At 44.9% G+C, this 288358-nt stretch overlaps 1 protein-coding gene and 1 long non-coding RNA gene across 5 annotated transcripts; one reads left to right on the plus strand and one right to left on the minus strand.

Annotated features, from left to right (window-relative positions):
- Window positions 1–94230: 94230 nt before the first annotated feature.
- LOC123442978 lies at window positions 94231–101271 on the minus strand. Of its 4 annotated transcripts, XM_045119180.1 has the most exons (6): window positions 101098–101262; window positions 99406–100904; window positions 98651–99351; window positions 96134–97723; window positions 95302–95551; window positions 94231–95211 (listed from the first exon to the last, which is right to left on the minus strand). In XM_045119180.1, exons 2-6 carry the CDS (start codon window positions 100802–100804, stop codon window positions 94643–94645), a joined length of 4509 nt encoding a protein of 1502 aa, XP_044975115.1. In that variant the 5' UTR covers window positions 100805–100904; window positions 101098–101262; the 3' UTR covers window positions 94231–94642. The 4 variants fall into 4 exon arrangements, with proteins under 4 accessions (XP_044975115.1, XP_044975113.1, XP_044975114.1 ...); XM_045119178.1 differs by having other exon boundaries at window positions 98651–101021; window positions 101098–101271; XM_045119179.1 differs by having other exon boundaries at window positions 94231–95205; window positions 98651–100904; window positions 101098–101263.
- Window positions 101272–101355: 84 nt separating this feature from the next.
- Window positions 101356–105363, plus strand: LOC123442979. Its single transcript, XR_006630546.1, has 2 exons — window positions 101356–102072; window positions 102287–105363. It is a non-coding gene; the product is annotated as an uncharacterized LOC123442979 (long non-coding RNA).
- The last annotated feature ends 182995 nt before the right edge of the window (window positions 105364–288358 follow it).

Raw genomic sequence — 288358 nt, forward strand, 5'->3', positions numbered from 1 at the left:
CCTTAGAGGAAAACCTCAACTCTGGGGAGAACCAAAGCTTCACTGGGATTCCTATACGCAAGATATATCGCTAAGGTAAGGCAAGGCTAGCAGGACCTCCCGACGTGTCGACGGCCCTGATAAGAGCCACGTATCTCTGTCTCAGGACACGCCGGATGAGTCACACTACAGGTATACCAAACCTCAGGTTGCCCTGTGGTGGCCCCATAGTCTGCCCAGTTTGGATCAACACTCATGAGGAGCACTGGCCCGGGTTGTTGATTAAATTCCTCGGGGTAGCTATTCCCTATGCAATTTATTATTAAGTGATTAGCAAATTAACACCAATGTTGGGTCCTGCCGGACAAGTCTTAACACTACGCGATTTATCGAGGGGGTCCCCATAACAACCCCGAACGTGTTAGGAGCGATCAGTATGGAATCAAACACCGGTAGCCGGTAACTAAGGCGGCAATAACGGAACAAGGCACCCGGCAAAAGGCTAGGCCTTCCGTTATTTACCAAGTATATAGGTGCATTAATTAAATAACAGAATTTAAGATAATGATATCAAGCTCATGTTATCACATGAGTCAAAGCACCTGCATCTAGCAACGCTAACATTAGTAGCTGAGCAAAGCCTACTTAGCCATTCAAGTTTGCTAGGAAGGGATCAGTGTTTGGGTTCATGGCATATCAAGAGGCATATATTTCAGTGGTAGGCAGCGAACATATGACAAAGGAAACGTAATCTAGCATAACAAGTCTAGAGATGGAATCAAGGTCATATCATCTTGCATGTGATATCCTCAGCTTGGAATGGTTCTTGATCGTCCTGCACGTACTCTCCTGACTCCACATATTCCTTCTCCGATCCCGGTGCTACCCAACATAAGAATAACATCCAATGAAAAACAGCACCTCAAGATGCAACAAGCACATGATAAATGAGATGAAAATGAGCATGCATCACTATTTCTATCACTCACACAAGCTTAAGAAGTTAAAACAAGTTCCTGGAAAGAACTGCATGCTAACCTATTTTTACATGCATGATAATGACATGATTAGATGCGTCTCGTGAAAACGATGCAAAACCATATAAAGAAAATTACAATCGGAGCTACGGATTAACGGGAATCAACGAAACAAGATATGAAGCCCTACGTGTCAAAATCATCACCACACACTCAAATGGCACAAATCTGGTATTCCCAGGTTGCCAAGATATAAAAAAACCCATCATGGATGGGGTGGAGCAAAGAAGAACACCACAACATCAATTAAGCACTCACAAACATCAAAATAACAAAACTACACAATCTGCCATAAACTGCATCATAGCACTTTGCGAGCTACATGCAAAGCACCTACAGCCACCCAACTATGACAAATAATATATGTGGATGTACCTAGCCAAGAATAATACCAGCACAAGCAAGAATCACACAAAAAGGAATTAAACACAGGAAGATACACGGCTGTAAACTTTCCCAAAACCATCAGATTACAGGGACTTAGTGAAAATTCCTCCACCTAACTTTCTGTCTTTGCTCTGAAGCTTTTTGACAGCAGCCAAAACAATACCTATAGGGATCCAAATGACATGAAATTTACAGGGAGCTAGACAAACATATCAGGTCCAACTTTCTAGTTGAAAGCTAGGGCTAGATCACAACACAATGACCAGCAGAACCTCATCTACAGGAGAAGAAAATATAAACAGATTCTCAGACTTAGTGAAAATCTCAGATTTTCACTAATCTGGAATTTCAGCCACATGCCTACTTTGGATGGGCACAACTTGCACACATGGATTCCAAATCATGGATTGAAACCAACATGTGATAGAGGGGGTCACCCTCTACTACCACAAGCAAGAAACAAATACAAGAGCACATCACAATTCATGGAACCGAGCTCTAATCTTAGAAGAAAATGCAAATAAGCCATTTTCAGAAAAGGCTCCAATGGAAAAATTGATTTAACCATTGGATTCCTGGGATCTTTCTACCCCAAAACCATATATAAAACATATGCACTTGCTTGGAGCAAGTGAGCTCAAACTCGGAAGGAAAAACTACATAGAATCCAACATAGTGAATAGTGTAACATTTCATGCAACTCTCACTAGAACAACTATCACATAGCTATGATCATGTGCACAAAGACAATATGGACATGAGTGTTTGGACCCCATGTTGGTGTCAAGCACATCAACAACACAAACACTTATCTCACTATTTCACCCACACAGAGACACATCATGCCCTCTCTCATATTAAACATGAGGAGGTGCACAAATTGCATATGGGGCTGTTTTCACCACATACATATCATCATCACCACCACCTCGTCACAAGCACTAAAACCCCAAGAACAACATAAGGGGAAAAGCTACCATGCAAGTAATATGAAAGCATCACTCACATGCACTTACTAGGAACCACATGTGTGTGCATCACCTACACACACATCATATCAACACACACACATCTACTCATATGCACATCCTCTAGTGGCATCCAGACCACCTACACATACTAGCAAAACAAAAGATGACCAACCATGCATATGACACATACACACACTTGCATACATACACTAGCACCACCACACATACTCATGCACATCACCATGTGCACACATATACACACATACACTACCTCACATATGAACACACATGCTAGCAGAAAAATACCTTCACACACATGTTTCTTGTGGGAAGAAAGTATTCCCACTTGGTGTAGCTCACACCAAGCAACTCTCATACACATACAAGAGGAGAAGCAGCAAGAAGGCAAAAGAAAATAAATTAGAAGGGGTGGTGGTTTCGAACCCAGGACCTCCTGGTGCAAGCCACAACACCAAACCACTATGCTACCAAACACTATCTCGAGAGGGAAGGATAGAAAAGCAAGTTGACTGCACTGCTGCTGCAACGCTACTGTTGCCCGAAATGTAATGCAAAAAGGGGGAGAGATCTCCTTGGACTCGAACCCACAACCTCTCGAGAACAAATACTGGCTGCTACCACTGCGCTACGATATGGACGACTGACATAACACGGATGTGTAACAAGGTAACTAGCACCTAATCCATACCCTGCTCTGCACCAGCGAACCGGCGACAGAGAGATCGTCGGGTGCTGGTGTCTCTCTACGGCTCAACATCGACGAGGGGATCCCACCTAGCCATGCCGCTTCTACCACGAGGGGGGAGGAGGCCCCTCTCTTGCATCCATGGAACCGAACACAAGAAACAGAACACCACCACGCCATGATCGATCCACCTGCAGAGTAGAAAACTCCGGTGATCTACAGGCGATCCTAACGAGGAGGAAGGAGGGGAGGGGATATCTCCTCACCTAGGGAAGGTAGGGGAAGGAGCCACCCGCTCGAAGGAGTAGCCAGAGGGGAAGAAGACGCCGGCTGTTCCCTGCTGTCGACGAGGTAGAGGAGGACAACGGAGCTCCGGGGCCGAGGCGATGGCGCGCTCCTGGCCGTTGCTGTGGTCGCCCCTCGACCTCAACGCTGGCGGGAATGGGGCGCGGGGTGCCTTCCCGAGCACAAGGACATGGCGTTGGGACCGGACACCGACGGGCGCGGAGGTAGACGGAGGCGAAGCTTCCCTTCTTTCTCTATTATTCCTACAGAAAACTTACCGCGAGGGAAGGAAAGGAGAAAAGATGGAGATGGGGACAGGTGGCGGCGGCGGCTGAGGGGGAAAGAGGAACCCTAGGCAGTTGGGCACGGACACCAACACTTTATGGGGTGCCTCGACGGTGTGCCTCACGGCGCACGCCCTAGGTCTCTCTGCAGACGAGACGAAAAGGAGACAGATAGGCGACGGCGTTAGAGAAAGGAGAAGGAGGCGCGGGGATGGGCTCCTGGCGCGAGAGGAAGGTGAAGATGGGCCGGCCTGCGCGGGAGCAAGCCCTCCAGGGCGGCAGATAAGGGAAAAACTATTCCCCTTAGATATCCTATTAACAGAAAATAGAATAGGGAAGAAAGAAATGCGCATGGATATATACAAGTGATAAAAATATCACAAGCACATCCGTGGACATAGAAAAATAAGACCTATTTTAAATAAAACAAGAACAAGATTTTTAGGAGCAAGCAATATTTCACAAAACAGAATTAATGCCTCTGTTTTGTATTTATTGCACCTGTTTAAAACACTTTTTAAAATCACCAAACTCGCACAACTTAACACCCACAATATCCCCTAATTAACAAACATTTTTAAACTAGTTTAGGAGCAAGTAAATATTTGAACTAGGGAATAAAGAGAGAAAAGGGTCTTTGAATTGAGAAGGGCTTTGGAGTAAACAACCACCACATCATATCTACTCACCCCACATCTCATGAGCATCACACATGAACTCACAAGATCACAACACAAGGAAGCATAAGACCACAAAGCAACATCACAAGACATGACATGAAAATGATATGTTATGAATGCATGCAAGGGAAGGAAGTAATAAGGGACACACATGAAATCATGGCTCAAGATGACAACATCATATCCAAGACAAGGTGGACCCACTTGCAATAGGTTTCAAATAGGGCAATTACACACTTGGGGCATTACACTGTGCTGGATCAGTCTCGCCTCCGCCTCGTTCTGAGGAAGTTCGCCATGAAGAACGAAGGCCAGAATAGTTTGAGCCCATGATGGAGCCGACACAAGGGTCGCCTCCGCTTTGTCTTGACTATTGGGGGCTTCTGCAGCCCCCGAGCTTGATGGGGCCGCGGTTGTGGGCTCGAGACAAGGTGTCTCGGGTGCTGCCGTGGCAGCCGGCTCACCGTCTACCTCCATGACGTCCACCCATTGGGAGGATTCGAGTCCAGGAAGAGCTGGGGTTCTTGTCGTAGCCGGCGCCGCCATTGGAGCTGGTGGGGCCAATAGAGCCGGCATAGGAACTGCAGTCGGCGTAGTTGGTGGAGCCGACGGTGCTTGCACCGTCGATTCAGTCGGTGTCGCTTTTGGAGTCGGTGTAGTCAGCATAGCCGGTGTGGGAACCGCAGCCGGCTTAACTGACAGAGCGAACAGCGCTTGCACCATAGAGTCAGCCGGTACAAAGATCGATGCCGACTCGGGAGACGGTTTGAAAGACGGCTTATGGAGTTGCTCGAGGGAGACGCCGGCTGGAATGGCCTGTCTCGTGGAGCCGATCTTCGCCAGTGTATCGGCTGCCTCATTTTCTGCCCTGGGAACGTGGTGAAACTCACAGCCCTCAAAAGGGTCGCTGAGCTTCTGGATGAGGAAGCGGTAGCTTGCCATGTTGGCGTCCCAGGCGTCCCATTCACCAGAGACCTGCTGCACCACTAAGTCTGAATCGCCGAAGCATATGAGCCGCCGGATGCCGATCTCCTTGGCGAGCCGGAGGCCATGAGCCAGTGCTTCGTACTCGGCGACGTTGTTGGAGGCGGCGAAATGGATCTGGAGAGCATACTTGAGTTGGTCCCCTTTCGGAGACGTCAGGACGATGCCGGCTCCCAGTCCTGTCCGCATCTTCGAGCCGTCGAAGTGCATTCGCCAATGCGTGGAGTCTGGAGGCGGTGGCTCAAACTGGGTCTCGGCCCAGTCGACTAAGAAGTCGGCCACCACCTGAGATTTGATGGCGGTGCGAGGCTCGTACCAGATATCATGGTCCGCCATGGCGATGGACCATTTGGCAATCCTGCCCATGGCATCACGGTTGCCCATGATCTCTGAAAGCCAGCACAGTGCTCACCACTGTGATGGCATGCTCTTGGAAGTATTGCTTCAACTTCTTTGCAGCAAGGTAAACACCATAACACATTTTTTGATAATGTGGATAGTTCTGCTTAGAGGCGGACAAGACCTCGCTAAGGTAATATACAGGGCGCTGCACCAGCAGGGCCTTGCCCTCCTCTTTACGCTGAACTACCAACACTACGCTAACCACGCGAGTGGACACCGCAATGTATATGAGTATGGGCTCCCTTTCAGACGGTGTTGCCAAGATCGGCAAGCTCGAGATTACCCGCTTGAGGTCGCGGAAGGCTTCGTCCGCCTCGTCATTCCACTCGAACTTCATTGTCTTCTTCATGAGCTGGTAGAGTGGAAGGGCCTTCTCGCCAAGCCGGCTAACGAACCGGCTAAGGGACGCCAAGCAGCCGGCGAACTTCTGGACGTCGAGGATTCGAGCCGGCCGCACCATCCGCTCGATGGTGCCGATCTTCTCGGGGTTCGCCTCGATACCGCGGGCGGACACGAAGAACCCCAAGAGTTTGCCGCCTGGGATCCCGAAGACGCACTTCTCCGGGTTGAGCCGGATCTTGTACTAGCACAAATTGGCGAACGTCTCCAGCAAGTCGTCGAGGAGGCTGAAATGTTGCTTCGTCTTGACGACGATGTCATCCACATAGACGTGGATGTTTCTGCCAATCTGTGGCAGCAGGCACTGCTGCATGCAGCGTTGGAATGTCGCACCTGCGTTCTTCAGACCGAACATCATGGTGGTGTAGCAGTAGGCCCCGAAGGGCGTGATGAAGGAGGTCTTCAGGCGATCAGCTGGATCCAGCTTGATTTCATGGTAGCCTGAATAAGCATCCAGAAACGACAGCAGTTCGCAGCCTGCAGTGGAGTCGATCACTTCATCTATCCTAGGCAACGCGAAAGGGTCTCTCGGATAGGCCTTATTCAGGCTAGTGTAGTCAATACACATTCGCCATGTGTTGTTCTTCTTCAGCACCAAGACTAGGTTAGCCAGCCAGTCCGGGTGGAAAACCTCCATGATGAAGCCGGCTGCAAGGAGCCGGGTGATTTCTTCTCCGATCGTGCGCTGCTTCCCCTCGGCGAAGCGGCGCAAGGGTTGTTTCACCAGCTTTGTGTCCGGTCGCACGTGAAGTTTGTGCTCGGCGTACTTCCTCAGAACACCCGACATGTCCTTGGGGGACCATGCAAAGATGTCCCGATTCTCACGGAGGAAGTCGTCGAGCTCGCCTTCCTATTTGGGGCTGAGGCCAGCCCCGATGGTGACACACTGCTTTGGGTTGGCAGGGTCGAGTGGGACCTGCTTGGTCTCTTTAGCTGGCTTGAAAGAGCCCTCGCTTGCCGATTAGGACGGAGGAGAAGGAATCGTCGGCTGCTCAGTAGCGTGGGCCACGAGCCGGTCGATCTGCCGCTTCTCCTCAGCAATCACCAAGGCGTCGGCGAGGCGACTTCTATCTTGGGCACACTTGAGCGACTTCTTGTAGTCGCCAACAACAGTGATGATGCCCTTGGGACCCGACATTTTATCTTCAGGTAGGCGTAATACAGAGTAGCCATAAACTTGGCCAGAGCCGGTCTTCCCAGCAACGCGTGATACGGGCTACTGAGATCCACTACCTCGAACCATATGGAATCTCGGCGGAAGTGGGCTTTGTCACCGAAGAGGACGTCCAGCTGGATCTTGCCAATGGGCGAGCAGGAATGCCTAGGCACGATGCCATGGAAGACAATACTGGTCGGTAGGACGTCCGTCTTCTTGAGTCCGAGCTTGAGGAGAGTGTCGAGGTAGAGGATGTTGATGCTGCTGCCGTCGTCGACCAGCACCCGGGAGAATCGGCAGGTGAGCCTCTTGGAGCCGATGGTGGGGTCGAGGATGAGTGCGTATGATCCCGGGTTGGGCATCACCGCAGGATGGTCCACCCGGCTCCATGTGATTGGTTTGTCAGACCAATGCTTGTACTGGGGAACCGGGGGGACAATGGCGTTTACCTCGCGCCACCTCTGGCGCAGGCTGTGCTTGTCATCGCCTTCACTGGTGAAGACGACGAACGCTTCGTCCTGATGAGGGTAGTCGTCTTGGTGATGGTCGTTGTCGCGGGGCGGCGGCGGCGGAGCCAGAGCGTGGTCGGGAGCCGGTGCACGAGGGGCCGCCTGCGCACCTGGAGGAGCCGGCAGGCCATCCCCTAGCGACAGTCGGCGCGCAAAGCTGCACTGTCGAAGGGTGTGGGAAGACGGCTGTGCCCCAGAATGTATCTTCCAGGGGACGTCGAGAAGCTGCTCGAAGGATTGCTTGGGCAGCGAGTTGGTGTTGCTCCTGTTGGGACGCTTTCGTGGAGGGCCGGCTTGAGGAGCCGATGTTTCGCCTTCCACACTGGCCACCAACTTGCTGTTGGAGCGGGGATCCATCTGATCCGCCTTGCGTTTGTAGTTGTTCTGGCTGCCTCGGTTGTCCCCAGCCAGCTTGAGAGTAGCCGGCGTAGGCACAACCTTGTACGAGCCGATCACCTTGACGCGCATCGTTGAGTCGGCTGTGGCGTATTTGTCTGTCGTGGCCATGAGCACCGCCAGAGAGGTGGGCTCGGTGCACATGAGCTTGTGCTTGAGGAGGGTGTCGTCCCGGCAACCGTTGATGAAGTACCGGATGGCTTGTACCTCATGCACCCCCTCGCAGGAATTACGGAGCTCAGTCCACCGGGTGACGTAGTCGCGAAGGGGTTCGTCGGCCTTCTGGACGCACATGGCCAGCTCGCGGGGCTGGCCAGGGCGCTTGTAGGTGCCTGTGAAGTTGTGGACGAATGCCTCCTCGAAGTCCACCCAGGAGTTGACACTGCCGGCCGGGAGGCTGTTAAGCCAAGTCCGGGCCGAGCCGGTCAACATGAGTGGCACGTAGCGGACTGCTACGCTCTTGTTGCCCCTGGCAATGCGGACGGTCGTGGTGTAGTCAATTAGCTAGTCTTCCGGCTTGGCCATGCCATTGTACTTTGGCGTGTCCCGAGGCAACGTGAAACCTCGGGGGAACGGCTCCCCTCGGATCCGGGGGCCGAAGCAGGCCGGATCGACTGGACCGTCTTCCTCTAGGAGGGCTGACTCGGCCAGGATGATGAGACGTCTGCGAGCGTCCCGGTCATCCTGGGTGGCGTGAGCGCCAGCCCTAGTGGCGAGAGGGGAAGCGCCTCGTGAACCAGAGACGTGAGTTCTTCGCGGGGGAAGAATCTCACACTCTGAATCGCCCTCGTCGCCTCCGCGACGCAAGCCCGAAGTGTGCTCGCTCTGGCGCTGAGAGCGCCGGTCTTGGCTTCCCTCGCCCCTCCGGCCGGAAGGGCAATGCGAGGAAGATCCTTCTAAATGATGCTGACCGCTAGGGTTGCGGCGTGCCCCAGAGTGGGGTCCCGGGGACTCCGATTGAGCCTGACTAGGGTCAAGTCAAGCGTGTTGCTGGTTGGTAGCGTCGAGGAGGTCCTTGACACGCTTCTCCTGGAAAGCGTGCTCCTCACCTTCCAGGCTCGCCATCTCCTCCATGGCTTCCTGCGCGGCTCGCATGTTGGCCGCAGGAGTCTCGTAGGTGGGCAGATCGCCGCCAAGGACTTCGGCGATGAACCGGCCGCGGCTACGGACCGATCCAAGCCGGCTAGGGGCCTCGGAAATCGGAGTAAGGCCGTATGCGGAGTTATACTCGCGCTGTGTAGCCTCCAACCGACGTTTCACCGAAGCTACAACGATGCCCTCCTCCAGGATACGCTTGCAAGCCTCCTCCAGCGAGGCCCGAGCGTCAGCAGGGTTTGCGGAAGCAGTGACGGGTGTCTTCAGGCCGGCGATGGCGTCCCGAAGAGTATCGGCGGCGGCAGCGGCAGGATCGCCAGCGCCTGCTGAGGCCTTGCCGGGAGCTGTGCTGGTGTCGGCGCTGATAACCATCACTTCCACGGTGTTGGAGATAGCATCAACGTGGTATGGGGTGAAGAACCCCACCGACGGCGGTGGGCCGTCAAAGATGAGGATGTTGCTAGGATATACGTCGTGGGCAGGCATCTCAGCGATAGAGAGCATGCTAAAGCTGGCGCAGAGCGCCTCAACGTCGAAGTCCTCGCCGAAGTAGCGCGGACCATCGTTGAGACGAAGGTCGTTGAAGAGAACGTTGAGGTTCTCCATAGCAGCGACGACGATGCTAGGGAGTGCTTCATCATCAGAATCTTCGTCCGAATCCGCATGGCGGACGGGGACATCGATCATCATGGGTGTTGCCTCGTCGAAAGCGGGCTCCACGGGCATGCAAACTTATCCGGACGCGATGTATCCGGTGGCGTAGGTGCGGGGCCCCGCCCAGCGCGTAAAGCCAGCCCATGCCGCGATCGGCCCCACGGTGGGTGCCAAATGTCGGTGAATACTCACAACATATGCCATAGGTAGGCTAAAGTCGGTGAGAACCGAAGGGACAAAGGTGGACGCTGGGAACGAGGTTGGTACATGCCTGGGACGCACGATGTACCCAGGTTCAGGGCTCTCCGTAGAGATAATACCCCTAATCCTGCCGGAGTGTTTGATATGTATGAACATAGTACAATGTTGCTCCCGGAGCTGTGTTGGGAGGAGGAAGAGGGGAGCAGCCGGCTCGTCTCTCCCTCTCTCTATGTGGTTGGTGAGCATGTAGTGTTGTGTGACTGTGGAATGATCGCCCCCTCCCCCTACATGGAGGGCGACCGAGGGGTTTTATAGACGAACCAGCCGGCCCACAATATGGATAAAGGGTACAAGTGTGGGACCCAGCTGCCAGCCTCGCCGGCTGGCCAGGGGCCCACAAGAGTCTTGTCTTGTCGCTCAAGGGGCCCGCCGGCTGCATGGTCTCGATTGGCAGTGGGACCCGTCGGCTGGCCAATGAGGCTCTCGCATAAGGTTGACGCTGATGTGACGCCCTCGGCTTAATCGTACGCTAAACATACACGCAAATGCGTACGACCAAACCCAAGGACTCACGGGAAGATATCACAACACAACTCTAGACACAAATAAAATAACATCAGCTTCATATTACAAGCCAGGGGCCTCGAGGGCTAGAATACGAAAGCTCGATAAACACACGAGTCAGCGGAAGCAACAATATCTGAGTACAGACATAAAACATGGGGTGCCTTAGAGAAGGCTAGCACAAAAGATACAACGATCGAACGAGGCGAGGCCTCCTGCCTAGGTACCTCCTAACTACTCCTGATCATCAGCGGCCTCCACGTAGTAGTAGGCACCGTCGGGGTAGCACTCGTCGGCGGCGGGGACCTCCATCTCCTGGGCTCCATCATCTGGTCGCAGCAAACGGATCAAGGGGACAAGGGGGGAGCAAAACAGCGGTGAGTACTCATCCAAAGTACTCGCAAGTCTTACATCAGAACTATTCTAAAAATGCATCAGTATCAAAGAAGGGGGTTATATGTGGACTGACTACAACAATGCGAGAATAGAGAGAGAAGGCCTAGTCCTATCGAAGACTAGCATCTTCATGGTCTTGCAGCAATAGACGAGAGTAGAACAGGGGTAACATTAATAGTCATATTGTTGCAGCAATATTAAAGTGAGGTCACGCCTAAAGATCCTCCCTCGACTCCCTGCGAGGAAGCAATCCCGAGGCAAACTAATTCTAGTTAAGTAACAATTGTATTTGTAAAAGATCGGGGCACAACTCCAAGTCGTCCTGTAACCGTGGACACGACTATCCGAATAGTTAATTTTCATCCTTGCAGGGGTGCACCACATGTCCCGTCACGCTCGATAACACTCTGGCCGGACATACTTTTCTGGGTCCTGCCCGGCCTCGGAATATTGACACGTCGCAAGCCCACCTAAGACTAATCAGAGAGGCCAGCCCGCCGGTCTAAATCCTAAGCACAAAGGGTTCATGGGCCCAGTTCCCCTTCACGCTCCTGCACGTGGCGTGGGCGGCCGACGTCAGTCCTTGCATCCGTCAATCACAAGCGTGATGCATCTCGGGACCACTCGGGCGCGCGCCGCTACATTGCTGGCATCTGAAAAGCTTCGGCTAATACCGCGACGCCGAGTACCCATAATTCTTCCCGCGTAGCCGGTTAGTACGAAAAGGTCTCCGACCAACCCAGATCAAATACCCAAATCCATTAACATTTTAATTAGGCCAGCAACACAGTCTCACGGGAATCCACCCGTCTTACAACTAATCACGAATGATCCCAGTAACATGGTCGAGTAACTGTGTGGTTGTAACATCGGGGGAATCCGAGGTATCACCCTCGTTGGATTCCGAACGATGTACCCGTGAAGGTGGGCTTAGAGGAATCACCCTCGGGGGTCCCACACTCGCGGGGTTGCACGACAGAGGCGTCATCGGGAATGGTGAAAGAGGAATCACCCTCGATAACCACGACCGACTAGCTATACTACAGAGATATCATCAGGAGTACTTAGTGAGGTGTCACCCTCGGTACCCGATAGTATCTCTGTAGCGTCGTACAACAAGGGGGGTGTATGTGTTGTGTCGGGTCTGGCTCGGCGATCAGAGATCGAGATTTGAGAACAAGCGGGGAAACTGAACTACGGGGTCAGGGGGGAAGACTGCTCCACCTATACTAAGCAGATTAAAGGTACAGGACTGAAAGTAGCAGTTCATCAAAAACAGGCTATGCATCAGATATAGGAGCTAACTACAACAGTAGCAAAATACTAATGCAAGCAGTAGGAAGAAAGACATAGGCGATATAGGAATGATCAAGGGGAATTTGCTTGCCTTGCTGCTCTGCAGCAAAGGACTGATCGGCAGGGTCGTAGATGTACCCGGCGGCAGCGTCAGTCTCGGGGTCTACCGGTAAGAAGAGGGGGAAGAAACAATAAATAATAGCACCGATGCAACACAAAGCATGACATGGCAAGATGCAGGCTAGACATGAGCTAACGCAGCAACATCCGTCATAGACGGGTCGGAAGAATATCTGATGATATTTTCCGGGTCTCGGGCTACTACCGGTTATACTGGAAACGATGGAAAAGTTCCAAGTTTGCTATGCTAGGGACGCGTGAGAGACGAATGGACCGTGTATCCGGGTTCGTCTCGTTTTGCTGATCAACTTTCATGTTGAAATTATTTTGATTTGACTTACGGATTATTTAATATTAATTTTCAAAGTTTTATTAATAATTAGGAATTAAAAACAGATTTAAATGATTTAATAAAATCCTATTATGACATCATCGCGATGTCATGCTCACATCAACATTTGACTGGTCAACTAACCTGCGGGTCCCGAACGTCATAGGCACAAGTTTTATTTAAGATTAAATATTATTTAATCAGATTAATTTAGTGGGGGACCCGCGTGTCATACTCTAATTAGGTTAATTAATTATTCTAATTAACAGATTAACTTATATACTTATTTAACTAATTCATTAACTCATTAGTTAATTATTATATCTATTTATTTATTTATTTAATAAAAACATTATTTTTGTTTTTATTTTAACTATCGCGTGGGGCCTCCCTGTCATAGACAGCGGGTGCATTGGCCCCACCGGTAAGTGGCCTAAGGCCATTTACTCATTTCATTAATCACAAATACATAACCATACACATGTCGTATTCCTCTAAATATCCATATACGCAAATACATACATCGCATCTCATACATACATACATACATACATACGCATCTAATACATCATTTATTTTTATTCGTTTTCTCTCAAAACTCTCATCTCCCTCTCTCTGTTAACAAATAAACAGAGAGGTTCTTTGCTAACTCCACCTAGAAGAACCAAAAGTTCAATCCTTCCTACCGGAGTCTACCGTCGACGGATCGGGGCCTCGTTTGCCGTAACGGAACCGGGGCGGTGAGGAGATCGACATGGTGGGAGGACCCCAGGAGGGGCTCACCAACGTTGACGGGACGACCCGATGAAGCCGGAGTTCGCGGGAAGCGGAGGTGACGGCGAGGAGGAGGACGAGGCGGTGACGATCGTCGGTGGTGCTGGGGTCGCGGTGGACCGGAGGAGGACCGACGGGAAGGGGCCCGATGACGGGGCCGCCGTGGTCGGTGAGGACCCCGGCCGATGCGCCGACGGGGAGGGGCGGCCACCGTAGAGGTGAGGGCCGCCGGAGATGGACCTCCCGGAAGGGACCGGCCGACGAGATGGGGAGGGCCTCGGCCGCCGGATCTGGAGGAGTGGTGGCCGGCGGTTGGAGGAGCAGGGGCTCGCCGGCAGGGAGAGGGGAGGGGCTCGCCGGCCGGGAGAGGGGCCGAAGGGGGAGAGGCCGCAGGCAGGAGGAGGTGGTCGTGGGGGGGGGTCGCCGGCGGGAGGAGGAGGCCGTGGAGGGGGGCTGGATCCGGGGAGGTGGGAGAGGGGCTCGGTGGGGGGGCGCACGAGAGGTGAGGGGAGGGGTCTGGCGTCGTGGGGTGTCGTGGGGGGGCTGGGGCTCGTACGCTCGGGAGGGAGAGCGAGCGAGCAGGGGAGAGAGTTCCTGGCGGCGGCGCTGGAAAGGGGGTGGGGAGCCGAGGGGAACCAGGGGGGCTCTAGGGTTTGGCCCCCCAGTTGGGCCGGTCGGTGGTGGCCAGCTCGGCCACCACGCCCAGCTGGGCCGGGGGGGAGGGGTTGGTCCTTTTTTTTCTTTTTTTTTCTTTTATTATTATTATTTATTCTAATCCCTTTTATTATTCTATTCTTATTTACTTTCTTTTATAATTTATAACTTATACTTTTAGTCCTTTCTTTTGTTTATTTATTTTCATTTACTATATTTCTTTACTTATTTTGTTAAAGCTCCTTTCTTAATATATCGGGATCATCAATGATTCCAAAAGTACCCGACTTGATATTATAATCTGTTAGGGAATCTTTATAACTCCCCGACGTTGTTATCTCAACAACATAAAAATCTTTTCACGTTTGACTTAATCCCGAAGCTTCGAATTATGATTCGGTTTCAACCATCACGAGAACATTGATATAGTTAACGGTGACGTGGCATCATTAGCGTAGGATCACTGTCGCTTCATTACAATCATCACTGTAGCAAAAGTCGAGGATGTCACAATTCTCCCCTACTAACAAGAATTCTCGTCCCGAGAATTAAGAGGTAGAGGGAAAGAGCCCGGGGTATTCATCATGAATATGATCCTCGCGTTCCCAAGTGGCTTCATCTTCAGAGTGATTTGACCACTGCATCTTAAGGAACTTGGTGACCTTGCGACGAGTCTTACGTTCAGCTTGGTCGAGAATGCGGGCCGGATGCTCTCTATAAGAGAGGTCTTGTTGTAATTCAAGCATATCATGATCCACTGCTCGGATAGGGTCCTTGAAGCAGCGTCGGAGCTGGGAACATGGAAGACATCGTGAACCTAAGAAAGGTTCGCCGGCAGTTCCAAATTGATAAGCCACTTTTTCTCGCCTTTCGGAAACAATGAGATGACCAATATAGCGAGAAGCTAACTTGCCCTTGATTCCGAAACGGTGTGCACCTCTCATTGGTGTGACACGAAGATAAGCCTTTTCGCCAGGTTGATAGACCATATCTTGATGATGACGGTCATACTGACTCTTCTGACGAGACTGAGCAGCCTTCAGATTCTCATGAATAATGCGGACTTGATCTTCGGCATGTTGAATAATATCCGGACCGAAGAGTGATCGTTACATTGAACGGTGGCTCGAGAATTTCATACGAAGCCAAGTGTAAAGGATACTTTGGAGTCAAAGATGTACACGAGAGTCAGGTTTCAATCCTGTGGAACTTTGGGTTATGGGTCCACCATGTGGGCCGAGAGAAGACAGAGGGGTGACATTTTAAATGGTCTTGGTAACAAGACATGTCAGAGGATAACCTATCCGTTATATTGGCAACATCGTCGATACCAAGGGCGGGGAACGAATAGAACCATTTTCCTGCTCGTTGAAACGAGGCGGGCCAATAGGCAAGGTTCTGTCCACCGGCGGCTACCGGAATGTTATCCACAATAGTAACACGGTCTTACTGACAGAGTTGTACACCAAGAATTTTTACCTCAGCAGGGAATTAACACTGCTTAGATAAGTTATGCCACAATAAAAATCAAACAGACCAATGGGAAGGGAAAATGTGTTCACACACACAAGTATTAGAGTATACCATTCCCGAGGAAATCCTAGAGTATGGTATACATGATAGGTCATCCAGTACATAACCATCTTGGTAAAGAGACAAGAAGAATCATCATGTTTATCCATACCATGTGGTTTGGATAATTGATCAGGAACAATTTAGCATCGCGCTTCCAATGTTCCTGTTGAATTTAGAGTACCACATCCGTGCTTTGGGGTAGCATCGACATGGTCATCAGATAAAGGTTGGACTTATGGATATACAAAGAAGAACCAGGAGGGACAACTTACAAAGCTAAGTCATACAATTTCCTCATGGTAGAATGGCGAACCTTACATATGGAAGGATTTATAACAATAGGTCCTCCGACCCAGTGTGCCAGACAAGACATCACTGTACCGGTTTACCTAAAGACCAAAGTTATAATTATTAGGAAAATGTCACAACCATCATATCTGCCCGAGATTCCGATCTGGTTGGTGTTAGGATACCTCAGACTCAAGATGTCTGAGAAGAAAAATGAAGATGTAAGATTCTCAGGGTATGAACTTCACAAGTAATCCTTGAATCATGAGTTTGATTGTAAGACACATGAAGAGCATGTCAAGACATTCGTGCCCACGTGAAATTCTTATCTCAAAAGGCAACTCGGTTCTCATTTTGGGAACCATCATCGAGGATGACAAGGTACCATGTGTAAGTCTGGATTAGCTCTTATGAAAGAACTTATTTTCCTTGATCAAATCAGTCGGTGGCTTGGCGTGCTAAGATAAATTATATCAAGTGAAGATAACAATTCTTCAAAACATATAACACTTCGCACATGCGTGAATGATTTGGTATTTCACGAGAGGAAGCGAAACAAAACTTTCCATATTCACGGCGGAAAGAGTGCACGTGAACTTTGGGAAATACACTCCTACTATCCACATATTCTTCATGAGCTAGGCACAAGGATAATCATTTCAAGAGCTTCATCGTGGTACATAGAGAAGTTGAAGGTGTGTCTGATAGGCTCAACAACAATCCCTCAAGGTTTTACCAGTGTTGAACTTCCAAAATTTATAATATTAAGGAGATAGCATTTGTCAAATCAAATGGTATAATGTCGTATGCTCGAGGGAACAACAACAATTAAACATTGGTCGAAGGGTGCACTCGGAAATACGGGTTGAGTAGCACAACCAATGCTAAAATGATGAGTCAACACCCAACACACCAAGAAGGAAACAATCAGTTGTTAACCTCAAGGGGATAGGGTTGACAGAAGTATGGGAATCACACATCAGAGTTCATTTGTCGGTATACCGGTTAGAAACAACACGGGACCAAGAAATGAATGGTGATGGCAAGAAGTATTACTATATCAAGAATTCTTAATACGCGTGCAATTTTCACGACATTCTTGACATACCAGATAGTAATACTCCAAGGTAGAAGATAACATAAGCTGGACAGTGAGCAACACAAAGGACAACACAAAACATGAACAAGTTTGTGTTGGAGGGAAAGCAACACGGGTGTCGATGATAATACAATCATCGAGGGAAATGGATGGTATTTCTCAACATGCATTCAATTGATACCCTCCAAGAGCTCCGAATGCTGATGGTGATCATGACACATTTGTCGAGAAATTTCATGAAGATGTAATCGTTTAGCGACGACATCAAGCAAGGGAATGATGAAGCAAGAGGTTGTCAGAAACACAGATAAGATTGCTCGCTTAGAATTGAGATTGCCTTTCAAGACAACCAACAAGAGGTGGAAAGCCCGATGCAAGCTTAACGCACAGTTGGTATTGTGTTCCAGGGATGAAGGGTATAGATAGCAAGGTCGAGCTACAACATGACGATGATGATGTAGCTTAACAGCTTGGAATGACATGATCAAGTACAAACTCGTAAACAAGGAAGATTACTAAAAGTTGTTGAATCGTAATGCATACTCGATTCAGTTATCGTTGTACTCACGTGTCCAACAACTCAAACACGAGGCAACTGGAATTAAGAAAGATATCATAGTTGATGAGGAGCTCACAAGAAGTTCCATAGCTCCGCGATATCCTCGAGCTACAAGGAATAATACTCGGAGGTAGATCAACTTTAAGGTTTGGACCGGCGTGTTGATCTGAAGAAGACAAGTACTTTAATACGTCTGAGAATGAAGTCAAGGTAGGAAAACATGGTCGGAACCATGATTGTAAAGGACAAGGTCACAGATACCAGATTAAATTATATAATGAATGATTATTGATACGAGAAGTTTCTACGATAGGATCAGCGTTGTTTCCATGGGCATGAACACAGAGTTCAAGGTCGACTCCCACTTCATCAATGCATCACCTACCATTTATTCCTCGCCTTTGATCAGGTTGTAGCTTCGAAAGAATAACCGGCATAACACCAGAAGAGTAAGACTCGAGAAAACTCTTCGGGTCATATTGATTTAGGAAGGCATAGGTTCAACCCATCGGGGTATCTTAGGAACATATACCATACACTCCAAGAGCAATTAACACATGCTTGAAGGGCATGGCTGACAAATCGTATGGTACAACTTATCAAAGGGAGAAGACACAATTTACCAATGGCATCATGTGTCAGGGGAAGCAATCACAAGAATTTTCTAAAGCAAAGGATGTCGTCGGATAATAACTCGGAATGAGTCTGACAATCCACAAATGATCTGATGTGAGTAACGGTACTCAATCAGAGGGATATAGGATGCAATGCATCGTGTTAATAGAACATCTGAAAAATATCGATACTTAATTACCAAAGGAATTATGATTTCCAGGTTGGCGTATCATAATCAGGTGCTCCAATCAAATACAAGTAGGTTGAATGGACTTAGATGGACAACCCACCAAAAATTGATTTGTCGAGAACCAACTCGGTTTGGAAGGACGTCTGAGCCGATAGATAATTTATGAGTCACAACAGATGATCGTGTGCATCCACAAAAAGGTAGAATCAATAAAATCACAGGAAAATCACAAAGGATTTTAATGAATGCTGCTAGACATATGGATTTAACCATAATGCAAGCAGGTGAGAAAGGTCATGAACGTTAGGCTACGGAGGATTTCGGAAGACCGAATAGTAAGTCGAAGAACTTTCGAAACCCATGACAACAGATGATGGACGAATCCCCGATAAAATAATTCGTTGCATCTCGTAAACAAGAGCAATTGGGAAAAAAAGTATGAACGACATTTGTATGTAGTCATCCGTAGTGGTTGACGAAGGAAGGGGAAATAGCAGAAACAATGAGCACAACAGCTCAAGAGAACATCAAAGAGTACTGCAGTTCTTCTAAGGGATAAAGCCATCGTCTGGAATACGGGGCTCTCCGGGAGGAAATGTTTACGAGAACCTAATGTTAGAGTTAGTAAATCTTTGACCCGAAAGAAAAGAGAAAGTAGAGCCCAGAGTATAGGAAAGGAGTAAAAGATACTAATACCACCCAATTGAGATGTGGGCCCGTAACCCACAACATCAGTGTCAGTAAAGTTTTTCAAACACTAGACTCAACTTCGGCCAAGGAGTTGAAAAGGGGGCTACCTACAGGCAGTTGGCTCTGATACCAACTTGTGACGCCCTCAGCTTAATCGTACGCTAAACATACATGCAAATGCGTACGACCAAACCCAAGGACTCACGGGAAGATATCACAACACAACTCTAGACACAAATAAAATAACATCAACTTCATATTACAAGCCAGGGGCCTCGAGGGCTAGAATACGAAAGCTCGATAAACACACGAGTCAGCGGAAGCAACAATATCTGAGTACAGACATAAAACATGGGGTGCCTTAGAGAAGGCTAGCACAAAAGATACAACGATCGAACGAGGCGAGGCCTCCTGCCTGGGAACCTCCTAACTACTCCTGATCATCAGCGGCCTCCACGTAGTAGTAGGCACCGTCGGGGTAGCAGTCGTCGGCGGCGGGGACCTCCATCTCCTGGGCTCCATCATCTGGTCGTAGCAAACGGATCAAGGGGACAAGGGGGGAGCAAAACAGCGGTGAGTACTCATCCAAAGTACTCGCAAGTCTTACATCAGAACTATTCTAAAAATGCATCAGTATCAAAGAAGGGGGTTATATGTGGACTGACTACAGCAATGCGAAAATAGAGAGAGAAGGCCTAGTCCTATCGAAGACTAGCATCTTCAGGGTCTTGCAGCAATAGACGAGAGTAGAACAGGGGTAACATTAATAGTCATATTGTTGCAGCAATATTAAAGTGAGGTCACGCCTAAACTCCCTGCGAGGAAGCAATCCCGAGGCAAACTAATTCCAGTTAAGTAACAATTGTAGTTGTAAAAGATCGGGGCACAACTCCAAGTCGTCCTGTAACCGTGGACACGACTATCCGAATAGTTAATTTTCATCCCTGCAGGGGTGCACCACATGTCCCGTCACGCTCGATAACACTCTGGCCGGACATACTTTTCTGGGTCCTGCCCGGCCTCGGAATATCGACACGTCGCAGCCCCACCAAAGACTAATCAGAGAGGCCAGCCCGCCGGTCTAAATCCTAAGCACAAAGAGTTCATGGGCCCAGTTCCCCTTCACGCTCCTGCACGTGGCGTGGGCGGCCGACGTCAGTCCTAGCATCCCTTAATCACAAGCGCGATGCATCTCGGGACCACTCTGGCGCGCGCCGCTACATAATTCTTCCCGCGTAGCCGGTTAGTACGAAAAGGTCTCCGACCAACCCAGATCAAATACCCAAATCCATTAACATTTTAATTAGGCCAGCAACACAGTCTCACGGGAATCCACCCGTCTTACAACTAATCACGAATGATCCCAGTAACATGGTCGAGTAACTGTGTGGTTGTAACATCGGGGGAATCCGAGGTATCACCCTCGTTGGATTCCGAACGATGTACCCGTGAAGGTGGGCTTAGAGGAATCACCCTCGGGGGTCCCACACTCGCGGGGTTGCACGACAGAGGCGTCATCGGGAATGGTGAAAGAGGAATCACCCTCGATAACCACGACCGACTAGCTATACTACAGAGATATCATCAGGAGTACTTAGTGAGGTGTCACCCTCGGTACCCGATAGTATCTTTGTAGCGCCGTACAACAAGGGGGGTGTATGTGCTGTGTCGGGTCTGGCTCGGCGATCAGAGATCGAGATTTGAAAACAAGCAGGGCAACTGAACTACGGGGTCAGGGGGGAAGACTGCTCCACCTATACTAAGCAGATTAAAGGTACAGGACTGAAAGTAGCAGTTCATCAAAAACACGCTATGCATCAGATATAGGAGCTAACTACAACAGTAGCAAAATACTAATGCAAGCAGTAGGAAGAAAGACATAGGCGATATAGGAATGATCAAGGGAAATTTACTTGCCTTGCTGCTCTGCGGCAAAGGACTGATCGGCAGGGTCGTAGATGTACCCGGCGGCAGAGCGTCAGTCTCGGGGTCTACCGGTAAGAAGAGGGGGAAGAAACAATAAATAATAGCACCGATGCAACACAAAGCATGACATGGCAAGATGCAGGCTAGACATGAGCTAACGCAGCAACATCCGTCATAGACGGGACGGAAGAATATCTGATGATATTTTCCGGGTCTCGGGCTACTATCGGTTATACTGGAAACGATGGAAAAGTTCCAAGTTTGCTATGCTAGGGACGCGTGACAGACGAATGGACCGTGTATCCGGGTTCGTCTCGTTTTGCTAATCAACTTTCATGTTGAAATTATTTTGATCTGACTTACGGATTATTTAATATTAATTTTCAAAGTTTTATTAATAATTAGGAATTAAAAACAGATTTAAATGATTTAATAAAATCCTATTATGACATCATCGCGATGTCATGCTCACATCAACATTTGACTGGTCAACTGACCTGCGGGTCCCGAACGTCATAGGCACAAGTTTTATTTAAGATTAAATATTATTTAATCAGATTAATTTAGTGGGGGACCCGCTTGTCATACTCTAATTAGGTTAATTAATTATTCTAATTAACAGATTAACTTATATACTTATTTAACTAATTCATTAACTCATTAGTTAATTACTATATCTATTTATTTATTTATTTAATAAAAACATTATTTTTATTTTTGTTTTAACTATCACGTGGGGCCTCCCTGTCATAGACAGCGGGTGCATTGGCCCCACCGGTAAGTGGCCTAAGGCTATTTACTCATTTCATTAATCACAAATACATAACCATACACATGTCGTATTCCTCTAAATATCCATATACGCAAATACATACATCGCATCTCATACATACGTACATACATACATACATACATACGCATCTAATACATCATTTATTTTTATTCATTTTCTCTCAAAACTCTCATCTCCCTCTCTCTGTTAACAAATAAACAGAGAGGTTCTTTCCTAACTCCACCTAGAAGAACCAAAAGTTCAATCCTTCCTACCGGAGTCTACCGTCGACAGATCGGGGCCTCGTTTGCCGGAACGGAACCGGGGCGGTGAGGAGATAGACATGGTGGGAGGAGCCCGAGGAGGGGCTCACCAACGTTGACGGGACGGCCCGATGAAGCCGGAGTTCGCGGGAAGCGGAGGTGACGGCGAGGAGGAGGACGAGGCGGGTGACGATCGTCGGTGGTGCTGGGGTCGCGGTGGACCGGAGGAGGACCGACGGGGAGGGGCCCGATGACGGGGCCGCCGTGGTCGGTGAGGACCCCGGCCGATGCGCCGACGGGGAGGGGCGGACACCGTAGAGGTGAGGGCCGCCGGAGATGGACCTCCCGGAAGGGGCCGGCCGACGAGATGGGGAGGGCCGCGGCCGCCGGATCTGGAGGAGTGGTGGCCGGCGGTTGAAGGAGCAGGGGCTCACCGGCCGGGAGAGGGGCCGAAGGGGGAGAGGCCGCCGGCGGGAGGAGGTGGCCGTGGGGGGGTCGCCGGCGGGAGGAGGAGGCCGTGGAGGGGGGCTGGATCCGGGAAGGTGGGAGAGGGGCTCGGTGGGGGGGCGAACGAGAGGTGAGGGGAGGGGTCTGGCGTCGTGGGGTGTCGTGGGGGGGCTGGGGCTCGTGCGCTCGGGAGGGAGAGCGAGCGAGCAGGGGAGAGAGTCCCTGGCGGCGGCGCTGGAAAGGGGGTGGGGAGCCGAGGGGAACCAGGGGGCTCTAGGGTTTGGCCCCCCAGTTGGGCCGGTCGGTGGTGGCCAGCTGGGCCACCATGCCCAGCTGGGCCGGGGGGGAGGGGTTGGTCCTTTTTTTTATCTTTTATTATTATTATTTATTCTAATCCCTTTTATTATTCTATTCTTATTTACTTTCTTTTATAATTTATAACTTATACTTTTAGTACTTCCTTTTGTTTATTTATTTTCATTTACTATATTTCTTTACTTATTTTGTTAAAGCTCCTTTCTTAATATATCGGGATCATCAATGATTCCAAAAGTACCCGACTTGATATTATAATCTGTTAGGGAATCTTTATAACTCCCCGACGTTGTTATCTCAACAACATAAAAATCTTTTCACGTTTGACTTAATCCCGAAGCTTCGAATTATGATTCGGTTTCAACCATCACGAGAACATTGATATAGTTAACGGTGACGTGGCATCATTAGTGTAGGATCACTGTCGCTTCATTACAATCATCACTGTAGCAAAAGTCGAGGATGTCACAGCTGAGCACGCGTTGTTCGTCAAGCGTCGCCCCGCAAGATTCGTCATGGGTACGTAGTCCGACCGCCTGCACTATTCCCCACGGCGAGTGCAGTAATGGAGTGGGAGTGTGACGGTTCGACACTATGCTAGGTGATGGATCAGAGCCGGGGTAGGTCAGCGGCGTGGCCGCCGACGCTCGTACCTGTCGGGCGCCCCGATCCAATACCTCTGCTGACGCGTAGCTACCTTTAATCGTAAGGTCTTATCCTGATGTGACTTGTGATCTTCGGCCGGCTAGCCCGCTTGGCTAGCCGGCTGGTGTGCGGCCACCTCCTCCTAGCCGGGCTGGCGGGACCAGGCCGGCTCAGAAGAGGTAGCCGCCTCGACTCTAGCCGGCGGGGGTTGCCTGGCCGGCCAGAGGGATGGCGCCTCGTCCTCTAGCCGGTAGGTGTAGCCTAGCCGGCCAGAAGACTTGGGCCTTGGGAATCTGTATACATTCATGTCCTTTCGGCCGAAAATGAAGGAACAGGCCTGATGAGCCTACCCCGGGGTTATTGCCCCGACAGGGACCCCGTCCACTCATTCCAGCTCTCATCCTCTTCTTCTACCTCCAGAAAAAATAGTTTCGCAGCTCAAACCCGTGTTCTTGCTCATTTGGCTATGATTTTCGATCTCCTTGCTCAAAGCACCATTCTTCGAACCGTTTTGGGGAAATTACTCCTTGGTAAGTGACTCCTCCATTGATCCAATTAGTTTCTACTCTAGTGCTTTATCCTTCACGTATTCTTGCTACATTGGTGACCCTGTTCTTGAGCTTGAAATGTTGATTTTAGCTGGTCCCAAGTAGTTTTAGCGCGTGATACGGTCTCTAGGCACTAGTAGGAGTAGTTGCTACAAGGTGTGGTTGGTCTTTATTCACTTTTCTCTTGAACTTCAAATATTTCAGCAAAAAGAAATTATGTTCAGGAGGAAGTTTCATGGTGGTTCCTCAAGTAAGAAGGGTCCCCGTCTTTCTATTCGGGAGCCCGATCCTTATCAACTAAGGGACGCACCGGTACAACCATGTGAATGGCCTTCCGATGAGTTCATGATTGAAGCAGGCTTCAAGGATGATTTTGATACACTTGTCCGCAATGCTGGGTTATAAGAATTCCTCTTATATAAATGTGAACAGTATGCTATGCTCACTACCTTTTTCGTGCGTAGATTTAAATTTTCAATTGGCCGTGACTCATCCATACTGTTTGATCTGTATGATAAATCCTACACCATGGATTTGGAGGATTTCAATAGGATTCGCAAGATACCCGATGGGGGTAGTCTTAATGATCCTGCTAAGTCTTCGGTTAGAGGTTTTGTCTCTAGTATAACTATTGGAGAAACTAGAGACATCATGCAAGCTACCATACGAAGCATTCATTTCCCTGCCTTGCACTACTTTGCCCTCTTCATAGGTAGATGCATTAACGGCAAGGTTGAACATTGTCACCTATGCGCATCTGACCTTAGTATCCTTAAGAGCGTAGTAACAGGTGACAGGAGCTTTAACATGGGAGCTATAATAGAAAGGAGGCTGAATAATAATGTCATTGATGGGGATTTCTTTGGTGGGATTTATCCTACGCGCTTAGCAAATTTTCTTGGAGTACCCATCCGTTCAGGAGATCCCCATCTCCGTACAGCCTACCTTGATCGTCTCGCTCTGGCACGCTATGAGTTTCTCAAGAGGGATGAGGAATCCCTCGTTTACCGGTTAGTATTTAACCGGCAGCGTGCGTTTCATATTACGCTTCCTTCTCCCGCCTTCTTTGACTTTCACGTAAAACGAAGATATTACATAACCATTGGAGAATCATAGGAGTATGAGAGGGAGGCTGAGACTTCTTGTCTCCACGAAGCAGCTATTCATGCAATGGCTGCAGCGTTCCCGTACAACACACATTATGATTTTGGGTATCACCCGGACCAGCCTTGGGAGTTGACCAAGCTAGGCCAAAAGCCTATGCTTGGGGGAGTACGTGTTTGCACCAACTTTACATTCTTGCTTATGCTTTCACTTTGTTAGTTGGTGTTTACACTTAGCCACTGTATTATCCATGCTAGTTTATTTTTGTTTTCTTGTTTTGTGTCCTTTTGAGAAAACCCAAAAAGACTTTCCTTTCTTCTTTTGCTTGTTGGGAGCTTTCCCGTGTAAATAGTTTTCTTTTTCTTTGAGTCGAGGTAGAAGACCATGGTTACAATGTTTAGTGGCTCTCGCATGCATACGTGTTCATTTGTTAAAGAGCCATATTACTTTGTATTCTCCTTTGTGTTTGCCTGCAGATTCAGCTTAGTCCAATGCACGAGCACTCTTGTTATTGTTCACATCGTTCGATCGTGCAAGTGAAAGGCAATAATGATGATATATGATGAAGTGACAGAGACTGGAAAAGCTAGTATGAACTCTATCTATTTTGTTTTTGTAAATATGACTAGCTTGTCGTCCCAGATTCAGTTTTGTTGAGAGAGAACCATGTTTGCAATGACAACTTAGAGATCATAGTTTCTGATGCCATGCTTAATTAGCTAGGAGCTTATAATGGTTCGTCTCGAATGCCAACATAGATTTTGAGATGACTATGATGTAGTATGATAGGATGGTATTCTCCTTTGAATGATTCAAGTGGCTTGACTTGGTGCATGTTCATGCATGTAGTTGAAACAAAATCAACATAGCCTCTATGATGTTCGTGTTCATGGTGACTTATATCCTACTCATGTTTGCACCCAATGTTAGTCAAACTCATTCAATCTTGATGACCCTTGTCGCTCTCTAGTTGGTCGCTTCCCAGTCTTTTGCTAGCCTTCACTTGTACTAAGCGGAATACTGGTTGTGCATCCACTTCCACAAACCCAAGAGTTTTTCCATGAGAGTCCACCATACCTACCTATTTGCGGTATCTACCTGCCGTTCCAAGTAAATTTGCATGTGCCATTCTCTAAACCTTCAAGAAATAATCTGTTTTGCATGCCCGAACCACTCATGTGGTGACAGGGTGCTGTTGGTATCTTCCATGTTAGGCGTGTTATCCTCGACATGTGTTTATTCACTGTCATTCACGATAAAGGGGCCAGTAATTGGAATGCCTAGTTCCACGCTTAAATCGAAAACATAACTGTAAAACAAGAATCCCCCCAGATTGATGTTAGTATGGACGGTACCCGAGGATTCGGCTAGCCGTGGAGTGTGATTGATTGGTGGTGGGGGAGTTAAAACTTTACTTTTCTGTTTGGGAACCGCCTATAGCATGAGTAGCATGGAAGATACTGCGAACTCTTGGTCATTGCATTGACAATGAAAGCATGCCACCCAAAATTATTATCTCTCTTTTCAAAGCTTGAGCTCTGGCACCTCTGCAAATCAATGCATCCCTCTGCGAAGGGCATGTCCATTTATTTTCCTGTTGAGTCATCCTCTTCTTATATAAGCACCAATTAGAGAGCATCTCTGTCATTTTTATGCTTTGATTTTGATTGATATTGAGTATGACTATGACTGGATCTTCGTTGCTATGAATTACAACGTTTAGTCAGCCTTTGATCTTTGAAAGTGCTCTACATTTATATTTTGCAGTCTCAGAAAGGGCTAGCGAGATACCACCTATTCATATTACTTCATGCTTGTTTTGATTGAATTGTTGGTATCTGAAACTCATTATTATTTGCTCGCTAGCTTATTATGCCATTGATATTACTTTACCGTGAGACCTATGTGTCACTTGCTTATGTGGTTAACTTGTGATCTTGCTAAAATTCTGGTTATGATTTAGACACAGTTGCAACAACAAGATCAAACAGAGTTTGTCAAAGTTTTTCTTCTCTTTCAGTTTGTCAACTGGGTTGCTTGAGAACAAGCAAGGTTTTAAGCTTGGGGGAGTTGATACGCCTTCATCGTATCTACTTTTCCAAACTCTTTTGCCCTTGTTTTGGACTCTAATTTGCATGATTTGAATGGAACTAACCCGGACTCACGCTATTTTCAGCAGAACGGCCATGGTGTTGTTTTGTGCAGAAATGACAGTTCTCGGAACGTCCTGAAAATTTATGGAGCATATTTCTGGAAAATATTGAAAATACATGCGCAAAGATCCACCGGAGGGGACAGGCCAGTGAGACACAAGCCCTGTAGCCGCGGCCTCCCCCCTGGCCGCGACTACCAGACTTGTGGGCCCACGTGGCTCTGCTGCCCCCAATTCTAGCGCTATTTATTCCCTTTCATCCCGGAAAAAATCAAGTGAGAAGAGTTCATCGCGTTTCACGATCCAGAGGCGCCGCCACATCCCGTTCTTGCCCTGGAAGGCAGATCTGGAGTCCGTTTTGGGCTCCGAATCAAGGAGATCGTCGCCATCGTCATCATCAACCTTATTCCCTCTCTAACTCCATGAAGCTCTTCATCGTTCGTGAGTAATCTATTCGTAGGCTCGCTGGGCGGTGATGAGTAGGATGAGATCTATCATGTAATCGAGTTAGTTTTGACGGGGATTGATCCCTAGTATCCACTATATTCTGAGATTGATGTTGCTACTACTTTGCCATGCTTAATGCTTGTCACAAGGGCCCGAGTGCACCCTAGTATCCACTATATTCTGAAATTATTACGTTGTCACCAATATATGTGTGTTTTAGATCCGATCTTGCAAGTTGTAGTTACCTACTATGTGTTATTATCCGGCAACCCCGGAGTGACAATAGCCGGAACCACTCCCGGTGATGACCATAGTTTGAGGAGTTCATGTGTTCACCAAGTGCTAATGCGTTGGTTCGGTTCTTTATTAAAAGGAGAACCTTAATATCCCGTAGTATCCATTTGGACCCCGCTGCCACGGGAGGGATGGATAATAGATGTCATGCAAGTTCTTTTCCCTAAGCACGTATGACTACACACGGAATGCAATGCCTACATCACATTGACGAATGGGAGCTAGCCACATATCTCTCTGTGTTATAACTGTTGCATGATGAATGTCATCCAACAAATCACCAATCCATTGTCTACGAGTTTGTCCCACTGCTACTGTTACTTGCTCTGATGCTACTGCTGTTACTACTGCTGCTGCTACTGTTACTTGCTGATGTTACTTGCTTTGCTCTACTGTTGTTCTACTGTTGCTACTACTGTTACTTGTTGTTGCTGTTACTTTGTACTGTTTCTACTTGCTACTGCTGTCACTACTGCTGTCTCTTGACACTGTTGTTACTCGTTACACTTCTGCTACCTACTACAATACTTTTCTGGCGCCATTGATACTTCAGTTAGGAATAATCTGCCTTGTCATCTGATCATTTCTCGCACCGTTGCTATCATACTACCTTTGATGCTTATATCCTGCTTGCAGATACTAATCTTTCAGGTGTGGTTGAACCGACAACTCAACTGCTAATACTGGAGAATATCCTTTCACTCCCATCATGTCGAACCAACAAATTTCGGTTGAATACTCTACCCTCAAAAACTACCGCGATCCCACACGCCGGTGGGCCATTGCAAGACAATTGCTAATTGTTGAGAAACTCGAAGCACTTCTTTTCTGGCGCCGTTGCCGAGGACTGCTAGCACCTGTCTCTTGGCCACGCACTGCGTCGGCGGCCGAGCCCCTCCCCTCATCATTTGGCTCCCTCCCGGCAGCCCTCGTGCGGGCCCTCTCCCCCTCCTGATCCCTCGCGCGCCAGCCCCTTTCCCGTAGGCCGGTGGCCTCCCTCACCAATGTCACCTGCGCCTCCCTCTCCTCGCCAGCCGGCCCCTCCGACGACCCCCTCCAGTAACCTCCGCAACCGGCGCCCTCGACCGACCCTCTTCGTCATCAACGTCGCCGAAATCACGCCACCGCCACCGCCATCACCTCGGGCTCCTCCTCATCGTCTCCTCCGTCCCTCCCCGAGAACTCCGGCTACACCGGGCCTTCCCGTCAACGCCGGTGAGCCCCTTTTTCGGGATCCTCCCACCCTCTCGTTCCTTTCACCGTCCCGGTTCCATTCCGACGATCGCCGCCGCGTTCCGACGTCGTTAGGATCGTGTAGGTGGAGGTGGAGATTGCCTCCTCTCGCTCTGTGTTGAGATCTGTCTGTGAGAGCACAGAGATGTACACATAGATGTGTTAGAGAGAAAATAAAATAAAAATGTATGTATGTATGTATGTATTAGATGCACGTATGTATTTTGTATGTATGTATGTATGTTTTGGATATGTATGCATGTATGTAGAGAAAAGAAAAAGAAAAATAAAAAAATATGTTTTTATTAATAAAATAAATAAATAATTAATTAGATATGTTATTTAATTAATCAGTTAATTAAGTTAATAGATTAATTAGATAATTTGTTAATTAGGATACCCACGTGGGTCCCCACTAATTTAGAGTATGACACGTGGGTCCCCACTAATTTAATCTGAGTAATTAATATTAAACCTAATTAAAAACTGATGTCTATGACGCACGGGACCCACTGGTCAGTTGACGAGTCAAGTGTTGATGTCAGCATGACATCATGCTGATGTCATAATAGTATTTAATTAATTAATGAATTCTGTTTTTAATTCCTAATTATTGAATAAAACTTTAAAAATTAATATAAAATAATATGTAAGTCAGATCAATATAATTTCAACATGAAAGTTGATCAGGAGAACGAGACGAACCCGGATACACGGTCCATTCGTCTCTCACACGTCCCTAGCATAGCAAACATGGAACTTTTCCATCGTTTTCAGTGTGACCGATAGTAGCCAAAGACCAGGAAAATATCGTCAGATATTCTTCCGACCCGTCTATGACGGATGTTCCTGCGTTAGCTCATGTCTAGCCTGCATCTTGCCATGTCATGCATCGTGTCACATCTGTTGCTGTTATTTATTGTTTCTTCCCCCCCCCCTTCTTACCAGTAGACCCCGAGACTGAAGCTGCTGCCGTGTATATCTATGACCCTGCCGATCAGTCCTTTGCCGCAGAGCAACAAGGCAAGCAAACCCCCCTTGATAATCCCTATATCACCTGTGTCTTTCTCCCTCATGCTTGCACTAGTATTTTGCTACTGTTGTAGTTAGCTCCTATATCTGATGCATAGCCTATTTTTGATGAACTGCTACTTTCAGTACTATACTTTACATCTGCTTAGTATAGGTGGAGCAGTCATCCCTTCTGACCCCGTAGTCCAGTTGCACTGCTTTGTTTTCAAATCTTGATCCCTGATCGACGAGCCAGACCCGACACAGCACATACCCCCCCTTAGTTGTACGACACTACAGAGATACTATCGGGTACTGCGGGTGACACCTTGCTGAGTACTCTTGATGATATCTCTGTAGTATAGCTAGTCGGTTGTGGTTATCGAGGGTGATTCCTCTTTCACCATTCCCGATGATGCCTCTGTCGTGCAACCCCTCAAGTGTGGAACCCCTTAGGCCTTGTTTGGTACTAGTGTATTTTAGGGAATTTGTGGGGATTATCCCGGTCAAACCCCTCAATCCCCACACATCCCATAACACCATTTGGTTCTAGTGTATTTGACATGTTTCATCCCCACATTTCCCCTCAAATCCCCAAATTATAGTGCATTTTTCTCAATACACAATACACTACCCCTCATTAGTGTATTGGGGATAAATGGGGATTTGAAGGGATTGGGTGAAGGTTGGGGTTTCACCCAATCCCTTGGAGGATTATCCCCACCAATCTCCTTAAAAACACTAGTACCAAACAAGGCCGGAGGGTGATTCCTCTAAGTCCACCTTGACGGATACATCGTTCGGAATCCAACAAGGGTGATAACTCGGATTCCCCCCGATGTTACAACCACACAGTTACTCGACAATGTTACTGGGATCATTGGTGATTAGTTGTTAGACGGGTGGATTCCCGCGAGATTGTGTTGATGGCCTAACTAGAATGATAATGTATTTGGTATTTGATCTGGGTTGGTCGGAAGGCCTTATTACGAACTAACCGTCTACGTGGGAAGAATTATGGGTACTCGATGTTGCGGTATCAGCCGAAGCTCTTCAGACGTCAGCGATGTAGCGGCGCGCGCCCGAGAGGTCCCGAGATGCATCGCTCTTGTATTAAGGGGTTCTAGGACTGACATCGGTCGCCCTCGCATCGTGCAGGAGCGCGGAGGGCAAGTGGGCCCACGACCCCTTTGTGCTTAGGAGTTAGACCGGCGGGCTGGCCTCTGTGCTGAGCTTAGGTGGGGCTGCAACGTGTCGATATTCCGAGGCCGGGCAGGACCCAGAAAAGTGTGTCCGGCCAGAGTGTTATCGATCGCGTCGCCGAATATGTTGTGCACCCCTGCAGGGAAGAACTTATCTATTCGAATAGCCATGTCCACGGTTACAGGACGACTTGGAGTTGTGATGTCACATCCCTGAATCCCTAATAGATTTAGCAAGATTGTGCTCATGTCTTATTCTTTGCATCCAAAGAAATGGAATAAATTCAAAAGAAAGAAATGAAAACAAAAAGCAAACCCTAGCAACTCTAATTCAAAACAATTCCAAATTTGGTGACAAATCAATGAACCCAAAATGGCCATCATAAAAGTTCATCTTTTTTTATAATTCCTGAAAACAAAATAGCAAGGGTGAAATATGTTTTCAAAATGCTTTTGGCATTTTATTTTATCTATAAAAGTCACTGAAATCAATTATATATTTGATTTCAAATAATTCAAATTCTCAAAAAATGTTGAAAACTTTATCTAGGTTTGGACATATTCCAAATAACACCCCAGTATCATTCAAACTATTTTAGAAATAGTTTGGAGCCAAAACTAAAATAAACTAAATCAGAAAAGATAAAACAGAAACTAGAAAAGAAAGAAAAATGGAAAAACACTATACCTCGCTCACCTCGGCCCAGCCCAAAAGCGCCCTTGTCTTCTTCCTCCTTCGCCAGTCGGAGCAGGAGGTGGCCGCCACTCCCTCCGGCGTGGCCACGCACCTGCGTGCCTGCCTGGTGTGGAAGAGATAACCCTCCCGAATCCATTCCGTCCTCATCCTCTCCCCATTCGCGCTCTCTCCCCTCTCCCTCTCGGCCGCCATTAGAGCCCGAGCTAGAGCTCGAGCTACCTGTCGTCTCTGGCCACCGGAAGTCTCCCCGAGCATGTCGTTCGCTCCGCGTCATCGAGTTGGTCGTCCCTACCAAAGGAGAAGAGCCCTCGAGCCCTGCATCGCCCTGACGCCATCGTCTTCCTCCTCGGATCCCCGAAGCTCGCCGTCGTCGTTCTCCCTCCTCTGGCCGTCCCCGAGCACGCCTTCGACGCCCCTACACTCCCCGTAAGCCCAGGATGCTTCCCCCTCGTTTTCCCTCTTGATCCCGAGCTCTAGGCCCAGATTCATCGGAGCCCGACGAGGACCGCCGCTATAGCTCGTTGCCGGTGACCCTACGGTGACTGGTTGGTCCATCCGAGGCCTTCAACAGCTCCATCTCATCGCGTAGATGCTCAAGGAGCCCAACCCCGCGCGATTTGCACTCGATTTTGATGACCTCGACAATGGCTGAGCTCCGGCAGCCACCGAGCTCGTCGCCGGCGTCGATTCCGGTAATCTCAGTCTCCGAGGCTTGCTCCATCTTGCTCGCGGTAGAGTGGTCGTTCGTTTGAGCCCCTCCGCCGCTCGTTTGGTCGTCGGAAGCAGAATCCCGAGGCCCTCTGCCGTTTTGGTGGTCGCCGGAGTCTCGCTGCCGGTGGTTTTGACCCAATCGTCGGCGGGGTTGACTCCCCTGAGTCCCTGGCAAGTGGGGCCAGCCCCTTGACTAATTAAATTTAGTCAAAAATAAAAATAATAATTATATGAAAAGTTAAACAGACATTGACATGTGGGTCCAGCCCTGTTAAATACATAATTAAGTTTAAACTTAACTAATTTCTGACCAGAGTCACTGACCAGTGGGTCCCACTGGTCAGGTTTGACTTTCAAACGGCCAGCTAACGTGCTGATGTCATGCTGATGCAATAAATTCAATTCTGGTTTTAAAATAATTCCAGAATAATAGCAAAACTTTGGAAATTCATAGAAAATTAATTACAAGTCCAAATATGACAAATAATATATGCAAATTGATCAGAAAAATTCAATGAACACAATGGTGCTACTTTCATGCATGCAAAGCAGAGTTATGAAAGAGCATCAGGTCAAATCAATTAAATGATTAAGATAAATATGCCATTTCAAATAATATTTGAATTTGGGTTTCAAACTAGATGCAAACTAAGGTTTTACCAACCACACTGAATCATATCACCTTCATTTCATGCCATGATCATGCATCATGATTGTTGCGTATGATTGCTATTAATTGTATGTTGTTATTACGGTAGGCCCCGCCCCTCCGAATACGACTGAATATCCGACTAACGGATATTACCCCTCTGCTGAGCAACAAGGGAAGCACCCTTTTTGATCATCCCGATATAATCCCATGTTCTTGCTCCTGCTCCCACTTATTGCATTAGGACAAAATATTTCAATTGCTTTACTTCAGTAGTCGAACCTATTCCTTTGCATGGCCTGTCATTGTAATAGTAAATAGCCAAACCATGCAACCTAGCATACCTGGTAGATGCTTGAGTTGTGATGTGTTTGTTCCTGCTATGCTTGCTATGCCTAGAAGTTGTCTCAGGTCTGTTTCATCTGGGTGATGAACAGGAATGGATGAATGTGTTCTAGTGACAAGGAATAAGTGTGGAACCTGATTAGGTAAAGGTACCGATGAAAGGCTATGTAGGAGTACATGGCGGGTTTCTTCATTGGAACCATCCTGAGGAACTGAGTTCCGTATATGTAATCCAAGACTAGATACTACCACACGTTGGGATACTTAATTGACCCTCTCGACTTATTAATCGCCTAGTACTCGGTCCAGGAGTTGCAAGTAGTTTATGGTGTTTGTAGTCATGCTGGGGGCCATGCATAGTGCTGGCCTTAGAGGTGGGCTATGATGCGGTAGGCAGTGGCACGGTGTACCAAGTGGCACCCAGATGGTGGGCTTGGGAACCCTGCGCAAATCGTTTGGGGCCGTGGCGGAAACCTCGGCCGGACTTCCGTGCGGGTTACTCTCAAATAGGCGATAAACCTGGACTAGGTATTAGCGTGGTTAACGGTCGTGGCCGACTCCCTCGCTGGGCTTCCGCTTGAAGGTTGCCGAGGTGCATGACGTGCACATGGCGATAAGTGGCGAGAGCATGTGTGAAGAAGTACACCCCTGCAGGGTTATGATCTATTCGAATAGCCATGTCCACGGATATGGACTACTTGGAGACATATGTTGTTCATAGATAACTATAATGGCTACTCATAAAAGTATCACGATAAGTGTGAATATCATGGATGGCATTTCCATAGGAATACGGGAATGATTCCATGATGGTGTATTGTTGTGGAGTTAGTGGACTCGTGTGCGGGAAATCAAAGTTGTTAAAACTATTTAAAATTGTAGTTTAGCCTACCAAGAGTCAAAGCTGGCTTGCTGCATGAAACAACACAACCCCCCTTTATTGATACCTGAGCATGAGTAGATAGATCTATTCCAAAGTCTTGCTGAGTACTCTTGTACTCATGTTTGCTTAGTAACTGTTGTAGAGGATACCCACGAGCCAACGGGTGGGTTCTTTCTAGACATCGATGATGACGAGTAGCTGGTGTCCCAGCTATGACCTGGCCCCTTTCAGAAGGGCTCTATAGATAGTCAAGCTTTATGCCTTATCCTTTCATCTGTCTCTACTCAGACGGATTTTATGCTTCCGTTGGTTTGTATGACTTGTTTGTATATCATTGATTGTCGGGTCGTGTGACCCTTGCTTGTATGAACATATTATGCAAGACTCTTCCGAGTCTTCTAAATAAATGTCGTGATGTTGTATGGTTATGTTGTGATGCCATGGTTGTATACGTGTGATGCACTATGATATGTATGGGATTCGACACCTAGTCGTATGCCTCAGTAGCTCTCTATACAGAGAAATGCCCCTTTGGGATTCCACCGAGCCTTGGTAGTTCGCTACTGCTCCGAACACATTGGTTGACCGGCATGTATCCTTCTTAGTTGATGTGTCTGTCCCTTCGAGGAAATGTCACGGGTGTAATGGAGTCCTTGTAGCTTGCTACGACTCGTCTACACTCGATGTTGATCGACACCTGCTTTGCTGGGTTATGTATGCCTGTCTCTGTACAGTCGAGCCACTTGAGTTTATGACTAGATATGTCGACCCGGGTTCATTGACATTGGAATGCTAGCGACACTAATGCATACGTGAGTCAAAAGGCGCAAACGGTCCCGGCTAAGATAAGGTGGCAGCCGTGGGGATAACCGTGCGTGAGACCGCGAAGGGATGCAATGTGTTACCGGATGGATTCCTATGGCTTAGGATCGGGGTCCCGACAGTGTTGGTATCAGAGCCTAACTGACTGTAGGATTACCGAGCCAAACTGGTCGAAGTTGAGCCTAGAATTGCTTTAGTTATATATAAGGGAATTGTTTGTGGAAGGGAATGTAAGATTCTTGCTTCTCTTCTCAAGTCATTTTGTTCTGGTCATCCTCGTCTTTTCTGCGGGGATTAAGAATTAGGTTACTTATCTTTCTCTCACGATCGTGTATTACTAATCGGTAGATTGTAGGAAAATGAGTCGAGAGTTACTCCGAGTTTCTTTTGTTCCAAGGTAAAGAAAGTAAGTTTTTATGACCATGGAATTGAACTTGGTAGTTGAGTGGATATGTTATGCTATCTTTTGTGGGTTGTCTCAAAATTGTTTTTGAGCATTTATGGCCATTATGCTGCCCAATTTTGTCTCCAGAGCTCTAATGCTTTTTGCATTACTCTCTATTTTCAGATGCCTGGCCGTCCTTCTCGTCAGGTGGTCCGTCTGGCCAGGTGCATTGATGTGTCGGGTCACACGGCCATGCTGGTCAGGATGATGTCAGTAGCCGGTTACCGCTGGTACCCAGAGTATACAATGGAGGAGCAGTATCGGGATTTCAACTAGAGTCAGTATCTGTGCACTGTTAGGGTATTCCCATATTACCCTGGAGCTGAGGAGACGATCCATTGGTCTTATGGATTGGGCGTTACTGTTGACATGGCGGTACAAGATGCTGCCTATTCAATGTTGACCATCATGAGAGCCAGACATGCACTGCTGCAGAATTCTGAGTTTTGCTATGTTCCCGCCTCTCAGCCAGGAGAAGAAGGATACCTCATTGGGGTCTACTTTGATTCCTCTATGGAGGATCCGCTGCTGCAATCCACCGCTGAGATGTTAGGGAATAGAGACAGAGATGCTCGTGCCCTTCGCATGGAGCTCTATGCTACACGTGCCCTCCTGTGGACGGTTTTGACATAGCTGGCACCTGTAGTCCAGACAGGGTATGGAGATATGGAGTTGCTGAACCCTGTTAGGACCCATCTTCCAGCTCATGTTGACTGGCCTACTATAGGAGGAGTCACCCCTCTTCGGGGGCCTCTACTACCACCAGTCAGGGGACCAAGGCCACACCCCTGTCCCTATGGTTCCCACGGGTCTCAGGCTCAAGTATTTCCTGATCCGCAGGTTGAGCTCCCAGGCCATGGAGGCAACCTTTATGAGATGTTCTATGGGGATGCTTGAACCCGTGGGTGGAAGAGTAGTATGGTAGTAGTTGTACTTCCACAGTCCTGTGTGTCTTGTGGAGTATGCTTATGTCGTGAGATGAATTACGGAGGCATATATAAATAATGTATAGGAAGCTTGGAAAGCCTCTGAAGAGTAGTATCATCATTTCAGTAGTTTGCTCTTCGATTAAGGTTGTACTGATGTAATGGTGTGTACGAACCATGGTGTATATATAGCAGTTGCTTGTTACCATGTTGTTCGGATGTTCATTTCCGCATTCCATGTGTTCAGTGCATTCTTAATCCATAGCTAGTATTGATGTTGATATTAGTCTAAACTGTGAGTTTGTTTGCCAGGATGGTGTTCACCAGGCTGAACCGTGCCCCTGCCCATGAGCAGGGAGAAGGTAGTCAGGCATCACAGGAGGAATTGCCCCACCCGCCTTCTCTGGTGGAAGTTATGCTTGAGGTGGAAAGAAACAAAAGAGAGACCAACCGTCTGCTAGAGCGTATTGAGAAAAATACGGCTCGTTAGCAGCAGAATGATGCAGTGTCCCTCAATGACTTCGTGAAGCTCAATCCCCCGCTACTGAAGTGGTGTCAACTGATGCCAAGAAGCAAGCAAGATTCCGAAAGGGTCTGAGCCTTGAACTTCGTCGTGACCTGTGCCTCCACGAATGTACAAGCTTTCAAGCTCTTGTCAACAAGACGATCAGTGCCGAGACTGGTCATACCGATTATGAAGCCACGAAGAAGCACTCCCGCGACTCTGGCTCCTCATCTGGTTCCGCATCTCCAAAACGCGGGCTGTGGGTCCCAAATAGCTCTCTGCCGCCAAGATATACCCCGAGGCCATCCTATGTGGCGCCTTAGGCGAACCAGACCAACCCTCTAGCAAAGACCTATGGTGATCCAGCTAGCAATGCTGCACCACGTGCCAATCAGGTGATCTGTTACAAGTGTGGAGAACCAGGGCACTACTCACGAGAGTGTCCTCAGATTGTAGGTGCCAAGCAACCTGGAAAGTCCGTTTGGCAAGGCAAGTCGGGCAAAGCTTATTATGTGAACCAACTCCTACGCGCGGCCGCGTGAATTATGTTTCAGCGGAAGAAGTTGCACAGGATCCCGATGTCATATTGGGTATGCTCCTTGTCAATCATCACCCAACGCCTGTTCTTTTTGACACTGGGTCATCTCATTCCTTCATTTCAGAAAGTTATGCACAGTTGCATAACATGTCCTTTTGTGATATGACAATCCCATTGGTTGTCCAAACCCCTAGTAGTAACTGGCAAACCTCCAGGATAACCTATGACACTGAAATCCTAGTAGACAGGCTAGTTTTTCTAGCATCTTTGATAGCCCTGAAATCCTCGGATATCAATATCATCTTGTGTATGGACTGGATGTCTGCTCATTATGCCAAGATTGTTACTCATTCTAGAAATGTTCAGCTTACCCATCCCTCGGGTGAGATAGTTAATGTCTCTACTCGAGTTGCCAAATGCCAACTCTATTCCCTCAATGCCAATCCTCTTCTAGAACTTGAATACATTCTGGTAGTCCATGACTTCCCGGATGTTTTTCCAGAAGAGCAGCCAGGAATTTGACCTGACAGGGATGTAGAGTTTGTGATAGACCTTGTTCCAGGAACTGTCCCAATAGCCAGAAGACCTTATAAGATGGCACCCCTGGAGCTAGCCGAACTTAAGAAGCAACTAGATGAAACCTTGAATAAAGGTTTCATTCGTCCTAGCTCTTCTCCTTGGGCTTGTCCCGTCCTCTTCATCAAGAAGAAGGATGGAACGGACCGGATGGTTGTAGATTATCGACCAGTTAACCTGGTCACCATAAAGAACAAGTATCCGCTCCCCAGGATCAACGATCTGTATGATCAGCTCGCTGGATCCTCAGTCTTCTCCATAATGGATTTGAGGTTGGGCTACCATCAAATCAAGATCAAGAACGGGGACATTCCAAAAACGGCCTTTGTCACTCGTTATGGCCAATACGAGTACACTGTCATGTCCTTCGGTTTAACCAATGCCCCAGCCAGCTTCTCTCGCTTGATGAATTCAATCTTCATGAAGTATTTGGATAAATTCGTCGTGGTATACCTCGATGATATTCTCATCTACTCGAAGAACGAACAAGAACATGCCGAGCATCTAAGGCTGGTATTGATGAAACTTCCAGAGCATCGCCTTTATGCCAAGTTCTCAAAATGTGATTTTGGTTACCAGAAGTGACCTATCTAGGCCACGTAATATCTGGTAAGGATATTGCTGTCAGTCCCGAGAGAGTTCAAGCCGTCCTTGATTGGACTCACCCTGAATCGGTTAAGCAAGTTAGGAGTTTTCTTGGTCTAGCGAGCTATTGTCGCCGCTTTGTCGAGAATTTCTCCAAGGTTGCAAAGCCTCTAACTGAACTCCTCAAGAAAGATAAAAAGTTCGAGTGGACACAATAGTGTGAGCATAGTTTTCAGGAACTAAAAAGACGCCTGACTTCCGCACATGTGTTGCTACCACCAGATTTTTCTAAGGACTTTGTTATCTATTCGATGCCTCGCGACAAGGATTAGGTTGCATTCTCATGCAGGATCGTCGTGTGGTTGCTTACGCATCTCGACAGTTGCGTCCACATGAGGATAATTATCCCACACATGATCTCGAGCTTGCAGTTGTAGTCCATGCACATAAAACCTCGCAACATTACCTTCTTGGTAATCGTTGCAAAATATTCACTGATCACCAAAGTCTGAAATATATTTTCACCCAGCCGGATTTGAATCTCAGGCAAAGACGGTGGGTTGAGTTGATCACAGATTACGACTTACGAATAACTTACACCCCGGGGAAGGCCAATGTTATGGCTGATGCACTAAGTCATAAGTCTTATTGTAACAATCTGATGTTACAACGAGGTCAACCACATCTCTATGAGGAATTTAGAAAGTTAAACCTTCACATTGTTCCTCAAGGATTCCTTTCTAACCTGGTGGCGGAACCTACTCTTGGGGATCAAATCATAGTTGTGCAGACATATGATAAGGGTATATCCCGGATCAAGGAGAATATTGCTAGCGGAAACGCTAGGGATTTCTCTATCAATGAGCAAGGTGTTGTGTTCTTTCAGAATTGTCTAGTGGTTCCTAAGAGCAAAAGTCGGTGGCAGTTGATCCTCAAGGAGGCTCATGATTCTCCTCTCACCATTCATTCTGGTAGTACTAAGATGTATCAGGACCTAAGCCAGAGGTTTTGGTGGACTAGGATGAAGAGAGAAATTACTGAGTTTGTTGCTAACTGTGACGTTTGTCGTCGAGTTAAGGCAGAACATCAAAGGCCTGCTGGCACCATTCAACCTTTAGCTATTCCTGAATGGAAATGGGATAAAGTCAGTATGGATTTCATCACTGGATTTCCCAAGACCAAGAAAGGAAATAATGCTATCTTTGTGGTCATTTACCGTCTCTCCAAAGTAGCTCATTTTCTTCTAGTTCGTGAGAGTATAACAACTAGCCAACTATCAGAGTTATATATCTCTCGAATAGTGTCTCTCCATGGTGTTCCTTTGGAGATTAACTCAGACCGTGGAAGTATTTTTACTTCTCGCTTTTGGGAAAGTTTTCAGAATGCCATGGGGACTCACCTATCTTTTAGCACTGCATTCCATCCTCAATCAAGTGGTCAAGTAGAAAGAGTGAATCAAATCCTAGAAGATATGCTCCGAGCTTGTGTTATATCGTTCGGCATGAATTGGGAGAAGTGCCTTCCATTCGCCGAATTTTCTTATAACAATAGTTATCAATCAAGCTTGGGAAAAGCTCCTTTTGAAGTTCTCTATGGACGAAGATGTCGAACACCTCTTAATTGGTCAGAAACCGGAGAGAGGCAACTCTTTGGTCCAGATATGATCCAGGAAGCAGAAGAGCTAGTTCGCATTATTCGTGAAAAGTTGAAAACAGCCCAGTCTCGTCAAAAGAGCCAATATGATCGTCATCATAAGGTTGTGACCTTTGAAGTTAACGAGAAGGCTTACCTTCGGGTTACACCTCTTAAGGGTACCCATTGTTTCAGTATCAAGGGCAAGTTGGCTCCTCGTTACATCGGTCCTTTTCGCATTCTTGCCAAATGAGGAGAAGTTGCCTACCAGTTGGAACTTCCTCCGCATCTTTCCTAGGTTCATGATGTTTTCCGGCTCTCGCAACTCAGGTGTTGCTTTTCGAATCCTATCCGTGAAGTGGACCGCGAAACGCTTGATCTCCAAGATAACCTTTCATACCGAGAATGCCCTGTTCGTATTCTTGATCAAGCTGAGCGTACCACTCGACGTCGAAACCTCAAGTTTCTTAAAGTTCAATTGTCAAATCATTCTGAAAAAGAGGCAACATGGGAAAGAGAGGATCGTCTTCGACTTGAGTATCTCGCACTATTCCCGACGACTTCCAAATCTCGAGACGAGATTCTTTTGAGTGCGGGTGAGTTGTCACATCCCTGAATCCCTAATAGAGTTAGCAAGATTGTGCTCATCTCTTATTCTTTGCATCCAAAGAAATGGAATAAATTCAAAAGAAAGAAATGAAAAAAAAGCAAACCCTAGCAACTCTAATTCAAAACAATTCCAAATTTGGTGACAAATCAATGAACCCAAAATGGCCATCATAAAAGTTCAACTTTTCTGATAATTCCTGAAAACAAAATATCAAGGGTGAAATATGTTTTCAAAATGCGTTTGGCATTTTATTTTATCTATCAAAGTCACTGAAATCAATTATATATTTGATTTCAAATAATTCAAATTCTCATAAAATGTTGAAAACTTTATCTAGGAATGGAAATATTCCGAATAACACCCCAGTATCATTCAAACTATTTTTGAAATAGTTTGGAGCCAAAAATAAAATAAAATAAATCAGAAAAGATAAAACAAAAACTGGAAAAGAAATAAAAATGGAAGAAGACTATACCTCGCTCACCTCGGCCCAGCCCAGAAGCGCCATTGTCTTCTTCCTCCTTCGCAAGTCGGAGCAGGAGGTGGCCGCCGCTCCCTCCAGCGCGGCCACGCACGTGCGTGCCTGCCTCGCCACCGCATCGCGCTGGCGTGGAGGAGATAACCCTCCTGAATCCATTCTTGTCCTCATCCTCTCCCCGTTCGCGCTCTCTCCCCTCTCCCTCTCGACCACCATTAGAGTCCGAGCTAGAGCTCGAGCTAGCCGTTGTCTCTAGCCACCGAAAGTCTCCACGAGCACGCCGTTCGCTCCGCGTCATCGAGCCGGTCGTCCCTGCCAAAGGAGAAGAGCCCCTGAGCCCTACATCGCCCTGACGCCATCGTCTTCCTCCTCGGACCCCCGAAGCTCGCCGCCATCATTCTCCCTCCTCAGGTCGTCCCCGAGCACGCCTTCGATGCACCTGCACTCCCTGTGAACCCAGGATGCTTTCCCCCTCATATTCCCTCGCGATCCCGAGCTCTAGGCCCAGATTCATTGGAGCCCGACGAGGACCGCCGCTGTAGCTCGTCGCCGGTGATGCTACGGTGACCAATTGGTCCATCCGAGGCATTCAATAGCTCCAGCTCATTGCGTAGATGCTCTAGGAGCCCAACCCCGTGCAATTTGCACTCGATTTCGATGACCTCGACGATGGCCGAGCTCGTCGTCGACGTCGATTCCGGTCATCTCAGTCCCAGAGGCTTGCTCCATCTTGCTCGCGGTCGAGTGGCCGTTCGTTTGAGCCCCTCTGCCGCTTGTTTTGTCGCCGGAAGCGGAATCCCGAGGCCCTCCGTCGTTCTGGAGGTCGCCGGAGCCTCGCCGCCGGTGGGTTTGACCCCATCGCCGGTGGGGTTGACTCCCCTGAGTCCCTGGCAAGTGGGGCCAGCCCCCTGACTAATTAAGTTTAGTCAAAAATAAAAATAAAAATTATATTAAAAGTTAAACAGACACTGACATGTGGGTCCAGCCCTGTTAAACACCTAATTAAGTTTAAACTTAACCAATTTCTAGCCAGAGTCACTGACCAGTGGGTCCCACTGGTCAGGTTTGACTTTCAAACTGCCAGCTGACCTGCTGATTTCATACTGATGCAATAAATTCATTTTTGGTTTTAAAATAATTCCAAAATAATAGCAAAACTTTGGAAATTCATAGAAAATTAATTACAACTCCAAATCTGACAAATAATATATGCAAATTGATCAGAAAAATTCAATGAACACAATGGTGCTACTTTCATGCATGAAAAGCAGAGTTATGAAATAGCATCAGGTCAAATCAATTAAATGATTAAGATAAATATGCCATTTCAATTAATATTTGAATTTGGGTTTCAAACCAGATGCAAACTAAGGTTTTACCAACCACACTGAATCATATCACCTTCATTTCATGCCATGATCATGCATCATGATTGTTGCATATGATTGCTACTAATTGTATGTTGCTATTCCGGTAGGCCCCGCCCCTCCGGATACGACTGAATATCCGACTGGCGGATATTACCCCTCTGTTGAGCAACACGGCAAGCACCCTTTTTGATCATCCCAATATAATCCCATGTTCTTGCTCCTCCTCCCACTTATTGCATTAGGACAAAATATTTCAATTGCTTTACTTCGGTAGTCGAACCTATTCCTTTGCATGACATGTCATTGTCACAGTAAATAGACAAACCATGCAACCTAGCATACCTGGTAGATGCTTGAGTTGTGATGTGTTTGTTCCTGCTATGCCTGGAAGTTGTGTCAGGTATGTTTCATCTAGGTGATGAACAGGAATGGATGAATGAATTCTAGTGACAAGGAATAAGTGTGGAACCTAATTTGGTAAAGGTACCTATGAAAGGCTATGTAGGAGTATATGGCGGGTTGTTTCATTGGAACCGTCCTTAGGAACCGAGTTCCGTATATGTAATACAAGACTAGATACTACCACACGTTGGGATACTTAATTGACCCTCTCGACTTATTAATCGCCTAGTACTCGGTCGAGGAGTTGCAAGTAGTTTCTGGTGTTTGTAGTCATGCTCGGGGCCGTGCATAGTGCCGACCTTAGAGGTGGGCTATGATGCGGTAGGCAGTGGCACGGTGTACCAAGTGGCACCCGGATGGTGGGCTTGGGAACCCTGCGCACATCGGTTGGGGCCGTGGCGGAAACCTCGGCCGGACTTCCGTGAGGGTTACTCTCAAATAGGCGATAAACCTGGACTAGGTATTAGCGTGGTTAACGGTCGTGGCCGACTCCCTCTCTGGGCTTCTGCTTGAAGGTTACCGAGGTGCATGACGTGCACATGGCGATAAGTGGCGAGAGCGTGTGTGAAGAAGTACACCCCTGCAGGGTTATGATCTATTCGAATAGCCGCGTCAGCGGATATGGAGTACTTGGAGACATATGTTGTTCATAGATAACTTTAATGGCTACTCATAAAAGTATCAAGATAAGCGTGAGTGTCATGGATGGCATTTCTATAGGAAGACGAGAATGATTCCATGATGGTGTATTGTTGTGGAGTTAGTGGACTCGTGCGCGAGAAATAAAAGTTGTTAAAACTATTTAACATTGTAGTTTGGCCTAGCCAAGAGTCAAAGCTGGCTTGCTGCACGAAACAACACAACCCCCCTTTATTGATACCTGAGCATGATTAGAAAGATCTGTTCTAAAGTCTTGCTGAGTACTCTTGTACTCATGTTTGCTTAATAATCGTTGCAGAGGATACCCACGAGCCAACAGGTGGGTTCTTTCTAGACATCGATGATGACGAGTAGCTGGTGTCCCAGCTACGACCTGGCCCCTTTCAGAAGGGCTCTGTAGATAGTCAGGCTTTATGCCTTATCCTTTCATCTATCTGTACTCAAACAACTTTTATGCTTCCGTTGGTTTCTATGACTTGTTTGTATGACTTTGAGTGTCAGGTTGTGTGACCCCTGCTTGTATGAACATATTATGCAAGACTCTTCCGAGTCTTCTAAATAAATGTCGTGATGTTGTATGGTTATGTTGTGATGCCATGGTTGTATCTATGCATATCTAGTATGTCATGCGTACATGAGATGCACTGTGATATGTATGGGATTCGACACCTAGTCGTATGCCTTAGTAGCTCTCCATACAGAGAAATGTCCCTTTGTGATTCCACCGAGCCTTGGTAGTTTGCTACTGCTCCGGACACATTGGTTGACCGGCATGTATCCTTATTAGTTGTTGTGTCTGTCCCTTCTAGGAAATGTCACGTGATGTAATGGACTCCTTGTAGCTTGCTACGACTCGTCTACACTCGTTGTTGACCGACACGTGCTTTGCTGGGTTATGTATGCCTGTCTGTGTACAGTCGAGCCACTTGAGTTTATGACTAGATATGTCGACAAGGGTTCTTTCACATTGGAATGTTAGCGACACTAATACATACGTGAGTCAAAAGGTGCAAACGGTCCCGGCTAAGATAAGGTGGCAGCCGTGGGGATAACCGTGCGTGAGACCGCAAAGGGATGCAATGTGTTACAGGCTGGATTCCTATGGCTTAGGATCGGGGTCCCGTCATGTGCCGTGATCTTATACAACTACAATTGTTAGTTAACTGGATTTAGTTGCCTCGGGATTGCTTCCTCGCAGGGAGTCGAGGGAGGATCTCTAGGCATGCCCTCATATTAATATTGCTGCAACAATATGGCTATTAATTCTGTTACCTTGTTCTATTCTCGTCTATTGCTGCAAGACCCTGAAGATGCTAGTCTTCGATAGGACTAGGCCTTCTCTCTATTCTTGCATTGTTGTAGTCAGTCCACATATAAACCCACCTCCTTTGATATTGTTGCATACTTAGCATAGTTTTGATGTAAGTCTTGGGAGTACTTTGGATGAGTATTCACCATTGCTTTGCTCCCCACTTTGTCCCCTTGATCCGTTGCTGCGACCAGATGATGGAGCCCAGAAGATGGAGTTTGCTGCCAACGCCTGCCACCCCCGATGGTGATTTTCTTCGTGGAGACCATTGAAGACCAGGAGTAGTTTAGGAGGTTCCCAGGCAGGAGGCCTCGCCTCGTTCGATCGTGTTTCTTTTGTGCTAGCCTTCTCTGAGGCACCCCTTGTTTAATGTCTGTACTCAGATATTGTTGCTTCCGCTGACTCATGTGTTTATCAACCTTCTGTATTCTAGCCCTCGAGGCCCCTCGCTTGTAATATGAACCTTGTATTGTTTTATTTGTGTCTAGAGTTGTGTTGTGATATCTTCCCGTGAGTCCTTGAGTTTGATCGTACGCATTTGTGTGTATGATTAGCGTACGATTAAATTGAGGGCGTCACAAGTTGGTATCAGAGCCGACTGCCTGTAGGTACCCCCCTTTCCAACTCCTTGGTCAAAGTTGAGTCTAGTACTTGAAAAACTTTACTAACACTGATGTTGTGGCTTACAGGCCCACATCTCAATCGGGTGGTATTAGTATCTTTTACTCCTTCCCTATACTCTAGGCTCTACTCTCTCTTCTCTTTCAGGTTAAATATTTTACTAACTCTAAATCTAGGTTCTCGTAAATACTTCCTCCCGGAGATCCATGTATTCCAGACGATGGCTTGATTCCTCAGAAGACCCCGAAGGTACTCTCCGATGTTCTCTCAAGAACTAGTGCTCATGGCTTCTGTAATTTCCCTTCTTCCGTCAACCCCTACGGATGATGACATACAAATGTCGTTCATACTTTCTTTTCTGATTGCTCTTGTTTTAAGAGATGCAACAAGTTATCTTATCGAGGATTCGTCCATCATCAGTTGTCATGGGTTTTGAAAGTTCTTCGAATTGCCATTCGATCTTTCGGAATCACCAGTAGCCGAATGCTATTGACCTATCTCACCTACTCGTGTTATGGTTAAATCCATAAGTCTAGCAACATTCATTAAAATCCTTTGTGATTTTTCCTATGATCTTATTGATTCTACCTTGGTGTGAATTCACACAATCATCTGTTGTGAGTCATAAATTATCTTCCGGCTCAGACGTCCTTCCAGACAGAGCTGGTTCATGAAAAATCAACTTTGGTTGGTTGTCCATCTAAGTCCAGTCAACTTACTTGTATATTGGTCAGAGCATCTGATTAGGATACACCAACCTGGAAATCCTAATTCCTTTGGTAATTAAGTATCAGTAATTTTTCAGATGTTCTATAACCTGATGCATTGCATCCTATCTCCCTCTGATTGAGTACTGATACTCACATCAGGTCCTTGTGGATCGTCAGACCCATTGTTGGGTTATTATCCGACGAAATCCTTTAAATTTTAAAAAATTCTTGTGATTGCTTCCCCTGACACATGATTCCATTGGTAAATTGTGTCTTCTCCCTCTGATAAGTTGTAACCTACACTTTTGTCAGCCATGCCCATCAAGCATGTGTTAATTACTCTTGGAGTGTATGGTGTATGTTCCTAAGATGCCCCGATGGGTTGAACCTATGCCTTCATAAAACAATATGATCCGACGAGTTTTCACGAGTCTTGCTCTTCTGGTGTTTTGCCGGGTATTCTTTCAAAGCTACCAACCTCATCAAAGGCGAGGAGTAAATGGGAGGTGATGCATTGATGAAGTGGGAGTTGGCCTTGAACTTTTTGTTCATGCCTCCTTTGCAATCGTGGTTCCGACCATGTTGTCCTACCTTGATTTCATTCTCAGACGAGTTAAGGTACTTGTCTTCTTCAGATCAATACATCGGTCCAAGCCTTAATGTTGACCTATCTCTGAGTATTGTCCCTTGTAGCTCGAGGATATCACACAGCTATATAACTTCTTCTGAGCTCATCACCAACTATGATATTTTCCTTAATTCCAGTTTCCTCGTGATTGAGTTGTTGAACATGCGAGTACATCGATAACAGGATTGAGTATGCATTGCGATTGAACAATTTTTAGTAATTTGCCTTGTTTACGAGTTTGTACTCGATCATGTCATTCCAAGATGTTAAGCTACATCATCATCGTCATGTTGGAGCTTGAAAGTGTGTTATATCGACTAGAGGGGGTGAATAGGAGATTTTTAGAATTTAATCACTGAGGAAATTCCTTTTGAGGAAATTCCTCACTGATGACTAACTTACAGCGGAAACAGTAAAGGATCAGAAGTGCAAAGTTTCAGAACAGCAGTTTTTCAGAGTGAAGAATGTGAAAACAGATTGCACTGTGAGAAGGCACGCAGAATACAGATGAGGATTAACTGACGTGAAGAATTTGAGGTTGAGGAAGTTCAGAGAAAGTCTTCAACAAATTCTTCAAACAGTCGCAGTGAAAGTCATCAAGACATAATACGAGGAAAGTAAGGAGTTGAGGAATTAGAACCCGTTTCTCAGTGAAGACAGTCGTTGATGACCCAGTTCCAACTGTTGTGACAGTCGTACATCTGGTTTGGAGCGGCTTGGTATTGAAACCAAAGGACACACAGTCCCTACCGTATTCTCCTTGAGCTAAGGACACACAGTCCTCGCCCAACACTCGTGGTAAGTCTTCAGGGCAGACTTGTTGGGGAACGTCGCATGGGAAACAAAAAATTTCCTACGCGTACGAAGACCTATCATGGTGGTGTCCATCTACGAGAGGGGATATTCGATCTACGTACCCTTGTAGATTGCACAGCAGAAGCGTTAGTGAACGCGGTTGATGTAGTGGAACGTCCTCACGTCCCTCGATCCGCCCCGTGAACCGTCCCGCGATCCGTCCCACGATCTAGTGCCGAACGGACGGCACCTCCGCGTTCAGCACACGTACAGCTCGACAATGATCTTGGCCTTCTTGATCCAGCAAGAGAGACGGAGAGGTAGATGAGTTCTCCGGCAGCGTGACGGCGCTCCGGAGGTTGGTGGTGATCTGATCTCGGCAGGGCTCCGCCCGAGCTCCGCAGAAACGCGATCTAGAGGTAAAACCATGGAGGTATGTGGTCGGGCTGCCGTGGCAAAGTTGTCTCAAATCAGCCCTAAAACCCCACTCTATATAGGAGGGAGAGGGGGGGCTTGCCTTGAGGCTCAAGGAGCCCCAAGGGGGTCGGCCGAGCCAAGAGGGGGAGTCCTCCCCTTTTTTCCCACCTCCTCTTTTTTTCTCTTTGATTTTCTTCCTATGGCGCATAGGGCCTTCTTGGGCTGTCCCACCAGGCCACCAAGGGCTGGTGCGCCACCCCAAGGCCTATGGGCTTCCCCGGGGTGGGTTGCCCCCCGGTGAACACCCGGAACCCATTCGTCATTCCCGGTACATTCCCGGTAACTCCGAAAACCTTCCGGTAATCAAATGAGGTCATCCTATATATCAATCTTCGTTTCCGAACCATTCCGGAAACCCTCGTGACGTCCGTGGTCTCATCCGGGACTCCGAACAACATTCGGTAACCAACCATATAACTCAAATACGCATCAAACAACGTCGAACCTTAAGTGTGCAGACCCTGCGGGTTCGAGAACTATGCAGACATGACCCGAGTGACTCCTCGGTCAATATCCAATAGCGGGACCTGGATGCCCATATTGGATCCCACATATTGTACGAAGATCTTATCGTTTGAACCTCAGTGCCAAGGATTCATATAATCCCGTATGTCATTCCCTTTGTCCTTCGGTATGTTACTTGCCCGAGATTCGATCGTCAGTATCCGCATACCTATTTCAATCTCGTTTACCGGCAAATCTCTTTACTCGTTCCGTAATACAAGATCCCGCAACTTACACTAAGTCACATTGCTTGCAAGGCTTGTGTGTGATGTTGTATTACCGAGTGGGCCCCGAGATACCTCTCCGTCACACGGAGTGACAAATCCCAGTCTTGATCCATACTAACTCAACGAACACCTTCAGAGTTACGTGTAGAGCATCTTTATAGTCACCCAATTACGTTGCGACGTTTGATACACACAAAGAACTCCTCCGGTGTTAGTGAGTTATATGATCTCATGGTCATAGGAACAAATACTTGACACGCAGAAAACAGTAGCAACAAAATGACACGATCAACATGCTATGTCTATTAGTTTGGGTCTAGTCCATCACATGATTCTCCTAATGATGTGATCCCGTTATCAAGTGACAACACTTGCCTATGGTCAGGAAACCTTGACCATCTTTGATCAACGAGCTAGTCAACTAGAGGCTTTACTAGGGACAGTGTTTTGTCTATGTATCCACACATGCACTGCATTTCCAATCAATACAATTATAGCATGGATAATAAACGATTATCATGAACTAAGAAATATAATAATAACTAATTTATTATTGCCTCTAGGGCATATTTCCAACAGTCTCCCACTTGCACTAGAGTCAATAATCTAGTTCACATCACCATGTGATTCCAAAGAATCCAACACCCATATAGTTATGGGGTCTGATCACGTCTTGCTCGTGAGAGAGGTTTTAGTCAACGGTTCTGAAACTTTCAGATCCATGTGTTCTATACAAATCTTTATGTCATCTTATAGATGCTGCTACTATGTGCTATTCGGAAATACTCCAAATATCTACTCTACTATACGAATCCGTTTCACTACTCAAAGTTATTCGGATTAGGGTCAAAGCTTGCATCGACGTAACACTTTACGATGAACTCTTTAACCACCTCCATAATCGAGAAAAATTCCTTAGTCCATCAGTTACTAAGGATAAATTTTGACCGTTGCTAGTGATTCAATCATGGATCACTCTTTGTACCTCTCAACAGACTTTGAGTCAAGGCACACATCAGGTGCGGTACCCAGCATGGCATACTTCAGATTCTACGGCCAAGGCATAGAAGACGACCTTCGTCTATTCTCTTTATTCTTCCGGGGTCGGGTTTTGAGTCTTACTCAAATTCACACCTCACAACGCAACCAAGAACTCCTTCTTTGCTGATCTATTTTGAACTCCTTCAAAAACTTGTCAAGGCATGCATCTTGTTGAAACTTCTATTAAGCACTTTCGATCAATCTCCATAGATCTTTGATGCTCAACGTTCAAGTAGCGCAATCCAGGTACTCCTTTGAAAACTCCTTCCAAACAACCTTGTATGCTTTACAGAAATTCTACATTACTTCTGATCCACAATATGTCAACCACATATACTTATCAGAAATTCTATAGTGCTCCCACTCACTTCTTTGGAAATACAAGTTTCTCATAAACCTTGTACAAACCCAAAATCTTTGATCATCTCCAAAGTGTATATTCCAACTCTGAGATGCTTGCACCAGTCCATTGAAGGATCGCTGGAGCTTGCATACTTGCTAGTATCTTTAGGATCGACAAAACCTCCTGGTTGTATCACATACAAAGTTTGCTCAAGGAAACCGTTGAGGAAACAATGTTTTGACATCCTATGTGAAATATTTCATAAATAATGCAGCAATTACTAACATAATTCTAACAGACTTTTAGCATCGCTACGAGTGAGAAAGTCTCATCATAGTCAACTGTTTGATCTTGTCGAAAACATATTTGCGACAAGTCGAGCTTTTCTTAATAGTGACTTATCACCATCGTCGTCTGTCTTCCTTTTAAAGATCCATCTTTACTCAATAGTCCTATGACCATCAAGTAGTTCTTCCAAAGTCTACACTTTGTTTTCATACATGGATTCTCTCTCGGATTTCATGGCCTCCAGCCATTTGTTTGAATCCGGGCCCACCATTGCTTTCTTCATAACTCGTAGGTTCACTATTGCTCAACAACATGACCTCCAAGACAGGGTTACCGTACCACTCTGCAGTAGTACGCGACCTTGTCAACCTACGAGGCTTGTAGTAACTTGATCCGATGCTCGATGATCACCATCATCAGCTTTCACTTCAATTGGTGTAGGCGCCACAAGAACAACTTCCTGCAACCTGCTACATACTGGTTGAAGTGATGGTTCAATAACCTCATCAAGTTCTACCACCCTCCCACTCAATTCTTTCGAAAGAAACCTTTCCTCGAGAAAGGATCCGTTTCTGGAAACAAACATTTTGCTTTCGGATCTGAGATAGGAGATGTACCCAACTGTTTTGGATATCCTATGAAGATGCATGTATCCGCTTTGGGTTCGAGCTTATCAGACTGAAACTTTTTCACATAAGTGTCAAAACTCCAAACTTTCAAGAAACGACAGTTTAGATTTCTCTAAACCTCAGTCTATACTGTGTCATCTCAACGGAAATAGGAGGTGCCCTATTTAAAGTGAATGCGGTTGTCTCTAATGCATAACCCATAAACGATAGTGGTAATTCAATAAGAGACATCATAGCATGCACCATACCTAATAGTGCGTGGCTATGACATTCAGACACATCATCACACTATGATGTTCCAGGTGGCATGAACTACGAAACAATTTCCACATTGTCTTAACTGCGTACCAAAACTCGTAACTCAGATATTCATTTCTATGATCATATCGTAGACAGTTTATCCTCTTGTTACGACGAACTTCACTCTAAAACAGAATTGAACTTTTCAATATTTCAGACTTCTGATTCATTAAGTAAATACTCTTGTATCTACTCAAATCGTCATTGAAGTAAGAACATAATGATATCCACTGCATGCCTCAACACCCATTGGATTGCATACATCCAAATGTATCACTTCCAACAAGTTACTATCTTGTTTCATCTCATTGAAAACAAGGCCTTGCTTATGTGGTATGATTTGCAGGTCACTAGTGATTCGAAATCAAGTGAGTATAAAGATCCATCAGCATGGAGCCTCTTCATGCAATTTATACCACCATGACTCAAGCGGCAGTGCCACAAGTAAGTGGTACTATCATCATTACCTCGTATCTTTTGGCACCATTATCATGAACATGTGTAACACTACGATCGAGATTCAATAAACCATTGAAGGTGATTATTCAAGCAAATAGAGTAACCATTATTCTCTTTAAATGAATAATCGTATTGCAATAAACACGATCCAATCATGTTCATGCTTAACGCAAGCACCAAATAACAATTATTTAAGTTTAACACCAATCCCGATGGTAGAGGGAGCGTGCGACGTTTTGATCATATCAATCTTGGAAACACTTCCAACACGTATCGTCACCTCGCCTTTAGCTAGTCTCCGTTTATGCTGCAGCTGTCATTTCATGTTACTAATCACTTAGCAACCGAACCGGTATCCAATACCCTCATGCTACTAGGAGTACTAGTAAAGTACACATCATGTATATCAAATATACTTCTTTCGACTTTTGCCAGCCTACTTATCTACCAAGTATCTAGAGTTGCTCCGCCTCAGTTACTGTTCCCCTCATTACAGAAGCACTTAGTCTCAGGTTTGGGTTTAATCTTGGGTCTCTTCATAGTGCAGCAACTGTTTTGTCGTTTCACGAAGTATCCCTTCTAGCCCTTGCCTTTCTCGAAACTTAGTGGTTTTACAAACCATCAACTATTGATGCTCCTTCTTGATTTCTACTTTCGCAGTGTCAAACATCGCGAATCACTCAAAGATCATTGCATCTATCCTTGATATGTTATAGTTCATCACGAAGCTCTCACAGCTTGGTGGCAGTGACTTTGGAGAACTATCACTATCTCATCTGGAAGATTAACTCCCACTTGATTCAAGCGATTGTCGTACTCAGACAATCTGAGCACACGCTCAACGATTGAGCTTTTCTCCTTTACTTTGTGGACAAAGAATCTTGTCGGAGGTCTTGTACCTCTTAACAAGGGCATGAGCATGAAATCACAATTTCATCTCTTTAGAACATCACTTATGTTCCGTGACGTTTCAAAACGTCTTCGGCGCCTTGCTTCTAAGCCATTAAGTATTTTACACTGAACTATCGTGTAGTCATCAGAAACATGTATGTCGGATGTTCACAGCATCCACATACGACGCTCGAGGTGCAGCACACCGAGTGGTGCATTAAGGACATAAGCCTTGTGCGCAGCAATGAGGACAATCCTCTTCAAAGTTTGCTACTATCAACTTTCAACTAAATTTTCTCTAGGAACATATAAAAACAGTAGAGCTATAGCGCAAGCTACATCGTAATTCATAAAGACCATTAGACTATGTTCATGACAATTAGTTCAATTAATCATATTACTTAAGAACTCCCACTCAAAAAGTACATTTCTCTACTCATTTGAGTGGTACATGATCCAAATCCACTATCTCAAGTCCGATCATCACGTGAGTCGAGAATAGTTTCAGTGGTAAGCATCTCTATGCTAATTATATCAACTATACGATTCATGCTCGACCTTTCGGTCTCATGTGTTTCGAGGCCATGTCTGCACATGCTAGGCTCGTCAAGCTTAACCCGAGTGTTCCGCGTGTGCAACTGTTTTGCACCCGTTGAATGTGAACGTTGAGTCTATCACACCCGATCATCACGTGGTGTCTCGAAACGATGAACTATAGCAACGGTGCACAGTCGGGGAGAACACAATTTCGTCTTGAAATTTTAGTGAGAGATCACCTCATAATGCTACCATCGTCCTAAGCAAAATAATGTGCATAAAAGGATTAACATCACATGCAATTCATAAGTGACATGATATGGCCATCATCATGTGCTCCTTGATCTCCATCACCAAAGCACCGGCACGATCTTCTTGTCACCGGTGTCACACCATGATCTCCATCATCATGATCTCCATCAACGTGTCGCCATCGGGGCTGTCATGCTACTCATGCTATTACTACTAAAGCTCCATCCTAGCAATATAGTAAACGCATCTGCAAGCACAAACGTTAGTTTAAAGACAACCCTATGGCTTCTGCCGGTTGACGTACCATCGACGTGCAAGTCGATATTATCTATTACAACATGATCATCTCATACATCCAATATATCACATCACATCGTTGGCCATATCACATCACAAGCATACCCTGCAAAAACAAGTTAGACGTCCTCTAATTTTGTTGTTGCATGTTTTACGTGGTGACCATGGGTATCTAGTAGGATCGCATCTTACTTACGCAAACACCACAACGGAGATATATGAATTGCTATTTAACCTTATACAAGAACCTCCTCGGTCAAATCCGATTCAACTAAAGTTGGAGAAACCGACACTTGCCAATCATCTTTGAGCAACAGGGTTACTCGTAGCGATGAAACCAGACTCTCGTAAGCGTACGAGTAATGTCGGTCCAAGCCGCTTCAATCCAACAATACCGCGGAATCAAGAATAGACTAAGGAGGGCAGCAAAACGCACATCACCGCCCACAAAAACTTTTGTGTTCTACTCGAGAAGACATCTACGCATGAACCTAGCTCATGATGCCACTGTTGGGGAACGTCGCATGGGAAACAAAAAATTTCCTACGCGCACGAAGACCTATCATGGTGATGTCCATCTACGAGAGGGGATATTCAATCTACGTACCCTTGTAGATCGCACAGCAGAAGCGTTAGTGAACGCGGTTGATGTAGTGGAACGTCCTCACGTCCCTCGATCCGCCCCGCGAACCGTCCCGCGATCCGTCCCACGATCTAGTGCCGAACGGACGACACCTCCGCGTTCAGCAAACGTACAGCTCGACGATGATCTCGGCCTTCTTGATCCAGCAAGAGAGACGGAGAGGTAGATGAGTTCTCCGGCAGCGTGACAGCGCTCTGGAGGTTGGTGGTGATCTGATCTCGGCAGGGCTCCGCCCGAGCTCCGTAGAAACGCGATCTAGAGGTAAAACCGTGGAGGTATGTGGTCGGGCTGCCGTGGCGAAGTTGTCTCAAATCAGCCCTAAAATCCCACTATATATAGGAGGGAGAGGGGGGGCCTTGCCTTGAGGCTCAAGGAGCCCCAAGGGGGTCGGCCGAGCCAAGGGGGGAGTCCTCCCCTTCCAGACCAAATCCAACTAGGTTTGGAAGGTGGAGTCCTTCCCCTTTTTCCCACCTCCACTTTTTTTTCTCTTTGATTTTCTTCCTATGGCGCATAGGGCCTTCTTGGGCTGTCCCACCAGCCCACCAAGGGATGGTGCGCCACCCCCAAGGCCTATGGGCTTCCCCGGGGTGGGTTCCCCCCCCCCCCCCCGGTGAACACCCGGAACCCATTCGTCATTCCCGGTACATTCCCGGTAACTCCAAAAACCTTCCGGTAATCAAATGAGGTCATCCTATATATCAATCTTCGTTTCCGGACCATTTCGGAAACCCCCGTGACATCCGTGATCTCATCCGGGACTCCGAACAACATTCGGTAACCAACGATATAACTCAAATACGCATAAAACAACGTCGAACCTTAAGTGTGCAGACCCTGCGGGTTCGAGAACTATGCAGACATGACCCAAGTGACTCCTCGGTCAATATCCAATAGTGCGACCTGGATGCCCATATTGGATCCCACATATTCTACGAAGATCTTATCGTTTCAACCTCAGTGCCAAGGATTCATATAATCCCGTATGTCATTCCCTTTGTCCTTCGGTATGTTACTTGCCCGAGATTCGATCGTCAGTATCCGCATACCTATTTCAATCTCGTTTACCGGCAAGTATCTTTACTCGTTCCGTAATACAAGATCCCGCAACTTACACTAAGTCACATTGCTTGCAAGGCTTGTGTGTGATGTTGTATTACCGAGTGGGCCCCGAGATACCTCTCCGTCACACGGAGTGAGAAATCCCAGTCTTGATCCATACTAACTCAATGAACACCTTCGGAGTTACCTGTAGAACATCTTTATAGTCACCCAGTTACGTTGCGACGTTTGATACACACAAAGCACTCCTCCGGTGTTAGTGAGTTATATGATCTCATGGTCACAGGAACAAATACTTGACACGCAGAAAACAGTAGCAACAAAATGACACAATCAACATGCTATGTCTATTAGTTTGGGTCTAGTCCATCACATGATTCTCCTAATGATGTGATCCCGTTATCAAGTGACAACACTTGCCTATGGTCAGGAAACCTTGACCATCTTTGATCAACGAGCTAGTCAACTAGAGGCTTTACTAGGGACAGTGTTTTGTCGATGTATCCACACATGCACTGCGTTTCCAATCAATACAATTATAGCATGGATAATAAACAATTATCATGAACTAAGAAATATAATAATAACTAATTTATTATTGCCTCTAGGGCATATTTCCAACAAGACTTCCAAACCCTCACAAACGTGGTCACCCGGCAATCCACAATTGACTGCTGGAAAGCTCTAGACCATGACGCCTAACCGTCTGGAGGATGCACAGTCCTCAAAGGTAAAAGGCTTCAGTCCCACACAGGAACAACTTCTTATGTGATGCTCAATCACTAGGTTTGGTTTGTGGTTTCGGTGTATGGTGTATTTCCTCACTGATGAATTACTCTCGAAGGCTCTGAGGAATTGGGTTGCTCTTATGACAAGTGTCAGTTTCTAACGGAGCAGCCAACCAGCTAGTGGTTGTGGGGGTGGCTATTTATAGCCTGGGAGCATCCCGACATGATTTGACACTAATGCCCTTAAGTAATATGACTGTTGGAGTGGATAAGACCAGTGACTTGGCGTGGCTATCGAAACTGTCGGAACCCTCAACTGTGAGAGTCCTCATGTCACTCATATTCCTCACTTGAGGCTTTTGGTAGGATTAGGCTTGGGTTGAGCATCATGAGGAAATTCATTCCATAGTGTAACTTCGACCCCCTTTAACAGTACGGTGTTCCTATTACCGAAATGCGAAGAAAATAAAATAGAAAGTGTAAATCTTTACGCTTCAAATTCTTCAGAGTGATTTTCTTTAGGAACCACCGGACTTCTCAATATCAGTATCTTCATGAGGAATATCAATTTTATCGCAGATTCCTCGCGATTCATTTCTTCAGCTTCAGACCATTTTCTTCAACTGAAGGCATACATTTTTAGGGGTCGATATTCTTCAAATATCTCAAACTCCTCAATGACTTATAGATCCTGTATACACTCACAAACACATTAGATACTTAACCTATAAGTCTTCAAACCACCAAAATCACTAAGGGGCACTAGATGCACTTACAATCTCCCCCTTTTTGGTGGTTGATGACAATTAGGTTAAGTCTTCAACAGGGATCAAAAATATGAAGTGTAAATACTCATTTGAGGAATTTGAAATCAAGATTCAGAGAGACTCCCCCTGAGGATGTGCATATCTTGAGGATTTTGCTTTTTACAGCAAATGCACATTGATGATTTATATCATGGAGATCTCCCCCTGAGTCTTGTAAATCATGCATACATGTAACATATCATACGAAGAAAATGAAGATGCATGATGATAAATGGTATCTGACGAATTCCAGCATGCGTGCATTAAAACTTGAGGAATAAGCATGCGAAGAAAAACGTTCAAAAGTGTCACAGTACCATCGGGCTTAAGTTACAACTCATTACAGAAAAACTTCAGAAGAGCCAAGAGTTTGTAACTTAAATATAGTTCATAAGCCCCAAAAATATCCCGCTTCAAGACTAACTCTCAAGTTTCTCCCGCTTTGTCATCAAGTGACAAAAAGGGACAAACTGAGGACTAACGCCCGTGAAGACTTCACTTCTTGGCGGTTGAGGAAGAGTCGTGATGCTTCTTGGGAGTAGTCTTCTTCCTTGGACCAGTAGGAGTGTCGAGTTGTTCTTCATCAGTTTCAGCAGTGCCGAATGAAGAAAAGGAGATGTCTTCAAGGTCTGGCACTCGAATAGGCCTGAACTTCTTCTTGGGATGCCACGACCATTCAAAGTCTCGCTCAAAGTCCATTTCTTCAAGCTCAGTCTGAGTCTTCAGATGTGCAAGTGTATCCCAGGTGCGATCAAAAACCTCATGCAGATAGTGATGGTTGAGCTTCACAGAGTTCTGTGTTTCAGTGAGGGTTTTCACAATGGCACCAAACTGGCGTTTGACCCACTTGTGATTGCGATCCACCTTCTGGTGAAGACCGAGGAGGATCTCTCTTGTATTCATCACGCGAGGAGGAATGGGGCTTGCCGGACGAGTCTCAGTATCATCCCATGAAGAATAAGCTTCTGGCTCTCTGAACTGGCCATCAAGGGGCCTAGTGCCTTCTGCAATCACAGATTTGCCTTTTTCTTCAATGGACTCGAAAGTCTTCTTGTTGACCCAGATAGGAGGCATATACCCAACATGGTTTTTGAAATCAGCGTGGAAGTTGATGCCTGTCCTTGCCCTGATGAATCTCATGATCCATGGGGCATATATCTTGTGATCAAAAGGACACATAGCATTGTCGGCCAAAGTCCTCAAGAAGAAATCATGGATGTTGATAGGAATACCATGAATGATGTTGAACAGGATATTCTTCATGAGGCCTACAACATCTTCTTCATCATCATGGCCTTTGATCGGCGCGAGCACACTGCAGAGGATTCTGTAGACAGACCTGGGTGTGTAGTTGAGCTCGTGGACGAGGAAGGTTGTTCTCGGAGATTTTCCTTCAGCCAAACGCTTCATGAGGACTTCCATCATCCCATTGGGCAACTCACGCTCACCATAAAGCTTCACAGCCTCATGTGAGGGAATTGGTACAGGCAGTTCTCTGAGGAGTTCAGTAGCAGGAGCCTTGTAGTGAGTGTTTTGGGACATCCAATCAAACACCCAAGTGTTAATGTCTTCAGGGTTGCCAGATATGTGAAGAGTGGCATAGAACTGAAGAATTAGCTCGCTGTTCCAGTCAGAGATGTCGGAGCACATTGGTAGTAAACCAGCATCATGGAGTACACTGACGACTGGCTCCAGGCACGGTATTGCTTCAAGTTCAACATGAGGAATATGCCTGTGCTGGAATATCTTGTTTCGGCCACATAGCACAGAGGCATAGTAATTCATCTGAGTCCTAGTCCAAAACTTCAGATGCCTCATTTGAGGCTTTTCATAGGGGTTCTCTCCAATGAAGTACATGCGTTCTTCAAAGAAATTTTCCTTTTGAAACTTTGGACGCTTGGAGAATGGTTGTCGCTGAACTGGCTGAAGATTTTGCTGAGGAACAAGAGGGGAGACAACAATGGCAGTCTCTGGGTTGAGCACGACGAATGCATTGTCTTGGTCAGGTGCATTTTCCTCAGCATTTTCCTCAGGGTGAGGAATTTCAGCAGCTGGTACTTCAGGCTGAGGGGCTTGCTCTGGCTGTGCTTCAGGCTGAGGAATTTCTTCTTCTTGCTCAGTTGCAGGAGTTGGATCAGCATGTTCCTCATTTTGAGGATTCTGCTCAGAGCGTTGAATTTCATCAGCTTGAGGATTTTTAGTTTGTTCTTCCTCAGCTGGCTTGGTGGTAGAGGCAGTTTCATCAGCTGGTGCAGCTGATGCTTGAACATTGTCTTTCTGAGGAATGAAAGGCTGAGGACTGTCGTCTATCTGAATTTCCTCGTCAGTGTGTTCCTCAGAGGCGGCATCTTTCATTTCCTCATCTTCCTTTTTCGCTGGATCATCAATGATGACCATTTCATAGGAAGGAGCGACATTCAGGGGCACACGGTCCAGAGGAGCAGTTTCTTCAATTGCTTTGAGGCGCTTTGCCTCTGTTTCTTCTTCTGCTGAGGAGGCCTTTCTCTTTTTGGCTTCCTTTTCAGTAGCCCTGGTTTTCTTCACGTCTGATGCAGACGGAGTCATCTTCTTCACCGTTGAAGCTTTTGGTGAAGGGGTTCTCTTGACAGATTCTTCAGCTGGTATTGAGGAATCAGCTGGAACAGAGTCATCAGCTTGCTATGGCGAAGCATCTGGGTCAGGGACGGTCTCATCAGTGGCAGCAAATTCATCAGCTGGATTTTCCATGATGATTTCTTCAATAGTCGGTTCATCAACACGGCGCTCTTGGTGTACTTCCTCAGCTTGAGGAGTTTCCTCATCATGAGGAGATTCATCTGCTGGCTCCTCAATCAAGGGCTGAGGAGTTGGTGTTGGGGTTGCAGCCTTCTTGTTGTAGTCATCAACAGCTTTAGTGGCCAGCTTGATGAAATTGCTCTTGAGACTCTTACGATCTGACAGCTTGGAGTACTTGTCAGTCAATTTCTTCAGCTCTGCCTGTGTTGATACCAGTGCATTAGGAGTCAAGTTGAGGAGATTCTGCTTGAGGAATTTCTCCTTTTTAAGCTTTGCAACTTTGGCCTGCTTGGCCTGCTGTTCTTTCCACTTGGCTTCATTGATGAAAGTGGCCACCATGTGGCTAATGCCAGGGGGAAGTTTCAAATCATCAAGCAGAGTGTGTGGGTCCTCATACCAGATGTTGATGTAGTCAAGGAGGACCTTGGGGTCCATTGCCAGAGGAATGGCACTGCCCGATGCTTGAGCTACTCTTTCCTGCTTGTTTCTGATGATGACTTGCAGGGTTTCATCATCAAATTCATCACTTCCCTCTGATGCAGACGGGGCGGTGATGATTTTGCTGGGGCTTGGCAGAGTTGCACGTTCAGCAGTTACCAAAGTCTTCACAGGAGGTGTTGAAGACTTTGTCTCCGAGCTGGTTGCAGCTGGGAGTGAGGAGTTGGAGCTGGCGGTCATAGGCTTCATGACTTGCTTCTGTACTGGTTTCTCTTGAGGCTTTGGAGGTGGAGCAGAGTATTTTGGAGCTGAGGAGATTGGTACTGAGGGCTTTGGCGCTGATGGTTTTGGTGTTGAAGGTTTTGGTGCTGAGGGTTTTGTGACTGAAGCCTGAGCAGGCTTCTCTTGAGGCTTTGGAGCCCTTGGCTTTGATGGCACAGACTGCATTTGAGGAATTTCTGAGCCAGAGGTTTCTGCGGCAGACGAAGTAGCAGCAGCTGAGGCAGCACCTGAGGATTCATTGAATTTCCTCACTGCAACTTCTGCCTGCTTCTTGAGCTTAGCCAGATGCTTTTCCTTCTCATCTGGATAGTCATCAATAGTCATGAGGCCTGAGGGATGTGCTACTTGATGATCCTCAAGTGGGGCCCTTCTGCCAGGGGGCATCAGAGAGAATTCCTTTGCATATTTGGGAGTCACAAACTTGTATTCCTTCCATTCCTTCGCCCATCGGCGTTCTATCTTCTGCAGTCGTATCTTTCTCTTGGCCATTGTCCCATTTTCATCAGGCGTGCAATAGTCCAAGTAAATATCCTCAGGGATATCCACAGTTGTGTTTTGCTCAAGTTTCTTTCCTACCTTCTATTTTCTGTCATCCTCCATTTTCTTCAATTGAGGATTTTGCTGATGAGATTGAACTCTTGAGGATTCTGATGAGACTTGAAGATTTTCTTCCAGAAACGCTGCAAATGAGTTAATGTGATGAGAACTGAGAGATTCATCAGCTGACATGTGTGTACCTGTGAACAGAGTATAGTTGCGAGGAATTTGGAGAGGTCATATGCGTTCTCAGATTTGAAGAAAATGAAAAAGTTTGACAGTTTGAGGAATATAACCACTGGTTGAGGAATTTGCCTAAGCATACTGTTCTTGGGTTCCAGAGTTGTACAGATCCGAAAATTTGCACAATTGAGGAATCTCGTGAAAATCTTAGATGCTTAGCATAGTTCATCAATGATGTGGTGATAGGCAGTGTTTGAGGAATCAAGTGCTTATCGTTTCTTGAGGAAAAACAGATTTCACATAGAAGATGTAAAATTTTAGATCTAACTTGCTGTAAAAATGGGATTTATTTACCCTGGAAGGGGCGCACGAAGAACACAGAAAGGTGTGTGTGGAGAAGCTCTTCGGTCGCATGTCCAATGCACCCTAACCCGGCGACAGAGGACGTCTACGGCGGCGGCGGACGAAGATGGTCTGACTCCGCGTGGTTCCGGCGACGGAGAAGTCGAGGTAGTGAAGCTCTTCCTCACCGGCGACGAGACTACGTACCAGCGATGGCGCTAGGGTTCGGTGCTGTATGCTGTGGCAGGAGAGTGATGGAGCAAAGAAGAGTATGCCGAGGGGGATAAGGACATATTTATAGCCAAACGTTACTGTTGGCGCGAAAATTTCGGACCAAACAGCCCCTGCCTCTAGGTCTCCGCAGGACACGTGTAGCTCCCGAACGATGCGGTGGAGATAGTGGAGATCGTGGTTATCCAATCGTGGGAAGTGGGGTTCAGTTACTGTGTATTAAAGAAACAATTTTTGAACATTTGAGGATTTTCGTTACAAAATCATCAGCTGACAAGGACGCAGTGAGGATTTTGAACAAAGTTTCAAGTAGAACGCATATGAAGAATTGACTAGACTGGATGAGTATAGCATAGAGGGAAAGTAGGGTCTGATCACATTCACTTAGCAGAAATATCAACTTGAAGAAATAGCAATAAGTGAATGTTGTTGAGGACTTGAAATCACAGTCTATCTAGTCAAATGATAGTCATCAAGTGTTTTTGAAGATTTTGTGATAAATCATCACAATGAAGAACAGTTGTTTTGAAGAAAAACACATTTTCAGGAAATAGAACATTTGAAGAAAATCGGCTTGAGGAATTTCACATTGGGCGGTGGCGTGACCCACCATATAAGAATGTTGATTACACACGCCGCATACAATTGTCGTAGGGCCCTGAGAATCAATTTCTTCGTTAATTTCTTCACATTCAGAGTGACATTCTTCATTAGTTGAAGAAAATCGATTCATCATGTGTTGCACATCTAAGTCATCAACTTTGCATAAGTGTTAGGATGTGTGCATGTTTTTACAAAACATTTGAAGACTCTAAGATATTTAGCTCACACCGCAACTTGCAAAACCTTTTCTCATCCAAGGGCTTAGTGAAGATATCTGCCAGTTGATCATCAGTCTTCACATGGTCGATGATGATATTTCCCTTGAGGACATGGTCCCGAAGAAAATGATGACGAATCTGGATGTGCTTGGTCTTCGAGTGTTGTACTGGGTTCTATGCAATCTTGATAGCACTCTCATTGTCACACTAGAGAGGCACATTCTTCATGTTGATGCCATAGTTCTTGAGGGTTAGCTTCATCCATAGCAACTGAGCAGAGCAAGAACCAGCAGCAATGTACTAAGCTTCGGCAGTGGAGAGTGATACGCAGTTCTGCTTCTTTGAGGACCAGCAAACTAGTGATTTTCTGAGGAAATGGCATGTGCCAGAAGTTGACTTGCGATCCACACGGTCACCAGCATAGTCAGAATCAGAATACCCTACCAGATGAAGATTTGAGCCCTTGGGATACCATAATCCTAGTGTTGGTGTGTGAGCTAAGTATCGAAGAATATGTTTCACAGCCTTATGGTGTGATTCCTTCGGTTTTTCTTGAAAACGTGCACACATGCAAACACTAAGCATTATATCTGGCCTAGATGCACATAGATACAATAAAGAGCCAATTATAGAACGATATACCTGTTGATCGGAATCTTTACCATTTTCATCAGTGTCGAGGTAGCCGTTGGTAGGCATTGGAGTCTTGGCACCTTTTCATTCATGGATGTCGAATTTCCTCAGAACATCCTTGAGGTATTTCTCCTGTGATATGAAGATTCCATTGCTTTGTTGACGAATTTGAAGACCGAAGAAGAATTTCAGCTCCCCCATCATGGACATGTGATATTCTTCACTCATCATGTAGGCAAATTCATCACTGTATCGTTTGTCAGTACAGCCAAATATGATATCATCGACATATATTTGACATACAAATAGCTCATTATCATAGGATTTTGTGAAAAGAGTTGGACCGAGTGAACTAGGTTTGAAGCCTTTCTTCATGAGGAATTCCTTCAATGTATCATACCATGCCCGAGGGGCTTGCTTGAGACCATAAAGAGCCTTTTTGAGTCTGAAGACTTTGTCTGGATTCTTTGGATCCTCAAAACGTGAGGGCTGAGCAACATATACTTCTTCCTCAAGCTTACCATTGAGGAATGCACTTTTGACATCCATTTGATATAAGATGATGTTATGATGATTAGCATAAGCAAGTAGTATTCGAATAGCTTCAAGTCAAGCAACAGGTGCAAAAGTTTCATCGAAATCTATTCCTTCAACCTCGGTGTAGCCTTGGGCTACAAGTCGTGCCTTCTTCCTCACCACTTGATCGTCCTCATCTTGCTTGTTTCGGAAAATCCACTTGGTGCCGATGATGTTGTGCTTGCGAGGATCTGGTCGTTTGACGAGCTCCCATACGTCATTCAGCTTGAATTGAAGAAGTTCGTCTTGCATAGCTTGGATCCACTCCGGTTCCAGAAAAGCCTCAGCAACTTTTGAGGGTTCTGTGATGGATACAAAGGAAAAATGCCCACAAAAGTTAACTAAGTGTGAAGCTTTTGAGCGAGTGAGAGGACCTGGCGCGTTGATGTCGTTGAGGATTTTGTCAAGTTCTACTTCGTTTGCAATCCTTGGATGAGCTGGTTGAGGATTTTGTCTGGGCTGAGGAAGTGGTACTGGTGCAATTTTCTCAGGAGCATCTTCTTGATTTTCATCAGTGATGGGGATCATTCCTTCACCAATTTCCTCAGTGGGGACAATGTCTTCAGTAGGATTGATCTTTATTGCTTCCTCAGGAGATAGTTTATCTAGATCAGAAGGCAATTGCTCTCTTTGCGAGCCATTAGTTTCATCGAACCGCACATCTACAGTCTCAACAACTTTGTTGTGATGGTTGTTGAAGACTCTGTAAGTGTGCGAGTCCTTTCCATAACCGAGCATAAAACCTTCATGTGCCTTAGGTGCAAATTTTGAGCTATGGTGAGGATCTCTAATCCAGCATTTTGCACCGAAGACTTTGAAATAACTTACATTGGGTTTCTTGTCAGTGAAGAGTTCATATGAGGTTTTCTTGAGGAATTTGTGAAGATATACCATGTTGATGATATGGCATGCAGTGTTGATTGCTTCAGGCCAAAAGCGACGAGGAGTCTGATATTCTTCAAGCATAGTTCTTGCCATTTCAACCAGAGTCATGTTCTTCCTTTCGGCGACACCATTCTGCTGAGGAGTATAAGGAGCAGATAATTCATGAGTAATACCAAGTTCATCAAGATAATCATCAAGACTAGTGTTTTTGAACTTAGTTCCATTATCACTCCTGATATGTTTGATCTTGATGCCAAAGTTCGTCGAGGCCCTTGAAGAAAATCGTTTGAAGATTTCCTGCACTTCAGTTTTATACACTATGATATGCACCCAAGTATATCTGGAATAATCATCAACTATGACGAACCATATAAAGATGTTGCATTGGTTAATGTGGCATAGTGAGTAGGTCCAAATAAATCCATATGAAGCAATTCGAATGGACGTGTAGTGGTCATGCTAGTCTTAGAGGGATGCTTGGATCTGGTCATTTTTCCAGATTCACAAGCACCGCAGAGATGATCCTTGAGGAATTTGACCGATTCGATGCCGATGACATGCTTCTTCTTCGCGAGCGTGTGCAAATTCCTCATGCCTGCATGACCTAGTCTTCGGTGCCACAACCATCCTTCCGAGGTTTTTGCTAGTAAGCAGGTGGCTGGTTGAGGACCTGTAGAGAAATCAACAATGTACAAATCCCCTCTTCTTACACCTTCGAAGACTTTGGATCTGTCAGATTCCATGATGACTACACATCTATATCTACCAAAGATAACAATCATAGCAAGATCACAAAGCATCGAGACTGACATAAGGTTAAAACCAAGGGATTCAACGAGCATCACTTTGTCCATATGCCTATCCTTGGAAATAGCCACTTTGCCAAGTCCCAATACCTTGCTTTTACCTTTGTCAGCATATGTGATTTGCTTCAGAGGTGATGGAGTTAGTGGCATATTCATCAGTAAGCTTTTATCACCAGTCATGTGATGTGTGCAGCCACTATCAAGAACCCACTCAGTATTCTTGGGTTTGTCATCCTGCAGATGAATTAGTATAGCTTACCATCTCATATGCTTCAGATTTGAAGAATATGATACTAATTTCATCAGATCAGAAATTTCATCATAACAGAAATGTAAGGACGTGTGAAATATTTCTATTTCATCAATCATTAGCTTGCGTCCTATCAAGCATTTCCTCAGGTCTCCAGTAAATTCTTCAGATGATGATTTTCATCTGGAGACCTGACCTGCAGAAGTGATTAGTTCGATTTCTTCACCACCCACATCTGAAGGGGTAGCAAAGCATTCATCATCCTGCGAGCACCATATGAGAAAGGTGGCATTGAAGCCAATGCACTTCTCTTAATAGTATGGGGGTTAAAGTACTCATATGAATATGCAGAGAACTGGTTAGAGGATTTATGAACATAATGATTTGAGGAGTAACGCTCATATTCATATTCCTTGTAGTTTCCCTGCACGTTAGACGCATTACCACGGGTACGAGCATAGTTTTGACCAGTTGAGGATTTTGATCCTCTTGAAGACTTTGGTCCTCCTGAAGAATTTGATCTGGGGTTCAGATTCTTCGGTGGTGGTGTCACGAGGACATTCACCTGAAGATTTTCAAGACAGCTTTTGGGAACCCAGATTTTCCTCAAGGGAGGGCCATTCCTGCAGTTAGTTCCAACATATCGAGCAAATACTTCACCAGATTGATTTTTGAACAGTTTATAGTTGGAGTCAAATGACTCATCTGAGGAATAGTATAATTCACATGAAAAGCCAGTTAGATTAGATGGATCAAAAGGAGGCCCAGTAGCAGCAACCCATGAGGTTTTGGGATACTGCTCAGGTTTCCAATAAGATCCATCAGCATTTAATTTCCTCTCAAAGGCAATTCCTTCTTTCCTCAGGTTCCTGTTCAAGATCTGCTTTTTGAGCACATCACAAAGGGTTTAATGTCCTTTGAGACTTTTGTATATGCCTGCCACGTACAATTCCTTCAACCCTGCATTTTCATCAGTAACATTTGTGTTTTCCTCAAGTGAGGAAATAGACACAACAGGTGCAGTTGAAGAATTTGTAGCCATGGTAGCATTTGATGATTCTGGTGAGGAATTAGCAGTTTCGCGTTCAATGCATTTAAGACATGGAGGAATAAATTCAACTTGACCAGCGTTGATCTGTTGAGCAAGTAATGAATCATTTTCCATACGAAGATCATCATGAGACATCCTCAGCTTCTTAAGATCAAGCTTCCTTTGAAGAAATTCATAGGAAAGCTTCTCATGATCAGTGAGGAGTGTATCATAACGATCCTGGAGATTATCAAATCTAGACTGAAGACTTTTCACATCATAAGTGAGGATTTGGGTAAGGTTCATTTCATCATTCAACAGATCATCACTTTTATCTAGTAGTTTCTGAAGCTTTTCCAGAGAAGTTTGTTGTTTAGTGGCAATGATAGCAAGTTTACTGTAACTGGGTTTCTTATAATCATTAGGTTCACAGTCACTTGAATCAGAGGAGGAGGCATTATTTGGTACCTTTGAACCTTTTGCCATGAAGCAATAGGTTGGAGCGAAGTCATCAGCATAGTCATCAATATGGATGGTGCAATCATTTTCTTCAAGATTGAAGATTGACTTGCTGACGAAAGTGGTTGCCAGTGCAAGACTAGCCTGTCCGGATTCTGAGTCTTCATCAGAACCCTCTTCTTCATCACATTCCTCTGATTCTGCCTCGGAGTCCATTTCCTTGCTAATAAGTGCCCGAGCCTTTCTGAAACTAGTCTTCTTGTGTGATGAGGGCTTTGAAGATGAGGATTTTGAATATTTATTCTTCTTCTTCGAGTCATAAGAACTGTCATCCTTGTATTTCTTCTTCTTTGATTCCTTTCCCCAACGGGGACAATCATCAATGTAATGACCTGATTTCTTGCACTTGTGACAGGTTCGATTCTTGTAGTCCTCAGATGAAGATTCTGATTTCCTCATGTCTCTTCTTGAAGATTTACCGAACTGGCCACGTCGTGTAAATCTCTGGAATTTCCCCACGAGCATCGCAAGCTCCTGTCCAAATTCTTCAGGGTCACAAGTGCTGTCATCTGTGTCTTCTTCTTCAGATGACGAAATTGCTCTAGCCTTCAGTGCACGTGGTCTGGAATAGCTTGGTCCATATAGATCTCTCTTTTCTTCTAGCTGGAATTCATGAGTATTTAGCTTTCAAATATATCAGCTGGATCAAGCATCTTGTAGTCTGGTCTTTCTTGAATCATCAGAACTAAAGTATCAAATGAAGAGTCCAAAGATATCAACAGTATCTTCACAACTTCGTGATCGGTGATGTCTCGAGCTCTGAGTGCTTGCAGTTCATTTGATATGTCAGTGAGGCGATCAAAGGTGTCTTGGCAGCTTTCATTGTCATGTCTCTTGAAGCGATTGAAGAGATTGCGAAGAATATCAACACGAGAGTCGCGTTGGGTTGATACTCCTTCATTTACCTTGCACAGTCTCTCCCAGATCAGTGTTGCAGAGCCCAAAGCCTTAATTCCAGTTTCCTCGTGATTGAGTTGTTGAACATGCGAGTACATCGATAACTGGATTGAGTACGTATTGCGATTCAACAATTTTAGTAATTTGCCTTGTTTACGAGTTTGTACTCGATCATGTCATTCCAAGATGTTAAGCTACATCATCATCGTCATGTTGGACCTTGAAAGTGCGTTATATCGACTAGAGGGGGGTGAATAGGAGATTTTTAGAATTTCATCACTGAGGAAATTCCTTTTGAGGAAATTCCTCACTGATGACTAACTTACAGCGGAAACAGTAAAGAATCAGAAGTGCAAAGTTTCACAACAGCAGTTTTTCAGAGTGAAGAATGTGAAAACAGATTGCACTATGAGCAGGCACGCAGAATACATATGAGGATTAACTGACGTGAAGAATTTGGGGTTGAGGAAATTCAGAGAAAGTCTTCAACAAATTCTTCAAACAGTCGCAGTGAAAGTCATCAACACATAATACGAGGAAAGTAAGGAGTTGAGGAATTAGAACCCTTTTCTGAGTGAAGACAGTCGTTGATGACCCAGTTCCAACTATTGTGACAGTCGTACATCTGGTTTGGAGCGGCTTGGTATTGAAACCAAAGGACACACAGTCCCGGGACACACAGTCCCTACCGTATTCTCCTTGAGCTATGGACACACAGTCCTCGCCCAGCACTCGTGGTAAGTCTTCAGGGCAGACTTCCAAACCCTCACAAACTTGGTCACCCGGCGATCCACAACTGACTGCTGGAAAGCTCTAGACCATGACGCCTAACCGTCTGGAGGATGCACAGTCCTCAAAGGTAAAAGGCTTCAGTCCCACACAGGAACAACTTCTTCAGTGATGCTCAATCACTAGGTTTGGTTTGTGGTTTCGGTGTATGGTGTATTTCCTCACTGATGAATTACTCTTGAAGGCTCTGAGGAATTGGGTTGCTCTTATGACAAGTGTCAGTTTCTAATGGAGCAGCCAACCAGCTAGTGGTTGTGGGGGTGGCTATTTATAGCCTGGGAGCATCCCGACATGATTTGACACTAATGCCCTTAAGTAATATGACCGTTGGAGTTGATAAGACCAGTGACTTGGCGTGGCTATCAAAACGGTCGGAACCCTCAACTGTGAGAGTCCTCATGTCACTCATATTCCTCACTTGAGGCTTTTGGTAGTATTAGGCTTGGGTGGAGCATCATGAGGAAATTCATTCCATAGTGTAACTTCGACCCCCTTTAACAGTACGGTGTTCCTATTACTCAAATGCGAAGAAAATAAAACAGAAAGTGTAAATATTCATGCTTCAAATTCTTCAGAGTGATTTTCTTCAGGAACCACCGGACTTCTCAATATCAGTATCTTCATGAGGAATATCAATTTTATCGCAGATTCCTCGCGATTCATTTCTTCAGCTTCAGACCATTTTCTTCAACTGAAGGCATACATTTTTAGGGGTCGATATTCTTCAAATATCTCAAACTCCTCAATGACTTATAGATCCTGTGTACACTCACAAACACATTAGATACTTAACCTATAAGTCTTCAAACCACCAAAATCACTAAGGGGCACTAGATGCACTTACAGAGCTCGATCATGCTATCTATACCCTTCATCCCTGGAACACAATTCCAACTGTGCGTTAAGCTTGCATTGAGCTTTCCACGTCACGTTGGTTGTCCTGAAAGGCAATTTTGATTCTGAGCTAGCAGTCTTAACTGTGTTTCTGACAACCTTTATCTTCAACATTTCCTTTTGCTTGATGTCGTCGCTCATTGATTACATCTTCGTTAAGCTTCTCAACAAATGTGTCGTGATCGTCATCAGCATTTTGAGCTCTTGCAGGGTATCAATCGAATGCATGTTGACAAATACCATCCTTGCCCCTTGATGATTTGCATTATCATTGACATCACTGTTTACCTTCCCTCCAACACAAACGTGTTCATGTTTTGTGTTGTCCCTTAAGTTCCTTGTTGTTCAGCTTATGTTATCTTCTACCTTGGAGTATTACCATTTGCTATGTCAAGAATATTGTGAGCATTGTTGCACCTCTTAAGTAATTTTTCATATAGTAATACTTATCGCCATCACCACCCATTTCTTCGTCCCGTGTTGTTTCAAACCGGAATACCAACAAGTGAACTCTGATGTGTGATTCCAATACTTCTGTCAACCCTATTGCCTTGAGGTTAACAACTGATTGTTTCATTCTTACTGTGTTGGGTGTTGACTCATCATTTTGACATTGGTTGTGCTACTCCGCCTGTATTTTTGAGTGTACCCTTTGACCAATGTTTAATTGTTGTTGTTCCCTCGAGCATACAACATTATACCATTTGACTTGACAACTGCTATCTCCTTGACCTTGTAATTTTTTGAAATTCGTCCCTGTCAAAATCTTGAGGGATTGTTGCTGAGCCCATCAGCCACACCCTCAACTTCTCCATGTCCCACGATGAAGCTCTTGAAAGCATTATCCTTGTGCCTATCTCATGAAGAATATGTTGGGTAGAAGAAGTGTATTTTCCAAAGTTCACGTGCACTCTTTCCGCCGTGAATATGTGAAAGTTTTGTTTCGCTTCCTCTTGGGAAATACCAAATCATTCACGCATGTGCGAAGTGTTATATGTTTTGAAGATTTGTTATCTTCACTTCATATAATTTCTCTTAGCACGCCAAGCCACTGACTGATTTGATCAAGGGAAAAGAAGTTCCTTCATAAGAGCTAATCCAGACTTACACATGGAACCTTGTTATCCTCGATGATGGTTTTCAAATGAGAACTCAGTTGCATTTTGACGTAAGAATTCTATGTGGGCACGAATGTCTTGACATTGTGTTCATATGTCTTAAAGTCGAACTCATGATTCAAGGATTGCTTGTGTACTTCATATCCTGAGAATCCTACATCATCATCTTTTCTTCTCATGCATCTTGGGTCTGTGGTGTCCTGACACCAATCAGATATGAAACTCGGGCAGATATGATGGTAGGAACATTTCCCAATAATTATAACTTTGGTCTTTAGGTAAACCGGTACGGTGCTGTCTTTCGAACACACCGGGCCGAAGGACCTATTGTTATAAATTCTTCCATGTGTAAGATTTGCCATCTTCCATGCGGAAACTATATGACTTATTTCATAAGTTGTTCCTCATGGATCCTCTTTGTGTGGCCATTGGTCCGACCTTTATCGGATGACCATGTAGATGCTACCTCGAAGCACGGATGTGGTACTTCAACTTTCAAGAGGAACATTGGAAGTGCAGTGCTAGATTGTTCCTGATCATTTATCCAGACCGCGTGGTATGGGTAAACATCATGATTCTTCTTGCCTCTCTATCAAAATGTTTATGTACTTGATGACCTATCATGTATACCATACTCTATGTTTTCCTCGGGAATGGTCTACTCTAATACTTGTGTGTGTGAACACATTTTTCCTTCCCATTGGTCTGTTTGACCTTTCTCGTGGCATTACTTATCTAAGCAGTGTTAATTCCCTACTTAGGTAAAAACCTATGTGTACAACTCTGTCGGTAAGACCCTATTACTATGGTGGATAACATTCCAGTAGCCGCCGATGGACGAGAACCTTGCCTATTGGTCCGCCTCGTTTCAACGAGCAGGAAGATGGTTCTGTTCGTCCCCCGCCCTTGGTACCGACGTTTTGCCAACATAACTGATAGGCTATCCTCTGACATGTCTTGCTACCAAGACCATATAATATGTCATCCCTCTGCCTACTCTCGGCCCACATGGTGGACCCATAACCCAAAGTTCCACAGGATTGAAACCTGACTCTCCTGTACGTCTTTGACTCCAAGGTAACCCTTACACTTGGCTTCGTTTGAAATTCTCGAGCCATCATTCAATGGACCGACCACTCTTCGGTCCGGATATTATTCAACATGCCGAAGATCAAGTCCGCATTATTCATGAGAATCTAAAGGCTGCTCAGTCTCGTCAGAAGAGTCAGTATGACCATCATCATCAAGATATGGTCTATCAACCTCATGGAAAGGCTTATCTTCGTGTCACACCAATGAGAGGTGCACACCGTTTCGGGATCAAGGGCAAGTTAGCTCCTCGCTATATTGGTCCTTTTACTGTTCTCGAAAGGCGTGGAAAAGTAGCTTATCAATTGGAACTGTCGGCGAACCTTTCTCAGGTTCACGATGTCTTCCATATGTCTCAGCTCCGCGCTGCTTCAAGGATCCTATTCGAGCAGTGGATCATGATATGCTTGAGCTGCAACAAGACCTCTCTTATAAAGAGCATCTGTTCCGCATTTTCGACCAAGCTAAACGTAAGACTCATCACAAAGTCACCAAGTTCCTTAAAGTGTAGTGGTCAAATCATTCTGAAGATGAAGCACTTGGGAACGCGAGGATCATCTTCGTGATGAATACCCCAAGCTCTTTCCTTCCACCTCTTAATTCTCAGGATGAGAATTCTTGTTAGTAGGAGTGAGTTCTGACATCCTCAACTTTTGCTACACTGATGCTTGTAATTAAGCTACAGTGATCACACGCTAATGATGCCAGGTCACAGTGGTTCCCCATTGTTGATCTCGTGTTAGTTCAAAACAATTCGAATTCGAAATTTAAAAATAAAATAAAACAGAAAAAAATATCGGATGCGAAAATAAAGATGTCGGTTGAGTTATAAAAATTCCCTACTAGATTATAATTATAAATCTGGCATTTTTAGAAATTGTTGAAGCCCTATATATTTAAAAGAGAAGCTATAAAAAATGAAAAGAAGAAAGTATTTCAAAAAATAATATAGTAAAAGAATATAAAATAAAATGAATAAATAATAATAAAAGAAAAGGAAAAAAACCTGGCCAACTCGGCCAAGTGGCCCAGCTGGCCACCCTCCCACCGGCCCACTACACCTGGGGTATAAAGACCCCCAAGGGGCCAAACCCTAACCCAGCCCCGTCCCAACTCCCCTGTGTCAACCGCCGCCGCCCCCTGGCCTCGGTCTCCCACCCCACGACCGAGACCCACCTCTCCCTCTCGGTCTCCCCCACTCCCACCGATCGCCCTGCCTCTCCTCCCAAGCCGCGCCACCCCGCTCGCCCCCGAGATCCCATCGCCCCTGTCTCCCCCGAGCTCCCTCCATCGCGCCTCCCACCCTCACCCCCACGACCCCCACCAACCCCCGCTCCCTCTCCATCCCTCGCGCGGGCTCCCTCCTCTCCCCTCGTCTCCCTCCTATGTCGCCAGGAGCGCCGTCGCCCCGCTTCCCCTCACCAACTCCCGTCATTCCACCGCCTCCCCCCTGCGGCGCCCGTCTCCTGGCCACCCACCGCACGGCGGCCGAGCCCCTCCCCTCATCGTTTGGCTACCTCCCGGCAGCCCTCACGCGGGCCCTCCTCCCCTCTTGATCCCTCACTCGCCGGCCCCATTCCCGTAGGTCGGCGGCCTCCCTCAGTGGCGTCACCTGCGCCTCCCTCTCCTCGCCGGCCGGCCCCTCCGGCGACCTCCACAACCGGCGCCCTCGGCCGACCCTCTTCGTCATCAACGTCGCCGGAACCGCGCCACCACCACCGCCACCGCCATCACCAAGGGCTCCTCCTCGTCGTCTCCTCCGTCCCTCCCCGAGAACTGCGGCTAGACCGGGCCTTCCCGTCAACGCCGGTGAGCCCCTTTTTCGGGCTCCTCCCACCCACTCGTTCCTTTCACCGTCCCGGTTCCATTCCGACGATCTATGCCGCGTTCCGACGTCGTTAGGATCCTCTAGGTGGAGGTGGAGATTGCCTCCTCTCCTAGACTTTTTTGTGAGAGCACACAGATGTGCAGAGAGATGTGTTAGAGAGAAAATAAAATAAAAGATGTATGTATGTATGTATTACATGCCCGTATGTATTTTGTATGTATGTATGTATGTATTGGATATGTATGCATGTATGTAGAGAAAAGAAAAAGGGAAAAAAATATGTTCTTATTAATAAAATAAATAAATAATTAATTAGATATATTATTTAATTAATTAGTTAATTAAGTAAATAGATTAATTCGATAATCTGTTAATTAGGATAATTAAATTATCCTATTAGAGTATGACATGTGGGTCCTCCACTAATTTAATGTGAGTAATTAATATTAAACCTAATTAAAACTAATGTCTATGACGCACGGGACCCACTCTTCAGTTGACCAATCAACTGCTGATGTCAGCATGACATCATGTTGATGTCATAATAGCATTTAATCAAATTAATTAAATCTATTTTTAATTCCTAATTATTGAATAAAACTTTAAAAAATAATATAAAATAATCTCTAAGTCAGATCAAAATTATTTCAACATGAAAGTTGATCAGTAGAACGAGACGAACCAGGATACACTGTCCATTCGTTTGTCACACGTCCCTAGCATAGCAAACATGGAACTTTTCCATCGTTTTCAGTCTGATCGGTAGTAGCCAGAGACCCGGAAAATATCGTCAGATATTCTTCCGACCCGTCTATGACGGCTGTTCCTCGTTAGCTCATGTCTAGCTTGCATCTTGCCATGTCATGCATCGTATCGCATCTGTTGCTGTTATTTATTGTTTCTTCCCCCTCTTCTTACCGGTAGACCCCGAGACTGACACTGCTGCTGGGTACATCTACGACCCTGCCGATCAGTCCTTTGCCGCACAGCAACAAGGCAAGCAAACCCCCCTTGATCATCCCTATATCGCCTATGTCTTTCTCCCTCATGCTTGCATTAGTATTTTGCTAGTGTTGTAGTTAGCTCCTATATGTGATGCATAGCCTATTTTTGATGAACCGCTACTTTCAGTACTATACTTTAAATCTGCTTAGTATAGGTGGAGCAGTCATCCCTTCTGACCCCGTAGTTCAGTTGCCCCGCTTTGTTTTCAAATCTCGATCCCTGATCGACGAGCCAGACCCGACACAGCACATACACCCCCCTTAGTTGTACGACTCTAGAGAGATACTATCGGGTACCGATGGTGACACCTCGCTAAGTGCTCCTGATGATATCTCTGTAGTATAGCTAGTCGGTCATGGTTATCAAGGGTGATTCCTCTTTCACCATTCCCGACGATGCCTCTGTCGCGCAACCCCTCAAGTGTGGAACCCCCAAGGTTGATTCCTCTAAGTCCACCTTGACGGATACATCATTCGGAATCCAACGAGGGTGATACCTCGGATTCCCCCCGATGTTACAACCACACAGTTACTCGACCATGTTACTGGGATCGTTAGTGATTAATTGTTAGACGGGTGGATTTCCGCGAGATTGTGTCGATGGCCTAATTAAAATGATAATGGATTTGGTTATTTGATCTGGGTTGGTCGGAAGTCCTTATTACACACTAACCATCTGTGTGGGAAGAATTATGGGTACTCGACGTCGCGGTATCAGCCGAAGCTCTTCATACGTCAGCGATGTAGCGGCGCGCGCCCGAGTGGTCCCGAGATGCATCGCTATTGTATTAAGAGGTGCTAGGACTGACGTCAGCCGCCCTCGCATTGTGCAGGAGCGCGGAGGGCAAGTGGGCCCACGACCCCTTTGTGCTTAGGAGTTAGACTGGCGGGGCTGGCCTCTCTGATGAGCTTAGGTGCGGCTATGACGTGTCGATATTCTGAGGCCGGGAAGGACCTAGAAAAGTGTGTTCGGCTAGAGTGTTATCGAGCGTGTCGGGGAATATGTTGTGGACCCCTGCAGGGAAGAACTTATCTATTCGAATAGTTGTGTCCACGGTTACAGGACGACTTGGAGTTGTGCCCTGATCTTATACAACTACAATTGTTACTTAACTAGATTTAGTTGCCCCGGGATTGCTTCCTCGCACGGACCCGAGGGAGGATCTCTGGGCGTGCCCTCATATTAACATTGCTGCAACAATATGGCTATTAATTGTGTTACCTTGTTCTATTCTTGTCTATTGCTGCAAGACCCTGAAGATGCTAGTCTTCGGTAGGACTAGGCCTTCTCTCTATTCTTGCATTGATGCAGTCAGTCCACATATAAACCCCCTACTTTGATACTATTGCATACTTAGCATAGTTTTGATGTAAGTCTTGCGAGTACTTTGGATGAGTACTCACCGTTGCTTTGCTCCCCCTTTGCCCCCTTGATCCGTTGCTGCGACCAGATGATGGAGCCCAGAAGATGGAGTTTGCCGCTGACGCCTGCCACCTTGATGGTGATTTTCTTCGTGGAGGCCGCTAAAGACCAGGAGTAGTTTAGGAGGTTCCCAGGCAGGAGGCCTCGCCTCGTTCGATCGTGTTTCTTTTGTGCTAGCCTTCTCTAAGGCACCCCTTGTTTAATGTCTGTACTCAGATATTGTTGCTTTCGCTGACTCATGTGTTTATCGAGCTTCTGTATTCTAGCCCTCGAGGCCCCTGGCTTGTAATATGAAGCTTGTATTGTTTTATTTGTTTCTAGAGTTGTGTTGTGATATCTTCCCGTGAGTCCTTGAGTTTGATCATACGCATTTGCATGTATGCATGATTAGCATATGATTAAATCGAGGGCGTGACATGCATGACCAGAAATTCGGGAGTTCTTAGGTGGGAATTCAAGTAGTTACTTATAGGAAAATCTTCCAACAGATGCATGATGTGAGGTTGGGGTTCGACATCTAGTGGATTCGTTTGTTCACGGTCGTCTTACAACGGTTCTCGTTGTGTCTTAAAGAGTCCTTGTAGCTTGCTACGACTCGGAGACGCTTCGTATGCCGTGTGCACTGCCTTGTACATGATGCTACTGTAGGATAGAGCCCGTGCGATCCTATCCATGAAAATATCGGACGAAATCTCTGTCATGAATTTGGTCCAGCTTGTTTCGTAAGGCTCATCCTTGTTTTGTTGGAATATGGTAATTCGAGTTGATTCGATGTCAAGTGGTGAATTAATATCTTTCCAAGAAGTGTTCTCATATTTTTATGGGAATTCAGATTCTTTTCCTCAATCAAATTATCTTATCAATTCTTGTCAACATGAGTGGTCATGTTAATTCTTTTTAACCAGAGTGCTTCTCTTCAAGTGAACCCAATCCTCTCCAATTTTGCAAGATGAGTCTCTCATTTCTTTCCGGAGTTTGTCTCATCTGTCCCAAGTGGTCTTTCTTTTTCCCCGCACTCCCGCCCTTTCTCCAGTGATTACATTATCATCCAAGTGCATTTCATTTCATTGTTGCTTCCGCTATCTTTTATTTTCTCTCTTATCCGGTGATTCATCATGAAGATTCTCAGGAGTTCTAAGCTCATCATTTTTCATTCTTGTTCTCTTTTTCGGTGAATTCAATTCAAGCTATCCGTGTTCATCATAGCCTTTTCATTCTTTAAATTCCTTCCCATGTTGAAAATTCTTATCAAGTATTTCTTGTTTTTCATCTCTCTCGTTTCTACCCGGAGTGCTGAAGATATCTTAGAGTCTCTTGTTTTCAATCCTTCCAATTATTTTGAGGTTCTCACCTCATCAAGTTTTTCTAATCTTTTCCCAGAGATCTCTAATTCTTTTAATTATGACGTAAGTATGAATCCCATCAGTCATATCCCTTCTTCAAGATCGCTTCAAATTTATTCTCGTCATTGGCTCAACCTTTGCATATTCTTTATTCCGAAGTGTCTTAGTTATTCTTGGTGGTGTTCTACTCATCATTTTCAGCTTTGAAGACCGAAGGATTGTTTCTCTCAAAACTTGCTCCATTCTTTTTAACATTTTCATGTGAGATTTGTGTTATCATCTTGAATTGTTCTCGATCATGAGAAATTCCTTTGATATCTATCCGGTGTATTTCAGATTTGCTTTCATTTTTGATCCTCCGAAGACCATCATTTTAGAACATTTGTTCGTTCTCAGCTTTCAGCTTTCATCCTCAAATTTTTCTCAATTGTTGTCTCTTCGTTCGTCTCTCAATTATTCCGGTGCCTTATTCAAGTTTTTTCTCTCAGGTGGCTCATGATCTCTTCATTCTCATGTATCTCCATTCATTCTTGTTATCCCCATTCATTCCAATTCTTACTGGTGTCTCCTTCAAGACTTCTTCAAGTTTGTCCTCATATGTCTCCTCAATCTTTCCAAGAAGATTAAGTGGTACGCTAAATCTGTTGCTTGTCTTCAATTTAACTTGATGAATTATAAGCATAACATAATTCTTATTCTTGTTTCATAGTGATTCAATTCTTCTTCCTGAGTGGCTCATGTTATCAATTATTTTCCTATTTGCCCCATCTTTTATTTTCCTTTATCCTTTGAGGTGGTGTTATACGTTCTTGTTAGTGGAGGAGTCTCGAAGAGAAGTTGTTTCAAGAATGAAATATTTAAACCCACCAATTACTTCAATCTTGAGATATTTTCAACCCATGGTTTCTTCATTGAGCTATCTTGGTTTAGACTTCACCTAAAGCTTTGTCTAAGGATTGTTGCTATCATGGTGCTTGTCATTAATACAAGTTCTCAATGTTTCCTCTTGGTGTAAGATGTTTTGCCTTTCTTGTTGCTCCCAAGCAATCAATCCTTGTTTTGTTAGTGGTTGGTTGTCACCTCATAATTGTTGAGATGATTTTCATAATTCCACTACAAGCTTGTTCTTTCCGTTGTTGGTTTGCCAACAAATCCGTCCAATTCTTCTTGCAAGGCTGCTTGTCAAATTCAATTGTGATAGAAGTTTTCATTTTCTTCTTCATTCTTTCTTCTCAAAGATCTAGTTGCTACTCTCTTGTTCCGGAGTTGTGGTGATGTTGCTCTCTTCAATCTATCATCTTGTTCTATCAAGATCATGTTCTCTCCTTGCTTATTCAATTTAGTTAGTTTGTTGTGAATCTTCTCAAGATCTTTCCATCTTATCAAATTTTTGTCCCCTTTTCCAACCGAAGTGCTGCCGAATTTTTTTGTGAATTCTTGCTTGTTTCTCATAACATTCTTCATCTCTTTGTAACCTTCAAGGATTGTTGGTTTCACTCGTTTGTCAAAGAAGCGACTAAGCTTTACCTCTTTCTCTTCTCTTCCTCTTTCCCCCCTTTCATTTTTAGATCTCGGAGCAAGATCTCATGTTAGTGTACGAGAGTTGTGACAGCCCAAGACCGAAGCTCCAGAAGATTCCCCTTCTATTTCGTTGTCGCCATGTGATTAGATTGTTTGACGCATTCATCATCGCATCATTCGCATCATCTGCATTGCACAGGCACTCCGTTGCCGCCAGTTTTCAAAACTTGCATCCGTTAGTAGTTTTCGGTTCTCTCCATTTTTGTCGTTGACCGTTTTGAGGCCAACCACACACGCACGCGCCCGCGACATCTATAAAATATTGTTTTTAAAGGTGTCCTAAAAATATTCTCGGATTGGGTTGAAACTTGGCGTGCGGTCTGGTTTAAGTGCAGGTAGGCCGACTGCCAAATTTTGTCGGAATCGGAGTCCGTTTGATAACCGAACGGTCGACCCTAGTGGCACCGTCATCGATTTATCGGCGGATGTTTTTCAGTGTTTTCAAAAACCTCGTGTCACGGGCCACCAGTCTCCCTCTCGTCCCCACCTAGACTCTCTAACACAGCCACTACAGCCCACAAAAGCCACCTCTCCGATCGGACCGTCCGATCGCGATCGGAGGGTCAAAAAACACCCAAAAATCACCTAAACCCTAGCCGTTTTCTATTTATAGACACCAACAAGCCGTGCCTCGTTATCCGTGCACCCCCTCAAACCCTAGCGCAACATCTTCTCCTCCCAGCCGCCGCGGGCCCGCCCGAGCCCATCTGAGGCCCGCTGGGCCCAGATCCGCTGCCGCCGCTCGCGAGCTTCTCCCGCAGCGCAGAGCCAGCTCAGCCCGAGCTCCTCCCGCCTCCTTGCCGGATCCCGCGCACCCGTGACAACCTCCCCGCCGGTGCAGGTCGCCGGAGGCTCGCCGAAGCCCCGCCGGTGCAGGTCGCCGGAGGCTCGCCGAAGCCCCGCCGGTCTGCCGTCGTTGCCCCGGAGTTTCTCTACGCTCTGCCCCGAGCGCAGCCAGGGGAGAGCCCTGAGCCTCCCTGCTCCTCCCGTCGGGTCCCGTATCTGAGGCACCCCACACCACCGGATCTCCATGCCCCGCCGTCGCTGGCCGTAGCCCCGGCCGCCGGAGCCCAACCTCCGGCCACCGTAAGCTGTCGCCATCCCCGCCCTGCCTTCCGCTCGTAGATCGGGGACGGGGACGAGCGTCCCGTTGACCCGCTCCAGCGCCAACGCCTAGGCCCCGACCGGCCCAGCTGGCCAGCCCCAGCCGGCCTGCTTCGCCCCTCGGCCCAGCTACCTCACCATCGGCGTCCTCGCCCGGCCCGTCCCCAGCGCCAGCCCGAGTCCTCTCTAGCCGACCCAATAGGCCGGTGGTGAGCTCCCCTTTTTCTCCTATTCATCGCACAGAGCGGCTTATAGTATCTTGCGCCATTGCTCTGTTTGGGCCCTGTTTCCATATTCGGCCCGTTCCCGTTTTTTTCTATTTCTTTTCCTCCTGCAATTTTTTTTCTAGAAAAGGTGCATATTTTAAAACGGCCATAGATTTTAATCCGTGCGTCGGATCGCACAGAGTTATATATGTAAAACGTGTAGAATTTCACATAGATTAATATTTTCCAACTCTCGTTTAAAGCTGTTTAGTGTAATGTTAGCATCGGTTCACGTGTCAACATGTTAGAAACGATTTAGGTCGTAGTTATTTAACCGTAGCTCCGTTGGAATGAGCCCTTATATGTAAATGAACTAGAATGACGAGTAGAATCACGTGAATCACTTTGTTTTGCCGTTTAACAAACATAAAAGGTGATTAGGACAAATCTAGACAGATTTAGAATTTAACACGTGGGGTTAGTTCGGAGATGCTATATGTCGTTTCCGGCCTCATTTCAAATGCCTAGATAGGTAGTTTAATTTGTGCTTCACCCCTTGCCATGTTTAACAACATTTAATATTGAAGTGTACCTAACGAGAGGGAAATAAATAATTAAACGTGGAGTTTCGTCAATATACAACTCGTGCATATTGAGCTTCACTTAATGTGTAGTGTTTGACTGTTGTGAATTGCCATGTCATGCCTTGCATAATTCAAATAGACATGCATCATATTAGGGTATGCATCATATCGTGCATGTGCCATGGTGATTATTGTGTGTTGATTGTTGTTTTGGTTTGCTTCGTCTCGATAGAGTTCCGCAAGCTTGTCAGAATGTGAGGACCTGTTCGACTACGTCGGTTCGTCTGCTTCACGGAGTCGTGCTTCTTCCAAGCAGGATCTCAGGCAAGATGATCAATACCATAGATACCATTACTTTCATTGCCATGCTAGTTGTTTCGTTGCTATCGTTATGTCTCCCTGCCTACCACCTGTTAAATATCAGCCTCCCAACATTGCCATGAAAACTTTCAACCTGTCTACAACCTAGCAACCCACTGATTGGCTATGTTATCGCTTGCCTAACCTTGTGTTAGCGTTGCTAGTTGCAGGTGCAGTTGCTTGCATGTGATACAATGGGTTCCTTGTTATATCACCCTATTAATTCTATTTAATTTAATGCACCTATATACTTGATAAAAGGTGGAAGGCTCGGCCTTTCTAGCCTGGTGTTTTGTTCCACCTTTGTCGCCTTAGTTTCGGCTACCGGTGTTATGTTCCATAAATGAGCGCTCCTAACATGCTTGGGGTTGTTATGGGGACCCCCTAGATTCTCGTTTTGGGATAAAACTCGTCTTTCAAGGCCCAACATTGGTACTATATTTTCCCAACATAATAGTTATGTTAATACTGAAAAATACAGGGAGTTAGCGCTACCCGAGGATTAATTCAACATAATACGGGGAGGGCCAGTGCCGATGGTGCTGGTCCAAACTAGAGTCGTTTACGGGGCCAACCCCGGGTAACTCGGGTGATGTCTATCACGCCACCGTATGCTGTGCTTATCCGTCGTGTCCTGAGAACGACATACGCGGCTCCTATCAGGATTGTCGACATGCCGGGCGGCCTTGCTGGACTTGTTTTACCTTTCTCGAGCCTCTTGTGCGAGGGTTTACGAGGATGCTTTGGGTTATCTCGAGGTTGAGGTTTTCCAATAGGAACCCGAGGAGATCACGGGTTTCCGTGATTGAGGTCATTCCGTCGTAGTGTGTGGTAGTTTGTGATGGACTAGTTGGAGCACCCCTGCAGGGTTAAATATTTCGGAAAGCCATGCCCGCGGTTATGTGGCAACATGGAAACTTTGTTTTACATCCGGTTATAGATAACTTGAAGTAAGCTTAATTAAAATATGCCAACTGAGTGTGTAACCGTGACTGTCTCTTTAGTGAGCTCCTTCTCCAATCGAGGACACGGTGGGGTTATGTCTGACATAAGTAGGTGTTCAGGATCATTCATTTGATCATCAGTAGTTCACGTCCACTATGCGTAGATCATCCCATCTTTATTCTTGTACTCGTAAGTTAGCCACCAAATAAATGCTTAGTCGCTTGCTGCAGCCTCACCACTTAACCTTACTTCACCCATTATGCTTTGCTAGTCTTGATACCTTTGGAAATGAGATTGCTGAGTCCCTATGGCTCACAAATTACTACAACACCAGTTGCAGGTACAGGTAAAGAATTACTTTGACGTGAGCGCGATGATCGTTCGTTTATCATTTGTTTTCGTTCGTAGATGGACCCTGCTCTTCTTCATGATGATTATATGAATTGTACTGATGTGACTGTATTGTAACTTGTGGCGAGTGTAAGCCAACTCCTTATACTCATCTTTCAGTACATGTACTTGTACGATATCCATTCTTGCGAAACGACGAGATGCGTTTCTATCCCTGTCGAGGCCCTCACGCCAAAATAAGGATAGGACCGCATCTTGGGTACCACTTACTTGTGGCACTACCGCTTAGGTCAATTGGTATAAAATGCATGAATAAACTCCATGCTGATGGATCTTTGGACTCACTTGATTTTGAATCGTTAGAGACATGCGAACCATGTCCATTGGTGTAACTGCATGAAGAAACTCCATGCTGATGGATCTTTTGGACTCACTTGATTTTGAATCGCTTGATACATGAAAACCATGCCACATGGGCAAGATGACTAAAGGCCTAGTTTTCCAGTGAGATGGAACGGGCAAGTGACTTATTGGAAATAATACATTTTGATGTATGTAGTCTAATGAGTGTTGTAGCACGCATTGGATATCATTATGCTCTTACTTCACACATGATTTGAGTAGATACGGGTATACTTACTTGATGAATCACAAGTATGAAATGTTGAAAAGTTCAAGCAATTTCAGAGTGAAGTTGAAGATTGTCGTGAGAAGAGGATGAAATGTCTACGATGTGATCGTAGAGGTGAATATCCGAGTCGCGAGTTTGGTATACATTTAACACATTGTGAAAATTGTTTCACAACTCATGCCACATGGAACACCATAGTGTGATTCTGTATCCGAACTTCATAGCCGTGCCCTATTGGATATGTTGCGTACTATGATTTATCTTATCAATTTGCCACTATCGTTTTGGGGTTATGCATTAGAGACAACCAAATTCACTTTAAATAGGGCACCATATAATTCTGTTGAGATGACACCGTATGAACTATAGTTTGGGAAGAAACCTAAGTTGTCGTTTCTTAAAGTTTGGCGTTGCGATGCTTATGTCAGAAGGCTTCAGCCTGATAAGCTCAAACCCAAAGCAGATAAATGTGTCTTCATAGGATACCCAAAGGAAACAATTAGTATGCTTCCTATCTCAGATCCGAAGGCAAAATGTTTGTTGCTAAGAATGGGTCATTTCTCGAGAAAAAGTTTCTCTCGAAATAATTGAGTGGGAGGATGGTGGAACTTGATGAGGTTACTAAATCATCACTTCAACCAGAGAGTAGCAGGGCACACGAAGATGTTCCTATGGCGCCTACACCAGTTGAAGAGGATGCTAATGGTGGTGATCATGAAGCTTCGAATCAAGTTACTACCAAACCTCGTAGGTCGACAAGGACACATAGTGCTCCATAGTGGTACGACAATCTTGTCTTGGAGGAATGTTGTTGGACAACAATGAACATACGAGCTATGGAGAAGCAATAGTGGGCCCGGATTCTCACAAATGGCCAGAGGCCATGAAATCCGAGATAGGATCCATGTATGAAAACAAAGTGTGGACTTTGGAAGAACTACTTGGTGGTCATAAGGCTATTAAGTATAAATGGATCTTTAAAAGGAAGACATGCGATGATGGTAAATGACACCATTTAGAAAGCTCAACTCGTCGCAAAGAGGTTTCCAACAAGTTCAAGGAGTTAACTACGATGAGACTTTCTCACTAGTAGCGATGCTATAGTTTGTTGGAATTATGTTAGTAGTTGCTGCATTTTTCAATTATGAAATCTCACAAATGGATGTCAAAACATCGTTTCCTTAACAGTTTCTTTGAGGAAAGGTTGTATGTGATGCATCCAGAAGGTTTTCTTGATCCTAAGGATGCTCAAAGGAATGCGAGCTCCAGTGATCCATTTATGGACTGGTGCAAGCATCTCGGAGTTCGAATAAGCGCTTTGATGAGTTATCAAAGCTATAGGTTTATATAGAGTTTACGAAGAAACTTGTATTTACAAGAAAGTGAGTGGGAGCACTATAAAATTTCTGATAAGTATATGTGGTTGAGATATTGTTGGTCAGAAATGATGTAGAATTTCTGGAAAGAATATAGGGTTGTTTGAAAGGAGTCTTTCAAAATAAAACCTGTATTAAGCTACCTGAACATTGGGCATCAAGATCTATAGAGATAGATCAATATGCTTGATAAAACTTTCAATGAATACATACCTTGACAAGATTTTGAAGGAGTTCAAAATGGATCAGTCAAAGAAGGAGCTCTTGGATGTATTGTAAGGTGTGAATTTGAGTAAGACTCAAAGCCCGACCACGGCATAAGAAAGAGAAAGGACGAAGGGCGTCCCATATGCCTTAGCCGTAGGCTCTATAGTATGCCATGTTGTGTACCGCACCTGATGTGTGCCTTGCCATGAGTGTGTCAAGGGGTACAAGAGTGATCCAGGAGTGGGTCACTGGATATCAGTCAAAATTATCCTTAGTAACTAGACGATTAAGGAAATGTTTCTCGATTATGGAGGTAATAAAAGAGTTCGTCATAAAGGGTTACGTCGACGCAACCTTTGACACCAATCTGAATGACTGTGAATACCAAACCGGATTCGTATAGTGGAGCAGTCATTTGGAATAGTTCCAAGTGGAGCGTCGTAGCAGCATCTACAGTATGACATAGAGATTTGTAAAGTATACACGGATCTTAATGTTGCAGACCCCTTGACTAAAACCTCTCTCACAAGCAAAACATGATCAAACCCTAGTACTCATTGGGTGTTAATCACATGGTGATGTGAACTAGATTATTGACTCTAGTGCAAGTGGGAGACTATTGGAAATATTCCCTAGAAGCAATAATAAAGTGGTTATTATTATATTTCCTTGTTCATGATAATCGTTTATTATCCATGCTGGAATTGTATTGATTGGAAACTCAAATACATGTGTGGGTACATAGACAACATTATGTCCCTAGTGAGCCTCTAATGGACTAGCTCATTGATAAAAAATGGTCAAGGTTTCCTCGCCATAGACATGAGTTGTCATTTGATAACGGGATCACATCGTTAGGAGAGTGATGTGATGGACAAGACCCAAACTATGAACGTAGCATATGATTGCGTTAGTTTATTGCTATTATTTTCTACATGTCAAGTATCTATTCCTATGACCATGAGATCATGCAACTCACTGTCACCAGAGGAGTAGCTTGTGTATATCAAACATCACAACGTAACTGGGTGACTATAAAGATGCTCTACATGTATATCTGGGGATATCTGTTGAGTTGGCATGGATAAAGACTGGGATTTGTTACTCTGTGTGATGGAGAGGTATCTCAGGGCCCACTCAGTAATACAACATCACAATGAGCTTGCAAGCAATGTGACTAAAGAGTTAGACACAGGATTTTGTATTACGGAATGAGTAGAGAGACTTACATGTAATGAGATTGAACTAGGCATGGAGATACCGATGATCGAATCTCGAGCAAGTAATATACTGATGAACAAAGGGAACTGCATACGGGATTGGTTGAATCCTTGACATTGTTGGTTTGACCGATATAGATATTCGTAGAATATGTAGAAACCAATATGGGCATCCAGGGCCCGCTATTGGTTATTGACTGTAGAGGTGTCTAGGTCATGTATGCATAGTTCTCGAACCCGCAGGGCCTGCACACTTAACGTTCGGTGACGATTTGGTATTGTTGAGTTGTATATGTTGGTGACCGAAGGTTTTTTGGAGTCTCGGATGAGATCCCGGACATCATGAGGAGCTTCGGAATGGTCGGGAGGTAAAGATTTATATATAAGAAAGTGGTATTTGGGTTCCAGAAAAGTTTTGGGGTTTTCCGGTATTGTATCGGGAGTGCCAAAGGGGTCCCGAGGTTCCACCGGGAGGGGCCCACCCACCCCGGGGGGTCCTCATGGGCCTCAGAGGTGGCGTGCGAGCCCGTGGTGGGCTGGGCAACCGACCCCAATAGGGCCCATGCGCCCAAGGGTAGGTGGAGGAGTTCTCCCTTGGAGGTGGACACCTCCCTAGTTCGACCGACCCACCCTCCTTGTAGGAGGAGCAAGGATGACCCTACCTACCCTTTCCTCCTACAAATAGAGAGGGAGAAGGAGGCAGCCAACACACAATTGCTTGGCGGCTCCATACATCTCTCTCTCGTAGTATTTCTCCTCCATCGTGACCGCGACAGCGCTTGGTGAAGCCTTGCTGAGATTGCACCACCTCCACCACCACCACGCCATCATGCTGCCGGAGTACTCAACCTCTACTTCACCATCGATCGCTCGATCGAGGGGTGAAGGCGTCATTGAGCTGTACATGTGCTGAACGCTGAGGTTCCGTCCGTTCGGCACTTGATCGAGACGGATCGTGATTGGATCGCGAAGACGTTCGAATACATCAACCGCATTTCTCAATGCTTTCGCTAAGCAATCTACAAGGGTATGTAGATGCACTCCCCCTCTCGTAGATGTTGATCTCCATAGATTGATCTTGGTGAGCGTACGAAATTTTTTGTTTCCCATGCGACGTTTCCCAACAGTGCTCTGGACAGATGAAAACGAAAAAACAACAAAAAAGGGAAAAACTGGGAAACACCAGAACAAACATGGAAAAAGTAGAAAATTGGGAAAAAAAAATTGGGTAAAGCTGACCCCTAGGGGGAAACAATGTGTGGTGCTTCTTCCTTCCAATTTTTCTCAATCAGGTTCTTATTTCCCATGTGGATCGTTAGCTAATATCGCCACATGCCGACTGAGACTTAACTGGCTAGCATTGGGTTATGCCCTCTACGGAGGGTACCCCTCATGATCCTCCTCCTCTGTCCATTGTTGCCTCCCGCTGAGAACGCAACGATGCCATCCCTAGACTAGAAAGCTTCATGTGATGGAGACAACAATGACAAGGATAGTCGTGGAATGGGCCTCCTTTGAACGAGGCTGTCATCTTCATCCTCGATCTCTTCATAGAAGAGGCTCAAGGAGGGTAGTATGACTCTCTCTCTCACACAAACACACATATTGGTATTGATAATGGTCATAAATTCGTCATCCATTGGAGTAAACACCAACCAATTCAGCCTCACCACCTCATCTCCTTCTCCTCGCTCCCTCAATCCAATAGCAAGGGCACAAAGCAACATCACACGTGGGCGGCCTCCGCCATCCTTCCTCGCTCAGTCTGGCACATGAAAGGTACTTCCTTTTTTACAGAACCTCGTCGAGGGGGCAAGGCAAGCCTACCATTTCATAGAGAAGAATAGAATCGGCCCATTTCATAAGGAAACTAGGCTAAAAGTCACGCATCTGCTTGAGTGGTTAAGAATCAAGCGAAACCCCTGACCAAGAGCTCAAAAATAGGAAACAACAAAGTTGTACACGACCAACTCGAACGCCACCGCCTACTCGCCTGCTACATGGAAATAAGTGAACGGGATCTTTAGAGATGCATTCAAGAACAAAATATGACGCGAGAGACCCCCTCGTTGACGGCATCGACCCCAGTCGACCAATAAAACTTTCATTCAAACACCTCCCCACAACTCCCTACCAAAACCTACAAAATGGTCTCACCACAACAACAACCACTATGACAACCCAAGAAAAGATCAACCACAACCTAGTGGAGAGGAGGAACCCTTGGGCGACAACTCTCAAAGGAAGAGGCGCCACCACGCTATCGTCGATGGTAACCAATCCCATCGGAAGCAAGGCTTCCACCCTAAGCACTTTGCGTGTCCTCTTCATTGGTCCAAGGGGAAGGGGCCCAACCCTTTCCACCGGGTATGCGCAAACCACCGGCAGTGGTAGACCATGGCTGTCAGATCCAAGGGTCCGTTGTTAAGCCACAAAAGCACCAAGGAGACAAGCTCGCCAACATGCAACCACCACCACACCCTCAGTGCCGCCACCACCACTACCCATAATGACCAAAGACACCGCCATGCTAACAACAGAAATGCATGCACCACGCGCCCCAACCAGAGCCCACAAAGACCCATATGGGCCACGCAACGAGCCCCCCAAAAGGCACGACGGTGCTCCAGCCCTACCACATCCGGATGTGGCCGGAAGATGCACAACTATAGCCTCTAGGAGATCATTTCTCTCATTTTCCTCGGTGGCGAGCATTTCGTGTTTATTAATGCTCTCGTTGTGCTCAACAACAAGTTCTACAAGGTAGAGAAACTTAGATAGTTTTTTTACCACTTAGAGTAATCATGCATTTATGCAATCCCACCAACTTACGTTGTCCATCATCATCATAATTACCACCCTTCGCATCATGAAAAACATTTGTAGGAGGTTTGGGAGTGAAGGAGGGGTAGAAGGTACCTTAAGACTTCTTTACCATAAGACATTCGTGGGAGTCAACTTGTTCATCATCCTTGACCTCCATGGTCATGAGGCACTTATGGGAGTCGCCTTTGTAGTCCTTCATGCAATTCTACTTGATTATCTTGTCATCTTTGACAAGCTTCAGTTGGGCTATACTAGCACACCCACAACATCTTCAGGGTCGGAGTCATCGAAAGCTTGAGCATTGAGTGCCTTCCATTCCTTATTCTTAAGCCTTGCATTTCATGGATAAGCCAACTTCTTGACAAATTCTCTCCTATGTTTAAACATAGTGGCAGATATGTTGATAATCCTTATTGGCAGGGCCAAATAGGACGGACAAGTAGGTGGATTAGTACCACATCTAATGGATGGTTGGGTAACCATCAGTGGCGAGTCTAGACGAAAAATGAAGGGTGGGATCAAAGTTCACGCAAGCATGTATCATGCGAACATGTGGTGGGTTGGGCTAGCAAGTGGCTGGATTGAGCCTTGAGACTAGTAGTAAACAACTTTTTTGAGTCCTGGAGGGGTGGCTCGATCCTGTTAAAGCCCCCTAGTATCCATACTACAATACACATATGACACAATTATTTTTATGGAACATCATATGGAAAAGGCTAGGAATATGAAGCTAGTCCTTTGCCTCTTCAAGAAGTTGTCGGGATTGAAGATCAATTTTAACAAAAGTGAGCAGTTTTGTTTTGGGAGATCAAAGAAGAGCAAGATTCATATAGACAATTGTTTGGGTGTGATTTGGGATCCCTACCATTTACATATTTAAAAGATTAAAGACCCATTGAGAATCAAGATATTCACGTGGTTTCGTTCACAGTGAAATGATTCTTACAATGGATAACTAAGCCAAGTGAAGATGTGAGGGTAGTAAGCGATGTTGTTTGTGTGTTCAAGATGAGACTATAAAACACCTTTTTCTTAAATGTATGCTAGCCAAACTTCTATGGCATGCGCTTGAAGTAGCATTTAACGTTAACTCTTCGTCTAGTATTAACAAATTATTTAGATCATGGCTAGATGAAGTGGAGCTGAGTATTGCAGGACATATTTTAATAGGAGTATGTGCATTACTATGAGCGATATGGAACTGCAGAAACAGCATGACCTTTAACATGCAACCTCTCATAAAAATTTTGCAGGTCATATATAGAGCCACGTCTTGAATCATTACTCAGTCATGCAGAAGCCAAAGAGCATATGGCTATTGGATACAACCGCTCGGAGACGGTAGCACTTTATAACCTTTGGGTGATAGTTCAATAATAGACTAGGTGTTTAGTCATCTAGTAATATTTTCGCCACTCGTGACAAATTTATTTATTTATTTTGTCTTACTTTGGCTTTTTAAAAACTGACTTATGTATCACAGACCTTTTATGCGACATTTTAGCTTAACAATATGGTTGCGTGCATCTTTCAGATGCAGAAGCCGGGCGTATTCCTCCTTTTTTTAAATATCTCCTATGCAGGTGTAAGAAGTGGCCAACCCGGGCTTAGGTTGGCTAACGTAATGTCAGGTAACTTGGTGACACCGACCTGTGGATCATTTGGTTTGCAAACCATATGTCAGCGACCCTATGTCACTCAACTCTATGAGCATCTCCAGCCGCCCCACCCCTCCCCCACCAACAGCCCCAAGGCTCCTTTTTAACCGCTGGCGCAAAAAATCATCAAGTCGTGCCCCCAGGAGCCCAAATTTCGCCGGTTTGGGCCAAAATTGGCGCCGTCGGACCAAGGCCGAACCTAGCACGCTCGGGGGCGACCGTGGGCGCTGAGGGAAAGAAAATTGGCGCGGAAACAAACCGCGCCAGATTCCCTCCCCCTTTGGGCCATCGAGTCATAAACTGTGTTTTGTCATCCTTCGTCGTCCTCATTGTCTCGCCTCGGCTCCCATGTGATTCAATGTTGTCATCAATTTCAGCCTTCCATTGATGGCGAGCCACTGCCACGCATCCCCGCCTTTTCTCGACATGTGTCCCTGCACATCCGTCCTTTCCCGCCACGCATCTACATAGCTACCGCCCTCTCGCCGCTATAAAAGCCGACCTTCGTCGCCGCTCGCTGCACACCTGCCATCTCTTCGCCTACGCTCCAGTGTTGACCATCTCCTTCTCACCCAAAATCCATAGGGAAACGCCATGGCGGAGAGGTTTTCCAGCGACGGGGCGGCGGCCAACGGCTTCGGCCGCCGCTGGCTACACCAATGGGAAGCTCGCCTGTTGCAGGAGGCGAACTACTCGACGCCGCCCGATATGCACGTACAAGGCACATGAAGGCTAAGCACTGGCAGCGTCCCCGTGCCTCCGTCGCCCTCCGACGCGGACAGCCCCGCCGAGATCGAGGCAATTTGGGCTGCCATGCCGGAGGACGCATGCAAACAATCATGCTACGCGGCGGACAACCACGTGTTGTGGACCACGTACTTCCAGCGCCACCACGCCGAGCAGCTAGAGTCTACCAACGGTGGCTCGACGCCGAGGGGGCGCCACAACTCGGAGGGCCTCCATCAATGGTGGTGCGCGCCTGGGCGAACTCTTCCCGCCGTCCTCGAGATCATCGAGGGAGGCAATGAGCCACAACTGAAGTACCTGGTGCCGTCCTTCTCTCGCCACCGCGGGAGCTCCTGGTTGTCGAGGCGCATGGACCCATTGTCCTTGTCGTCCTCAGGCTCCCGCTCCTCCGGGTCAGTGGCGCCACTCGTCCACATCAAGCCCGAGCTACAGGAGACGTTGCCCCGCCGACGCAACTGCAGCGGCAACCTCATCATAAACAAGGGTCGTTGCGTCCCTTCCCCTTCCCGCGACCACATTCGCCTCGTGAAGCCGAAGAACGAAACGGCGACCGTGATGAAGCAGGAGCACGAGGACATGGCCGCCGACCTCGAGAGCGGCCTCGCCTGGTCGCGTGTAGACTATGTGGCGTAGGAGATGGAGCGCCAGCGCCATGCTCTCGAAGAAATCGTCGAGCGATGCCACGACCGCGACGAGAGTGATGTCATTGTGCTCTCTAACAACAACAAGGAGGTCACTGCGCCGAGCAAGCCGTTCCGCAGCGGCGGTCCAGGGCAGGACTGCAACCAGGACGCCCCGAAGGACAGGCCACCGAGCGATGGCGACGACTACACCGTCTTCTACAACCTCCTCGGCATGAACTAGGCGTAGTTTTTTTATGTTATTATCTATGTTTTTTCAATTCGTCAAAATATCAATGAAATTGCCTATATTTAGTCCAAATTAACTGAATTTCGTCGTTCTAATTTTTTTTGGGTCAATATTGTTGCGTTCGCGGCTGGAAATTGGTTCCCCATGTTAAAAAATTCGCCGACGACATCCAAAAAGCGTTATTTTTCCCTGAAAAATGTCCTTTAGGGCCGAACAGCGTGAGATGCTCTAAGTCAGCCTCCCAACCGGGTCATAATGTTCAACAATTAGACATGGGCTGATCAGGGAAGATGTCGAACATACGAGAATAGGGAGTGCGAATGGGTGAACTAGAGGAGAATACACGTGGCGTGGATTGTACATCGTGGAAATGGTGCAGAATATTTCTTCTCGTGTGAATTAGGTTATGAATAAAATGCTGAAAATGAATACATGTGCTATTCGTTAGATGGATGATTTGAACATTGGGACCCTTGAACATTATGATCTGTTTTTGTTTTCATTAGATGCATGATTTACCATTTATCTGTAACTGATTGTGTGAAACAGATTATTGTTTTCTACAACAATTTAGTTTTCATGACATCTCAGCTAAGCATTTGTCTAATAACACATATACGGTCTACCAAACATACAAAACCTCATCTCAGCATGTCTCGAGTCTCGACATATACATGCCACTGGACCATTGGGAGGTTTCAAGGATGAACCAATCTAAAATATTTTGAAGAGCCACATGAGGCTACCAGCCCAACCCGTTGAGAGATCCCGACCCATACCATATCTGAGATATGCCAAACAGAAAAACAAACAGTGCGATATGAGAGATCACCAGCACTTGTGAGACGCAGAACCATATGTCCTCAACTATTCTCTTCACATTTCATTTTCTTTGGGCAGGGTAGCGGCAGAAAAGCACAAGCCATCGCCGTTTCCCTTTGGATGGAGGGAGCAACTTTTACAACAACAATGAGAATGCAAAATGATGCATGCAACAATAGCTGCCTGCCTCTGCCCTATCAACAACCATCTCTGCCAACAACACAGTTAACAACCCGGGAGACATCAGCCATCATCCCCAGACAAAGACTCTGAACAAGGTAGAAGGGAGGAAGAAAATATCACATGTACAAAAGGATCAAACAGAGCTGGTTTGGGGTTTTGGGGGGAGGGGGGTTGGTTTTTCTACGGCCCGACGCTATCTACTGCCTTGATCCTATCGACAAAACGATGCGGCCGCACGCATCAGCTCACGCCCGACAACGAGGCGTCACCGCCCGTCGTCCCTCCTGCTGTCCACGGCCGACGCACGCGACGAGTCCCTGCTGGAGGCCTTGATCGCGTCCGCGATCATGACGGCCACCGAGGCCTTGTGGAGGGCCAGGTCCGCCTTGTGCATCAGGCAATGGGCCTTCTCCCTCTTGAGCCTGGCCATCGTCACGGCATGCTGCGCAGCGCTCGTGGCGTCACGCAGCTTCAGCTCCTCGACGTCCACACGTTGGCTCTGGGGTGGGCCCCCTTGGAGCGCCTGCTTCGAGTTCTGGTACTCATGGATAGCAGTGTTCCAGTGATCAGGCACGCCTCCTCGCCTTATTTTCTGGCTACGGAAGGACGGGGACGGTTGGTGATCCTCAGAGAATGCAAAGCTTGCATTCCTTTTCACACTGTTAGTCCTGAATCTTGGAGTAGAACCTCTGTCAGAAGCATCAGACGCACGAGGGGAATCTGTTCTCATAGAGAACCTGGGGGAGTACCCTGTTGGTGAATTAAGAGAACCACCGTCATAGGATTCATATGTCCTCCCATCCCCAACATATTCACCGCTTCTCCGGCCTGAAGCTTTTGACCAAAAAAACAGGAAACTGTATCAGCAAATGCAGGGGGGAAAGTGCAAGCCAATGATTTGACTACAAAACATAAAGGGTGTACCTTGTCGGTAAAAGCCATCCTGCTCTCTTGAAAAGCTGTGGCATCCAGAGTACATAAGCTTTTTATGTGATCTCTGCTTCGGTCCCTTGGATACCTGAAGCCGAAGTCCACGAGGTTTCAAACAGAAGGCAAACAGTGCAGGTTTTGGGGGCGGCCTCTTTCCTTGGTACCCATTTGATGAACCCTGCATTCTGTTTACTGCCGATTCCCATTCCTGTAGCTGCTGCGCATAAATCTTCCACATAACAGGCTGAAAATGATAGAAAGTAAAGTCAGAGGGGGTATACACTCAAGTCTCAACATTGTTTGCTGGACTGCGATTATACAATCTGGTAAGATAAGAGCATGATAGCTGAAAAAAATGCAATAATCAATCCTTTCCCTGGAAGCATGAGCTTAATTGCAGCCATTTAATAAACCATATCGGAAGAGAAACTCCGTATCTAGTTACACTACACAAAAGAAGCTACCGCCTAAACTATCTGAACTAACAGACAGTGTTTTGATTTAATCGATTGGTGCTAACAAGTAAAATTTCCGTTTTGGAACATTATGTTCTCCATCAATTGCAGACTTGGAATAACTGGAATAGAAGTAAACAGACCTACATAAGCATAAGAAACTACAGTTTACTAAATATTAGGTTTGTAGGAAGGACCATGAAGGAGCCAAAGCATCTATATATAACTAAACATCCCGAAGAAGATAGAAAACAGATTCTATAATGCTTACTAGATCTCTGCTTTTGTCATAAACAATCAGTATGATGATCATGTACAGGAAAGTAAGACAAAGCTAACAACACAAAACAGAGTATGAGAAGACGTATGACCTGAAAATGTCGAACAAGCGGCATTCCCTTCTTCTGCCTCTTGTCATGCCAATGATCATGTACCACTTCAGTGATATCCAGCGGTACACTATCCACATCTAGTTCCTTAAGCTGATCAATTGTGAGCGCACTGCAGTTATGGGTATGTGCAAATTTCTCAAATTTGTCCATGATCTTCTCAAACAAATCCTCCGTTAACTCAGACATAGTGTTGTTCTTATCTCGCTGAGATTTCCTCCATCCTGAAATCCACTCTTCATCGTCACTATCCATGTCATATATCACACGGGATTCGTCAAGAGCCATTTCAACATCTGGTCCAATATGGCAAATATAATCTTGGGGGCGCACAAACAATACAACCTCATTATCATCATGATCTTCAACCAAGCGGACGCCAGGGATTGGAATGTTTTTAACAGATGCAGCTCTGATGTTATGACTATAGCATTCATCATGCATTTGTTTAAAAATCGACCACTGGCTTCTGTCAGGAAATTCTAGGTTCCATTCAGGGCCCCCTTTCCACAACATAGCATGCGTATAGCGGTTAGTAGCACCAGGCTGCAAAACTTGAGAAACTTTGTGAATATACTTCTTTCCTTCAGCAAGCCTCACACAGATCCTTCGATCACTCTGCCCATCGGTGTCAATTGTGATCTGAGTGTCATATTCCCTCCATCCTCTATCACCAACTGTTACCAGGACATTTGCAACACAAGCCAGCGACTCCGGGCTGCTCTCCCCACTTCTAGTATTATCAGGAAGCCTCTTCGAACCGTTAGTCTTGGCGATGTTGTGAGGTTGTATCTTGCGGAAATGTCCTTTGTGTTTTGATCCTAGTTCATCACTTCTAGGAGAAACTGAGTATGAAACATGGGTTCGTGTTTTCTTAGAACCACCAGCAATGCCAGTTGACATGGTATCTTCCGGCCATAATTTTGAACCATCTCCGAATGTGCGTGATATGGATGTAAATCGGTTCCGATGGTAGGACGTCCTTGGGGCAGTTGGTGTAACACGACCAATTGGATGTTCATTCAATTCCTGAACCAAGTTAGATACAGGCTCTGTGGCTTTGTCATCTTTGCTAAGTAACTCATCATCCAGAGCATCAGATATCTTATCTTGAGGAATATCGATGGAAGGGTAATTTTGTTTAGATTTCTCTGGAGAGTTTGTAACATTATGATTGGAAGAACAAAGTTTATCACCAGCTATGCAAGTCCCATTTTGATCTGGCAACCTTCTGCTTATCACATTGATATCACCATCACTGTTGTCATCACAATCCAGACTTACGGTACCCGCCTCCAATGAACAAGCCTGATCAACCAAAACAGATCTATGTTGTGAAATAGACTGCTGATTCTTTTCTACAAAAATTTCAGAAGGAGCAGGCTGGTGAACTACAGCATTGGAAGTCAAGTTGGTTTCAGTGAGCAACTTTAAGTGATGACGTGCAGCTGCCACATCCACATGATTCTGAGTACATCCACTTTGATTATCAAGACAAAATATGACAGGATCAGCATCTGGATGATTAGATACTGAGCAGAACTGAGGTTCCTGAACATCGAAAGATAAACTCTGCCAACAGGAAATGTAGTCAGTAATAATTTCATCTGGTAATAGCTGGAGACCTAGAATTTCAGCACAAAATACATTGATCTGATGCATTCAATTATGTTAAAAGACCTATGCAGGCAGAAGATCAAGCTTACAGATTAAATAATGGCATGTCTAGAAAAGAAATAGATAAACTGGATAGTAATAAATAAAGGTCGACATTTTGACATATCATGTACTCCCTCCGTCCAAGTGTGTTGGGCGCTTAAGGGAGGGCAGCGTAATCTAGGCATGATGAGATTGGACAAGCGGAAATTTTAAACCAAGGCAATTTCCAATCAGTACGCAGTAGTTTCCTCTGTACGCAACTAAAATTGGCAATAAATCCGTCATTATTACACAGATGTTTGGGCTAACCATGACATGGCGTACCTTCCCAAGCCGGTTGACTAATCAACGTAGGGCTGGTCTCCATGCATTGGTTGTTTTCCTAATGGCCGAAGTAGATCAGATTGCGAGGGAGGTGAGACGGCCGGTTTTCCTCGTGCCCATCAATGCGAATGAGGCCTAGTTAATTCTATCGCGTCTTACACTTTTGGAATTCTCAAATTCTCTTAGGTGCCCAACACACCTGGACGGAGGGAGTAACTCCAACTGACAAAATAAGATGCTGGGCCTAGGTTTCTGCCGCAGATATTCTGGCTTGTAACTCCACAGTGACTGACTGACTGGTACAGCAACTAACTAACCCCCACGTACAGTCTAACTGGGTGTGCAGCTGACTACTAACATTAGCTATTAATCAGCATATTCTCCCTAACGTGCAAACCTTGGACAGTAGTTATTCTTTTATGTTTCTATTAAAAAATCCTGGCATGCAATACCCATAGTCAATAAAAAAATGATGTTAAAGTCAATTAAATCTGCAAGATAAGGTGAGTTCTGTACCTTCGAAAAGAGATTCACTGAAGTCCGGACATTCTGGTCATTTCCACTGATGAGTTGTTTGATATCAGCGTATGTGCAGCCAACTTTAGACAGCTCCCTTTTCAAAGAGTGATATCTGACCTTTGCTTGCAGGTTCTTCCATTGTGTCTTGCCAATTCCAAAGAGGTTGAACAGCACAAATGCTACTTGGCTCCTACCATGCAAACCAGATATCTGGAATCTGACCGAGGTGCATGGGGCTTCTGATTCCTTAAAAGCATTCAGCCCAGAATCCTTATTGAAGCTTCCGACAAGTGAACAGAAAAGAGATACTGCTGATCTTAAGCAAGTCTCAAGAAGCAAGTGTTTCAAACTTAAAGTATCATCAACGAGAAGTATGTCCAGACATACGGCAGGCCATAAGGTAATCAATGAACCATGCTGAGGGTGAACGAAAGTACTGGGAAGCCAAGCACTGCAGGCTTCAGAAATTAACTTGTAAACAGATTTAAGTGGAAGGCTTACTACCAATATGACATATTTCACTGGAGCACCAGTTTCAGTATCAGCCTCCCTGCCAGTGGTTGAGGCAAGAACCGCTGCAGAACTTGCTCTGATTTTAAGATGTGAATCATGTTCTGAAATGTTGACAAAACCATTCATTCTCCTGCAAAATCGCCTCCTAGAATAAAAAAAACGGAATCTCCTTTCCCCAGCTGTAGTCCCATCATTATGAACTTCCGGGCCCCCATTTGCAGGTAAACCTCCTGGTATAGCACCATTAGAGGCAAAGAATCCCGGATTGGCATCGAATGAGTTTGATAACACAGGAACAATATTTGGGTGACCTATAACTGTTTTGCTGATGCTACTGGAGGTACCAGATCTCACTTGGTTTGATCGAGCCAACCATGAGATGATGGGCTCTGACTCACTTCCTGAGCCGTTTCCATCCATGTCTTCTCTCTTCTCCCCCTCATAGTTCACCTTACGTGCTTTCCTTGAAGTATTATTAATACATCTCCTGCGACCTTCACCTGGCAAAAGGAGGAGCTTGATTCTCTCATTTTGAAGATTGATCCATTCTTCGTCCTTATCATCATACTTGACATGATGCCTCTTTGTCACTGGGTCATATTTCTTGACCAGACCAAAGTACCAAGTCTCATCAAGAGGCCAAAACACCCTGATCCTCTCTTTTACAATGGAAAATGGATCCAGATCATGAGGGCTGACTTCATAGAAATGACGACGTGGGCGACGCTTCCTGAATGGCCCTTTACCGTCACGCTTCCGTAGCAACCTAGAAGGACCAGCTACATCATTTTCATTCTTGTATTGATTCTTCAAGTGATTAGAGTGGTGAAGATTAGATTCGTTTGACGATCTATCTGGTGATGCCATTCTGTTCCTCAATGGGTCATCATGTCTATTATCTGATAGAGAACAGAGCATCATAGCAGCATTTTCTTCCAAGCTAACATCAATGTGCCCTTGCGCATGCCCAGCACTATCCTTACCAACATCAAGAGGTTTAGATGGTTCACCTGACAGCTTTGGAACCAAGAGATCATTTCCAGAACAAGACTTTGTTGTGATGTCCTGATCATGAGTGCCATTCTCGGTCTTTGAGCAACTGACAGGGTCATCGCCACCAACTCTGTTCTCCTTGAGCCCCCTTGGTTTCCTTATCCTTTTCCTCCTCATGAAATGGGCAGGCTTGGAAATGCCATTGGGTTGAAGCACATTACAACCTCCAGCCCCAGTCTCGGCACTGGCATTCTGGGGAAGCTTCCTTAGCTTCAAGACGCCACGAGGCCGGCTGATCAATGCGGCGGAAGTAACTGAATGCTCAGAGCGGCCATTCTTTTTTCTCGACAAGGAGCGTGGGCAGCCGTCGCGCAAACTGTCCATGCTCCATGTGGTGTCACTCGAACTGGATCTTGTTGGCTCTGGACCATCAGCTTCCACTCTGTCACAACTCAAGCTCTCACGCTTCTTCTTGCTCCCTGCAGGAGAGGGGGTGCTGGAAGAGGCCTCATTGCCACCACGAGCATCCGGCGTGCTTGGGGCTGACCCGGATCCAACCGAGCCCCTCTCAGACAAGGTCTCGTCATCCCCATCTAAACCCAGCAGGAGTGGCTCGGGTGCAGGGGCGGGCTTAACCTGGGGCATGGGGGTTCAGTTGAACCCCCAATTGTCTCCCTCGAAAAGAAGCTGCTCCACACCCGGGCAGCGGGTCCCAGATCGAACTTGCTCGCCGGAGAACGGTGACCTGATCGGAACCATGCACGGATGAATCAGATTAACAAAAAACAGGCAACAGGGCAGGAAGCAGATCCGCAACCGGCCGGAATGGAAAGAAAAGAGCGATCTTGTCCCCGTCCGGTCACTGCCACAGCAAAACGAGGATCAAGAAACGCACTCCTGGAGCAATCCGGCCGGGGAAAAAAGCTAGGGTTCCATACCAGGAGCGGAGGAGGCCGATCCACGCCAATCCAACGCCGGCCTGGGGTTCCCCTGGTGCCCCTCCGTCTCCCGGGGTGCGGACCGGGGTTGATGGGTGGAGGAGGGGCGAGAATTTTGGGTGGAGCCGGCGGGGGAGGGGAGGCCGGAGGTGGAGGTGGAGGAGGAAGAAGGGGACATTGGGGAAGGGGAAATTTTCCGAATCAGTCCCTGTATTATAGGGTCGTGGACGGGGCCGGGCGGGTCACGTCGCCGGGTTTCTCGCGCCGTCGGATCGCGATCGGACGGCTGGGATCAGTGTGGGTGGGGAGCGTGGCCCCTGGCGGAAAATAAAAAGCGCCCCGTGCGGTGGTCTTTATTTCCTGCTCCTTCGTCGGTCGGTCGGTCCGTCCGTCCGTCCGTCGTCGCCGCTCCGCCACACACGACGGCACCGCCGCCGCCCGCCGGCGGTTCCCCGTGACGCGGCCTCCGGCGCTCTAGGATCTTGCAGTGGCTAGCTCGTCCTAATCCCTGCATCCCCACCCTCGCGCACCGACCTCCTCATCATCCCCACCTCAGGCCGCAGGATGCAGCAGGGGCTTCAGCAACAGGTACATCGCGGCAGGCCGCTTCAGGGGTGATGGATGGCAAGGCCAGGCACTGGTTGCCGGCAGGTACCATCATATTCCGGCCAGTCCTGCTCCTCGTGGATGTATCTGTAACTCTGTTGACCTTGTATTGATCTTCTTCTTAGTGCCTAAGATGTCAAACTTATGGCTAGCCTACTAGGTTTGCAGTGTGGATCTTCTATTTGTCATCTCTAGAGAAGATCAATTCGGCTTTCACATCATGTGTTTGGAGTGTGAAAGTAAATTTATGATGACAACAACATGCCTGCTTGCAACTTGATCTCACAACAAGTTTGCAGCTGTGATAGTTTGGCAAAGCTAGTATTTTCAGAGGACTTTGTACATATACCTCTGCTTTCTTCACTGCAGGTACAATCCGTTAATCACTAGTATGTTTTTCTGATCTGTTTCATAATTTATGGATTCGATTACCTGTGTTGGCACTGGTTTTTCTGAAGTAGATTTCTTTTTGCCCTATTGTCTATACTTTTTAACGCTGGTATAATTGCAAGAATACCATGGCAAATACAACAAGTGCTAGACAATGTGCTTGATCCTACACTACTTCCTCCTTGGTTTACAGGCAATTGGCTGTGAAGCTACCGAAGGCAATTTGCTCAGATGAAGAATATCGGTAATGCCTTATTCAGGAAAAATATTTCCGAAATGTGCTATATACAACAAATTCTAACATAGGACATCCACAACCTATTCCAGGACCTTCCTTATGTGTCATGTACTAACTCCTGAGTTCTGGTTCTACAGTATGACAGTAACCACCCTCATCACTCTGTCAAACTGCCATATGTGTGTCCAATACCTGGGAATACACACGTTGGGGGCTATGGGGAACTTTGACTTCCAATTTTTTTTTCTCATATCACTCTTTGATACCTCCCTATGTTTCGTGGTTCAATACCTCCTGAAGTGCCCCCCAAAAAATCATGAAGTGAATTTTTTTAGAAGAAATTATAATCTAGCACATCCACAATACATTCTAGGACCTGCCCTTTGTGTTGTGGACTAACTTCTGACTTCTGGTTCTACAATATGACAGTAACTATCCATGGGCTTTATGCCCCACCACTTTGCCAAACTGCCATATGTGTGTTCGATACCTGGAGATGCTGGCATCAAAGAGTATTGGGGAACTTTGACTTTCAAAATTAAGAAATCATGATATCCCACCCTTACTCCCCCTAAAGAGATCCGGATCCAACCCCACGAAAGCCATTAGATCCATAACTATAAACCCTAAGCAAACCCTATCAATGCCAGATCTAACCTGGGAACCCTCGATGCTGCCCTTGGAGAATCCTTGACATCGCTTCCTTAATCCATCGGGCGATGCCTGCTCCATGCGACAGCAATGGCGCTCCAACCCAGCAAGCCATGAGGAAGAGGTGGCTTCGCTTGCCTCGGCGGAAGGAGCGGCTTGGTGATTCATCAGCCGGCGGTGCCGAGACGCACAAGGAACACTGAATCGATGCGCCAGGCCGCCGGCGTAGGAAGATGGCAACCCTTTTGGTGGAAGAGGGCATCATGGAACTGCTCTTGTGGAGGCGCTGGCCTGGCGGCGCTGCATCCGCCCCATGGGTGGTGGCTGTCAAGCGCAAGGGCAGCCCTAGGGCTTCTTTGCGTGTGGCCGCGTTTGCTGCGAGCATAGGCCTATATGGGCCCAGCCAGCTGTCCTTCACCCTTTCTATTTTCTCTTGGGCTAAATGTGAATACGAATATTATTTGGAACATAATTAAGAATATTTGGTGCGTTTTGTGAAGAAACGGTCAGGGAGGAAATATTAGGACGAATATGCCCTTCTATTGTAATATCCAATTTAAGGTGGAGATATACAGTTTTCGTTCAGTCAGTAACATTTCTCTGTACTCATACTTATCTTCGTTGCCATACCAGCATGTCAGCACTCACCACCCATATGGTGTATTCAGGAAGCTTGGGAGATATGCAACTAACAGACTTGTCTTAGGCTCTGGTAGTATCGTCGAGAAGTTATAAAATTCTATTGAGCATTCAGCCCCAGCTTCAATAGCTTCCTTGATAATGTGTGTTATGCTTCAGTGTATTAGTATACAACCGAACTATCAGAAGAAGAAAAAACGTAGACGAAATGCATACAATTCACATGGCTATGAGTCAAGTTCATCTAGAGGTTGAGTACCATGCATCCAACAATGCAATGGCTTAGGTCATTAGACATAGAAATGATCAGCTAAGTTTTATATTATTCACCTTATTTTCGTGTTGAATTATTGCTTCTCGTTTTACAATGTAACTCAGCAACTCAGAAGGTAGAGTATTTGCTTGTGTTTATTACTGTTTGGCGCACCTGTTTAACATCCGGGACTTCCTCGGTTTGAGTCTCCAAGTTGTCAGACAAACCATATTTTATTAGACAAAATTGGGCTTTCATGCAACTCTTTTGCACTCTCTTTGCTCTTTGTCAAGAGCATTCCTTTTATTTACTGGAGTTATGATCAATATGGAGCGTCGATAAGAATGTTCCTTCTGGGAGGCAGTTATGGTTAGTATCCACTAGTGCTTTCCTCTGATGCACCTTGCACCTTGTACCTTTTTTTATGGAAATTGCAGACTTACAGCCTTGCAACTGGATGGCATGCACCTTTTACCTTTTTTTATGGAAATTGCAGACTTACAGCCTTGCAACTGGATGGCATACGTCTACATTAGCCTTAGTTCCATTCCTTTAATGGTTGGTACCTCCAATGCTACTTATTTTTCTGAGACTTATCTGTGACTGCTGTTTGTATCAGTTTCGCAGCACCTAGCCATTTGAAAGGATATGGTATGATTAATACCTAGAAACATACCCTGTTTTGTAATAGGGATATTCTGTATCTTGCTTTATCATATGGGGGATTGTGTTCCCATTGTGCAGCTAGGAAGGCAGGTAGCAGCATGTCCATAGTCCACATCGAACTCTAACACTGTTGTTACAAAAGAAAAGTGGTGTGTGCCTACCCATTCGGATTTTTTAGCAAAATTGACCTGACATAGCACACTTTATTATCGTTATCCATCCAATGTGTATTGGCCAGTGTGGTGATGCATTTTGATTTTATTTTGCTTCTGTTGTTGCTAGCTCTCACGTTGGTACGATATGTATCCTGCAGTATATCATCATTATATATATTTTTATATAAAATATCATATTCTAATGGCAGGCATATGTTATTTTATACCACGTTACAATATTTACTTTCTTTTGTTTCATCTCAGATGTGATTCAAGAACCATGAGTTGGTTTCGAGATCGTATGGGTTTCAGCTCTAGCCTATCCCTACTTGTTTCGAGATCTTGTTGTTGTTGTTTAATTTAGTTGTGATTCACTGTCTTTAGGAATTGTTCAGGAAACATTTGCTATTTTGTAGGGCGAATTCAGTCACAGCAAATGTATTTCAACACGTGAAATTTTTGCCACCCATATACTGCTAATGGACCCACAGCTTTTGTTCGGGCTTCTTTGATTCAAAAGAATTCGGCAGGAACAACTTTGGAGGATTTGAGTCAGTAGGATTTGCTTTAACTTGGGAATTTTCCCTTCTGTTACAGTTATTTTGTTTCTCTTATGATGCGTGAAACACTCTCTAATGCTAAATTACATGACATACCAATGTTTTGCTTTTCCTATTCTTCTGTGCTGACTAATCTTCTGGATCAGAACCCTTGGTGATTTGGTGGATTGGATATGGGTCTGTACATTTGTCATCTTAGGGTGTAATTTTGGATTGTAAGAAACAACTTTTGACGAGGGGTATCCCTAGCAACATGGTTAGTGATAAGTAGGCGGTGTGTGTATGGCGGTCATAAAGGCGAAAGTCGACGTACACTTGGCAAAGTGACACGGCTATGTTTCTTGAATAGGTTCAGTACAGGGAACACGGCGATGTTTCTCGCCTTTTTTTCTGAGATTAGGAGAGTTGTCTTTTTATTAGAAAATTAGGAGAGCCGTCTAGAGTGATGCTCGGCACAGGGAACACGTTTTGGAGTGTTACTGTCTCTGAAGCCCACGACTGGCAGTCCATGCCTATAGTTGGGTTTGGAAGTGAATTGCAACCTATAAAGGAGAATCCTTACACTATTTGAAGGCCTTCTTAGTTGGACTTGGGTCTCTATTCTCTTTTGCCTCCATCTTTGACTTGTTTTTTTGGACTTTACTAAAAATATGGCTTTAGATTTTTTACCATGGCAAATCGAATGTTTTTTATGACAAATTATGTTCGCCGAGAATGAAGTTCGGTTGGCTAGTATAAGAAATCAGTCTCAGCTCAGTTTTGCTGCTGAGATTTTTGCTGGAACCATCATTAAGTTTTGTTGGAAGTAAAATTCACTAACTTAAAAGAAATACGCGGGAATATGACCCTTAGCCGGGAGCGCTCCTGCGTCCCGTCCGCCTCCCACGGCGTGTTGGCGCCACCGCCCCCCCACCGGTGCCTCTGGCCCCTGAAGCCGCTTCCCTCCCCTGACCCAGCTCCCACCACCCCCACCCACCCTCCCCCCAAACTTCTCGTCGGAGTTCCTGGGCTTCTCGAGCCCCTCAACCTCCTGGACGCCAAGATCTGGAGCTAGCGCAGCCCACCCCTCGCCGGTTCCCTCGCCGCCGGCGCTGTCGAGTCGCGCCCTGCGGCCCCTTCGGAGCCTGGTCGTCGGCTCTCTGGCCCTGGACGCGCCGTCTGAGCGGGCCTGCGGCCGCATCAACAAGGCTTTGGCGGCCTGGCGGCAGAAGGGTTGCCCCTCTCCCTCGCCTTTTGTCCCAACTAGCATCCTCCGTTCCTCCTTGGCTCCCAGGCTGGGGCATCCAAGGAAGACGGTGTGGTGGGCATATTCATGGCGCATCGGCCCCCAGCCCACCACGTCGCTTCGGTCTCTGTGAAGGAAGACGGTTGGACGCGCGTTGTTTCAGGACGCACGAGGCCCGCCGCGTCGCTCGTGCGGTCGCTCCACCTTCAAGGCACCGCCACCCCTCTTTGCTGCCCCACCTACATCAGGGAGACGAGGCGCTTCCGCACAAAGGTACATATTACGCCCCCCCCCCCCCCCCCCCCCCCCCCGCATTACGAGGGCCATCCGGATCAATGGAAGAGGGGAATGACTTTCCGGGTCCTTCTTCACATCGACTGCATCGAAGACTTCAAGGCGCGCTGGTGCTGGACGACACCGAGGCCATCACGGATTTCAGGCCGGCGATGCACTCTTTCTCGCCCTGTAACCTGGGTTCCATCGACGGCATGCCGGTGGGGATGGGTTCGGGCTCCGTCCTCCCGACCCCTATTCCTCCTTTCGGTGAGCTACGCACCAGGGACAAGGGCAACGGCTCGCTCGTGCGTGGGACGGAGCGCGACGGTTGTAGGGATGGCCGACGCTCTCGTTCTGGCCACGACAGCCGGGGTCGCGCTCACCGCTCCAGCTCTCGCCATACCGGCAATGGCGCTGCGGATCGTCCTCGCCGCTCCCACTCTCGTCATGCTGACGGCTCCAGGCGCTCCCACTCTCGGGGACGACGTCGAAGCCGCTCAAAGGCGGGTCATCGTTGCGACGATCGGCTACCAAGCATGCGCCGCCGCCATGACGACGACGACGAACTTGGTCGTCATCTTCCTCATCGCTCGTACGGCAGCTCGCGTGGACCGAGCGCACTCTCGAAGGTTGGTCGCCGGGATAGCCGCGATCAGCGCCGCTCCTCCCGGTACTCCTCAAGCGGGCAAGGCGGCCACCAGCGCCCTTCCTCCTCGGCGTGGCTGCACTCCAGCGTCTCTAGCTGCCAGCGGACGACCTATTCGGCTTAACCCGGTGGTACTCCTAGTTGATACGAGACTATCTTCTGCACCTTTCAACCCCTTTGAAACCTACCACTTTATTCTATCCCACTTACATGCTATGTCCAATGGTTCACGCTCATCTTTTGTGTGAAGAATAAAAAGTTGATGCATATTGAGAAGGTACGATCCAATTGCCTGACTTGGGCAGTGTGGTGCTTGACATTTGTAGTTATGTGGTGAAGATGGAGCCATGTCTTGCTATAATAAAGATGAAAAGGGTTGAAACAAACTTTGAGGATCGTATACTTTGAAAATTAATTAAAAATTAATTGATTTGGTGCTTATATGTATGAATATTTTTATATTAATATGTCTTAATTCATTGTTTTTCAATAAGCATACATGATTTTACTGGCCCACAGCCCTTGAGGAGGCCGCAGACATGGTCAACAACTGCGAAGGCTGCCAGCCTTTCAGCACGCAGAGCCACATGCCGGCTTCAGCCCTCAAAACCACCGCCTGTCATGGCCGTTTGCCGTCTCGGGTTGGATATGGTGGCGCCATTCAAGACCGCTCGGGGCGACATGACGCATCTCCTGGTCGTTGTTGATAAATTCACCAAGTGGATTGAGGCCAGACCCATCAAGAAGCTTGACAGTCCCACGGTTGTCAGGTTCATCAAGGACATTGTTGTCCGCTATGGCGTCCCCCACAACATCATCACCGACAACGACACCAATTTTGCCAAGGATGCATTGGCGCTCTTCTGTGCTAAAGAGGGCATCCGTCTCGACTTGGCGTCGGTGGCGCACCAGCAATCCAACGGTCAGGTGGAAAGGGCAAATGGCCTGATCCTGACCGGCATCAAGCCAAGACTGGTGGTGCCACTTGTCAGGTCAGTCGGCTGCTGAATCGAAGAGCCGTCGGCTGTGTCGTGGAGCGTGCGCACCACGCCGAACCGGTCAACCGGCTTCACACCATTCTTTCTGGTATATGGGTCTGAGGCAATCATCCCCATGGATGTTGAGTTCGACTCTCCTTGGGTCACCATATACACGGAGACGGAAGCGAAGGAGGCAAGAGAAGACGACATCGATCTGCTCGAAGAGGCACGGGAGCTGGCTTTGAGCCGGACGGCTATATATCAACATAAGCTAAGGTACTACCACGGCAAGAAGATCAGGCCCCTCTCTTTCAGAGAGGGGGACTTGGTGCTCAAAAGAATCCAGCGAACAGCCGGCCAACACAAGCTCTCCTCCCCGTGGAAAGGACCTTTCATCGTCAGTAGGGCATTGCATAACAACGCATATTATCTGATAGACGCCCAGAAGCCAAGGAAGCGCAAGAGAGATGACTCTGGCCAGGAAACGGAGCGTCCATGGAACGTTGCATTGGTTCCCCCGTTCTATTGCTAGAAAGCAAGAGAAAAAGGCATGTACGTATGTATCTTCTTCCCTTTTCGGGACTTTTAATGAATGCAATGGGTGTTTCAAGCCGGTGCTTGAGGCACACCACTTTCAGATTCATGGCAAGAGTTGTTAACTCATTTGTGAGTTCCCCCGACCGGTTCCACTGGCTCGGGGGCTCGCTAGCTGACCCGAACAACTTCCTTAGTTGTAGACGGACATATAGTGTACGCCAGGTCGAACCTTTACGGCCTCGCGCAAGCTACAGTCCGGCTCCCGACTGTCCGGCTAACGAGACCGTGATAGGGAAGGCCGGCTACATGAAAAGTTCAGCTACAAAAAAGGTTGCCGGTTCGGGTCAGTTTGATCGCTTTCGATCTTACTTTCTAGGCGGCATCTGTTGGCTCGCTTTTGAGTCTAAGAGTCTCGATGGCTTCGAAAAATCTAGGTCCAATGTTTTCAAAGGAAGAAGCCCCGTCTTAGTCACAGACCGGCTCTCGGCTATCGGGCTGACGGGGCGGATGCTAGAAAAAACACGAATGAGCAAACACAACGCTTACAAATACAATGCAAAATAAGATAGCATATATCACATTCAAAGCATTCAAAGGCTCACGGCCGAAGTTCATTACAATAAAAACACCCCAAGTGGGTGGAACTGTTGGACTGACAACAAAATGCAGAGAAAAAACGAAAAGGGAAGCTAGTTGGTGGTGGCTCCGTCTGTGGCCCCAGCAGCAACTCCTGAAGTGGTGGCTTCACCATCGTCGGCTACGCCTGAGGTAGAAGCGCCATCTCCGCCTCGGGCACCTCCGGCACCGTCCTTCATGGTCGAGTCTGCGTAGGCCTCGCTGCTGGAGTTGGCGACTTCTTCCTCAAAGGCCATCTCGGCAGAGCTGCCTTCGGCGTCGTAGAGTTGCAGATGGAACAGGTCCTCAGGGACCACGTTGCCGTCTGCGTCGCGCTCCAAGCCAAATTCATCCCAGGCGGCGAAGGAGGCGATGCCGCTAGCTACCACCTGTAGCTGGTCCTCCAGGGCGACCAGCTCCTCCTTAGAGCCGGCGCGTTGCGCTGTGAGCTTACCCAAGTCCAGGTTTCGGTACCAGGACTTGGCCAGGCGGAGCGCCATGTATGCTCCAGCACGCGCGGCTGATGCGCGCCAGGCGTCGAGGCGAGAGCTGTCGGCCTCAAGCTAGCGGGATAGCCGACTCATGGACGCCGGCTCTACCGCATTAGGCCACAGCGCCTTCACCATCTCCAACCCCGCGCTCTGGAGCCGCTCCAGGGAGCGGGCCAGATCGTGCAGGCGGGCCTTGGCGCCAGTTGCTATCTCCTCCACGGACCAGTCGGCGTTGGCGTCCACTTCTTCGCCAGCGGCGCGACGCTCTTCACGGCTAGTCTCCACAGCCGCTTCTGCTGCCTCCCGTATTCCGGGGAATAACCCTAGGGGATGGGGGTGTGGTATGAAGGGGAAGGAGGGGAAACGCCAGCAAAAATGAAGGCCAAATCAAGACAAAAAGACTCACGGTTGAAGTGGATGTCGGTTTCACAGGTCTCCTCTAGGGCCTCGCGATCCCGTGTCGCGCTCTCTTTAGCCAGGCGGGTGAGCTAGCCTTGGAGGGCCTGGGCCGCCTTGGTCTCATTCGCCAGCTGAGCCTGCACTTGGGTCAAGGCGGCATCCTTCTCCTTCAGGGTGGCGTCCTTACGCTTCACCACTACAAGAAATATGTCAACTAACGACCTTTTGTCAGTGACGCTGGAAGGAATGGTCATAAATCTATGACCATTTGACATCATTTGGTCGTAAGCTGTCTATGTTGGAAATATGCCCTAGAGGCAATAATAAAATGGTTATTATCATATTTCCTTGTTCATGATAATCGTCTATTGTTCATGCTATAATTGTATTAACAGGAAACATTAATACATGTGTGAATAAATAGATCACAATGTGTCCCTAGCAAGCCTCTAGTTGGCTAGCTCGTTAGTCAATAGATGATCATGGTTTCCTGATCATGGGCATTAGATGTCATTGATAACGGGAGCACATCATTGGGAGAATGATGTGATGGACAAGACCCAATCCTAAGCATAGCACTAGATCGTATTGTTCGTATGCTAAAGCTTTTCTAATGTCAAGTATCTTTTCCTTCGACCGTGAGATTGTGCAACTCCCGGATACTGTAGGAGTGCTTTGGGTGTATCGAACGTCACAACGTAACTGGGTGACTATAAAGGTGCACTACGGGTACCTCCGAAAGTGTCTGTTGGGTTGGTACGAATCGAGATCGGGATTTGTCACTCCGTGTGACGGAGAGGTATCTCTAGGCCCACTTGATAGAACATCATCATGAGCTCAATGTGACTAAGGAGTTAGTCACACGATGAGGTGCTACGGAACGAGTAAAGAGACTTACGGGTAACGAGATTGAACAAGGTATTGGTATAACGACGATCGAATCTCGGGCAAGTTCTATACCGACAGACAAAGGGAATCGTATACGGGATTGATTGAATCCTTGACATCGTGGTTCATCCGATGAGATCATCGTGGAGCAAGTGGGAGCCACCATGGTATCCAGACCCCGCTGATGGTTATTGGCCAGAGAGGTGTCTCGGTCATGTCTGCCTGTCTTCCGAACCCGTAGGGTCTACACACTTAAGGTTCAATGACGCTAGGGTTATAGGGAATTGTTATATGAGGTTACCGAAAGTTGTTCGGAGTTCCGGATGAGATCTCGGATGTCACTAGGAGCTCTGGAATGGTCCAGAGGTAAAGATTGATATATAGGACGGATGGTTTCGGATACCGGAAGTGTTTCGGGCATCAGCGGTAACGTACCGGGACCATCGAGACCACCGGAGGTGGCCCCGGGGGACCACCTGTTGGAGCATATATCTCCATATGTGGTTTTGGTACTTGATGACAATTCCTATGGACTAATGGTTGCCTTAAGTTACATTTATAGGATTTGTCCATAGGCACTTCTTGAAGTCCATCTGTTGGGTTCAAGGAGTTTATATGATGACCAAGATGGTACTCAAGGTATTATCCAAAGAATGGTCATAGAGAAACATGGTTGATCAAGATCTCAGACAAAGAGTAAATCAAGATGATCAACACACAAAGCATACAAGATGTACCGAGAGGGATCAAGTGATCCCATGGTATGGTGTGTTTACATGGGCTTGCGTCAAAGGGAAGATCTCATACAACCCATGGAGTATGACGTCAAGTTGTGATCATCATCAATGGTTGATCAAGATCTCAGACAAAGAGTAAATCAAGATGATCAACATACAAAGCGTACAAGATGTATCGAGAGGGATCAAGTGATCCCATGGTATGGTAAGCATTGTCCATTACGTGTTTGTGTACTAACCCATGGTCTTCGTGAGAGTTCTATGTGGGGGTTAGGTGTGTTTCCCTGGGCTTGCGTCAAAGGGAAGATCTCATACAACCCATGGAGTATGACGTCAAGTTGTGATCGTCATCAAGATTGCGATGTGCAAGTTCAAGTGGATCAGCACGAAGATAGCATGCTTGAAGCTTGCCGTCCATTGTGGTGGCAATGGACTTGTGAAGATATACTGAAGAGTGGCTCACCCATAGTGAGTATGGGGGAGAAATCAACTAGTCTTCATCAAGCCAACACAATCAAGAAAGGTGGTCCATCTTGAGGAAGCCAAGATCATCATCATCTAGCTCAAGAGGACGAGGTGCAAGGTATAGGTTTGCCCTTGATAGGTTTTCTGTTTAGGATAGATTGATGTACTATCAAGGGGGGCTCTCAAGTGAGTAGCTTGATCGGATCGTTCGTTGAGAGCTCAAACCATTTGCATCCTTGCATCATACTTCCTGGTTCTTATTTGGTGTTTCTCTTTGTGAGTTTTAGAGCTTATGGTCATCTTCATGACAAGCTCGAGTTCATCGAAAACGGAATCCATATTCAACTACTATGATGTTTTCGATGTTGGAGTTTTTGCCGGTTCTTCATTCTTAGAGGACTCACATCTTTATATCATTGGCATTTCCATAACCGCATGGTCTTAAGATTTCCTGAATCCAACAAGCTTGGGTTTGCTCGATTCGGAGCTCGTATGCGAAAGTTATGGCTGTTTCAGTGGCGAGCGGTAGTACCGCTGGACCTAGCGGTAGTACCGCTGGACCTAGCGGTAGTACTGTTAGAGTTGGCGGTAGTACCGCTGGCCCAAGCGGTAGTACCGCTGGCTGGCGGTAGTACCGCCCCTGGTCAGCGGTAGTACCGCTGTAGGAGCTTAGTACCGCCTGCCTAGCGGTTGTTCGTGGACGGACCTTTTTGTGAAGACTTTCTTGGCGGTGGTAGTGCCGTTGCACTACCAGGGGCCAGCGGTAGTACCGTTGGAGTGCCAGCGGTAGTACCGCTGCAGCCAGCGGTAGTACCGCTGGAGCTCGGGCAGAAAGTGGGGGTAACGGTGTGATTCCTTCCCCCACTATATAAAGGGGGTCTTTTTCCCCCTTGGACTTATCCATCTGTTGAGCTCTTGTTCTATCTCCATTGTTGACATTCTTAGAGCTTGATTACTCTTTATCCCTCCAATGATTCTTGCTTGTTCTTGAGGGAAAAGAGAGAGGAGATCTAGATCCACATCTCCACCAATCACATTCTCCTCTATGTGAGGGGAACCCCTTGGATCTTGATCTTGGAGTTCTTTGTGAGCTCCTTGTTCTTCCTCTCATATTTCTCCATAGCTTTTGTTGTTGTGGAGGGATTTGAGTGTGAGGGACTTGACCACTTCGTGTGTTCTTGCCATTGCATTAGTTGCATCGGTTTGAGTTCTCCACGGTGATACGTGGAAGTGAGAAGTTGAGAAGCTTACTACCTTTGGTACATAGTACCCTTGATATTGTTCTTCGTGGATGCTTTGGCATCCTAGAAGCTTGGTGGTGTCTCGGAGCTCAATCAGTGCGGTGTGAAGCTCCGGGAAGCGTCGGGGTCTCCAATTAGGTTGTGGAGATTGCCCCGAGCAATTTGTACGGGTACCGGTAACCGCCCCCAAGGGTTGCCACGTGTACGGGTTCGGTGACCGCCCCCAAGGGTTGCTATTTGTACGGGTTCGGTGACCGCCCTCAAGGGTCCCTTAGTGGAATCACGGCATCTTGCATTGTGCGTGGGCGTGAGGAGATTACGGTGGCCTTAGTGGCATCTTGGGGAGCATTGTGCCTCCACACCGCTCTAACGGAGATTAGCATCCGCAAGGGTGTGAACTTCGGGATACATCATCGTCTCCCCGTGCCTCGGTTATCTCTTACCCGAACCCTTTACTTATGCACTTTACTTTGTCATAGACATATTCTTTATTGTAATATATCTTGCTATCACTTAGTTGTTTATCTTGCTTAGCATAAGTTGTTGGTGCACATAGGTGAGCCTAGTTGTTTGTAGGTTTTGTGCTTGACATATTAAACGATTAGTTTTATTCCGCATTTGTTCAAGCCTAAACCTTAACTATTTTAAAGCGCCTATTCACCCCCCCCTCTAGGCGACATCCACGTCCTTTTCACCACCGAAGGGGGGCAACGACCCCGGGAGGTAAGGTGGGCCAAGTGGGGGTGGGAACCAGCCCCTAGGTGGGCTGGTGCGCCTCCCCACTCAACCCAATGCGCAGGGGAGAGAAAAGGGGGGCAAACCCTAGGCCAGGTGGGCCTAAGGCCCACCAGGTGGTGCGCCACCCCCTCCTCCCCCCTCTGGTCGCCGCACCTCCCATCTGGGGGGGCTGCCGTACCCCCTAGGGTGGGAACCCTAGGGGTGGCACCCCCTCTCCCCTTCCCCTATATATATCGGGCACTTTTGGCCATTGAGAGATAGACTTTTCCCTCTCCCTCGGCGCAGCCCTGCTCTTCTTTCTCCTCCTCTCTGCCGGTGCTTGGCGAAGCCCTGCCGGGAGACCTCGTCTCTCCATCGACACCACGCCGTCGTGCTACTGGAGTTCTTCCCCAACCTCTCCCTCCTCCTTGCAGGATCAAGGTGCGGGAGACGTCACCGGGCTGCACGTGTATTGAACGCGGAGGTGCCGTAGTTCGGCATTGGATCGGAATCACACCGCGATCCGAATCGCTGCGAGTACGACTCCATCAACCGCGCTCTAGCAACGCTTCCGCTTAGCGATCTTCAAAGGTATGAAGATGCTCTTACCCCTCTCTCGTTGCTGGTCTCTCCATAGGAAGATCTGAATATGCGTAGGAAAATTTTGAATTTATGCTACGTAACCCAACAGTGGCATCCGAGCCAGGTTTTCTATGCGTAGATTCTATGCACGAGTAGAACACAAAAGTTGTGGGCGATGATTTGTCAATTTGCTTGCCGCTACTAGTATTATTCTTTTCCGACGGTATTGTGGGATGAAGCGGCCCGGACCGACTTTACACGTACGCTTACGTGAGACTGGTTCCACCGACAGACATGCACACCGTGCATAAAGGTGGCTAGCGGGTGTCTGTCTCTCCTACTCTAGTCGGATTGGATTTGATGAAAAGGGTCCTTATGAAGGGTAAATAGCTTTGGCATATCATCGTTGTGGCTGTCACATAGGTAAGAAGGCGTTCTTGCTAGAAACCCAAATCAGCCACGTAAAACTTGCAACAACAATTAGAGGACGTCTAACTTGTTTTTGCAGGGTTTGACATGTGATGTGATATGGCCAAAGTTGTGATGTTGCATGTATGATGTATGAGATGATCATGTTATTGTAATAGGTTTCACGACTTGCATGTCGATGAGTATGACAACCGGCAGGAGCCATAGGAGTTGTCTTAATTTATTGTATGAGATGCAACGCCATGTGCTTACTACTTTTACTTCATTGCTAACGGTTAGCTATAGTAGTAGTGATAGTAGTAGTTGGCGTGACGACTTCACGGAGACACGATGATGGAGATCATGGTGTCACGCCGGTGACAATGATGATCATGCGATGCCTGAAGATGGAGATCGAAAGAGCAAAGATGATAATGGCCATATCATGTCACTATATGATTGCATTGTGATGTTTATCATGTTTTAGATCTTATTCTTAGAACGACGGTAGCATAATAAGATGATCCCTCTTAAAATTTCAAGAACGTATTCCCCTAAGTGTGCACCGTTGCGAAGGTTCGTTGTCTCGAAGCACCACGTGATGATCGAGTGTGATAGATTCTAACGTTCGCATACAACGGTTGTAAGCCAGATTTACACACGCGAAACACCTAGGTTGACTCGACGAGCTTAGCATGTACATACATGGCCTCGAATACAAGAGACCGAAAGGTCGAACATGAGTCGTATGATTGAATACAATCAGCATGGAGTTGCTCACCATGGTGACTAGTCCGTCTCACGTGATGATCGGACACGGGTTAGTCAACATGGATCATGTATCACTTAGGTGACTAGAGGGATGTCGATTTAAGTGGGAGTTCATACTTAATTTGATTAAATGAACTTAATTTTCATGAAGTTAGTCTAAAAGTTGTCTTTATAAATATTGTAGATGGCCAACGTCAACCTCAATTTCAACGCATTCCTAGAGAAAACAAGCTGAAAGATGATGGTAGCAACTATGCGGACTGGGTTCGCAACTTGAAGCTCATCCTTGAAGCAGCTAAAAAGGCTTATGTCCTTGATGCGCCGCTAGGTGACCCTCCCGCTCCCGCAGCAGCCCAGGACATTCTGAACGTCTGGCAAACGCGGAGTGATGACTACTCTCTGGTTAGGTGTGGCATGTTATACAGTTTAGAAACGGGGCTCCAAAGGCGTTTTGAGCAACACGGGGCATATGAGATGTTCCAGGAGCTGAAGCTAGTTTTTCAAGCTCATGCCCGCGTTGAGAGATATGAAGTCTCCGACAAGTTCTTTAGCTGTAAGATGGAGGAGAACAGTTCTGTCAGTGAGCACATACTCAAAATGTCTGGGTTACACGGTCGTCTGACTTCACTTGGAGTCGAACTTCCGGATGATGCTATAATTGACAGAATCCTCCAGTCTCTCCCACCAAGCTACAAAGGCTTTGTGCTTAACTACAACATGCAAGGGATGGAGAAGACCATTCCCGAGTTGTACTCGATGCTCAAGTCTGCAGAAGTAGAAATCAAGAAAGAGCATCAAGTGCTGATGGTCAACAAGACCACTAGTTTCAAGAAAGGCAAGGGTAAGAAGAACTTCAAGAAAGACGGCAAAGCTGTTGCCGCGCCCGGTAAGCCAGATGCCGGGAAGAATAAAAAGAACGGACCCAAGCCTGAGACTGAGTGCTTCTATTGCAAGGGAAAGGGTCACTGGAAGCGGAACTGCCACAAATACTTAGCGGACAAGAAGGCCGACAACGTTAACGGTATATGTGATATACATGTTATTGATGTGTACCTTACCAGTGCTCGTAGTAGCTCCTGGGTATTTGATACCGGTGCTGTTGCTCACATTTGCAACTCAAAGCAGGAACTGCGGAATAAGCGGAGACTAGCCAAGGACGAGGTGACGATGCGCGTCGGGAATGGTTCAAAGGTCGATGTGATCGCCGTCAGCACGCTACCTCTACATCTACCGTCGGGATTAGTTTTAAACCTTAATAATTGTTATTTAGTACCAGCTTTAAGCATGAACATTGTATCAGGGTCTTGCTTAATGCGAGACGGCTACTCATTAAGTCAGAGAATAATGGTTGTTCTATTTATATGAGTGATATGTTTTATGGTCATGCTCCGCTGGTGAATGGTTTATTCTTGATGAATCTCGATCATGATGTTACACATATTCATAGTGTGAGTACCAAAAGATGTAAAGTTGATAATGATAGTCCCACATACTTGTGGCACTGCCGCCTTGGTCATATCGGCGTTAAGCGCATGAAGAAGCTCCATACCGATGGACTATTAGAGTCTCTTGATTTTGAATCATTTGACACATGCGAACCATGCCTCATGGGCAAGATGACTAAGACTCCATTCTCAGGTATAATGGAGAGAGCAATCGACTTATTGAAAATAATACATACTGATGTGTGTGGTCCAATGAACGTTGAAGCTCGCGGTGGCTATCGTTATGTTCTCACTCTCACCGATGATTTGAGTAGGTATGGGTATATCTACTTGATGAAGCACAAATCTGAGACATTTGAAAAGTTCAAGGAATTTCAGAGTGAGATCGAGAATCAACGTGACAGAAAAATCAAGTGTCTACGATCTGATCGTGGAGGAGAATATTTGAGTCACGAGTTTGGCACACACCTAAGGAAGTGTGGAATCGTTTCACAACTGACGCCGCCTGGCACACCGCAACGCAACGGAGTGTCTGAACTTCGTAATCGCACTTTATTAGATATGGTACGATCTATGATGTCTCTTACCGACTTACCGCTATAATTTTGGGGATACGCATTAGAAACTGCATCATTCACTTTAAATAGGGCACCGTCTAAATCCGTTGAGACTACACCGTATGAACTATGGATTGGCAAGAAACCTAAGTTGTCGTTTCTTAAAGTTTGGGGCTGCTATGCTTATGTGAAGAAACTCCAGAAAAGCTCGAACCCAAAGCGGAGAAATGTGTATTCATAGGATACCCTAAGGAAACTATTGGGTATACCTTCTATCTTAGATCCGAAGGTAAAATCTTTGTTGCCAAGAACGTATCCTTTCTAGAGAAAGAGTTTCTCTCGAAAGAAGTAAGTGGGAGGAAGGTAGAACTTGATGAGGTAATTACACCCCCTCTCGAACAGGATAGTAGCGCAGCGCGGGAAGTTGTTCCTGTGGCGCCTACACCGACTGAAGAGGAAGTTAATGATGATGATCATGAAGCTTCGGATCAAGTTAATACTGAACCGCGTAGGTCCACAAGGGCACACTCCGCACCAGAGTGGTACGGCAACCCTGTGATGGAAATCATGTTGTTAGACATCGGTGAACCTTCGAACTATGAAGAAGCGATGGCGGGCCCGGATTCCAACAAATGGCTTGAGGCTATGAAATCCGAGATAGGATCCATGTATGAGAACAAAGTATGGACTTTGGTGGACTTGCCCGATGACCGGCGAGCCATAGAAAATAAATGGATCTTCAAGAAGAAGACTGATGCAAACGGTAATGTAACCGTTTACAAAGCTCGACTTGTCGCAAAGGGTTTTCGACAAATTCAAGGAGTTGACTACGAAGAGACTTTATCTCCCGTAGCGAAGCTGAAATCAGTCCGAATCATGTTAGCAATTGCCGCCTTTTATGATTATGAAATTTGGCAAATGGACGTCAAAACAGCGTTCCTTAACGGGAACCTTAAGGAAGAGTTGTATATGATGCAAACAGAAGGTTTTGTCGACCCTAAGGGTGCTAACAAAGTGTGCAAGCTCCAGCGCTCCATCTATGGGCTGGTGCAAGCATCTCGGAGTTGGAACATTCGCTTTAATGAGGTGATTAAAGCGTTTGGGTTCATACAGGTTTACGGAGAAGCCTGTCTGTACAAGAAAGTGAGTGGGAGCTCTGTAGCTTTCCTCATACTGTATGTGGATGACATATTATTGATGGGGAATAATATAGAGATGTTGGAGAGCATAAAGGCCTATTTTAACAAGAGTTTTTCAATGAAGGACCTTGGAGAAGCTGCATACATATTAGGCATCAAGATCTATAGAGATAGATCAAGACGCCTCATAGGTCTTTCGCAAAGTACATACCTTGACAAGATATTGAAGAAGTTCAATATGGAAAACTCAAATAAAGGGTCCTTGCCAGTTTTGCAAGGTATGAGATTGAGTAAGACTCAGTCGCCGACCACGGCAGCAGATAGAGGGAAGATGAGTTCTGTCCCCTACGCTTCAGCCGCGGGCTCTCTAATGTATGCCATGCTGTGTACCAGACCTGATATAAACCTTGCCATAAGTTTGGTAGGGAGGTACCAAAGTGATCCAGGTATGGAACACTGGACAGCGGTCAAGAATATCCTTAAGTACCTGAAAAGGACTAAGGAAATGTTTCTCGTTTATGGAGGTGACGAAGAGCTCGTCGTAAAGGGTTACGTCGACGCTAGCTTCGACACAGATCTGGATGAATCTAAGTCACAGACCGGATACGTATATGTGTTGAATGGTGGGGCAGTGAGCTGGTGCAGCAGCAAGCAAGAAGTCGTGGCAGCATCTACATGTGAAGCGGAGTACATAGCTGCTTCAGAAGCGGCTCATGAAGGAATTTGGATGAAGGAGCTCATCACCGACCTTGGAGTGATTCCAAGCGCGTCGGGTCCAATGACACTCTTCTGTGATAACACTAGAGCCATTGCCATAGCCAAGGAGCCCAGGTTTCACTGGAAGACGAAGCACATCAAACGCCGCTACAACTCCATCCAGGACCATGTCCACAGTGGAGTGATAGATATTTGTAAAGTACACACGGATCTGAATATTGCAGACCCGTTGACTAAACCTCTTCCACGAGCAAAACATGATCAACACCATAATGCTATGGGTGTTCGATACATCACAATGTAACTAGATTATTGACTCTAGTGCAAGTGGGAGACTGTTGGAAATATGCCCTAGAGGCAATAATAAAATGGTTATTATCATATTTCCTTGTTCATGATAATCGTCTATTGTTCATGCTATAATTGTATTAACAGGAAACAGTAACACATGTGTGAATAAATAGATCACAATGTGTCCCTAGCAAGCCTCTAGTTGGCTAGCTCGTTAGTCAATAGATGATCATGGTTTCCTGATCATGGGCATTAGATGTCATTGATAACGGGATCACATCATTGGGAGAATGATGTGATGGACAAGACCCAATCCTAAGCATAGCACTAGATCGTATTGTTCGTATGCTAAAGCTTTTCTAATGTCAAGTATCTTTTCCTTCGACCGTGAGATTGTGCAACTCCCGGATACCGTAGGAGTGCTTTGGGTGTATCAAACGTCACAACGTAACTGGGTGACTATAAAGGTGCACTATGGGTACCTCCGAAAGTGTCTGTTGGGTTGGTACGAATCGAGATCGGGATTTGTCACTCCGTGTGACGGAGAGGTATCTCTGGGCCCACTCGGTAGAACATCATCATGAGCTCAATGTGACTAAGGAGTTTGTCACACGATGATGTGCTACGGAACGAGTAAAGAGACTTACTGGTAACGAGATTGAACAAGGTATTGGTATACCGACGATCGAATCTCGGGCAAGTTCTATACCGACAGACAAAGGGAATCATATACGGGATTGATTGAATCCTTGACATCGTGGTTCACCCGATGAGATCATCGTGGAGCAAGTGGGAGCCACCATGGGTATCCAGACCCCGCTGATGGTTATTGGCCAGAGAGGTGTCTCAGTCATGTCTGCGTGTCTCCCGAACCCGTAGGGTCTACACACTTAAGGTTCGATGACGCTAGGGTTATAGGGAATTGTTATACGAGGTTACCGAAAGTTGTTCGGAGTCCCGGATGAGATCCCAGACGTCACGAGGAGCTCCGGAATGGTCTGGAGGTAAAGATTGATATATAGGACGGATGGTTTCGGATACCGGAAGTGTTTCGGGCATCACCGGTAACGTACCGGGACCACCGGAGATGGCCCCGGGGGACCACCGAAGGGGGGCAACGACCCCGAGAGGTAAGGTGGGACAAGTGGGGGTGGGAACCAGCCCCTAGGTGGGCTGGTGCGCCTCCCCACTCAGCCCAATGCGCAGGGGAGAGAAAAGGGGGGGGGGGCAAACCCTAAGCCAGGTGGGCCTAAGGCCCACCAGGTTGTGCGCCACCCCTCCTCCCCCCTCTGGCCGTCGCACCTCCCATCTGGGGGGCTTCCGCACCCCCTAGGGTGGGAACCCTAGGGGTGGCACCCCCTCTCCCCTTCCCCTATATATATCGGGTACTTTTGGCCATTGAGAGATAGACTTTTCCCTCTTCCTCGGCGCAGCCCTGCTCTTCTTTCTCCTCCTCTCTGCCGGTGCTTGGCAAAGCCCTGCCGGGAGACCTCGTCTCTCCACCGACACCACGTCGTCGTGCTGCTGGAGTTCTTCCCCAACCTCTCCCTCCTCCTTGCAGGATCAAGGTGCGGGAGACGTCACCGGGCTGCACGTGTGTTGAACGCGGAGGTGCCTGTTGGAATTATGCCCTAGAGGCAATAATAAATATGGTTATTATTATAATTCCTGTATCAAGATAATCGTTTATTATCCATGCTATAATTGTATTGAATGAAGACTCATTTACATGTGTGGATACATAGACAAAACACCGTCCCTGGCAAGCCTCTAGTTGGCTAGCCAGTTGATCAAAGATAGTCAGTGTCTTCTGATTATGAACAAGGTGTTGTTGCTTGATAACTGGATCACGTCATTAGGAGAATCACGTGATGGACTAGACCTAAACTAATAGACGTAGCATGTTGATCGTGTCATTTTGTTGCTACTGTTTTCTGCGTGTCAAGTATTTATTCCTATGACCATGAGATCATATAACTCACTGACACCGGAGGAATGCTTTGTGTGTATCAAACGTCGCAACGTGACTGGGTGACTATAAAGATGCTCTACAGGTATCTCCGAAGGTGTTAGTTGAGTTAGTATGGATCAAGACTGGGATTTGTCACTCCGTGTGAACGGAGAGGTATCTCGGGGCCCACTCGGTAATACAACATCACACACAAGCCTTGCAAGCAATGTAACTTAGTGTAAGTTGCGGGATCTTGTATTACGGAACGAGTAAAGAGACTTGCCGGTAATCTAGATTGAAATAGGTATAGGGATACTCATGATCGAATCTCGGGCAAGTAACATACCGAAGGACAAAGGGAATGACATACGGGATTATATGAATCCTTGGCACTGAGGTTCAAACGGTAAGATCTTCGTAGAATATGTAGGATCCAATATGGGCATCCAGGTCCCGCTATTGGATATTGACCGAGGAGTCTCTCGGGTCATGTCTACATAGTTCTCAAACCCGCAGGGTCTGCACACTTAAGGTTCGACGTTGTTTTATGCGTATTTGAGTTATATGGTTGGTTACCGAATGTTGTTCGGAGTCCCGGATGAGATCACGAACGTCACGAGGGTTTCCGGAATAGTCCGGAGACGAAGATTGATATATAGGATGACCTCATTTGATTACCGGAAGGTTTTCAGAGTTACCGGGTATGTACCGGGAATGACGAATGGGTTCCGGGAGTTCACCGGGGGGGGGGGGAAACCCACCCCGGGGAAGCCCATAGGCCTTGAGGGTGGCACACCAGCCCTTAATGGGCTGGTGGGACAGCCCAAAAGGGCTCTATGCGCCAAGGAGAAGAAAATCAAGAGGAGAGAAAAAAAAGGAGGAGGTGGGAAGGAAGGGGGACTCCCTCCCACCAAACCAAGTCCAACTCGGTTTGGGGGGGGGAGTCCTCCCCCTTTGGACTCGGCCAACCCCCTTGGGGATCCTTGAGCCCCAAGGCAAGGTCCCCTCCCTCCCACCTATATATACGGAGGTTTTAGGGCTGATTTGAGACGACTTTTCCACGGCAGCCCGACCACATACCTCCACGGTTTTTCCTCTAGATCGCGTTTCTGCGGAGCTCGGGCGGAGCCCTGCTGAGACAAGGTCATCACCAACCTCCGGAGCGCCGTCACGCTGCCGGAGAACTCTTCTACCTCTCCGTCTCTCTTGCTGGATCAAGAAGGCCAAGATCATCGTCGAGCTGTACGTGTGCTGAACGCGGAGGTGCCGTCCGTTCGATACTAGATCGTGGGACTGATCGTGGGATTGTTCGCGGGGCGGATCGAGGGACGTGAGGACGTTCCACTACATCAACCGTGTTCACTAACGCTTCTGCTGTACGATCTACAAGGGTACGTAGATCACTCATCCCCTCTCGTAGATGGACATCACCATGATAGGTCTTCGTGCGCGTAGGAAATTTTTTGTTTCCCATGCGACGTTCCCCAACAGTGGTATCAGAGCTAGGTTCATGCGTAGATGTCTTCTAGAGTAGATCACAAAAGTTTTTGTGGGCGGTGATGTGCATTTTGCTGCCCTCCTTAGTCTTTTCTTGATTCCGCGGTATTGTTGTATTGAAGCGGCTTGGACCGACATTACTCGTACGCTTACGAGAGACTGGTTTCATCGTTACGAGTAACTCCGTTGCTCAAAGATGACTGGCAAGTGTTGGTTTCTCCAACTTTACTTGAATCGGATTTGACTGAGGAGGTCCTTGGATGAGGTTAAATAGCAACTCATATATCTCCGTTGTGGTGTTTGCGTAAGTAAGATGCGATCCTACTAGATACCCATGGTCACCACGTAAAACATGCAACAACAAAGTTAGAGGACGTCTAACTTGTTTTTCCAGGGTATGCTTGTGATGTGATATGGCCAATGATGTGATGTGATATATTGGATGTATGAGATGACCATGTTTTAATAGAAAAATCGACTAGCACGTCGATGGTACGGCAACCGGCAGGAGCCATAGGGTTGTCTTTATACTAACGTGTGTGCTTGCAGATGCGTTTACTATTTTCCTAGGATGTAGCTTTAGTAGTAATAGCATGAGTAGCACGACAACCCCGATGGCAACACGTTGATGGAGATCATGGTGTGGCGCCGGTGACAAGAAGATCGTGCCGGTGCTTTGGTGATGGAGATCAAGAAGCAAGTGATGATGGCCATATCATGTCACTTATGAATTGCATGTGATGTTAATCCTTTTATGCACCTTATTTTGCTTAGAACGGCGGTAGCATTATGAGGTGATCTCTCACTAAAATTTCAAGACGAAATTGTGTTCTCCCCGACTGTGCACCGTTGCTACAGTTCGTCGTTTCGAGACACCACGTGATGATCGGGTGTGATAGACTCAACGTTCACATACAACGGGTGCAAAACAGTTGCGCACGTGGAACACTCGGGTTAAGCTTGACGAGCCTAGCATGTGCAGACATGGCCTCGGAACACATGAGACCGAAAGGTCGATCATGAATCATATAGATGATATGATTAGCATAGGGATGCTTACCACTGAAACTATACTCAACTCACGTGATGATCGGACTTGAGCTAGTATAAGTGGATCATGAACCACTCAAATGACTAGAGAGATGTACTTTTTGAGTGGGAGTCTAGCGATTAATTTGATTAAGTTAAACTCTAATTATCTTGAACATAGTCTAAGTCCACTTTGAATATATTTGTGTTGTAGATCATGGCTCACGCGACAGTCATCCTGAATTTTAATACGTTCCTAGAGAAAGCTAAGTTGAAAGATGATGGAAGCAACTTTGTAGACTGGGCTCGTAATCTTAAGCTAATCTTACAAGCTGGGAAGAAGGATTATGTCCTTAATGCTGCTCTAGGAGATGAACCACCCGCTACGGCTGATCAGGATGTTAAGAACGCTTGGTTAGCACGTAAGGAGGACTACTCAATAGTTCAATGTGCAGTCTTGTATGGCTTAGAACCGGGACTTCAACATCGCTTTGAGCGTCATGGAGCATTTGAAATGTTCCAGGAGTTGGAGTTTATCTTTCAGAAGAACGCCCGGATCGAGAGGTATGAGACCTCCGATAAATTCTATGCTTGCAAGATGGAGGAGAACTCGTCTGTCAGTGAACATGTGCTCAAAATGTCTGGGTACTCAAACCGTCTAGCTGAGCTGGGGATTGAACTCCCGCAAGAAGCTATCACTGACAGAATCCTTGAATCACTGCCGCCAAGCTATAAAGGCTTTGTGTTGAACTACAACATGCAAGGGATGAACAAGTCTCCCGGCGAGTTGTTTGCGATGCTGAAAGTCGCAGAGTCTGAACTCCGTAAAGAGCATCAAGTGTTGATGGTGAATAAGACCACTAGTTTCAAGAGAAATGGCAAAGGCAAGAAGGGCAATTCTAAGAAGAGCGGCAAGCCTGTTGCCAATCCGACGAAGAAACCCAAAGCTGGACCTAAGCCGGAAACAGAGTGTTTCTATTGCAAGGGTATGGGTCACTGGAAGCGCAATTGCCCCAAGTATCTGGCAGATAAGAAGGCGGGCAAAGAAAAATCAGGTATATTTGATATACATGTTATTGATGTGTACTTAACCAGCTCTCGTAGTAGTGCCTGGGTATTCGATACCGGTTCTGTTGCTCATATTTGCAACTCGAAACAGGAACTGCGGAATAGGCGAAGGCTGGCGAAAGATGAAGTGACGATGTGCGTAGGAAATGGTTCCAAGGTTGATGCAATCGCCGTCGGCACAGTGTCACTTCTGTTACCGTCAGGATTAGTGATGAACTTAAATCATTGTTATTTGGTGCCTGCGTTGAGCATGAACATTATATCTGGATCTTGTTTATTGCGAGACGGTTACTCTTTTAAGTCAGAGAATAATGTTTGTTCTATTTCTATGAGTAACATCTTTTATGGTCATGCACCGAATGTGAGAGGATTGTTCATATTGAATCTTGATAACGATACGCATATACATAACATTGAGACCAAAAGAGTTAGAGTTAACAATGATAGCGCCATATTTTTGTGGCACTGCCGCTTAGGTCATATTGGTGTAAAGCGCATGAAGAAACTCCATGCTGATGGACTTTTGGAGTCACTTGACTTTGATTCACTTGACACGTGCGAACCATGCCTCATGGGCAAGATGACTAAGACTCCGTTCTCAGGAACAATGGAGCGTGCAAGTGACTTGTTGGAAATCATACATACCGATGTGTGTGGTCCGATGAGCGTGGAGGCACGCGGCGGATATCGTTATTTTCTCACCTTCACTGACGATTTAAGTAGATATGGTTATGTCTACTTGATGAAGCACAAGTCTGAAACATTTGAAGAGTTCAAGCAATTTCGGAGTGAAGTGGAAAATCATCGTAACAAGAAGATCAAGTTCCTACGGTCTGGTCGTGGGGGTGAATATCTGAGTTTCGAGTTTGGTGCTCACTTAAGACAATGTGGAATTGTTTCACAGTTAACACCGCCTGGAACACCACAGCGTAATGGTGTGTCCGAACACCGTAATCATACTTTATTAGAGATGGTGCGATCTATGATGTCTCTTACTGATTTGCCGTTATCATTTTGGGGCTATGCATTAGAAACAGCTGCATTCACTTTAAATAGGGCACCATCAAAATCCGTTGAGACGACACCATACGAACTGTGGTATGGCAAAAGGCCAAAGCTGTCGTTTCTTAAAGTTTGGGGATGTGATGCTTATGTCAAAAAGCTTCAGCCTGAAAAGCTGGAACCCAAAGCGGAAAAGTGGGTCTTCATAGGTTACCCAAAAGAGACAGTTGGGTACACCTTCTATCTCAAATCCGAGGGCAAAGTGTTTGTTGCTAAAAACGGAGCTTTTCTCGAGAAGGAGTTTCTCTCGAGAGAATTGAGTGGGAGGAAGATAGAACTTGACGAGGTTGTCGAACCTCTCATCCCTCTGGATGGTGGCGCAGGGCAAGGGGAAACCTCTGTCATTGCGACGCCGGTTGAGGAGGAAGTTAATGATGATGATCATGAAACTCCAGTTCAAGTTTCTGTCGAACCACGCAGGTCGACGAGACCACGTGCTGCTCCAGAGTGGTACGTAATCCCGTCTTGTCAATCATGTTGTTAGACAACAATGAACCTGCGAATTATGAAGAAGCAATGGTGGGCCCAGATTCCAACAAATGGCTGGAAGCCATGAAGTCCGAGATAGGATCCATGTATGAGAACAAAGTGTGGACTTTGGAGGTACTACCTGAGAGCCGCAAGGCCATTCAGAACAAATGGATCTTTAAGAGGAAGACGGACGCTGACGGTAATGTGACCGTTTATAAAGCTCGACTTGTGGCAAAGGGGTTTTCACAAGTTCAAGGAGTTGACTACGATGAGACTTTCTCACCCGTAGCGATGCTTAAGTCCGTCAGAATCATGTTAGCAATAGCTGCATTTTTCGATTATGAAATCTGGGAGATGGATGTCAAAACGGCGTTCCTTAACGGTTTCCTTAAGGAAGAATTGTATATGATACAACCCGAAGGTTTTGTCGATCCTAAGAATGCTAACAAGGTGTGCAAGCTCCAGCGATCCATTTATGGACTGGTGCAAGCATCTCGGAGTTGGAACAAACGTTTTGATGAGGTGATCAAAGAATTTGGGTTTATACAAGTGGTTGGAGAATCTTGTATTTACAAGAAAGTGAGTGGGAGCTCTGTGGCATTTCTAATATTATATGTGGATGACATATTACTGATTGGAAACAACGTAGAGTTTTTGGAGAGCATAAAAGGTTACTTGAATAAAAGTTTCTCTATGAAGGACCTAGGAGAAGCTGCTTACATTCTAGGCATTAAGATCTATAGGGATAGATCAAAAACGCCTGATAGGACTTTCACAAAGCACATACCTTGATAAAGTTTTGAAGAGGTTCAAAATGGAATAGTCCAAGAAAGGGTTCTTGCCAGTCCTACAAGGTACGAGATTGAGTAAGACTCAGTGCCCAGCAACTGATGAAGATAGAGAGCATATGCGCTCCGTCCCCTATGCTTCAGCCATAGGTTCTATCATGTATGCGATGCTGTGCACTAGACCGGATGTTAGCCTGGCCATAAGTATGGCAGGTAGGTTCCAGAGTAATCCAGGAGTGGATCACTGGACAGCGGTCAAGAATATCCTGAAGTACCTGAAAAGGACTAAGGAGATGTTTCTCGTGTATGGAGGTGACGAAGAGATCGCCGTAAAAGGTTACGTCGATGCAAGCTTTGACACAGATCTGGATGACTCTAAGTCGCAAACCGGATACGTATTTATTCTTAATGGGGGTGCAGTAAGCTGGTACAGTTCCAAGCAAAGCGTCGTAGGAGATTCTACATGTGAAGCGGAGTACATGGCTGACTCGGAGGCGGCTAAGGAGGGTGTCTGGATGAAGCAGTTCATGACGGATCTTGGAGTGGTGCCAAGCGCACTGAATCCAATAACCTTGTTCTGTGACAACACTGGTGCCATTGCCTTAGCAAAGGAACCACGGTTTCACAAGAAGACCACACACATCAAACAACGCTTCAACCTCATCCGCGACTACGTCGAGGGAGAGGACGTAAATATATGCAAAGTGCACACGGATCTGAATGTAGCGGACCCGCTGACTAAACCTCTTCCACGGCCAAAACATGTCAACACCAGAACTGTATGGGTGTTAGATTTATTACAATGTAATTCACATGGTGATGTGAGGGCAAGATTATTGACTCTAGTGCAAGTGGGAGACTGTTGGAATTATGCCCTAGAGGCAATAATAAATATAGTTATTATTATAATTCCTGTATCAAGATAATCGTTTATTATCCATGCTATAATTGTATTGAATGAAGACTCATTTACATGTGTGGATACATAGACAAAACACCGTCCCTAGCAAGCCTCTAGTTGGCTAGCCAGTTGATCAAAGATAGTCAGTGTCTTCTGATTATGAACAAGGTGTTGTTGCTTGATAACTGGATCACGTCATTAGGAGAATCACGTGATGGACTAGACCCAAACTAATAGACGTAGCATGTTGATCGTGTCATTTTGTTGCTACTGTTTTCTGCGTGTCAAGTATTTATTCCTATGACCATGAGATCATATAACTCACTAACACCGGAGGAATGCTTTATGTGTATCAAAGTCGCAACATAACTGGGTGACTATAAAGATGCTCTACAGGTATCTCCGAAGGTGTTAGTTGAGTTAGTATGGATCAAGACTGGGATTTGTCACTCCGTGTGAACGGAGAGGTATCTCGGGGCCCACTCGGTAATACAACATCACACACAAGCCTTGCAAGCAATGTAACTTAGTGTAAGTTGCGGGATCTTGAATTACGGAACGAGTAAAGAGACTTGCCGGTAAACGAGATTGAAATAGGTATACGGATACTGACGATCGAATCTCGGGCAAGTAACATACCGAAGGACAAAGGGAATGACATACGGGATTATATGAATCCTTGGCACTGAGGTTCAAACGATAAGATCTTCGTAGAATATGTAGGATCCAATATGGGCATCCAGGTCCCGCTATTGGATATTGACCGAGGAGTCTCTGAGGTCATGTCTACATAGTTCTCGAACCCGCAGGATCTGCACACTTAAGGTTCGACGTTGTTTTATGCGTATTTGAGTTATATGGTTGGTTACCGAATGTTGTTCGGAGTCCCGGTTGAGATCACGGACGTCACGAGGGTTTCCGGAATAGTCCGGAGACGAAGATTGATATATAGGATGACCTCATTTGATTACCGGAAGGTTTTCGGAGTTACCGGGAATGTACCGGGAATGACGAATGGGTTCCGGGAGTTCACCGGGGGGGGGGGGGGGAGGGGCAACGCACCCCGGGGAAGCCCATAGGCCTTGAGGGTGGCACACCAGCCCTTAGTGGGCTTGTGGGATAGCCCAAAAGGGCTCTATGCGCCAAGGAGAAGAAAATCAAGAGGAGAGAAAAAAAAGGAGGAGGTGGGAAGGAAGGGGGACTCCCTCCCACCAAACCAAGTCCAACTCGGTTTGGGGGGGGGAGTCCTCCCGCTTTGGACTCGGCCGACCCCCTTGGGGCTCCTTGAGCCCCAAGGCAAGGTCCCCTCCCTCCCACCTATATATACGGAGGTTTTAGGGCTGATTTGAGACGACTTTTCCACGGCAGCCCGACCACATACCTCCACGGTTTTTCCTCTAGATCGCGTTTCTGCGGAGCTCGGGCGGAGCCCTGCTGAGACAAGGTCATCACCAACCTCCGGAGCGCTGTCACGCTGCCGGAGAACTCTTCTACCTCTCTGTCTCTCTTGCTGGATCAAGAAGGCCAAGATCATCGTCGAGCTGTACGTGTGCTGAACGCGGAGGTGCCGTCCGTTCGATACTAGATCGTGGGACTGATCGCGGGATTGTTCGCAGGGCGGATCGAGGGACGTGAGGACGTTCCACTACATCAACCGCGTTCACTAACGCTTCTGCTGTACGATCTACAAGGGTACGTAGATCACTCATCCCCTCTCGTAGATGGACATCACCATGATAGGTCTTCGTGCGCGTAGGAAATTTTTTGTTTCCCATGCGACGTTCCCCAACAGTGCCGTAGTTCGGCACTGGATCGGAATCACACCGCGATCCGAATCGCTGCGAGTACGACTCCATTAACCGCGTTCTAGCAACGCTTCCGCTTAGCGATCTTCAAAGGTATGAAGATGCTCTTATCCCTCTCTCGTTGCTGGTCTCTCCATAGGAAGATCTGAATATGCATAGGAAAATTTTGAATTTATGCTACGTAACCCAACAGTCTAGAGGGGTCCTAGCCCCAAAAATCAACGACCATTTTCATCAAAAAGGTCATCACTTGCTTACTGGAAAAGGTCATAAAGCGGACAGCACCTGGCACTTCCTTATTTCTAGGTGATAATGACCAATATGAATGGTCATTACTAAATAGTTCGAATGCACTAGGTTGGTTACGCAACCACCTCAGCAACCTCGCTTACTTTTCACTGTGGTAGGACCCATTTGACAGGCAGGTGAGGTGTCGGCGACCGAGCGAGGACATGCGCGAGCCTCGCTTCATTCCTGAAAAACATGCGCGAGCGGGGACTCGAACCCACGACCGAGCGCTTCCGCTAAGTGTTTGCTACCGCTGGGCTAGAGAGGGACTGTTGCTCAGGTATCGGTATTTGGGGGTATATTATATTAAATCGCCGGTCTCTCGTATCATTGACAAGTGGGACCGACGGGGACGGCCAACACTTGGCCAATTTCCGATAGGGGCCAACACTTAGCCAATTTCCGACAAGGGACGAGCAAATCTAGATATCTGGGGCGGCGGCGACCGACGGGGACGGGGCGGCGGCGATCGACGGGGATGGGGGCGGCGGTGACCAACGGGGATGGGGCCGGCGACCGATAGGGGCGGTGACCAGCGGTGGTGGTGCTGACGCCACGGCCACCTGACCCATCGCCAGTGGTGGTGGTGCCGATGCCACGGCCACCTCGGCCACGCCTCGGCCACGACGACCTCGCCCGGCCAGTGGAGGTAGCGGTGGTGGTGCCGCTCGCCTCAGCCACCTCGCCCACTGGTAGTGGTGGTGGTGTCGCTCGCCTCGGACAGCGACCTCGCCCACACATGGGGGACTCGCCGCTGCCGAGCATGAGGGACTCACCGCCGAGCATGGGGGACTCGCTGCTGCCGCCGGACAGAAGCTGGATTAGAAAAGAAGTTAGAAGGTTTTCGAAAGAACATATGAAAGGAGTTGATGAATTCATGCAATTTGTGCGGGCAAATTTTTCCAAGGATGCTGTCATTGTTTGCCCATGCTGTAATTGCCTCAACCGTTTGAGAAAAGCTCAAGGAGTAGTGGAAGATCATCTTCTTCTTAATGGGATGGCCAGCACATATGATAGATGGATATATCATGGAGAACCTTTAGCCGGACAACCTCAACATATTGAAGCTGATACACATGCCCCTCATATGATGGGTGGTGGTGATGCTGGCATTAATTTTATGGAAAATATTTTGCGAGAGAATGCTGGTTTGGATGAAGAGGATGGGCATGAAGATGATAGGATTCCTGACCTATTGAAGGATCTGTACGATGCTGAAGATCGTGCTGATGGGCAGAAGTTGATGTTTGCTGAGGTGTTGGAGGAGGCTAAGTGCGCAGCTCATGAAGGGGGTAAATTTTCAAGATTTATCTTCACCGTGAAGTTACTCCACATCCAGTCTTTCTACCGGATTAGCAATGCTGCATTCAACGCAATACTCCGCCTTTTGACCTTGCAATTCCCTGATAGCTGTGTTCCCCGGTCTTATGATGAAGCATTGAGCATAATCCGCAGGCTGGGGCTAGGTTATGTTTCAATACATGTGTGCCCAAATAAATGTGTCTTGTTTCAGAAGGATTTTGCGAAGCATGACAACTGTCCAAAATGCAATGCCTCAAGGTGGAAAGATGCTGATGGGAAGAAGTCAATACCAGAGAAGGTACCGAGGCACTTTCCGTTGATACCAAGGCTGTAGCGGATGTTTATCTCGAAGAAATCATCGTTGGAGGTACAATGGCACAAGCTTCAGCGGCTGTGGACAATGAGTTGAGCCATCCAGCGGACGGAGAGGCAGGGAAAGAATTTGATAGTGAACATGGAGATTTTTTTGCAGATCCAAGGAATATAAAACTCGGCATTGCCACAGATGGCTTTAATCTGTTTGGGAACATGAACACGTCTTATAGCATGTGGCCCATTTTTGTGGTGCCGTACAACCTGCCACCATGGCATGCATGGATCAGTCCAACTTCATGATGTCACTGCTTATCCCGGGTCCAGAGTCTCCAGGAAAGGATTTTGATGTCTTTATGGAGCCCCTCGTAGAAGAACTGCTCCAACTCTGGACTGGTGTACGTACATACGATGCCTCTAGTACAAAAGAAAAGTTCAATCTACGTGCTGCAGTCATATGGTCCATCCATGATTTCCCGGCACTGCACACTCTGTCTGGGAGGATCACGGCGGGTTATGAGGCATGTGTCCATTGTGACAAAGACCCTTGCTCAAAGAAAATAAGGAGCAAGATCTGCTATATTGGGCACTGCCGCTTTCTTCCCCGAAACCATCGTTGGAGAAGAAGCAAAGATTTTAATGGTGAGAATGAAACCCGTGACAAGCCAGCTAAATTCACTAAGGAAGAGCTGGAGCACCAACTTGAGAAGGTGAAGGATGTGAGACCAGGAAAGCTTGCAAAGAAAAGAAAGCGCGCAAAAGGTCAATGTTGGGACCGGAGGTCTTGTTTGTGGGACCTGCTATACTGGGCTGGTATGAAATTAAGGCATAATCTCGATGTAATGCACATTGAGAAAAACATATGTGAGAATCTGCTAGGGACGTTTCTGAATATTGAAGGGAAGACAAAGGACACGGTTAGTTCTAGGCTTGATTTGGAGGACATGGGCATAAGAGAAGATTTGCATCTACAACATGATGAAGCTGAAGATACATTTGAAATGCCACGAGCATGATATACAATGAGTAAAGAACAAAAGCTAGCATTCTGTGAATTCATAAGAGCGGTGAGATTTCCAGATGGTTATGCTTCTAACCTAGCAAAGTGTGTTACTTCTGATGGATTCAAGCTTTCAGTACTGAAAACCCATGATTGTCACATCCTCCTCCAAAGGATTTTACCGTCTGGCCTCCGTGGAATCATGGACAATGATATATATGAAGCGGTTGCTGAGCTGGGAAATTTGTTTAGAGAACTGTGCTGCAAAACACTCAAGTTAACTGTTCTGGAAAGACTTGAAAAAGAAATCCCAATTATTCTTTGCAAGCTTGAGAAGATTTTCCCTCCAGCTTTCTTCACCGTGATGGTCCATTTGGCGGTGCACTTACCAAAAGAGGCAATGCTTAGAGGCCCTGTGCAATACGGTTGGATGTACCCAATCGAAAGAAGGCTGCTTACTTGTAAGCGTTATGTGCGAAACAAGGCAAGACCTGAAGGTTCGATTGCTGAAGCATATGTCGTTGACGAGTGCTTGACTTTTTGCTCTAGATACTTTGGCGATGTGGAAACAAGATGGAACCGGCCGGGCAGAAATAGAGAGCGGTCTGATTCGCATAGTGGTGATGTCTCGGTTTTCAACCATGGTGTGAACTTTCTTGGAGCCTCGCGATACTTGGAGGCTGGTGATGAGTATGACAAGATGGTTTGGTATGTGCTCAGCAATTGCGCCGAGGTTATACCATATATCGAGTACGTTATATCTTGTGCACTCATTATTTATATACTTTTGCTTGGGTTGTTGGCACCAGCCTAATATTTTAATTCACATGTTTTGTTGGCATTGCACGAAATGCAAGGAAGAGTTAAATCAGGAAGAAAGCTAGATCAATGTTGATACAAGGGTTGCCAAGGGATTTGCTAAATGGTTTAAGAATCATGTTGGAAAGTTGCATGAGGAGAAGAAAGTCAGTTATGATCTATTTGCTTTGGCATGCTTACCGGATAAGCGAGTGCGAGTGTATTCAGCATGCATTGCCGATGGTGTCCGGTACCACACCGTTGATCGTGAGGAAAAAAGGAAGACACAAAATAGTGGAATCGTCACTGAGGGGTCACATGATCGTGAGAACATTGACTTCTATGGTCAGCTGAGAAGCATCATAGAGTTGCAGTACAACTCTAGTGGAGGCATCCATCGCTCGGTTGTCTTATTTCGCTATGACTGGTTTCATCTTGGTAACAAGAAGAAGAGACCTTCTTGTGTCAAGTATGATGGCCACTTCAAAAGCATCAACACTTCAAGGTGCTGGTATAAGAGTGGTCCCTTTATTCTAACAGCACAAGCAACAATGGTGTTTTACCTGCCAGACACTCTTCTGCATGGAAAATGGCGAGTTGTGCAAAACTTTGAGCACAAACACTTGTGGAGTGTGACTGAAACTGAAACTGAAGTGAAAAAGGGCCCCAGTGGTAGTGGCCTAGCATATCAGGATGATGATTGTACGGAAGTTCCGGTGCAAGCTGGTGATGACTCTATGGAAGTTCCGGTGCAAAGCAGAGTGCGTAGGGACCGGGAACGTGTGCTCATTGATGCTGCAATAGTTGAAGGCATCAAGAAAAGAAGAAAGGTGGTAGCGGATGGACATGAGAGCGAGGATGAGGAAAACAGGACTGATCATACTATGATGCAATATTGTAGTGACGACGAGGAAAACAGAAGTGGGCATAGAGTTCCTGGTTTTGGTATCGACGATGATGAATAGCAAATAGACATGAAGGTAAATATTGTCTCCTTGGTGATCTAAAACTATTACTGCATGTTCCTTGTTTTGATTGGTGATCAACCTTCTCTATAGTTTTTGTTGTTGTGATCCTGATGTAGTTTTTGTACTACAATTCTCTCCAGGTAGCAAAATGCATGAGACTGATGGTTGTAGTGCTGGAGAGGCAAGTGGTGAAGATCATGATGGCTGGAGAGGCAAAATGATGTAGTTTTGGTGATCATGATGGCTGGAGAGGCAAAATGTTGTATTCAGAAATGGCTGGAGAGGCAAAATGATGTAGTTTTGGTGGCATTTTCTTAGTTTTGGTGAGAACTGTTGGTTGTGATGTGATCCTGATTCAAACAGTTGTGTTGTAATGCAAAATATTGCAAACTGTTGGTTGTGATGTTCCTGAAGTTTTTTTGAACTGAATTGAGATGTTCTTTTCAGAGCTATTTTCAGAACTACATCAGAGAGTTGTTGGTATCTACATCACAGAACTGAATTGACATGTTGCATGTTGCTGTTGTTTTCAGAACTGTTGCTGTTCCTGAAGTGTTCAGAACTGAATTGAGATGTTGTTTTCAGAGCTATTTTCAGAACTACATCACAGAGCTGTTGCTATCTACATCAGAGAACTGAATTGAGATGTTGCATGTTGCTGTTGTTTTCAGAACAGGAAAACCTTTGCATTATGTCATCATATGTGATAAAGTTACCATCTAAAATAATAAACTTGTAATAGGACAATTATTTTTAAAAAGTGTTCACACAAATGAGCTATCATGTCTGAAGATTCATGGCTTTCAAGCCACATGATCAATCTCATGGCCATATTCATGGCATAGTTTGTTGAAATGGTCACATATTTTGCATAATGGTGCATGTTGGAATGAAAAACAATGTTGATTAAGGAAGTTTTCATCTTTCTTGTATGAAAAATTCAGTTTTCATTTTTCAAGTGCCCGAAATGAGTTTTTTTGTGAAGGACCTACCATATATTTGTTTCAAAATTGGTCCAAATCATTTTTATAACATACTAGGCCATATTTAATGTAAAATTGATGAAATGGTTAGGTGTCAAAAGATTTTATCCGTCTCTCGTGAAAAAGACAAATCTATGTCGAATCAGCTGGAAGCGGGTCAAATTTGAACTGCCGCTGCCTTATAGTTTGCTCTTTATTTTTTCCAAAAATCATTTATAGGTACACAAGTATCTATTTAATCATAGAAACACCAAAAGGTTTCCAAGATTCAACCACTAGGTTGGAACGGTCATGCCCGCCGTTTCGACCGCATTTTGAAACGGGCATGAAAAATTCAAAAAAAAAATCAAACAAATGGGAAACCTTTGCATTATGTCATCATATGTGATAAAGTTACCATGTAAAATAATAAACTTGTAATACAACAATTATTTTTAAAAAGTGTTCACACAAATGAGCTATCATGTGTGAAGATTCATGGCTTTCAAGCCACATGATCAATCTCATGACCATATTCATGGCATAGTTTGTTTAAATGGTCTCATATTTTTCATAATGGTGCATCTTGGAATGACAAACAATGTTGATTAAGGAAGTTTTCATCTTCCTTGTATGAAAAATTCATTTTTTATTTTTCAAGTGCCCGAAATGAGTTTTTTTGTGAAGGACCTACCATATATTTGTTTCAAAATTGGTCCAAATCATTTTTCTAACATACTAGGCCATATTTAATGCAAAAATTGACAAAATGGTTGGGTGTCAAAAGCTTTTATCCATCTCTTGTGAAAAAGACAAATCTATGTCGAATCAGTTGGAAGCGGGTCAAATTTGAACTGCGGCTGCCTTATAGTTTGCTCTTTATATTTTCCAAAAATCATTTCTAGGTACACAAGTATCTATTTAATCATAGAAACACCAAAAGGTTTCCAAGATTCAACCACTAGGTAGGAACGGTCATGCCCGCCGTTTCGACCGCATTTTGAAATGGCCATGAAAAATAAACAAAAAATCAAAAAATGGGAAACCTTCGTGTCGCATCATCACATGTGACCTGCCAACTAGAAAAGATATATAAATTTGAGTACTAATGTCTTCTTGAACTATTCGGTATGATTTTAACCATTATTTCTACAATGTTTATAAAAAAGAAAAAGTAAAAGTCTGCCTCCAAACCTAAAAAAACTAGTGAAAATTTCCCTTCCCACACCACCAAATTTTCCCTCTCACCCCACCAAAATTTCCCCCCCACTCCCTCTCCCACTACCATGCGGGACCCACCACTCCCTCTCCCACTCGCCTCTCCATTCCACTCCCCACTACCCACGCGGGATCCATTCCATTCCCCACTCCGCCGCCCCTCCTCTGCTCCGCGCCGCCCCACCGCCCCTCCCGTGCTCCGTGCCGCCCCTCCGCCCCTCTGCCCTCTCCCCGATGACGACTACATCGACGACGTCAACGGCTACATCTACATCGATGACGACTACAACGATGATGTCGACGGCTACATCTACATCGACGACGACGGCTACATATACATCGACGTCGACGGCTACGACTACATCAACGACGACAATACCTCTCCCCTCGACCCATCTCCCATTGATAGATCCCCTCATGTGTTCTTCTAGTAGATCTTCTAGGGTTTGATAGATCCCCCTCATGTGTTCTTCTAGGGTTCATGGGGCTGGATCAATGGGGATGGTTCGGTACATTCATGGGGTTAGGGTTCATGGGGTAAATATGTCCGCTGACGTGGTTCATAGGGTTAGGGTTCATGTTGCTTGACTACTATGGCTTGCTTGCTTGCCAGCATACATGGTTAATTAGAGTTTCCATCAGCAATACTTGCTTGTATCAGTAGCACTTGGAGAAGAAGCTACTAGGGTTGGTATCAACAGTACTTGCTTGCTTGCTCCTCTTCAATTTTCTTCCTTGCTTGCTTGTTTCTATCAGTAGCACTATGCTTGTTTCTATCAGTAGCACTATGCTTGTTTCTATCAGTAGCACTTCTTTTGCTTGCTTGCTTGTATTAGTAGCACTTATGCACTTTGCTTGCTTGTATTAGTAGCACTTATGCACTTTGCTTTCTTGCTTGCACACTGCTTGCTTCTTTATTCACCAAATGTTGGGCAACCAGTTGCTATGAATGCATATGTTTGCCTCCATTAGGGATACAGTTGAGTAATTACTTTGCTTATATATGATTGCAGGTACATGGATAAAATTGCAACTTAAAACATAAAAGTAATTGTTGTAAATAGTTAATGCATTGCTTCACATATATAGTTTTCTTCAACTATCAGTTTAGTACATTACTACCTCCTATTTCACATGTTTTAATACTGATGCATTGATACACTTGTATGTGCATGCTAGTCCAAGTGCTTCAATTTAGTTGCTTGCTTCAACTGTCAGTTTAGTACTGATGCATTAACTATATGTGCATTGTTACACGTGTAAGTGCATGCTGGTCCAAGTGTTTTACATGTATTAGTACTGATGCATTAACTACATCACTATATTGTTGATCCAACAAGTTTGCTTCACATGTATTACATGTATGTGCATGCTCGTCTAAATGCTTTCCTTTATTGATATAAGTGCATCATTTTACTTTATCCCTGTTGTATCTGATAGTTGTTTATTCTATTTTGCAAGCACCACCTCAAGATCATCCATGTAAAGGATGACAAGGTCAAACCCGAGGCCAACCAGTGGTATGCAAGTTGCTCCTTGTGTTTATACTGTCAGATTTATAAAATGTGTCTTAATATGCTAAGTGAAATGTAATATGCTAAGTAAAATATCTTGGAGGCTCGTGATGTAAAATACTGTCATATTTTATTATGCAAATGTATTGCTGTAGTCTGAATTAGCTGGCTTAGCCTGTGTGCTGTTACTCTTCCTTAGCTGAATAAGTAGGATTAAATGATAATAAAATATCATAAGATATGTTTGGCTGTCTGTCCATGCATTCCAACAATTAACCTAATAATTATGTTTACTTTGCCTTGAAAAGATGAGCATCCTCTCACCGAGCACGAGAAGGTTAGGTCTAGAAATATGATGAGGAACAATCGGATATTCCAGTCCCTTGGCATTGATGCAATAGCGTCAATGATTAGGAAAACAAATGATGTACAAGAAGGTACAACTAATGGGGTTCAAGAAGGTAGTGGAGTTATCAATGATGACCCAGAGTACAATCCTAAGGAGGATGAAGTTGTAGTGCACAAGACTGTTAAGGTGCAAACTCTGTCTTGCTTGGAGGGTTCGGGTTCTTGTATGCTCTGTGTTTCCTTGTGCTCACATATTTATCTTGTGATCTAATTTTTTTCTGCGCTATTTATACAAGGCACTGAAGGAATCTAGAACGAAGAGGCCTGGTGTTAAGAAGACAACCAGAAAGAATAGGAAGAGCTCAGAAGTATCTGCTGCAATGCCTCCAGGAAGGGTGATGGCCCCACCTCCAGGACAAACAAAGAGGATCCTGGAACCTGATGAACCTGATAGAGTCACAAGGGAGAAAGCAACTATGGCGGCTGCGACGGACCATCAGGAAAGTCCGTTGGGCATGGACTTTGAGAGCTCGGTGGAAATGCGTGATGAGTTTTCACCGATGGACGAAGAAACTACTCTCTGCATGGATGAAAGCGGCATTGTCTGCGTACGCCTCAGGCGTGGTGCACCTTCTATTGACAGGAATGATGTCGTCAGTGAAGAAGAACATCAGCTTGTGCTTCAACCAGGCAACTTCACCTTCTATTTTACTAGTGCATTTTGCAAATGGAAGTGATCATGAATGCTTACCTTTTTAGCAGAACCATTCCTGCATTTGTCGATTTCTCTTCTAATTTACGAGTTCAATTTCATTTCCAGATGCAATGACTAACAAGCATAGACTTAGAAAGAGCAAAGGGCTAGAGAGAATCACCAAGTCGCTTGGCACAAAGGTGCCTATCCAAATTGCCCAAGGGATGTAGCGTCCAAAGAAGCCTCTACAGGCAGCAAAGTTTGCTTCTAAGGGTGGACTCGTTGCAAGAAGCCATCTGCCGGTTCTTCCTCACTTCAAGGAATACAAAAATAATTCTACTCTAGTGGAGGACTACATTGGGAAAGTTGTTGTAAGCTACTTGTTTTATAGTTAATGTGCTACTCTATTTTCTGTTTTGTAGTTAATGATCACTAATGTTGTTCCTTCCTTGTTTGCTGTCTTGGTAGGCAAATTTTGAGATAAACATAGACTCGGAGACCATCAAGTACGCATGCAAAGATGTTTTGCAGAAAAGTTCAAAGAATCGATGCCATAATATCAAGAAGAAGTATTTTGATACCGTAGCAGCAAACAAAGTGAGCACCAAGTCTCCGGTGCCAGATCTGACGGATGGTGAATGGCAAGCTCTGGTGCAGATGTGGTTTACCCCAAGACACAAGGTATGTATGTGCTCTGTTTGCTGATTTATGTTCTCCACATCAGGATGGGACTGGGCCATGGTCCCCTTCTTCCTCTTCCAAGTTTCTGATCAGAGTAGGAACAATAGAGAGCATCAACTTTCAAAATCAACACCATATGTAATACAATGACTCTTATATAGTACTAGTTGTTCATGTACTTGTGCTAGTGCAGGATAACTGAAATATTTCCAAAACAAATATGCTCAGACTCGTATTGCCCTACTATACTACTGCCTATTCCACTTTCTTTCAACTTGGCAAATAACATTATGCGTTTTTGTAGGAAACCTGTGTGTTGAACAAGATTAACCGAGAAAAGGTCGTGTACCAACAGAGATATGGTTCCAGGCACTACACCGCACACATTTTTGCCATTGTGAGTACCTTTTTCTAAAGACCTTACCGTTTGATCCTCATTGAATATCATTTCTTATTCTTGCTGAATAACATTTCGATTTTTGTTGAAAAACATTTCAGAAAGAAGAGCATAAGGGTGAGGAGTTGTCTGCGATTGACTTGTTCAAGGCCACCCACAACAGCAAGAAGCACGGGTTTTCAGAGCCAGTCAAGATTGCTATAGTAAGTCACTCCATGCTTTTGTCCAGCTAGTTCAAACTTTTGTCTATAGACCTCAGCCCTATTTGATTCATAGCCAGCAAGAACACACACTATGTTCCATGATTTGATGATGTTTGCTAGAGCCTAAGATAGGTTTGGTATCTCAACAAAGATATCGGAATTTGTTGTACAGTTCTCAACAAAGATATCAGAATTTGCTGTAGCTATTTGTTGCATTTTTATGATATGATGAAAATTGATCTGAATGTTAGTTCTCAACAAAGAAGCCACATTATATAGAACCACCATATTGTTCCAATTGCATGTCTCTAGATCACATAAGTGTGTACACTTGCTGTAGCCAGATTCAAATAATGCTTTAAGTTTAGTAGTTATCATCTACTTCTGTTTGAGTTTGAGTAAAATATCTACATATAGATTTTGTGTGCTGGTTTGATTACTTCAAATAATCCATTTCTTGGTCTGGTTTGTTGGCATTCTTGTTTGGTTTCTCTTGCAGAATGTGAAATAGATCTGCCACTAGTGTCTATCATTTTCCTCCATATGCTAGCTTGATATGGAAAAAATGAAGGACGCGCTAGTACCAGAAGGTGAAGAACCAAAGTCTGATGCTGAGATTGTTGAAGAAGTGCTCAAGAACGAAGTCAACCAAAGCACATTCCTCAGGAATGTTGGGCTCAAGTCATCTAGTAACAACTCTGGCAAAGGAACTGCTGTTGTGGCTGCTCATGTTCGTGATCTTCAGCAGAAGCTGGAGAGGTCGGAGCTTCAAGCTGAAGTGATGCAAGAAGAAATGGCAGCAATCAAGCCAAATGCGGAAGAATATGAAGTTGCACACGACAAGGAACTTGAGCTGCTGCGCAAGAAGTCTCAAGAACAGGAAGAGAAGTTAGCCCACTTGATGGCTCTCTTCGGCGCTAAAGCATCGTAGAAGTTGAACCTGTCGTAGAACCTGTCCTAGAAATAGTGAAGTGGGCTAACTTCTCAAGAACCTGATGAAGTTAGCCCACTTGATTGGTCATTCTGGTGATGAAACAATGTCTTGCTCTATTTGAACCTGTGAACCTGATGAAGTATTTTGTGAAGCTGTGCACGTGTGAAGTTGTCAATTATTTAATTTTTGTTTGGACCATTTTGTTTGGGCACTAAAGTTAGTTTGGACAGCAAAAAGGCCAAGGCCCAAACAAGAAATAAACTAAGAAGGCTTGGGCCTAAAAAAAGAGTAGGCCAAGGCCCAAATTAGAATTTTTCTGAAAAGGCTTGGGCCTAAAAAAATAGTAGGCCAAGGCCCAAAAGAAAAGTGGACTAATAAAAAACCTGCTCAGTAAAAGATTCTATCCCAGAAAATTATTGGGCCCGGCCATGTAGACGACCGGAATGGACCGGGCTGAATCTTATTTACGATGTTTTCATTTGGTCATAATTTTGCCACGTCAGCCTGCCATGATGGATCTGACGTGGTGCGGGCAGATTGCTAGTGACCAAATCATTTGGTCGTTAAACCTACGACCTTCTGTTTGGTCATAAAATCCTACGACCAATCCATAAAAAAGGTCGTTATAGTTCATTAAAGACCCTTAGCTTTAGACCTTCTGTTTTTGGTCATAAAAAGGTCGCAAATGGAAATCAGTGACCATTCAGTGACCAATATTGAAGGTCGTTAGTTGACATATTTCTTGTAGTGCGCCTCCTCAAGGTGAAACCTCTCCAAATGCTCCAGATCGGCGGTGTGGGAGGAATCCTTATCGTGTAGGGTGACGTGCAGCTGCTCCAGCTCCGTCTGGTGGGCCGTCTCGCGCTCCTTCTTCTCCATCAGGAGAAGACCCAGCTGCAGGCGGAGCTGCTTATCCTCTTCGTGCAAGGCATCACGCTCCGAGACGACAGCGTCCAGCCGGCTCTGGAGGTCGCTGGTTCAGCCCTCGCCCCTGGATCCGGGCCAGAAGTGCGTTGTACGCCTGCACCTAGGCGTTGTGGAGTTCCTACAACAATGCAAACAAAGCAAAGAATGAGATAAGGCCCGACTAACTCTCACCCGGCCCGTTTCTCGGGGGCTACACCCAGTGGGTGCGCTAGTGCGCCCCCACTAAAAAGAAGCAACAAGCAAGGCTAGAAAGAGATTCGGCCCGGGTAACTCTCAGCCGACCCGATTTTCGGGGGCTACACCCAGTGGTTGCGCTGGCGCGCCCCACTGACGCAAGAACAAGGAGAAAAAGCCAAACCAAAACAACCGAAAGGTGTAGGTTTGAAAACTTACCGCGGTTCATCCTTCGAGGCGTTCCAGGTCGCATTTGGCCACCAGGGCCACCTGCGCCACCTTCTCGCGACTGTGAGAGAATTCTTCCACTAGCGCCGGGATGCCATTGAGGATGGCGCGTGGGGGCAGGACGACGTGTTCGGCATTGGCCACGCGCCAGGTCTTCATGGGCCGGCTCCGGACGCAGACGGGCCGCGATTGGCTACGACTATGGTGCCGTCTCCGGGCGGTGGGCTTGCAGCCGACCCCCTTGACATCTCAGTCGGCGCTGTCTCCGCGGCCCGAGGTGGACTCGCCGTCTTCGGCACCTCCATCGTCGTCTCCGGCGCCTCCGGTGTCATATCCGGCACGCCGTCTACATCAGCTTCAGGCGCGTCGGGGATCACGTCGAGGTCCACTAGCGTGGAGGGTGCCGCTCGGCGGTCTTGGCTGTCCTGGCCGCCTCTGTGTGGTTCGGGGCCGGCTCGCTAGCCGGACTTTCCACGCGTGTCCGCGAGGCGGGGTCGTGCCTCGTCTTCGACCGCCTTTCCTTGGCGGGCTTCTCAGCCCGGATGGGTTGAGGTTGGCCTTCGGCCATCTTGTGAGCCGCCTCCTCCCATGGGTGGTTCGCCTCCTCGTCCAGCGCCTTCTTGGCAGCGTCAACAGCATGTTGGGGAACGTAGTAAATTCAAAATTTTCCTACGCCATACAAGGATCTATCTATGGAGAAACCAAAAACGAGAGAGGTTGTAGAGCATGTTCATACCTTTGAAGACCGCTAAGCGGAAGCGTTACTATGAACGCAGTCGATGGAGTCGTACTCGCAGCGATTCAGATCACGGTCGGTTCCAATCTATGTGCTGAATCACGGCACCTCCGCGTTCAACACACGTACAACCCGATGACGTCTCCCACGCCTTGATCCAGCAAGGAGGAGGGAGAGGATGAGGGAGAGCTCCGACAGCGCGACGGTGCGGTGGCGGTGGAGCTACGAGGTATTCCGACAGGGCTTCACCAAGCATCACGGAAGAGGAGAAAGAGGAGAAGCAGGGCTGCGCTGAGAGAGAGATTTCGTGTGTCTCAAATCAGCCAAAACCTCCACTATATATAGGGGGGAGGGAGGGGGCGCCCCCTTTAGGGTTCCCACCCCAAAGGGTGCGGGCCCCATCTAGGGCTGGTGGTGGCGGCCACGACAAGAGAGAGGGGGGTGGCGCACCCCAGATGGGCGTTAGGCCCATATGCACTAGGGTTCTCCCTTCCCTCTCTTGTGGCAACTTGGGCATAGGTGGGAGGTGCACCAGCCCACTCTGGGCTGGTTCCCTTCCACCTTTTCGCCCATGCTAGCCTTTGGGGCTGGTGGCTGATACGTCTCAAACGTATCTATAATTTTTGATGGTTTCACACTGTTATCTTGTCTTCTTTGGTTGTTTTATGTACCTTTTATATCTTTTTTTGAGACTAACTTATTGATTCAGTGCCAAGTGCCAGTTCCTGTTTTTTTTCGTGTTTTTGACTCTTTTCAGATCTGATTTTGGAACGGAGTCGAAATGGAATAAAAACCCCGAAATGATTTTTTACCGAACGGACGAAGACCAGGGGGCCTTTGGGCCAAGCCAGGTGGGCTCCAGGGAGCCCACAAGGTCCCACCACGCCACCAGGGGGGAGGCGGCGGTGGGCAAGCTTGTGGCCTCCTTGGCCGCCCCCTGACCTAGGTCTTTGGCCTATAAATTTCCAAATATACCACAAAAAATCAGGAGAGCCTCGAAAATACTTTTCCGCCGCCGCAAGCTTCCGTTTCCACGAGATCTCATTTGGAGACCCTTCCCGGAGCCCTGCCGGAGGGGACTTTGGAGTTGGAGGGCTTCTTCATCATCATCATCGCCCCTCCAATGACTCGTGAGTAGTTCACTTTAGACCTACGGGTCCGTAGTTAGTAGCTAGATGGCTTGTTCTCTCTCTTGGATCTTTAATACAAAGTTCTCCATGATCTTCATGAAGATCTATCCGATGTAATCTTCTTTGGCGGTGTGTTTGTCGAGATCCGATGAATTGTGGATTTGTGATCAGATTATCTATGATATATATTTGAGTCTTTGCTGATTTATTATATGCATGATTTGATATCCTTGTAAGTCTCTCCGAGTCTTGGGTTTTGTTTGGCCAACTAGATCTATGATTCTTGAAGTGGGAGAAGTGCTTGGTTTTGGTTTCTACCATGTGGTGACCTTTCCCAGTGGCAGTAGGGGAAGCAAGGCACACATCAAGTAGTTGCCATCAAGGGTAAAAAGATGGGGTTTTTATCATTGGTTTGAGATTATCCCTCTACATCATGTCATCTTGCTTAAGGCGTTACAATGTTCTTACAGACTAAATACACTAGATGCATGCTGGATAGCGGTCCACGTGTGGATTAATAGTAGTAGATGCAGAAAGTATCGGTCTACTTGTTTAGGACGTGATGCCTATAGATATAATCATTCCATAGATATCGTCACGACTTTGCGTGGTTCTATCAATTGCTCGACAGTAATTTGTTCACCCACCTTCTACTTGCTTTCATGAGAGAAGCCACTAGTAAACACTACGGCCCCCAGGTCTATTCACATCCATCGTTTACACCTCTGCTTTTACTTTGCTTTGTTACTTTGTTGCTTTCAGTTCTCACTTGGCAAACAATCTATAAGGGATTGACAACCCCTTCATAGCGTTGGGTGCAAGCTTTTGTGTTTGTGCATGATCTTGAGATACTTTTCTGCCGGATTGATACCTTGGTTCTCAAACTGAGGGAAATACTTACCGTCGCTGTCCTACATCACCCTTTCCGCTTCAAGGGAACACCAACGCAAGGCTCCAAGGCCACGGGGGAAATCCTTTGCATACTTGCCTAGGAAGTACCTTAAGGCGTAGCCGCACCTGAAGGATTCCTGGTGCCGTCGACACAACTATTTCTGGTGCCGTTGTAAGGGATACACAACAAACATCAGAAGTATTTCTGGCGCCGTTGCCGGGGAGGAGAGATCTGTCCAAGTAGGCCTCACAAACTCATCTGTTGCATTTACTTTTTTGCCAGTTGCCTCTCGTTTTCCTCTCCCCCACTTCATATTTGCCGTTTTCATTTGCCTTTCTCCTTTGCCTTTTTCGTTTGCCTTTTTCGTATGCCTTTTCATTCGCCCTTTTCTCTCGCTTGCTTTCTGTTCGCTTGTGTGCCATGTGCCTTCAATATGCTTGCATCTTCGCTTGCTGAAAATCTAGTGATATGGATCCTCATCCACTAGCTAATCTCTTTAAGAGACCCACTTATGTGGAACGAATTTCTAGTGAGTTGAGGGGACTTGACTATCTTTATGGAGTTTTGCTTCAGATGCGTGAATCTGAAAATCGCGATGAAGAAATTCATGAAGTGATTCACGAGGGCTCCTTGGATGAAAAGCATGATTGCAATGGTTTCACTATAAATCCTATTAGTGACAATCATGCTAAAAATATGCAAAACCCTAAGCTTGGGGATGCTAGTTTTGCTATGTCCACTACTTGTTGCAATAATCATGATTGGGGTGATGATCTTTCTTATGATCTTGAAAATTTGTTCAAACCTCATGATGAATATGATATTTGCAACAATATTGAAAGTGGGATTGGAGAAGTCATGACTTTAGTTGATGATAATCCCACTACTTTTGAAGAGCGTCAACTTTGCATGCATGTGGATCATGAAAATAATATCCTATGGGATAGCTATATTATTGAATTTGAATATGATCCCACATGTAATTGCTATGAGAGAGGAAAATATTGTGGTAGAAACCTTCATTTTACCAAATCACCTCTCGTGATGTTGAGATTGCTCTTGTCTTTTTCTTCTTCCTTGCATATGGCAGCTATTGGTTGTCTTGACAATTTGTTTTCCTATAAAATGCCTATGCATAGGAAGTATGTTAGACTTAGATTTTATTTTCACATGCTTTAGGATGCTCTCGTTGTGCTTCAATTCTTGTCTTTTGTGAGAGCATCATTGAATGCCTAGCTAAGGGCGTTAAACAAAAGCGCTTGTTGGGAGGCAACCCAACGAATCTATCCTTTTTCTTTCTGTTTTGTGTTTTCCACACTTTCATAATTCTGTTATGATTGTTTTTTTTGTGTTTCTTTTTTACGTTTGTGCCAAGCAAAACCGTTAGGATTAGTCTTGGGGATGATCGTTTGGTCATGCTGGAAAAGACAGAAACTTTCTGCTCACGAAAATAATTTTCATTTTCTTTCTATAAGAGCTTTTGAGTTGATTCTTTTTGATTATGATTGCTATGAAAATTCTTCAAACTGTCGTAAGTTTTCAGAATTTTTGAAGTACCATAGTTATACGAAATATACAGATTGCTACAGACTGGTCTGTTGTTAATAGATTCTGTTTTTGTCGTGTTGGTTGCTTATTTTGATGAAACTATGGATAGTATCGGGGGGTATTAGCCATGGAAGCTTGAAAGTACAGTAACCCAACATCAGCACAAGTAGAATTTAAGTTTGCGACAGTACCTAAGGAAGTGGTGGTTTGCTTTCTTGTACTAATGTTATCACGAGTTTCTGTTTAAGTTTCGTGTTGTGAAGTTTTCAAGTTTTGGGTGAAGTTCTTATGGACAAAGAGATAAAGAGTGGCAAGAGCTCAAGCTTGGGGATGCCCAAGGCACCCCAAGTGATTCAAGGATTCCGTAAAAGCCTAAGCTTGGGGATGCCCCAGGAAGGCATCCCCTCTCTCGTCTTCAATCCATCGGCAACGTTACTTGGGGCTATATTTTTATTCACCACATGTTATGTATTTTCGCTTGGAGCGTCTTGTATCGTAGGAGTCTTTTATTTTTGTTGTATCACAATCATCCTTGCTGCACACCTAGAGAGAGAGACATGCACACACCATGATTTTTTCGAGCTTCACTTATATCATTTGGTAGACAATTCAGCTCACATGTGCTTCACTTATATCTTTTGAGCTAGATACTTTTGCTCTATGTGCTTCACTTATGTCTTTTAGAGCGTAGCGGTGCGTGGCTTGGTAGTTGATCTATGCTTTGAAAGTAGTCTCAAAAGGGGTAGTTATCCAAAGGGATACGAAAACTTCCACCTTCATGTGCATTGAATAGCTAAAGAAGTTTGATTCATCTCAATTAGTTTTGAGTTGTGGTTATGGTAATATTGAAAGTCATGCTAGTAAGGTGTTGTGGATCTAGAAATACTTGTGTTGAAGTTAGTGATTCCCGTAGCATGCACGTATGGTGAACCGCTATGTGATGAAATCTGAGCATGATTAGTATATTGATTGCCATCCTTTGCGTGGCGGTCGGGATCACGCGATGGTTTATACCTACCAACCCTTCCCCTAGGAATATGCGTTGAATGCTTTGTTTCGATTACTAATAAAACTTTTGCAACAAGTATATGAGTTCTTCATGACTAATGTTGAGTCCATGGTTTAGATGCACTTTCACCTTCCACCATCACTATCTTCTTAGTGCCGTGCAACTTTCGCCGGTGCACAAAACCCACCATTAGCCTCCCTCAGAACAGCCACCATACCTACCTACTATGGCTTTTTCAAAGTCATTCCGAGATATATTGCCATGCAACTACCACCATGACATGTGCCATGTGACAGCCCGATGCCGACGTTCTAGAAGATTCCCCCTTCTTTGCGTTTTCGCCGTGTATCTATTTTCTTTTGTCGCATCTTCATCGCATCATGCGCATCATCTGCATTGCATCGGCATCCCCGTTGCCGCCAGTTTTCAAACGTTGCATCCGTTGTTAGTTGCCGGTTACCGTCGTTGTTCGTTCCGAGCCTGACCGCACACGCACGCGCCCGCGGCACCGTCGAAACCCTGTTTTTAAAGTGTGCGTAAAACTTTCTCTGATCGGGGTGAAACTTGGCATGCGGTCGTGATTAGTTATAGCTAGGCCGCCTGTCGAATTTCATCGTGATCGGAGTTCGTCTGGTACCCGAACGGTCGTCCGTAGCGTCATCGTATTCGGTCTACCATCGGATGTCTGTTGGTGTTTTAAAATTCGTTTCCGCACCGCCCGTTCTCCCTCTCGTCCCCGGATATCCCCCTACACGGCCACGTACCCATTCCCACGTGCGGAATCGTCCGAATCCGACCGCACGGTTGGATCCGGAACGCGATTCCGGCTAACCTAGCCCCCATATGTTTATAAATAGACCCCCCGTGCCTATTTCTAGACAGCAGCCCCTCGCCTCGGGATCCGTGCCCCTCAAACCCTAATTCCCCCTGCCTCTCTCTCTCCTCCCACCCACCAGCCGCCGGGCCCGCCGAGCCCGCAACCGGCCCTCCAAGCCCATCGCGCCGCCGCCTCTCTCTCTCTGCCCGCAAGCCGCCGCGCCCTCTCCCCATGGCCTCCCCTGCTCCCGAGCGCACCACCGGAGGGCCTCGCCTGCGCGCCGCCCTAGCTCCCTGTGCCGCCGCCAGCCGCCGCCGCCAGCCGCTGCCGGCAGCTCGCCGGAGCCCCGCGCCTCCCTCCAGCCGCCAGGCGGAGCCTCGCACCGTCGCCCCGCTGCATCTCGCCGCAGCCGCCTCCTCACGCCCCGCCGCGTGCCCCGCCACCCACCGCCGGTCGGATCCGGTCCGATCCGGTCCGGGATGGGCCCTCCCCGCCGTGCCTCGCCAGTAAACGGCCTTCCCTTGGCTGCCGCCGGTGCCTAGCACCGCCTCGAGCCGCGCCGCCTCCTGCCCAGGTCGGGGCAAAGGAGGAGGACGACGCCAACGGTCGCAGGTCCTGATCCGCCGTCACCTCGCGTGGGCCTCAGCTTTGCCCGGCCCAGCAGGAGCTGCAGCCGCCTGGGCCTTCCCCCACTGCGGCCCAGCTCGGTTGCCCCGCACCGGCCCAGTTCCTCTCCAGCAGCTGGCCCAGCGCCCACCTCCGTTCTGGGCCGAGCCCATCATGTGACTATTCCCCGCCCCCTGCGCTAGATAGTACATTACGCCCATGTGTCGGCCCCTTAGCTATTTAGGTTTCGGAATTAGTTAAAAAATTCCAGAAATATGAAGATATTAAAATGCCCGTAACTTTTTAACCGTAATTCGGATCGCGATGAATTATATATGGTTTTCGCGTAGTTTCTCGTGTAGAACACGTTGGCGCGACTTGCATATTTGTTTGACACCGTATAGCATGCCGAATGCATCGTTTGGCGTGCTATCCCAATAGGTTTAGTCGCGTATTTAATTTTCCGCGCGTGTTCGAATTGCTCGAATGCCGTATTAGAAATTCCCATGTTTCAGGAACCATTTTTCCCATGCTTTAGGAACCATTTTCCCATGCATTTTAGAGCGGTCATTTGTATTTTTGCGTGTAGGGATTGCCGGTAGTTTATTTTCCCGTGTATAGGTTATTTTCTCGCATTTATGTGTGGCTTTATTTTGTTGTGCAACCCCACATTTTTATATATGTTTCCGAGGTAGAAAAATCCATCTGCGCAATTAGTTTTAGCTTTTGAGGAAGTTAGTTCGCGAGATATTTTACCATGTCGCCCTCTTGTTTATTTCGTAGGATTTATTCCGTGCTCCGTTTGCTTAAGTTGTCAACTAGGGAGTTGTTCTTGGGTGTTTAGACTAGCCCCTGGTATTTTTAGTTGCAATAGGAAAGCATGTTTAGGTGTGGTTTGATTGCCCTCAAGTTGCTAGAAATAGTGCTGATTTGGAGGAGCTGAAATATTTCTAAGTCTGGAATCTGTTATTATTTTGTTGCTGTCTTGTCTTGCTTCTATCTATTGATATGTAGCTCTTTTGAGGTTTGTCCAATGGAGTTAGTTATAGCCCTTATGTTTCTCTAGCATGATGTGAATTTTCATGCCATTTGGAGTCCTGTAGCTATAGGTTTTGCTGCTGTCAATATTGCTTCAGATCGAAAACTGCACTTTCAGGAGGTGTAATTTTCACTAGGTCTGAAATAGTGTGTGAGATGCCATTTTGTGACCTCTTTTCCTAGTGATCCATGATGCCATGCTAGTTGTTGTTAGTTGTTTGTAGTAGTGCTTCTTGCCCACTTTCGTGTCATGCCTTGCTTGAGTTTATCGGAGTTGTGTAGCCCGTAGTTGTGGGGTGTAGAAGATGCTATGTGGCTGATTTTGGCAGATTGTAGTCATTACTTGTTTTGCTCGTAGTTTTTGAACCGTAGCTCCGATTTGATCGTGTCCTACATGAAACTTGCTTAGAATCTTGTGGAGTTTCATTTTCTCTTGCTGGTTGTATGTTTTGAAGTGCTCGCGACCATCATTGCACACATATTGCATTCATGCCATCATATCTTGCGGTGCTTGTATCTTTTGAACCGTAGCTCCATTGGAGATGTTCTCTATGTGTAGATTGCTTGAAATGACGCGTAGAATCACGTGAACCTATTTGTTTTGCTGTTTAACATCTAATTAAATGTGTTAGATCAGATCTGGACAGAATTGTAAATTAACATGTGAGGTCATCTCAGAGATGCTATATGTCATTTCCGACCTCATTTAAAATGCCTAGATAGGTAGTTTAATTGCGCTTCACCTCTTGCCATGTTTAACCACATTTAATATTGTCGTGTATCTAACCGGGATATAACTAAATAATTAACGTGGAGTTTCGTCAAATGCAACTCGTTGCATATTGAACTTCACTTAATGTGTAGTGTTTGATTGTGTGAATTGTCATGCCATGACTTGCATGTATTCAGCTGCTCATGCATCATTTGTGTTGTGCATCGTGTTGTGAATTCCGTGAGGCGATTTGTGTTTCCGATTTGCTTCGTCTCGATAGAGTTCCGCAGCGTGCCAGATTGTGAGGACCCGTTCTACTATGTCGGTTCGTCTGCTTCATGGAGGCATTCTTCTTCCAAGTGGGATCTGAGGCAAGATGACCATTTCCCCAGATACCATTACTATCATTGCCATGCTAGTTTTACCGTTGCTACCGTTTATGTCTCCAAACGTTGCATCCGTTGTTAGTTGCCGGTTATCGTCGTTGTTCGTTCCGAGCCTGACCGCACTCGCACGCGCCCGCGGCACCGTCGAAACCCTGTTTTTAAAGTGTGCGTAAAACTTTCTCTGATCGGGGTGAAACTTGGCATGTGGTCGTGATTAGTTATAGCTAGGCCGCCTGTCGAATTTCGTCGCGATTGGAGTTCGTCTGGTACCCGAACGGTCGTCCGTAGCGGCACCGTATTCGGTCTACCGTCGGATGTCTGTCGGTGTTTTAAAATTCGTTGCCGCGCCGCCCGTTCTCCCTCTCGTCCCCGAATATCCCCCTACACGGCCACGTACCCATTCCCGCGTGCGGAATCATCCGAATCCGACCGCACGATTGGATCCGGAACACGATTCCGGCTAACCTAGCCCCCCATATGTTTATAAATAGACCCCCTGTGCCTATTTTTAGACAGCACCCTCGTGCCTCGGGATCCGTGCCCCTCAAACCCTAATTCCCCTGCCTCTCTCTCTCCTCCCACCCACCACCTGCCGGGCCCGCCGAGCCCGCAACCGGCCCGCCAAGCCCATCGCGCCGCCGCCTCTCTCTCTGCCCGCAAGCCGCCGCGCCCTCTCCCCATGGCCTCCCCTGCTCCCGAGCGCCCCACCGGAGGGCCTCGCCTGCGCACCGCCCTAGATCCCCGTGCCGCCGCCAGCCGCCACCAGCAGTTCGCCGGAGCCCCGCACCTCCCTTCGGCCGCCAGGCGGAGCCTCGCGCCATCGCCCCGCTGCATCTCGCCGCAGCCGCCTCCTCACGCCCCGCCGCGTGCCCCGCCACCCACCGCTGGACGGATCCGGTCCGATCCGGTCCGGGATGGGGCCTCCCCGCCTTGCTTCGCCGGTAACCGGCCTTCCCTTGGCCGTCGCCGGTGCCTAGCACCGCCTCGAGCCGCACCGCATCCTGCCCAGGTCGGGGCAGAGGAGGAGGACGACGCCAACGGCCGCAGGTCCCAATCCGTCGTCGCCTCGCGTGGTCCTCAGCTTCGCCCGGCCCAGTAGGGGCTGCAGCCGCTTGGGCCTTCCCCCGCTGCGGCCCAGCTCGGTCGCCCCGTACCAGCCCAGTTCCTCTCCAATAGCCGGCCCAGCGCCCCACCTCCGTTCTGGGCCAAGACCATCAGGTGACTGTTCCCCGCCCCCTGCGCTAGATAGTACATTGCGCCCATGTGTCGGCCCGTTAGCTATTTAGGTTTCGGAATTAGTTAAAAAATTCCAGAAATATGACGATATTAAAACGCCCGTAACTTTTTAACCGTAATTCGGATCGCGATGAATTATATATGGTTTTCGCGTAGTTTCTCGTGTAGAACACGTTGGCGCGACTTGCATATTTGTTTGACGCCGTATATCGTGCCGAATGCATCGTTTGGCGTGCTGTCCCAATAGGTTTAGTCACGTATTCAATTTGCCGTGCGTGTTCGAATTGCTCGAATGCCGTATTAGAAAGGCCCATGTTTTAGGAACCATTTTTCCCATGCATTTTAGAGCGGTCATTTGTATTTTTGCGTGTAGGGATTGCCGGTAGTTTATTTCCCGTGTATAGGTTATTTTCTCGCATTTATGTGTGGCTTTATTTTGTTGTGCAACCCCACATTTTTATATATGTTTCTGGGGTAGAAAAATCCGTGAGATTTTTCTGTGCAATTAGTTTTAGCTTTTGAGGAAGTTAGTTCGCGAGATATTTTACCATGTTGCCCTCTTGTTTATTTCGTAGGATTTATTCCGTGCCCCGTTTTCTTAAGTTGTCAACTAGGGAGTTGTTCTTGGGTGTTTAGACTAGCCCGTGGTATTTTTAATTGCAATAGAAAATCATGTTTAGGTGTGGTTTGATTGCCCTCAAGTTGCTAGATATAGTGCTGAATTGGAGGAGCTGAAATATTTCTAAGTCTGGAATCTGTTATTATTTTGTTGCTGTCTTGTCTTGCTTCTATCTATTGATCTATAGCTCTTTTGAGGTTGGTCCAATGGAGTTAGTTGTAGCCCTTATGTTTCTCTAGCATGCTGTTAATTTTCATGCCATTTGGAGTCCTTTAGCTATAGTTTTTGCTGCTGTCAATATTGCTTCAGATCGAAAACTGCACTTTCATGAGGTGTAATTTTCACTAAGTCTGAAATAGTGTGTGAGATGCCATTTTGTGACTTCTTTTCCTAGTGATCCATGATGCCATGCTAGTTGTTGATAGTTGTTTGTAGCAGTGCTTCTTGCCCTCTTTCGTGTCATGCCTTGATCGAGTTTATCGGAGTTGTGTAGCCCGTAGTTGTGGGGTGTAGAAGATGCTATGTGGCTGATTTTGGCAGATTGTAGTCATTACTTGTTTTGCTCGTAGTTTTTGAACCGTAGCTCCGATTTGGTCGTGTCCTACATGAAACTTGCTTAGAATCTTGTATAGTTTCATTTTCTCTTGCTGGTTGTATGTTTTGAAGTGCTCGTGACCATCATTGCACACATATTGCATTCATGCCATCATATCTTGCGGTGCTTGTATCTTTTGAACCGTAGCTCCGTTGGAGATGTTCTCTATGTGTAGATTGCTTGAAATGACGCGTAGAATCACGTGAAACTATTTGTTTTGCTGTTTAACATCTAATTAAATGTGTTAGATCAGATCTGGACAGAATTGTAAATTAACATGTCAGGTCATCTCAGAGATGCTATATGTCATTTCCGACCTCATTTAAAATGCCTAGATAGGTAGTTTAATTGCGCTTCACCTCTTGCCATGTTTAACCACATTTAATATTGTCGTCTATCTAATCGGGATAGAACTAAATAATTAACGTGGAGTTTCGTCAATATGTAACTCGTTGCATGTTGAACTTCACTTAATGTGTAGTGTTTGATTGTGTGAATTGTCATGCCGTGACTTGCATGTATTCAGCTGCTCATGCATCATTTGTGTTGTGCATCGTGTGGTGAATTCCGTGTGATGATTTTTGTTTCCGGTTTGCTTCATCTCGATAGAGTTCCGCAGCGTGCCGGATTGTGAGGACCCGTTCTACTACGTCGGTTCGTCTGCTTCACGGAGGCATTCTTCTTCCAAGCGGGATCTCAGGCAAGATGACCATTTCCCCAGATACCATTACTATCATTGCCATGCTAGTTTTACCGTTGCTACCGTTTATGTCTCGTTGCCTACCACATGTTAAATATCAGCCTCTCAACAATGCCATGAAACCTTCAACCTATTCAACCTAGCAAACCAGTGATTGGCTATGTTACCGCTTGCTTAACCCTGTTGATAGCGTTGCTAGTTGCAGGTGCAGTTGCTTCCATGTGATAACATGAGTTCCTTGTTATATCACCATATCCAAATGCTATTTAATTTAATGCACCTATATACTTGGTAAAAGGTGGAACGCTCGGCCTTTCTAGACTGGTGTTTTGTTCCACCTTTGCCCCCTTAGTTTCGGCTACCGGTGTTATGTTCCATAAATGAGCGCTCCTAACACGATCGGGGTTGTTATGGGGACCCCCTTGATAATTCGTTTTAGATTAAGACTGGTCTGGCAAGGCCCAACTTTGGTACTACATTTGCCTAATAACCTAATAATAATGCATAGGGACCCGCCGGTACCCGCGGACTAATTTAATCAACCCCCACGCCAGTGCTCCTCATGAGTGTTGGTCCCACCTGAGCGATGTCCGGCGCCCCTCTGGTCACCCGGAGGTTTAGCGATCCCGACGTCTAGCTCATCCGTCGTGTCCTGAGAACGAGGTACGCGACTCCTATCGGGATCGTCGACACGTCGGGCGGCCTTGCTGGATTAGTTTTACCTTGGACGAGATATCTTGTGCATCGGGATTCCGGTGATGCTTTGGGTAATATCAGAGTTGAGGTTTTCCACTAAGGAATCCGACAAGATTGCGAGCTTCGTGATTGAGGATTTCTATGCGGCTTGTGGTAATTTGTGATGGACTAGTTGGAGCACCTCTGCAGGGTTAAATCTTTTCGGAAAGCCGTGCCCGCGGTTATGTGGCAACGTGGAAGATTTGTTTAACACTGGTTCTAGATAACTTGAAGTTAACTTAATTAAAATATGCCAACTGTGTGCGTAACCATGACTGTCTCTTTCGTGAGTTCTTTCTCCGATTGAGGACACGGTGGGGTTATGTCTGACGTAGGTAGGTGTTTAGGATTATTCATTTGATCATCAGTAGTCACGTCCGCTATGCGTAGATCTTCCCCCTCTTATTTCTTGTACTCGTAAGCTAGCCACCAAATATATGCTTAGCCGCTGCTGCAACCTCACCACTTAACCATGCCTCACCCATTAAACTTTGCTAGTCTTGATACCTTTGTAAATGAGATTGCTAAGTCCCCTGTGGCTCACAGATTACTACAACACCAGCTGCAGGTACAAGTAAAGGTTACTTGACGCAAGCGCGTTTATTGTACATTTGGAGTTGCTTCTTCTTCTTCTTCTTCTTCTTCATCGATCTAGGATGGCTTCCAGGCCGGCAGCCTGGGATAGCAAGGATGGACGTCGTTCTTCTTTTCTCGTTTGTTTGCGTCCCTAGTCGGACCCTGCTCTTACTCTTGATGATTATGTAATGTATTGATGTGACTCTGATGTAGCTTGTGGCGAGTGTAAGCCAATTCTATTTAAATATCTCTTCTTTTCAGTACATGTACTTGTAACGATATCCATTCTTGCGACACGGCGAGATGCGCTTCTATCCCTGACGAGACCTTCGTGCCAAATTGAGGATAGGGTCGCATCTTGGGCGTGACATGCCACCACGTCTACTTTTCCTTTGCACGATCGTAAGATAGCTATCATAATGTTTCCATTGATGTCTATGCCATGCTAGATCGTTGCCACGGTACACTACCGAAGGCATTCCATATAGAGTCATCGTTACTCTAAGTTTTGAGTTGAAAGTGTGATGATCATCATTAATGGAGCATTGTCCCATGTGAGGAAATAAAAGAGGCCAAAGAAGCCAAAAAAAAAAGAAAGAGGCCAAAGAGCCCACTAAATAAAAAAGAGAGAGAAAAAGAGAGAAGGGACAATGCTACCACTTTTTCCACACCTGTGCATATTAAGCACCGTGACCTTCATGATTGAGAGTCTCTCATTTTGTCACCACCATATAGCTAGTGGAAAATTTTCATTATATAACTTGGCTTGTATATTCCAATGATAGGCTTCCTCAAAATTGCCTTAGGTCTTCGTGAGCAAGCAAGTTGGATGCACACCCACTAGTTTTCTTTAAGAGCTTTCACATACTCGTAGCTCTAGTGCATCATTTGTATGGCAATCCCTACTCATTCACATTGATATCTATTGATGAGCATCTCCACAGCTCATTGATATGCCTAGTTAATGTGATTATCTTCTCCTTTTTTTGTCTTGCAACCTCCACTACAGTCCACACCATCTATAGTGCTATAACCATGGCTCACGCTCATGTATTGCGTGAGAGTTGAAGAGGTTTGAGAAAGTAAAGGTGTGAAACAATTACTTGGCCAATATCGGGGTTGTGCATGATTTAAATTCGTTGTGCAATGATGATAGAGCATTGCCAGACTATATGCTTTTGTAGGGATAACTTTCTTTTGGCCTTGTTATTTTGAAAGTTCATGATTACCTTGCTAGTTTGCTTGAATTATTATTGTTTCCACGTCAATAGCAAACTATTGTTTTGAATCTAATGGATCTGAAAATTCACGTCACATAAGAGGAATTACAAAGGACACCTATGCTAGGTAGCATGAAAGCATCAAAAATTCATTCTTATCACTTCCCTACTCGAGGACGAGCAGGAGTTAAGCTTGGGGATGCTTGATACGTCTCAAACGTATCTATAATTTTTGACGGTTTCACGCTGTTATCTTGTCTTCTTTGGTTGTTTTATGGACCTTTTATATCTTTTTTGAGACTAACTTATTGATTCAGTGCCAAGTGCCAGTTCCTGTTTTTTTCCGTGTTTTTGACTCTTTTCAGATCTGATTTTGGAACGGAGTCCAAACGGAATAAAAACCCCGAAATGATTTTTTCCCGAACGGAAGAAGACTAGGGGGCCTTTGGGCCAAGCCAGGTGGGCTCCAGGGAGCCCATAAGCTCGCACCACGCCACCAGGGGGGAGGCGGCGGTGGGCAAGCTTGTGGCCTCCTTGGCCGCCCCCTGACCTAGGTCTTTGGCCTATAAATTCCCAAATATTCCGCAAAAAATCAGAAGAGCCTCGAAAATACATTTCCGCCGCCGCAAGCTTCCGTTTCCGCGAGATCTCATCTGGAGACCCTTCCCGGCGCCCTGCCGGAGGGGACTTTGGAGTTGGAGGGCTTCTTCCTCATCATCATCGCCCCTCCAATGACTCGTGAGTAGTTCACTTCAGACGTACGGGTCCGTAGTTAGTAGCTAGATGGCTTCTTATCTCTCTTGGATCTTCAATACAAAGTTCTCCATGATCTTCATGGAGATCTATCCGATGTAATCTTCTTTGGCGGTGTGTTTGTCGAGATCCGATGAATTGTGTATTTGTGATCAGATTATCTATGATATATATTTGAGTCTTTGCTGATTTCTTATATGCATGATTTCATATCCTTGTAACTCTCTCCGAGTCTTGGGTTTTGTTTGGCCAACTAGATCTATGATTCTTGCAATGGGAGAAGTGCTTGGTTTTGGGTTCTACCATGTGGTGACCTTTCCCAGTGACAGTAGGGGCAACAAGGCACACATCAAGTAGTTTCCATCAAGGGTAAAAAGATGGGGTTTTTATCATTGGTTTGAGATTATGCCTCTACATCATGTCATCTTGCTTAAGGCGTTACTCTGTTCTTACGGACTTAATACACTAGATGCATGCTGGATAGCGGTCGACGTGTGGATTAATAGTAGTAGATGCAGAAAGTATCGGTCTACTTGTTTCGGACGTGATGCCTATAGATATAATCATTGCATAGATATCGTCACGACTTTGCGCGGTTCTATCAATTGCTCGACAGTAATTTGTTCACCCACCGTCTACTTGCTTTCATGAATGAAGCCACTAGTAAACACTACGGCCCCCGGGTCTATTCACATCCATCGTTTACACCTCCGCTTTTACTTTGCTTTGTTACTTTGTTGCTTTCAGTTCTCACTTGGGAAACAATCTATAAGGGATTGACAACCCCTTCATAGCGTTGGGTGCAAGCTTTTGTGTTTGTGCAGGATCTTGAGATACCCTTGGTTCTCAAACTGAGGGAAATACTTACCGTCGCTGTGCTACATCACCCTTTCCGCTTCGAGGGAACACCAACGCAAGGCTCCAAGGCCACGGGGAAAATCCTTTGCATACTTGCCTAGGAAGTCCCTTAAGGCATAGCCGCAGCTGAAGGATTCCTGGTGCTGTCGACACAACTATTTCTGGCGCCGTTGCAAGGGATACACAGCAAACATGAGTGGCCCCTCTCGGTGGACCCCCGGAACCCTTCCGGTGGTCCCGATACATTACCAATGTCGCCTGAAACAATTCCGACGACCAAATCCTCACTTCCTATATATAATTATTTACCTCCGGACCATTCCGGAGCTCCTCGTCGCGTCCGAGATCTCATCCAGGACTCCGAACAACCTTCGATAACCTCATACACTATTTCCCTATAACCCTAGCATCATCGAACCTTAAGTGTGTAGACCCTACGGGTTCGGGGGACGTGCAGACATGACCAAGACATATCTCCGGCCAATAACCAACAGCGGGGTCTGGATATCCATGTTGGTTCGGACATGTTCCATGATGATCTCATCGGATGAACCACGATGTCAAGGATTCAATCAATCCCGTATGCAATTCCCTTTGTCTATCGATATGATACTTGCCCGAGATTCGGTCGTCGGTATCCCTATACCTTGTTCAATCTCGTTACCGAGAAGTCTCTTTACTCGTTCCATAACACATCATCCCGTGGCTAACCCCTTAGTTACACTAAGCTCAATATGATGATGGATTACCGAGTGGGCCCAGAGATACCTCTTCGTCACACAGAGTGACAAATCCCAGTCTCGATTCGTACAACTCAACAAACACTTTTGGAGATACACGTAGTGCACCTTTATAATCATCCAGTTATGTTGTGACGTTTGGTACACCCAAAGCACTCCTACGGTATTCGGGAGTTGCACAATCTCACGGTCTAAGGAAATGATACTTGACATTAGAAAAGCTTTAGCAGACGAACAACACGATCTAGTGCTATGCTTAGGATTGGGTCTTGTCCATCACATTGTTCCCCAATGATGTGATCCCGTTAGGACATCCAATGTCTATGATCAAGAAACCATGATCATCTATTGATCAACGAGCTAGCCAACTAGGGGCTTACTAGGGACACATTGTGATCTATGTATTCAAACATGTATTACGATTTCTGGTTAATACAATTATAGCATGAATAATAGATAATTATCATGAACTAGGAAGTATAATAATAACCAATTTATTATTGCCTCTAGGGCATATTTCCAATAGTCTCCCACTTGCACTAGTCAATAATCTAGTTCACATCACTATGTGATTACAATGAATCTAACACCCATACAGTTTTGGGGTTGATCATGTCGTGTTTGTGAGAGAGGTTTATTAGTCAGCGGGTGTGAACCTTTCAGATCTGTGTGTGCTTTAAAAATCTCTATGTCTTTATATAAACACCGCTACCATGCACCATTTGGAACTATTCCAAATGACTGCTCCACTATACGAATCCGATTTACTACTCATAGTCATCCGTATTAGTGACAAAGCTTGCATCGATGTAATCCCTTTATGAAAAACTCTTTAATCACCTCCATAACCGAGAAAAATTCCTTGGTCCACTAGTTACTAAGGATATCTTTGACTGCTATCCAGTGATCCATTCCCGGATCACTCTTGTACGCCTTGACTGACTCATGGCAAGGCACACGTTAGGTGCGTTACACACCATAGCATAATTATAGAGCCTACGGCTGATGCATAGGGGATGACATTCGTCCTTTCTCTTTCTTCTGCCATGGCCGGGTTTTTGAGTCTTACTCAGAATTTCACACCTTATAACATAACCAAGAACTCCTTCTTTTGCCGATCTATTTTGAACACTTTCAAAAACTTGTCAAGGCATGTATTTTGTTGAAAGTTCTATTAAGCACTTTGATCTATCTTTATAGATCTTGATGCTCAACTCTCAAGTAGCTACATCCAGGTTTTCCTTTGAAAAACTCCTTTCAAACAACCCTTTATGCTTTCTAGAATTTCTACATTATTTCCGATCAACAATATGTCAACCACATATATTCATCAGAAATTCTATAGTTCTCCCACTCACTTCTTTAGAAATACAAGTTTCTCATAAACTTTGTATAAAACCAAAAACTTTGATCATCTCATCAAAGTGTATATTCCAACTCCGAGATGCTTGCTCCAGTCCATAGAAGGATCGTTAGAGCTTTGCATACTTGTTAGCACCCTTTAGGATCAACAAAATCTTCTGGTTGTATCACATACAACCTTTCCTCAAGGAAACCGTCGAGGAAACAATATTTTGACATGCTATCTGCAAGATTTCATAAATGATGCAACAACTGCTAACATAATTCCAACATACTTTTAGCATTGCTATGATTGAGAAAGTCTCATCGTAGTCAACTCTTTTGAACTTTGTCGAAAACATCTTTGCGACAAGTCGAGCTTTCTTAATGGTGACTTTTCACCATCATCGTCTGTCTTCCTTTTAAAGACCCATCCATAGTTGATAGTCCTACGACCATCAAGTAGTTCTTCCAAAGTCTATACTTTGTTTTCATACATGGATCCTCTCTCGGATTTCATGGCCTCCAGTCATTTGTCGGAATCCGGGTCCACCATCGCTTCTCCAAATCTCGTAGGTTCATTGTTGTCCAACAACATGATCCTCAGAACAAGGTTAACGTACCACTCTGGAGTAGCACGCGTCCTTGCCGACGTACGAGGTTCGGTAGTTTCTTCATCCTAAGCTTCATGATCATTATCACCAGCTTCCACTTCAATTGATGTAGGTGCCACAGGAACAACATCCTGTACCCTGCTACATACACTGGTTGAAGTTATGGTTCAATAACCTCATCAAGTCTCCACCATACTCCCACTCAATTCTTTCGAGTGAAACTTTTCCTCGAGAAAGGATTCGTATCTAGGAACGAACACTTTTGCTTCCGGATCTGAGATAGGAGGTATAGCCAACTGTTTTGGGTGTCCTATGAAGAAGCATTTATCCTCTTTGGGTTCGAGCTTATCAAGCTGAAACTCTTTCACATAAGCATCACATCCCCAAACTTTTAAGAAATGACAACTTAGGTTTCTCTGAATCATAGTTCAACTCGGTGTCATCTCAACAGAATTACGTGGTGCCCTATTTAAAAAGTGAATGCGGTTGTCTCTAATGCCTAACCCATAAACGATAGTGATAATTTGATAAGAGACATCATAGCATGCACCATATCTAATAGGGCATGTCCATGAGATACAGAAACACCATCAGTCTATGGTGTTCCAGGTGGCATGAGTTGTGAAACAAATTTTCACATGAAACTATTTTCACCTTGTCTTAAACGTTTACCAAACTCGCAACTTAGATATATATGTTTACCTCCACGATCACATTGTAGACACATTATCCTCTTGTCACGATGATATTCAACTTCACTCTGAAATTACTTGAACTTTTCAATAATTCAGACTTGTGTTTCATCAAGTAAATACACTAGTATCCACTCAAATCATCTATGAAGTAAGAACATAATGATATCCATTGCGTGCCTCGGTACTTATTGGACTGCATACATCAAAATGTATTACTTCCAACAAGTCACATTCTTGTTCCATCTCACTGGAAAACTAGGTCTTCAGTCATCTTGCCCATGTGGTATGATTTGCATGTCTCAAGTGATTCGAAATCAAGTGAGTCCAAATGATCCATCCGCATGGATTTTCTTCATGCATTTGTACCAACGGGCATGGTTTGCATGTCTCAAACGTTTCAAAAATGAGTGAGCACAAAGTTCCATTAGCATGGAGTTTCTTCATGTATTTTATACCAATATGACTCAAGCAGCAGTGCCACAAGTAAGTGGTATTATCATTATTACTTCGTATCTTTTGGCAACAATATTATGAACATGTGTATCACTACGATCGAGATTCTTTAAACCATTCATTCTAGGTGCAAGACCATTGAAGGTATTATTCAAGTAAACAGAATAACCATTATTCTCTTTAGATGAATAATCGTATTGCCATTAACATAATCTAATCATGTCTATGCTCAACGCAAACACCAAATAACAAATATTTAGGTTTAACACTAATCTCGACGGTAGAGGGAGCGTGCGATGTTTGATCATATCAACCTTGGAAACAGTTCCAACACACATCGGCACCTCCCCTTTAGCTAGTCTCCGTTTAATCTGTAGCTTTCATTTCGAGTTACTAACACTTAGCAATCAAACCGGTATCTAATACCCTGGTGCTACTAGGAGTACTAGTAAAGTACACACCAATATCTTGTATATCCAATATACTTTTGTAGACTTTGCCATCCTTGTTATCTACCAAGTATCTAGGGTAGTTCCTCTTCAGTGACTGTTCCCCTCATCACAGAAGCACTTAGTATCGGGTTTGGGTTCAACCTTGGGTCTCTTCACTAGAGCAACAACTGGTTTGCCGTTTTAATGAAGTGTCCCTTCATGCCCTTTCCCTTCTTGAAACTAGCAGTTTTACAAACAATCAACAATTGATGCTCCTTTTTGATTTCTACTTTCGCGGTGTCAAACATCGCGAATGGCTCAAGGATCATCATATCCGTCCTTGATATGTTATAATTCATCACGAAGCTCTAGTAGCTTGGTGTCAGTGACTTTGGAGGACTATCACTGTCTCATCTGGAAGATCAACTCTCACTCGATTCAAGCGATTGTAGTACTCGGACAATCTGAGCACATGCTCAATGATTCAGCTCTTCTCCTTTACTTTGCAGACAAAGAATCTTGTTGGAAGTCTCATATCTCTCAACAAGGGGACGAGCATGAAATCCCAATTTCATCTCTTGGATCATCACGTATGTCCCGTGATGTTCGAAACGTCTTTAACACCTCAATTCTAAGCCATTCATGCAATATGCACTGAACTATCATGTGGTTATCAAAAACGTGTGTGTCGGATGTTCGCAACACCAAAGATCACGCTTGGGGTTCAACACACCGAGCGGTGCGTTAAGGACATAAGCCTTCTACTTAGCAATGAGGACAATCCTCAGTTAACGGACCGAATCCGTATAATTGCTACTTCTATCTCTCAACCATATTTTCTCTAGGAACGTATCAAATATAGTAGAGCCATAGCATAAGTTACAACATAATTTGCAAAGACCTATTTGACTATGTCCATGATAATTAAGTTCATCTGATGAACTCCCACTTAGATCGACATCCCTCTATTCATCCAAGTGTTACACGATCCACGTCTACTAGCCCGTGTCCGATCATCACGTGAGACGGACTAGTCATCAGTGGTGAGCATCTCCATGCTGATCGCACCAACCATACGACTCATGTTCAACCTTTTGGTCTCCCGTATTCGAGGCCATGTTTGTACCTGCTAGGCTCGTCGAGTCAACCTAAGTGTTTTGCGTGTGTAAACTGGCTTACACCCATTGTATTCGAATGTTAGAATCTATCACACCCGATCATCATGTGGTGCTTCGAGACAACGATCCTTCGCAACGGTGCACACTTAGGGGAATACATATCTCAAAATTTTAATGAGGGATCATCTTATCTTTGCTACCGTCATTCTAAGCAATAAGATGTAAAACATGATAAACATCACATGCAATCATATAGTGACATGATATGGCCATTATCATCTTGCTCCTTGGATATCCATCTTGAGGGCACCATGATCATCATCGTCACCGGCATGACACCATGATCTCCATCATCGTGATCTCCATCATTGTGTCTCCGTGGAGTCGTCACACCAACTATTACTTCTACTACTATAGCTAACCGTTAGCGATAAAGTAAAGTAATCAACATGGCGTTGCATCTCATACAATAAATTAAGACAACTCCTATGGCTCCTGCCGGTTGTCATACTCATCGACATGCAAGTCGTGAATCCTATTACAAGAACATGATCAATCTCATACATCACACATGTAACATCACATTCTTTTGGCCATATCACATCACATGGCATACCCTACAAAAACAAGTTAGACGTCCTCTAATTGTTGTTGCAAGTTTTACATGGCTGATTTGGGTTTCTAGCAAGAACGTTTCTTACCTACGTGACAGCCACAACATTGATATGCCAATGCTATTTACCCTTCATAAGGACCCTCTTCATCGAATCCGATCCGACTAAAGTGGGAGAGACAGACACCCGCTAGCCACCTTATGCAACAAGTGCATGTTTGTCGGTGGAACCATTCTCACGTAAGAGTACGTGTAAAGTCGGTCCGGGCCGCTTCATCCCAAGATGCCGCCGAATCAAGATAAGACTAGTAACGACAAGCAATTGACAAAATCAGCGCCCACATCTCTTGTGTTCTACTCGTGCATAGAATCTACGCATAGAACCTTGGCTCGGATGCCACTATTGGGGAACGTAGTAAATTCAAAATTTTCCTATGCCATACAAGGATCTATCTATGGAGAAACCACCAACGAGAGAGGTTGTAGAGCATCTTCATACCTTTGAAGATTGCTAAGCGGAAGCGTTACTATGAACGCGGTCGATGGAGTCGTACTCGCAACGATTCAGATCGCGGTCGGTTTCGATCTATGTGCCGAATCAGGGCACCTCCACGTTCAACACACGTACAACCCGGTGACTTCTCCCACTCCTTGATCCAGCAAGGAGGAGGGAGAGGTTGAGGGAGAGCTCCGGCAGCGCGACGGTGTGGTGGCGGTGGACCTATGAGGTATTTCGACAGGGCTTCGCCAAGCATCGCGGAAGAGGAGAAAGAGGAGAAGCAGGGCTGCGCTGAGAGAGAGATTTCGTGTGTCTCAAATCAGCCAAAACCTCCACCATATATAGGGGGAGAGGGAGGGGGGTGCCCCCTTTTGGGTTCCCACCCCCAAAGGGTGCGGCAGCCCCATCTAGGGGTGGTGGTGGCGGCTAGGGCAAGAGAGAGGGGGGTGGCGCACCCTAGATGGGCCTTAGGCCCATCTGCACTAGGGTTCCCCCCTTCCTTCTCTTGTGGCTCCTTGGGCCTAGGTGGGAGGCGCACCAGCCCACTCTGGGCTGGTTCCCTTCCACCTTTTGGCCCATGCTAGCCTTTGGGGCTGGTGGCCCCTCCCGGTGGACCCCCGAAACCCTTCCGGTGGTCCCGGTACATTACCGGTGTCACCCGAAACAATTCCGACGACCAAATCCTCACTTCCTATATATAATTCTTTACCTATGAACCATTCCGGAGCTCCTCTTGACCTCAAGGATCTCATCCGGGACTCCAAACAACCTTCGGTAACCTCGTACACTATTTCCCTATAACCCTAGCATCATCGAACCTTAAGAGTGTAGACCCTACGGGTTTGGGAGACGTGTAGACATGACCGAGATATATCTCCGGCCAATAACCAACAGCGGGGTCTGGATATCCATGTTGGTTCCCACATGTTCCACGATGATCTCATTGGATGAACCACAATGTCAAGGATTCAATGAATCCCGTATGCAATTCCCTTTGTCTATCGGTATGATAATTCCCGTATACCTTGTTCAATCTCGTTACCGACAAGTCTCTTTACTCGTTCCGTAACACATCATCCCATGGCTAACCTTTAGTCACACTGATCCCAATATGATGATGGATTACCGAGTGGGCCCAGAGATACCTCTTCGTCACATGGAGTGACAAATCCCGGTCTCGATTCGTACAACTCAACAGACACTTTCGGATATACCCGTAGTGCACCTTTATAATCACACAGTTACGTTGTGACGTTTGGTACACCCAAAGCACTCCTACGGTATCCGGGAATTGAAATTCGAAAAGCTTTAGCAGACGAACAACACGATCTAGTGCTATGCTTAGGATTGGGTCTTGTCCATCACATCATTCCCCAATGATGTGATCCCGTTATCAATGACATCCAATGTCCATGATCAAGAAACGATGATCATTTATCGATCAACGAGCTAGCCAACTAGAGGCTTACTAGGGACACATTGTGATCTATGTATTCACACATGTATTACGAATTCTGGTTAATACAATTATAGCATGAATAATAGATAATTATCATGAACTAGGGAATATAATAATAACCATTTTATTATTGCCTCTAGGGCATATTTCCAACACAGTGGCCTAAGCGGCTCGCTCAGAGGCGGAGGCAGTATCCTTCTCCACTTCTTCGGCAACCCTACCGAATGCAAACCAATAAGGGAATGACCTTCATACAAAAATCTGAAAAGGGGGAAAGATGATCCCTTACCCAGCAACGACGGGCACTATCCTCCAGCCAGTGGTGGCTTGCTGCTTCTTAGCACCGCCGCCTTGGCCTCCAGCCGAAGGTCCTGTTGCGGCACGCTTGGGAGCCGGCTCGGCAGCGACAACCTTCTTGCCCTTCTGCCGGGCCACTTCACCCCGCGCCGCCGTCTCGGCAGTGTTTCAGTGAGCTCGTGTCAGGGGAGGGTTGGAGACCTCCTCTAGGTCCTCTTAGCCCTCTTTGAAGGCTGCATCGTGCAGAGGAGGTGGTGTTTCGTCATCATCCGTCCAATCAAGAAGAGTAGATTTAAGATGCTCACCAGGCGGCTCAGTGCCCTCCGACTTCGCTGCATCTTCCACATCCGCGGAGGCAGACACCTGCGGCTCCACCATCCCTTCATCCTCTATCTCAGCCGGGTCCGACGCCTCCATGCCGGCAGCCGGCTCAGAAAATGAAAGGTGCAATCAAGATAAGAAAATGAAAGGTGCATTCAAGATAAGAAAAGAGGATCTGGGGAAACGCTTACCACCGGAGCCGGATGGTTTCGGTCGTAGGGGGCCATGCTCCATTCCCAATCTCCGCCCTCGTCCATGTTGGCGGAGGAGATCAGGTTCACGTTCCGGGCCATCGCGCGGGCTCGAAAATTCTTGGTGGAGAGCCGGCAGGGGTCGTGTCAGCCGCCCACCTAGCATATCAGATGCGGTCGCCATTGCAGAGGTAGGACCCGACGTGCTACCATGGTGGCGAGCAGGTCACGGGCCAAGAGGCCCCGAATCTTCAAGTTATCGAGGTGGGCACATATTTGCACCACCTCGTTGATTGGCTTCAGAAGCGTCGCCTTCCAGCTCAGCTTCGCCATCGGTGGAGCGATGACGAACGGGGGCAGGTTGATGTAGTCGTGGGAGGGGTTAACGTTCTTCACATAGAAGAACCCCTTCTGCCACTTCTTGATGGAATCCTGCAACAGCAGCTGCGAGAAGCCGGATGCCGTCCGGTGGTGCACCAGCGCAGCGCCGCAAAGGGTCATCGGCTTGGGCCCGACTGTTCCGCCGCTGCGGACTTGTCCATCTTCACGGAGTGTTGCTTGAAGAAGAATAACTCCCGCCAGAGGTCCAAGCGGGGTTCAATCCCTATGAACCCCTCATATAGGACGACGAAGGCGGCGAGCTGGAGGATGGCGTTGGGCGCCAGGTGATGCGGTTACAGGACAAAGAAAGAAAGGAAGTGAGCGAAGAAGTCGCTCGCCGGAAGGCCTGAGCCGTGGTAGAAGTGTTCCTCGAACACTACCACCTCGCCCCTTTCGATGGTCGGGGCTGCTTCGGTGCCGGGCACCCGCACCGCCACGAGGATTGCTGAAGGTAGCATGCGGCGGTGGTAGAGCACTTCGGTGTGCTCAGCACTGACCTCGCTGCCTAGCCAAGCGCCTCGGAACTATCCCTTCTTAGGGGCACCGTTGGACATGGCGGGTGGCGGCGAAGGTGAAGCAGCGCTCTTCTTTTTCTGGCTCAGGGAACGAAGGGGCGTTTGTGCAGGGCAAGAAGGGTGCGAATGGCCTCCTCGACGCCCCCGCATGCTAGTTAACCCCCCCAAGAGATCGTGTGGGGGGATCTGTTGCGCACGATCCCCACCCCCTCTGGTTATGGCGGGGGCATTTACGCCCCTCGGAGCCCAATCGACGCGGAGCAATCCGCAGAGGATCCGCACGTGCGAGGTCCGAGGAGTCGTCATTGCGGGACCCAGGGCGCAGGCTCCATCCCGTCATCTGTACAAGTAATAATAATGTCCGGCCCGGGGCCTGGCACGTGGCGCGGCAGCGCTGCCTGCGGCGAATCCGAGGCATCTATTGGAAGCCAGCCGTTTTCCGACCCGGCGTCCCCCGCTACAGGCGATCCATAAAGAGCATCAACAAGGAACTCAAGCTGGCGAGGCCTTCCGCTTTGAGGCGGCGTACCTCCCCTGCTTGGGTACTATTAACGGGGGGATAACCCCGGGGTAGGCTCATCGAGCCTACTCCTTTGCATCCAAGAGGAAAGGAGGTCATCAGTTTCGTCTAAAACGGCCAACTCCTCTTGGCCGGCTAGGGGCGAGACGACAACTTCTTCTGGCCGTCTGGGAAGCGCCTGCCGGCTAGGAGCGAGACGACAACTTCAAGGCCGGCTAGCGAGGCCGCTAGCTGGCTAGGCAGCCCTAGTCACAACCAACCCTAGGCTGTGACTAGACTCTACGAATAAAGGTGAATACGCGTTAGCACATGTACAAGGTTGGGGGCGCACGGCAGACCTAGGACGACTCTGATCCGTCAACCCAACACAATATTGGCCCGTCAACACCCACTCCATTACCAACCTTCGCGTGGTAACAGTGGAGACGGTCGTACTGGCGACCCATGACGAATCTCGCAAGACGACGCTGGACGTACTACACGTGTCCTGCATCGGCCTTACGCGAAAGCCCCATTGGCTGGCCGACGGGTCCCATGGCCTGATGGGACCTCGCAGCCGGCGGGCCCCTCCAACAACAAGACCAGACAATTGTGGGTCCCCTGGCCAGCCGACGAGGCTTCTAGGTAGGCCCCTCCTTTGTACTTTTATCCATATTGTAGGTCGGTCGGTTCGTCCATAAAACCCCCCGATCCCCCTCCATGCAGAGGGTCGGCCAACTACACACACACACCCATACAGGAGAGGTAAACGTGAGCCGGTCGCTCTTTCTTCCTCCTCCGTCGAATAGCTCCAGGAGCACAATGTAATCCCTTTGGTGCATCAACCATTCCTGCAGGAATAGGGGTGTTATCTCTACGGAGAGCCCTGAAACTGGGTATATCGTGCGTCTCTCTCGCTTGTACCAACCCCATTCCCAAAGCCCGCCGGTGTCCTTACGGTTCCCACCACTCATGTTTAGGCTACCCATGGATGATGTTGTAAGTAAACACCGACACAAGGATAACCAAACCCCCAAACACTCCTCCTCGGGGTATTTGTCTCTTTCTGAACCTCCTAACTAGATAGAGAGTTACCGATAATAAGTGTATGAGTTCTTCAGACTAATGTGAGTATTCGATTGTTGGGACTTCCACCATCCATATTTTGCTAGCCTCTTCGGTACCGTGCATTGCCCTTTCTCATCTTGAGAGTAGGTGCAAACTTCGTCGGTCCATCCAAACCCATGACATGATACGCTCTGTCATACATAAGACTTATTATATCTTTCCTCAAAACAACCACCATACCTACCTATTAAGGCATTTCCATAGCCTTTCTGAGATACATTGCCATGCAACATCCACCATCTCATGACTTGATCTTCATGTCGTACATGCTTTTTTCTTGACCGAGGAGCCGCATGCTAGTTGGGCCTTGCCCTTATATTTGCTACATGACACGCTAGTTTCATTGCATATCCTGCTACACTGGTAGAGGCATACTTTTGCATACATCATGATAGTTTTCACTTGTCTTTATGTTGAGTACTTCTTATAAAGTGTGATGATCTTCTTTTTATTATTGTAAAACATAGAGTGTTGCCCTTAAGTGAGGAAAAGATCCCAAAGTGAACAAATGAAAAGATCCCAAAGAGGACAAATGAGAGATAAAAATAAAGAGCCAAAGAGGCCACACAAAAAAAGAGAAAAAGAAAAAGAAATAAAAAGAGAGAAGGGGGCAACACTACTATTCCTTTTGAAAGATCCACACTCATACTCCATTGCTATATTTGTACTACATATAGATTATCATTCATGCATAACTATGTGGGGACCATTACACTATAAAAATTGGTTTGCATATTCCAATGATGAGCCTCCTCAAATGAGCTCTAGGTCTTCATGAGCAAACAAGTTGGATGCACCCCCACTAGTTCCATTGGAGAGCTTACCTAAGCTCATATGTGCATCCGTTACATGGCAATCCCTACTCCTCACATCATATGTATCATTTGGCTTTCCCTCGCCTATGGTTGTCCTCATTGATGTGAGCCTTTCACACCTATTTGTCTTCCTTCCCCATCATTATTCTATTTGCCATCCTAAGTGCCAACATATCTTCCTTACGCTCATCCATTGCATGAGTGCTGAAAGTCGAAAGGGAGAGGATCATTTTGACTTGTGCCTAACTAGTGGTCTGGGTATGAGTCAAAATAAGATTCCAAAGGAGACCAAGTGTGAGGTTTAGTAGATTGAGTTCCCAATTAAAAAATATATTTTATTATCTAAACCCATCTCCCACTTCTTCCATGCAAACACCATTTGGAGACATTTGAGTCACGGACAACGAGAGCTCTTGCACCATTATGTTCTTACTTTGCTAAACTCAATACTAAATATAGACTCTTGCTTGTTACTGTGTTGACTTGAATTGCATATGTTACTTTCTTTACTTTGAAGTTCTTATATGTGTGTTATCATGTCACCACACAAATTATCTTGTTATCATTTACCTACTCGAGGACGAGCAGGAATTAAGCTTGGGGATGTTGATACGTCCCAAACTATCTACAATTTCTGCTTGTTCAATGATCTTTTTGGTGACATTGTTATATGTTTTGCTACACTTTTATATCTTTTTACACATATTTGGACTAACCTACTAACTCAGTGCACCCAGTGCCAGTTTCTGTCTGCTGATGTCTTTTTTGCAGGGGCTTTTACCCAATTTTATGAAGCCCCAAAAATCCCGAGAAAAATATAAAAATTAGCGTACCGTAAGCTTCCAGATTACCGAAGATGGGCCACAGGGGTGCCAGGGGCCGCCCAGGCGACCTGTGGGCGCGGCCCCTCTAGGCCACGCCAAGAGGCCGCCTGGGTGAGGCCCACGCCCTCTGGTGCCCTCGTTTGGCCTATATTTACTCCTCCAAGAGGAAACCCTTCGAGGATATCCAGAATCGTGAATTTCTCCATCGTTCCGCCGCCGCAGCACTTCTGAGACCGGGAGCGTGAGGAGACCTTTTCCCGGTACCCTGTCAGAGGGAGGATTGACCTCTGGGAGCTTCTCCACCGCCATGGATGCTTCCTGGACGTGTCGTGAGAAGTTCTCCTTGGACCATGAGTCTGTGACCAGTAACTATGTGATGTCTTCTCTCCAATCTTGTGCTTCCATGATTAGCCCTTGTGAGCTGCCCTACATGATCAAGGCATCTATCTAATTCTCTTGCTATTGCTATGCTCGGTTTGTTGGGATCTGATGGATTATGAGATTATGTTCATATTGTTATGAGTTCTATATTTGATTATCCTTTTATATTATGTTCCTTAGTGATTCATGCATGTTCTCTGTTGCTCTTTATTGCTTTGGACGAGTAGTAGATTGTAACTCCAAGAGGGAGCGTTATGCATGATTGTGGGTTCATGCCCCCTGATGTCTAGCTTGAGTGACAGAAACATGAGACTAGGGGATGTGCTGTTGCCACCAGGGATAAAACAACGGTGCTTGTGACCACAGTTGCAAGGATTGTTTACCTTACGCATAGTTCGTTAATGCAGTTGTCTGTTGCTTTGAGTTTACACTTTGGGTGGGGCTCGCAACTTAATACCAGCGAGATGTTCTGGATAGATATCTCAAGGTGGATGATTAGTAAGTAGATGCTGATGAATAAACGGTCTACTTGTCTTGGCGCATTGCCCATTACTATTGAACCTCTATCTTTCAAGTAACATAGTTAGCATTGCGGTGTGTTCATAATTCTGTCAATTGCCCAACTGTAATTTGTTTACCCAAGCATAGTTGTTTATCGTCTTTTGGGAGAGAGACATCACTAGTGAACATCATGTGACTCCGGTCCATATCACCACCATTGCTTACACCTCCATCATTTACTGCTTTCATTTACTTTTCCGTTGCAATCACTATTACTATTGTTGCTTGTGTTATGATCCTTTGCAAACTACAAGGCCGGAGAGATGACAACCTCTCTGTACTTGTTGGGAGCAAAGTTAATTGTGTGTGTGCATGTCCACGACTTCTGCTAGCGCCAGGGTAGGAGACACCTACTTGTTGATCCTAGGAGTCCTCCTGGTTCGATAAACCTTAAAGTCTCCGTGTAAGGGAAATCTTGCTGTTGACTACATCTCAACCTTCCACTTGGGGTAACCAACAAGGAGCGGGAAGTATATACATCATCTCGTCATCAGTCCCCAACACACCAAATATAATGGTAAATTGTATAGGTGCACTAGTTCAGCATAGATATGGTGATACAAGTGTAGTAATGATAGTATATATTGATGTTTGTAATAAGAATAAATAAAATAGCAAGGCAGCACGTAGCAAAAGTGAGCATAGCGGTATTGCAATGCTTGAAAATGAGGCCTAGGGTCCATACTTTCGCTAGTGCAATCTCTCAACAATGCTAACAAAGTTAGACCATATAACAATGCCTCAACATGTGATGAAGAATCACTCCGAAGTTCCTATCTAGTGGAGAATATAAGAAGAAATTGTTTGTAGGGTACGAAACCACCTCAAAGTTGTTCTTTCCAATCAATCTTTCCAAGAGTTCGTACTAAGATAACAAGTTATCATTTCCGATCAATCTATCAAGAATTGTACAAAAATAACACCATAACAAATTTAGATTCATAATACTCAATCCAACACAAATAACTTCAAGGAGCACAACAATATTTCTATTGTAGAACATAGTATGAAAACATGCAATCAACCCCTATGCCTAGATTACCCCATTGTCACCTCGGGAATCCGCGAGTTGGTGCCAGACCATATATCAAGTGAATCACTTGAATACCCCTATGTCACTACGGGTATCCGCATGAAAGACATATATTATGTGCTCTCAAACCTGAATACTCAATCCAACAAAACAAGATCTTAAATTGAAAGATTCAATTCATCACAATGATAGCATGGGATAAATACCATATGATCCAACTATATTAATAAGGCCCATGATATATCAAGATCATGACATCTCAAGAACACGAGAGAGAGAGAGAGAGAGACAGAGAGAGAGAGAGATTAAACACATATCCACTGGTACAAACTCTCTGCCCCGAGGGTGGACTACTCCCTCCTCGTCATGGTGGCCGCCAGGATGTTGAAGATGGCCACCGTAGATGATTTCCCCTCGTCGACAGGGCACTAGAACGTCTCCAGATTGGTTTTTCCTAGCTACACACGCCAGAAGTGGCGGAACTTCTCGTCTAGGGTTATTTCTGGAGGTTTCTATATTTATAGGATTTTTGGGCATTGGAATCACGCCAAGATGGGCCACGAGGTGCCCACTAGACATCATCCCATGCCAGGGGGTTGGCGTGGCCTGATGTCTAGTTGGCACCAGGGCCCCCCACTAGTGGTTCTTTGCTCCAGTATTTATATTTTATTCCAAAAAAACGTCAAAAAGTTTCGTCCAATTCTGAGAACTTTATTTCTGCACAAAAAAACAACACGGTAGTTGTGCTGAAAACAACGTTAGTCCGGGTTAGTTCTAAATAAATCATATAAAATGCAGCAAAACCATATAAAAGTATTTTAAACATTGGCAAACATGGCATGCATATTTCATAAATTATAGATATGTTGGAGACGTATCAGTTCCCACTCATCATGCAACTTTCTAGGAATAGAAACTTCAAGCTCATGTTTCTCATCGTAAGCTTTTACCATAGCTTCTACTATACGTTCAGCAAAAGCTTTATTTTGTTCATAAGCATTGGATGAGCTAATAATGGATTGCAGCAAGAAAATACATTCTACTAAAGAGCAGTTATCATAATTGAAGTCCTTGTAATCCAAGATAGTGGGCACATCACTAGTTAAAGTTTTGACCTCTCCAAACCCACTTTTTTCAATTTTATCATTAGGATCATCACCCTCCAAGTAAATGGGATAGTACTTAGATAAAGTTGACTCATCTCCAGTCCCTTTATCATTAGTATTCAGAGAAGTAAACAAAGATTCAATAGGATAAGCACCAATCATTTAAGGGTCTTCATCATGATTATGGTAAAACCAAGGTGGAATAGCCTTTTCTAGGAATTATCGCTTAGCTTTCGATTTTGCGGTCCTCTCCTTACTCTCAAGGATTGAAACTTGGATACACTACTGGAATTCACAAATTTGCCGTCTGCCTTTCCTTTGCCGTTAGCTGACACATGGCAAAGAGCTTCTTTGCAATCAGCTCGCGCAAAGCAGACGACAAACAGAACACCTAAGGCAAACAATTTCTTTGCCGTCGGCCTTCCCTATGCCGTCGGCCAGCGGACGGCAAAGCAACCAAAGGCGGACGACAAAGGGGTGGCAGACGGCAAAGGTGTGCCACCGTACCCCCCTCTCACCCCATAACGGGCGCTCCCTTTGCCGTCTGCCCTCCTTCTCTTTGTCGTCGGGGGGCTGACGGCAAAGCGAGCCCCCCTAACGTCCGTCTCCCTCTCCCTCTCACTCTCATCCGCTCCGACATCCTCCTCCGCTCCGACAGTTACTTTAGCCACTCGTCCCCCGCCAGCCGGCCGCCCCCTCCTCCCCGCGCCCTCCTCCCCGTGGCCTCCTCCCCCGCCCTCCTCCCCGCCGGCCACCTCCCCTCCCGCCCGCCGGCCACCTCTGCTCCCGCCTGCCGGCCGCCTGCCGGCCGCCGCCCCCTCCTCCCCACAGCATCCTCCCCGCGCCCGCCCGCAGCACCCCTCCTCCCTGCCCGCCGGCCGCTTTTGCTCCCGCCTGACGGCTGCCTCCCCTCCCCCCCGCCGGCCACCTCCCCTCCCGCCCGCCGGCCGCCTGCCGCGCGCCCCCTTCCCCCCTGCCGTCGTCCACCGCCGCCGCCGCCGCCCCCTGCCGTCGTCCACCGCGGTGAGTTGCAGTTCTTCTTTCTTTTCTTTTTAAAAAGTTAATTACTTTAGTTAGTTTATTAGGTTAGTTTTTTTATTATATATAGGGTAATTTACTTAGTTTATTTGGTTAGATTATTAGGCTAATTAGGTTAGTTAGTTAGGCTAGAAGAAAAAAAGAGGAAAAGCAGAAGGAAAAAATGAAAAATAAAAAAGGAAAAGAAGAAAATAATTAGAAGAAGAACGAAAACAAGAAGGAGAAGAAGAAGAAGAAGAAGAAGAGGAGGAGGAGGAGGAGGAGGACAACAAGAAGAAGAAGAAGAAGAAGAGGAGGAGGAGGAGGAGGAGGAGGAAGAGGAGGAGAAAGAAGAAGAAGAAGAAGAAGAAGAAGAAGAAGAAGAAGAAGAAGAAAAAGAATATGAGGAGAAAAAGAGGAGGGGGAGTAAGAGGAGAAAGAAGAAGAAGAAGAAGAAGAAGAAGAAGAAAAGAAGAAGAAAAATAGGAGAGAGGAGAAGAAGAAAGAAGAGGAAAAGGGAACCCCGGCACCCCGAAACTGACCCTCGACCCCCGACCCCTGACGCCCGACGCCACTGACCCCCGACCATCGACCCCCGACGCCACTGACCCCCGACACCCAACCCCCGACACCACTGACCCCCGACGCCACTAACCCTCGACACCCGACGCCACTGGCCCCCGACCCAGACCCTTGGCCCACGACTCCCGACCCCCGATGCTCGACGCCACCAACCCCCGACCCCCGACGCCACTCACACCCGATGTCGCTGACCCTGGACCCCCGACACCACTGACCCCCCACAACCGATGCCACTAACCCCCCGACCCCCGATGCCACCGACACCCGACACCACCGACCCTCGATGGCACTGACTCCCGACGCCACTAAGCCCCGACCCCCGACACCTCTTCAGCCTTCTTTTGAACGAGAAGGTGCTTTTCCGCCTTCTAGAGGCCCACGAGGTCATAGTTTTGTAAATTATGAGTTAGGTCACATATTTTCCGATTACGTTAATTATAAAAACATCGTAGTTGTGTTGATCGTGTGAATTTCAATGTGCAGTTGTTCGAGGACCTCCACGTGCGTTGGACAAGCTCCGCCCTTCCGTTTGTTGGTGAGCACAAATGACTTCTCCTCCTACCCCTTAATTTGCTCTGTCCCGGTCTTCGTGCCGATGAAACTTGCTAGCTATAGGTTTCTTCAATCATGAGTATGCGTGACCAGTATGCGTCTCCCGTTCGAAAGGGAGACATCTATAAATATGCATTTCTTTGCATATTTATAACCGCCATCCTTTCGAATTGTCAAACATTATCCATGGACAACCCGAGTATGTGTAGATTGGGTTTGTTTTCCCGTATGCTGTGCTCCGAATCCGATGCAGAATTTCGTCAGTGCCTCCCCTTTTGTTCTCCGGGTACACATCCTCTCTGCTTATTGCCGAGACCTGTATCAGGAGAACAGCGGTGAGGTGCTGCCGAAATTTTGCGTCGTATCTGGAGTAGACCATGGGAAAACGAACCCAGTCTACACATACTCGGGTGGGATTAGGACCTATCTTTACCTATTAGCGTGTAGGTTGCATGGACGTAACAAAACTGACAAACTTGATTAGCGTATGAATATAGATGATGAATTATATATTTATTTCTTGTGCCCCCATAGGTAGCTAGGCAACATGAGTGATCGTGCTTGGATGTACACTGGTCACCCTAGTCAGAAAGACATGACCCATGAATGGTTAACAAAAACCAGGGGGTTTGTGAGAGCCGCATTTGCAAATGGCCAGCAAAAAACATGGTGCCCCTGTCCCAACTGCGACAACTGGAAAAAGCAGATAGAGTTTGAAATGGGTAAACACCTGCAGAAGTGGAGTTTTACACCTAATTATACGGTGTGGACTTTTCATGGTGAGTCTGGCCAACGTGCCAGAGCTGAGGTGATTCTTCGTCGCACCGATGAGCACGGTACCGGGATTGAATACATGGTGCAAGACTTTGATGATGCTCGGGATTTGGACGATGAGATGGAGGAATCTACAAAGGCCTTCTATGAAATGTTGGAGTCTTCAAAACGTCCTCTCCACGAGCAGACTGAGCTTTGTCAGCTGGATGCCATCGCGCAAGTAATGGCTCTGAAGGCTCAATTCAACCTAGGCAGAGAATGCTACGACGCGATGATGACGATATTTGGACGCTTTCTACCCAAAGGCAATGTACTGCCTGCAAACCTGTACCAGTCAGAGAAAATCCTTCGTGTACTTAAGATGCCCTATGAGAAGATACATGCCTGTGAGAATGGATGTGCCTTATTTACGCTTGAGTATGCGTCCTTGAACTATTGCCCCATTTGCAAATCTTCCAGGTATATTGTGGTAGACAACGGCATGGGTGAGAAGAATCAGACCAAAATCCCCATTAGTGTTCTTCGGTATCTGCCAATCGTACCAAGACTTCAATGTCTTTTCATGGTCAAAGAGACGGCCAGACAGATGACATGGCACAAGTTGGGCAAAAGAACCGAACTAGATGTGGATGGGAACAAGATGCTGGTACACACTTCAGATGGTTTTGCGTGGAGGCACTTCGATGCATTACATAAGGATAAATTGGAAGATCCAAGGCAACCTAGAGTTGCCATCAGCACAGATGGGTTCAATGTGTATGGTATGACGGCAACACAATACAGTTGTTGGCCTGTATTTGTCATTCCACTAAATTTGCCACCCGGAGAGATTATGAAAAGAAAGAACATTTTCCTGACGTTGATAATTCCAGGGCCTAACTATCCGGGGAAGAATATGAATGTGTACATGCAACCGCTTAAGGATGAGTTGCAAGAAGCCTGGGATAATGGGATCAAGACCTACGACGCGGCTACCAAAACAAATTTCAAAATGCATGTGTGGTACATGTACTCGACGCATGATTATCCGGTGTTTGCGCTATTCGCTGGCTGGTGTGTGCATGGAAGGTTCCCGTGCACCACATGCAAGGCAGCTCTTCAGTTCCGTTGGCTGCAGGCTGGTCGCAAGTATTCTTGCTTCGACATGCATAGACAATTCCTGGATCCTGACCATAAGATCAGAAAAGACAAGAAGAATTTCATCAAAGGTAGAGTTGTCAAAAACACTGCGCCAGCTGCGTTGACAGGCCAACAGACCCTTGATCAGTTAAACACTCTCGAGCCTGATCCTTTGCGTCCAGGATACTTCAAAGGGTATAATACGGAACACGCCTGTACTCACAAGTCATGCTTATGGGATCTGCCTTACTTCAAAGACCTCCTTTGCCCACACAACATTGACGTGATGCACACTGAAAAGAATATTGCGGAGGCCATTTTTGGTACATTGTTCGGCATAGAGGGGAAGTCAAAAGATAATCCTAAGGCTAGAATCGACCTGGAGGCTCTATGTGATAGACCGTTGCAAAACTTGCGACAATGGAAAGGAAAGCAAAGCATAGCGAAGCCAAAGGCATGGTTCAATCTTGAAAGGCCAGCTATGAGGGAAATGCTATTGTGGGTGAAAATGTGGTTGATGTTCCCCGATGGGTATGCTGCGAATCTAAAGAGGGGAGCGAGTCTTGAGAAATTGAAAATATTTGGGCTCAAGAGTCATGATTGTCACATATGGATTGAGCGGGTAATGCCGGTGATGTTGCGTGGCTTTATCCTTGAGGATGAATGGCTAGTACTGGCAGAGCTGAGCTATTTCTTCCGTTCTCTTTGTGCGAAAGAACTATCGCCTGGCGTGCTAGATTGAATGGAAGAGTTTGCGCCGGAGTTGATCTGCAAATTAGAAAAGATCTTTCCACTGGGCTTCTTTAATCCAATGCAACATTTGATTTTGCATCTCCCGACCGAGGCAAGAATGGGGAGGCCCGTTCAAAATTTATGGTGCTACTCAACTGAGAGGATGCAGAAGACGCTTCGAGCTAAGTGTAAAAATAAACATAGAATTGAAGCATCGATGGCCGAGGCATTCATTACTGAGGAGGCGGCAAACTTCGTGACAGCACACTATGAAGACAAAAGTCATCATTTGCATAACCCGAAACCTCGGTACAATGATAGCGATCGAAAAAAAGTTCGATCCAACCTCAGCCTATTCAAAGGTAAGCTCGCACCATCCGGTGCTTCGAAAGGGAAATCGTTGGATGTCGAAGAATGGCAGACCATTTCATTGTATATCTTCACCAACCTAACAAAAGTGCGTCCGTACATCGAGTAAGTTCTCGGTAATTTATTGTTCCGCAACTTCTAATTGCTTTGAACTACTCTTATTCCCGGATATTTGATATAGTCGATACGTCACCGAATTCTCGGATGGAGCAGTCATCGAAAAGGATTCCGTCGAAGAGTCTGAGTTCTCGCAAAGCATGAAGGGGACTGTCCCAGTTTCATCTCTTGGTTCAAACAAAGGGTAATTAATTACCATTAAGGGCCCATTTGATTTCTTGGTCTAATTTGCGACTAATGCATCCATTCTTTCGTATTAAACTTGTAGGCTGATGCAGAGTCTATGGACGCCGAGATGAGACAAGTCACTAATGGTTTTGACTGTAAGGTCCGTTCATTTGACAAATACAACATCAACGGGTATCACTTTCGTACCTTTGGCAAAGAGCTATCGATGCCCGACCTAAAGTCTACAAATTGTTCTGTCTCTGCTATCGGCGAAGGAGACACCGAGTATTATGGAAGAGTTGAAGTAATTTATGAACTTCTATTCTATGGTGAAAACCCACCGACCGTCGTAGTCTTCAAATGTTATTGGTTTGAGCCGAGGGAGACTAGAAGGACTCATGAACTTATAGGACTAGTCGAAATCAACCAAAACACCCACTTAGATGTTCCCGATGTCTATATTACGGCTCAACAGGCGACACAAGTTTTCTATCTACCGTGGGCCTGCCAAACTGATCCAAATCTCAGAGGTTGGTATGTCGTTTATGAAGTGCCACCACATTTTAGACCACCTACCCTCGATGAAGAGGATTACGAACCTCACATTAACCCAGACACATATGAAGGAGAATTCTTCCAAGAAACACGTATGTCCAAGAAACGTTTCAAGAACCGCTCTACTTCACCCGAGAACATTGAAGTAGACAGCGACAGTGAATCCGTCTTAACCCCTGAGCCCGAACAGGAAGAGCTGGAAGAAGAAGAGGTTACTGCTGCGGATGACCTGTCACTTCTTGACCGATTACATAATGGTGGCCTTCCACATGTTCTTCGTGATAGTGATGATGATGATGCATTTATTGATGATAGTGATGATCATGATGCATTTATTGACCCCGAAGCATATATAGACGAGCACGATTGTTATTAGTTCATGTCAGGTATTCAACTATTATACTATATATAAATTTTGAGTTCATGTTAGGTATTCAATTTTTATTAGTCATGTTGGTATTTATGACGATGATACACTTAAATTATATACATTTTATTAGTCCTGTTGGTATTTATGTTGTACTAATTTCATTTACTCTTTGTCATGACAGGTGTTGAAAGATGGTGGGAAAGGGTCGAAAGCACTCCGCGGCTCCTTCTTCGTCGGCTGGTGATGGGATGGGTACTTCCATTCCTGCCTCGCCTCTTCGGAGAGTGTTGCTCTCTACTATGCAAGGAGCGCCCCCCGTGAGAGGAGGTCGACCCCCCGTGAAGCCGAGAGGCACTAAAGGTACACGATGTATTCATGTTGGTATTTATGTTGTACTCATGTTGTATGCATATTGGTATTTATATACATTTTATTACTCATGTTGGTATTTATGTTGTACTAAAGGTACATGTGGCCTCGGGAGAGGTAGGGCGGTGGCTGCCATGCCTTCTGAGGTGGCGGCTACACGGTCTCCGCCACCACCCCAAGCTGATTCACCTAAGCACAGGACTTCTAGGGTGGATTCGTCTGAGGTGGAGGCTACACGGTCTCCGGTTCACGAGCCTCGGGTCGACGAGCCTTCGACCCACGAGACTCGTGTCCCAGAGGCTTCATTCCAGGCGACTCCGGAGCAAAGCAGGGATGGGGGTACGTCCCAAGAGACCCAGTGGGATACCTGGGCTGAGCCAAGTGGCCATGCTGGTAGCGACGAGGAGCTGTGTGAGGGGGCTACCGTCTACCAGCGTGGTAGTTCGGGGCTCCCGCTCGTGCCAGCGACCCCCGAGTAGAGGTGGTCAATTAGGCCAAATGGGGACAAGTAAGTTAATTTACTCTTATTTAACCTTTTGCCTTCGCATTTTCTCAAATATCTAATGTTTTGTCTTTAATTTGTCATACTGTAGGGGTTTGATTGTTGCCAAGGGTGTCTGCAAGCCCAACAGCGTCCTTGGTGTTCTTTGCCGTAAAAACTTCCCAGGGTTTGTTACGTTGCCCGGTCGGGAGCGAGAGGTAGGAATGACCTGGGAGCACTACTTGGGTGCCTCGGCCCCGCCGGAGGTGGAGATCCATGGTGTTTTGTGCGACATGCGGGCGGACATGGTGATCCGAAAGTTCTGGGTAATTTCTCCTTCACACAATTATAAATCAACCGTAGCTATTTATTGTACTAATCAGTGTTGTCTCGTTTGCAGACCTACTACAGGTGTGAGGAGGGATACGAGGAGGACGCGACAAAGGTTGTCGAAACCGAATGTCACCGCCTACTTCAAAACTTTCGGCACGAGGCTCGGGTGCAGGCTGTTCGAGACTACTATGCCACGCGGCGTATTAGGCTTGACAAGGCGAAGTTCCATGATGCTAAGATGGAGAAGGAGCATTACATGAAGGTAATTACATATTATTAAGGCTTTCTAGTTAGTTTCCTTGATTGGGTTCTTACGCGCTCAATTTTCTCTTTATTAACTTAGGTGCCCCCGATATGGTGTGTGGATAAGATGGATTGTTGGGAGGCCTTGGTGGATCAGTGGTGCTCCGAAACGTGGGAGGCCAGCCACAACAATGCCAAGGAGAGGCGTGGCAAAATGGTTGGCGTGCCACACCATCAAGGGAGCGTCAACTTAATCCAATTTGGCGAGAACTGGGTATGTGGTTTGCTTCATGCCTCATGCAATTCATTCTTAATGCTATCTTGAGCCCTTTACTAATACAATTTTCCTCTCTCTCTCTCTTTTAGGCGCGTCACAATAAGAAGGAGGCGCCACAGATGTACGACCTGTATGCGATGGCCCATACTGCCTCGCACAAGAATGTCAAGGCATTCTCTGAGTCTGACCTCGAGCATCCAGAAAACTTCACCAACATCTCCTCCCACCACAAGCTCGTGAAGTACAGAGATCACGGGAAGGCGAGGAAAGGGGAGGACTTTAACCCGAGCGAGGGGCCTATTGATCCAGAGCTGGTGATGATAGCTGGCAATTGGAGGCCCCATGGCTCGATCGCCATTGGAGACGGCCTTATACGTTGTCCTAGCACTCTCCGGCAGATAAAGGCATGCCAAACGAGCTCTTGTCCGAAGATAACACGCGTCCACGGCCAGTCGAGCTCGCCATCGAGGTTAGTTTAATGGACTCAACTATCTTTCCGCGTTATGTTGTGCGTTGGAACCAATATGATTACATTGCTAACAATGAGTTGTGTTGTAGGCTGCTATTCAGAAAGAGAGAGAGGCAATGCAGGCGGCTATGGCGGAGAAGGATAAGGGAATTAGGGAGCTGGAGGAGAGGACGACTGCATTGGTGGAGGCGGAGAGGGCACGGAATGATGCGTCTAACAGGGCCATATACGAGCTCTTCGTGGTAAGTTTCTACTTCATGTTATTTCAAATCTTGCATTTGAATGTCCGTTTCATTAATAAATAAAAAGTTTGACTTGCCGAAACCAAATGCACAGTCTATGTGCGAGAAGAACGGTCAAGTCCCTCCACCGATGCCAGTCATTAACGTGGCGGGGACGGTGAGTTTCATTTCAGTGCAGTGATCTTAAGAGTGTCCTCATGCTAACTACACATTGCAAACGATGTTTGGTGCAGAATATCTCCCGTAACGGATCGCACGACCCTTCTACAGTCGAGCCTTCTCTAGGTGAAACAAGCCAGAGCCGCCGTGCTTCACCGCTGTGATGACGATAATGGTGTGTTATTTCTAGTGTTTTAATAAAAAATAGCTAGACTTCCATCTAAATGACATAATTAGCTTAGTTAGCTCCAAGAAAGGCTAAATTGGCTAATTATCCTACGAAATGACATAATTAGCTTAGTTAGCTCCAAAATAACCTATTTAATAGAAAATGACCAACAGTTAGCTAAGTTCTCTCCTAAATGACATAATAAGACTTACGTAGCTGCAAGATGACCTATTCCCCCTAACTTAGGAATTAAATGGCCTATAATTAGCCTAGCTAGATCCAAAATGGCTTAATAAGCATAGTTTGCTCCGAAATGACCTATTTGACCCAAGTTAGCTCCGAAACGACGTATAGTTAGCTAGGGTTCCACCTAGATGACATAATTAGCTTAGTTAGCTCCTAAATGGTCTATTTAAAAAAACATGACCTATACTTAGCTAATTATCCTCGAAATGACATAATTAGCTCCAAAAAGGCATTCTAAGCCAATTTAGCCCGAAGAAGGGGACAAGAGGAGAAGAAAGAGGAAAAATGAAAGGAAGGAAGAAGAAGAAGAGGAGAAGAAGAAGGAGAGGGAGGAGGATAAGAAGAAGTAGAAGAAGGAGCAGAAGAAGTAGAAGGAGCTCCTCCTTCTCCTTCTTCTTCCTCCTTCTTCCTTCTTCTCCTTGTCCTTCTTCTTTTCTTCTTATTCTCCTCTTCCTTCTCCTTCTCCTCCTCCTCCTCCTCCTCCTCCTTCTTTTACTTCTTCTTCTCTTTCTCTTCTTCTACGTAGCTTAGACTCATCCAAGAAAGGATAAATTGGCTAATTATCCTACGACATGACATAATTAGCTTAGTTAGCTCCAAAATGACATATTTAATAAAAAATGACCTACGGTTAGCTAAGTTCTCTCCTAAATGACATAATAAGGCTTACGTAGCTGCAAGATCACCTATTCCCCCTAATTTAGGTATTAAATGGCCTTTAATTAGCCTAGCTAGATCCAAAATGGCTTAATAAGCATAGTTTGCTTCGGAATGACCTATTTTACCCAAGTTAGCTCCGAAACAACGTATAGTTAGCTAGGCTTCCACCTAGATGACATAATTAGCTTAGTTAGCTCCTAAATGGTCTATTTAATAAAACATGACCTATACTTAGCTAATTATCCTCGAAATGACATAATTAGCTCCAGAAAGGCATTCTAAGCCAATTTAGCCCGAAGAAGGGGACAAGTGGAGAAGAAAGAGGAAAAATGAAAGGAAGGAAGGAAGAAGAAGAGGAGAAGAAGAAGAAGGAGAGGGAGAAGGATAAGAAGAAGGAGAAGGAGCTCCTCCTTCTCCTTCTTCTTCCTCCTTCTTCCTCCTTCTCCTTCTCCTTCTTCTTTTCTTCTTCTTCTCCTCTTCCTTCTCCTTCTCCTCCTCCTCCTTCTTTTACTTCTTCTTCTCTTTATCTTCTTCTACGTAGCTTAGACTCATCCAAGAAAGGATAAATTGGCTAATTATCCTACGAAATGACGTAATTAGCTTAGTTAGCTCCAAAATGACCTATTTAATAAAAAATGAGCTACAGTTAGCTAAGTTCTCTCCTAAATGACATAATAAGGCTTATGTAGCTGCAAGATGACCTATTCCCCCTAACTTAGGTATTAAATGGCCTATAATTAGCCTAGCTAGATCCAAAATGTCTTAATAAGCATAGTTTGCTCCAGAATGACCTATTTTACCCAAGTTAGCTCCGAAACGATGTATAGTTAGCTAGGCTTCCACCTAGATGACATAATTAGCTTAGTTAGCTCCTAAATGGTCTATTTAATAAAACATGACCTATACTTAGCTAATTATCCTCGAAATGACATAATTAGCTCCAAAAAGGCATTCTTAGCCAATTTAGCCCGAAGAAGGGGACAAGAGGAGAAGAAAGAGGAAAAATGAAAGGAAGGAAGAAGAAGAAGAGGAGAAGAAGAAAAAGGAGAGGGAGGAGGATAAGAAGAAGGAGAAGAAGGAGGAGAAGAAGGAGAAGGAGCTCCTCCTTCTCCTCCTTCTTCCTCCTTCTCCTTCTCCTTCTTCTTTTCTTCTTCTTCTCCTCTTCCTTCTCCTTCTCCTCCTCCTCCTCCTCCTCCTCCTTCTTTTACTTCTTCTTCTCTTTCTCTTCTTCTACGTAGCTTAGACTCATCCAAGAAAGGCTAAATTGGCTAATTATCCTACGAAATGACATAATTAGCTTAGTTAGCTCCAAAATGACCAATTTAATAAAAAATGACCTACAATTAGCTAAGTTCTCCCCTAAATGACATAATAATGCTTACGTAGCTGCAAGATGACCTATTCCCCCTAACTTAGGTATTAAATGGCCTATAATTAGCCTAGCTAGATCCAAAATGGCTTAATAAGCATAGTTTGCTCCGGAATGACCTATTTTATCCAAGTTAGCTCCCAAACGACCTGTAGTTAGCTAGGGTTCCACCTACATGACATAATTAGCTTAGTTAGCTCCTAAATGGTCTATTTAATAAAACATGACCTATACTTAGCTAATTATCCTCGAAATGACATAATTAGCTCCAAAAAGGCATTCTTAGCCAATTTAGCCCGAAGAAGGGGACAAGAGGAGAAGAAAGAGGAAAAATGAAAGCAAGGAAGAAGAAGAAGAAGAGAAGGAGAAGAAGGATAAGGAGGAGGATAAGGAGAAGGAGAATAAGGAGGAGAAGAAGGAGAAGGAGCTCCTCCTTCTCCTTCTTCTTGCTCCTTCTTCTTGCTCCTTCTTCCTCCTTCTCCTTCTCCTTCTTCTTTTCTTCTTCTTTTCCTTCTCCTCCTCCTCCTCCTCCTCCTTCTTATACTTCTACTTCTCTTTATCTTCTTCTACGTAGCTTAGACTCATCCAATAAAGGTTAAATTGGCCAATTATCCTACGAAATGACATAATTAGCTTAGTTAGCTCCAAAATGACCTATTTAATAAAAAATGACCTACAATTAGCTAAGTTCTCTCCTAAATGACATAATAAGGCTTACGTAGCTGCAAGATGACCTATTCCCCCTAACTTAGGTATTAAATGGCCTATAATTAGCCTAGCTAGATCCAAAATGGCTTATTAAGCATAGTTTGCTCCGGAATGACCTATTTTACCCAAGTTAGCTCCGAAACGACGTATAGTTAGCTAGGGTTCAACCTAGATGACATAATTAGCTTAGTTAGCTCCTAAATGGTCTATTTAATAAAACATGACCTATACTTATCTAATTATCCTCGAAATGACATAATTAGCTCCAAAAAGGCATTCTTAGCCAATTTAGCCCGAAGAAGGGGACAAGTGGAGAAGAAAGAGGAAAAATGAAAGGAAGGAAGAAGAAGAAGAAGAAGAGAAGAAGAAGAAGGAGAAGGAGGAGGATAAGGAGAAGGAGAAGAAGGAGAAGGAGCTCCTCCTTCTCCTTCTTCTTCCTCCTTCTTCCTCCTTCTCCTTCTCCTTCTTCTTTTCTTCTTCTTCTCCTCTTCCTTCTCCTTCTCCTCCTCCTCCTTCTTTTACTTCTTCTTCTCTTTCTCTTCTTCTACTTAGCTTAGACTCATCCAAGAAAGGCTAAATTGGCTAATTATCCTACGAAATGACATAATTGGCTTAGTTAGCTCCAAAATGACCTATTTAATAAAAAAATGACCTACAGTTAGCTAAGTTCTCTCCTAAATGACATAATAAGGCTTACGTAGGTGCAAGATGACCTATTCCCCCTAACTTAGGTATTAAATGGCCTATAATTAGCCTAGCTAGATCCAAAATGGCTTAATAAGCATAGTTTGATCCGGAATGACCTATTTGACCCAAGTTAGCTCCGAAACGACCTATAGTTAGCTAGGGTTCCACCTAAATAACATAATTAGCTTAGTTAGCTCCTAAATGGTCTATACTTAGCTAATTTCTCTCTGAAATAACCTATATATACACTTCTTAATCTAGTATTATTCTTCTAACTTTCTTATTTGTCATTTTGCAGATTACCTTCACTTCACGGGAAGCTTGGATTATATTGATGGAATGCTTGAAGATGATTTCTTGTACCATGGCTTGTATTGAAACTATTGTAGTATATGGATATATATGAAACTTTGTATGCATGTGGATGACACTAGTGTAATATATGGGTTGGTACGGATGCAACTTGCATAATATGTATGCACTTTGGATGAGAGTTATTTTAATATGGTTATGAGTATGGAAAGAAATTTATTTATGTCAAATATATATATATATATATATATCTTGATTATTGTTAAAAATGCTGGATATAATAAAAAATAAATTAAAATGGGGCAGGTTCCCCTCTTTGCCGTCTGCCCCCACATGGCAAAGGGGGTTGGGCAGATGGCAAAGGGGGGAATCTGCCCCCTCTGTTTCCCCTCTTTGCCGTTTGCCCCCACATGGCATAGGGGGGTGGGCAAACGACAAAGGGGGGAATCTGCCCCCTTTGTTTCCCCTCTTTGCCGTCTGCCCCCACATGGTAAAGGGGGGGTGGGCAGACGACAAAGGGGTGAATCAGCCCCCCTCTCTCGCCTCTTTGCCGTCTGTCCCCACATGGCAGGGGGGGACGGAAGACGGCAAAGAGAAGACGTGTGCCGTTAACACTTAACGGGGTCGTTGCAGTATATGCCGTCCCAGTTAATTTGCCGTCTGCCCCCTCATGGCAAAGATTCTTTGCCGTCCGCTTTACAAAAGCACACGGCAAAGAACCTCTTCACCGGATTTTTTTACCGTCTAGTTTGCCGTCTGCTGAACGACGGCAAAGCCTTTGCTGTCTGCCATGGCAGACGGCAAATTTCTGAATTTCAGTAGTGATAGATTCAATAGTCTAGTTAAAATCATGCTTAGGTGGCAAAGTTTTACTTTTACGAGTTTCTACATGAAGAGCAATTCTATCCACATTTTTAGCCAAAGTATCGACAATGTGCATTTTTTCCTCTACCATAGTGTTGAAAACCTTTTAAGAATTAATGAATTCCTTAATTGTGTTCTCAAGATCAAAGGGTATCATGTTAGAATTTTTAGAAGAATTTCCATAGGAATTCCCTAAGAATTACCGTAGTTGTTGGAAGAATTATCGGGATACGACCTAGAATTGAAATTACCTCTATAAGCATTGTTGTTAAAATTATATCGAGAAACAAAGTTAACGTCAATAGCGTAATTATTTTGTTCAATCAAGGTAGACAAAGGCATATCATTGGTATCAACATGAGTATATTTATTGGCAACCAAGTTCATAAGAGAATCCCCTTTTTCACTCAAAGTAGCGATTTCTTCAACAAAATTTACCATTTTACCTGTTGGAGCTTGTTCGGTATGCCATTGAGAATAGTTTACCACGATTTTCTATAGAAGTTTAGTGGCCTCTCTTAGGGTCACCTCCACGAAGGTACCACCTGCGACAAAATCTAGAAGATTTCTGGATGAAAAGTTTAGTCCCACATAGAAATTTTGAATAATCATCCATAAGTTCAAACCATGAGTTGGACAATGTCTTATCATCAACTTCATTCTCTCACAATTTTGAGCAACATGTTCATGTTCTTGTTGTTTAAAATTCATTATTTGATTCCTTACGGAGATGATCTTGGCAGGAGGAAAATACTTGGCAATGAAAACATTTTTACATTTATCCCATGTTCCCATACTATTACGTCACAAAGATGAAAACCAAGCTTTTGCTTTATCTCTAAGTGAAAAAGGAAATAATTTTAATTTCACAATATCATTGTCCAGTTCCTTTTTTTTTCATATAAGAAAGTTCCACAAAAGTACTGAGGTGTGAAGTGGGATCCTCATTAGGACTTCCTGAAAATTCATCTTTCATGACAAGATTTAGCAATGAAGCATATCAAAAGCATCCGCACTAGTCGCATGTGGTATAGGAGTACTAATAAAATAATTATTATTGGTATTTGAAAATTCACACAATGTAGTAGTATCTTAAGACATGGTGACCACCAGAGCAAAGTAACAAGTGTAACAAGCAAACTAGAGATCGAAAATGCAATATAGTGACAAGCTAAGCAAGCAAAGATAAATATTTTTGTATTTTTATTTTTAATAGGAGACAAACTAAATATACAATAAATAAAAAGATGAACAATTGAACGAAACTTGTGTGGAGTTACTTGATAGTTGGTGATGACATTCCCCGACAACGGTGCGAGAAATCCTTTGTGATACTCGTGATCTGCGTTGGGTTTTCCGTGAAGAGGAACGGGTTATCGCATCACAAAGTGGGTAAGTATTTCCCTCAATTATGAAACCAAGATTTATCGAACCAATAGGAATATCAACTACAACCATCTTCAACGATTGCACACAAAATAACAAACAGCTTGCACCCAACGCGGGCAGGAGGGTTGTCAATCCCCTTGGTCTCGTTATCTGCAAGCGAATGAGGTGTGTAGATAATTGTAAAATGCAATAATAAAATAAAAGAAAATAAATGGAATCAAGGTATTGGAGGTTTTAGCAATATGTTGTGAATAGACCCGGGGGCCATCGCTTTCCCTAATGGCATCTCTCATGAAAATATCACACGTTGGGTAAACAAATTACTGTTGGGCAAGTGATAGAAGAGCGGATAAGTATGCGATTTTCACAGTAGTGATCATGTAAATATAGGCATCCCATCCATAAGAAAATAGGCCAACTTCTGCCTGCACCTATTACTATTATGTCACTTCAAGAGTGCTTCCATGCTTGCCTCTCTACGTATTAAGTTCATGACAAACGAAGTAATGCTTGGAGTAAGATGACATGCATGATGTAGACAAAGTAATCCCAACTAATATGAATAAACCCCATTGTTTTACCCTTAGTAGCAGCAAAACAAAGACACAACTTGTCCCCTTCTGTCACTGGGATATAGAAACTCGCTAGGTTGAACCTACTACAACACACCTCTCTCACCGAAGAAATATCAATCTAGGTGGCCAAACTATTTCAATAGATCGGAGAGAATTATGAAGCTATCATAATCATGAGCATAATAATCATATTATATATTAGAGGAGACTCAAATATTTATCATGAAAAATCTGAACATAAACCCACAATTCATCGGATCCGAACAAATGCACCATGCAAAAGAGTTACATCATATGGATCAAAGGGAAGATGCGATGATCATTGTATTGAAGATCAGAGAGAGAGAGAGAGAGATAGACATCTAAGTACTTCTATGGACCCATAGGTGTGTGGTGAACTAGTCACACATCATCATGAGGGAATCAAGGTTGATGAAGAAGCCCTCCGTGATTGAACCCCCGTCTGGCAGAGTGCCGCAACGGGGATCTAGATGGCCTCCCACCGGAACAGAGATTTGCGGCAGCATAAAAAGTGTTTTGGGAACTCCTCTCAAAGTTTTAGGGTAAAGAAGAATTTATAGGCCAAAGAATGGGGCTGGGAGAGCCACGAGGCGGCCCCAAGCAATCAGGCCGCCCCTAGGCCACGCCCTGATGGCTTATGGGGGCCTCGTGTGCCCTCCGACCTTCTTCCGATGCTCCATGGTCTTGTTCTGGTTGATAAAAAATTCACAAAAAGTTTCAGGTCAATTGGGCTTCGTTTGGTATTGGAACCTGAAAAGTGAAAAAACATGCAGAAAACCGCAACTCGCACTAGGCACTGGGCCAATAGGTTAGTGCTCGAAAATAATATAAAATGGTAGATAAGTGCCTAAGAAGTGTTCTGAAATGATAAAATAATAGCATGGAGCGATAAAAAAAATTATAGATACGTTGTAGACTATGAGTCCTCCTATTGGTTCAATAACGTTGGTTCTCACTCAAGTAAATACTCTTCTCTACTGTGTTGTATCTCCCCTCTTGTTCGGTGAAAATCCCAACGCATTTTACAAGTAGAAGTGCGTGGTGCTGCTAGCTACGCCTAAAGGGATTTCCTTGGCAAATATGCAAAGGATTCCCCCGCGGCCTTGGAGCCTTGCATTGGTGTTCCCTTGAAGAGGAAAGGGTGATGTAGCACAGCGGTGGTAAGTATTTCCCTCAGTTTGAGAACCAAGGTATCAATCCAGTAGGAGGATCGCATCAAGTCACAAGTACATGCACAAACACAAAGAGCTTGCACCCAACGCTATGAAGGGGTTGTCAATATCTTATAGATTGTTTGCAAAGTGAGAACTAAAAGCAAAAAGTAAACAAAGCAAAGTAAAAGTAAAAGCTGAGATGATAATTGTGAGTAGACCCGGGGGCCGTAGTGTTCACTAGTGGCTTCTCTCATGAAATCAAGTAGACGGTGGGTGAACGAATTACTGTCGAGCAATTGATAGAACCGCGCAAAGTCATGACGTTATCTATGGAAATGATCATACATATAGGCATCATGTCCAAAACAAGTAGACCGATGCTTTCTGCATCTACTACTATTACTCCACACATCGACCGCTATCCAGTATGCATCTAGTGTATTGAGTTCATAAGAACAGAGTAACGCCTTAAGAAAGATGACATGATGTAGATGGACAATCTCAAATCTATGATGAAAGCCCATCTTGTTACCCTTGATGGCAAGAACACGATGCGTGCCTTGCTGCCCCTTCTGTCACTGGGAAAGGTCACGACACGGTATGAACCCAAAACCAAGCACTTCTCCCATTGCAAGAATCATAGATCTAGTTGGCCAAACAAAACCCAAGACTCAGAGAGGCTTACAAGGATATCAAATCACATGCATATGAGAAATCAGCAAAGACTCATATATAATTCATAGATAATCTGATCACAAATCTACAATTCGTCGGATCTCGACAAACACACCGCCAAAGAGGATTACATCGAATAGATCTCCATGAAGATCATGGAGAACTTTGTATTGAAGATCCAAGAGAGAGAAGAAGCCATCTACCTACTAACTACAGACCCGTAGGTCTGAAGTAGACTACTCACGAGTCATTGGAGAGGCAATGATGTTGATGTAGAAGCCCTCCAGCTCCGAAGTCCCCTCCGGCAGGGCATCGGGAAGGGTCTCCAGATGAGATCTCGCGGAAACGAAAGCTTGCGGCGGCGGAAAAGTGGTTTCGTGGACGCTTTATTTTTTCTGGGATTTTAGGGAATATATAGGCGAAAGAGCTAGGGCAGGGGAGCTCCAGGGGGCCACAATCCTGGTAGCCGCGGCCCCCTCGCCGCGGCTACAGGGCTTGTGGGCTCCCTGTGGGCCTCCTGCCTTGGCCTCAAGTCCCGCGATCTTCTGTTCTGGAAAATTCATTTCGGGGATTTTATTCCGTTTGGACTCCGTTCCAAAATCATATCTGAAAAGAGTCAAAAACACAGAAAAAACAAGAGCTGGCACTTGGCACTGAATTAATAAGTTAGTCCCAAAAAAAGATATAAAAGGTATATAAAACATCCAAAGTTGACAAGATAACATCATGAAACCATAAAAAAATTATAGATACATTTGAGACATATCACGTGGCTTCCAAGGTCACCGACGCCACCATTCATGAGCTCCAAGTGATGGGATACATCCCCTCAATGCCTCCTGTAGGGATATAGAGCCCCACCAATGCGTCCCCGCTACCAAGCCAGGGGAGTGGGTCATTTTGACCCCCCACCTCATTCAAGGTATGGGGTTCCCTTGCACCCTTTCATGCGGGGGATTCTTTTCTTCTACTGGTTAGATTTCCATAACCTAGCACCAAATTCCATTATGCACCTCACCACCGTCATCATAGTTTGCAAGGCGTTCCTGCACAAGGAACCGCACTTCGGCCTGTGGCTGAAGACATTCTGCATCAAGCCGAAGAGCGGCGATGACGAATTCGCCGAGTGCGGGGAGTGCGGGGGTGCAATGATCAGCAAACTCCAAAAGCCGAAGTTGCTATAGGGAACCTATGTCTCCAAGCCCCTTGCTGCGGGCCAGGCCACTGCTCCCACCATCACACTTATGACTCCTAGGAAGTTGGTGTCCTGAGAGAGGCAAGGGTCGGAGTGGGGCAATCCAGATGAGGTCGTCTCTCTATAATAGAGGATCCAGATTCTCCAAAATAAAATAAACCTAGTGAACATGGTGGACATGATGTTGCATCACCACATCCTACCACTTCAGCTTTGGGTCAGCCCTATGTGGATTTACAAGCCCGAATACATTGCAACACTGAGGAACTTCTTCCGCAACGACATTGACGGTATGTGGACGACTCTCTTCAAGCCGTCCGAGAATGAATACTCTACTGACGGGCAGGACTACAACTACAAGGCCGCACGTGGCCCATCCGAGGTAATAGATGATGCACGGGCTCGACTAATAATACTATATTTTGTATTTGTCTAAGTCTTCCCCTTGATTCTAGTACGGGCTTCCAAGGCTACGTTCATCAAGTGCTCGACGCCGTTGCCCGAAGACAACAAGACTCTGAGCTCTAGGCCCTCTTGGTTGTGATGCTCCCAAAGGCCCCGACTAAGGCAAAGAAGGAGCCAGAGAAGAAAAGGGAAGGTCTTTGGATTCGAGATCCCTCGTATGCTAAGTCCGAGGATGTTAGTGACCTTTCCTATGACGAGGAGGAAAGAGAGGGAGAAGAATAAAAAGGAGGAGAAGGCACTTCATCCCTGAAAAAAAGAGGGCAACGTCCGAAGAGGTCATGGGGGCCAATGCTTGCCGCACCCGAAGGTGCATTATAAAGGCCGCCAACGTTGTGCCCCATAAGGCTCAGTGCACGGCCGAGCTCCCCTGCTTTAGCCCAGGAGCGTTTGGGCATCATCTCTCCTGTACTGCTCACATCCAGAGCGCCACATCGGCAAACTCGCGGATTAGATGGCCATCGGCGCACCTAGCCGCTTATATAAGTCGTCCTAGCCCTATCCCCGACGTCCCTCTCTGCATTCCTCCCTCTTCCTTGCCTCGCCGCCGCAGGTAAGCTCATCCAAGTGTCATGTCGTCGCCGCGTCCGCCGTGCTCCGGACGAGCAGCAGTTTGTGCCATGAGGTGACTTCCTCGCCTCGTCTCCGACGTTCTGGCGCTGCAGGAGGCTTCCTCCTCTGCATCTCCTTCTTCCAAGGCGTCTCATGGAGCTCCAAGCATAGATTGACGTCGACCCCAAGCCTCTTCTTCATCTACTTCACGGACGAGAAGACCCGCTGCGTTCCTCGACTCGTCGTGTCGTCTTGACGCCTTCCCTAATCCCTACCCATCTTCAGGGCTGGTCCATACATTTCTGAGGCCTTGGGGCGAGACAACAAAATGGGGCCCTTGTAGACAGATAAAAATTTGGAATGTGTCATATTTCAAAAGCAATTCTGTAATTAGTACATAGAATAGATCAATGGTCTTTGAACAGGGAAAATGAAACACACGCCACATGTTATTTATTTGTAATAATCTAGAGAAGTACAACATAGTAGTATGGAAACAATATAGTTGTACAAAGGATCACTCTTCAAAGTGGCATAAAGAGACCATCATTTCATCAATTCACCTGGAAAACAAAAAACCATGTCAAAACTGGTAGCAAACTTAGCACTTCATGTTTACATTGATGATCAGATCTACGAAACTTACATTCGTTTCTAGCCTCCCCAATGTGCATGTTCTTCACTCCATCTCTTCACCCGGGTAAAATTTGTCTAAGGTTTCCTGCATAAGGCACAACAAAGCAAGCTTAGCACTTCATGTTTATACTATGAAGATACGATCTTGGTGTTTCTTCTAACACTTCGAGAAGCGAAGTCATCAATAATCACATCAACATTTATTTCATCTAGTTTATCTTTCTCAATGCATAAATTAGCAAGACCATTCAATCTTTCCCGTGACATTGTTGATCTCAAATCATTTTTCAATAGCTTCAACTTTGAGAAACTACGTTCAGCCGATGCTACAGTAAATAAAATTCCATAAGCTATTAATATATTTGGAAAACAACCTATGTCTCTACCATACTCAAAAATCTCCATAGCACGCAATGGCACATCAGAATCTGCTAAAGTCATTTGCAACATTCGTAATTCTGAAAAGATCTCATCTAATTCAACATCACCTCGAGAAAACGCTTCTACAAATTTAGCACAACATTTGCGTAATTCAACATCATTCAATGGCTTCAAATCTTTTGAGCTAAGTAAAAAGCCAAATATACTTTGGAACACATTAAGTTCTTCAAATATGTTTTTAGAGATACTTTTGCAACATCAACCATAACTTCAAAAGTAATTAACTTCAAACACCTTCTTAGCTAAAAGAACTTCTTCAACATTATCGGGTTCATCAAATTGCTTCTTCCTAGTAACATTACGTTTTACTCGAAATGATGGATCTATTCCCATTTCTGATGCAAGTCCTTTCGCAATCATTAAACTAGATGCAAATCCTTCATTTCTGTAATTTTCAAAAAAAACATCATTCCTTCAATTTGCTGCAAAGTAGAGTCAACATACATGGTCGCAGAGTGGAACTTTTTGCTCACCGTGTTCATAGCAAATAAAATGTCATGCCAAATGACCATGCCTAGTAAAAATTCAAAACTACCAAGTGCATTATATAAATTTTTCACATCCGTCTTTGACTTGGCATGATCACAAATTTACCTAGCTTGGACTAAGCTAATATTTATTGGGGTGTTTGATATCTAATAGCTTTAACACTTTTGATTTGACTCTCCCACCGCGTGTTAGACAAACCTTTCACAGTAAATTTTGGAATATGGTCACACAACACTTTTCATCTTTTAGTGGAACTTGAAAACAAAACATAAATGCATTGCACAATTCCAAAAAAATAAATAGCTTTACTGCACAAACTTACCATATCACACAAAGTAAGATTTAGACTATGACACGCACATAGCATATACAAAGCACTTGAATTAATTTCAAGCAATCGGCTTTGTACCCCTTGTTTTTTCCTTTCATGTTCGAACATTATCGTAACCTTGGCCCCTCACATCATTAATATTTAGGCCATAAGACTCTATAGCATCAAGAAGTACACTAAAAGGACCCAAACCAGATGTGTCATCCACCTTCAAAAATTCCATAAATAACTCCTCTATCTTAATTTTTTTATTGGACATGTTAACACATCTAATAATTAAAGTCATTTGTTCTTGATGACTAACATCCGGAGTGCAATCAAGAATTATGGAGAAATATTTGGCCTTTTTAACAATTATTAGGAAAGAGGTTGTAACACTAGAGGCTAATAGAGAAATTAACTCATTTTGAATTTTGTGGCTAAGATAATGATGATAAATCTCATCATTTTTAATTCTCCTAAGATGTTCCTGCATTACTGGATCAAATTGTGCAATCATCTCAACACATGCCAAGAAATTACCATTGTTGTGTTGGTAAAGTTTTTCACTAGATCCGCGAAAAGCTAAGTTGCGTTTAGCAAGAAACTTCACAATGGATACTAGTATTATTAGCACTTGTCTCAAACGTTCTTTCTCCTTTGTGATATGCTGCATCAAATCCTTATCAATTGTTTTACTTTTGGATAATCTGACTCTAAACTTATTCCAAGTGTTCATGTTTCTAATATGCTCTACACCATTTTCATGTTCTTTAAGCCTCTCGCTTAGATGCTTCCAATCTTTCAATCCATTACATGATAATGAACTCTTGTTGTTATGGGATTTGAAAAGCTTACAACAAAAGCAATAGACCTTGTCAACATATTTAGAGTAAAATAACCATTTCCTGTCATGCATCTCCTTGCTTAACTTTTTGAAATAGTAACTTTGTGAAAAATTTCTAGAAGAACTATCTGATGGGAAAAAATATTCTCTTATCTTAGAGGCCCCTTCTTTACTAAAATATGCATAGCTTTATCATCCAAATTATTCCAGTGCTGTGGATCTAACATATGAGAAGTAAAAGGTTGTTGTTCATCAACACTTGGAATTTCTAAATTTGTTGAATCAACTAGATTTTCATGCTAACTAAGATTAATTTCATCCTCGTTGGTAACATAATCTTCATCTAAATTCTCAGTTTGCTGCTCTTCAACAATCACTTTGTCCAATTGCAAGGAGTTCCTAGAGGAACTACCGGTTCTAAAAAAATTGTGAATTGAACCTTTCTCGGATTCTATTAGTTCATCTCTCTATTTTTTGTCTCTTCCTTTTCTCACTACCAGATAAACATTTTCTAAAAGACATGTCACCAAACAATTTGCAAAAAAAGAGTCAATACAGGGAACAAAAGCACATGGATATGAGCTTGATCTCGATGTGAAATTGTTGATGTATCTTTGAAGATCTGCAAGGTTGATGTATCTTTGTTCAGAGGACTTGCATCATAGTTTTATTCTTTGTCAAAAGTTGCTATTTTATTGAAAATGACAACAAGTGAAAATTTGTAATTTTCACAAGTCTAAGATTCTGCTAGTATTTTCATGCCGTGTTGATTTGATGCTAGTAAATTTTCTATGGGGTTTTAGACCAATAAATGAACTAGTGATTGTTTGCATTTATGTTCCTCTACAACTCTGTTAAATGTGATGCCTTAAGGTGGGCTTTAGCTGCTTTAGTTCTTGTGAGTAAAGTGGTAAGGTGCTGTTAGCGGACAAATTGTGTGTTATTTTGTTTTGGCCTTTGCGTGAGTTGTGCTTGATGGAATTGCATGATATTTATATCTATTACATCTAGAATTTTGTGCTTAGTGCAGTGGAAACCTTGAAATTCCAAGTGGATGCCCATAGCATCTGGTTTACTGCTATTTTGTCTCCGTAAGCTTCTGTATCTTGTTTTGTAGTTTCCGGTTGTTCCATAACTCGGTTCGCGACGTTCTTTATATGTTTTTGCACCGTTCTCTCATGATGCATCCATTCCTGTCATGTTCATGCATGACTAAATAAGTTAACTTGAGGTTCTGTCCAGAATAGTAATAATCCAAGTAGTGCATGAAAGATGACTAGTATTGAAATGCCATGCTTCCTTTTATGCCACACATGCATCATATTGCTTGTAGCATTGTCAGTTACTCGTGTTTATTGGTTGTTTATTTATTTTGGGTAGCATCGGGTGCTAAGAATGAGTTCGAGGATTTTGTTGAGTATGTTCAGGAAGATCAAGAGCAGTTCTAGTACGAAGATCTCACACGCAAGATGATCATGACCCTGACACCGTTTCTAGCTTTGTTATGCCTAGTTGAATCGTTTCCATCGTTACTTATCGCTGCCTACCACCTGATAAATAAGCCTTCAAACATTGCCATGAAACCTCTAACCCTTCACCTCCTAGCAAATACTGTTTGTCTAAGTTAGTGCTTGCTCAACCATCTTATAGCTTTGCTAGTTGCAGGTGCAGCTAAACTTTCATGCTCACTAAGATTAATTTCATCCTCGTTCGTAACATAATCTTCATCTAAATTCTCAGTTTGCTGCTCTTCAACAGTCACTATGGCCAATTGCAAGGAGTTCCTAGAAGAACTACCGGTTCTAAAAAAATTGTCAATTGAACCTTTCTCGGATTTTATTAGTTCATCTCTCTTTTTTTCTCTCCCTTTTCTCACTACCAGATAAACATTTTCTAAAATACATGTCACCGAACAATTTGCAAAAAAAAGAGTCAATACAGGGAACAAAAGCACCTAGATATGGGCTCGATCTTGATGTGAAATTGTCGATGTATCTTCGCAGATCTGCAAGGCTGCAACTCTCATACTCCTCCCTCCCTTCTCATCTGTTGAATCTTCCCTGTGCTCCATACACTCTCTCTGTCTCCGAGTCTCTCAGATCCAAGGAAGCTTTGAAGAACAAGCCTGCAGTATAAGAGGAAGAAGAGAATTGAAGATGTTAGATAGAGCAATCAGAGCCGGCGAGCCAGGCTATTTAACATCGAATCTAGTGCCGTCGAGGATGTAGAAAATTAGTACTGGATTAGGGGAAGGAGGGAGACATTATGGATGGAAAGAGAGAAGATTGGGGAAGGGAATAGCACCATTGGTCTCCATTAATGGTGGCACGGGAGCGGCGGCGTTGTTCCATCTTCCATGGATTGGAGAATTTGGAGGAGTAGGCCTATGGAGGAGGAGCCAAGGAGGGCAGGAGGCGAGGAGACTAGAGAGATGAATGACCGGAGATGTAATTCCTAGGCTGCTCGCTACGTGCTGGGTTTGGGCCCTTTTTTCTTTAATTTTTTGGACCTTAAATCCTAGTACGTAAATAGGACTACTACCTGGGCCAGGGCCCCTACCTCCCAGGGGCCCAGGGAGGGCGCGTGATACGTCCCAAACGAATCTATAATTTCTGCTTGTTCCATGATCTTTGGGGTGACATTGTTATATGTTTTGCTTCACTTTTATATTATTTTACACATATTTGGACTAACCTACTAACTCAGTGCACCCTGTGCCAGTTTTTGTCTACTGGTGTCTATTTTGCAGGGGCTTTTACCCAATTTTCCGAAGCTCGAAAAAAACCAGAAAAAATATATAAAAAATCAGTGAAACAGAAGCTTCCGGATCACCGAAGAAGGGCCAGAGGGGGGCCAGGGGCCTCCTAGGCGGCCTGCTGGTGCGGCCAGACCCTAGGCCGCTCCAGGAGGACGCCTGGGTGGGTCCCACCTCCTCCGGTGCCCTTCTTTGGCCTATATTTAGAGTCCCGAGAGGAATCCGCGCAGAATTCCGGGAATCTTGAATTTCTCTATCGTTCTGCCGCAACAGCGCTTCCAAGATCGGGAGCGTGAGGAGACCTCTTCTCGGAACCCTGCCGGAGGGAGGATTGACCTCCAGGAGCTTCTCCACCGCCATGGACGCTTCCCGGACGTCCCGTGAGTAGTCCTCCTTGGACCATGAGTCCATGAGCAGTAGCTATGTGATGTCTTTTCTCCAATCTTGTGCTTCAATGGTTAGTCCTTGTGAGCTGCCCTACATGATTAAGGCATCTATGTAATTCTCTTGCTATTGCTATGCTCGGTTTGTTAGGATCCAATGGATTATGAGATTATGTTCAGATTGTTATGAGTTATATATTTGATTATCCTTTTATATTATGTTCCTTAGTGATTCATGCATCTTCTCCGTTTCTTTTTATTGCTTTGGCCAAGTAGTAGATTGTAACTTCAAGAAGGAGTGTTATGCATGATTGTGGGTTCATGCCCCTCGATGTCTAGCTTGAGTGATAGAAACATAAGACTAGCGGATGTGCTTGTTGCCACGAGGGAGAAAACAACGGTGCTTGTGACCATGGTTGCAAGGATTGTTTACCTTACGCATAGTTCGTTAATGCACTTGTCCGTTGCTTTGAGTTTACACTTTGGTTGGGGCTCGCAACTTAATACCGGAGAGATGTTCTAGTTAGATATCTCAAGGTGGATGATTAGTAAGTAGATGCTGATGAATAAATGGTCTACTTGTCTTGGCGTACTGCCCATTACTATTGAACCTCTAACTATCAAGTAACATAATTAGCATTGCGGTGCGATCATAATTCTGTCAATTGCCCAACTGTGATTTGTTTACCCAAGCATAGTTGTTTATCGTCTTTTGGGAGAGAGACATCACTAGTGGACATCACGTGACTCCAGTCCATATCACCATCATTGTTTACACCTCCATCATTTACCGCTTTCATTTACTTTTCCGTTGCAATCACTATTACTTTCCCGCTTGTGTTTTGATCCTTTGCAAACTACAAGGCCAGAGAGATTGACAACCTCTGTGTACTCGTTGGAAGCAAAGTTATTTGTTCTGTGTGAAGGTCCACGTCTCCTGCTAGCGCCAGGGTGGAAGACACCTACTTTTTGAGCCTAGGAATCCTCCTGGTTCAATAAACCATACAGTCTCCATGTAAGGGAAATCTGCTGCTCACTACATCTCCACCTTCCACTTGGGGTAACCAACTAGGTGCGAGAAGTATATGCATCAACGCGTATTCAAAACCCCATTGCCCCGATCAGTGGGCCGGCTCTGCCCGTCCTCCGTGCCTAAGGTAGCTAGATACCTTCGGCCTTCTCCCTCTCTCTTTCTTGGTTTCATTAAGACGAAGTAGTGCGTGTCGCGCCCATGCCATGCCTGTGCTCCATGTGCTATGCACAAAGCCGCGTTTTTTGTTTCTTCCAGTCTACACAACGGGTGGTGTATCGGCCTCCAGTGCCCATCTAGATGCACCCAGCACGGTGGTGCTCTCGCAACATCGCTCCGCAGCCCCGCATACCCATGCCCTCGCCTTGTCATAGCCACAACGCCTCGCACATGGCCTCGAGGTCGAGCTCGTCACCGTGGCCTTGGCTAGCTTCCGTGCATGCAGTCGCTCCTACCTCCAGGAATGGAACCCCCTTGCAATCCCGCACCCCCGCCGGAGATCTCCTCCCCCCGGAAAGCATCGGTGGTAGCCGCCGTCACCGCTGTTACCTTCTACCCGCGTAATGTTGAAGAAGGGGCCATCCTCCGCTGGGAGTAAGCCCATCAGGAGTCCCATCCCATATAAACCGATGACCCCTGCCCAGTGCAGTGGTAGAGCCCCTCATTCCGTCCTGGGAGGCCCATGTTCGAATCCCGCAGACGCCCCTTTTTCCTCCATTTTAATTCAAGATGACCAGTGGGCCGGGACCCACATGTCAACTGCTAGGGGCCTGGTGAGATTTGCCAAGTGGCCCTCTTTTTAATTCTATTTTTTGTGTGTGTTTTATTTCTGTTTTGTTTTATTGCAAAATTGGAATATGTCCAAATCTGGATGCCAGATTTGGTAGTGGCCCAAAGGGGCATGTTTAGACTAATAGTTCCATTAGAATTGTGTGGGGTTTTTCATTGAGTGTGTGTGAGCCATGGTGAGATTTGCCAAGTGGCCCTCTTTTTAATTCTATTCTTTGTGTGTGTTTTATTTCTGTTTTGTGTTATTCCAAAATTGGAATATGTCCAAATCTGGATGCCAGATTTGGCCGTGGCCCAAAGGGGCATGTTTAGACTAATAGTTCCATTGGAATTGTGTGGGGTTTTTCATTGCAGTGTGTGTGAGACATGGTGAGATTTGCCAAGTGGCCCTCTTTTTAATTCTATTTTTTGTGTGTGTTTTATTTCTGTTTTGTGTTATTCCAAAATTGGAATATGTCCAAATCTGGACATGTCAGATTTGGGAGTGGCCCAAAGGTGCAAGTTTTGACTAATAGTTCCATTAGAATTATGTGCGGTTTTTCATTGCAATCTCTGTGAGATTTCTCTACAGTAATATATGGGTATGATATATTGGTTTTGGGGTAGAATTTCCCAAGGAATCCAATGGTGGCATTGGATTTCACTTTTGAGCAAGTTTGGAAAATTTTCATTTTGTGATGAGGTGGCATTTTTTCATTTTTGTAGGATTAATTCTATGCATGCCTTGGAGTTTGTGCCATCATGAAAGTTCTAGCATTTTATGTTTACTAGGGCCTCGTGTTTTTGTTTGGCATGATACTACAGTAGATAAGTGAATCCCTTGATGTTTTCAAGTGATGAAAATATTGCTGGTTGCATAGCTAGAAATATTTGCAAGTGTTGGGACTATCATTTTCCTTTCCCTCTTGTGAGCATGGTTCCCATGGATGTGTTGATCTTTCGTGGTTGCAACAATGGTATGAATAGTAGTGGTTGAACCCCTCTACAACTTGGTGCCACAAGATTCTTTATAGAACTTGCATCATAGTTTTATTCTTTGTAAAAAGTTGCTATTCCGTTGAAAATGACAGCAAGTGAAAATTTGTAGTTTTCACAAGTCTGAGATTCTGCTAGTATTTTCATGCCCTGTTGATTTCATGCTAGTAAGTTTTCTGTTGAGTTTTAGCACAATAAATGAACTAGTGATTGTTTGCATTTGTGTTCCTCTACAACTCTATTAAATTTCATGCCTTAAGGTGGCCTTTAGCTGCTTTAATTCTTGTGAGTAAAGTGGTAAGGTGTTGTTAGCGGACAGATTGTGTGTTATTTTCTTTTGGTTTTTGTGTGAGTTGTGCTTGATGGAATTGCATTATATTTAGATCTATTACATCTGGAATTTTGTGCTTAGTCCAGTGGCAACCTTGGAATTCCAAGTGCATACCCATAGCATCTGGTTTACTGCTGTTTTATCTCCGTAAGCTTTTGTATCTTGTTTTGTAGTTTCCGGTAGTTCCATAACTCGGTTCGCGACGTTCTTTATATGTTTTTGCACCGTTCTCTCGTGATGCATCCATTCCTTCCATGTTCATGCATGTTTAATTAAGTTAACTTGAGGTTTTTTTCTAGAATATTAATAACTTAAGTAATGCATGAAAGATGACTAGTATAGAAATACCATGCTTCTTTTTATGCCACAGTGCATCATATTGCTTGTAGCATTGTCACTTGCTGGTGTTTATTGGCTGTTTATTTCATTTGGTAGCATCGGGTGCTGAGAACGAGTTTGAGGATTGCATTGAGTACGTTCAGGAAGATCAAGAGCAGTTCTTGTGTGAAGATCTCACACGCAAGATGATCGTGACCCTGACACCGTTTCTAGCTTTGTTATGCCTAGTTGAATCGTTTCCATCATTACTTATCGCTGCCTACCACCTGATAAATAAGCCTCATTACATTGCCATGAAACCTCTAACCCTTCACCTCCTAGCAAATATTGTTTGGCTAAGTTAGTGCTTGCTCAACCATCTTATAGCTTTGCTAGTTACACGTGCAGCTGGTCCATGTGATAAGATGGGCAATTTGATTATCATCTAATTTAGATGCTATTTAATAAATGCACCAATAGACTTGGTAAAGGGCGTAAGGCCTGGGCTTTTGCTAGGTGTTTTGTTCCACTTTTGCCGCCTTAGTTTCGGCTACCGGTATTTTATTCCATAACTGAGCGCTCCTAACACGTTCGGGGTTGTTACGGGGACCCCCTTGGTAAATCGTTTAGTTTTAAGGCTCGTCTGGCAAGACCCAACTTTGGTCTTAAATTTGCTAATAACTTAATAATTAAAACATAGGGAATAGCTACCCTGAGGCAGGGCGGAGCTAGGCTAATTCAAGGGTATGCAATGCATACCCAATATTTTGTGCAAAAAGTAATGAGTTTATATGTTCATATATGCATATATATCATGTATCATAGTCCTTTTATATGTAAAAGTCGTCAAAATAACGAGAACAAGAATGTTCCAGCATTTTCCCACGTCATGCCTTCCTTACTGGGCTAAAATGCCACTTTGGGCTAGCATGGGCCCAGGTTCGTTTGATTCTTCTCAAATTTTATTTTTCCAACTTGTCAAATAAGAACGTATGGTTACATTTAAACGTAGTTTACTTATCTATACTTACTAATAAAGGAAATATGTATTCTTAGTCCATCATGTTATTTTATAGAAAATCCTTGACGTTTTTAACATTAAACCCATAGTATATATTAAATGTTTTTTTAAATACTCATATCTTCTAAACCCTAACTCCAAATTTAACATATCATATATGGAATTTGATTAGAAAAATATGTAGAATTTAAATATGATGTTATTTTACCCGTTAAAAATTTAATAAAAATACTATCTAGGGTGCACTCTTAATAAATAAGTCATTATTCGTCTTTCTTTCATACTGGTACTCATCTGGATTGGGGAGGAACACGTCAACAAAATCAGGATTGAAGATGAAACTGAAGGTCACTTGCTTGATTCTTTGTACGTATTAAATCTACATGCAAGCCGTGTTAAAATAGAAGACCTGTGAAATTTTGAACTGCACTTTTGTAGGATAAGACCATCTTTGCCGTAACTACAAATTCTCATATTATAGACCATTTTTTATAAATTAAAAGCATGTGATATTTTTTTCCCGTTGCAACGCACGGGTGCTTTTGCTAGTTGATCTATAATTTACATTGCGGTTGTTGTTCTTGTAGTATCACTACATTATTGGAGATGTTGTCGCTAGTTTGCTACAACCAATTGATAGTTTTATGTTTTGTGAACTACTTTTTTGGTAATTATTGTGTGAACTTTATTATTACGTTGGAAAAATTCGAATTCACATACCCCACTTGAAAATCCTGGCTCCGCCACTATCCCGAGGAGACTTAATCAACAACCCGGGCCAGTGCTCCTCATGAGTGTTGGTCCAAAACGGACTGCATGTGTGGCCACAACGAGGAAACTCGGGGATTTGTTTCCCCCGTAGCTAGTTCCATCTGTCGTGTCCTGAGATCGAGATATGCAGCTCTTATCGGGTTCGTCGACACGTCGGGTGGTCTTGCTGGACATGTCTTACCTTGATAATATATCTCGTGCATTGGGATTCCGGTGAGACTTTGGGTTTTTCTCAAAGTTGAGATTATCCACTAAGGAGTCCGATGAGATCTTGAGTTCCGTGATCGAGGATTTTTGTGCGGCATGTGGTAATTTGTGATGGATTAGTTGGAGCATCCCTGCAGGGTTAAATGTCTTGGAAAGTCGTGCGCGCGGTTATGTGGCAAACATGGAAACTTTGTTAACATCCGGTTCTAGATAACTTGGAGTAACTTAATTAAAACTGCCAACTATGTGCGTAACCGTGACTGTTTCCTTCAGAGTTCCTTCTCTTATTGAGAACACGGTGGGGTTATGAATGACGTAAGTAGGTGTTCAGGATCACTTAGTGATTATTCATAGTTCATGAACGTCATGCGTAGACCACTATATCTTTAATTCTTGTTCAATGTAAGTTAGCCACCATAAATGCTTAGTGTCGCTGCAAACTCAAACACATACCCCATCCTTACCCAAGGTCATGAGATTGCTGAGTCCTTGCGGCTCACAGATTACTACAACCACCCACAGCCACAGGTACCGCAAATACAGATCCTTTTGAGGATACCCAGCTAAAGTGGGAGTTTGACGAGGACAGTGGTCGGCTGTACGTGATATACCCCGGTGACTAGAGGTCCTTGGTCGTGATGTGGGCTTACTGAGGCAGGAACATTGCTTTTGTCATTTATCTTGTTCGTAGTCGAGTCGTGCCTCCTGAATGATTTGAATACATGTTGTGTGGATCTTGTAACTTAACTTGTGGCGAGTGTAAACCAAATCTTATTACTCATCCCTCTTTTATGTATTGCACTTCTTAACATTCTTGCGAAACGCTTAGATGCACCCCTTTCTCCTTTTGAGGCCTTTCCCCCAAATAAGGAAAGAGCCGCAAGGTCATACTCTCCGATTCAAAGGACAATCTCATCGAGCCTGTAGGGACTAACCACCGCCGAGGAGGTATGACCTTTACTTGCTTTATTTCCAAAAGTGTTTCACGTGCACTGGTTTCTCTCCTCGACAAATTTGATTGGCCTCTTGTCATTTACAGCTCACAATGCTCCGAATAAGTGACAAGGATTCGTCAAGCAGTCTTCCTCCATCCAGCATGTCTCGGGAGCGTCTCCCTTCCCCTCCTCGCCAGCCTACAACAGCGGAGTTCCTCCTTTAATGGAGAGAATCGAGGTGGCCCGTCCATATCCACCTGCTGGACGGCTGGCGCCCATGGGGTGGACCGAAGATATGGATGCATCCATGATGGCCTCCTCCATCGTCGCCAAGCACCATGTCCTTCTAGGAGCGAGACTACAAAATTACCTGTCCTTAGAGGCTGGTACGAGGGAGGTTTTTAAAGGCCTCTATCAAGGCTTTCAGGTACCCTTTGAGCATATTTTAGAAATTACATCAATGCGTATAAGTGTTATAACTAGATGTATCTAGTAGCCCTTAGCGGATAACTAGAAAGTACGTGGTCTGAAAACTTATACCACCACAGGCAAATGTCACGAGTGTATAACCACATTAGCTCCCGTGCCCTGAGTTATATACAAATATCTTGCTCGAGGGTCTTAATAAAGACTAAAAAATAAGAGAAATTACACAATAGCCCCCGAGACCCTGATCATATAAACAATGATGATCAGGGGAACAATATCATCCGAGGAAGCTAATATTGCTTTTTTCAGGTGTGAAAATAAAACAATCATCTTAAAAAGCATAATTGCGCCCTTTTTAGGCTAGGTCGGTCCTATGGCCAACTTAGCCCATTGGGCCAGCCTGCGTGGCAGCGAATCTAGATCTGAGCGATGTACAACCAAGATCATGTTGTATCGCGTGATCAGATGGTGGGTTGTCGTGTTCCTTCATCTGGAAATGGGGGTTAGGGTTTCGACGTCGTTACATCGTTTGCATCGTCGATGGTGCGACCATTTCGTCTAGTTTCTTGAGGAGAGGTGCTCCTAGGAAAGTGCTCCTCTATTGGGACATCTATAAAAGGCAGGCTAGCTCGACCATAGGAGCATCTCCCCCTATTTCAAGCTCCCAAGGAAGGCGTTGACCATAAGCGCGCGACAATGTCGGCTTTATGGAGTATGGCACACTAAGGTATGGGCGAGAAGAGGGGGCTTTGCGGGACTAAGTGTGCATGCCTCCCCATTCTTCTCTTTGTCTTTAGCAAAGTGATAACAACACAAGAGTGTGTAGTGACGACGTGGTCGAGTGAGGACGCACCCTGACGAGGAGCCATGGTGATACATGGCTTGGCCATTGGACACGAGTGATGTACCATGCGACACACTGCACTAATACAAAAAACTCGTTGAACCCGGGACATGTTGTGGAGACATAACAAGGGTTCAACTCTTTACCACTAGACGCACAGTCATCACAAGGGAAGAAGTGTTTGGCAAAGTGTGTACCCCGTCTTGTCATCGGGGATCCATCGAACAACTCCCTGCGGTTCCCATGGAACTTTCTTAAGTGTCATTGGTGCAATGCCTCTGAGGTGTTTGTACAAGGACGAACATTGGGTGGCATTCCACTAGATTAGATCACACAACATGGGCGTGGAAGTGGAGACAGCTATTCGCAAGACCGTCTAACCGTTTCTATGGTTCCACCCTTCCAGTTATATAAATGTCTCAAGATGGGCGCAATACTTGAGTCACATGAGAGATCTAGCCAAAATCCCACGCCATGTTCACTGGAACCCGGTTTGAGTGGAACCCTTCACCTTAAGCGCGGAACCTTATTGATTCACGTGCACATGTCACAATCCAAGTCGGTGGCTAGTAGAGATTCCTAGTAGAATGTTCCAACTCCCATGTGCACGCAAAGTCGTACTGACTAACCTTGACTCACCTCTCGTGGCAATCAGTACGTATGTTTGTTTTGCATAAGTAAGACATGACAAAGTAGCTGTTCTACATTCTGGCTTTCTTCTAGGAAGCCCTTAGCTGGCGAATGTTCATTAGGATGGGATGACATTTAGGAACGATTCGCTGGCATTTTTAGTTCTAACGATTGACAATTTTTTAGAGCAACATGGTAGTTTCTATTAGAGAAGGCAGATTTTCATTTAAAACTGACACTATTTGATCTCGTATCAGAATTAAAACCGCTAGAAAGGATTCTTTTTCCACCCCTCTTCTAGCGAATAATCTCCGGGCAGGATTTCTGTTCTTTTATCATTTTTTCTATAACAAATACTCACGACATGTGATGTGTTCACGTGGTGTATTTTCATTCTTTCCTCTCAGTTTGGGCATTTCCAACAACAAGCCGTAAATTTCCTCCTGCATCCGTCCATGGATAGAGGGGGCCAGTACACGGACATGGATACAGGAGGCCACCATCCAACATTGTCCGCATACATTTCAAACATTGTGAACCAACTAGAGGAAATTTATGCAACCACGTGTGGAATTCATACAAACTGGACAACATTCATGCAAACACAATGGAGTTTCATTAGATTTTGAACATTTAGAATAAAAAACCTATTCCGGCCTGACCCTAGACCTATTTTATGGCGGCTTCCAGCGTTTAAGCCTTTGTCGTCCTCCATCGATCCGTCGTCTCCATGAGCATCGACAATAAGATGAAGTGAAGTTATGGTTTGTGGCAAGGAAGAGACGGGAGACGGACTAGCCCACATGGGACACTAGGGCCTGCCGCCTGATGTGCCCTACTCATTCTTTGAGGAGCCTGCACCTTGTCCGTCGCTGGTGGACATGAGGTCCACGATGAAGATGATGGCGCTAGAACGGTCTTTGTCGAATGGGCCTACCCGATAGTCCGTCTGTGAGGAGTAGGATGCACATCTGGCGTTGTTCTCATGTGCAATCTCCTACAACTATGCCTCCGCAGTGGCCAGTTCCTGACGAGCGACGGCTTTATCCGGAGGGTGTAGTAGAGCGCACATTGCTCCACGATCAAGTTAGGGTTCACCGCGGCCATGTCCACCACGACATCCTCGCTAGTGCGCTCGCCGTTGATTTGGCCCTCCGCCTGTCGGTGCTGCTCCAACGCTCACTTGAACATAGACACAGGTGCCAATGCAGGCAACACCTCTGCCATGGTGGCATTGTAGTACGCATGCGCGTGCTCCATGATGATGCTCTTAGGGAACGTTGCATGAGAAACAAAATTTTTCCTAGGCGCACACATGATCTATCCATGATGATGACCATCTACGAGAGGGGGAGAGTGCATCTACATACCCTTGTAGATCGCTAACCAGAAGCATATATAACGCGGTTGAGGTAGTGGAACATCTTCACGATACAAATTGTAGCCTGTCCCGCGATCTCATCACGATCCATCCCACGATCCCATCACGATCCATCCCGATCCAGTGCCGAACGAACAACACCTCCACGTTCAACACACGTACAGCTCAATGACGATCTCCGCTTTCTTGATCCAGCAAGTGGGGCGGAGAGGTAGATGAGTTCTCCGGAAAAGCGGCATGGTGGTGAACTAATCCAGCATGGCTTCGCGAAGCTTTGCAAAACAAATCTAGAGGAGAAAACGATCTAGAGAGAAAGAGGGCAACACGTGGCTTATTAGGATTAGGGTTGCCCTCAAATCCTCTAGTATATATAGGAGGGAGGGCGGGGAAGACGCAGCCTCAACCCTAAGGGGTTCGGTCGAAGTGGAGAGGAGGAGGAGGAGTCCATCTCCAATCCTACTCCAAGTAGGATTCCACTTGGGCTCCTCCTTCCCGTTTTGCTCCTTGGCCGAAATAGGCCCTCTTGGGCTGGATGCACCAGCCAATTAAGGGCTGTTGCACCATCTTTAGGACTATTAGATTCTCTCCCGGGTGGGTGGCCCCTCCCAGTAAAACACTGGAAGCCATTCATCACTCTCGGTAACTTACCTGTAATGTCGGAACACTTTCCGGAAGCCAAATGCAACTTTCCTATATATGAATCTTTAGCTACGGACCATTTTGGAGCTCCTCATGACGTCCGGTATATCATCCGGGACTCCGAAAAACTTCGGTCACCAACATACATAACTCAATAATACCGAAACGTCGCCGAACCTTAAGTGTGCAGACCCTGCGGGTTTGAGAACTATGCAGACATGACCTGAGATACTCTCCAGTCAATAACCAATAGCGGGACCTAGATGCCCATATTGGCTTCTATATATTCTATGAAGATCTTTATTGGTTGAACCACTATGTCAAGGATTCAGTTAATCTCGTATGTTGTTCCCTTTGTCCTACGGTATGTTACTTGCCCGAGATTTGATCGTCGGTATCTCTATTCCTAGTCGAATCTCGTTACCGACAAGTCTCTTTACTCATTCCGTAATACAAGATCCCATAACTAACTCCTTTATAGTCACCCAGTTATGTTGTGACGTTTGATACACACAAGGTATTCCTCCGGTGTCCGAGAATTGCATGATCTCATGGTCATAGGAACATATACATTGACATGCAGAAAATAGTAGCAATAAGCTTACAGGATCATATGCTATGTTCATAGTTTGGGTCTTGTCCATCACATCATTCTCCTAATGATGTGATCCCGTTATCAAGTGACAACACTTGTCTATGGCCAGGAAACTTTGACCATCTTTGATCAAGGAGCTAGTCAACTAGAGACTCACTAGGGAATGTGTGTTCTCTATGTATCCACACATGTATTTGAGTTTCCAATCAATACAATTTTAGCATGGATAATAAATGATTATCATGAACAAGGAAATATAATAATAACCAATTTATTATTGCCTCTAGGGCATATTTCCAACATTCTCCCACTTGCACTAGAGTCAATAATCTAGTTCACATCACTATGTGATTGTAATGAATCTAACACCCATACAGTTGTGGGGTTTGATCATATCTTGCTTGTGAGAGAGGGTTTCAGTCAACGGGTTTGAAACATTTAGATCCATGTGTACTTTACAAATCTCTATGTCATACTGTAGATGTTGCTACTACGCTCCACTTGGAACAATTCCAACTTGCTGCTCTACTATATGAATCTGGTTTACTACTCAGAGTTATACGGATTAGTGTCAAAGCTTGCATCCACGTAACCCTTTACGACGAACTCTTTTTTATCACCTCCATAATCAAGAAAAATACCTTAGTCCACTAGTTACTAAGGATAACTTTGACCGCTGTCCAGTGATCCATTCATGGATCACTCTTGTACCCCTTGACAAACTCATAGCAAGGCACTCATGAGGTGCGGTACACAACATGACATAATTTAGAGGCTACTGCTAAAGCATAGGGGATGACCTTTGTCCTTTCTCTTTCTTCTGTCGTGGTCGAGCATTGAGTCTTAATCAATATTCACACCTTAGAACACAGCCAAGAACTCCTTCTTTGGCTGATCTATTTTGAACTCCTTCAAAATCTTGTCATGGTATGTATTCATTTGAATGTTCTAGTAAGAGTTTTGATCTATCTCTATAGATCTTGATGCTCAATGTTCAAGTAGCTGAATCCAGGTTTTCCTTTGAAAAACACTTTTCAAACAAATCTATATGTTTTCCAGAAATTCTACATTATTTCTGATCAACAATATGTCAACCACATATACTAATAGGAAATTATATAGTGCTCCCACTCACTTTGTTTGAAATACAAGTTTCTTATAAACTATGTATAAACCCAAAAACTTTGATCATTGATGATGAGATGATGTATATACTTCTCGCTCCTTGTTGGTTACCCCAAGTGGAAGGTTGAGATGTAGTCAGCAGCAAGTTTTCCCTTACACCGAGACTGTAAGGTTTATCGAACCAGGAGGACTCCTAGGATCAACAAGTAGGTGTCTCCTACCCTGGCGCTAGCAGAAGACGTGGACCTGCACATACACAAATAACTTTGCGCCCAACAAGTATAGAGAGGTTGTCAATCTCTTCGGCCTTGTGGTTTGCAAAGGATCAAAACACATGCGGGAATAGTAATAGTGATTGCAACGGAAAAGTAAATGAAAGCAGTAAATGCTTGAGGTGTAAGCAATGGTGGTGATATGGACCGGAGTCGCATGATGTTCACTAGTGATGCCTCTCTCCCAAAAGACGATAAACAACTATGCTTGGGTAAACAAATTATAGCTGGGCAATTGGCAGAATTATGAACTCACCGCAATGCTAATTATGCTACCTGAAAGTTAGAGGCTCAATAGTAATGGGCAGTACGCCAAGACAAGTAGACCGTTTATTCATCAGCATCTACTTACTAACCATCCACCTTGAGATATCTATCCAGAACATCTCGTTGGTACTAAGTTGCGATCCCCATCCAAAGTGTAAACTCTAAGCAACGAACAACTGCATTAACGAACTATGTGTAAGGTAAACAATCCTTGCAACCGTGGTCACAAGCACCGTTGTTTTCTCCCTGCTGGCAACAACACCTCCCCTAGTCTCATGTTTCTGTCACTCAAGCTAGACATCCGGGGGCATGAACCCACAATCATGCATAACGCTCCCTCTTGGAGTTACAATCTACTACTCGGCCAAAGCAATAAAGAGCAACGAAGAACATGCATGAACCATTAAGGAACATAATAAAAAAGGATAATCAAATATATAGCTCATAACAATCTGAACATAATCTCATGATCCATCGGATCCCAACAAATCGAGCATATCAATAGCAAGAGAATTACATAGATGCCTTGATCATGTAGGGCAACTCACAAGGGTGTAGCGACCCGACTCGAAACGAGTCAAGCCTCTGTGTATCTGTGCCATCCCTGGATCACTATGCTGGCACACACAGTACATCAATGAATATACCAAAGTGCAACCCCATGTAAATAACGTAAAACTGATATATACCTCAAAATCTCAGCGGAAACAGTCAAAGGGAGTGGAGTCCCAATAAACACCAACGACAAGTTGAGTGTAGACCGTAACCCTGAATCATACTCTTACTCGTCGAAGAAATATATGCAACATAAGACGTTGCAGCCGTGTAGGTCAGCATATTGAATATGTCGGCAAGTCACAAAAGAGAGGGGTAAAATAGCATCTATACTATATGCATATATGGCAGGTGGGGCTTTAAGTTTTTAGCGGAAAGCAAAGTTTTTTCCTACAACAAGAGAGGGGCTAAAAGCAAAATATTACTACAGTGTTGGTTGTTAATGAGATGGTTCCACCAACCAATTCTCATACCCAAGTTGTCAATATTACCCACCTCAATAAGATTTAATGGTGTTGAGAATTCCTGATAGTTTCAGTTCCTTCGGCTCAAGTTGTCCATGACCGTGGACACGGCTAATCGATTAGGTTTGAGTACTCTGCAGAGTTTTGCACACGTTCCCCACAAGATTTGATCGCCTCCGTTGGAGTCCTCGCACTTCAGGGTGTTTGAGAACCAGATGATCAAAACATGGTCTTTCCACGGGTTCCTCTGAGCCTCTGTCGGCGCCCATCCAATCCTACCGTTCTTCTACATCTCATTGCACCGCTCGTCCAAAGTCACCACGTTGTCCAACCAAGCCAGAGCCCATAATGACTTGTGGCTGCGCAGATAAGCCTTGGGTCTTGAAATATCCATCCATCTCTTTGAGCCTGGGTGAAGCTTTCCGCAAGATGTCATGGCACTTCTCCATGCATCCCGAGTGCTCCCTGGTTTTCCCAGGGAGCCCATCTGAACCATCCTTCACCCGGAGGTATATTTTGTTCTGATGTCTTGCAAGTCTTGGAGTCTTCAAGTCTTGATTATTAAGTTTCTCACAACACTCGTGATAAACGCTCAACCAAACCCCGTCTGCTAGGAGCATAGCAACATAACGTCCCGGCCAAAGTCACAAGGGTTTAGGGGTGCCTATCATAACACTCTACTCAATAACCGAAGTTTCCAAATACCTACTTGCATGCAATGGGTGAAGAGGGTTGTAACTAATGCAATAAAAGCATAGGTAAAAATAAGATCAATGTGAACTTGCCTGGTATTACTTGATGAAGATAGTCACTCTCATAATCTTGTTAATTCTACTCGTCACACTCCGAGAAATCTATTGTTAATGAATAGCATTCAATAAACATTCATGCCAAAAGGAAGAACCAAAAGAACATAAGAACAAAACATGTCTTGGTGCAAAATAAGAACATACCAAGATTTAATAAGAAAAGATAGGGCCTTATGGTGTTGTAAAAGGAAAGGTGAAACGGGTCAACTCAAAAGAGTCAAAGGATGATCAACATTCGCTATGTAAGCTCTACTTGCATACACTATGGGAGATGATCAAAAATATAGGGAGAACAACATGAATGTTGTTTGACAAATAGTATAAGACATAAGAATTTATTTGTAGAAATAATTTCTTGAAATGGAGCACTACAACTACAACACAAGTTATAGAGAATTGAAGTATGAATTCAATTTGCATTCAGAAGGTCAAAAGAAGTTGAACCGAAGTACGATGGTTATGTACAAAAATATATGACATGAGTATTTAGGGTAAAAGGAATCAATTGAAAAGGTGTTACGATTTGCATGATAAGATCAAATGAATGTTCGAATACAAATTTGAATCACTCAAATTTGTAAGGTTCAAAGGTCGAAACTAATGATGCTACTAGATATAGGATATCAATATGAACATGTAGAAAAAAGGAATAACTAGATTTGAAATAGGGGATCAAAATATACAAATATTTCAATATAACATTGAATCAGCTTAGAACGATGTGAACACTTTTGGGCACTAATAGATAAATCTGATTTGATCAAAATTATAAGTTTAAAAGTTAAAACTAATGATACAAACGGGAAGATTACTTTGATACGAATCCGACGCAATTGGATTCATCTAAAATGGAGCTAAGGATAAAAAGATATGATCAAAAGAAGTTTGAATATGAGTGTGAACAAATTTCAAAATTTGAAAATTTGAAAAAGTTGATATGATAGGTTCATCGCATAGGTGGGATCAAGACGAAACTCTAGGCGTTGGTTTCATCTAATTCGGATAAACGAGTAAAAAGTTATGGCTATTTGAAAAATCAGGGCCAAGCTGTTTTACGGAAAAAAAGTGTTATGTCTAAAAGAATTCTAGGACTAATGTGTAAATACAGAGACTAATTGATAATTCTAATTACTCTACCACATACTAGTGTAGGAATACTAGTCTAGAAATAATAAACTATGGGAGTATAAAAGAAAAATACGAAGAGAAATACCTTTAGAATACAGAGTAAGAATTAATTTCAAAGAGTAGACCACTTCCAGAAATTCCGTTGGAGAGAAGAAAATATTTTTATTTAATAAATCTAGTCAAACCAAAAGATTGATTTAATCCGAAATAGATTATTGTTGGATGCTCCTACGAGTCTATATTTATAGGTGAAAAGAAGGTCTAAAGATCAATAGCTAGGCAAAGTGGGACTAAACATATACGTAATGTAGGGAAACTAGAAAAAGGAGGAAGAGAAGTACCCCATGGGCCAACTGAATTCGGTCGGCCGCATTGGCAATTCCGGCCAGCCGTGGCTTTGCTCTTTTTTTTTTAACATTGTTTCTTTTTGAAAAAAAATAGTGAAGAAAAACGTATAAATGAAATAGAGATAACATTGTATATAGGCATATTATATATCAAAATTTTCAGAATAAAATTTCCTATAACATGAACATAATTTCAAGACTAAATAAAATACTTTTTAAAAAAATTATTTTTTTGCAATAACTTTAAAATGAAAAGGATTTTGAATTTCAAATAAATTGCAAATACTTAAAATTTGAATCGAGGCATTGTCTCTGATTTTGGAGTGTCATTTTCCTCCTCTCATTTGATTTTTTTATCAAAGGGTTTTAAAAATATTTAAACTCAAAATTTAAAAGGTATTCAAAATATAAATTTTTGGGAAAGTCATTTTATTCCCTCTCATTAAATGTTTTTTTAAAAGTTTCAAATTCCACTCAATTTCAAACAATCAATCACACATCATTCAAGAAAAAAATTCATAATTATTTATTTGTTACATTCCAAAATTTATAATTTTGGGATGTTACAAAGGGCTAATCATGGAAGCACAAGATTGGAGAGAAGACACCACATAACTACTGGTCATGGACTCATGATCCAAGGAGGACTACTCACGGCATGTCCGGGAAGCGTCCATGGTGGTGGAGAAGCTCCCAGAGGTCAATCCTCCCTCTGGCAAGGTGCCGAAAAGAGGTCTCCTGACGCTCCCGATCTCGGAAGCGCTGCGGCAGCGGAACGATGGAGAAATTCACGATTCTGGATATCCTTGAAGGGTTTCCTCTCGGAGCAGTAAATATAGGCCAAAGGAGGGCGTCAGAGGAGGTGGGGTCCACCCAGGCGGCCTGTGGGCGCGACCAAGGGCCAGGCCGTGCCGGGAGGTTGCCTGGGTAGGCCGTGGCCCACCTCTAGCCCATCTCCGGTGATCTGGAAGCTTCCAGTGCGCTGATTTTTATATTTTTTTCTCAGGATTAATTGGGCTTCATAAAATTGGGTAAAATCCCCAGCAAAAAAGACATCAGTAGACAGAAACTGGCACTGGGTGCACTGAGTTAGTAGGTTAGTCCAAATATGTGTAAAAAGATATAAAAAGTGTAGCAAAACATATAACAATGTCACCCAAATGATCATGGAGCAAGCAGAAATTATAGATACGTTTGGGACGTATGAATCATCTTATCAAAGCGTATATTCCAACTCTGAGATGCTTGCACCATGTTGGGGAACGTCCCATGGGAAACAAAAAAATTCCTACGCGCACGAAGACCTATCATGGTGATGTCCATCTACGAGAGGAGATTTGGATCTACGTATCCTTGTAGATCACATAGCAGGAAGCGTTAAGAAACGCGGTTGATGTAGTGGAATGTTCTCACGTCCCTCGATCCGAGCCGCGAACCGTCCCCCAAACCGTCCCTCGGTCCGCCCCACGATCTGCTCCGATCTAATGTCGAACAGACGACACGTCCGCGTTCAGCACACGTACAACTCGACGATGATCTCGGCCTTCTTGATCCAGCAAGCAAGACGGAGAAGTAGATGAGTTCTCCGGTAGCATGACGGCGCTCCGGTGGTGGTGAAGGATCTACTCCTGCAGGGCTCCGTCCGAGCTCCGCAGAAATATGATCTAGAGGTAAAACTATGGTGTCTAGATCTGAGTTGCACGTGGCAAAGTTGTCTCAAATCAGCCCTAAATCACCAGTATATATAGGAGGGAGGGGGAGGGACTTGCCTTGAGGGCCAAACCCCCAAGGTGCGCCGACGAAGAGGAGGAGTAGGACTCCTACTCCAATCCTACTCAAAATAGGATTGGAAAGTGGAGTCCTCTTCCTTCCCACCTTTTTTCTTTCTTTCTTTGGTTTTCTTTACATGGCGCATAGGCCTTATTGGGCTGTCCCACCAGTTCACTAAGGGCTGGTGCGCCAGCCTTAAGTCCTTTGGGCTTCCCCTGGGAGGGTTGCCCCCCTCCCGGTGAACTTCCGGAACCCATTCGTCACTCCCGGTACATTCCCGGTAATGCCCGAAAACTTTCCGGTAAACAAATGAAGTCATCCTATATATCAATATTCGTCTCCGGACCATTCTGGAAACCCTCGTGACGTCCGTGATCTCATCTGGGACTCCGAACAACATTCGGTAACCACACATATAACTCAACTATACTAAAACATCGCCGAACCTTAAGTGTGCAGACCCTGCGGGTTCGAGAACTATGTAGACCACTAGTGGAGAAAGGGGTATTAGAACCGGTTGGTAAGGGCCTTTGGACCCGGATAAACATCCGGTGCTACGTATCCGGGACTAAAGGCCCCCCCTTTAGCACCGGTCTCTTACAAACCGGTGCTAAAGGCCTCCACGTGGGCGCCGAGGAGTGCGCGCAGGCGGAGGACCTTTAGAATCGGTTGGTAACACCAACCGGTCCTAATGCTTTTTTTTTCTTTTTTTTCCTTTTCTTTTTAGGGTTTCCGATTCCGTATTTCGGTGTTTCCGTGTTCCGTATTTTCAGGGTTTTCGTTTACGTGTTTCCGGTTCCGTATTTCCGTTTACATCTTTCCGATTCCGTGTTTCCGATTCCGTGTGTCCGTGTTCCGTTTTTTACGAACACGGAATCGGAAACACGTAATCGGAAACACGTACCCGGAAACACCGATTCCGTGTTTGCGGTTAAGTGTTTCCGTTTCCGTGTTTGCGGTTAAATGTTGATGCACCAAATAAAAGTACATATATACATGTAACACGAAGTACTGGACCGATTATCATTACATAATTTGAAGTTCGTTTCCTATAGCTATATACTTGCATAGAGAAGGGAGATGGCTATTGGTTCATAGGATGGAAAAATTCTCCGCCTTCATCTATGACTTGCGTGAGGAGAAATCCCGCCAATTCCTCTGCAACTGCCTTGCAACATTGGATTGGTCTGAGCATCGCCCGCTTTCGTTGCAGCTTTAAAAGAAGTAGATGAAAACAATTAAGTTATGAACAAAACTAAACATAATTGATGGCAACATAAATAAAGTTGTGAAGATCCGGTTACGTACCTCTAGATTTCTGGAAGTACGGGATTTCTCATTGATAATCCTGTGAATGTACTCGCAAACGTAGTATCCACAATAATCAGTGCCCTGTGGTTGTTGCGGGACGCCCTATATACGAGAACATAATTCAGTCAAATTAATAATAATCAAGAGAATGGTAATGGTATTGAAACCAGGGTACCTAGTACTACTTACTTTGTTAATCTGAAAGTGGAGCTTGTCTGCCCATGAACCGGGTTCTTCCTTGATGAACATTTGCGAAACCCTGGCCGACAAAGAAAAATGAATAAAAGAGTTAATTATTACTTACTTGATATCAGGAAATGAACGAAAAAGAGGCCGATGAACGAAAGAGGCCGATATATATATACCTTTGAAGCATCTGACGCGCGCTCTTCCATGTGTCAGCGTCCCAGGTTAACGGGTCCCACACTTCAACTTGTCCTTGATCGATTCTAATGATGAACAATATGAAGTGGGACCTGCGCACGTGTACACACGCAGTCATGCATACTCATCAATTACACTTAACATCAGGTAAGCAAAATGGAATGTGTACAAGATAGTAACACTCACTTGAATCCGTAGGGCCAAAGTATTTCTTTTTTGGTACTTTGTCGCTTCAAAAACCTTAGCAAATCATCCGGTGTATCCTTGTTGAACTTTTCTATTGTCTCTTGATGAAACGAATACGGGTCAATGAACCCAAAGTCCCAGATTCCTGCCAGCCTGCATTCACGAATCTTCATTCTGCATAGTAGCGTACAAAAAGAATGTCTCGTGAGTGATAATTATACGGGCAATGAACATGAGCTTAACTAAATAATTAAATTACACATATAAATCACTTACAAACAGTAGCAGCTGACGATAGCTTTGTCGAGGGCACGTTGATTGTACATCTGGAAAAAATCATCGAACCCAACCTCCACACTGTACTCTCCGAAGTAGTGTTGATCCTGAAGTGCCGCCATGATACAGTCTCTCTTTTGCCTTGCGGCCTCCAAGTACCAAACATGTAAATTCCATAGTTGGGTTGTTAGAGTACTAGGATTTTCGACCAGAGGGTGCTCGGGCTTATATTTATATACCACATCAGCAATAGCGTAACCTACGTCGCCCATGTGTGGAGCGGACACTGAAGCCTGGTCAGATAACACCTTGAGCGGGGCAATTGACTGTGCTTCTTGTTGTCCGAGCTGGGGAACTTGTTTCCCGCATTTCGTCTGCTCCGCCTGCTTCATCTGTGCGGTGTGCATCTTTTCAATGTACCGTTCATAGTCTGAAAGGGGCGGCGGTGGCGGCGGTTCAGGATAATATAAGTTGTCGATGGTGCGCTCAATTTTCCACTTTGGTACGTTCTTCAGAGTTTCCTTCCAGATGTCTGGAGGGGGCTTCAGGGGAAACCGTGCGAACCATGCTTTGTTTTTGGCTTTCACGGCCTCGTCTAGTTCCTCCGGAGTCATCAGGCCTCGTAACTTCGGGGGAGTCTTGACTTTATTGGGTTTCCTTTCTCTCTTCTTGGGAGGAGTCCCGTTTCTTCTGAACTGCAGCTTCCATTTTGCCGTACCCGTAGTGGGCGCATCCGTCGGCTCACTGGAGTGCATGGGCGATGGACTCTCGGCCTCGGGCTCCCAATCTTCGTTGTGGGGTGGACTTGGAGGTGCGTTAGGGGTGGACTTGGAGGTCGTGCATTCTCTGTACGAAAGTGAAAAAACTATTAAAAATAGGCTTACATGTGGTGCAACATTCAGTAATTGTTGGAGGTGGTGCATTTGTACCTGGAGGAGTCGGTGGCCTTGGCGCCGCGTTAGGAAACACGATGTGTTTCTTCTTCCACAAGATGATACCAAGCTCCATTTCTCCCAGTGTCTTCTCGCCTTCACCTCCAGGAATATCAAGCTCAATTGACTGGCATCCCGGCGTAATTGTTGACAACCCGACACGAGCATGGGATGCTGGAATCTGACCACCATGGTAGGTTGCTCCAGGTTGATTCGGTAAAGCATAGCCTGATGCCACCATGAAGGATATGTTCCCCATTGACATATGTATCTCACAGTTTGTCTTCTCCGTGACATCATCCACGGGGTAGTGAGGCGCCGACGGTTCGACTGCAGGACCGTCTTCTAGCTGCAGCTGCGTGGAACCCACGCTGCTTCTATGCTGAGATGGGACGGCATCTGCTACATGATCATCTTCTAATTGCTGCTGATCAGCGTCAGGTGCAGGATCTTCTTCCTCCTCTTCAGTGTCAGGTATAGGGTGTCCCCATTTCTTCAAGAGAAATGCCACCTTTTCTTCTAATGTCGATATCCGTTCCAGCGCCTTCCTCTTGCTTCTACCACGGCTTCTGTAAGTGCCAAGGTCCGCCGGAAACCCTTGGTTCCACGGGGTAGTGGCTCCAAAGCCTCGTGTTCGTCCCCACTTTTCGGGGTTCCCGAGTGCCTTTGTCAACTCGTCGTTCTCTCTATCGGGAACAAAAGTTCCTTTTCGAACAGCTTCTATTGCCTTCTCTAGATCTGATACGACTTGTGTTATTTTTTCCGACCATGGTCCCTCCGCAACAATCATCCCAGTCTCAGCGTCCAACGTTGCCCCATGTGCGAACAACGAGAACTTGGACCTATCGGGCTAGTCATGTGTCTGTGGAAGGATATTTCTTTTCAGAAGCGCATCTTCATAGCGTCACCACCTAGGCAGGGCAGTCATGTAGCCACTTGACCCCAAAATATGGTGATATTTCTTCTTCTTCGCATTCTCCGTATTTGTGGCCGATCGGGATGTAAAGACACCCGATTTCTTGTACGCCTTAAAATCAGGCCAAGCGTCTCTTATCTTCACTAGGTGCCCAGTGAAAACTGGATCTTCATCCTTATATTTCTTCCACAAGTCTTTTTTCCACCTCTGGAATTGTGTGGCCATCTTCTTCAAAGCCCACTCCTCGACTTTCTTCTTCTTATCTCCCGCTACGCTGAAATTTAGCCAGACCATGTCGCACAACACTCTTTTCAATCTGTCATCGACATAAGTAGCTCCAACGTTGGTGCCAGTCTTCGGCTTATTCCATTCTATTAAGTTGATCGGGACTAGGTCTCTTACAACAACTCCGCACTGATTTACAAATTTGCGATAAGTTTCTGGGGGTTCCAGTGGTTTGCCATCAGCAGCAACTTTATCGATCGAGTACCTTGCAGTATCTTTCAACCTTGCGGCCGGGCCTCGTTTCGACTTTGTCTCAGTACTTGCTCTAGCTGTTCCGGAGGGCGCCTAAACGGGAAAATAATGATTCGTTAGTAAGTGCAATACAAATTAATTGTTGCGTCAACAGTGACTTGAGATATACATTGGCAGAGTTTGTTCCGGAGGGCACTTCTGCATCTACTACATCTTCTATATTCTCAGCTCCGTCACCGGAGTCGTTCAAAAAGTGATTGCTAAACGCATGTCCACCGTCGTCATCATGATATATGGCCGTTGCATCTTCAAAAATCATCTGGCACATGTATCTTTCCTTCTCCGCCTCACCCATTCCCGCGAGCTGATCGGCGTGCTGATCATGTGGTTCTTGGGGATCCATAGCTCAACACCTGCTAGTAACAAGAATTTAACTTAGCAAAATTATTTACGGAAAAGTTTTACGGAACCGGAAAGTTTACGGAAAAGTTTTACGGAATCGTCGGAGTCGTAATCGTCGGAAAGTTTTACGGAATCGTCGGAATCGTCGGAAACTTTCCCCAGCAAAACTAGTGAGAGGTCGGGGGGACATGACGAAAGGGTCCCTTGGCCAACACAGTTATATTGTGTGACACAAATTTCTTCACCACAGTTCTGGCACAAATGCTCGGGTGTTTTTTTAGAAACGTCACCTCATTTATACAATCATAGGACTTTGCGATCTCCATCGATAAAACGGTAAGAATAAAGTCTAAGGGTCCGCTTAGAATTGGCAGGGCCGGTCCTGATATTTTGAGGGTCCGGGGCGAAACAAAAATTTCGGGCCTATTAATACTAGTAATAGTATGTGGTTTGCATATGACCATACCACCATGTTTCGGCAGTTGATTCATCTTTAAGAAATAGTTTTGGAAACATTGGATTCTAAAACTAAGAAGACGAAAATAGGAACTACAACAATATGGATATACCGTGACTTCAAAAAAAATCACAAGAGTTTAAAACTCTTGAATTTACAATGATGTGAGTGAAGATACATGCAATCACATAAGACAAATTGTAAGATCTCTAAACTCAAACCAAATACCAAGATCGCATACCAAATACCAAGATCGCGTCGGCGTACGAGACGTTCCCGTGGGAGAAGAAGATGAAGTTGCTGCTGCCGGTGCTGGAGTCGACGGCGTGGGGCGGCGAGGAGGCGACGGCGTGGGGTGGCGAGGAGGCGGCGAGGAGGCGGCGAGGAGGCGAGGAGGCGGCGGGGAGGCGGCGAGGAGGCGACGGCGGCGAGGAGGCGACGGCAGCGAGGAGGTGGCGAGGAGGTCGAGTCGGCGAGGAGAGAAGGCGAGGAGAGAGGCGGCGCGGAGAGAAGACGCGCGGGAAGGCGAGAAGATGGCGGCACCGGAGAGGTCTAGGCTGTACAAGCCTTTAGCACCGGTTGGTGTTGACAACCGGTCCTAAAGACCCTTTAGCACCGGTTGTTAACACAAACCAGTACTAAAGGTCCAAAAATTGGGCGCGCGAGCGAACCCACCTTTAGGACCGGTTGTTGTTAAAAACCGGTCCTAAAGGTTTTTTTCCTTTTTCTTTTTTCCTTTTTTCTGTTTCCTGTTTTCTTTTTCTTTTTGTTTCCTTTTTCTTTTTCCTGTTTCTTCTTTTATTTTTCTTTTTTGTTTCCCTTTTCTGTTTTCTTTTACATTTATTTATAAAATCAAAGTAGACTCAAAAAGCTTTTGTAAAATCAAATATTTATAAAAACATATTTATATTTTCTGATATTTTGTGTAAAAATTGTCTAAATGTCATTTAAAACAATAAAAAAATAAAAAATAAGATATTTATCAAACTAATTTGAAAATATAAAGATATTTTTTTGTTTCCTTTTTCTTTTTCCTATTTCTTCTTTTATTTTTCTTTTTTGCTTCCCTTTTCTGTTTTCTTTTACATTTATTTATAAAATCAAAGTAGACTCAAAAAGCTTTTGTAAAATCAAATATTTATAAAAACATATTTATATTTTCTGATATTTTGTGTAAAAGTTGTCTAAATGTCATTTAAAACAATAAAAAAATAAAAAATAAGATATTTATCAAACTAATTTGAAAATATAAACATATATTTTTGTTTCCTTTTTCTTTTTCCTGTTTCTTCTTTTATTTTTCTTTTTTGTTTCCCTTTTCTGTTTTCTTTTACATTTATTTACAAATTGTCTAAATGTCGTTTTAACACTTAAAAAATAAAAATGATATTTATCAAAATAGTCAAATTTAGTAGAAACTGGTCAAATTTTTGATATTTATCAAAATGGTCAACACAATTACATAAAAGGTTTAATACATTATTACACATCACCAACAACACCCCCTATCTATTTTTCTTCTTGCCTTTCTTCTGATTGCGCCGTAACCATGGAGTATCTTCATCATTTAACGGGATGCTTGGATCATCTTTGACTTTGAAGGGAGGAATTTCATCAAATTTATTCTAATCTTCTGACATGTCTGTCTTGTCCTCGACTCCCACGATGTTTCTTTTCCCTGAAAGAACTATGTGGCGCCTTGGCTGATCGTCTGATGTATTCGCTTCCTTATCTTTTCTTTTTCTCGGTCTGCTAGACATGTCCTTCACATAGAAAACCTGAGCCACATCATTGGCTAGGACGAATTGATCATTGCCGTACCCAAGATTCTTCTGATCCGCTGTTGTCATTCCGTACTTCGGGTCTACCTTCACGCCTGACATGTTGAACCATTTGCACCAGAACAAAGGGACCTTAAAGGAAGGTCCGTAGTCAAGTTCCCATATCTGCTCTATGTAACCATAGTATGTGACCCTTTGCCCGTTGTCGTCTTTTGCATCAAACCGGACGCCACTGTTTTGGTTGGTGCTCTTTTTATCTTGGTCTGCCGTGTAAAATGTGTTACCATTTATCTCGTACCCTTTAAAGGTCAATACAGTCGAAGATGGTTGCTTGGCCAACAAGTATAGCTCATCTTCAACAATGTTGTCATTAATGAGACGTCTTTGCAACCAACCGCCAAAAGTCTTCGCGTGTTTTTTAGCAATGAAATCTTCAGGTTGCTCCGGGTATTCCGAGTGTAAAATATCCTTGTGTTCCTGGATATATGGAGCCGCCAAGCTGGAATTAACTAGAACTGTGTAGTGTGCTTGAGTGAAAGATTGCTCGTCCATACATGTTGTTGATTTCTTTCCTAGCGTGCCTTTTCCACGCAGTCTCCCCTCATGGCGCGACTGAGGAACACCGATCGGGTTCAGGTCAGGAATAAAGTCAACACAAAACTCAATGACCTCCTCTGTTCCATAGCCCTTGACCATGCTTCCTTCTGGCCTAGCACGGTTTTTAACATAATTCTTCAAGACTCCCGTGAACCTCTCAAAGGGGAACATATTGTGTAAGAATACAGGACCGAGAACGGAAATCTCTTGGACTAGGTGAACTATGAGGTGCGTCATAATATTGAAGAAGGTTGGTGGGAACACCAACTCGAAGCTGACAAGACATTGGACCACGTCCTTCTGTAAACTTGGTAGAGTTGCTGGATCGATTGCCTTCTGAGAAATTGCGTTGAGGAATGCACATAGCTTCACAATGGGTACTCGCACGTTTTCTGGCAGAAGCCCCCTCAATGCAATCGGAAGTAACTGGGTCATGATCACGTGGCAGTCATGAGACTTTAGGTTTTGGAACTTTTTCTCTTCCAGGTTTAGTATTCCTTTTATGTTCGACGAGTAGCCAGACGGGACCTTGATACTGCTCAGGACTTGGAAAAAGATCTCCTTCTCTTCCTTGGTAAGAGCGTAGCTGGCAGGACCTTTGAAATTCTCTGGATTCATCAGGTCGTCTCGTTCGTGCATACGTTGGTGCTGCAGCCGTGCTTTTGGTGTATCTCTCGACTTTTTCCCATGCACGCCCAATAAGTTTAGCAGGTTCACGCAAATATATTTCGTCACGTGCATCACGTCGATCGCAGAGCGAACCTCTAGGAATTTCCAATAGGGTAGTTCCCAGAATATAGATTTCTTCTTCCACATGGCTACGTGGTTGTCGGCGTCATTCGGAACAGATTGTGTGCCAGGACCCTTACCAAAGATTACTTTTATATCTTTGACCATGTCATATATATCAGTACCTTTAGGGAGGGTTGGCTTCCTCCGTGTATCTGCCTCGCCTTTGAAATGCTTTCCTTTCTTTCTTACGGGATGCCTGTCTGGAAGAAATCGACGATGCCCCGGGTACACATTCTTGCTTATATGTATACTTTCAGTCTCGCCTAAACAGTGTGTGCATGCGCTGTATCCCTTGTTTGACTGTCCTGAGATGTTACTAAGAGTGGGCCAATCATTGATGGTTACAAACAGCAACCCTCGTAGGTCAAATTCCTCCTGTTTGTACTCGTCCCACACACGTACACCTTCGTCAGCCCACAACTCTAAAAGTTCATCAACCAGTGGCCTCAGGTACACATCAATGTTGTTGCCGGGTTGCGACGGGCCTGGGATAAGCATTGGCATCATAATGAACATACGCTTCATGCATAACCAAGGAGGAAGGTTATAGATACATAGAGTCACGGGCCAGGTGCTATGACTGCTACTCTGCTCCCCAAACGGATTCAGGCCATCTGTACTTAGACCAAGCCTTAAGTTTCTTGGGTCACGTGCAAAGTCCTCGTACTTATCGTCGATGTTTCTCCACTGCGACCCATCAGCGGGTTGTCTCAGCATATCGTCTTCCTTACGGTCTTCTTTGTGCCATCGCAGCAACTTGGCATGCTCTTTGTTTCGGAACAAACGTTTCAACCGTGGTATTATAGGAGCATGCCACATCACCTTGGCAGGAACCCTCTTCCTGGGGCGATCGTCGCCCTCAACATCACCAGGGTCATCTCGCCTGATCTTATACCGAAATGCACCGCATATCGGGCAGACATTTAAATTCTCGTGCTGACCGCGGTAGAGGATGCAGTCATTGATGCATGCATGTATCTTATGCACTTCCAATCCTAGAGGGCAGACAACCTTCTTTGCTTCGTACGTACTGCAGGGCAACACGTTATCTCTTGGAAGCATCTTCTTCATTATTTTCAGCAGCTTTTCAAATCCCTTGTCAGATATTCCATTCTCTGCCTTCCATTGCAGCAATTCCAGGGTGGTGCCCAGCTTTTTCTGGCCATCTTCGCAATTTGGGTACAACAATTTTTTGTGATCTTCTAACATGCGCTCCAACTTCAACCTCTCGTTTTCACTTCCGTAGTTTATCTGTTCTTCACGAATGACCTGACGAAGATCATCATCAGACTCATCAACAATGTCCTCAAGTTCAGGATCGTCTTCCCCCATTTCAGTATCACCGTGTTCACCGAACATAGGATAGTTATCATTATCCTCTTCTTCTTCATTGTCTTCCATTACAACCCCTCTTTCTCCGTGCTTGGTCCAACAAAAATAACTGGGCATGAAGCCTTCTTGCAACAGGTGGGTGTGTATGGTTCTTGAGTTAGGGAAATTCCTCTTATTCAGGTATTTTTTACATGGACAAAAAATAAATCCATTCTGCGTGTTTTTCTCAGCCACATTGAGAAAACTATGCATGCCATTAAGGAATTCGGGACGACGTCGATCACTGTACATCCATTGCCGGTTCATCTGCATTGTATAAATTTATCAAAAACCATTATGCTAAATCATCATGACTAAATTAATTAATTAATACAAAAAGTTCATCACACGTTAAAACCAAAGTAGCGTAGTGACCATACATATATAGTTCTCATAAAAAACACACTGAAACCAACCATAAAAACTCTCTCTAATTAATGCATTTAAAAACAACAACAAATGCGATCAAAATCGCAACAAAGGTAACAATTGACCCGACGGCATAATGATACCAAGCCTCTTTACTAATTGCATATTTTCTAATCTTTCTAATCTTCAGGCGCATTGCGTCCATCTCGCTCTTGTGACCATCGACGACACCGGCAAGAACCTTTTCCAAGGTCATCTTCTCTCTTTCAGTTTTTTCCAACCTTTCTTCAGTTTTTTTTCAATCTTTCTTTCAGGCCAACATTTTCTTGTTCAACTAAGTGTTACTTCTCAACAATAGGGTCGATTGGCATTTCCGGTTCCACTACCTCCTAGATAAAAATATCTATGTCAAGTTGGTCGGCGTAATTAAGTGTCATATAATCAGGAAATGAAAATATGTAGTTATAAAAGATAATATACCACATCCGAATCATAGACTGGACGAGGGCCAACGGGGACGGATATCAAAACCATGGCGCTATACATATAAAAAAAATCTTACACAATAAGAAAATTATATACAAGTAAATATGTAAATCATACAAATCAAAATTTGTTTTGGTAAATAAAAACAATAGGCTCACCAAGGTTGTGTCGGTGACGGGGCGATCGACGGCGGTGAGGAAGGGGACAAGGCGCGCGACACTAAAAAAAACCACAGATCATAATTAAATTTTAGCTCAAATTGCATATGTATACATAACAAATGATGAACTCTCTCTAGCTTAGGCATTTCATCAAACACCTAGCTAGCACAACAAAAATGAAATGAGCAAGAAAACGAGAAAAACTTGCAATGCCAGAAGAGGGAATGTTGATGCTAACCGTAGGACCGATGGGTGCCAACAATCTTGACAAATGGTGGAGAAAAATGGGGATGGATTAGAGCTCCCAAGAGGAAGGAGAGAGCAAAAATGGAGTTGAGCTCGAGCTGGAAAAAATGGAGCTGAGCTCGGAGTGGAATATAGGGGAGGGCTTTAGGACCGGTTTGTGTTAAAAACCGGTGCTAAAGGGTCTGACAGCGGGGCCCCGTAGTTGTTGCAAAAATGAGAAAAACTTTAGCACCGGTTTGTGATACAAATCGGTTCTAAAGGGTCTGTCCACTGGGCCCCCCTCCCTGCAGCAAACGGTCCAAAACCCTTTAGGACCGGTTTGTGTTACAAACCGGTCCTAAAGGCCTTGCGGCCATTTGCTGCAAGGAGGGGGCCCAGCGGACAGACCCTTTAGAACCGTTTTATATCCAATCCGGGTCCAATGTGGTTGGCTCAATGCCCTGTTTTCTACTAGTGGACATGCCCCGAGGTACTCCACGGTCAATATCCAATACGGTACCTAGATGCCATATTGGATCCTACCTATTCTCTGAAGATCTTATCGGTTGAACCTCAGTGTCAAGGATTCATATAATCCCGTATGTCATTCCCTTTGTCCTTCAGTATGTTACTTGCCCGAGATTCGATCATCGGTATCCACGTACCTATATCAATCTCGTTACCAGCAAGTCTCTTTACTCGTTCCATAATACAAGATCCCATGACTTACACTTAGTCACATTGCTTGCAAGGCTTGTGTGTGATGTTGTATTACCGAGTGGGCCCCGAGATACCTCTCCGTCACACGGAGTGACAAATACCAGTCTTGATCCATACTAACTCAACGGACACCTTCGGAGATACCTGTAGAGCACCTTTATAGTCACCCAGTTACGTTGTGATGTTTGATACACACAAGGCATTCCTCCGGTGCCAGTGAGTTATATGATCTCATGGTCATAGGAACAAATACTTGACACGCAGAAAACTATAGCAATAAAACGACACAATCAATATGTGTCAGGACCCCGATCCTGAGTCATAAGAACCTAGCCTGTAACACATCACATCACTTTGCGGCCTCACGCACGGTAAAATCCACGGCTGCCACCTTACCTTGGCCTGGACCGTTTGCGTCTTTTGGCTCACATATATGAATATGTTGCTAGCGTTCAAACGACAACGAACCCGGGTAAACATGACTAGTTATAAACCCCAGCGGTACAACCGTACAGGGACAGGCATACATAACCCAGCAAAGCAGGTGCCGGTCATCAACGTGTGTAGACGAGTCGTAGCAAGCTACAAGGACTCCATTACACCGCGTGACATTTCCCCGAGGGGACAGACACAGCAGCAAAGAAGGATACTTGTCGGTCAATCAATGTGTTCCGAGTAGTAGCAAGCTACCAAGGCCCGATGGAAACACAAAGAGGCATTTCCCTGTAAAGAGTACTACTAAAGGCAAACAACTAGGTGTCGAATCCCACACATATAATGCATTTCAAACATACACACATTATGCATGATATGTGTAGATACAACATGACATCACAACATAACTCTACGACTCAAGCATTTATTAAAGACTCATAAGAGTCAACATAGTATGATATTACAAACAGGGGTCTCGTGACCCGACACTCAAGTCATACAAACAACAAGCGGAAACAAATCATGTCTGGGTACAGACATCTATTAAAAATGGTTGGAAGAGCCTGAAAAGCTACTACGACCCTACCAAAGGAGCTAGACCTCTGTCTGGGATTCCCAAGCTATTCCGGTCAACATCAAACACATCGCGTAGAACCTTTAATGAGTCTAAGTCTTCTCCACAAAAACATAAATAAAGCAACCGTGAGTACAAAGGTACTCAGCAAGTCTTACATCAGAACTATCTACATATGCATCCTGTTACAATGAAAGGATTGTGGGGTTTGATTGCAGCAAGCCAGCTTTGACTCTTGGCTAACCTGTACTACGACTACAAGTTCTTTCTTTGAGGTGGGATAGCGCACATGAGCCCACATATTCACCAATTCAATACACCACTATGGATCCACTCTCGTCTCCCTACGAGAAGGCCTTCCATGGCACTCACACTTATCTTGCATGTTTTAGAGTATCCATTTAAATGTCTATGTACCACGTAATGTTTCCAAGTAGTCCATAACCGAGGACGTGGCTATTCGAACAGATTCAATCACCCTGCAGGGGTATACTTATTCACACATGCTCTCACCACTTAGCACCATATGCACGTCATGCATCTCGGCAACCTTCAAGCGGAAGCACTGGCGTGGGTGTCGGCCACGACCGTTAACCAGACAAGACCCTAGTCCAGGTTTATCGCCTATTTGAGACTGAACCCACAAGGAAGTCCGGCCGAGGTTTCCTCTACGACCCCAAACGATGCGCGCAGGGTTCCCAAGCCCACCATCCGGGTGCCACTTGGTACACCGTGCCACTGTGTATCTACCGTAGTGAAGCCTACCCCGTCGGGCAGAGCTAAACACGGCCGCCAACACTTTTCCTACAAACACCAGAAACTAATTGCAACTCCTGGACAGAGATCTAGGTGATTAATAAGACGAGAGGGTCAATTAAGTATCCCAATGTGTGGTAGTATCTTGTCTTGGATAACACACACAGAACTCAGTTCTTAAGGACGGTCCCAATGAGACAACCCACCATACTCCTACATGGCCTCTCATCGCTACCTTTACCAAATCAAATTCACACCTTTACTCTCACACTTTAGGATATGAACACAACCATTCCGATTCATCATCCAGACGGATCATACCCGACACGACTCTAAGCGTAGCAGGCATTGTAAATAATCATGGATGAGTAAGCACAACAAGGCTCAAGCAGTTGCTACTCATGCTAAATGGTTTCAACTATTTACTGTGACAAAATCAGGTCATGCAAAGGAATGGGTTCAACTACCGACAACATGTACAGTTGAATCGTGTTTGTCCTAATGCAGTAAAAGAGAGCAGGAGCGAGAGAGTGGGTTTATTTCAATATGCTCAAGGGGGTTTGCTTGCCTGACATGTCTGAAGATAGCAATGAGTCTTCATCAATGTCCACGATCACATCGTCGGAAACATCGTTTAGCGAGGGGGGGGGGGGGACAACACCGACTAACAAGAAAGAACAACAATTACTTCATGGAAATGCAACACTATGATGCATGCTCAAGACATGAAATGAGAGGTGGCAGGGCTAATGTGGCTATCATTTCTTAAGTTGAAGTTGGTTTGAATTAGGATCCAAACATCACTTCAAGTCGGGTATCTTTCCAAGTACCCTTATAATTGATTCGACCTGATGCTCATAACAATTTATTCCAACATGTATGGAGTTAGTATTTTGAGGTACTAATTTGCATTGACCAATGTTTGGTCATAACAATTGAAGTGGAATTGAAATAAGTATCAATTTCCAACTCCAAACTATTTATTAAATTTACCCTATTCATCATTTTTCCTATTAAGTGTTGTTAACTTTTTCAAACATGCATGAAAATTATTTCCAACTCCAAACTATTTATTAAATTGCCATAATCAGATTCCTTGGATTTTTCTGATACTTTTTCATATAGAAATTATTTTCATCTGAGTTATATTTTAATTTCTGCGATTTTTACAAGTTTTAGCAATTTCATGGATTTATTTTATAAACAGAAATACTAATATTGCTTCAGTACTGACGTCAGCAGGTCAACTGGCCGGCCAGGTCAAACCTTATAGCCAGGGCCCACTAGCAAGTGACACAAGTGTTAAATAGGGTTTAATGTTATACTTTTATTTCTAATTAGGGTCTGGGCCCATTGTCAGTGGGTCATTAGGTTAATTAATCTAGTTAGTTAAGTTTGTGATTGACTTAATTTAAACAGGGCTGAGCCCCACCTGTCTGTGACTCAGGGGAGTCAACCCACTGTCACACGGGGTCGAGACCACCGGCGGCTCAACGCCGGCGACTACAGACGCGGCGGAGGTCATCGGAAAATCCCTACGGGCATCGATTTCGGTCGCGGTTTGGCTCTACAGCTTGCTGAGGAATCGCCGCATCCATTCGGACCAAGTTACGGGCCAGAAGGTGGCCGGAGTGAGGCCGACGACGACCTCGGGCGGTGGCCGGAGTCGGCCATGGTGGGGGTTGGCGCTAGAGGGCAGGAACGGAGGGGAAGAGCATAGGAGGAGGCGCAGGAGCTCACGGCGGTTCCGAAGGGGGCAACAGCGACGGAGGAGAAGCTCGGGGCAGGGCAAATTGACCTCGAGGTTGCCGGCGGCCGGAGATGGGGAAGACGGCGATGCGATGCTGCGGAGGCCCTGGAGCTCGGAGATGTTGACGGCGAGGAGCTTCTCGACGAGGCGGAGCTAATGAGCCGGTCAGGTAGGTGAGGGGAAGCCTGAGGCTACGGCTGCGACTGACGGCGGCGACGGCCTCGCTGGAATCCATGGGGGAGGGAGAAGCTGAGAGATAGGGGAGAGACTAGAGAGGGAGATGAGCTCGGGGGTCTAGGTGGTGGCCGCAGACCGATATGGATGCATGGGGGGCCGCCAGCGCGAAGCAGGAGCTGGCTCACCCGGCGCCGTGCCTCGTCTCGCCTCTGCCTTCTGGCAGAGGTAGAAGATGACTGGCAGAGGCCAGTGGTCTGGGCCATCTCCTTCCTGGGCCTGGTAACACGTAAGGTTTCCTATTCTCTTGTCTTTATTCTTTTCTATTTTTGTTTTATGTTCTTTCTGGCATTTAGATTTAGGATTTTAATAAAACATTTAGTCATTTTATAAAATCCTAAAATAGTATTATGTGGCAGTAATAAAAATAATCAATGCCACAAAATAGTTTCATCATTTTTGAAACTTTTATTTTAAAGAAACAAAATAATTCCATTCCAAACAGTTATTTAATCCAATCAAAATTCATGTTCATAAGTTCCTGTGACTTAGAAATTTGGTTTGACAAATTTATTCCCTGTCACTATTTTCCCAAATGTTTGGAACATTTTTCTGGTTCCTTTTAAGGTAATGTTTTTATTGCCTTTTTGTCAATTTCAACTCATTTGGCTTGATCACTTCCATTTCCAGATTCAATGCAATTGAATGCATGCATGAAATGCAATGGCAAGCAAGGCAAACTTGGGCTGTGACAACTCACCCCCACTAAACAGGAATCTCGTCCCGAGATTCAAACGTAGTCGGGAAGAGGAAGAAGGAACACTAAACTATCACAATCTTCATGATCCATTTGCTCCTCTCGAGGATATTGAGTCATCGCACCATGTTGATCTTGACATCTTTGTCCTTGAGGTCTTCATCTAGCTTGACGACAAAAGAATAGAGAGACGACATAAGATTCGATCTCCTCGAAGATCGAGTAACTCAAGATCAACTCATAGAATGAGACGTAGGAACGTCCCTTGAGCTGAAACACATCACTTATGACAGAAACGAGGAAGTGGGGCATAAGACAAGGTTCAATTGGTAGGCAACAAATCCAGGCTTAAAACAGATGCTGGCAAGGTTTCAAAGTAGCGAGGATTAAGTTGCCCTTCATACCACAACGGGGCACCTTAGAAAGGTGACTCTTAGAGTTATTCCCCTTACGTGGCAAAAAGAATTACTTTTGATCCTAAGATCATTGAAACTCTTTCTATCGGAAAGACAATTCCCAAATGATTGTTTGAAGCAATTTGAAAGAATGGCATACTCAGGTTGGAAAGAAACTAGGGTTATAGAACAACTCGGCGAACGGATGGCACATTCCAAATATTACCGAGGATATAACCTAGTGTCTGAGCGTGCTCTCAAGAACTTGAGCATTTCCATATTCATCAAGGTTTACCAACATCCGTGCCAAGGATCCAGGTGACACAACATACTACCATGATGAAAAGTGATGGAGGATGCAGATGCAAAGGAAGACAACACCTCCTCAGATTTCACCTTAGCTGCCAAGGAAACGATATCTGGTTGATCGACCGAGAGACATTTAGCACTCCGCTTCTAATGTTCTCCTTGATGTACTAGCACAACTCAATTATAAGTCATGCTTTATATCTAGCACATCAAATATAGATCGGACTTCGGGCTCAAAGGGGATCCATGAGGAACAACTTATAAAATAGGTCATACAAAACCTCACGGGGAGATGGCTAAGATTGCTGATACAAGATATTATAATATCAAGTCTACCGGCTAGGTGTGTTAGCCATTTCACCACTTTACCGGGTTACATAGAGACCAATATTATAATTCTTGGGGAAGTTCCAACCATTATAATTGCCTGAGATTCAGCTCCGGTTGGTGACATGATGCTTCAGACTCAGCATGTCTGAAAAGAAAGTTTGCAACACAAATCGACGAGATAACGTTGCATGATTCTCAGGAAATGAACTACGGAAGACAACTCCAAAACATGAGCTGGATCACAAGACCCACGTGAACTCACTGCCCAAGATAATGATGACCACATGAAAAGTCTTACAACAAAACACTACCGCGTTCTAGTTTGGGAACCATCATTGCGGATAACGAAGCCATGTGCAAGTCCGTCTGGACCCTTCGGGAATGACACCAAACTTCTTTTCCTTGAACAAATCAATCAGTGGCTTGGTGTGCTAGGAAATACATATGGAGAGAGAGGTTGCAAAGCTATCAAACCACAGCATACTTCGCACATGCATGACTGATTTGGGATGATTCTGAAGATAACAAAATGACCTTCCCAAATTCGTGGCAGCAACTTGCACCAATGCACATGAATTAGAGGATGTAACTTCTTACACCTAACATATACCTCGTGCACGAGACACAAAGACAATGTCTACAAAATTTCCAACACTAACTTAATGTTCAACATAAATCATGGAACAAATGAAAATGTTGCCAATGGGGTCAACAACAATTCATCAAGATACCCATATAAATGGATTTCCATAACTATGTGAGCAAGATAATAGCATTGGTCAGATCAAAGAGTATAATGGTGTATGCTGAGAGAAATCCATGAGTAAAACACCGCTACGGAAATCTTTGGTTCTGAGTTTGATTTGACGATAGCCCATGCTCAAATCAAAATTGAACAAGATAATATATGCAACAATTGATCACTCGAATCAACCGATGAAAATATCATCTTTCTTCAGACTCACACAACAGAAAGATATCCCTTTTAAATGAGTTGAGTTTAGGCGAAGCTTTTATCTTCCAACTCTCCAAGTTGTTGTTTAGCTTAACCAACTAGCTCGGGGTATCCAATACAGATTCTTGGAGAAGGGGTTGGTTTATAGAAAAACCAACTTGATCACGAGCTCTATCATAACAGTCAGGAAACAATCTGGTAATACTTCCGAGAAGATATTAGGAAAATCACGAACCACCGATATATTATTAAGCTCGGGAACAATCTCGCTTTTCAGGGCAAGATGATGTGATCAATAGAACAAGGGATTGACAAAATCCTAACTCATTGATCGAAAAGTGCTCCATGAACCATGGACTAGGTAGCACGGTCAATCTTAGGATGACGATTCAATCACCATCACCATAAGAATGAATTTATTGTCCATTAACTACTAAACAAAGGCATTGCTAGGAGTATTCATTTCACACATCATGGTTCACTTGTCGATATTCCGGTTACAACCAACACGAAAACCGAGGAATGAACAACGATAGCGAAAAGTATCACTACATCAAGAGCTCATAAGAGATGGTGCAATTCTCACGACATTCTTGACAAAAGAAGATAATACTCCAGGATAGAACAGAACAAAACCCAGATTGGCATTTTGATCTGCGGATTACAACTACTTTGACCCAATCCACGAAATGGATGAGGTACTGGAGTTTGCTTCTCCCAGTCATTCGAGAATAGAACAACTTGACAGACCACGAAATAAAAGACATTAATGACACGAATGCACAACTATTATTGACTATCCTCTCATGGATGAAGGTCAGAATACAACTAGATAGGGCCAACTCAAGAGCGCATGATTTCTTGAGTTATGGATGCATGGATTAGAATGTCGAAAGAGTTCAACATAATACTTCCAGATAACCCATGCAGAAGAGCGAAGTAGGCAGAATCACAATATGGAGTAGAGAACTCATCACGAGCACTCTTGTTATGATCTTTAGTTCACGGAGAACTACTACCAAAGATGATTCATGGTGTTGGAAGAATGATATACGATGAACCTTGGGAGCTACAACAAGGTTACTAATCATTATATAGGAACTAGTAACACTACCAACAGAGATGAGCAGAATGATCCTTGGATTCAAAAGACCTAGAAATAGAGTACCTACAAGCTATTTAACATCACGAGATGTTTTTCGAAAATGATGGCCAGAACTATCACACTTGAAGACATACCACACATCTAGACTATTGGGTAGTTTTCAGAGTAACATGTTTTCCTAATACTTCAACAAAACATCGAGGTAATAAAGTACCTCAACACAATTATTAGTGTGCTTTGTCCGGCCAAAAGACATTAGCTCAGGAGGAGGGAATTTTCAATTGCATCAGACTATTTGGGAACTTTGGAAAACTCAGACAGCATAACGGCTGTACGGGCATGAAATATGAGGCAACCTGCAAGAAAACTAACAACATAACAATTGAATTCTTATGGAGACACTGATCTAGGAGGACAACAACTTCTCTATAAGTCTCCAACATAGTAACTCGTCATCCTAATGAATAGATGAGAAACCCTAATTCTTAAACCCCGTAGAATAAAGAAGAGGGTGATTCAGAATAAGAATGACACAAGGAAAGGAGTAAAAAGAGCATTACGTTCCCTTCCACAAACAATTCCCTTATATAACTAAAGAGTTGCTAGACTCAACATCGACCAGTTTAGCTTGGTTATCCTACAGGCAGTCAAGCTCTGATACCAAAGCTGTCTGGACCCCGATCCTGAGTCATAAGAACCTAGCCTGTAACACATCACATCACTTTGCGACCTCACGCACGGTAAACTCCACGGCTGCCACCTTACCTTGGCCGGGACCGTTTGCGTCTTTTGGCTCACGTATATGAATATGTTGCTAGCGTTCAAATGACAACGAACCCGGGTCGACATGACTAGTTATAAACCCCAGCGGTACAACCGTACAGGGACAGGCATACATAACCCAGCAAAGCAGGTGTCGGTCATCAGCGTGTGTAGACGAGTCGTAGCAAGCTACAAGGACTCCATTACACCGTGTGACATTTCCCCGAGGGGACAGACACAACAGCAAAGAAGGATACATGTCGGTCAATCAATGTGTTCCGAGCAGTAGCAAGCTACCAAGGCCCGATGGAAACACAAAGAGGAATTTCCCTGTAAAGAGTATTACTAAAGGCAAACAACTAGGTGTCGAATCCCACACATATAATGCATTTCAAACATACACACATTATGCACGATATGTGTAGATACAACATGGCATTACAACATAACTCTACGACTCAAGCATTTATTAAAGACTCATAAGAGTCAACATAGTATGATATTACAAACAGGGGTCTCGTGACCCGACACTCAAGTCATAAAAACAACAAGCGGAAACAAATCATGTCTGGGTACAGACATCTATTAAAAATGGCTGGAAGAGCCTAAAAAGCTACTACAACCCTACCAAAGGAGCCAGACCTCTGTTTGGGATTCCCAAGCTATTCCGGTCAACATCAAACACATCGTGTAGAACCTTTAATGAGTCTAAGTCTTGTCTGCAAAAACATAAATAAAGCAACCGTGAGTACAAAGGTACTCAACAAGTCTTACATCAGAACTATCTACATATGCATCCTGTTTCAATGAAAGGATTGTGGGGTTTGATTGCAGCAAGCCAGCTTTGACTCTTGGCTAACATGTACTACGACTACAAGTTCTTTCTTTGAGGTGGGATAGCGCACACGAGTCCACATATTCACCAATTCAATACACCACTATGGATCCACTCTCGTCTCCCTACGAGAAGGCCTTCCATAGCACTCACACTTATCTTGCATGTTTTAGAGTATCCATTTAAATTGTCTATGTACCACGTAATGTTTCCAAGTAGTCCATAACCGAGGACGTGGCTATTCGAACAGATTGAATCACCCTGCAGGGGTATACTTCTTCACACATGCTCTCACCACTTAGCACCATATGCACGTCATGCATCTCGGCAACCTTCAAGCGGAAGCACTGGCGTGGGTGTCGGCCACGACCGTTAACCACACAAGACCCTAGTCCAGGTTTATCGCCTATTTGAGACTGAACCCGCAAGGAAGTCCGGCCGAGGTTTCCTCTACGGCCCCAAACGATGCGCGCAGGGTTCCCAAGCCCACCATCCGGGTGCCACTTGGTACACCGTGCCACTGTATATCTACCGTAGTGAAGCCTACCCCGTCGGGAAGAGCTAAACACGGCCGCCAACACTTTTCCTACAAACACCAGAAACTAATTGCAACTCCTGGACAGAGATCTAGGCGATTAATAAGACGAGAGGGTCAATTAAGTATCCCAATGTGTGGTAGTATCTTGTCTTGGATAACACACACAGAACTCAGTTCTTAAGGATGGTCCCAATGAGACAACCCACCATGTACTCCTACATGGCCTCTCATCGCTAACTTTACCAAATTAGATTCACACCTTTACTCTCACACTTTAGGATATGAACACAACCATTCCGATTCATCATCCATACGGATCAGACCCGACAAGACTCTAAGCATAGCAGGCATTGTAAACAATCATGGATGAGTAAGCACAACAAGGCTCAAGCAGTTTCTACTCATGCTAAATGGTTTCAACTATTTACTGTGACAAAATCAGGTCATGCAAAGGAATGGGTTCAACTACCGACAACATGTACAGTTGAATCGTGTTTGTCCTAATGCAGTAAAAGAGAGCAGGAGCGAGAGAGTGGGTTTATTTCAATATGCTCAAGGGGGTTTGCTTGCCTGACACGTCTGAAGATAGCAATGAGTCTTCATCAATGTCAACGATCACATCGTCGGAAACATCGTTTAGCGAGGGGGGGGGGGACAACACCGACAAACAAGAAAGAACAACAATTACTTCATGGAAATGCAACACTATGATGCATGCTCATGACATGAAATGAGAGGTGGAAGGGCTAATGTGGCTATCATTTCTTAAGTTGAAGTTGGTTTGAATTAGGATCCAAACATCACTTCAAGTCGGGTATCTTTCCAAGTACCCTTATAATTGATTCGACCTGATGCTCATAACAATTTATTCCAACATGTATGGAGTTAGTATTTTGAGGTACTAATTTGCATTGACCAATGTTTTGTCATAACAATTGAAGTGGAATTCAAATAAGTATCAATTTCCAACTCCAAACTATTTATTAAATTTACCCTATTCATCATTTTTCCTATTTAGTTTTGTTAACTTTTTCAAACATGCATGAAAATGCCATTATCAGATTCCTTGGATTTTTCTGATACTTTTTCATATATAAATTATTTTCATCCGAGTTATATTTTAATTTCTACAATTTTTACAAGTTTTAGCAATTTCCTGGATTTATTTTATAAACAGAAATACTAATGTAGCGACCCGACTCAAGACGAGTCAAGCCTCTGGTGTTTTCGTACCATCCCAAGATCATGCTGGTACACACTCAGTACATAATGTATATATTCAAGAGTTCAATCACATAGCTTTCTTAATCGAAATCTCATAAAGAGTCCTTTATTACAATAAAGGATTACAATAAAGTGGCTGAAGGCCATCTCATGAGATATCTAACGAAGACTAGCAGAAGCATCAGGTAGACGAGTCCATCCGACTCCAGGGCATGTCGCTGAGCGTAGATCGTAGCCTCACTCCTGGTCGGAAAATTACTCTGCAACATGATACGTTGCAGCCGTGTAGGTCAGCATATGGAATATGTCGGCAAGTCATCAAAGAGAGGGGTAACAATAATAATCAACTATCTCTACATGCATATTTGGCAGGTGGGGCTATAAGTTTTGCATAAAGCCAATTTTATCCTACAACAAGAGGGGCTGGAAGAAAAATATTACTACATTGTTTGTTGTTAACGAGATGGTTCCGCCAACCAATTCTCGTACCCGAATAGTTGTTAACACCCACACCATTTTTAAGTTGTGTCGAGAGTTCAGGGGAATTTCAATGCCTTCGGCTCAAGTTGTCCATGACCGTGGACACGGCTAATCGATTAGGTTGGGCACTCTGCAGAGTTTTGCACACGTTCCCCACAAGATTTGATCGCCTCCGTGTATGTCCTTGCACTTCAGGGTGTTTGAAGACCGAATGATCAAAACATGGTCTTTCAACGGGTCCCTCTGAATCCCTGTCGGTGCCCATCCATTCCTACCGTTCTTCTACATCTACAAGCACCGCCTGTCAGAGTCGCCGCGTTGTCCAACCAAGCCAGAGCCCATAATGACTTGTGGCTGTGCAGGTAAGCCTTGAGTCTTGAAGTCTCCGTCCGTCTCTTCGATCCTGGGTGAAGCTTTCCGCAGGATGTCATGGCCTCTCCAGCATCCCGGGTCATCCACTGGGTTCTCCAGGGAGCCGATCAACCGTCCTTCACCCAGAGTTGCATTGCGTCCGGGGACTTGAAAATCTTGTCTTAACCGGTCTTGATTATTTAATCGATCCTCGCATCACTCGTGTTATGCACTCAACCGAAAACCCGTCTACTCAAGCATAGCAATAAGAAATTTGTCGTCCCGGGGCCAAGTATCGGGGTTGTTGTGTGCCTACCACATGATACTACAACCTAAACTAAAATTTCCAAGTACCTAGGCAGCATGCAATTGGGCAAAGAAAGGTGAAACTACCATGCATCGAAAACATAGGAAATAGAATGATCAAAATGACTTGCCTTGATGATAGTTGTCTTGATCGAGCGCTTCTAAGTAACAAGCTTCGCACTCCGGGTGATCTACCGATTACAAACAAATACACACCATAAGCACTACAATCAAACAACAAGTAGAAATAACATGACAAGTAAAAGTTTGCTATGGCCTAAGTGAAAGAATTCAAAATACGCTACTAAGGCAGAAACTTGTTTCTGTTAAAAACCCCAGTAAAAATATTTGACATTTTTTGAAACTTCTACCAAAGTAAGATATAATCACTAGGAAGCAGTAGCAAAAAGAATCAACTCAAAATCATTTTTTAAACTCCTGGAATAAGCAAAACAAGGTTTAAACTAAATCTGATCTAATTCATATTTAAAAATTTCAAACATAGACACATTATATGTTTTTACAAACTACAGAAAAATTGGGATCTACTGGAACAATAATCAACATCATTGGACTTCGGGATCAAAAACTATGGACAAAACAAAACTGGAACTTTGCTGTTTTTGGAACTAAACAGAAAAAAAGAAAACAGTAGCTAACGGACAGGGGGTACACGTGGCGCTTTGTGAATGGCTGCGGGGGTGTGTGTTGCTAGTGTTAGGAGCAAACGGCGGAAGCCTAACAAGAACTTACTGGCTAAATAGTTAAGTGAAATAAAAACCGAGCGGTTTTGTTAGAAAACCGAAGGGGTATCTAGGAGCTAACCTAACGCGTTCGTGTTAGATCCAACGGTGCTGGATGGAGATGGGGGTGCTCACCGGCGGGGTGAACTCCGGCAGGAGCTTGACGGCGGCCGAAGGTGGTGGAGGTGGCTCTGGTGCGTCCCGACGGCGGCTGAAAGCTTTGGGAGGCGGCGGTGAAGGTCCCGCGTCCAGTGGCGGTGTCGGCGAGGCGAGGGGTGGCCGGAGGCGGCTGCCTCGGGTGGCCGATGGTGGTGGCTCCGGGTGACTCCGGCGAGGGCAGCAAGGGGCGACGGGGGCGGAGCTTGGGCGCGACGGTGGCGGGTGGAACGGAGTGCGGGCGAGGGCGGCGGTATTTATAGGCGGGAGAGGGGCTCGGGAAGGGAGGGACAGGGGATCCCGGGTGGATCCTGGCGAACCTGGGGACTCGGGCTCGGGGTCGGGCGCAGTTTTGGAAGGGTAGGAGGGGCTGACCAAGGGGAGGGGCAGGTCGGGCGGTGGGGCCCATGCGGCAGAGAGAGGGGGAGAGAGGCGCTGGGGTCGGTCGGCCGAAACTTAGGGGATTCGGGATCCCGGGCTCTGGGGGATTCGGCCCACGGCTATTAAGCGCCGGCTGCGGGTTCCTTTAAAAAAACGCTTTCCTATTTTAGCCTTTTTCCGAAACAGAGAATAAAAGGGAAATAAAAAGGAAACAAATAAAATCTTTAATATGGGGTATTATATACCAAAAAAATCAGAAAAAAATTCTTTGCTCGAATAACATTTTTCCAAAGCAAAAATAAAAACTTTAAAAAAATGTTTTTTTCAGAAAATCCCTAAATGCTTTATTTTCTTTTTGCAAATAGTTTCGCAAGTAAACTTTGGATTTCTTGGCTCCAAATATTTCAGAAATGCCCGCACTTTGGAGGGTCATTTTCCTCCGCTCTCTCTCTTGCGTGCAAGAGAGTATTTTCCCGGCATTTCTCGTGTGAGGAAAAATAGAAATGCAAAAAAGAAAAGTCGAAAGAATTCGAATGCAAACTTTATTTCAATCAATATGCATAGATGCTTAGCTACAATGTAAAACATTCCCAATTAGGAAAATTGGGATGTTACAACTAATATTGAATCAGTACTGACGTCAGCAGGTCAACTGGCCGGCCAGGTCAAACTTGACAGCCAGGGCCCACTAGCCACTGACACAAGTGTTAAATAGGGTTTAATTTTAAACTTTTATTTCTAATTAGGGTCTGGGCCCATTGTCAGTGGGTCATTAGGTTAATTAATCTAGTTAGTTAAGTTGGTGATTGACTTAATTTAAATAGGGCTGGGCCCCACCTGTCTATGACTCAGGGGAGTCAACCGACTGTCACAGGGGGTCGAGACCACCGGCGGCTCAACGCCGGCGACTACAGACGCGGCGGAGGTCATCGGAAAATCCCTACGGGCATCCATTTCGGTCGCGGTTTGGCTCTACAGCTTGCTGAGGAATCGCCGCATCCATTCCGACCATGTTACGGGCCAGAAGGTGGCCGGAGCGAGGCCGGCGACGACCTCGGGCCGTGGCCGGAGTCGGCCATGGTGGGGGTTGGCGCCAGAGGGCAGGAACGTAGGGGAAGAGCATAGGAGGAGGCATAGGAGCTCACAGCGGTTTCGAAGGGGGCAACAACGACGGAGGAGAAGCTCCGGGCAGGGCGAATCGACCTCGAGGTTGCCGGCGGCCGGAGATGGGGAAGACGACGATGCGACGCTGCGGAGGCCCTGGAGCTCGGGGTTTTTGACGGCGAGGAGCTTCTCGACGAGGCGGAGCTAATGAGCCGGTCAGGAAGGTGAGGGGAAGCCTGAGGCTACGGCTGCGACTGACGGCGGCGACGGCCTTGTTGGAATCCATGGGGGAGGGAGAAGCAGAGAGATAGGGGAGAGACTGGAGAGGGGGATGAGCTCGGGGGTCTAGGTGGTGGCCGTAGACGGATATGGATGCATGGGGGGCCGCAAGCGCGAAGCAGGAGCTGGCTCGCCCGGCGCCGTGCCTCGTCTCGCCTCTGCCTTCTGGCAGAGGTAGAAGATGACTGGCAGAGGCCAGTGGGCTGGGCCATCTCCTTCCTGGGCCAGGTAACAGGTAAGGTTTCCTATTCTCTTCTCTTTATTCTTTTCTATTTTTGTTTTATGTTCTTTCTCGCATTTAGATTTAGGATTTTAATAAAACATTTAGTCATTTTATAAAATCCTAAAATAGTATTATGTGACAGTAATAAAAATAATCAATGCCACAAAATAGTTTCATCATTTTTGAAACTTTTATTTTAAAGAAAACAAAATAACTCCATTCCAAACAGTTATTTAATCCAATCAAAATTTATGTTCATAAGTTCCTGTGACTTAGAAATTTGGTTTGACAAATTTATTCCCTGTCACTATTTTCCCAAATGTTTGGAACATTTTTATGGTTCCTTTTAAGGTAATGTTTTTATTGCCTTTTTGTCAATTTCAACTCATTTCGCTTGATCACTTCCATTTCCAGATTCAATGCAATTTGAATGCATGCATGAAATGCAATGGCAAGCAAGGCAAACTTGGGCTGTGACGATATGCTACATTCATAGTTTGGGTCTAGTCCATCACATGATTCTCCTAATGATGTGATCCAGTTATCAAGCAACAACACTTTGCACATAGCCAGAAAACCTTGACTATCTTTGATCAACTGGCTAGCAAACTAGAGGCTTGCTAGGGACATTGTTGTGTCTATGTATCCACACATGTATCTATGTTTTCATTCAATACAATTATAGCATGGATAATAAACGATTATCTTTAAACAGGAAATATAATAATAACTATTTATCATTGCCTCTAGGGCATATTTCCAACACTCGAGTCCATAGAAGGATCGCTGGAGCTTGCATACTTGTTAGCATCCTTAGGATTGACAAAACCTTCTGGTTGTATCACATACAACCTTTCCTCAAGGAAGCCGTCGAGGAAGTAATGTTTTGACATCCATCTGCAAGATTTCATAATTGAAAAATGGAGCAACTGCTAACATAATTCCCACAAACTTCTTAGCATCGCTACGAATGGGAAAGTCTCATCATAGTTAACTCATGAACTTCTCGGAAACATCTTTGCGGCAAGTTGAGCTTTCTTAATGGTGACATTTACCATCATATTTTATCTTCCTTTTAAAGATCATCTTCCTTGCGACCATCAAGTAGTTCTTCCAAAGTCTACACTTTGTTTTCATACATGGATCTTGTCTTGGATTTCATGGCGTTCAGCCATTCGTCGGAATCCAGGCCCACCATCGCTTCTCCATAGCTCGTATGTTCATTGTTGTCCAGCAACATGACCTCTAAGATAGGATTATTGTACCACTCCGCAGCAGCACATGTCCTTGTCGACCTACGAGGTTTGGTAGTAACTTGATCCGAAGCTTCATGATCACCATCATCAGCTTTACACTTCAAATAGTGTAGGCACCATAGGAACATCTTCCTGCGCCCTGCTACTCATTGAAGTGACGGTTTAATAACCTTATCAAGTTTCCACCATCCACCCACTCAATTCTTTCGAGAGAAACTTTTCTCAAGAAAGGGCCCGTTTCTAGAAACAAACACTTTGCTTCCGGATCTGAGATAGGAGGTATACCCAACTGTTTTGGGTGTGCTGTGAAGACGCTTTTATCTCCTTTGGGTTCGAGCTTATGAGGCTGAAACTTTTTCACATAACATCGGAGCCCCAAACTTTTTAAGAAATGACAACTTAGGTTTCTCCAAACCATAGTTCATACAGTGTCATCTAAACAGAATTATGTGCTTCCCTATTTAAAGTGAATGCGGTTGTCTCCAATGCCTAACCCAAAAATGATAAAGGTAATTTGATAAGAGACATCATAGTATGCACCACATCCAATAGGGCGTGGCTATGACGTTCGGACATACCATCACACTATGGTGTTCCAGGTGGCATGAGTTGTGAAACAATTTTCAAAGTGTCTTAAATGTTTACCAAACTTGCAACTTGGATATATATTTACCTCCACGATCACATCATAGACATATTATCCTCTTGTCACGATGATCTTCAACTTCACTCTAAAACTGCTTGAACTTTTCAATATTTCAGACTTGTAATTCATCAAGCAAATACACTGGTATCTGCTACGGCAACAACAGACCTTCCCAGGAACGGTGCCAGAAATCCTTCTGCTGATGGCTATGCCTATAGGGACTTCCTTGGCAAATATGCAAAGGATTCCCCCGCGGCCTTGGAGCCTTGCGTTGGTGTTCCCTTGAAGAGGAAAGGGTGATGTAGCAAAGCGGCGGTAAGTATTTCCCTTAGTTTGAGAACCAAGGTATCAATCCAGTAGGAGGATCGCGTCAAGTCACAAGTACCTGCACAAACACAAAGAGCTTGCACCCAATGCTATGAAGGGGTTGACAATCCCTTATAGATTGTTTGCAAAGTGAGAACTGAAAGCAAAAAGTAAACAAAGAAAAGTAAAAGTAAAAGTGCAGACGGTAGTTGTGAATAGACCCGGGGGCCGTAGTGTTCACTAGTGGCTTCTCTCATGAAAGCAAGTAGTCGGAGGGTGAACGAATTACTGTCGAGCAACTGATAGAACCGCGCAAAGTCATGATGTTATCTATGGCAATGATCATACATATAGGCATCACGTCCAAAACAAGTAGACCGATACTTTCTGCATCTACTACTATTACTCCACACATCGACCGCTATCCAGCATGCATCTAGTGTATTGAGTTCATAAGAACAAAGTAACGCCTTAAGCAAGATGACACGATGTAGATGGACAATCTCAAATCTATGATGAAATCCCATCTTGTTACCCTTGATGGCAACAACACGATGTGTGCCTTGCTGCCCCTTCTGTCACTAGGAAAGGTCACCGCACGGTATGAACCCAAAACCAAGCACTTCTCTCATTGCAAGAATCATAGATCTAGTTGGCCAAACAAAACCGAAGACTCGGAGGGACTTACAAGGATATCAAATCATGCATATAAGAAATCAGCAAAGACTCAAATATATATCATAGATAATCTGATCACAAATGCACAATTCATCGGATCTCGACAAACACACCGCCAAAGAGGATTACATCGGATAGATCTCCATGAAGATCATGGAGAACTTTGTATAGAGAGAAGAAGTCATCTAGCTACTAACTACGGACCCGTAGGTCTAAAGTAGACTACTCACGAGTCATTGGAGAGGCGATGATGTTGATGTAGAAGCCCTCCAGCTCCAAACTCCCCTTCGGCAGGGCACCGGGAAGGGTTTCCAGATGAGATCTTACGGAAACGGAAGCTTGCGGCGGCGGAAAAGTGGTTTCGTGGATGCCCTGATTTTTTCTAGGATTTTAGGGAATACATAGGCCAAAGAGCTAGGGCAGGGGAGCTCCAGGGAGGCCACAAGCCTGGTGGCCACGGGGCCCCCCCTAACCGCGGCGTCAGGGCTTGTGGGCTCCCTGTGGGCCTCCTGACTTGGCCCTCGTGTCCCCCGATCTTCTTCTGTTCTGGAAAAAATTATTTCGGGGATTTTATTCCGTTTGGACTTCGCTCCAAAATCAGATCTGAAAAGAGTCAAAAACATAGAAAAAACAGGACCTGGCACTTGGCACTGAATTAATAAGTTAGTCCCAAGAAAGATATAAAAGGTATATAAAACATCCAAAGTTGACAAGATAACAACATGAAACCATCAAAAATTATAGATACGTTTGAGACGTATCAAGCATCCCCAAGCTTAACTCCTGCTCGTCCTCGAGTAGGGAAGTGATAAAGAATGAATTTTTGATGCTTTGATGCTACCTAGCATAGATGTCCTTTGTAACTCCTCTTATGTGACGTGAATTTTCAGATCCGTTAGATTCAAAACAATAGTTTGCTATTGACGTGGAGACAATAATACTTCAAGCAAACTAGCAAGGTAATCATGAACTTTCATAATAACAAGGCCAAAAGAAAGTTATCCCTACAAAATCATATAGTCTGGCTATGCTCTATCATCCTTGCACAACGAATTTAAATCATGCACAACCCCGATATTGGCCAAGTAATTGTTTTCACACCTTTACTTTCTCAAACCTTTTCAACTCTCATGCAATACATGAGCGTGAGCCATGGTTTTAGCACTATAAGTGGAATGGAGTGTGGTGGAGGTTGCAGGGCAAACAAAGAGAAGATGCTCACATTGACTATGCATATCAACGAGCTATGGAGATGCTCATCAATAGATATCAATGTGAATCAGTAGGTATTGCCATACAAATGATCCACTAGAGCTAAGAGTATGTGAAAGCTCTTAAAGAAAACTAGTGGGTGTGCATCCAACTTGGTTGCTCACGAAGACCTAAGGCAATTTTGAGGAAGCCCATCATTGGAATATACAAGCCAAGTTATATAATGAAAATTTCCCACTAGCTATATGGTGGTGACAAAACGAGAGACTCTCAATCATGAAGATCATGGTGATTAATAAGCACAAGTGTGGAAAGATAGTAGCACTGTCCCTTCTCTCTTTTTCTCTCATTTTTTGGTGGGCTCTTTGGCCTCTTTCTTTTGTTGGCATCTTTGGCCTCTTTTTGTAAATGGGCTTCGCTGGCCTCTTTTATTTCCTCACATGGGACAATGCTCCATCAATGATGATCATCACACTTACAACTCAAAACTTTAGAGCAATGATGACTCTATATGAAATGCCTTCGGTAGTGTACCGTGACAATGATCTAGCATGGCATAGACATCAATGGAAACATCATGCTAGCTATATTATGATCATGCAATGGCAATGTAGAAGTGGTGGTACATGTCATGGTGGTAGTTGCATGGCAATAATATCTTGGAATGGCTTTGTAAAAGCCATAGGAGGTAGGTATGGTGGCTGTTTTGAGGGAGGCTAATGGTGGTTTTATGCACCGGCGAAAGTTGCACGGCACTAAAGAAGATAGTGATGGTGGAAGGTGAAAGTGCATCTAAACCATGGACTCAACATTAGTCATGAAGAACTCATATACTTGTTGCAAAAGTTTTAGTAGTAATCGAAACAAAGCATTCAAGTCATACTCCTAGGGGAAGGGTTGGTAGGTATAAACCATCGCGCGATCCCGACCACCACACAAAGGATGACAATCAATAAACTAATCATGCTCAGACTTCATCACATATCGATTCACCAGACGTGCATGCTACGGGAATCACTAACTTCAACACAAGTATTTCTAGATCCAAAACACCTTACTAGTATAACTTCAATATTACCACAACCACAACTCAAAACTAAATGAGATGAATCAAACTTATCTAACTACTCAATGCACATGAAGGTGGAAGTTTTCATATCCCTTTGGATAACTACCCCTTTTGAGACTACTTTCATAGCATAGATCAACTACCATGCCACGCGCTTCCGTGCTCTAAAAGATAGAAGTGAAACACATGGAGCAAAATCAACTAGCTCAAAAGATATAAGTGAAACACATGTGAGCTGAATTGTCTAACCAAAGGATATAAGTGAAGCTCGACAAAATCACGGTGAGTGCATGTCTCTCTCTCTAGGTGTGCAGCAAGGAAGATTGTAACACAACAAAAATAAAAGACTCCTACGATACAAGACGCTCCAAGCAAAACACATAACATGTGGTGAATAAAAATATAGCCCAAAGTAACGTTATCGATGGGTTGAAGACGAAAGAGGGGATGCCTTCCCGGGGCATCCCCAAGCTTAGGATTTTTCGGCATCCTTGAATCAACTTGGGGTGCCTTGGGTATCCCTAAGCTTGAGCTCTTGCCACTCTTTATCTCTTTGTCCATAAGAACTTCACCCCAAACTTGAAAACTTCACAACACGAAACTTAAACATAAACTTGTGATATCATTAGTATAAGAAAGCAAAACACCACTTCCTTAGGTACTGTAGCAAGCTTAAATTCTACTTATGTTGATGTTGGGTTACTGTATTTTCAATCTTCCATGGCTAATACACCCCGATACTATCCATAGTTTCATCAAAATAAGCAACCAACTCAACAAAAACGGAATCTGTTAACAGCAGACCAGTCTGTAGCAATCTGTATACTTCGTATACTTCTGGTACTTCAAAATTCTGAACAATTACGATAGTCTGAAGAATTTGAGTATCAATCAGCAGAAAAAAGAATCAACTCAAAAGCTCTTACATAAAAAAATGAAAATTCTTTTCATGAGCAGAAACTTTCTGTCTTTTCCAGCATGACCAAAGATCATCCCCAAGACTAATCATAACGGTTTCACTTGGCACAAACGCAAAAGAAACACAAAAAACACAATCCTAACAGAATTATGAAAGTGTGGAAAACACAAAACAGAAAGAAAAATGATAGATTCATTGGGTTGCCTCCCAACAAGCGCTATCATTTAAGGCCCTTAGCTAGGCATTGATAAATCAATGATGCTCACACAAAAGACAAGAATTGAAGCACAACGAGAGCATCATAAAGCATGTGAAAATCACATATAAGTCGAACGTACTTCCTATGCATAGGCATTTTATAGGAAAACAGATTGTCAAGACAACCAATAGTTGCCATATGCAAGGAAGGAGAAAGAGACAATAGCAATCTCCACATAACGAGAGGTAAATTGGTAACATGAAAGTTTCTACCACAATATTTTCCTCTCTCATAGCAATTACATGTGGGATCATATTCAAATTCAACAATATAGCTATCCCATAGGATATTATTTTCATGATCCACATGCATGCAAAGGTGACGCTCTTCAAATATTGTGGGATTATCATCAACTAAAGTCATGACTTCTCCAAACCCACTTTCAATATTATTGCAAATATCATTGCAACAAGTAGTGGACATAGCAAAACTAGCATCCCCAAGCTTAGGGTTTTGCATATTTTTAGCATGATTGTCACTAATAGGATTTATAGTGAAACCATTGCAATCATGCTTTTCATTCAAGGAGCCTTCGTGAATCACTTCATAAATTTATTCATCACGATTTTCAGATTCACGCATCTCAAGCAAAACTCCATAAAGATAGTCAAGTGCACTCAACTCACTAGCAATTGGATCAACATAACTGGATCTCTTAAAGAGATTAGCAAGTGGATGAGGATCCATATCACTAGATTTTCAGCAAGCGAAGATGCAAGCATATTGAAGGCACATGGCAACACAAGCAAACAGAAAGCAAGTGAAAGAAAAGGGTGAACAAAAATGCAAAGGAAAAAGGCAAATTGTGAAGTGGGGGAGAGGAAAACGAGAGGCAACTCGCACACAAAGTAAATGCAAGTTTGCATCACCTACATCGATGAGTTCTTGACTTGATCTTCCTCCCCGGCAACGGCACCAGAAATCCTTCTGCTACGGCAACAACAGACCTTCCCCGACAACGGTGCCAGAAATCCTTCTGCTGATGGCTATGCCTATAGGGACTTCCTTGGCAAATATGCAAAGGATTCCCCCGCGGCCTTGGAGCCTTGCGTTGGTGTTCCCTTGAAGAGGAAAGGGTGATGTAGCACAATGGCGGTAAGTATTTTCCTCAGTTTGAGAACCAAGGTATCAATCTAGTAGGAGGATCGCGTCAAGTCACAAGTACCTGCACAAACACAAAGAGCTTGCACCCAATGCTATGAAGGGGTTGTCAATCCCTTACAGATTGTTTGCAAAGTGAGAACTGAAAGCAAAAAGGAAACAAAGCAAAGTAAAAGTAAAAGTGGAGACGATAGTTGTGAATAGACCCGGGGTCCGTAGTGTTCACTAGTGGCTTCTCTCATGAAAGCAAGTAGACGGAGGATGAACGAATTACTATCGAGCAATTTATAGAACCATGCAAAGTCATGACGTTATCTATGGCAATGATCATACATATAGGCATCACATCCAAAACAAGTAGACCGATACTTTCTGCATCTACTACTATTACTCCACACGTTGACCGCTATCCAGCATGCATCTAGTGTATTGAGTTCATAAGAACAGAGTAACGCCTTAAGCAAGATGACATGATGTAGATGGACAATCTCAATCTATGATGAAATCCCATCTTGTGACCCTTGATGGCAACAACACGATGCGTTCCTTGCTGCCCCTTCTGTCACTAGGAAAGGTCACCGCACGGTATGAACCCAAAACCAAGCACTTCTCCCATTGCAAGAATGATAGATCTAGTTGGCCAAACAAAAGCCCAGACTCGGAGAGACTTACAAGGATATCAAATCATGCATATAAGAAATCAGAAAAGACTCAAATATAATTCATAGATAATCTGATCACAAATCCACAATTCATCGGATCTCGACAAACACACCGCCAAAGAGGATTGCATCGGATAGATCCCCATGAAGATCATGAAGAAATTTGTATTGATGATCCAAGAGAGAGAAGAAGCCATCTAGCTACTAACTACGGGCACGTAGGTTTGAAGTAGACTACTCACGAGTCATTGGAGAGGCGATGATGTTGATGTAGAAGCCCTCCAGCTCCAAAGTCCCCTCCGGCAGGGCACCGGGAAGGGTCTCCAGATGAGATCTTGCGGAAACGGAGGTTTGCGGCGGCGGAATAGTTGTTTCGTGGATGCGCTGATTTTTTCTTGGATTTTAGGGAATATATAGGCCAAAGAGCTAGGGCAGGGGAGCTCCAGGGAGGCCACAAGCCTGGTGGCCGCGGACCCTCGTGGCCGCGGCTTCAGGGCTTGTGGGCTCCCTGTGGGCCTCCTGCCTTGGCCCTCAAGTCCCCCGATCATCTTCCGTTCTGGAAAAATTTATTTCGGGGATTTTATTCCGTTTGGACTCCGTTCCAAAATCAGATCTGAAAAGAGTCAAAACACACAGAAAAAACAGGAACTAGCACTTGGCACTGAATTAATAAGTTAGTCCCAAAAAAGATATAAAAGGTATATAAAACATCCAAAGTTGACAAGATAACAGCATGAAACCATCAAAAATTATACATACGTTTGAGACGTATCAGTATCTACTCAAATCATAAGTGAAGTAATAACATAACGATATCCACTACGTGCCTCAGCACTCATTGGACTGCATACATCAAAATGTATTATTTCCAACAAGTCAATTACTCGTTCCATCTCACTAAAAACGAGGCCTTCAGTCATCTTGCCCATGTGGAATGATTTGCATGTCTCAAGTAGTTCGAAATCAAGTGAGTCTAAACAATCCATCTGCATGGAGTTTCTTCATGTGTTTATACCAATAGGAATGGTTCACATGTATCAAATGTTTCAAAAACGAGTGAGTCCAGAGATCCATCAGCATGGAGCTTCTTCATGCGTTTTATACCAATATGACTGAAGAGGTAGTGCCACAAGTATATGGTACTATCATTACTACTTTGTATGCTTTGGCATCAATATTATGAGCATGTGTATCACTACAATCGAGATTCAATAAACCATTCATTTTAGGTGTAAGACCGTTGAAGGTATTATTCAAGTAAACAAAGTAACTATTATTCTCTTTAAATGAAAAACCGTATTGCAATAAACACAATCTAACCATGTCTATGCTCAACGCAAACACCAAATAATAATTATTTAGGTTCAACACTAATCCCAATGGTCGAGGTAGCGCGCGATGTTTGATCACATCTACCTTGGCATTACTTCCAACACACATCGTCACCTCACCCTTGCTAGTATCCGTTTATTATGCAACTATAATTTTGAGTTACTAACACTTAGCAACTGAACCGGTATCTAATACCCCGGTGCTACTAGTTGTTCTAGGAAGGTACACATCAATATAACGTATATCCAATATACTTTTGTCGATTTTGCCAGCCTTCTTATCTACCAAGTACCTAGGGTAGTTCCGCTTTAGTGATCGTTCCCTCATAATAGAAGCATGTAGTCTCGGGTTTGGGTTCAACCTTGGGTTTCTTCACTAGAGGGGCAACATGTTTGCCATTCATGAAGTATCCCTTCTTGCCCTTGCCCGTCTCGAAACTAGTGGTTTCACTAACCATGAACAATTGATACTCCTACTTGATTTCTACTTTCGTGGTGTCAAACATCGTGAATAACTCAGGGATCATCTTGTGCATCCCTGATATGCTATAGTTCATCACGAAGCTCTAGTAGCTGGGTGGCAGTGACTTTGGAGAACTATGTCAATCACTATCTTATGTGGAAGATAACTCCCAATCGATTCAAGCGATTGTAGCACCGAGACAATCTAAGCACATGCTCAACGATTCATCTTTTCTTCCTTACTTTGCAGGCAAAGAATCTCGTCGGAGGTCTCATACCTCTCAACACGGGCACGAGCCTGAAATCCTAGTTTCAGCTCTTGGAACATCTCATATGCTCTGTGATGTTCAAAACGTCTTGGGCACCTCAATTCTAAGTTGTTAAGCATTACGCACTAAACTATCACGTAGTCATAAAAAACATCTATGTCAGATGTTCGCAACATCCACAGACGACACTCAGGGGGTAGCACACCGAGCGGTGCATTAAGGACATAAGCCTTTTGTGCAGAAATGAGGACAATCCTCGGTTTACGGACACAATCTGCATAATTGCTACTATCATGTTTCAACTAAGTTTTCTCTAGGAACATATCAAAAACAGTGGAGCTACAACGCAAGCTACAACATAATTTTCAAAGAAATACTGACTATGTTCATGATAATAAGTTCAATTAATCATAATACTCAAGAACTCCGACTCAAGTTGACATCCCTCTAATCATTTGAGTGACACATGATCCAAATTTACTAACTCAAGCCCGATCATCACGTGAGTTGAGTTAGCTTCAATGGTGAACATCTCTATGTTGATCATATCTACTATATGACTCATGTTCGACCTTTCGGTATCTTGTGTTCTGAGGCCATGTCTGTACATGCTAGGCTCATCAAGTTTAACCCGAGTGTTCCATGCGTGCAACTGTTTTGCACCCGCTGTATGTGAACGTAGAGTCTATCACACCCGATCATCACATGGTGTCTCGAAATGACGAACTGTCGCAACGGTGCACACCCAGGGAGAACACAATTTTATCTTGAAATTTTAGTGAGGGATCACCTTATAATCCTACCATCGTCCTCATCACAATAAGGTGCATAAAAGGATTAACATCACATGCAAATCATAAGTGACATGATACGACCATGAACTTGTGCTTCTTGATCTCCATCACCAAAGCACCGGCATGATCTCCATCATCACCGGTGCCACACCATGATCTCCATCATTGTGCTGCCATCGAGGATTGTGGCACCAACTATGCTGTTACTACTAAAGCTACTCAGCTAGCGATAAAATAAAGCATTATCGGGCGCAAAAATATTTAAGGACAACCCTATGGCTCCTGCCGGTTGCCGTAGCATCGACGTGCAAGTCGATATTTAACTATTACAACATGATCATCTCATACATCAAATATATCATATCATGTCTTTGGCCATATCACATCACATGCACACCCCGCAAAAACAAGTTAGACATCCTCTAATTTGTTATTGCATGTTTTACGTGGTTGCTATGGGTATCTAGTATGATCGCATCTTACTTACACAAAACCATAACAGTGATATGCAAGTTGCTATTTAACCTTCTCCAAGGACCACCTCAGTCAAATCCGATTCAACTAAAGTTGGAGAAATAAACACCCACCAGTCATCTTTATGCAACAAGTTGCATGTTAGTCAATGAAACCGGTCTCTCGTAAGCATATGAGTATTGTTGGTCCGGGCCGCTTCATCCAACAATACCGTCGAATCAAGAAAATACTAAGGAGGGAAGCAATCTGAATATCAACGACGACAAACTCCTTTGATTTTACTCGAGATGTCATCTATGCATATACCTAGATCATGGTGCCACTATTGGGGAACGTCGCATGGGAAACAAAAAATTTCCTACGCGCACACAAGATCTATCCATGGTGATGACCATCTATGAGAGGGGGAGAGTGCATCTAGATACCCTTGTAGCTCGCTTAGCGGAAGTATATATAGCACAGGTGATGTAGTGGAACATCTTCGTGACCCGAATCGCAACCCATCCTGTGAGCTCATCATGATCCGTCCCGCGATCCCATCATGATCCATCTCGATCCAGTGCCGAACGGATGGCACCTCCGAGTTCAGCACACGTACAGCTCAATGACGATCTCCGCCTTGTTGATCCAGCAAGTGGGCGGAGAGGTAGCTGAGGTATCCGGCACGGCAGCGTGGTGGTGGTGGTGGTGAACTAATCCAGCAGGGCTTCGTCAAGCTGTGGGGAACTAATCTAGAGGAGAAAATGATCTAGAGAGAAAGAGGGCAACACGTGGCTTATTAGGGTCAAGCCTGCCCTCAAATTCTCTAGTATATATAGGAGGGAGGGAGGGGAGGAGGCAGCCTCAACCCTAAAGGTTTTGGCCGAAGTGGAGTGGAGGTGGAGGAGTCCACCTCCAATCCTACTCCAAGTAGGATTCCAATTGAGCCCCTCCTTCGCTTTTTTCGGTTTTTCCCTTTTTGCTCCTTGGCCGAAATACACCCTCTTGGGCTGGCTGCACCAGCCCACTAAGGGCTGGTGCGCCACCTTTAGGATTATTAGGTTCTCTCCCGGGTGGGTGTCCCCTCCCGGTAAAACCTCGGAACCCATTCGTCACTCCTGGTTCTTTACACATAATGCCCGAAAACTTTTCGGAAGCCAAATGCAACTTTCCTATATATCAATCTTTATCTCCGAACCATTCCAGAGCTCCTCGTGATGTCCGGGATTTCTTTCGAGATTCCAAACAACTTTCGTTCACTAACATACATAACTCAATAATACTGAAACATCACCGAACCTTAAGTGTGCAGACCCTGCGGGTTTGAGAACTATGCAAACATGAGCTGAGACAGTCTCCGGTCAATAACCAATATCGGGACCTGGATGCCCATATTGTCTCCTACATATTTTATGAATATCTTTATTAGTTTAACCTCTATGTCAAGGATTCAGTTAATCCCATATGATGTTCCCTTTGTCCTCCGGTATGTTACTTTCCCGAGATTCGATCCTCGGTATCTCTATACCTAGTTCAATCTCATTACTGGCAAGTCTCTTTACTCGTTCTGTAATACAATATCCCTTGACTAACTTCTTAGTCACATTGTTCGCAAGGCTTATTGTGATGTTGTATTACTGAGTGGGCCCCGAGATACCTCTCCATCACATGGAGTGACAAATCCCAGTCTTGATTCACGCCAACCCAACAGACACCTTCGGAGATACCTATAGAGCACCTTTATAGTCACCTAGTTACATTGTGTCATTTGATACACACAAGGTAATCCTTCATTGTCCGGGAGTTGCATGATATCATGGTCATAGGAACAGATACATTGACATGGAGAAAACAATAGCAATAAACTGACACGATCGTATGCTACATTCATAGTTTGTGTCTTGTCCATCACATCATTCTCCTAATGATTTCATCCCATTATCATGTGACAACACTTGTCTATGGCTAGGAAACTATGACCATCTTTGATCAACGGGCTAGTCAACTAGAGACTCACTAGGGACTGTGTGTTGTCTATGTATCCACACATATATTTGAGTTTCCAATCAATACAATTCTGATAATAAACGATTATCATGAACAAGGAAATATAATATTAACAAATTTATTATTGCCTCTAGGGCATATTTCCAACAAATGCCGCCATGCACACGCGCGAGCGTCGCGACGGTGTCATGAAGGCTATCTTCATCATGGTGCCGTCCTCATCGTCGGAGAACGTGGTTTAGTATTTTCTAATACCTTTCAATGAAAGATATGCACCCCCAAGTAGTTAAAAGTATTAAAGTGTCTAGTGGCTAGCAAAAAAAGTAATACAATAGCTAGGAGAATGGCATTTTGGCTCTCGGCCTCCATGAAGGCCGTTTAAAAAAAATCAAAATTCCAAAATTCCGTTGTCAAAATATCTGAAAAAATTTGTACAACTAAATAAGGATGTGAGAAGTATGCGTGTAAAATTTAAGGTTCAAATACTTTGAAACGTGGTGTGTACAAAAAAGATAAATTCATGGTCCTGAATGATGGATAGTATCATGTGTTAAAAAGGCTAAGATTTGTCTTTTTTACAAAGCGCTCATTTTAATGTATTTAGTCTTGAAAATTTACGGGCTTATGCATTGTACTTCATTTATCTATGTATTTTCAGAATTTTCTAAAATGTAAAAATATGATTTTTTTAGGAAATTTAAATTTTGCACTTAGAGGCCTCCGTGAAGCTCGACCTCCAGAAGCAATTTCCGAGTAGCTAGCTGTTAAGAAAGGATTGACTCATATTATTTTATTTGTTTGTGCCTCATGTTAGTATTTTTTAAGGCATTTAATTGCCTCCTGCTCGACTTTCGTCCTTCAATAATTAATAAGTTTGCCATAAATCTATCCTCAACCACTGCATATGGAACAATGTAAAAATAATCATCCAACCACACTGGATTTTGTAGTGAATGGATGAAAATAGTATCATTGACCCATGCTGGACTGTTTAGTGAGTGGATAGAAATAGTATCATTACTTCAAAAACCCTTCAACCACACTCCACTCTGGACTCTAGTTAGTGGAATGGAATCTTTCATCACTTCTCTACAGAATTTGTACCTACACAAATGCACTGCTACATGGAGTAGGTAAGAGCATCTCTAGCCCCCCCCCAACACACCCTTTTTGACTGTCGGCTCTGAAAAAATGACCCACTCGCGCTCCAGGATGCAGAATTCCTCTGGTTCAACCCCTTTTTTGGCCCGGCGATCCTTGGCGGAAGACAGCACACTGGGGCACTTGGGGGCTTTGTCGGAAGGAAAAGTGGTGCGTGGGCCACCTCTGTCGGTCAAGAAACGCCTTTTTCCCGCTCACATTCGATCCGCGATGTCGATCCCGACACCACCCACCTGCCCACAGCCGTTGCTCCGTCGCTAAAAAGGCCATTCCTCTACCGGAAAGAGAGGGTTTTGCTGCCATCCCACTCCTGGGCGATCTCTCCAGGAGTCCCACCAAGCAGGCGGGGATACCGATGGCTGCCCACCCACCATGCCCCTGAGGTGTTCGATGATTTTCTTATTCAGCAATGGACTCCAATGAGGAGGAGGCGTCCGCGACTCTGATGGAGGAGGAATCCAAGGGTGATGCTGATGATGAAGAGCACCCCATGATCCTCGTGGCTCTAGTTGGCCTATTCGCGAAGAATGCAAAGCCGTGGGAAGGTGGCTCGGTGTCGGATCGCCACAAGAGCAAGTAGAGCCATCGAATGGAGGGCCATCTATTGTTCTACACCGACTACTTCGCCGACGTTCCATTGCACAACGAGAAAGTATTTCAACGTTGTTATTGAATGGGCCAAAAGATCTTCCTCAAGATTGTGAATGCCATCCGGGAGTTTGACATGTATTTGATTTGCGAGAAGGATTGCACTAGCACAGTTGGATTGTCCTCACTCCTGAAGTGCACCACGACTATGAGGATGCTTGCATACGGAGCTCCCAGTGATATACACGAAGACTATGGAAGCATGGCCGAGTCCACCACCATTGAGTATGTGTAGAAGTTTTGCAGGGCAGTGGTGGCAGTGTTTGGACCACAATACTTGCGATCAACCAATGTTGAAGACACTGCTCGGATCCTAGCACAGAATGCAACAAGAGGATTTCCTGGGATGCTTGGAAGCATTGCCTGCATGCACTGGGCATGGAAAAGCTGTCCATTTTCTTGGTAGGGGATGTACAAAGGCGCCAAAGGAGCTGGCGGTGTGTTACTTGAGGCAGTGGCCATACAGGACCTCTGGATTTGGCACTCCTTCTTTGGTATGCCAAGAACTCACAATGACATCAACGTACTGCAGTGCTCGATTGTCTTTGCCAAGCTTGTTGAAGGTCATGGTCCTCCGATGGATTTCGAGGTCAATGGACGCCACTACAATTAGGGATACTACCTAGCAGATGTCATCTATCCAAGATGGTCCACATTTGTGAACACTATCTCAAACCCCCTGCCAGGAGGTGATATCTCTCCAACATATCTGTAAGTGCATCAAGTGCCCCTTAGTGATTTTGGTGGTTTGAAGACTTATAGGTTAAGTATCTAATGTGTTCTTGAGTGTACACAGGATCTATAAGTCACTGAGGAGTTTGAAATATTTGAAGAATATCGACCCCTAAAAATGTATGTCTTCATTGCAGAAATTGGTCTGAAGCTGAAGAACTGAATCGCGAAGAATCTGCGATGAAATTGATATTCCTCATGAAGATATTGAAATTGAGGAATACGGTGTGTCCTGAAGAAAATCATTCTGAAGACTTTGAAGCATGAAGATTTACTCTTTCTATTTTATTTTCTTCACACTTCAGTAATAGGAACACCGTACTGTTAAAGGGGGTCGAAGTTACACTTTGGAATGAATTTCCTCATGATGCTCAACCCAAGCCTAATCCTACCAAAAGCCTCAAGTGAGGAATACGAGTGACATGAGGACTCTCACAGTTGAGGGTTCCGACCATTTCGATAGCCACGCCACATCATTGTTCTTATCCACACCAACGGTCATATTATTTAAGGGCATTAGTGTCAAATCATGTCGGGATGCTCCCAGGCTATAAATAGCCGCCCCCCACAACCATTAGCTGGTTGGCTACTCCGTTAGAAACTGACACTTGTCAGAGTCTTCGAGAGTAATTCATCAGTGAGGAAATACCCCAAACACCAAACCACAAACCTAGAACCTAGTGATTGAGCATCACTGAAGAAGTTGTTCCTGTGTGGGACTGAAGCCTTTTACCTTTGAGGACTGTGCATCCTCCAGACGGTTAGGCGTCATGATCTAAAGCAATCCAGCAGTCAATTGTGGATCGCCGGGTGACCAAGTTTGTGAGGGTTTGGAAGTCTGCCCTGAAGACTTACCACGAGTGTTGGGCGAGGACTGTGTGTTCTTAACCCAAGGAGAACACGGTAGGGACTATGTGTCCCGGGAATGTGTGTCCTTTGGTTTCAATACCAAGCCGCTCCAAACCAGATGTACAACTGTCATAGCAGTTGGAACTAGGTCATCAACTACTGTCTTCGCTCTGAAACAGGTTCTAATTCCTCAACTCCCTATTTTCTTCAGATTATGTGTTGATGACTTTCACTTTTACTGTTTGAAGAATTTGCTGAAGACTTTCTCTTAAATTCCTCAACCCCAAATTCTTCACGCTAGTTAATCCTCATCTGTTTTCTGCGTGCCTGCTCACTGTGCAATCTCTTTTCACATTCCTCACACTGAAAAACTGATGTTGTGAAACTTTGCACTTCTGATCCTTTATTGTTTCCGCTGTAAGTTAGTCATCAGTGAGGAATTTCCTCAAAAGGAATTTCCTCAGTGATGAAATTCTAAAAATCTCCTATTCACCCCCCTCTAGTCGATATAACGCACTTTCAATTGGTATCAGAGCAAGGTACTCCCTTGTTCTGTGTGATTTTGGTTTAACCACCTGGAGTTTTAGTTATATCGACTGCAGGCATGTTTAAGGTTACTGCAGCATGTCCTACTTTCGAAGGAAAGAACTTTCCCTTCTGGAAGAACAAGATGCAAATGCATCTACAAGCTATTGACAATGATCTTTGGTATATTGTGGAACATGGCGTCCCCATCATCTCTGCTAGTGTCTCTGCTGCGGATGTGAAGAAATTCAAACAACTTGATTCTCAAGCGAAGAATATCATCTGTGGCCATCTGAGCCCATGCCAGTTTGGAAGAGTGAGTGCTTTGGGCTCTGCAACACTTATCTGGGAGAGACCGTGCAAAGGAAATGAAGGAGTATCAACCCAGCGTGACTCTCGTGTTGATATTCTTCGCAATCTCTTCAATCGCTTCAAGAGGCATGACAATAAAAGCTACCAAGATACCTTTGATCGCCTCACTGACATATCAAATGAACTGCAAGCACTGGGAGCTCGAGACATTACTGATCACGAAGTTGTGAAGAAACTGCTGAGATCTTTGGATTCTTCATTTGATACTTTAGTTTTGATGATTCAAGAAAGACCAGACTACAAGATGCTTGATCCAGCTGATATACTCGAAAGGCTCAATACTCATGAATTCCAGCTAGAAGAAAAGAAAGATCTATATGGACCAAGCTATTCTAGACCATGTGCACTGAAGGCTAGAGCAATTTCCTCATCTGAAGAAGAAGATTCGGATGACAGCATTGGTGACCCTGAAGAATTTGGACAGGAGCTTGCAATGCTCGTGAGGAAATTCAGAGGTTTACACGACGTGGCCAGTTCGGTAAATCTTCAAGAAGAGACATGAGGAAATCAAAATCTTCATCTGAGGACTACAAGAAAAGAACCTGCCACAAATGCAAGAAATCAGGTCATTACATTGTTGATTGTCCCCGTTGGGGAAATGAATCAAAGAAGAAGAAATACAAGGATGACAGTTCTGATGAATCGAAGAAGAAGAAGAAGAAATCTTCAAAATCCTCATCTTCAAAGCCCTCATCGCACAAGAAGACTAGTTTCAGAAAGGCTCGGGCACTTATTGGCAAGGAAATGGATTCTGAGGCAGAATCAAAGGAATGTGATGAAGAAGAGGGTTCTGATGAAGACTCAGAATCCGAACAGGCTAGTCTTGCACTGGCAACCACTTTCGTCAGCAAGCAATCTTCAACCTTGAAGAAGATGATGACACCAAACACACTGATGACTATGTTGATGACTTCGCTCCAACCTATTGCTTCATGGAAAAAGGTTCAAAGGTACCGAATGATGCTTCCTCCTCTGATTCAAGTGACTGTGAACCTGATGATTATAAAAAACCCAGTTATAGTAAACTTGCTATCATTGCCACTAAACAACAAACTGCCCTAGAAAAGCTTCAGAAACTACTAGATAGAAGTGATGATCTATTCAATGATGAAATGAATCTTACCCAAATCCTCACTGAAGATGTGAAAAGTCTTTTGTCTAGATTTGATAATCTTCAAGATCGTTATGATACACTCCTCGCTGATCATGAGAAACTTTCCTATGAATTTCTTCAAAGGAAGCTTGATCTAGAGAAGCTGAGGATTTCTCATGATGATCTTCGTATGGAAAATGATTCATTACTAGCTCAACAGATCAGCGCTGCTCAAGATGAATTCATTCCTCCATGTCTTAAATGCATTGAACACGAAACTGCTAACTCTTCACCAGAATCATCAAATGCTTCTAATGCTACAAATTCTTCAACTTCACCTGTGGTGTCTATTTCCTCACTTGAGGAAAACACAAATGTTACTGATGCAAATGCAGGGTTGAAGGAATTGTATGTGACAGGCATATACAAAAGCCTCAAAGGACATCAAACCCTTTGTGATGTGCTCAAAAAGCAGATCTTGAACAGTAACCCGAGGAAAGAAGGAATTGCCTTTGAGAGGAAATTAAATGTTGATGGATCTTATTGGAAACCTGAGCAGTATCCCAAAACCTCATGGGTTGCTGCTACTGGGCCTCCTTTTCATCCATCCAATCTAACTGGCTTTTCATGTGAATTATCCTATTCCTCAGATGAGTCATTTGACTCCAACTATAAACTGTTCAAAAATCAATCTGGTGAAGTATTTGCTCGATATGTTGGAACTAACTGCATGAATGCTCCTCCCTTGAGGAAAATCTGGGTTCCCAAAAGATGTCTTGAAAATCTTCAGGTGAATGTCCTCATGACACCACCGATGAAGAATCTGAACCTCAGATCAAATTCCTCGGGAGGACCAAAGTCTTCAAAAGGATCAAAATCCTCAACTGGTCAAAATTATGCTCGTACCCGTGCTAATGTGTCTAACATGCAGGGAAACTACAAGGAATATGAATATGAGCGTTACTCTTCAAATCATTATGTTCATAAATCCTCAAACCAGTTCTCTGCATATTCATATGAGTACTTTAACCCCCCATGCTGTTAAGAGAAGTGCATTAGCTTCAATGCCACCTTTCTCATATGGTGCTCGTAGGATGATGAATGCTTTACCACCCCTTCAGATGTGGGTGGTGAAGAAATCGAACTAATCACTTTTGCAGGTCAGGTCTCCAGATGAAAATCATCATCTGAAGAATTTGCTGGAGACCTAAGGAAATGCTTGATAGGACGCAAGCTAATAGTGATGAAATAGAAATATTTCACACGTCCTCATAATTCTGTTGTCATGAAATTCTTATCTGATGAAATTGATATCATATTCTTCAAATCTGAAGCATATGAGATGGTAAGCTGTACTAATTCATTTCCAGGATGATAAACCCAAGAATACTGAGTGGGTTCTTGATAGTGGCTGCACACATCACATGACTGGTGATAAAAGCTTGCTGATGAATATGCCACTAACTCCATCACCTCTGAAGCAAATCACATATGCTGACAAAGGTAAAAGCAAGGTATTGGGACTTGGCAAAGTGGCTATTTCCAAGGATAGGCATATGGACAAAGTGATGCTTGTTGAATTCCATGGTTTTAACCTCATGTCTGTCTCGATGCTTTGTGATCTTGATATGATTGTTATCTTTGGTAGATATAGATGTGTAGTCATCATGGAATCTGACAGATCCAAAGTCTTTGAAGGTGTAAGAAGAGGGGATTTGTACATTGTTGATTTCTCTACAGGTCCTCAACCAGCCACTTGCTTACTAGCAAAAACATCAGAAGGATGGCTGTGGCACCGAAGACTAGGTCATGCAGGCATGAGGAATTTGCACACGCTCGCAAAGAAGAAGCATGTCATCGGCATCGAATCAGTCAAATTCCTCAAGGATCATCTTTGCGGTGCATGTGAATCTGGGAAAATGACTAGATCCAAGCGTCCCTCGATGACTATCATGACCACTACACGTCCCTTCTAATTGCTTCATATGGATCTATTTATACCTACTCACTATGCCACACTAACCAATGCAGCATCTTTATATGGCTTCGTCATAGTTGATGATTATTCCAGATATACATGGGTGCATATCATCGTTTATAAAACTGAAGTGCAGGAAATATTCAAACGATTTTCTTCAAGGGCCTCGACGAACTTTGGCATCAAGATCAAACATATCATGAGTGATAATGGAACATAGTTCAAAAACACTGGTCTTGATGATTATCTTGATGAACTTGGTATTACTCACGAATTATCTGCTCCTTATACTCCTCAGCAGAACGGTGTCGTCGAAAGGAAGAACATGACTCTGGTTGAGATGGCAAGAACTATGCTTGAAGAATATCAGACTCCTCATCGCTTTTGGCCTGAAGCAATCAACACTGCATGCCATATCATCAACAGGGTATATCTTCACAAATTCCTCAAGAAAACCTCATATGAACTCCTCACTGATAAGAAACCCAATGTAAGTTATTTCAAATTCTTCGGTGCAAAATGTTGAATTAGAGATCCTCACCATAGCTCAAAATTTGCACCTAAGGCACATGAGGGTTTTATGCTCGGTTATGGAAAGGACTCGCACACCTACACAGTCTTCAAGAACTATCACAACAAAGTTGTTGAGATTGTAGATGTGCGGTTCGATGAAACTAATGGCTCGCAAAGAGAGCAATTGCCTTCTGATCCAGATAAGTTGTCTCTTGAGGAAGCAATAAAGCTCAAACCTACTGAAGACATTGTTTCCACTAAGGAAATTGATGAAGAAACCATACCCATTGCTGATGAAAATCAAGAAGATGCTCCTGAGGAAATTGCTCCAGAACCACTTCCTCAGCCCAGACGAAATCCTCAACCAGCTCATCCGAGGATTGCAAATGAAGTAGAACTTAACGAAATCCTCAATGACATCAACGCACCAGGTCCTCTCACTCGCTCAAAAGCTTCACATTTAGTTAACTTTTGTGGCCATTTCTCCTTTCTATCTATCATAGAACCCTCAAAAGTTGTTGAGGCTTTCCTGGAACCGGAGTGGATCCAAGCTATGCAAGACAAACTTCTTCAATTCAAGCTGAATGACGTATGAGAGCTCGTCAAACGACCAGATCCTCGCAAGCACAAAATCATCGGAACCAAGTGGATTTTCCGAAACAAGCAAGATGAGGATGGTCAAGTGGTGAGGAATAAGGCACGACTTGTAGCCCAAGGCTACACCCAGGTTGAAGGAATAGATTTCGATGAAACTTTTGCACCTGTTGCTAGACTTGAAGCTATTCGAATACTACTTGCCTATGCTAATCATCATAACATCATCTTGTACCAAATGGATGTGAAAAGCGCATTCCTCAATGGTAAGCTTGAGGAAGAAGTATATGTTGCTCAACCCCCAGGTTTCGAGGATCCAAAGAATCCAGACAAAGTCTTCAGACTCAAAAAGGCGCTCTATGGTCACAAGCAAGCCCCTCGGGCATGGTATGACACATTGAAGGACTTCCTCATGAAGAAAGGCTTGAAACCTGGTTCACTCGATCCATCTCTTTTCACAAAATCCTATGATAAGGAGCTATTTGTGTGCAAAATATATGTAGATGATATCATATTTGGTTGTACTGACAAATGATACAGTGATGAATTTGCTTACATGATGAGTGAAGAATATTAGATGTCTATGATGGGGGAGCTAAATTTCTTCCTAGGTCTTCAAATTCGTCAACAACGCAATGTAATCTTCATATCACAGGAGAAATACCTCAAGGATGTCCTAAGGAAATTCGACATGCATGAATGCAAGGGTGCCAAGACTCCAATGCCTACCAACGGCCACCTCAGCACTGATGAAAATGGTAAAGAATTCGATCAGCAGGTATATCGCTCTATGATTGGCTCTTTATTGTATTTATGTGCATCTAGGCCAGACATAATGCTTACTGTTTTCATGTGTGCACGTTTTCAAGCAAAACCGAAGGAATCACACCATGAGGCTGTGAAGCATATTCTTTGATACTTAGCTCACACACCAACACTAGGATTATGGTATCCCAAGGGCTCAAATCTTCATCTGGTAGGGTATTCTGATTCTGACTATGCTGGTGATCGTGTGGATCGCAAGTCAACTTCTGGTACATGTCATTTCCTCGGAAGATCACTAGTTTGCTGGTCCTCAAAGAAGCAGAACTGTGTATCACTCTCCACTGCCGAAGCTGAGTACATTGCTGTTGGTTCATCCTGTGCTCAATTACTATGGATGTAGCAAACCCTCAAGGACTACGGCATCAACATGAAGAATGTGCCTCTCTACTGCGACAATGAGAGTGCTATCAAGATTGCATACAACCCAGTACAACACTCGAAGACTAAGCACATCCAGATTCATCATCATTTTCTTCGAGACCATGTCCTCAAGGGCAATATCCTCATCGACCATGTGAAGACTTATGATCAACTGGCAGATATCTTCACTAAGCCCTTGGATGAGAAAAGGGTTTGCAAGTTGCGGTGTGAGCTAAATATCTTAGAATCTTCAAATGTTTTGTTAAAACATGCACACATCCTAACACTTATGCAAAATTGATGACTTAGATGTGCAACACACGATGAATCGATTTTCTTCGACTGATGAAGAATATCACTCTGAATGTGAAGAAATCAACGAAGAAATTGATTCTCAGGGCCCTACGACAATTGTACGCGGCGTCTGTAATCAACATTCTTATATGGTGGGTCACGCCACCACCCAACGTGAAATTCCTCAAGTTGATTTTCTTCAATGTTCCATTTCCTCAAAATGTGTTTTTCTTCAAAACAGTTGTTCTTCATTGTGATGATTTATCACAAAATCCTCAAGTTACTCAAATCTTCAAAAACACTTGATGATCTTCATTTGACTAGATAGACTGTGATTTCAAGTCCTCAACAACATTCACTTATAGCTAATTCTTCAAGTTGATATTTCATCTAAGTGAATGTGATCGGACCCTACTTTCCCTCTATGCTATTCTCATCCAGTCTATTCCATTCTTCATATGCGTTCTACTTGAAACTTTGTTCAAAATCCTCATTGCGTCCTTGTCAGCTGATGATTTTGTAACAAAATCCTCAAATCTTCAAAAATGTTTCTTTAATGCACTGTAACTGAACACCACTTCCCACGTTCGGATAACCATGATCTCCACTATCTCCACCGCATTGCTCGGGAGCTACACGTGTCCCACGGAGACGTAGAGGCAGGGGTTGTTTGGTCCGAATTCTTCGCGCCAACAATAACTGCTTGTCTATAAATATGTCCTTATCCCCCTCGGCAAACACTTGTTTGCTCCATCGCTTTCCTGCTACAGCAAAACCACCGAACCCTAGCGCCACCGCTGGATGTCTCGTCGCCGGTGAAGAAGAGCTTCACTGCCTCGACTTCTCCGTCGCCAGAATCACACCGGAGTCGGACCATCTTCGTCCGCCGCTGCCGTAGACGTCCTCTGCTGCCGGGTTAGGGCGCATTGGACACGCACCGAAGAGCTTCTCTCTACAACTTTCCTGTGTTCTTCATGCGTGCCATTTAGGGTAAATAAAAACCTTATTTTTACAACAAGTTAGATCTACTATTTTACATCTGTGATGTGAAATCTGTTTTTCCTCAAGAATCCATATGCACCTGATTCCTCAAACACTTCCTATCACCACACCATTGATGAACTTCACTAAGCATCTAAGATTTTCACGGGATTCCTCAGTTGCGCGAATTTTTGGATCTGTACAACTCTGGAACCCAACAACAGTATGCTTAGGCAAATTTCTCAACCACTGGTTAAATTCCTCAACTGTCAAACTTTTTCATTTTCTTCAAATCTGAGAATGCATATGACCTCTCCAAATTCCTCGCAACTATACTCTGTTCACAGGTACACACATGTCAGCTGATGACTATCTCGGTTCTCATCACATTAACTCATTTGCAGCGTTTCTTGAAGAAAATCTTAAAGTCTCAACAGAATCCTCAAGAGTTCAATCTCATCAGCAAAATCCTCAGCTGAAGAAAATGGAGGATGACAGGAAACAGAAGGGAGGGAAGAAACTTGAGCAGAATACAGCTTTGGATATCCCTGAGGATATTTACTTGGACTATTGCACACCTAATGAAAATGAAAGAATGGCCAAGAGAAAGATTCGGCTTCAGAAGATAGAACGTTGATGGGCTAAGGAATGGAAGGAATACATATTTGTAACTACCAAGTATGCGAAGAAATTCGCCCTGAAGCCTCCTGGCAAATGGGCCCCACTTGAGGCTCATCAAGTAGCACACCCCTCAAGCCTCAAGACCCTTGATGACTATCCTGATGAAAAGGACAAGCACTTGGCTAAGCTTAAGAAGCAGGCAGATGTTGCGGTGAGGAAATTCAATGAATCCTCAGCTGCTGCTTCAACTGCGGCTACTTCCTCTGTCGCCGAGACCTCCGGTTTAGCAATTCCTCAACCAAAGTCTAGGCCGTCAAAAACAAGGGCTCCAAAGCCTCAAGAGAAACCAGCTCAGACATCAGTTACAAAACCCTCAGCGCCAAAATCCTCGGCACCACCACCAAAGCCTCAAGAGAAACCAGAACTGAAGCCGGTCATGAAGCCACTGCCCTCTACCTCCAGCTCCTCACTCCCAGCTCCAACCAGCTCGGAGACAAAGTCTTCACCACCTCCTGTGAAGACTCAGTTGTTTGCTGAAAGAGTAACACAACCAAGCCCTAGCAAAATCATCACAGTCCCATCTGCATCAGAGGGTAGTGATGAATATGATGATCAAACCCTGCAAGCTATAATCAGAAACAAGCAGCAGAGGGTAGCTCAAGCTTCTGGTAGCGCCATTCCTATGGCCATGGACCCCAAGGTCCTCCTAGACTACATAAACATCTGGTATGAGGACCCCAACACTCCGCTTGATGATTTGAAACTTCCCCTGGCATCAGCCACATGGTGGCCACTTTCATCAATGAGGCCAAGTGGAAGGAGCAGCAAGCCAAGCAGGACAAGGTTATTAAGCTTAAAAAGGAGAAATTCCTCAAGCAGAATCTCCTCAACTTAACGCCTGATGCACTGGTGTCAACACAGGCTGAGTTGAAGACTTTGAAAGATAATTACTCCAAGCTATCTGATCGTCCGAGTCTCAAAAGCAGTTTCATCAAATTTGCCACTAAAGCTGTTAACGACTACAACAAGAAGGCTGCCCCTCCAGCACCAACTCCTCAGCTCTGATTGATGAGCCAGCTGATGAATCTCCTCATGCTGATGAAACTCCTCAAGCTGAGGAAATACCCAAGAAAGCCGTGTGGATGTACCGGCTATTGAAGAAATCACCACGGAAAATCCAGCTGATGAATCTGCTACAGCTGGTGATACTGCCTCTGATCCAGCTGCCGCATCAAGGCAAGCTGATGACTCTGCTCCCGCTGGTTCCTCAAAGCCAGCTGATGAATCTGTCGAGAGAACCCCTTCATCAAAACCTTCAAAGGTGGAGAACATGACTCCATCTGCATCAGACGTGAAGAAGACCAGGGCTGCTGAGAAGGAAGCCAAAAAGAGAAAGCCCTCCTCACCAGAAGAAGAAACTGAGGCCAAGCGCCTCAAAGCGCTTGAAGATAATGCTCCACTGGACCCTGTGCCCCTCAATGTCATTCCGTCTTATGAAATGGTCACCTTTGCAGACCAAGAGAAAGGGACGGATGAGGAAATGAAGGATGCCGTATCCGAGGAACACACTGACGAAGAAATTCGTATTGACGACAGTCCTCAGCCCTCCATTCCTCAGGAAGACACTGCACAAGGATCAGCTGCACCAGCTGATGAAACTACCTCTATCACCAAGCAAGCTGAGAAAGAGCAAAGTGAAATTCCTCAAGATGATGAAATTCAAAGTCCTGAGAAAAATCCTCAAGATGAGGAACAGGCTGACACAACTCCTCCATCTGAGCAAGATCTTCACACTCAGGCTCAGAATGAACCTATTCCTTCTCCGGAGCAGAACCCTCAACAGGATGCTCCAGTTGATGAAATACCTCAGCCTGATGCCCAGCCAGATCCCGTTCCTCAACCTGAAGCACAACACGAGCATGCCCCTCAGCCTGACGCCCAAGCTGATGAAATTCCTCACCCTGAGGACAATGCTGAGGAAAATGCACCTGATCAAGACAATGCCTTCGTCGTGCTCAACCCCGAGACTGCAATTGTTTTCTCCCCTCCTGTTCCTCAGCAAAATCTTCAGCCAATGCAGCGTCAGCCCTTCTCCAAGCGTCCAAAGTTTCAAAAGGAGAACTTCTTTGAAAAACGCATGTACTTCATTGGAGAAAACCCCTATGACAAGCCTCAAATCAGACATCTGAAGTTTTGGACGAGGACACAGCTGAATTACTGTGCCTCTGTGTCGTGTGGAAGAAATAAGATATTCCAGCACCGGCATATTCCTCATGTTGAACTTGAAGCAATTCCATGCCTGGTCCCAGTTCTCAATGTTCTTCATGAAGCTGGACTACTGCCAATGTGCTCAGACATCTCTGATTGGAACAGTGAGCTCATTCTTCAGTTTTATGCCACTCTTCATATATCTAGCAATCCTGAAGACATTAACACCTGGGTGTTTGACTGGATGACACAAAACACTCACTACAAGGCTCTTGCTACTGAGCTACTGCGTGAATTGCCAGTATCAATTCCCTCAGAGGACGTTGTGAAGATCTATGGTGAGCGTGAGCTGCCCAACAGGATGATGGACGTCCTCATGAAGCCTTTGGCTAAAGGGCAACCACTGAGAAAAACCTTCCTCATCCACGAGCTCAAGTATGAACCAAGATCTGTTTACAGAATCCTCTGCAGCGTCCTTGCACCAATCAAGGGACACGATGATGAAGAAGATGTTGTAGGAATCATGAAGAATATCCTCTTCAACATCATCCATGGTATTCCTATCAACATACATGATTTCTTCTTGAGGACCTTGGCCGACAATGCTATGTGTCCATTTGATGACAAGATATATGCCCCATGGATCATGAGATTCAACAGGACAAGGACATGCATCAGCTTCCACGCTGATTTCAACAACCATGTTGGTCATATGCCTCCTATCAGGGTCAACAAGAAGACTTTCGAGCCAGTTGAAGGAAAAGGCAAGCCAGTGATTGATGAAGGTCGTAGGCCCCTTGATGGCCAATTCAGAGAACCGGAAGCATATTCTTCATGGGATGATACTGAGACTCACCCTCAAAGCCCTGTTGCTCCTCGCGTGCTGAATACAAGAGAGCTTCTCCTCAGTCTTCACCAGAAGGTGGATCTCAATCAAAAGTGGGTCAAACGCCAGTTCGGCGCCATTTTGAAAACCCTCATTGAAACACAGAACTCTGTGAAGCTTAACCATCACTATTTGCATGAGGTTTTTGATTGCACCTGGGCTACACTTGCTCATCTGAAGACTCAGACATAACTTGAAGAATTGGACTTTGAGCGAGACTTTGTCTGGTCGTGGCCTCCCAAGAAGAAGTTCAAGCCAATTCCAGTTCCAGACCTTGAAGACAGTTCCTTTTCTTCATTCCTCACTGCTGAATCTGATGAAGAACAGCTCGACACTGCACCGGTCCAAGGAAGAAGACTACTCCCAAGAAGTATCACGCCTCTTCATCAACCTCCAAGAAGTGAAGTCTTCACGGGCGATAGTCCTCAGTTTGTCCCTTTTTGTCACTTGATGACAAAGGGGGAGAAACTTGAGATTTAGTCTTCAAGCGGGATATTTTGGGGCTTATGAACTATACTTAAGTTACAAACTCTTGGCTCTTCTGAAGTTTTTATGTAATGAGTTGTAACTTAAGCCCGATGGTACTCTGACGCTTTTGAATGTTTTTCTTCGCATTCTTATTCCTCAAGTTTTTAATGCACGCATGTTGGAATTCGTCAGATACCATTTGTCATCATGCATCTTCATTTTCTTCATACTATATGTTACATGTATGCATGATTTACAAGACTCGGGGGGAGATCTCCATGATATAAATCATCAATGTGCATTTGCTGTGAAAATCAAAATCCTCAAGATATGCACATCTTCAGGGGGAGTCTCTCTGAATCTTGATTTCAAATTCCTCAAATGAGTATTTACACTTCATATTTTTATCCGTGTTGAAAACTTAACCTAATTGTCATCAACCACCAAAAAGGGGGAGATTGTAAGTGCATCTAGTGCCCCTTAATGATTTTGGTGGTTTGAAGACTTATAGGTTAAGTATCTAATGTGTTCTTGAGTGTACACAGGATCTATAAGTCAGTGAGGAGTTTGAAATATTTGATGAATATCGACCCCTAAAAATGTATGTCTTCGGTTGAAGAAATTGGTCTGAAGCTGAAGAACTGAATCGCGAAGAATCTGCGATGAAATTGATATTCCTCATGAAGATATTGAAATTGAGGAATACGATGTGTCCTGAAGAAAATCATTCTGAATACTTTGAAGCATGAAGATTTACTCTTTTTGTTTTATTTTCTTCACGCTTGAGTAATAGGAACACCGTACTCTTAAAGGGGGTCAAAGTTACACTTTGGAATGAATTTCCTCATGCTGCTCAACCCAAGCCTAATCCTACCAAAAGCCTCAAGTGAGGAATACAAGTGACATGAGGACTCTCACAGTTGAGGGTTCCGACCGTTTCGATAGCCACGCCACATCATTGGTCTTATCCACACCAACGGTCATATTATTTAAGGGCATTAGTGTCAAATCATGTCGGGATGCTCCCAGGCTATAAATAGCCGCCCCCCACAACCATTAGCTGGTTAGCTGCTCTGTTAGAAACTGACACTTGTCATAAGAGCAACCCAATTCCTCAGAGTCTTTGAGAGTAATTCATCAGTGAGGAAATACCTCAAACACCAAACCACAAACCTAGAACCTAGTGATTGAGCATCACTGAAGAAGTTGTTCCTGTGTGGGACTGAAGCCTTTTACCTTTGAGGATAGTGCATCCTCCAGACGGTTAGGCGTCATGGTCTAGAGCAATCCAGCAGTCAATTGTGGATCGCCGGGTGACCAAGTTTGTGAGGGTTTGGAAGTCTACCCTGAAGACTTACCATGAGTGTTGGGCGAGGACTATGTGTTCTTAGCCCAAGGAGAACACGGTAGGGATTGTGTGTCCCGAGACTATGTGTCCTTTGGTTTCAATACCAAGCCGCTCCAAACCAGATGTACAACTGTCACAGCAGTTGGAACTGGGTCATCAACTACTGTCTTCGCTGTGAAACGGGTTCTAATTCCTCAACTCCCTATTTTCTTCAGATTGTGTCATGATGACTTTCACTATTAATGTTTGAAGAATTTATTGAAGACTTTCTCTTAAATTCCTCAACTCGAAATTCTTCACGCTAGTTAATCCTCATCTGTTTTCTGCGTGCCTGCTCACTGTGCAATCTGTTTTCACATTCCTCACACTGAAAAACTACTGTTGTGAAACTTTGCACTTCTGATCCTTTACTGTTTCCGCTGTAAGTTAGTCATCAGTGAGGAATTTCCTCAAAATGAATTTCCTCAGTGATGAAATTCTAAAAATCTCCTAGTCACCCCCCTCTAGTCGATATAACGCACTTCCAATATCTATAATTTTTTATTGTTCCATGCTATTATATTATCATTCTTGGATGTTTTGCAATCATTTTATAGCAACTTTATATCATTTTTGGGACTAACCTATTGACATAGTGATGAGTGTCAGTTGTTTTTTTGCTTGTTTTTTACTTCATAGAAAATAAATATCAAACGGAGTCTAAATATCATAAGACTTTTTGGAGATTGTTTTACCGAGAAGACATCCATAGGAGCAAAGAACCACAAGAGAGGAGACCCACGCTTCCCTCTAGGCACCAGGGCAGTGGCCCTCCTGGCACGGCATCGTACCGAGTGGGCACCTCATGACCCATATTTGCGTGATTCTCTCTCTATCTCATGTTCTTGAGATATCATGAGCTTGATATATCACGGGCCTTGTTAATATAGTTGGATCATATGGTGTTTGTCCCATGCTATTGTTGTAATGAATTGAGTCTTTCACTTTAAGATCTTCTTATGTGGGATTGAATATTCAGATTTAAGAGCACATGATGTATGTCTTGCATGCGGATACCCATAGTGACATTAGGGTATTCAAGTGATTCACTTGATATATGTTGTGGCACCAACTCGCGGATTCCGTGGACCTTGGGGATCTATTCACAGGGGTTTATTGCACGTTTTCATACTATGTTCTCCGATAGAAATCTTGGGGTGCTCCTTGAAGTTCTTCGTGTTGGATTGAATGTGAAGAATCTGAAACTATTTGATGCATGCCATATAATTAGCCCACGGATAGTTGAGGTGACATCGGAGTATCTAGGTGACATTAGGGTTGATTGATATGTATCAATGGTGTTATTTTAGTACGAACTCTCGAATAAATCGATCGGAAAGGATAACTTGTTATTTTAGTACCTACTCTTGGAAAGATTGATCGGAAGGAATAACTTTGAGGTGGTTTCATACCCTACGAACAATTTCCTATTATGTTCTCGGCTATATAGGAACTTTGGAGTGATTCTTTATCGCACGTTGAGGGATTGTTATGTGATCCAATTATATTAGCATTGTTGAGAGATTGCACTAGCGGAAGTATGGATCCTAGGTCTCATTTTCAAGCATTGCAACACTGTTTATGATCACTTTTGTTACTTGCTACCTTTCTCTTTTTTATTTTTCCTATTACAAAAATCAATATCTACTATCATTACTATACTTGTATCACCATCTCTTTGTTGAACTAGTGCACCTATACAAATTACCATTGTATTTGGTGTGTTGGGGACACAAGAGACTTTTTATTATTTGGTTCCTGGGTTGCTTGTGAGAGACCATCTTCATCCTATGCGTCCCACGGATTGATTAACCTTAGGTAATCCATTTAAGGTAAACTTGATACTGTCCTACAAAACTCTGTGCTTGGAGGCCCAACACAAGTCTACAAGAACAAGTTGTGTAGTAGACGTCAAGCTCTTTTATGGCGCCATTGCTGGGGAGGTGAGTGCTTGAAGGTACATATTTAGATATTGAGATTGAATCATTTAGTTTCTTTTTTTATCACTAGTTTGGTTTATAAAAGGAAAATTAAAAAATTTGGAATTGAGGTGGTCTCATATTGTTCGTCTCTATCATGTCTTTCTTGAAAATGATAGTTCAGAAATTGTGCTCAATTGTTAGAGGAAGAATTTATGAAAATGGTTAATTTGAATTCCTTGAATAACGAGCATGATTGCAATATTGGTAGTATGAATTCTCTTAATATCCATAATGCTTAAGATATGCAAAGCCACGATCTTGGGGATGATACGTTTGATGAAAATGATATGTTTTCTCCCCCAAGTTTTGATGAGAAAATTTATTATGGTGAAAGTATGCCTCCTATTTATGATGATTATATTGATTAAAGTGGGTTTGGAAGAGTGTCAAATCTAGGTACTAATGATCCCACTATTTTGGAGGGTGTTGAATATTTCCATAATAATAAAAGTGGATATGGATAGGTCATGAGTTTATTTAGTGATGAGTCCACTATTTTGGAAGAGGCTTCAATTGACTATGACAACAAAGTTGTTATCTATGATGATTATGGGGATGAAACGTATGCTATAAATAGTAATGATAACCATGAAACATGTCATCATGATTTTAATTTTCATTTGGATTATGCCAATCAAGTTTCTCATGATAGCTATTTTGTTGAGTTTTCTCCCACTACTATGAATGATAAGAATTTTGCGTGTGTGGGTAGTAATAAAAATTGTATGCTTCTGCGTCATGAAATTAATGATGTATGTTATATTTATATTGTTGAATTCCTTCATGATCCTACTAAAAAATATTATGAGTTAGAAACATATTGTAGGAATTGCAATAATATCACCTTTCCTCCCTATGTGTTCAAAGTTTTGAAATTATGCTGGTTTTCCTTCCTATGCAAATTGATCCTTGCTACAATAAAAAATTTCTTGAAATATCTCTATGCATAGGAAGTGGTTTAGGATTAAATGTTATTGTCATGTGATTCATGATGCTCTCTTGCATGCCTCAATGACTATTTTTTATTCGAGCATCATTGAAATCTTCATGCCTAGCTAAAAGGCATTAAAGAAAAGTGCTTGTTGGGAGACAACCCAATATTTACCCTTTCTGTTTTTGAGTGTTCACATGATTAAGATACTATATTGATCATGTTTATAACTTTTATTTCAATAAAGTGTCAAGTAAAGCCTTTGGGATAGTGTGGATACTTGCTTGTTTAAATCTATGCAAAAACAGAAATTTTTATGTCCAGTGCAGAATTTCTTTGATTTTACTCGAGCATCAACAAATTATAATTTTTTTACACAATTTGGGTATTCCAATACTCCGTGTTGTACTAATTTTTCAGAATTTGTAGAGTGAGGGAAGTATGGTTTCAATTCAGATCTTCGCAAACTTTTCTGTTTTTGATAAATTTTGTTTTGCATGCATAGTTTTCTTGTTTTAGTGTGTTCCATAGCTTATATTGAGTGATATAAATTATGGGAATGATAGAATACAGTAGGTATTATGTGATAAAAAAATATGAATCTTGTCTTGGCAGTACTTAAGTGAATGATATATATTTATAATACTAGCCCATCTCACGAAGTCCCGTTAAGTTTTGTGTGATTGAAGTTTTCAAGTTTTGGGTGAGATACCACTATGAAGAGAATAAAGAGCTTCAAGAACCTAAGCTTGGGGATGCCCAAGGAACCAAAGGTAATATCCAAGGAAGACTCGAGCATCTAAGCTTGGAGATGCCCTGGAAAGCATCCCCTCTTTCATCTCCAGCACTATCGGTATATCTTACTTGCAGCTATAATTTTCGTCATCACATGATACGTGTTTTCCTTCGTGCATCATTTTAATTTGTTGTTATCTATTATATGTTATTTATAAGCTTTTTTCAATAAAATTTTCCAATAATTTCCTTTAGAATGCTTGAATTGCATGTGGAATGTGTAATGTTCAAAAACCAAAACTTTTGCTATAGTATTTGAATTAACATATTTTAGTGGAATGTGGAAAGTTTCTAAAATGTTCACATAGTACTGTAATAAAAAATATTTATCATTTACTAAATTTTCAAAAAAATTGCGGTATAAAATTACAAGTTTTAAGTAGATTGCTACATACTATTCTGTTTGGACAGAGTGTTGTCATAGTTTTGTTATCTATTTATCCTATAGTTTCCATAGCTTATATTGGTAGACATAAATTATGGAAATGATGGTATACATTACCTAATGTTTGAAAATTATTATGCAACTTGTCTTGGCAGTACATAAAGTGTTGATTTACTTTGATGTGTACTAACCTATCTCACGAGTTTTTTTGAAGTATTGTCTGGATGTAGTTTTTCAGACTTAGGTGAAACCGGGATAAGAGAGGATTGAACAAGATACAAAATCTCAAGATTGGGGATTCCCAAGGCACCCCAAGTAAATATTTAAATAAGTATCAAGCATCTAAGCTTGGGGATGCTACGCATCCCACCTTTCTTCATCAACAACTAACAATTAGCCTATGTTGAGACTAAATTTTTATTTGCCCACATGATATGTGTTATTCTTGGAGTGTCTTTTGTTTTATTTTCTATTTGAAATAAAATATCCGATCTACATATCTTTATTGATAGAGAGTCCTAACATAGCTACTTAATTTTGTTGACTACTCATTGATCTTCACTTGTATCTTTTGAGAGTTGTTTGATCGAGTTGTTCTAGTACTTCACTGATATCTTTTTGAGCACGGTGGTGCTTTTATTTTGAAGAAATATGCTCTCCCGCTTCACTTAGATTATTTTGATAGTTTGTAGAAACTTTGACGAAATCCTCTCTTTCTTCACTTATATTATTTTGAGAGTTGAAAAAGAAACTTGTGCTCTCATTGTTCACTTATATTTGTTTGAGAGCTTGTTATTAGCAATGGAAATTTGCTTTAAATTAAATTGGTCCCAAAGTGATAGATATCCAGGGGAGATATAATAAAAACTTTCATGAAGATCATTGGATGTTAAACCCGATTCTTTGCAATAGTTTTGTGATATGAAGATAGTGATATGTGAGTTGTGTGGATGAGTAATTATGCTTTAGTAAGAATATTGGTGTTAAGGTTCGTGGTTCCCTATGCATGCACATTAAGTCAGTAATTATGCTATGAAATTACATTTTACTTGTGTTGCATTATTCGGTGTTAGTTATGTTTAATGTTCGCTTATGATGGTTTTCGTTCCTTGGTTGGGATCTTCTCAATGTATTTGCTAGCCTTCACTTGTACTAAACGGGAATACTGCTTGTGCATCCAAATCCTAAACCCAAAGTTGTGCCAAATGAGTCCACCATACCTACCTATATGCGGTATTTCACTGCCTTTCTAAGTAAATTTATATGTGTCAACTCTAATATTCAAAATAAACTTCTGTTTTGCGTTCCCATACCGCTCATGAAGCGGCAAGGGGTGGACGGTATCTCCCATGTTAAATAGGCTATTCTTAAGATGAGTGTTTATTCACTTGTCATTGCCTGAGAGTATGGCGGTAATAGGAATGCACAGCCTCTAAATGTGAAGAAATTTATTTTGGGTTGCCAGATAACAAATTCCTTCAAAGTGTTGGTATGGATGGTACCCGTGGATGTGGCTAGCCATGTAATGTGAAAGAATGGTCGAAAAAGGAATAAAATTTATTTTCAGTTTGGTAGCTACCTATGATTTGTTTAGCATTGAAGATATTGGAAACTCTTATTTGTTTTCATGACAGGAAAAGCATGCCACCCAAAATAATTTTATCTCTCAATCTTAGCTTTGAGCTCTAGCGGCTCTACAAATCCCTGCTTCCCTATGTGAAGGGCATATCTATTTAATTTATGCAATTTTATTTTAATTTTTTGAGTCTCCATCTTCTCTTATAAAGCACTAATGACGCACAAGTATAGGGGATCAATCGTAGTCCTTTCGATAAGTAAGAGTGTCGAACCCAACGAGGAGCAGAAGGCTCTAATAAGCGGTTTTCAGCAAGGTAATAACTGCAAGCACTGAAAGTAGCGGTAACAAGTGATGGTGTAGTGAGGTGAAACGTAGCAAGCGAAAAGTAACAAGTAACAAGTAGTAGCAATTGTGCAGCAAGTGGCCCAATCCCTTTTGTAGCAAGGGACAAGCCTGAACAAAGTCTTATAGGAGGAAAAACGCTCCCGACGACACACGGGAATTTCTGTCATGCTAGTTTCATCATGTTCATATGATTGACGTGTTGGGACCCCGATCCTAAGCCATTGGAATCCAGCCTGTAACACATCGCATCCCTTTGCGGTCTCACGCACGGTTAACTCCACGACTGCAGCCTTACCTTAGCCGGGACCGTTTGCGTCTTTTGACTCACGTATGCAATAGTGTCGCCAGCATTCCAATGTCAAAGAACCCGGATCGACATGTCTAGTCATAAACCTAAGTGGCAGTACCGCACAAGGACAGGCATACATGACCCAACAAAGCAGGTGTCGGTCATCAGCGAATGTAGACGAGTCGTAGCAAGCTACAAGGACTCCATTATTTCGCGTGACATTTCCCCAAAGGGGACAGACACAGCAGCTAAGAAGGACACATGCCGGTCAACCAATGTGTCCGGAGCAGTAGCGAACTACCAAGGCTCGTTGGATCACAAAGGGGCATTTCCTTGTAAGGAGTGCTACTAAAGTTCACGACTAGGTAATCTAACCCCATACATATCAAGTACGACACACGTACGCATGGCATACCGATATGTATAGATACATCGATGGCATCACAACATAACCATAAACATACAAGCTTTATTTAAGAGGCTTGGAAGAGCCACACACATAATATTACACATTAAGGGTCTCACGACCCATAATAGCAGTCATTCAGTTACAAGCCAGTGGAAGAGTTTAAACTGTCTGAGTACAGACAGGACAACTAGAAGGCACATGACCTGACTATACTACAGACCCAACGTAGGGCCAGATCGTAGCTGGGACACCAGCTACTCGTCGTCGTCGATGTCTACGAAGAACCCTCCATTAGGGTCATTAGCAACCTCTGCAACATTTATTAAGCAAACATGAGTACGAAGGTACTCAGCAAGACTTTAGGATAACTAACTACTCATGCAAGGTATCAATAAGGTATTGTGGGGGTTCAAGCGGAAAGCCAGCATTTGACTCGTGGCTAGACAACTTGGATTTTTAAATAATTTTGACAACTTGATTTCTCGCACACGAGTCCACTAACACCACAAGAATACACCATTGTGGAATCATTCCGTCTCCATTCGGAATTGCCGTCCACGAAACTCACGCTTATCTTGACAAATTTTATGAGTAGCCATTGAAGTTATCTATGAACAACATATGTCTCCAAGTAGTCCATATCCGCGGACGCGGCTATTCGAATAGATCATAACCCTGCAGGGGTGTACTTCGTCACACACGCTCTCGCCACTTACCGCCATGTGCACGTCATGCACCTCGGCGACCTTCAAGCGGAAGCCTAGCGAGGGAGTCGGCCACGACCGTTAACCACACTAGTACCTAGTCCAGGTTTATCGCCTATCTGAGAGTAACACGTACGGAAGTCCGGCCGAGGTTTCCGCCACGGCCTCAAACGATGTGCGCAGGGTTCCCAAGCCCACCATCCGGGTGCCACTTGGTACACCGTGCCACTGCCTACCGCATCATAGCCCACCTCTCAGGTCAGCACTATGCACGGCCTCCAGCATGACTATAAACACCAGAAACTACTTGCAACTCCTGGACCGAGTACTAAGAGATTAATAGGCCGAGCGGGGTCATATTTCAGGGCCCAGGATGTGGTAGTATCTAGTCTTGGATTACATACACGGAACTCAGTTCCTAAGGACGGTTCCAATGAAACAACCCGCCATGTACTCCTACACAGCCTTTCACCGGTACCTTTACCAAATCAGGTTCAACACACAACCTTTGCTTACCGAACACATTCTCACAATTCTGTTCATCTCCCAGATGACAGACCATACACAACTCTAAGCATAGCATGCATAGCAGGATAAGGCACAACATAGCTCAAGCAACTACCAGGTATGCTAGGTTCCAAAGTTCGGCTATTTACTGTGACAAGGATAGGTCATGCAAAGGAAGTGGGTTCAACTAACGTGGCAAAAGCAGTTGAAGCATTTGATCCTAATGCAATAAACAAGTGCAGAAGCAAGAACATGGGATTTATCGGGATGATCAAAATGGTTGCTTGCCTTGTTGCTCGAAGGAGGGACAATATCCGTCAGACGGATATTCGATGGAATCCGGGGGTGCGGAGCCTACTAGAATGAATGGCAACAATCAATAACAATTATATGAAAACAAGATGATGCATGAGCATGGCATGAGAATGTAAGGTGATATTCTATTATAATCAACATGTATTAGGTTTGAAGTTGATTTGAATCACATTCAAATATCAATTCAAACGAGGTGTTCTCGGATACCGATTTAATTGATTCGACCTGATGCTCAGATCAACTTGATGTTAGCATGCATGAGATGTCATGTTAAGGTACTGGTTTGTTATTAGAACAATGTTTGATCATGTCAAACAAAAAGAAATTTAAATACTTTTCATATTCCATTTATAAAGTATTTATAAGAATTGAATTATTCATTAATCTACATGTTTGGGTTCTGTAACTTTTTCAAACTTCATTGAAAATAGCATATTCAGATTCCTTGAATTTTTGTGATACTTTTTCATATATAAATTATTTTCATTGGAGTTACAGATTAATTTCTATGAATTTTTGAAGTTTTAAACATTTCTGGATTTATTTTTATACTGGAAAATACTTTTACTGCATCAGCATGACATCAGCAGGTCCAACTGGCCGTTGAAAGTCAAACCTGACCAGTGGGACCCAATGGTCAGTGTCTCTGGTCAGTTCTAGATTAAGATTAAACTTAATTAGCTGATTAATCTTACTGGACCCACATGTCAGTGACTTATTAATTTATCTGATTTATTTTTATTATTCTAAACTGCCCAGAGGCTGGCCCCACACGTGAGTGGCTCAGGCCAACTGAGATCCACTGGCGGCGAGGTCGTCCTCTCCGGCGGGGAGCCTCCGGCGACCACTAGAATGGCGGAGGGGCTCGGAAACGGCGCACAGGGGGCCAAACGCTGCGCGGAGAGCACCAGAAGAACGACACTTCTCCCGCGGCTCCATTTCTGCACTTAGCCGGGGATGATCTGGCCGGAGATGACGCCGGCGACGAGCTTGGCAGCGGCCAAGGTTCTGGCGTCATCGAGGTCATCGAAACAGAGGGAGTTGCGCACGGGGCTTAGCTCCTACTGCATCTACGCGACGGCCTGAAGCTGCTGGTGCCCTGAGAAGGACGAGCTGGTCACCGGAGGGCTACCGACGACGAGCTGCAGCGGCAGATCTTGTCAGGCTCCGGTGGAACTAGGCCTAGAGGAGGGGATCGACGGGGAGATCTTAGGGGAAATGACCGCATGCTCACGGGGAGTGCAGTGGTGGCGCTAGTTTGCTCGGGGACGGCCTGGAGAGGGAGAACGTCGGCGGCGATCTTCGGTGACCCGAGGAAGAAGACGACAGCTGCTCGTCGTTTCACTGCATTTCGGCGTCGGGCTCGTGGCTAGGGAGATTCAGGGGGATGTGGCGGAGCTAATGCGCGGCTCAGAAGGAAGGAGGGGAGGCTAGAACGACGGCGAGCTCGAGCTCTGCTCGGGCTCCAATGGCGGCAAAAGGATGGAGGAGAGATCCGAGAGGAGGGGGGGAACTGGCATTGGGAATGGATAACCACGGGCTCTGGGAGCTTATCCCCAAGCTTGCCAGCGCGAAGCGGCGGCCAGGCAGCCAGGGAGCTGCGTGGAGGCGCGCGGCGATGCGGCGGCCACCTCATGCTCCTACTGGCGAGGAGGAAGACGACAGGAGGAGCTGGGCTGGGCCGGCTGAGCGACAGGTAAGGGTTTTCCTTCTTTTTTTTGATTTGTTTCTGTTTTGGCTATTTCAATGACTTGCTATTTATTTCAGCTCCCAAATAGTTTGTAAAAACTATGTTAAGCACCCTAGAATATTTGTTGGAATATTTCCAACCATTCCTAAAGTTTTCAACATTTTTGAAAGTTTAAAGTTTCTGATTTCAAATTTAAAACTTGAAACCAGTAGTTTTTTGCATTTATTTAAAATGCTTAAAATGTGAAGAAAATGGTTTTCTTCATTGCTCATTTACTTTCATGATTTATCAGAAAAGTTTGAACTTTTCTTGAGGCCATTTTGGGTTCATTGATTTTAACTAGGTTTGAGATTTCCTTTATTTAAAGAAGTGGCTAGGGTTTGAGTTTTTCCTTCACCACTTACTTTGTTCTTGTTGAAAGTTTCTTAGATGCAATGCAAAGAAGACATGAGCACAAGACTAACTTGCTTATGGTGTCAGGGATGTGACAACTCACCCCCACTCAAAGGAATCTCGTCCCGAGATTTAGAAGTCGTCGGGTATAACGCAGGATATTCAAGTCGGAGACGATCCTCTCTTTCCCAAGTTGCCTCCTTCTCAGAATGATTTGACCATTGAACTTTAAGAAACTTGAGGTTTTGACGTCGAGTGGTACGCTCAGCTTGATCAAGAATACGCACGGGGTATTCTCGGTATGAAAGGTTATCTTGGAGATCAAGCGTTTCGTGGTCCACTTCACGGATAAGATCCGAAAAGCAACACCTGAGTTGCGAGATGTGGAAAACATCATGAACCTTGGAAAGATGCGGAGGAAGTTCCAACAGGTAGGCAACTTCTCCTCGTTTGGCAAGAATGCGAAAAGGACCAATGTAACGAGGAGCCAACTTGCCCTTGATACCGAATCGATGGGTACCCTTCAAAGGTGTAACCCGAAGGTAAGCCTTCTCGTCAACTTCACAGGTCACAGCCTTATGATGACGATCATATTGGCTCTTTTGACGAGACTCGGCTGTTTTCAACTTTTCACGAATAATGCGAACCTGCTCTTCTGCATCCTGGATCATATCCGGGCCAAAGAGTTGCCTCTCTCCGGTTTCTGACCAATTAAGAGGTGTTCGACATCTTCGTCCATAGAGAACTTCAAAAGGGGCTTTGCCCAAGCTTGATTGATAACTATTGTTATAAGAAAATTCGGCGAATGGAAGGCACTTCTCCCAATTCATACCGAAAGATATAACACAAGCTCGGAGCATATCTTCTAGGATTTGATTCACTCTTTCTACTTGACCACTTGATTGGGGATGGAAAGCAGTGCTAAAAGATAAGTGAGTCCCCATGGCATTCTGAAAACTTTCCCAGAAGCGAGAACTAAAAATACTTCCACGGTCTGAGTTAATCTCCAGGGGAACACCATGAAGAGACACTATTCGAGAGACATATAATTCTGCTAGCTGGCTAGCTTTTATACTCTCACGAACGGGAAGAAAATGAGCCACTTTGGAAAGATGGTCAATGACCACAAAGATAGCATTATTTCCTTTCTTGGTATTGGGAAATCCGGTAATGAAATCGATGCTAACTTTATCCCATTTCCATTCAGGAATAGCTAGAGGTTGAAGGGTGCCATCAGGCCTTTGATGTTCTGCCTTAACTCGACGACAAACGTCGCAGTTAGCAACGAACTCAGCAATTTCTCTCTTCATCCTAGTCCACCAGAACCTCTGGCGTAGGTCCTGATACATCTTAGTACTACCGGGATGAATGGTGAGAGGAGAATCATGGGCCTCCTTAAGGATTATCTGCCTTAGATGTGGGTTCTTAGGAACCACTAGACGATTCTGGAAGAGCACAACACCTTGATCGTTCACGGAAAATTCTTTAGCGTTTCCGCTAAAAATATTCTTCTTGATCCGTGATATACCCTTGTCATGCTTTTGGCCAGCTATAATTTGATCCTTAAGAGTAGGCTTCGCCACCAGGGTAGAAAGGAATCCTTGAGGAACAATATGAAGATTCAACTTCCGAAAGTCCTCATGGAGATGTGGTTGACCTTGTTGTAGCATCAAATTGTTACAATAGGATTTACGACTTAGTGCATCCGCCATAACATTGGCCTTCCCCGGGGTGTAAGTTATCCCTAAGTCGTAATCCGAGATCAACTCAACCCATCGTCTTTGCCTGAGATTCAAATCCGGCTGGGT

This window comes from Hordeum vulgare, chromosome 3H, assembly GCF_904849725.1.
Source record: "Hordeum vulgare subsp. vulgare chromosome 3H, MorexV3_pseudomolecules_assembly, whole genome shotgun sequence".
Classification (NCBI taxonomy): domain Eukaryota; kingdom Viridiplantae; phylum Streptophyta; class Magnoliopsida; order Poales; family Poaceae; genus Hordeum; species Hordeum vulgare.

Excerpts from the sequence above, each read along its gene's own strand:
- LOC123442978 (XM_045119178.1), bottom strand. The coding sequence starts at position 100,804 with ATGCCCCAGGTTAAGCCCGCCCCTGCACCCGAGCCACTCCTGCTGGGT. Across the intron at positions 95,552-96,133 it reads CGCTTGTTCGACATTTTCAG|CCTGTTATGTGGAAGATTTA; the intron begins GTCATACGTCTT and ends TATCATTTTCAG. Across the intron at positions 95,212-95,301 it reads GGATGGCTTTTACCGACAAG|CTTCAGGCCGGAGAAGCGGT; the intron begins GTACACCCTTTA and ends TTTGGTCAAAAG.